This window comes from Chiloscyllium punctatum, chromosome 9 (assembly GCF_047496795.1).
Source record: "Chiloscyllium punctatum isolate Juve2018m chromosome 9, sChiPun1.3, whole genome shotgun sequence".
In the NCBI taxonomy this organism is placed as follows: Eukaryota; Metazoa; Chordata; class Chondrichthyes; order Orectolobiformes; family Hemiscylliidae; genus Chiloscyllium; species Chiloscyllium punctatum.
In genome coordinates, this window is record NC_092747.1 from 71,047,713 (window position 1) to 71,336,070 (window position 288,358).

Consider the following 288,358-nt stretch of genomic DNA (forward strand, 5'->3'; position numbering starts at 1 on the left):
CTGTTGGACTATAACCTGGTGTTGTGTGATTTGTAACTTTACACACCCCAGTCCAACACCGGCATCTCCAAATCATTATTCTGATAAAATCTTAAATTATCTTGGAGCAGTGAATTGAAAGAAGGTCTGGGATTTACATATTAATCAATGGAAGTCTGCACCTCCATTCTAATTGATTAAAGACTTAATTGCCATCTAGGTTTGTTCAATACATTCATAGAAGTTGTATGACCCTTTGATCTTTTTCTGAAAAATTCTGCGTCCGATGTATTCTCTCCAGCTGTCTGAGCAAGGAAATGGGACTCCGAAGGTTTGCGGTTTCAAATGACCCTGTTGAACTGTAACTCGGTGTTGTGTGATTTTTGACTTTGTCCACCCCTGTCCAACAGCGGCACCTCCACATCATATAGGCGCAGTTACAGCTGAGACGGGCTGGCCTTGAGGTCAGAATACCTGACATAAATTCACCCAAACGAACCTTCAGTGAGGAGCTTGATTCTAAGTCACGCGTTCATATTGGTCAAAGGAACAAAAACATTCTGAAGGCTTCACTTAACGAGTTTCGATATCGACCTTGAAACTCATTCGGGATCACTGAACATCGTGCAAACAAACAGGAGAAACATTCCTGCACTAGGGCTCAAAAACGCAGTGGTCTTTGGTAGCTTGTCTTGTTGACACAGACACCGACACCTACTGGAATCCTACCAAATATCCGAAATGATAAATCTTCAACCTCAAGGATGAACAAGAGCCTCGTCTTGAAAAGAAAATGATAGCACCGCCAGCTCTACCTGTGCGAATGAGTGGATCAAATTACAAGGTGTAGAGGAGATTGAATTGCAGCAGACAGAATTCAGTAACACATTCCAAACTGGTGGATGTGTATAGAACAAAATTACGGATCAAATAAACAATAGTTAGCGCTGTTTATTATCAGAACTGCAAACTGTGTTCAGACTGAGCTCCAAAGTTGCATTGGCTGGACTCAGTCCAGTCACGAAGTAGATCAAATTCTTAACGTCTGCAAAATATCGCGTGCTCCATTTGCCTTAACTGCAGAGAACTAACTTTCCCTACACTCTCGCAGACTTTTACAGCTGGGGCAGTGAATTGTTTCCAGCTCATAGTTGTTGGTCGAAGTTCAGTTCCGGCATTTCCATCTAAGATACGGGAGACCTGGCCACAACCTCAAAAATGAGGTCGGGTGTGAATTGGTGCAAGTGGGCGCGAATGTTATTGATATTCACCGCAATATTTTTGTTTGGGTTTCTAATTGGTGAGTATTGAGTCCCCGAACTGTGCCTTCACGGGAAATGGGGAGTGAGTTGAAGAGGTGAAAAATAGAGTTGAATTTACTTCTATTAGAACTGGACTGAGTCCACTGATACGAAACATGTCTTACCAGTACGGCAAATAAATTTTTCCATAGAGCTGCATGTTATTAATCAAAACGAGGTACCGCTTAGCAGTTCATTTCCAAAGACCGGCTGAACAAAAGCTTCGGCAGAATGATTTTGAAATCTATAATTTGTTCTTAAAGGGTGGGTTGGAAGGCCCTGTGTGGACAACTTTCCGATGAAACCTCAAACTATTGGGAGCAAGCTGCTGAATGAAATGCAAGCTGAAAACATGAGAGTATATCTGCGGTAAGAGACTTTATATGCTTTAGCTGGCCTACGTCAGCTTCCAATTGTGTTGGTGTGAACACCTAGATTCTGCTTTCAATAAAGTAGTGACTCGACAGTGAATGAGTCCCATATTGCCAGCGGTTTCTTATGTTTAGCTCGGGAAATACGTTTTAGATTATCTGCTCAGTGTCACATTGTCTGCAAATTAGCTGCAATTATACTTGTGTCACAAAACCATACCATTGATTTGAACAAAACAAAGTTGCCCTTCAGCAGTAAGATACTTTTGGATAACCCCAGAATTTGTGGAAATCAGAATGTTACAAAACATAAAGTATTAACTTGCAGTATGTATTCTGTGGAATTTTATACAGGTATAGGAAAGCATCATTAAGTGTTGTACTAAATCAAAATCAAAAGAACTGCAGATGCTGTAAATCAGAAACAAAAACAGAAGTTCACAGTGTGAAGATATATACAAAATATTTGTTGAAAGTCTCTGCCAGTTTCTTGCTCCCAATGATAATTTCTCCTATCTTTGTCTCAAAAAAGCTAACAATTGTTTTAGCAGCTCTTCTTTTTTTATAATTGTAAATGCTCTTACAATCTGTCTCTTCCTATTCCTCATTATTTACATTCTGCTTCTCCCCACCCCATCAGCTTTTTGTGGTCCTTGGTGGTGGAATCAAACAGACTCTAAAATACTCCTAATCCTCAGACTTACTAATAATCTTAGTAATTTTATTATCCTATTTGTTTAAAATAATACTATCCTGAACCTGAAGTAAAACAGAAATGCTGGAAAAACTCAGTAGGTCTGCAGTTTGTATGGAGAAAGGAATAGAGTTAATGTTGCAAGTCCAATCCATCTCCTCTTCAGATTCTTTTATCTATTTATCCTGTCGTCATTAGTGAGCTCTCTCATTGTACCTGCTCCTTGTACCGATCTAAGTGGCTTTATTTAAATTTGTGATTCTTGTTTTGGACTGGAGTATTTCACTTTCAAACTTAACTGTGGATTTAAATTGGATTCCTGTTTCCCAGGAATTTTTTTTAGCCAGCTCCACTGAACTGAGGAGATTCTAAATCTAGAATTTTTTTCTAATCTTTGAGTTTATATATATATAAACACACATAGAGCGAGAGAGAATTTTTTGAAGTAAAGCCAGGAATCTTTTATTGTGAGATTGTTAATTAAATTTGCCCTATTACATAAAACAATGCCAGATTTGAAGTGCCTTTATATTTGATTCGACAACAGACAGCTCATAAAACTAACATGAGCATTCTACCATCTCACCTTCCAGATCATCAATAAGTTGATTTGTTTAGTCTTTACGATAATTACAGTCCCCAACAATTACTGCATTGCATTAGTTATAAACTCTGATAATTTCTTGTTTAGTGCTCTGTCCAATGGTGTAATTAGGGAGCGCAAAAACTATTCCCACCAGTATTTTCTGATCTTTGCTATTTCTAATCATCACCTATAACTAATGCTACTCTTAATCTTTTGAGCCAAGATATTTTCTTACACATATCCTTATGTTATCCCTTTTATCAGGACTGCCCCCTCACTTGTTGCATTTTGTCTTATAACAGTGTTGTATACTCTGGAATACTTATTTCTTGTCTTGGTTATCTCTTAACCATGTTCCTGAAACCTCTAACAAAAGGTCTAAACCATCATTTGTGTCACTAGTTGTTTCATTTTATTGTTCTCACATTCAAATGAAGACTCTTTCTTTTTCGTTTAAGAGCTACTATCTTCTCAGATTTCATTTACTCAATTATGGAATGTGGGCTGCTCTGGCTGGGCCAGCATTTATTGCCCTAATTGCCTCAGAGGGTCAGGAGTCACATGTAGACCAGACCAGGTAAGGATGACCGCTTCCTTCCATTAAGGACATTAGTGAATTAGATGGGTTTCCCTGACAATCGACAATGAATTTATTCCACCATCTATGCTAGTAGGATATGAACCCAGGTCCCCAGATTAGCTGAGTTTCTAGCAATAATATTACTAAGGCATCACCTTCCCACAGTATACAGTATTACTGTTGAACTCTCCACCTCTCCTGTCCCCCTCTGCTTAGGTTTAACCATATTGTTATGTTGTTCCATCATCTTAACTTTTTAGTTTGGATTTCTAAGTTCTACTCCCCCCCCCCCCCCCCCCCCCCCCCCCACCCATTCTGTCCCTGTGTTACTTTTTGTCTTAATGTCCTGGTGAACTGTCTATATTAATGAAGAATAATTTAAGTGAAATGCATCATAATAGAACAGCTATCTAAAACAAGCATTAAATTGTATAATCTGCTTGAATTACGTGGCAGATGTAGTAATACAGAGATGATTACCACTGAGATCTTTACTCTTTAATCTGGAGATAGTTTCTAATCACATATTCAGAGATATTATGACTTATCTGTGGAGCAGATGGGATGACCCTGCGATGGGACAATGATCATGGGGATGCATTGGCCTATTTGTATTATCGTTAGACTATTAACCGAGAGACACAGGTAATGCGCTGGGTACCTGGGCTTGAGTCCTGCCATCCTGATGGTGGAATTTGAATTCAACCAAGGTCTGGAGTTAAGAGTTTAGTGAAGCTCTTGTTGATTGTCAGGAAAAAAGATCCCATCTGGATCACTAATACCCTTTAGGGAGGAAAACTGCTGTCTTAGCTGGTCTGGTCTACATGTAACTTCTAAAGCACAGCAATGTGGTTGACTTTAACTGTCCCTGGACAATTAGGGATGGACAATAAGTACAGGCATAAGCAATAAATACAGGCCGAGCCAATAACATCCATGTTCTGTAAATTATTTAAAATTTATAGAATTTACAACAACCCCATTAGCCAGAAAGGGTCAAAAGCTGATCATATTTTGGAATTTTCTTTTAATAGTGCTAATGGAAATGAAATTTACCCAAAGGATGCAAATTCCAATTTTAACACATGATATCTGAAAATTTGTGTAGGGATGTTGACAATCCCTTCTAAATAACGTCACAAAATTCCGATCTACAAATTGAACTATTCACAGTGGAAGACACTTGCGTTTCCTATCTGCACATCTCAAGGTGAATTCTGATTAGCAATCCATGCTACTGGCATTCTGAAAAAGTAATCTGCAATCACTTGACAGCAGAGTCATAGACATGTACAACACAGAAACAGACCCATCGGTCCAACTTGACCAGATATCCTAGATGAATCTTGTCCTATTGGCCAACAGTTGGTCCATATCCCTCTAAACCTTTCCTATTTATATCCCATGCGGACGACTTTTAAATGCTGTGATTGCACCAGCCTCCACCACTTCCTCTGGCAGCTCATACCATATGTGCTAGTCAAGCAAGAGGCTGAAAGCCAGGAAGCATCAAGATGTGGACAAGTCAATGTTTTGGGTGTAACCCTTCTTCAGGACTGGGACCACGCTCTGCGTGAAAGAGTTGCCCCTTTGGTACCCTTTAAATCTTTCCCCTCGCACACTAAAAGTTTGACCTCTACTTTTTGACTCCAGGGAAAAGACCTTTTCTATTTACCCTGTCCATGCCCCTCATGATCTTATGAATCTCTATAAGGTTACTCCCCACCCTCCAATGTGCCAGAGAAAATAGCCCCAGCTTATATGGCCTCTCCCTAGAGCTCAAACCCTCCAATCTTGGCAACATACTTGTAAATCTTTTCTGAACCCTTTCAACTTTCACAACATCCTTCATATAGCAGAGAAACCAGAATTGCAGACAGTACCACAAAAGTGGCCTAACCATTGTTCTGTACAGCCACAACATAACCTCTCAACTTCCATACTCAATGCACTGACCAATAAAGGCAAGCATACCAAACACCTTCACTATCCTATCTACCTGTGACTCCAAATTCAAGGAACTATGAACCTGTACTCCAAAGTCTCTTTGTTCAGGAGCATCTTGCCATTAAGTGTATGTCCTGCCCTGATTTGCCTTTCCAAAATGCAGCACCTCACATTCATCTAAATTAAACTCCACCTGCCGCTGTGGCTTATCTGATCAAGATCCAATTATATGATTAGATTCCCTACAGTGTGGAAACAGGCCCTTCGACCCAACAAGTCCACACCGACCCTCTGAAAAGCAACCCACTCAGACTCCCCCTGACTAATGCACTTAATTCTATGGGCAATTTAGCATGGCCAATTCACCCGAAGGAAACCCTCGCAGAAACAGGGAGAAAGTGCAAACTCCACATAGACAGTTGCCCCAGATGGGAAATAAACCCTGGTCCCTGGTGCTGTGAGGCAGCAGTACTAACCACTGAGCCACCGTGCCGCCCCACGGCAACCTTTGTTGTCCACTACATCTCCAATTTTGGTGTCATCTGCAAACTTATTAACCATTGCCTCCTATGTTCATATCCAAATCATTATATAAATGATGAAAAGCAGTGGAACTGACACCAATCCTTGTGGCACATTACTGTTCAGAGGCCTGCAGTCTGAAAAGCAACCTTCCATCATCACCCTTTGTCTTTTACCTTCGAGCCAGTTCTGCATCCAAGTGGCAGTTCTCCCTGTATTCTATGTAATCTAACCTTGCTAACCTGTCTACCATGAGAAAACCTATCGAATGTCTTACTGAAGTCCACATAGATCACATCCACTGCTCTGCCCTCATCAATCATCTACATTACTTCTTCAAAAAATTCAATCAAGTTAGTGTGACGTGATTTCCCACACACAAAGCCATGTTGACTATCCCTAGTTAGTCCTTGCTTTTCCAAATTAATGTAAATCTTATCCCTCTGGATTCTCTCCAACAAGTTGCCCACCACCAATGTCAGGCTCAACGGTGTATAATTCCCTGGCTTTTTCTCCTTAAATAGTGGCACCACATTAATCAATCTCCAGTCATCCAGCACCTCACCTGTGGCTCTCAATGATATAAATACCTGAGCAAGGGGCCCAACAATCACTTTCCTAGCTACCCACAGAGTACTAAGGTACAGCTGATCAGGATCCAGGGATTTATCCACCTTTATGGCTTTAAACCATCCAGCACCAACTCCTCTATAATATGGGCATTTTTCAAGATGTCACTACGTATTTCCCCAAGTTCAATATCTACCATGTCCTTCTCCACAATAAATACTGATGCAGAATACTTGTTTAGTATCTCCTCCATCTCCCAGATTTCCACACAAAGGTGGCCTTGCTGATCTTTAAGGGACCTCTCTCCCTAGTTATCCTTTTAGCCTTAATGTATTTATAAAATCCCTTTAAATTCTCCTTAACTCTATTTGCCAAAGCTATCTTATGTACCCTATTTGCCCTCCTGATTTCTCTCTTAAGAATACTTTATACCCTTCTAAGGATTCATTCGATTTCTGCAATCTATATCTGACGTATGCATCCTTTTTCTTGACCAAACCCTCAATATCTCTAGTCATCCAGCATTCCCAACACCTACCAACCTTGCTCTTCACCCTAACAGGAACATACTGTCTCTGGGCTCTCATTATCTAATTTATGAAAGCTTTCCATTTTCTAGCCGTCCCTCTCCTGTAAACATCCGCCCAAACCAACTTTTGAAATTTCTTCCTTAATACTGTCAAAATTGGCCTTCTATTAATATAGAAAACTTTTATATCTGATCTATCCTTTTCCATCACTGTTTTAAAAGTTATAGAATTATGATCACTGGTCCCAAAGTGCTGTCCCACTGACACCTCAGTCACTTGCCCTGCCTTATTTCCCAAGACTAGGTCATGTTTTGCACCTTCTCTAGTGGGTATATCCACTACTGAATCAGAAGATTTTCTTGTACACACTTAAAAAATACTTCTCCATTAAAGCCTTTAACACTATAGCAGTCCCAGTCTGTGTTTGAAAAGTTAAAATCCCTTACAATAACCACCCTATTAGTCTTATAAATAATTAAGAACTCCTTCCAATTTTCGCGCTGACTGTTGGAGCGTCTATAGTGCAATTGCAAAAACGTGATCATCCCTTCCTTATTTTTTCAGTTCCATCTATATAACATCCCTTTATGTATTCCCAGGAATATCCTGTCTAAGTACGGCTGTAATGTTAGTCGTAATCAAAACAGCCCGAGCAGCTTTAGTAAATCTCCCCACCAGTATATTAGTCCCCTTCAAATTCAGGTGCATTCCATCCTTCATATACAGGTCACTCCTACCCAGAAGAGATTCCAATTATCCAAAAATGTGAATCTGTCTCCTCTGCACCAGCTTCATCCTTATTCCTATCCTCAGTAGCTCATGGCACTGAGAGTAATCCAGATTTTACTACCCTCAAAAACCTTCTTAACTTCCTGCCTAAATTCCTATATTCTCTCCTCAGAATCTCATTCTTTTCTCTTCCTATGTTGTTAACTCCAATGTATACAACAACCTCCTGCTAATCCCTCTTCATTTTGAGACTATTCTGCACGTTCGCTGAGATATCCTTGATCCTAGCACCAGCGAGGCAACACCCCATTCTGACTTCTTGCTGTCGGGTGCAGAAACATTTGTTTGTGTCTAATGAAGGTGTAGAGGTACTATACCATTTAAGAGAGTTGAAAAGCTAGCAAGGGTTGCCTGACCCAGCACACAATGTTCTGAACAAGGTTACACTTGGTTGAAACTAATAGTACAGCTATATTGTTATGGAACACAAAAATTCAAATTCGGCCAATCAGTTTAAACTATGCACCAAGATACCAGAATCCAATCAAATTTGAATTTAGTATTTTGATAATATTAAAACCAATGAAACAGTCTGATGTTTTGTGGTATAAAACCAGACATTTTGAACAGTTAGGGGGAGAACTGTCAAGCCACCAGCAAGTACAGACTGCCAGCAGAACAGCTCTCTCAAAAGTACCTGGCAATAAGAAGTTTATGCAGCAGAACATTGAAAAGATGACAGAAAAATCTGCAGAGGAAGATACAAAGAGAAGATTTGACAGCTGACTGGTTTTGAAAGTTGAGGTTTTTTTGTAAATCTAAATTTTTTTTTATCAGGCTAGTATTGTAGAGTGATGGTAAAAGATAGGTTTAAGAGAAAGGATTTGTAAATACTTGTTGGTTTTAATATTCTCTGTTGGACTTAAAGAGTAAAGTTGTTAATTTTTATATTAAATAGTGACCTCTGGGGTAAGTCTTTGCCTCTTGAATTTTAACAGATTACAGCATGAGGTGAATCCTTTCTGTGGCTGGCTTAAATTAGCGGAGGGATTTACCCCATGTCGTAATATGTGCCTCTTGCAAATGTGTTTTACATTTAATGTCAGACACTGTGTTACCCAACCCATTCATCTATCTACCTTTTCAAACTATATCCTTATGGAATTTTATAGTATCCCTACAGTGTGGAAACAGGTCATTTGGCCTAAGAAGTCCACAGCATCTCTCCAAAGAACATTCCAACCAGACTCACACCCCCACCCTGTCCCTGTAACCCTGCATTTCCCATGACTAATCCATCTACCCTACACATTGCTGAGTACAATGGGCAATTTAGCATGGCCCAACCACCTAACCTGTACATCTTTGGACTGAGCAAGAAAACCCACACAGACATGGGGAGAACGTGCAATCTCCATACAGACTCTCATCTCAGGTTGGAATTGAATTCGGGCCCCTGGCTCTATGAGGTAGCAGTGATAACCACTGAGCCACCGTGCTGCCAGTTATCTCTTCCCTCTCTTCCTTCCAGGTTTTTGACTATATGGTCACCTCATGTTTCCTGAAAATCCATTTGGAATCTGCATAATTCTGATGAAATGTCATGAGTTGAAGCAATGACCCATTGGTCAGAAGTGATGCTGGGTAATTGGCATTCTCTGTGAAGATTATTGTGAATCTGCGTTTTTACAGCTTTACAGCTGTGTCTTTTTTGTCCTGGCTGCAACAACAATGCTTCAGTACGGTCACCCATGCAGAAAAATAGCAAAAATGAACAGTGAAGTTGATAATTCCTTTATATGACTTTCAGGTTCAGGTACAGTTATTAAATGATTCAGTGAGGCAGGAACAAAAGTAGCCAGGCTGCAGGATGAGGATGTTTTAATGTCATAGATGAAGGGAAATAGTCAATTGGTGAGGAGAGTTTGGTCAGGAGAGGTAACTGGTATCTAGCCCAAGACTTCAGTCATAATTCATTCTTTGAGATATTCTTGTAGTGTCCTAGGCAGTGTAAATTAACCCCTTAGAAAATTAAACTTTAACGTAATTAGCATGAATGGGCATGGATCAGGACCTCTGATTGTTCACTAAGTTCAATAGTAGGGACATCCCAACATTCACTACTGTGACTTTGGAAGAATCAGCCATTAACTCTGTTTTTATATTGACAGATGCTACCAGCCCTGCTGTGTATTTAGCAGTTACTCGTATTATTATAGAAGGTTTTCAGTTTGGTTTCCATACCTGCCATGGTGTTGAAATGGCTGATCAAAGTCACACTGATTTCTGACCATAACCATAATACATTAGTGCATCTGTGTTTGCTCTGAAGGTTTCATCAGAGAAGCCTACAATATTCTCGTTCTATCCTTATTGTCTCTTTCATTGGAATTGCTTTGTTTTGTTTTATTCACACGCGTCCAGTTGTAGTCAAAGCAGAAATGGCTTCTATCTAGTCCAGTTATTTCCTGAGTCTCTCATGAATTTGTCCTTATTGACTTTCTCATTCACATCTATTTGATTTCTCATGGTAATGTCTTCTGAAGATATGGGCAAATACTTCAGTAATGACCCTGATGCCACCCAGTTTTAAATCTCCACAGCCTATCTTGGCACGTCCACTTCTTCTGATGTCTAACTTCTTGTCTGTCAGTTAGTTATAGGAGATCTGTCATTTCCTTTACTTAAACATTGAGAAGACTGAAGTCATTGGGAAAAGTTTTCCCATTCCTGGTGTGGTGTTTGAAATGTAGAAAAATATGGGAAGAACGAAAAAAGTCACATTCTTAACGTCAAGGAAAATGTTCCCAATTTCTTCCCTCAAGCCATCAGTGGCGACTTCAGAATCTCCCCACTGACAGCCACTACATTATTTCCATACGTTTACATCTCCATAAAGACCCAACTCACCTTACTCAACAACAACAACAAAAACAGGAGTTGCTGGAAAAGCTCAGCAGGTCTGGCAGCATGTGTGAAGAGAAATCAGAGTTAAAGTTTGAGATCTGGTGATCCTTTCTCAGAACTCACCTTATTTTTATGCTACTTCCAGTTCCCTTTCTTTCAGTGAAAAACTGGACGGTGCAAAATTCTGCCATGTAAACCAAAGCGGGTACCTGGTAGCAGTAGCTCACCAAATCCTTCTCTAGGCTATCATGCAACTGTCTGTTCAGAACAAAGTCCTTGCATACTCCTTGGCTACCATTTTCTTCGATTCTTCATCCACACAAGTCAGCATTGGCAAACCACCATCACATCATCATGCCTGCTCTCACCACTTCAGCAATTCAACTCTTTTCTTTGAAGCTCAGTCACCTCTCGTATTTAGATTCTTCTGCCAGATTCATTTGCACTCTGGGGTGACACACACATCTTTTCTGTCTGTACTGGATGCATCTCATGGCTTTTAGCCATCTTTCTTTGAGAATGTTTGGAAGCAGCCAGCCACTATGTGCTTCACATTGTTTTCTTAGTGCGCATTCACTGACTTTAGCACTGACTTATGAGCTGCTGCTGTTTGTGTGGCTTGCATTAATTTTTTGGCGCACTTGTTCTTTAGTCCTCTGTCTTAGGTAGCTAGCTTCTGTGGCTTGCATTGCTTTTGATCACAGACGGTTAGACTGGCAACTTGTAATAGTGGGAGCACTGAACCTAAAAGCCATGCAGGGGCTGTACATGTCACCGTACAGCACTGTGCTACATCGTCATCAAAGTGGTAGCATGAGCCAGTCCTTTTGTGTATCAAGCTCATTACATATGCTTTTAGCAAATGGCTGTGTCTAAAGGTCAAAAGGGAGCAATCTTTCAGATATTTGTGTGTAAAAGTGAGTTTGAGTAGAAATTAGTACAATTATATGCTGATGGTTCATACCTTTAGCTAAGTACAGAACATTGGTCCATGCTTTCTGATAACCTGGATCTAGAAGACAGGTAAATTAGGGAATTTTGCATACTTTTAAAAATGTTTAACTTTGGTGACTGTGGGAATGGTGGATCTTGATTTTCAGTGTCCTACTCTAATGAGTTGTGAAAATATATGATGTACAAACTTGTGGAGTTGGGGATCAATGCATTAGTGTGGCTAGAAGATTGTTAATGGATAAAATGCAAACAGTATTGATAGATGGGATTTTAATTAAGTTGTTAGATCGTGATTAGTAGAGTGTTGCAAGGGTCAGTGCTGAGGCCTCAGTATTTGAGATCTGTTTATGCCTTGACAAAGAAACTGAGAGTAATCTACCTCATTTTACTAATGATATGAAGCTAGGTGGAATATAAGGAAAGCATGTACAATAAGCAGTTAGGAAGACAAATAATGTCTTGATCTTTCTTGCAAGTGTTTTAAAACACAGTGCAAGAATAAAATTGTAAATGAATGAAACCTGACAGATCACACAGCATCAACCTGTGTCAACCTAGGCACTGGCCAACAGCAAAACTAGCATTGTTGACCCTGCAATGTCCTCCATATAACCATCTGGAGGCTTGTACCAAATCTTGAAAAGCTGTGCCACAGGCTCATCAAGCCACACCCTGATGTCATCTGATACCTGAATATGATTATGTCTCTGCATTGATGTGACAGGACCTACCCACCAGAGAAGGCAGTCGGGAAGAAGTTGCTTGGGAGTCATCAGCGTTGAGTCCAGATCCCATGAATTCTTACAGCATCAGGTCAGACATTGGCAAAGAAAATCATCTTCCTAAACTGTACTCATGCCAGCTGATGAACCAGTACTCTTTCATGTTGAATATCACTTGGAAGAATCATTGGTAATAAGGGTACATTGAATGGAATACTTTGATGTCTAAGCTAGCCTTGTCCAAAAGGACATACCTGCTGTGTGTCTGTAAGAAGTGGTGATGGAACCAATGAGAGGGAGAAATCTACCTCACCTTGTCCTTACCAATCAACCTATCACAGAAGAATGTCTCCAAAAATGCAATCCATCATGTTGTGTAGCACTGCTATTGAGTTAAATGAATGGATGTCGCACATACCTGGTGACTCAGGACTGGGTATCCATAAATTGCAGTGGACCATCATCAGCAGCAGCAGAGTTGTAATCAACCACGATCTGTAACCTTATGGCCTAGCATATACCATCAAGCTAAGAAATCAACTCTGGCTCAATAAACAGTTGAGAGGGGATACCAGAAATAACACCTATTCCTATTCTTTACTTTTCTAAGTTCATACCTAAATATGAGCTGTTAAACTAGTGAAGCTACAACACAGGACTACTTACATGCCAAACAGCTGGAGCATAGGCAATAAATTGGTCTAAGTGATCCCACAACTAACAGAACAGCTCAAAACGCTGAAATCCTGCCATAATCAGTTGTGAATAGTGGTGGACAACTAAACCACTCACTGGAGGAGGAAGACATTGCTCCAGAAATATCCCTATTCTTAGTGATAAGGGAGCCCTGCATGTTAAGGCAAAAGACAAGCTGAAACATTTGCCACCCTTCTTCAGCCAGAGTGGCAGTTTTGATCCATTTCAGCCTTCTGCTGAGGTTTGCAGTTGTCAATTTTCAACTAATTAAATTCACTCCATGTGATATCAAAAAATGGCTAAAGACACTGAACCTTGCAAATGTTAAGGGCCCCAACAACAATCTGACAAGAACGCTGAAGGCTTGTGTTTCAGAAGTTTGTGTGTCCCTAGCCAAGCTGTTCCAGTGCAGCTATAAAATTGGCATCGACCGAACAATGTCAAAAATTGCCCTGGTTTGTCCTATTCACAAAAAGCAGAACAAATTCAACCTCGCCAATTACTTTCCTACCTATTTACTCTCACTTATTGGTGAATGGATGAAAGAGGTCACTTGCAGTGCTATAAAGATTAGATTAGATTACTTACAGTGTGGAAACAGGCCTTTCGGCCCTTAAAGTGGCACTTAAAAATGAGTAACCTACTTAATGACTCTTTCATTTAATTTCTGCCAGGACCACTCAACTTCTGACCTCATTATAAATTTGGTCCAAATATGGACAAAAAATCTGAACTCTAGAGGTGAGAGTGACTGACTACCCTTGATATCAATGCTGCATTTGACCAAGTGTGGCACCAAGGAGCTCTAGCAAATGTAGAGGTGAATGGGAATCGAGAGGAAATCTCTCAAGCCGATTAGAAGCAGACCTAACACAAAGAAAGATAGTATGGTTGTTGAGGGTCAATCATCTCAGGTCCAAGTCATCACTCCATAACTTCTGAAGGTTCTGTCCTAGGCTCAACCATGTTCAGCTGCTTCATCAATTACCCTGCATCTATCATAAGTTGAAGATATTGGCTGAGTATTGCACAATGTACAGCACCATTCACGACTTCTAAAGTACTGAAGTAGCCCATGTCCATATACAGCAAGACCGAGACATCATCCAGATTTGATTTGATAAGTAACAAGTTATATTTGAACCACACAATGTCAGTCAGTGGCCGCCTCTAACAGGAGAGAATCTAATAATGGCTCCTTTTGTAATACTTCACCTGGAGCATTGCATTTAATTATTTTTCCTATACAAATGAAAGGTATGATTGCCATAGGACAACAAAGGGTCACCAGATTTTGAGCGACTTTACCTACAATGCAAGGCTGAGTAAACTGGGGATATTTTCTCTGGATTTGAAGAATAAAAGATGGATCTCATTGAAACAGACAAGATGCTAAAGGAGCTTAACAAGGTGGACACTGAGATGATGTTGCTTCTATCTGGGGAGTCTAGAGCACTGGAACAATCTTGAGATAAGGAACAAATCAGTGAGGATTGAGATTAGATAAGGAGAAAAATCTTCACTCAATGGACTCTGAATGTTTGGAATTTAGAGATGTGATACATTGTTCAATACATTTAGGGCTAAGATGGACATATTTATGGTCTCTCAGGAATCAAGTAATATGGAGAAAGGGTAGGCAAGTTGATTTGTGACAGAAGATTAGTCATGTTGGGTAATATGATTGCTGTAAAGACTGTTGTGGGTCAAAAGAGATTGAGTTAGGTGCTATGAAGTGTTATGTTAGGTGTTAGGGCTTGAGCAGGAAGGACTGTTGATCAGATGGTTTCAATCTTAGTGATTAAAAACATGCCTGCGAGTTTCTTACACTTAGTGTGGGAAATGAGGGTTGAGAAGTTTGAGGAGAAGGGTTAATTTTTTTTGGTAGAGACTTGAGGCTAGGACATACCCTTTTATTCTTTGTGTGATCCAGTCAAGTATGTCAGTGAATGTCAAAACCATTTATTGCCAAGTGCAATGAAATCTGGATACCTTGTAAGACAGTGGAATGAAGGCCAATGCAAGGTAATAAACAGTCAGAGTCCTAGTTTTCATGGGGCCTAAGGCAGCAAAGGTGGAGGTGAAGATAAGGTTGCTTAGGTTGATAATTCCTGAATGTCATGGTGAATCGAAGCCAAATGCGAGATAATTGGGAATTTTATAGTAAAACTGTAAGCGACATTAGGAAGAGTTATTTTTACTGGTGGATGCAGAAGCAAGTTAATTTGAGAAGGAGAAGGGAATACAGGTGAAGAAAGATACAAGGAAGTGTAATGTATGTTTGAATATGATGAAAGTAACAAGGTCACATGAAATGACTTGTCCATAGAATGGACATGAGTTTATACTAGCATAACCGAGTTATGAGGGGTGAACAGATCCCTTGTCGTATTCTTCCACTGGTCACAACAAAGATTGAATTTAATTAGGAGGCGACATTACATACAGTCTGCTATGTACATTTGGCAGTGTTATGATTCAGTAGAATAGCCGACTGGAAATTGAGCCACTTTATTCCCAGAGTCGTCACAAAAAGTAAAGGTTTTATAAAATATATACAGATCCCCAATTTGCTTGTCTTCTCGATCCAGGTTGATATAAAACATGGATGAGGTTTCTGTACTGAACAAGATTTACTATTCATTACAAGTAATTAGCCTCTTACTACAGGTAAACTGTTATAAACTGTCTTCATATAACACTATTTATTATAATGTCAATCCCCTTATAAACTCTCCCTTAAACATGCACATGGACAGTCAGACTAGCCACGATGGCAAAAATAGTTTATGGCAAAGGAGAAGACTACAAAGACAGTTTTATAGTTCTTGACCCCAGGTTCCGTTGTTGAGAAGATCCGAAGATTCTACTGTTGGCCAGTATGCTACTTCAGTCATCTATCTATGGAAACTTCTACTGGGTTGGTGAGAAACACAAGGTGGCTGGTTCATTTATAATAGAAGTCTCTGAGTTATCAGTTAAAATCACAGCTTCCAACAGTTGTTGAAGTCAAGGTAAACTAGTTTTCTTTAGGTTTACGGTGAGTTTTTACTGCAGAGAACAGAGATACCATTTTCAAGTTGGGAAAGAACTGAACGCTTTTCTCTCTTTCTTTCTTTTTCTCTCTCTTTCTAACACTTTCCCAGCTCCAAACTGTTCAGTTACCCAAGAACCAACAGGTTTTGCAGGCAAAAAAGCTCTCTGTCATAGAAAGCTGTTCACTTGCCCATAGACCAATCAACGTCTTGCCAGCAAAAGCTGCATTTGTGCACTCCATTAGCAAATCATCTACAACTCAAACTTCAATTATTGCTCGGTCAAACAGTTGGTTGCATAATGCTTGTAATGGCTTACTTTCTTTTCAAAACAGCCAGCCATCCTTTTAAGCTGTGTTTTTTTAAAACAGCCCTTTCTCAGTTCAGCACACAATTATTAAAACACAAAAATAAAAAGACTTCATATACACTTTTTCTTTATCTGTTCTGAAAAATTTTAATTACTCACAAGGCCATAAGAATAGAGGCCAGGGTCATGAGATTTTCCTGAGAGCTACGTTTGATTTTTGTGGGGTGGGTACTTATAGAGTCATAGAGATTTACAGCAGGGAAACAGATCCTTCGGTCCAACCCATCTATGCCGACCAGATATCCTAACCCAATCTAGTCCCACCTGCCAGCACCCGGCCCATATCCCTCCAAACCCTTCCTATTCATATACCCATCCAAATGACTTCCTCGTTCTCACTAACTCACTTAACAGATGATGAAGTATGTATTACTAATTCCTGCTATAGTTGTGTTGACCAACAGGGTACTTACACTTGCAACAAAGCAGAATTAGAATTCATCAATATCCTCAATTATCAACCTCCATTAAAGTTAAATCCACCAAACACAAGCAAAGTGTTAACTTTGTAGATGTCATAGTAATTAAATTTCCTGAAGATAACAGGCATAAGTTAGCAACAAATACTTTTTTTCTAAAATAAGAAATGCACACTTCACCACACACACAGATTTCATCCTGCATACCATGTGGTCAGAGCCAATAGTTATAATCGTATATACATGAAGCTGGAACATTTTAACAAGGTTAAAGTTTAAAGATTCTAGACTTAACTTTAACAATTAAAACTGTAACAGCTTTGATTACAGTATTATCCACTACCATTTTTACCTCATGAAGAAGATCCTGAACAAATGCTGTTTGAATCAAAAGACTCCACTGTTGATTTCAAGGAATTCGTTTTTTCACTAAGTTTCTCCAGCTCCCAGTTAACCGAGTATTTGTTTGTTGTCATATTGAAAACTCTTTTTCCTGCTTTGCACAATCAACTACTGCAGCTGTCTTCTACATCTACCCTTACCAAATGTTTTTTTTTGCCCTCAGCCACCCTGGACACTTCCTTCACCTCCATCTCCCACCCCACAATCTCCCCCCAGCAGACAGCATCCTACCTAGACATGACACCTTCTACCCTAGGTAGAAGGTACCTAGCCTACAGCACCACTGTGGATGTGGTGTACGTGGATTTTAGCAAGGCGTTTGATAAAGTTCCCCATGGTAGGTTCATTCAGAAAGTAAGGAGGTGTGGGATACAGGGAAATCTGGCTGTCTGGATACAGAATTGGCTGACTCATAGAAGACGGAGGGTGGTAGTAGATGGAAAATATTCACCCTGGAACTTGATGACCTGTGGTGCTCCGCAGGGATCGGCTCTGGGACCTCTGCTGTTTGTGATTTTTATAAATGACTTGGATGAGGAACTGGAAAGATGGGTTAGTAAGTTTGCTGATGATGCTAAGGTTGGTAGAGTTGTGGATAGTGTAGAAGACTGTTATAGATTACAACAAGACATTGACAGGATGTAAAACTGGGCCGATAAATGGCAGATAGAGTTCAACTTGGAAAAATGTGAAGTGATTCATTTTGGAAGGTCAAATTTGAATGCAGATTACAGGGTTAAAGACGTGATTCTTGGCGGTGTGGAGGAACAGATGGATCTTGGGGTCCATGTCCTTAGATCCCTCAAAGTTTCCACCCAAGTTGATAGGGTTGTTAAGAAGGAGTATGGTGTGTTGACTTGCATTAGCAGGGGGATTGAATTTAAGAGCTGTGAGGTTGTGCTGCAGCTCTATAGAGCTCTGGTTAGACTACACTTGGAATATTATGTTCAGTTCTTGTCACCTCATTACAAGAAGGACATGGAAGCTTTAGAGAGGGTGCAGAGGAGATTTACCAGGATGCTGCCAGGACTAGAGGGTATGTCTTATGAAGTAAGGTGGAGGGAGCTAGGGCTTTTCTCATTAAAGTGAAGAAGGATGAGATGTGGCTTACTAGAGGTGTAAGAGATGATGGGAGGCATAGATAGAGTGGATATCCAGAGATTTTTTTCCCAGGGCGGAAAAGACTGTCACAAGGAGGCGGGATTTTATAGTAATTGGAGGAATGTTTAGGGGAGATGTCAGAGGTAGGTTCTTTACACAGAGTGTAGTGGGTCCATGGAATGCACTGCCAGTGGTGGTAGGAGTATCAGATACATTAGGCATATCTAAGCGACTCTTGGATAGGTACATAGAAGATAGTACAATAAAGGGTATGTAGGTTAGTTTGGTCTTCGAGTACGATAAAAGGTTGACACGACATCAAGAGTCTGTACTGTTCTATGTTCTAAATTAAGACTTGGCCCATAACAATCTGTGTGACCCAATTTCTGAAGCCAAGTATTTTCCTAGCTGCTTGTCCAAACATAGGCTGTTACTTGCTAGTGAACCAGTCAGCTGAACATGAAGATTAAAATTGGTCTGTGATTGGAGAACATGAGAGATGCAAAATTTGAGATTGATGGAGCAGTGCCTGTCCCATTGTATGTTTCAAGAATTAATTAAGGTAGATAGATGAGCTGAAATTGGATGACAATCTGGGAAGTAGTAATCACAAAACAGCAAATCTTAACATTCAAGCTGAATGTCGAAACGTAATTGGAAAAGTTAGAATATCAAATTGGATAGGGCAGATATTCGAAGATAAAGAGTGATGCAAGTGAGGTTGAAAGGGAAACTGGCATGGCATTGGCTAATAGTAGTATTATTTTGCAAGATTAAGTGATACAGAAAATAATATATTCCATCAGAAAAGGAAGCTAGTAGTTTTAGAATTGCATTGATAAGTTTAGGTTAAAGCACTCAAGAGTCTATGAACAGGCAGCACTTAATTATATAGCACATTCAACATAGTGAAAAAAAGAAAATAGATAAGATTTGACAAAAAAAATCACATCGGAAGATATTAAGACTGGGAAGCTCAGGGAAAGAGGCCCAGCTACTTAGATGGTATTATTAAAATGTGAAATTCTGCAATTTTATCATGAAACATAGAATATTAAGGCCAAGGGGTACTGATGGGTCTATATAAAGCCTCAATTAAACTATTACATTGGGAACCACTCTAAGGAGAATATTGTGACATCAGAGAGCGTGCAATACAGATTCACAAGTATATTCTAGTTCTGAGAAAAGGCCACTGGACTTGAAAGATTAACTCTGCTTTCTCTCCATATATTGCCATACCTGTTGAGTTTTTGTAGCATTTTCTATTTTTGTTTCAGATCTTCAGTGGTCTGCAGTTCTGAAACAAAATGTGTACATTGTCTAGTATCAGGAAGACTTGGAAAGCTCAGAGCTGATTTTTGTAGAACAGAAGAGATAGCTGCATAATTGCACAATAAGAGTTTAGATAGATAAAGAATAGAACAGAATACTTTCCAGTAGTTACTTTCCAGTAATACTTTCTAGTATTACAAAGTACTTTCCAGTAGTTGAAGGGCTTAAAATGAGAACTAAGTGCATAAATACCAGATTAAATATCAGGCATTTTGAACAAAGAATAAGAGGTCACATTAATCAGTAAATACAAGGAAAAGTCATATAGATGTAATTTGAACTAATAAATTTATGGCCCTCGTAAAAATTTAAAACACAGATAAGCTGACTGACCATCTGCTAATGTATATGATAAAATATTGCAAAGTGCATTATTGGAGTAGCTAATTTGAAGGAAAGAAATTAAAATTAGACATGATCTAGACATAAAAATAATCACTAATTTTTGAGAAATGATGCTGCAGTAATTATGTTAGCAGAGACATGAGAGTGCCTGTTTTCTGCTGAGATCTATTTCAATTATAATGCCTCAAAATAAATTAAAATTCAAGTACTTTGTGATCGCAGTTGCAGGAAGGTTAAAGCATATATAGTGCAAACAGAAATTAAATCATGGAATTATGCCTTCTGTCTTTCACTTGAGGCACCATAGTGTTGTTCAGGTTTGACTTGAATGGTGCCGTTTTCTTCGGCAGTTCCTCAAGATCGAGGATGACTTTCTTCTGCTTCGGAAGCTGGGTCCTGAAATGTCTGGTTGGATACTGGGTTTGCAAACCCTGCCACAGGTGGGGCAACAGGTGTTGGCTGAAGTGCATGGGTCAAATGCTTGGTTTCTTGAATGTTTCTTCTGCAATCTGCGGTGGCCTCTGTATTGGTTTGTCTGAAATACTCAAAATGGTTACCATCTTTGTGAATGTCTCCCCTCAGTTTGGGCAGTTCTGAATTAGAAATGAGTCCATTGAGATATTGCATTATTTTTCAGGGAGGCTGATGAGAATGAACTTGCAGCATTTCCTCTTTCCTCCTGGTAACTGTATACCATGACAGAGTAGAGAGCCTGTTGAGAAGTCTTGTGTCAGGCATTTGAATAATGTGGTCAGCCCAGTAAAGCTAATTAACTAACTAGATTTTGTGGATGTGGGCTTGAGAGAGAACACTGATATTAGAGCACATATCCTGCCAGTATATTGACAGGATTTTGTGGATGCATTGTTGGTGATCTTTGATGAGAAGCTTGTGGTTTAAAGCACCTTTTGAACATTAACCATGTTTCCACCCATACGGAAGTGTTGGTAGATCAGCAGCTTGGAGTTGGATTTGAAGTCTTTTATATTCAAACACTCTGGTCCTCACATGGCCACATGCACTGTCATTTTGGAGGTGGTGTGAATTTTGTTGTTGGTATCTGCCCTTGCTGAGAGGAAGCTTCCAAGGTAAGGCAATCGATCCACATTGTCCAGTGGCTCACCTTGAATCACTAGGTGAACCCAGTGTTATATGGTGGGAGAAGGCTGCTAGAGGACCTTTTGTGTTCAGGATGTTTATAGTGAGGCCCATTCTGTCATATCCTTCCATGAATGCGTTGACAAGACTTTGATGCTTGGCTTCCAAGTGTGCACATGTGTGGGCAGACATGATGTCTGCATACAGTAGATTGATTATGGAGATTATGTGGTCTTGGTTCTGGCAGGGAGATAATGCAGGCTGAACAATATCTCACAGATCCTGTAAAGAAGCTCCATACTGGCAGGAAACATCATGGATATGGGGTCGAGAGTTGTAGCAAGGAAGATGGAGTGAGCCTTGGTGATGTAATCCCAGTTTGCACATATTGTGTTTGTGGTGAACCCATTGATGAGGATAATGACTTGGATGCCAATATATGGGTGATGGTAACAAGTTTCTTCAGGTAGCCATATCTGAGGAACATACTCAATAGGTCCTCATGGTTGAGAGTCAGAGGTCTTTGTGATGTTAAAGAAAGAGATTTCTCGAGGTTGATGCTGCTCCCTGCACTCTTGTTGAATGTGCATTGTTGTGAAGATTGTGTCTCCTGTACCTCTTGATAGGTAAAATCTGCATAGTGACTCTCATTGGAGCTCTTTGGCAATTGTGGCAAACAATGGGCACAATTACAGCATTGTTTATCCCTGCTGTACTCTCCTGCTTCCTGATGAGGGAGTTGAGTTGGTGTGTACAAATCATGTGTGCTTCCTGCCATATTTTAGTATTTGTATGCTCCAGTGGCTTATTGATTCTGAACTGTTGGGCAATGTTTTCAATCTCATGTTGGGCTGGAGTTGTGCTGGGATGATGAAAAGTAAAATGCTGTGGAATGTGTTCTTAGAACACTTGCATTGAGGACTAATTATAAATGAGAGTGGTGTAATGTGAGAATTCATCCAGGAAAGCCTACTGAACTTGGCCTGTGGTACAGACCACAACATTCTTTCTCACATGGGCTGACTGGTGATCTCCCCTTCTCTTCCCACCTGCTTTTGGTCTGTATTGGGAGAATTTGTAGCTCTATGCTCAACCTACTTGACTCTGTAAGGAATGAAGCTTCCTTGACTATCAAGTCCTGGGGTGGGACTCAAACCAGAGCCAGGGGGAGGTGGCTGGGTATGGAGCACAAAGAAATAGGTATCCTCTTTTTCTTTGGGTGGGTGAGTGACCCAGTGGGCACAGAGAACTCCAAAGGAGGTAACAACACTCATTTCCTTGCTGTCTTTTTACCTGAGGTGTTGTGGGTTAGCTACCTTACTATTACCCCACTCCTAGCTGCACATATTATATTGTCAGAGGTTGAATAACATTCTAGGTGGCTATTAATCAGTCCTTTGACAGGCCAGTACAAAAATGGTGGGATAGCCATTCATTTTATCATTTGTGTTACTCCTGCCTTCAGATAGGCTGGTGGGGATTCTAAATTTCACTGTGTATTCTTCATTTGCTAGGTTTGAAAACAGTTATTGATCACTTGACTAGTGATGGACTCCTAGAGAAGACCAAGTAAAGTAACTATATAACATGTATGTGGTATAGAGCTCATATGCTCTGAACATTGAGAATGCAGTGATTAAAGTTAGAAAATGTAATGCTACTATTTAAGAAAAGAAGAACAGAGAAAACAAGGAATTAAAAATTTGTTAGCCTGAAACTAATAGTAGGGAAAATGCTGTGATTCTGTTATGAGGCATCTGAGAACTGGAGACAGACTGTTGGACCAAGTCAATATGGATTTAGGGAAGGAAAAATCAAGGTTGACAGATGTGTGGGAGTGTTTTGAGGATGTACTTAGCAGAGTAGATAAAGTGATAGTAATGTAAGTGGTACATCTGTATTTTCCGAAAGCTTTTAATAAAATTCCACAACAGGTTAGTAAACAAAAGTAGAGCATGTGAGATAGGGGTTGATAGATTGACCTGGATTGAAAATTGGCTGATGGACAGAAAATAGGTGAGGAATCAACTCTTGGGCCCTGGCTATTCACAATTCATATCGATGACTTAGATGTGGGGATCAAAGGTAATATTTACAAGTTTGCAAATGACACAAAACCAGGTGGGTATGTGAATTGTGAGAAGGATGTAAAGACACTTAAAGCTGATTTGGACAGAGTGAGTGAGTGGGCTGTAATGTGTAATAATAATTATCCACTTTGGGAGAAAGAAATACTGTGGAAAATTTCTTAAGTGATGTAAAGAGATTGGTATGTATTGACATCCAAAGAAACCTAGGTGTTCTTAGTCACTGAAAACTAACACACTGGTAGACTAAGCAATTTATCCTTTATTGCAAGAAGTTTTGCAATTGTACAGAGTCTTGGTGAAATTAGAGGGTTGTAGACAGTTTTAGTCTCATTATCAAATGAAGGATATACACACCATAGAGGGAAGACAACCAGTTTGATTTAACCCAGGTTACAAGAAATGAAAAGTAAAAAGATTTTTAAGTTAAGAATCACAGCAAGAGATTATAACTGTGATGGGTTGTTTGCCGGTGGGGACTTGTTGGGCCGAAGGGCCAGATATAAGTGCTCTCAAATGTGACTGCCTGTCTAATTTGGCATATTCTCACCAAACAAATATAAACTGATTCTTTCTTCTGTTGTTTTAATTGTTCTATAATGAACTGAAAAGTGATACTCTAACAATACTGCAATCAATTTTGAATTGTGTCTTTAGAACAATTATGTCAGGAGGTTTTATTACACTACACAGAGAGTGACACTGCTAGGATTGAGTTAATTTGCTCCTTTGTTTAATGTATTGTCAGGTCATGAATGGCTCAAAGTGTATTGTTTATACATTGACAATCAACTAGATTGATGTGTTCAGTTCAGATGTTATAGAGCCAGACTTCAATTAAATCATGAATTAGTTTGTTTTTTTTGCATATTCTAAATTATTTCCTATGTTAAAATTTTCATTTTTTCACTCTACAGGTTCATCAGCTTTCAAGTATTCATGAGCATTAATATGATTTCCTTCAATTTTATTTCATTCAGGAATTGGACACGATTTCCTCACTTAGCCGGAACTGAAAAAAATCTCCAGTTAGCCCAACAGATACAAACACAGTGGAAGAACTGGGGACTGGATTCAGTTGAATTAGTTCACTACGATGTCCTGTTGTCTTATCCAAACAAAAACAATCCTAATTACATCTCTATTATTGATGAGAATGGAAATTCGGTAAAGTGAAAGGTCTTGCATTTAATTTAGATCCTTGCATATTTTTGTTAATTTTGTTTTATTTATTTAAACAGCTCCAATTTTATTTCAGAAACCAGGAACATTGCGGCCATTAGGTTGTACAAAATTTGTGTATTGCTGATAAAAGACATACTTTTCGCTTTGCACTCAACAGCACCTTTCACAAGAATACATATTCAATGGAAAATCTAACAAAGCCTAGCTGTTAACTATCAGCTTTAATGGTTGAATTCTCTATGGCAATGACTCTTATCGATCAGATTCCACTTGCCACTAAACTGCAGTCTTTCCTCATTACTATTATTATTGATTTTCCCTTGACCTTGTATTCTTGAGAACTGTCTTAATGAGAACAAATTGGAAAACTATGATTAACAGATGTGTTTTTCAGCAGTGCAGAGATTTTAATTCATTTTTGGTATAATTTCTTCATGCTATATGTTTAACTAGTTTATTATACTTCCAATGTAAACTCTAGTTTGTTTTTTCCCTTGCCATTAATATTACAGTAAAGTTCATACACTCACATTTTCCCTCATTATATTCCATCTGCCAAGATTTTACTCACTCGTGTAATCTGTCTACGTCACTCTATAAACTATGTTCACCACAGTGACACTTACTTTAAATGTTTAATGAAACTCTTACTGTCTGTCTTTATATCATTTGCTAAAATTGTATGGGGATCCATTCCAGGTAACTGGTCATACACTGAAATCTGCAATCTCTAAACCCAGACTTGCAACTCATCTGGCAGGTCTGAACCTATCTGCTGGCCATCTGTTATATGGTCTTCATGCCTTGTCACTAGGCTCTGGACTCTCAATGCCTCTCTTAGGCCTTCTTTGATTTGAATGTGTCCCTTGAATCTTTCCATAACACTCTGATGGGTCTTCTTATAACCATCATTATAAATGGTAAGGTTCTCTAAAATATGTTTTCAGTCATGTTAAACAGACCGAATTAACTCCTATTGATGCCTGTTTGAGTCCGGCAACCACAAACTGCTGTCTGAATCCAGCAGTTACCAGGTACAGCAGCTGGTGTGTGCGGAGAGGAGAACAGTCAATTCTTATAACTTCACAAGTTACTTTATTAATGTATTAAACCATGCAAGTTATGTCTTATATGTTCTCTTACAAATGAGAGCTTATAAATTTTCCCACAAACTGAATTAAAAATCTATTTATGTATCTACTCGAGTCCCTGACATATCCTGAACAGTCTCAGAACACAAAAGGTAATACCCAATCTGGATAACCATTTTAGTGCTGCTGAGGAGGACTGATTGTTGACCACACGCTGCTCTTTCTCTCTCCTCATCCCTGATGTAGGGTCTGATTTGCGAGGGTTGGTCTCTGGAGTTATTGCTGCCTGTAAGCCTCAGAGATCATCTTTTAATCTCTTGCCTTATCTTTCTCAAGTTGTAGTGCCTTTTTCCTGTTGGCGGAGGCATATCTGCATATCGCATGTCTTTACCTTATTGGCTTCAGACCAAGGAGCTAGGTAGTATTACGTCATTGCCTCTTGTCCAAATAAGGCTTCTGTATTACCTCACCTTACTTACTTTTTCTGAAGAATATGGTTGATACCAAGCAGGACCTGGACTCTGATCATTCTCAGTTCACATGCTGTTTTTTCCTGTGTGTTGGGAGATATTTTTTATACTGAGGCCTAGTATAAATCCCAGCAATTAGTACCTCTGTGTCTCTGCAGCCTCCTGGCTACCATTTCATTTTCAGGAGCATTTTCAGAGAGACTTGTCCCCATGTCTCTCTCTGGCCTTCCTTGATTTGGATATACCCCCGATTTTTTCCATATCACTGTGATTAGTCTTTTAATAACCATCGTTATAAATGGTAAGATTCTCGAAAATATGTTTTCAGTCATGTTAAGCAGACTAAATTAACTCTACTCCTAAATACGTGAAAGTTTCTCTATCATAAAATCATAACACTTGCACGCCCAAATAAAACATTTCAAAAAGTGAGGCTTTTTTTATCTTAAGGAAAGCAGACTGATAAAATAAATGTTATAAATCCAGAAAAGACATTGTAACTAACACTGTTCATGATATTGAAAATAATTTCATAATGGCCATGTGATTAAAATGTTTTGTAAAGAAAACCACTTCATTTTGAAATTCATAATCAATTGGGTATCATAATGTTACAAAATGGCTCCTAGATATCACATGAATATCCTTCTGAATTTCAACTGGTAATGGACTAGACTACTTATCTCCAGCAGGAATAACAAGATGCTTTTTGAAATAGAATGAATATTTCCAAAGGTACCCCAAAACCCCTTGGGATCTTCAAAGCTCATGACAACCTAACATTTGGAACCATCAGTGCTAAGAGCTGTGGCAGCCAGAAGTAAATTACCTTGACTAAAAGCCTAAAGGATAGGGTCTCTGCCTCAGACCTGGCATCACAGCATTAATATGGAAGATTGGTTCATCAGTTTTTGGTTAGCACCAATGTTAAGTTTTAGGTCATCCTGTAAACAACCATGTTGAGAAAAAATGGAGGGCGGCACCTTTAATGTGGTGCCTTTATTTAAGAAAGATTGTAAGGAAAAACTAGGGAACTATGGTCTGGTGAGCCGGATATCTGTGGTGGGTAAATTGTTGGAGGAAATCCTAAGATACAGGACATAAATGTATTTGGAAAGGCAAGGACTGATTAGGAATAGACAACATGGCTTTGTGCATGGGAAATTGTGTCTCACTAATTTTATTGAGTTTTTTTAAAAGTCATCCATGAAGATTGATGAAGAAAGAGTGGTGGATGTTGTCTATATGGACTTCAGCAAGGCATTTGACAAGGTTCTGCATGGTAGTCTGGTTAGTAAGGTTAGATCACATGGAATCCAGGAAGGATTAGCCATTTGGACACAAAATTGGAACAAATGTGAGGGACGCAAAGGGTGGTGGTGGAGGTTTGCTTTTTGGACTGCAGGCCTTTGACCAGCAGTGTGGGCATAACAAATAATACAAGATGTAAATCAGTGAGTGAAAGAGAAATAGATTATTTTTATTTTGCAATGAGCTGCTGTGATCTAGACCAGAGCCATTTTTTTTAAAATGAAAAAATTCCTTCTGAGATTTTTCTTGAGGGTTACTTGTTGGTTTGCCAAGGCTACTTTCTCATTCTTTTTAGCTTATTTGCTAGGCACTGCAGTCATGCAGTAACAGTGCCTCTAAATTTGTGTTGACTTAAAGAATATTTGCATTCAGAAGCAGAAATAGAATAATTCATCAGCATCCTCAATAGGTATTGGGTTTCCATTAAATTTAAAGTCAAAATGCATCAGCATTTTTCAAAATAACTGACAAATAATTCTACGCAAACAACCATCACTCTTCCATCCATTTTTATCACACATGCACAAAGCTGCAACACATTGATTTAGCAGTTACAACCCTGTTTACTACATCTGATTTCAATCTCAAATTTAAAATTGAAGTGTATTCATTATAAAAGGAGCCACTGCATTTTTTCCAAGTATTGTAGCTTCATAATATATACCACCTTAATATAGACATTCATTTGAAAGGAATTCATTACCTCAGTTACCTCCATCCCAGTTAGCTGAACATTCCTTTGTGGAAACGTTTGAAACTTCTATCACTCTTTTGCAGTCTCAATCTCGCTGTCCCCTTGTAATTTCCCTCTTTCCTAACAGTTCTCTTGTCGACTCATTCTCCTGGTTTTGCCTAGCAGATACTCCAATCTCTACCTGACCGACAGAACTCCTGGATGTGGCAAAAGATCTTTGTGGTCTCAGCAAAAGTCCACTAAAGCAAAGATCCATCTTACCCCCTGCCAGCCTCCGCTGCAGGCAGCAATAATTATCTCCCTCCCATCCTCAAGCTCTCGGTCAATACTCAACTGGCAGACAATCTACTGACAACTCCCTTACTGCCAGCATTTGCTTCACTAGGGAGTCTGTCTGCAGCAAGCATGGAACCAGCCTGTAATTGGAGGAGCAGTTGATCACCATTTTCTTCCATTCTTGTGGGAGCAAGTTTTCTCTGGTTGCTGTCCCCCATGAGTGCAATTTCCTGGATATTCTGTGGACTTTTGAACATGTATGTTGAACCTTGATCTGGAAAACATTATCTGAAAGAATGTTGAAATAGCTAATATCAGGTGTCATGGTGATTCAGTAGTTAGCACTGCTGCCTTACAGTGTCTTAGACATGGCTCGATTACAGCCTTATCTGTATGAAGTTTGCATATTCTCCCTATGTCTGCGTGGATTTCCTCAGGGTGTTCCAATTTCCTCCAAAAGTCCAAAGATGTGCAGGTTGGATGGCCAAGGTAAATGTGGGATTTTGGTAGGGTTGGGAGCTAGGTCTGAATGGGATGCTCTTCAGAGAGTCAGTTTGGATTCAACGGGCTGAATTGCCTGTTTCCGCACTGTAGGGATTCTATGCTAATGATCAATTCCAAAATATCACATAAGTCAGCCTTAAAATAAATACTTTATTATTTGTAACTTCAACTAAAGTTATTTACTCTCCAAAACCTATAGTATTTTGACTCCACAGTGTACATAGACTTTAAAAAATGATATCCCTGCCCAGATGTCAGCCTGTTTGGTGGGGAACACTCAGTAAGAGGCTGCATCCATAGATAAGGCACTTTTAGCTGTTAATGCTGAGTGAGGAAGCCTGATCTCCGACTTCAACGAATCATGATTTGAAACCTTTAGATTGCAGAGGTGGGGGAGTAAGTAGCTTAGTAGCCTGTGGGAAAGCACTTCTTATCCTCATCTCTGAGTAGTGCAGGAAGGTACTCCCCTCACTCCAAAACTTGCTTTGCCTCTTTTGTGTTTCTGAGTTTAACAAAACCTGTAAACTCTGGGCTTCAATCTGCAAGGATTTTGAATATAATGCTGCAACCTCCTTTTACCACATTTAGGTGAGTAGCCCATCCTGCTGGGAGCAGGTTGGCTGCCTATACTATGTCCTGCTGTATTCAATCTAGATATTGATGGTGGAAGTAGGTTGAGGTCAGACTTGAGATGTTATCATATTTAGAATCTCCACCTCGTGAAATTTGGAGGTTTTTAAACCATTACACAAGACTCATGTTGCTTTAGCTGTGAGATAGGCAGGAGTCAGATAAAAAAAACTGAAAAGATGTAACAAAACCACAATTTTAATTTCATACAATATCAAAGTAACAGAAGCTCTCTAATAATTAAATACACAAAAATAACAAAATGTTTACTTTATCTTCAGATCTTCAACACATCTTTCTTTGAACCGCTACCTCCTGGATATGAAAATGTAGAAGATCATATCACGCCCTTTAATGCCTATTCGCCAGCTGGCGTACCAATGGTAAGTTCATCTCTCTGTGGAAGTTCTAGGAAAATAATTCATTTGCATTGCACCACGTCCAGCTATGATATATAATACCGCTGAAGAATGCTGTCATGAACTGCTCCCAGAAAAATTGCAATAAGTCTTATGTGAATGAATCTCTTCTCCTGTATCTAATGAGTTAAACATTGCTCAGTTTGCAAATCTTAGAAACATTTCATAATTCCATTGCTAGTATACTTTCCAAAGATTTGCTACTTGACTCAGCCAGAATTATGTATAAGAAACAAATTATTTCCTCATCTCTCAAATGTAAAGATGTCATAGCTGATTGAATATAGTGAGAATCCTCTGGGGAAAAATATTTGAAATTTAGTTTAATGAGTCAATTTCTCATACTTAAAATTTAGGCAAGTCTAATATTGCTTGCATGTTTTTTAAAATGTTATTGGGTCTTTCAACCTAAAGGAGAAAGTGAGGACTGCAGATGCTGGAGATCAGAGCTGAAAATGTGTTGCTGGAAAAGCGCAGCAGTTCAGGCAGCATCCAAGGAACAGGAGAATCGACATTTCGGGCATAAGCCCTTCTTCAGGAATGAGGAAAGTGTGTCCAGCAGGCTAAGATAAAAGGTAGGGAGGAGGGACTTAGGGGAGGGGCGTTGGAAATGCGAATGGTGGAAGGAGGTCAAGGTAAGAGTGATAGGCCGGAGTGGGGTGGGGGCGGAGAGGTCAGGAAGAAGATTGCAGGTTAGGAAGGCGGTGCTGAGTTTCAGGGATTTGACTGAGACAAGGTGGGGGGGAGGGGAAATTAGGAAACTGGAGAAATCTGAGTTCATCCCTTGTGGTTGGAGGGTTCCTAGGCTGAAGATGAGGTACTCTTCCTCCAACCGTTGTGTTGCTATGGTCTGGTGATGGAGGAGTCCAAGGACCTGCATGTCCTTGGTGGAGTGGGAGGGGGAGTTGAAGTGTTGAGCTACGGGGTGGTTGGATTGGTTGGTCCGGGTGTCCCAGAGGTGTTCTGTGAAATGTTCCGCAAGTCGGCGGCCTGTCTCCCCAATATAGAGGAGGCCACAGCGGGTGCAGTGGATGCAATAGATGATGTGTGTGGAGGTGCAGGTGAATTTGTGGTGGATATGGAAGTATCCCTTGGGGCCTTGGAGGGAAGTAAGGGGGGTTGGTGTGGGCGCAAGTTTTGCATTTCTTGCGGTTGCAGGGGAAGGTGCCGGGAGTGGAGGTTGGGTTGGTGGGGGGTGTGGACCTGACAAGGGAGTCACGGAGGGAGTGGTCTTTTCGGATTGCTGATAGGGGAGGGAAGGGAAATATATCCCTGGTGGTGGGGTCCGTTTGGAGGTGGCAGAAATGACGGCGGATGACACGCTGTACATGGAGGTTGGTGGGGTGGTAGGTGAGGGCCAGTAGGGTTCTGTCCTGGTGGCAGTTGGAGGGGCGGGGCTCAAGGGCGGAGGAGCGGGAAGTGGAAGAGATGCGGTGGAGGGCATTGTCGACCACGTCTGGGGGGAAATTGCGGTCCTTGAAGAAGGAGGCCATCTGGGTTGTACGGTATTGGAACTGGTCCTCCTGGGAGCAGATACAGCGGAGATGAAGGAATTGGGAATATGGGATGGCGTTTTTACAGGGGCAGGATGGGAGGAGGTGTAGTCTAGATAGCTGTGGGAGTCGGTTGGTTTATAGTAAATGTCCGTGTTGATTCGGTCGCCCGAGATAGAAATGAAAAGGTCTCGGAAGGGGAGGGAGGAGTCTGAGATGGTCCAGGTGAACTTGAGGTCGGGGTGGAAGGTGTTGGAAAAGTGGATGAACTGTTCAACCTTCTCGTGGGAGCACGAGGCAGCGCCGATACAGTTATCGATGTAGAGGAGGAAAAGGTGGGGAGTGGTGCCAGTGTAGCTGTGGAAGATGGACTGTTCCACATATCCAACGAAGAGGCAGGCATAGCTGGGGCCCATGTGGGTGCCCATGGCGACTCCTTTCGTTTGGAGGAAGTGAGAGGATTGGAAAGAGAAGTTGTTCAGGGTGAGGACCAGTTCAGTCAGTCGAAGGAGGGTGTCAGTGGAAGGGTACTGGTTGGTACGGTGGGAAAGGAAGAAGCGGAGGGCTTTGAGCCCTTCGTGGTGGGGGATGGAGGTGTACAGGGACTGGATGTCCATGGTGAAGATAAGGCGTTGGGGACCAGGGAAGCGAAAATCATGGAGGAGGTGGAAGGTGTGGGTGGTGTCCCGAACGTAGGTGGGGAGTTCTTGGACTAAGGGGGACAGGACCGTGTCGAGGTATGCAGAGATGAGTTCGGTGGGGCAGGAGCAGGCTGAGACAATGGGTCAGCCGGGGCAGTCAGGTTTGTGGATTTTGGGCAGGAGGTAGAAATGGGCGGTGCGGGGTTGTGGGATTATGAGGTTGGAGGCGGTGGATGGGAGATCCCCTGAGGTGATGAGGTTATGGATGGTCTGGGAGATGATGGTTTGGTGGTGGGAGGTGGGGTCATGGTCAAGGGGGCAGTAGGAGGAGGTGTCTGCGAGCTGGTGTTTAGCCTCAACGGTGTAAAGGTCGGTGCGCCAAACTACTACCACGCCTCCCTTGTCAGTTTTGTGTCAGGCGGTGGGGTAGTTAGCTCAGGTCAAGGAAGGTGTTTTCACTTTAGGGATGTTGGAGATAGTCAGATCAGAGGATAGGTGAGTCATATTGGGGAGGCAGCACAATCTGGTTATATCAGGGGCAGCTGTTTGGTTGGTTGGGGTGCTATTGACTAGGGTCAGAAAATAAATGGTTTGGTTAGGGATGAAAACAGCTTTAGTCAGGGACTAGTCGGGATGGTTTGGGATATAATGAATTGTCACAAACAGGGGTGATGAGGGAGTACTTGTTGAATCAAGGGGTTATTAGAATTAGTTTGATAGTGTGGCTGAGATCTTTGAGTCTATGTGTGGAATGTAGTGAGTTGAGTTCTGAAGTTACACCGATGATTAAACTCTGTTGTATTTTTATGGTAATGTATACTATGGTTATCCATTTCTGGGTATGGAGCATGCATCTAGCTCAAATTTCCAGCTCCGAAATCAGGGTAAGACATTCATGTAGTGTTTGGAACAGGAAACATCAGCCCATCAGAGTTTTCAACTTCCCGGGTAATTACGGTGCATGCCTGTGTGTCAGGGGTTCTGCAGGGTCCTGACACAACTGGTGTCCTAGTGGGCAGCATGGTGGCACAGTGGTTAGCACTGCTACCTCACAGCGCCAGAGACCCGGTTCAATTCTCGCCTCAGCGACTGACTGTGTGGAGTTTGCATGTTCTCCCCGTGTCTGCGTGGGTTTCCTCCGGGTGCTCTGGTTTCCTCCCACGGTCCAAAGATGTGCAGGTTAGGTGAATTGGCCATGCTAAAATTGCCCGTAGTGTTAGGTAAGGGGTAAATGTTGGGGTATGGGTGGGTTGCGCTTCGGCGGGGCAGTGTGGACTTGTTGGGCCGAAGGGCCTGTTTCCACACTGTAAGTAATCTAATCTAAACTCATTTGCTTCAGTTCACATTCACCATTCTGAATCACAGAGGACCCAGGCCATAATTTTTGTCAGTGATCAACCTCATCTGCAACTTATGGCTGTGAGGACCTGAAATTAATTTGAAAAATCTTGTCAAATGGACTTTGAAAAATGCTGTGGTAAGGTGCACTACAATTTCTAAACAGCATAAGCCATTTTCCATGTGAAAGGTTAAGGTCAAAATGATAGGAATGAAAAATGAGCATATCCTGGGAATCAAAAATTAATTTAGTTTAATTAAATTGGTATGAGGAGCTGAATATTATTTAAATGGAGAAAGACTTCAGAAAGCTATAGAAGGGTCTCGTGCATATTTCAGAAAAATTAGCGTGCATATTTTTCTTTTGTTCATTCATGGGATGTGGGCATTGCATTTATTGCCCAGAAGGCAGTTAAGAGTCAACCAAGTTGCTATGTCTGGGGTTCCATATAGGCCAGACCGGATAAGGATGGCAGATTTCCTTCAATGAAAGACTTGAGTGAACTATGAGTTTTCTGACAATTATCAGTAGTTTCATGGTCATCATTCGACTCTTAATTCCAGTTGTTTAAAAAGATTGAATTCAAATGCCATCATCTGCCATAGTAGAATTTGAATCTGGGTTCTCGAGACATTACCTGAGCCTTTGGATTAATATACCAATGATAATATTCCGAGGTCACTGACTCCTTCAGCGGGTAATACTGAAGGCAAAGTGAATCTTAACGTTTATTTCAAAGGGAATGGTGTATAAAAATTAGAATATTTTGCTACAGCTATTCAGTGCACTAGTCAGATTGTAGCTGAAATGTCTGACTTGTGAGTGAATTAATGTGTCTCAGTTTGGGATTTTAAAGGGATATAGCTTATGTTGCACAGTAGTCTTGAGAAATCCATTTTTGTTGCCAAATGTTAAAGAATACGTTTGTTTACAATAAGTAGAGCTGTTTTCTTGATTACCAACACGAGAGCGTATTCTCCTGCCTGCAACAATATTCCAAGTGCCAGTGACCTGGAAAATTTCTTCCTTGCCTGGCTGTGGAGTGTCACAGTGAAGTGCAGATTGTGGTCCCACATTTCCTAAGCCTAAAATGCAACTGAGGTGTTGGTGTCTAAGCTATTGCTGAGACAATGCTCCCTCTGAGGCCTTGGTACACCCAGTTTCAGAAGTTAAAGAGGTTGCTTCTGCTTCTCAGAACAGTTCTAAGGAAGGGTCACTGATCCTGAAACGTTAACTTTATTTCTCTTCACATTTGCTGCCAGACCTGCTGACCTTTTCCAGCAACTTCTGTTTTTGTTTCTGATTTACAGCAGTTCATTCAGTTTTTATTTTGCTTCTATGGGAGCCTATTGTTTCACTGTGATAATGGTGAGCAGGTATGGTGACACCTGCAAGACAAAAGTGAGAGAAGGCTTCATAGCCCATAGTTAGAAGTGGTATATGAAGAATGATACTGTCACAAAGCTAGTCCCTTGTTTTTTCTAAAAGCTATTCCTTGGTTCAAGGAGACTCTGGCCTTGATTTTTTTCGGTGGGACAATAAACCAGGCTGGGCTCTAATCAGTCTGGTTTGGTACAGAGATGAAAAGGATTTTGAGAGGCCTTTTGTTCATATGTAAAAGGATGAAACTTCAGGCCAAAATGGTCATGTTTTAGAAGTGACCTTTATAATGAATGGGGAGTGGTCAGCTCTTTAGCTGGGCTGAGCAGTTTTAGTTCGGTCTTGAATTGGGAAGTTCAACAAGGAGCTGTGTGAAAACTCTCTCTTTTCTGCCCTTCAACTTCAACCTGTAAGCATGTATTCCATTTAGACTGTTTTTAAAGGGAGGCTGCTTATTGGGACTGTCGTGTATATTGGAACAGCATAATTAAGTCTAGTTGGATAGGCTGAGTTCTATAGGGGTTTTTTATTTTTTCTTTGTGTTTCATTGTGTAAATTTGTGAATCAGTTTTTGTCTGTTTTAAAATCTAGTAGTCAACCTAGCTAATTTATTCCGGGTAATTTCCACTGTACACTTACTGAAACAAATTGCAAAGTTATGGTCTGAGGCTGCCTGCTTAAGAAAGTTTTGAGTGGTCTGGCCTAGTCCATAACAACACTGACAGCAGGATTATTATGAGAAGCAAAGTGGATACAGAATAAACCTACTGATTTGGCGGGGCATGGACCCTTTGGCATCTCTGCAGGAATAGTCCTGGTTGTCTTCTGTAAGGGCCATGATTTTCTCTTCATGGAAGTGATGAGTGTAATATTAGGCATTGTGCACTCATACAGGCTCTTTGTGTGTTGTTATGAAATAAAGGGAGGAATGAATGAGATAAATGTTGGTGGCACAGCTGCCTTCTAGATGGTAGAGGTTATAGATTCTTAAAAGTCATAGAGTCATAGAGATGCACAGCATGGAAACAGACCCTTCCGTCCAACCCGTCCATGCCGACCAGATATCCCAACCCAATCTAGTCTCACCTGCCAGCACCGGTCCATACCCCCCAAACCCTTCCTATTCATATACCCATCCAAATGGCTCTTAAATGGAGCAATTGTACCAGCCTGTACCACTTCCTCTGGCAGCTCATTCCATGCATGTACCACCTTCTGTGTGAAAAAGTTGCCCCTTGGGTCTCTTTTACATCTTTCCTCTCTCACCCTAAACCTATGACCTCTAGTTCTGAACTCCCAGACCCCAGGGAAAAGACTTTGTCTATTTATCCTATCCATGCCCCTCATAATTCTGTAAACCTCTATAAGGGCACCCCTCAGCCTCCGACTCTCCAGGGAAAACAGCCCCAGCCTGTTCAGCTCTCTTTATAGCTCAAAACCTCCAACCCTGGCAACATCCTTGTCAATCTTAACCCTTTCAAGTGTCACAACACCTTTCTGATAGGAAGGAGACCAGAATTGCACACAATATTCCAACAGTGGCCTAACCAATGACCTGTACAGCCGCAACATGACCTCCCAACTCCTGTACTCAATACTCTGACCAATAAAAGAAAGCATACCAAATTCATTCTTCACTATCCTATCTACCTGTGACTCCACTTTCAAGGAGCTATGAGCCTGCACTCCAAGGTCTCTTTGTTCAGTAACACTCCCTAGGACCTTACCATTAAGTGTATAAGTCCTGCTAAGATTTGCTTTCCCAAAATGCAGCACCTTGCATTTAGCTAATTAAACTCCATCTGCCACTTCTCAGCCCATTGGCCCATCTGGTCAAGATTCTGTTGTAATCTGAGGTAACCTTCACTGTCCACTACACCTCCAATTTTGGTGTCATCTGTAAACTTACTAACTGTACCTCTTACGCTCACATCCAAATCATTTATGTGAATGACAAAAAGTAGAGGACCCAGCACCGATCCTTGTGGTACTCCACTGGTCACAGACCTCCAGTCTGAAAAACAACCCTCCACCACCACCCTCTGTCTTCTACCTTTGAGCCGGTTCTGTATCCAAATGGCTACTTCTCCCTGTATTATGTGAGATCTAACCTTGCTAACCAGTCTCCCATGGGGAACCTTGTCAAACACCTTACTGAAGTCCAAATAGGTCACATCTAGCCCTGCCCTCATGAATCCTCTTCGTTACTTCAAAAAACTCAATCATGATTTCCCACGCACAAAGCCATGATGACTATCCCTTATCAGTCCTTGCCTTTCCAAATACATGTACATCCTGTCCCTCAGGATTCTCCCCAACATCTTGCCCACCACCGACATCAGGCTCACTGGTCTATAGTTCCCTGGCTTGTCCTTACCACCCTTCTTAAACAGTGGCACCATGTTAGCCAACCTCCAGTCTTCCGGCACCTCATCTGTGACTATCGATGATGCAAATATCTCAGCAAGAGGCCCAGCAATCACTTCTCTCGCTTCCCATAAAGTTCTCAGGTACATATGATCCGGTCCAGAGGATTTATTCACCTTTATGCATTTCAAGACATCCAGCACTTCCTCCTCTGTAATGTGGACATTTTGCAAGGTGTCACTGTCTATTTCCCTACAGTCTATATCTTCCCTATCCTTTTCCACAGGAAATACTGATGCAAAATACTCATTTAGTATCTCCCCCATTTTCTGTGGCTCGACACAAAAGCCACCTTGCTGATTTTTGAGGGGCCCTATTCTCTTCCTAGTTACACTTTTGTCATTAATATATTTGTAAAAACCCTTTGGATTCTCTTTAATTCTATTTGCCAAAGCTATCTCATGTTCCCTTTTTGCCCTCCTGATTTCCCTTTCCTTTATACTCTTCGAAGGATTCACTCGATCTATCCTGTCTATACTTTACATATGCTTCCTTCTTTTTCTGAACCAAACCCTCAATTTCTTTAGTCATCCAGCATTCCCTATACCTATCAGCCTTTCCTTTCACCCTGACAGGAATATACTTTCTCTGGATTCTTGTTATCTCATTTCTGATGGCTTCTCATTTTCCAGCCGTCCCTTTATCTGCGAACATCTGCCCCCAATCAGCTTTCGAAGGTTCTTGTCTAATACTGTCAAAATTAGCCTTTCTCCAATTTAGAACTTCAACTTTTAGATCTGGTCTATCCTTTTCCATCATTATTTTAAATCTAATAGAATTATGGTCGCTGGCCCCAAAGTGCTCCCCCACTGACACCTCAGTCACCTGCTCTGCCTTACTTTCCAAAAATAGGTCAAGTTTTGCACCTTCTCTAGTAGGTACATCCACACAGTGAATCAGAATTTTTTTTCGTACACACGTAACAAATTCCTCTCCATCTAAACCCTTAACATTATGGCAGTCCCAGCTTTTGTTTGGAAATTTAAAATCCCCTACAATAACCACCCTATTCTTACAGATAGCTGAGATCTCCTTACAAGTTTGTTTCTGAATTTCCCTCTGACTATTGGGGGGTCTGTAATACAATCCCAAGAAGGTGATCATCCCTTTCTTATTTCTCAGTTCCAACCAAATAACTTCCCTGTATGTATTTCCAGGAATGTCCTCCTTCATCACAGCTGTAATGCTATCCCTTATCAAAAATGCCACTCCCCTCCTCTCTTGCCTCCCTTTCTATCCTTCCTGTAGCAGTTGTATCCTGGAACATTAATCTGCCAGTCTTGCCCATTCCTGAGCCATGTTTCTGTAATTGCTGTGATATCCTAGTCCCATGTTCCTAACCATGCCCTGAATTCATTTGCCTTCCCTGTTAGGCCCCATGCATTGCAATAAATGAAGTTTAATTTATTAGTCCTACCTTGAACCTGCCTGCCCTGACTGTTTGACTCACTTCTGTTCTCAACTGTACCAGTCTCCGATTGATTTCTTTCCTCACTATCTCCCTGGGTCCCACACCACCCCCACCTCCCCCCAACCTTACTAGTTTAAATCCTCCTAACAGCTCGAGCAAATTTCCTTGCCAGTATATTAGTCCCCTTGCAATTTAGGTGCAATCCGTCCTTCCTGTACACATCACTTCTACCCCAAAAGTGATTCCAGTGATCCAAAAATGTGAATCCTTCTCCCATATACCGGCTCCTCAGCCATGCATTCATCTGCTCTATCCTCCTATTCCTGCCCTCACTAGCTCGTAGCACCAGGAGTAATCCAGATATTACTACTCTCGAGGACCTCCTTTTTAAATCCCTGCCTAACTCTCTGTAATCTCCTTTCTGAATCTCAACCTCTTCCCTTCCTATGTCGTTGGTTCTGATGTGGACAATGACCTCTTGCTGGCCCATCTCACCTGTGAGAACATTCTGCACCCTCTCTGAGACCTCCTTGATCCTGGCATCAGGGAAGCAACACACTATTCTGACTTTTCGCTGCTGGCCACAGAAACGTCTGTCTGTACCTCGGACTAGAGAATCCCCTAACACAATTGATCTTTTGGAACCTGATGTACCCCTCGTTGCATTAGAGCCAGTCTCAATACCAGAAACTTGGCTGTTCATGCGATGTTCCCCTGAGAATCCATCACCCCTTACATTTGCCAAAACAGCATACTTGTTTGAAATGGGAATAGCCACAAAGGTCTCCTGCTTGGGAGCCACAGTGAATTTTTGTGTCTTTTAGATGGTACACACTGCTGTTATTGTGTGCCATTGGTGGATGGAATGAATGTTTTGTCAGTGTGGTGCCGAACAAGCAGGCTGCTTTGTCCTGGCTGGTAGCAAACTTCTTGAGTGTTGATTTGGAGATGCCAGTGTTGGACTGGGGTGTACAAAGTTAAAAATCACAGAACACCAGGTTATAGTCCAACAGGTTTCATTGGAAGCACACTAGCTTTCGGACGCTCCTTCATCAGGTGTTAGCGGAGGGCTCGATTGTAACACAGAATTTATAGCAAAATTTACAGTGTGATGTAACTGAAATTATACATTGAAAAATTGATTGTCTGTTTAGCCTTTCATCTGTTAGAATACAGTGATAGTTTCACTTCTTTCATGTGTAAATCACAAAACCATTTTTTAAAAGTTGCATTCGCGGGTTAGCTGGTGTTAGCCCCCTGTGTTCTCTGTCTATGACCTGATGTTTAGATTGATTCTAATCTAAAAAGTGAGATAACAGAGTTTAACATAAATTCATGCAGTTTTTGAGTTCAGAGTTCTACATGAATGCATGCAGTTTTTTAGCAAAGTGCAATGTAACTCTGCAAGTACAAATTCACCGCACAAAATGTGTGCATGTGGGTGTGGGTGTGTGTGTGTGTGTGTGTGTGTGTGTGGAGTGAGTGCAGAGTGTCTTAAGTCTGTGAGGGGGTGCATGTGTGAGTGTGGGAGTGTGTGTGGGTGTCTGTGTGTACCTGTGTCCGTGTGTATGTGAGAGTGTATGTGTGTAGGAATATCTTGTGTGTGTGTGTGTGTGTGTGTGTGTGTGTAGTGTAATGGTGATCACCTGTAATGTGACGTGAACCCAAGGTCCTGGTTGAGGCCCTCCCTATGGGTACCGAACTTAGCTATCAGCCTCTGCTCAGCCACTTTCCTCTGCTGCCTGTCCCGAAGTCCACCGTGGAGGATGGTCACCCGAAGGTCTGAGGCTGAATGGCCTGGACCACTGAAGTGTTCCCCAACTGGGAGGGAACCTTCCTGTCTGTTGATTGTTGTGCGGTGCCCATTCATCCGTTGTCGTAGCCTTTGCTTGGCTTCCCAATGTACCATGCCTCCGGGCATCCTTGCCTGCAACGTATAAGATAGTCAACATTGGCTGAGTCACTTGTGTACCTGCCATGTACAAGGTGGGAGGTGTTCCCTGGACATAGATACCACTATTACGCGTGGGAATGGGACGAATGGGACCCGCACAACAATCAACAGACAGGAGGGTTCCCTCCCAGTTGGGGAACACTTCAGTGGTCCAGGCCATTCAGCCTCAGACCTTCGGGTGACCATCCTCCAAAGTGGACTCCGGGACAGGCAGCAGAGGAAAGTGGCTGAGCAGAGGCTGATTGCTAAGTTCGTACCCATAGGGAGGGCCTGAACTGGGACCTTGGGTTCATGTCATATTACAGGTGATCACCATTGCACTACACACACACACGCGCGCACACACACACACACCTACACACACACAGACACACATTCCTACACACATACAGACACACACACACACACACACACACTCCTACACACACACCCTTATAGACACACACTCCCACACTCTCACATGCACCCCCTCACAGACTTAAGACACTCTGCACTCACTACACACACACATACACACACACACACACTTTCTCACACTCTCAACTCCTACCCCAGACACACACACAGACGGACAAAGACCCACATGCGCACACACATTTTGTGGGATGAATTTGCACTTGCAGAGTTACGTTGCACTTTGCTCAAAAGCTGCATACATTCATGTAAACATCTGAGCTCAAAAACTGCATGAATTTATGTAAAACTCTTATCTCACTTTTTAGATTAGAATCAATCTAAACATCAGGTCATAGACAGAGAACACAGGGGGCTAACACCTTCAACATATTGTCTAGCTATCACCATTGTTAACAGCTAACCTGAGAATGCAACTTTTAAAAAAAAAGTTTTGTGATTTACACATGAAAGAAATAAAACTATCACTGTATTCTAACAGATGAAAGGCTTAACAGACAATCAATGTTTCAGTGTATAATTTCAGTTACATCACACTGCAAATTTTTGCTATAAATTCTGTGTTACGATCGAGCCCTCCACAATCACCTGATGAAGGAGCATCGCTCCAAAAGCTAATGTGCTTCCAATTAAACCTGTTGGACTATAACCTGGTGTTGTGTGATTTTTAACTTTATTCTTGAGTGTTGTTAGAGCTGTACTTGTCCAGACAAATGAGGAATGTGCTTTGGAAATCGTTAACAGTCTTTGGGGAGTCAAAGTCAGTTTCTCGCTGTAGTATTGATATCCTCTGACTTGCTCTTGTGTGTCTATATGTCTAGCCCACTTCAGTTTCTGGTAAGTTGAAACATCCAGGAGGCTGGTGGTATTGAAAGTGAGGACAGATTTCTCTGGAAATCTTCCCTCTCTCTTCCAATGCACTTCCCTATAGCCAGAAGCAGCCAAAGAAGTAGAAATAAAAATATGAATGGATACATGCAAAAGAAAATCACTTGACCTTGATTAACCCTGAGACAAAGTTCATTCCTTCCTCAGGTTAAGTATGTCTTTTTATTTGTAAATGCACTTTGGTTTGGAACATATCGTGAATGAATTATAGCAGACCTTTCTAGTTCTGATTGTTTCAGAAAATAGGAGAGTTCATGTTCTAATGATTATTACAATGATTGTCACAAACAACAAAGGATTAATTGTGCTGTGCATATTTAGAGAGACTTCCTGAAAAATACATTTCTAGATATTGACAGTTAAGTGTTACCAGTTCCAGTAGGAGACAATTTCTGACATGCCTTGTATTATTCAATGTTTAAAACATGTAAATATTTTCAAGAACTTTGGAAAAGTGTTAATACTGTGTTTATATTATATGAAGGTTTGAGACAATTTAATTTTCCATTACAAGAACACCAATTTAAAGATGTGCAGGTTAGGTGAATTGGCCATGCTAAATTGTCCATAGTGATCAGGGATGTGTAGGTTACGTGCCTTAGTCAGAGGTAAATGTAGAATAATAAGGTAGGAGAATGGGTCTGGATGGGTTACTCTTCAGAGGGTTGGTGTGGACTTGTTGGAACAATGGCCTGTTTCCACACTGTAGGGATTCTGTGATTCTATGATTCCATGAATTCCAAAGAAACAAAACTCTGTGTATTGTTAGATATTTCTTCCTGGTGGCTGAAACATCTGTGGACAATAATAAAACATTTGCTCTGCACAGGTGAGCTGAAAAGTTAACCCATCCCAGGTAGATTATGTTGCCCCATGGCATTATTTTACATCAATGCCAGTACGCTGTTACAGTGGAAAATGAGATCAAGATTATTTTTGGGTAGATCAAATGCCTTTGATACTGCCACTGGGAGTGAAGGAAACAATTCAGACAAAGGGTTTTGGCCTGAAACATTGACTTTTCCTGCTCCTTGGCTGCTGTCTGACCTGCTGTGCTCTTCCAGCTTCACATCTGTTGACCACAGTGCTTTGTTTATTGTCCAGCACCTCATTAGAATTTTGTCCTTTGAGACTACCTAAAGCTATCAATTGGTTGCTGTATTTGTAGACTCATGATACATGATCTGCCCATGCCACAACATAGAGATGGACCTTACTCACCTGAACATCAGGTAGGGTTGTGCTACCAGGCTGCTGGCTATTCCTGAGATTATAAAGCAGCTTAGCAGTATCTACAAAATCACACAATGCAGCCAGTTTTGTATTCTTAAAGACTTTGTTGCTTTTTAAGGAAGCTGCAATTGATTACAAAAGGCTACCATAATGGAATACAGGATGCTGCTGAATATTTAGCTGCAGTTGTAAACAAGGAATTTGAGGAGGTTCCATGTGTGATGATGCTACTCCTTTAGCAAGGCTATGTTGTCCTTCTTTTTCAGGAGGTCTTAAAAGTATAGGTTCCGAAAAGTCTAGACTTGCATGAGCTTTAGGACTAGTTTGATTATAGCTAACAGATGCTACCTCAGGTAAAAGGCTTTCAGGTTTAAAAAACAATCTCTTGTACAATGCAAGGGGAGTTGCCAGTTCTTTCAGCTCAGCTTTTCTCTGATTTGCTTTTATTTTAGCAGCCCAACTATTCACTGAAAGCAGTCAGGCAGTTTCAAAGCTGTTGAACCCAAAGAAGCAGGTCCATGCTCAACTTTCTCTCTTTCTCTCTCTCTCTCTCTCTCTCTCTCTCTCTCTCTCTCTCTCTCTCTCTCTCTCTCTCTCTCTCTGGCACCTCTCCTGTAAGACCCCATGTTTGATTTTACTTTTTGTCCCAAGGATGTTTATCAGGATTGTTGCAAGTATTGGGAACAGCATCATTTAAGTTGGCATGATCTATTGGGTTTTTGGATAGGTTAAGTAATTCAGTATTCTGTTCTCGTTTGTTTGTGTTTCATTTGGTAATCTTGAAAATAAATTCTGGTTTGTTTGAAACTAAGTGGTTTGGTCAACTTTCCTGGAATATCCACTTTACATCTGCTTAAAAAAGCTAGCAAAGTTAGGGCCCGGACTACTTCCTTGAGATGTTTTGAGGGGGTCTAACCTGGTCGTTAAGATGTGGCACTGAAAATCTTAGTGATGGAGATGACAAGAGGAGAGATGTCACTGATCCATATGTCAAAGAGGTCCTGAAAGGACCACTTCAATAGGGAAAGTAGACCACCATCTCCTTCAGGATTATCTGCAGCTGCTCAGTGACATCCTTGACCTGGCATGAGGAAGACAAAGCAGCATCTTGGAGTCACATTCTTGAACCTGCATCCCCTCTGAATCTCCTGCTCCTTACCTTAAATATATATCCCTAATCATTGATCCCCATACCAATAGAAACATTTATTCCTGTTTACCCTGTCTTTGCTCATAATTTTATACATCTCCATCATGTTCCCTGACAGTCTCCTGTAGCTTCAAGGACACAGCACCAAAATGTCCAGTCTCGAAGATACTTTTGATTTGATTTATTGTACATCGATAGAGTGAAAAGTTTTATTTTGCATGTAGTACAGGCAGATTATATGATACAAAGCGCATTGGGGTCATAGAACAGAGAGAAGAATATAATATTATGGTTACAGAGAGTTTAAAATTTTAGAGGTCCATGATTTGGGTCTGACATTCTGTCGGGCATTTAGAAAGTTTCTTACTTGCACTTAATCTATGTTGTTGGGCTGGAAATGTGTTGAAGGTGAAGGGGTGGAGTGGAACAATACATGACCATGTGTTACGATATGGCGGTGAACACTTCTGTTAATTAAACCAAACACCCAGAAAAGCTCACCTCGCCTCATAATCTGTGACAGAGAGCTCCCAAATTTTTCTGTTTAAAGAAAATAATATCAATTTATTCTTTAACTTTAAAAGTGAACATTAAACAACAACTATTCACAACTCTAAGCCCCCCATTTCTCTTAATGGCTTATTACCAGCCTCAAACTCTATAACAATAAATAGTTTCAATAAAATTACTTATTAAAATTACATCAACTTAATTTCAAAACCATGTAGCGGCTGTCACCTTGTGTGTCTGTCGTCTTCTAGCTCAAGATCTCCCTGGGTCGCCTTCTTTCTTTTTACTGTGAACATATTTCATATGAAAAGGTACCTTTTGATAGTGTTTCCCAAATTCTTGGATCTGTTTGATGGCAGTTGCTCTGTCTGATTTTCAAAATGACTGTCATTTTTATATCCCCAACATCGGATTGTCTCATTGGTTCAACATTGGCAAAGCAATAAATTCAAAATCCAATGGAATTTAGTATCTTGGGGCATAATTTAAACTGGTTAAATTTGAATTCTTGTCAAAACAGCAACCAACACAGGTGACTATTTCACAGCAAAATGTTACATATTTTCAATTTTGTAGTACACTCTAAGACTGGTATCTAGTTATATGACTGTTCAGAACAGCACTCACTCTGTCTTAAAGATATAGTACATGCCTTCAACTGCGTAACATACGTTAAGCTTCAAGGTATCAATTGAAAAGAGAAGGATTACTACTAGCCACACTTAGAAGCCTTTTTGGAGGAAATTTGTTTCTGGAGTTGCCTTTGTAGAACACCAATCTTCATATCGCAGCCTCCAATAAAGGTACATTTGTAGGCCAACCTGAATTTGAACTGTCGACTCTCCTCCTCCGTTGCTGCCTGACTGGCTGTGCTTTTCCAGCACTGCACTTTTTGATTCTGATCTCCAGCATCTGCAGTTCTCACTTTCTCCTCTGAAAGTCACAACAGGCAGATTTTTTTCTTCAAAGTCAATTTCAAGTTCTACCAACTGCCACAACAGGATTCAAACAGAGGTTCCTATGGAGCTAGATCTCTGGATTAATAGTCTGGTGATAATACCATTTTCCTGCAACATCAGACAGCTCTAGGACACCTAATATTTGACAGTCATTTGTTTTACAAGCTAAAAATGCAGATAACTGTTGAAAATGAACCCAGTGTCTCTAGATCAATGGCACTTTAGGAAATAAACTGTTTTTGCTGGGGTTTTCTTTCAGGAAAAAACCTGACCATAATATACTTTGGCTTTAATGAAAATTTTTCACTGTCAAAATGTAATGTGTCAAAAAATATATATATATTTCAGAGTCTTGGCAGGTATTTGTTCAATTTGTGAGGCAGCAGTGCTAACCACTGTGCCACCGTGCCGCCCACAATGTGACATGCACCTTCTGCAAGGATTCTTTTTGAAACCCTTATTGTACAATTCTTTGTCCATCTCTAGGTGGAAATTGGTCTTATTAAAATAACATATTCTTTGCTTAGGCAGTGTGAAAGTTTCCTTCACCTCATTTTCTTTTCCTTGTGGCTGTCTGTTTTAATGAGCATGATATGTTGTTAGTTACAGTGTCCTGCTTGCTTAACTTCAAAAAGCAGAACATCTTTGGCCTCCAGTTCTCATGAAGGTGGCTTTAGTTGCCACAAACTATGATGAATATAAAGTTAGTGATACATTTTGAGTAAACGGCATCTCTAATCCAATTTGTTGCTATTCTTCATTTAATGCAGTGTAATGTATTGCTGTGGCCAAGTTGTTTTTGGTTATTTTAAATTTAGTTCATTACTAGGACGGCACAGTGGCACAGTGGTTAGCACTGCTGCCTCACAGCGCCAGAGACCCAGGTTCACTTCCCGCCTCTGGCGACTCTGTGTGGAGTTTGCACATTCTCCCCGTGTCTGCGTAGGTTTCCTCCGGGTGCTCCGGTTTCCTCCCAGAATCCAAAAAATGTGCAGGTTAGGTGAATTGGCCATGCTAAATTGCCCGTAATGTTAGGTGAAGAGGTAAATGTAGGGGAATGGGTCTGGGTGGGTTGCGCTTCGGTGGGTCGGTGTGGACTTGTTGGGCCGAAGGGCCTGTTTCCACACTGTAAGTAATCTAATCTAATCTAAAAACTTGTCATTTTCAAATTTAGAAACTACTTCAAATTCAAAGCCAAATTCAAACTTAATTCTTCATTATGTTATCTGTGAATATCTGTTATTAAAAGAAGTATTTGCATGATTCATTTGGATGTGCCATCACATTTCTGTGCAGGGTGATTTAGTTTACGTTAACTATGCTCGAACTGAGGACTTCTTTCAGTTGGAAAGAGAATTGGGTATCAACTGCACTGGAAAAATTGTGATTGCGAGATATGGGAAAGTCTTCCGAGGAAACAAGGTACAAATATGTTGTTTATGTTGATTTGAAATATTCTGTATCTGCAGCAATACTATGATCAGCAAATAAATAATTTTATTTTGCTTTGGGAGAGAAAAGCTGCCTTAATCAAATTTTCCAGTTTCAAAAAGAAACTTGAAAGGTTATAGAGCACCTTCAGAGAGCTTTGTGTAATATATGGAGGAAGTATGTTAAGTGTTGAATGTAAACTGGCTACAGTTTTAATTATAGTTCAGAACTATTTCAGAAAAGGACTAATAATATACATATTCAGAAGAGCTTTTAAAGAAAGAGTCTTTTATAAGTCTCCATTTCAGATTTTTTCAGCAATCTCAGTATTTTACAAAACCCACACAGTAATGGAATACAACAGATAAAAGCAAAAACTGTGGATGCTGGAAATCTGGAATAAAAAACAGAAATGCTGTAGAAACTCAATAGGTCCATTGCATCTGTGGAAAGAGAAACATCAGCTATAAATCAAAGTGTGAAAAGGAAAATGGGTCAGCTCTGCTGAGAATTAAGTTAACCAGACACCAGGAAGATTAGGTCATGACCTGCAGATGTGTAACTCAATATTTAGTCCTAGAGTCTGTAAGGTTTTCCCTGTCTTCACTGTCCAAAGCCCCAAACATACTTTTTTCAATCTAGTATACTATATTCAATGTTCACAGTGCAGTCTCCTTTGCAGTGGTGAGGCCAAATGCAGACTGAGTAATTGCTTTGCAGAACACCTCTGCTTTGTTCGTAGGAATGACCCCAACCTTCCAGCCGCTGACCATTTCAATAAATCGCCTTGGTCCCTGGGCCTATCTACAGTGTGGGCGGCACGGTGGCACAGTGGTTAGCACTGCTGCCTCACAGCGCCAGAGACCCGGGTTCAATTCCCGCTTCAGGCGACTGACTGTGTGAGAGTTTGCACATTCTCCCCGTGTCTGCATGGGTTTCCTCCGGGTGCTCCGGTTTCCTCCAAAGATGTGCAGGTCAGGTGAATTGGCCATGCTAAATTGCCTGTAGTGTTAGGTAAGGGGTAGATGTAGGGGTATGGGTGGGTTGCGCTTCGGTGGGGCGGTGTGGACTTGTTGGGCCGAAGGGCCTGTTTCCACATTGTAAGTAATCTAATCTAATCTAAAAACTCAACTCAAGCTGGAGGAATAATATCTCATTTCTTTCTTCTAGGGCACTCTCCAGTCTCTTGAAAGAAGAGTTGGAAGATGAATTATATTGGAGCCAAAATGTTAACTTTGTTTCTCCCTCCAAAGATGCTCCAAGAACTGCTGAGTTTCTTGAGCACTTCGCTTCCACTTTATATTTTTAGCCAAGCTTTTCTAGTAAAACTACAACACTGGGCATCTAGCAAACAATGTTGAAAATTACCTAGGTGTGTTCTGTTCACAAAAAGCAAGAGAACTCCAACATAACCAATTACCAGAGACACATGCAGCACTTTCTTTTAGATTAATTCCTTGTTTTTATTTAAATGTTGTGAACTGTTCCTGTGTTTGGACAAATAAACCAAAGTTTTTTTTTTAAGCATAACTTGGATTTTCAGCTTTATACATCATTCTTCCTATTCACTAGGTTAAGAATGCAATGAAAGCAGGTGCTAAAGGAGTCATCTTTTTCTCAGACCCTGCTGATTACTGTGCACCAGGGGTGAAACCTTATCCAGATGGCTGGAATCTTCCTGGAAGTGGTGTCCAGCGTGGAAATGTATTAAACCTGAATGGAGCTGGAGATCCTCTTACTCCAGGCTTTCCAGCTAATGGTAGGTTCTAGAGCAAGCAACTGTATTCTTGAGTAAGACAAAATGAACTGCTACATGTAATTATTTTAAGCAGTGTAATTTGCTTGATATCTGGAGGAATGACTTGAACAAATGAAAAGTTAATTATATATAGTGGAAGATGAAAATATGGGCACAGTCATTCTGTAATTGTTGCCAGTATTTTTATGGAAGAATTTAAACAAACTGTTTAAATTCAATCAACTCATCTTCAACCTAATCTTTACCTTTAATATGTTGATAATACTTTTATCAAATAGCTACAGAATATGAGAGAACTTCATAGTTTCCTGTAACACTGTCCAATCAAGATGTAAATTAATTTTACCATGGAAATAGGGCAACAATTTTCCATGCCATTTCCTGATGCTTTCATAACTAATTTTCACAGTAGCCCACCAATACATTTTGCCAATTTCCCTCCACTGTCCAGTTTCCAAAATCCTTATTCAGGAACTTCACTCTCACAAAGACAAACAACATTTAAAACAAGAACTTCACCATATTAAGTCAACATTTCAATTCAATTAATTGTTTCAGATAATTTATGCCTGTTTACATTGAGGAAGATAGAAGAAATCTTCCAGAATTGGAGATCCAAGTGACTGGAAAGAATTGAAATGAAAGAAATTTGTATTAGTAGGAAGGTTCCACTGGAGAAATTAAAAGACTGAAAGTTGGTAGGTCCCTGGGACCCAACAGTGTGAAGGAACTGTTTACTAAAGTAGTCAATGCATTGATGATCATCTTTCAAAATTGTATTGATTCTGAAATTATTTCTTCAGATTGGTTCCAGTTGAATCATGCTGAGACCAGAGTCATAGTCTCCTACAGCATGGAGACAAGCGCTTTGGCCCAAACTGGTCCATGCTGACCAAAATCCATGCTAACACCATTTCCTTGCACTTGGTCCCTATCCTTCTGAATCTTTGCTATCCATATATTTTTCCAAATAACTTTTAAAGGTCGTTAATGTATCCACCTCAACCACTTCTGCTGGCAGCTCGTTCCATAAACATACCATTGTCTGTGTAAAAGGGTTGCCCCTCAGATTTCCTTTTATTCTTTCACTGCTAACCTTAAACTGATGCCCTCTAGTCCTCAATTCCCCAACCCTGAGAAAAAGACAGAGTGCATTCATCCTATCCATGCCTCTCATGATCTTACACACTAGTATAAGATTCCCCTCTCAGTCTCCTACGCTCTAAAGAAAAAAGTCCCAGCTTGTCCAACCTCTCCCTATAACTCAGACCTTTGACTCGTGGCAACATTCTTGTAAATTTCTTCTGCATTGTTTCCAATTTAATGATACTCTTTTCATAGCAAGATGACCAAAACTGATCACAGTACTCCAAGTGCGGCCTCACCAATGTCCTGTACAACTGCAACAGACTTTCCCAATTTCTATAGTCTTGGTAACCCACCACATACCTAGAGCTGTAAACTGAATGTGGGGGTGGGGGTTCGGGGGTGGGTTTGTGGTTGTTCAGTTGCATGGAAAATTATAGAAAAGGTTAGAGAGAGAGAGGGTTAGGCAGAGGTTACTAAAGTTTCCATGACAAGCAATAGGACAGAGAAGATAGAAACAGCCAAGAATCTAACTTCAGGCACAAACAGATAAAAGGACAACTATCACAAGGGGTGATGGTCAGTGCAGGATAGTGTGTTGCACTATATGACAGAAGGTAAACAAGTTTGTAGTGCAGATTGAAAATGGCAGGTACGATGTGGTTGGTATCACAGAAACGTGGATGGAAAGGGATACAAGGATAGACATCCCACTGAAAGGACAGGCAGATTGGGTGAGGGAATGGAACTGCCTTCTTAATAAGGAATGAAATCAAATCTAGCAGTAACCAGGATGTGAGGAAGAAAATAAATCAGGAGTTAGAAAAGGCATGTAAGAAAGACATTATTACAATAATCATGGGGGACTTTAATATGCAGGTTGGTAGCAAATCACATGAAAAGGAATGGCTCTTTGGAACAGTTTGTGGTAGAGCTTTGTCGGGAACAGATGATTTTGATTTGGTGATAAGTAATGAGGCAGACTTGATTAGTGAGCTTAAGATGAAAGAAACCCTAAGGGGCTGTGACCGTAATATGATAGAATTCATTCTGCAGTTTGAGAGGGAGAAACTGGAATCAGATGGAAAGGTATTACAATCGATTAAAGGGAATTACAAAGACATGACAGGAGGGGCTGGCCAGAGTTCCTTTGAAGGGAGGCCTAGCAGGGAAAACAGTAGAGTAGCAATGCAGATGTATCTGGAGATAATTTAGAAAGCACAGCAGAAATTCATCTCAAAGAAGAAGAAACATACTAAGGGGAGGATGAGGTAACAGTAGCTGACAAGGGAAGCCAGGGACAGCATAAGAGCAAAAGAAAAAGTATACAGAGTGATGAAGGTTCGTGGGAAGCCAGAAGTATAAGAAACCTTCCAAAAATCTGCAGAGGACAACAAAAGAAACAACGAGGTAGAAGATAAACTATGAGACATGGCAAGATATTTTTTAAGATATCTAAAATGTAAGAGAGAGGCAAGAGTGGATTTTGGACCACTAGAAACTGAGGCTGGAGAAGGAATAATGGTGAACCAAGAAATTAACTAGGAACTGAATAGGTACATTGCATCAATTTTCCCAGTAGAAGACATAGCAAAGGTTAGTGATAGGCCACAACTGTTCACAATATGTATATATGATTTGATGTGGGGGACCAAGTTTAATATTTACAAATTTTTAGATGATATTAAGTGAAACAGGATTGTGATGTGAGGTACTAGGAGGATTTGAACAGGCTTGGTGAATGGACAGAAACATGGCAATAGTTTGGAAAAACATGAGGTAATCCACTTTGGTAGGAGGAACAAATGTGCCAAGTATTTAATAAATGGTGAGAGGTTAGAAAGTGTAAGTGTACAAAGGGACTTTTGGTGACCTATCACAAAGTCACTAAAGGCTAATATGTAGGAGCAGCAAGCTATAGCAATGTTAATGGAATGTCAGCCTTTGTTGGAAAAGGATTAGTGATTTTTGTTTCCATTGTATTGGTCTTGACTAAACCACATATGCAGTATTGTGTGCAATTTTGGTCTCAAAAGTCAAGAAAGATATTAAGAGAAAACAGAGCTTGCAATAATGTTATATGACAGTGGGACTGTCCTATGAAAGGAGAAAAGGTCTGTATTCTCTGGAGCTTTGAAGAATGATAATGATCTACTTGAAACTGACAAAATATGTAAAAGGATAGGCACAGTAAATGCAGGTAAGGTGTTTCTCCTGGGTAAGGGTTCTAGAATGAGGGGGCACATTTTAAAAATAAGATTTATTGGTTCTTTTAAGAAACTTATTTATCTATCAGTGTGTGTTTAGCTTCTATCATCTGGGAACTAGATTAATAATATAAACACCTTGTTGAACTAACTATAGACTCCTTGTTCCTATCAGGAAGTGAAAAATAGGTCCCCAATGTTCAAACATGTTCAAAGTTCTGACTTCATTAAGTAAATACTTTGTAGTTTGGACTATACATATTCCAGTGTTGATACTTGTTTCTACTCAGGTGTTTCTGTTTATCAGATGCATTTTATCATTTTGTGCAACAACATATTAATGTAAACTATGAAACAGTTTAATTATGAGGGTATAGCTGTTGTTGGAGGTGTGGGGGGAGTCTACAAAATGCTTTCATTATTTCTAATCTCTGCCCATACTGACTCTGCTTTATGTTCTTCTAAGCCTTGATTCTTTCTCACTAATGACCTTTTGTCTTCATTAAAAATCAAGGCTATCCTTCCCTTTTCAAAATGTCCTATATCCTTAAATGTTTACCTCCCAACCTTCATCACATCGTAACCGTAATGTCTAAGAAATAAAGATTAGATTTACACTATGTATTTCTATTTCTGTCACAGTTTTATCAATGATTTGCTGATAATCTGTGCATTCAGATAAAGTTCTTAATTTTATTTCTTTCCTACTATTCCCTGCGTGAACCTTATGACCTGCTTTATTATTACCATAAAAATCACTATTACTACTTGTCATGGTCTTCTTACCTCATCAACATCATTATGCTGTTTTATTTGTCTTGACTTTTACTGCATGGATTTCCAAATCTCTCTTTACCTGACACCTACATATCTAATTTAAAACTGTGCTGGTGCCATATTGCACAAGTTTTTGTGTCTTCCGTGTGAGGAAAATACTTCACTTTCTCAAACATTGGGTGTTGGTCACTACTGCCATTACTGTTATGGACCTATTTATCTATCACAGATAAATTTGAGAGGTCATGGTCAATAATAAAATCAGAGATGGACCAAAAAGACCTGGGTTCAAGTTCCTCCTGCTCCAGAGGCATGCAATAATATTTTTGAACAAGGTTGATTAGAAAAAAAAACGGTTAAATTAAAAACAAAAACACAGAATTCCGGAGAAACCCAGAAGACTTGGCATTGTCTGTGAAGAGACAGTCCAAAATGGCTCCTCTTCAGAACTGAAAGGTGCTGGAATAGTTCAGATTTCCAGTATCTGCAGTAGATCAAGTAGGTTGCTCCATGTATTCATTCTCTCACTACCAGCTTGGACCAGTCTGGCGTTTGTGCCCTTGGGATATGGCCAACCTAGTCAGCAGTGCACTTGAGCTTTTCTTGTTGATGGATATTGCAGTTTGCCAGCTAAGATGTGTCCTGGATCCTTATTACTATCAGTGCTTCTACTAAGTAGTGTTCAAAGTGGAGGTTTACAGATTTGTTAATTGAAGGAGGGTGCGAATTGGTAATCCGTGATAGTTCCATTGCCCAGCTTTGATCTGATGTTATGAAACTTCATTGCATGTAAAGCTAATGTTGAGGACTCCCAAGACCCAACTCTGTTCAGCTGGTGAAAATGAAGCATACTCAGGAAAAATGTTGAGGACATCGAATCATTCGTAACTGTCAATGAGTATGACAATGTTTGGCTGTAGCTTAAATGGTTTGTGGGACAGCTTTCCAGTTTTCTAGATGGTTCCTAGATACTTGGTTTTTCAGGACTGATTAGTCAAGGTGTACCTTGTTTCTAATTCAATGCCTGATGGTCTGCCTGATTTTTAGGTTTTATACTATTTTTGAGAAAAGACAGTAGATTAAATATTTCTGAAGACTGTTAAGAACCAGGGGTAGATCTACAGTTGTACATATACAGCTCTTTGAAAGGGCATGCCAACTTGATTTAAAGGAAGTCCAAACAAAAAAGTTCCATAGCTTTATAAACAGAGGCATGGAGTGTAAAAACAAAAAGTTATGCAAATCCTTCTGTAGATTACTTGATAGCCCTTGGTTTGAATATTATGTTCAATTTGAGGTTTCATATTTTTGGAAGGCTGTCAAAGTCTTGGAGAGATTGGAGAGAAAATGTGGTTGAATGTTAACGGGGATAAGGGGTTACAGTTAATTGATTAGATTTGAGAAACTAGAGATGCTGCCTTTGGACCAATGAAAATTAAGGTGAGATTTAATAAAGATGTTCAAAATCATGTTGTTTTGTCATAGTTAGAAAGAAATTGTTTGGGAACCAGAGTACACTGGTGTAACTTGTCAAGAAGTCTGAAGAGAGTTTTTTTGTTGTGTGGCATTCTGTAACAGTTGGAATGCTTTGCCTGAAATGGTGGTGGAGTTGGATTGAATAGTAACTTTCAAAGGAAATCGGGACATGTATGATATACATGGTGGTAAATCTAGTTATTGTATGGGAACATTGAATTTGTGTTGCATATAATACATAGCAAAATAGTGCAAAGATTATTCTGAATATGCTAATGAACATTGGTAAAACATTTCTTAATCATTTTATTGGCTCATTCTGAAGTGTATCCTAAGGCAAAAAAATTGATGATGATGAAAATCTGTGGTTTTAGATTAAGATATATCCAGACAAAGCATTTTTTAAAAAAGTCTCCCTTGAAAATTTTCAACAGCCTTGCATTCTTGTAGATGCCTATTCAGCATGGTAATTGTATGATCATTAAGAAGATTTTTAACTTAATAATATGTAGGTAATGAAGTGTCTTGATCAGCATTAGAAGATACAGTCCAGTGACAGAGTACAACATTAACATTGGTTATATTATTTCACATGAATGCTTCATACCAGTTCCTAAGAATATTTACTGCATACAACTTACTCAAAATTAGCATGGTATTGACCAGATTTTACCAGAGAAAATGTTTTTGTAATATACCTCATTTTCCATTCTTGTTTTTAGAATATGCATTTAGATTGGATGAAGGTATTGGCCTTCCAAAAATTCCAGTTCATCCAATCGGCTATAACGATGCAGAGGTATTACTACGGTAAGTTGTCTGTAAATGCATAGGAATTTGGTTTAAACCAAGTTCAATTTCATTTCAACTCATGGACTTTGGATTATTATGCTGTCCTGCTCAACACCAGCCCCATAAGGTAATCATGGCATCACCACACTTGTATGCCATTTGGAACTTGCTTGCGTCTTCCTCTGAAACTTAAGATACAAATATGACCCTTCTTCACAGAAACTGTCAAATCCACTCAAATTTTGATTTTTGTTTTGGATCTCTATCATTTGTAGTTCTTTATTTTAAATTTATAAATGTGTTTATCTCCAGAAAAAAGAACACTTGCACAGTTTCTTTGTATTGTACTTCACTATTTCCCATAAACTTGTGATGCTGTTGATCAGATACTGCATCAAAATCCATGGATTCAACAGGATTGCCAACTTGAGGAATACTTTAAAGACATAAAAATATTTGTTTGTTCTGTAGTTTTTCTTAACTTGCTATATTCAATATTAAAAATTCATAAGACTTTGGTTCTGCAGATGCAAAGATATATTGAAAATTGCAAGAGTCTGTCACTCAGCCAAAGCTATGGACAATCCACAGTTATTAGCAGCAGAACCCATGGCTGCATTTTGCCCATTATAGCCAATCTGTTTTGTTGGCATTAAATTAAAGATGGTGGTTAACACCCTCCTCATTGCCCAGATGCTGCTAGACCACTTGGAGTTAATAGCAAAGCAGTGGCATTGTTAGTGGTAGCCAATGCCCAGAGGTTGGGGAGGGGTTATGGGTTTCTTAGGGCAGGTGGTGTTGATGTTGCATTGTCATCTGGTGGTGGTGGGGGTGTGCTTACATAAGCTAAAGACTGCCTGTTCAGGACTTGCACCCGATGGGGCCTGCTGGAAAGCAGCCTCCTTGTACGAGATTGTCAATTGGTCTCTGGGTGGGAAGGTCATCTGCCACCTTTCCTGGCCACTAGCATAACTGGATAGTGACAAGAAGGTGTCCATCACTCATACCCCTCCTTTCTCACAGCACTTTGTCAGTTTTACTGCCTCCAAGCCCATGAAATCCTGGCTTTAACAATATTTTAAATGTAAATTTGAAGAGTATTGTATTCAAACCAGCACTGGCTTATTGAATGCAAACTGTGAATTGAATTTTTTACACAGTGATTATTATGACGATTGAAACATTTTAAGACATCTTGAAATCATGAAAAATGTCATATATATGACAAAGTCAAAAATCACACGACACCGGGTTATAGTCCAACAAGTTTATTTGAAACTGTAGGCTTTCAGCGCCCCAGTTCCTTTCTGAGAAAGGAGCGGGGGCTTTGAAAGCTTGCCATTTTGAATAAACCTGTTGGACTATAACCTAGTGTTGTGTGATTTTTAATTTTGTCCTTCAGCCCAACACCAGCACCTCCACATCATATATATGACAGAGAGGGTTTCCAAAGCCTGAAATTGCTGATGTTAGAGTGGAATGCTGCAGATAAGATCTTTATGACAAAGGTCAACTTGAACATACAAAAGAGAATTTAAGGCCTAATATAGAAGTATAGAGAAATAACAGAACCAAAGACAAGTACAAGAATAGACTCATAGTTAACAAAAATAGAGATGCAAACTTCGTCTACAAGCACATTAAAAGTAGAAGAATTGTCAGAAAAACAAAGGGTGACTGGAAACCAAAATCTATCTGTAGAAGCAGTAAGCATACCACTAATGTATTTTATCATTGTTTTGCATCACTGTTTAACAAGGAAATTAACTTTACAAAAGCTGCAGTAAACAATGATGTTGTTAGAATTCTGGATGATATAGCAGTTGATAAAGGGAATCACTAGAAATACAAACAGAACCATACTGGTGAAACCACCAGGCTGGATTGGTTGGATTCGAGTGAGGGAAGTAAATTTAGAACCTTCAGAGGAGGTGGCCACCATGTTGCAATCCCCCTTAGATACAGAGGATGGGGCCAGTTGGTTCAGTTGGTTAGATAGCAAGGGTGTGCTACAGAATAATGCCAATGGCCCCTTCCAAACCCACAGGCATCTATAACAGCAAGGGCAAAAGATAAATGGGAATACTACCACATGCAAATGCCCCTCCAAGTCACACACAATCCTAACATGGAAATATACTAGCATTCCTTCAGTACTGCTGGGTCAAAATTTTAGCACTCCCTATCAACATTCTGGATATATCTATACCAAATCAAGAAGGCAATTCACCATCATCATCTCAAAGGTTCTGGGATGGGCAATAAATGCTGACACAACCAGCAATGTTCATAACATCTGACTGAATAAAAATGGCTAAATCATTGTACCTGCTGTGGTAGCTGATGGAGGTCTGCCTACTTGTCTTGCTCCATACTTGATGTGGAATGATGCCTTCAACATATAAGCCACTTGTCTTAAACCACTGTCTAACAGAGAGAGATGCTTGTAGTTTTTTTGTGGACTATGGCTAATACAGAAATGGTGCCACAGGACTGGGGTGTTGCAAATATTACACTTTGTTTAAAAAAGAGGAGAGAAAGAAAAACCTGTAGTTGAAGTCTGATCAGTTTAACAAATGGAGTGGCCTCAAAGGGCTGAACAGAAAGGGAAAATGAGGTAATGCAGTTGTTTTTGTGTATTTGTACTTTCAGAAAATTATTAATAAAAAATCAGATTTAAGATTTGTTGGAAAAATTGAAGCCCAGGGATTAAAGTGGGCAGGAGCAGCATTGACACTAAACTAAAAGGTGCAAATTGAAATCAAGAGCATGAGCGGAGAAACCTGGAGGTGTTTATGCAGAAATCTTTGATAGTGGCAAAACAGGCAAACAAAACAGTTAAAATGATATGGATCCTGAGTTTGATCATGAAAGAGCATACAGTTTTAAAAAAAACCCAGGAAGTTTTGTTAAACCTACATAAAACAGTAGCTTAACCCCAGCTGACATACTGTATGGATAAAGTGCACCACACTTTTTCAAAGAGTACAAAAGCTTCTGGAAAGGATGCAGAAGTATTTTACTGGAATGGCTTCGGGCAACAGGGATTATAATTAAATGAAAGAGAAGGATTGAGATATATTAAGTGACAATGTTAAAGGATCAACAATAAAAAGACTCCAGTTTAACAAGAATAGTAAAAGAACAAGATAATAAATATTTTTTGCATAATTGTGTGTGTTGGATACATATCCATCGTAGCCTTCTAAAGGGAACCGAATAAACACTTAAATGGGAACAACTGTCAGGGATATGGAAAAATAGATGGACAATGGACCGAAATGAATTATCTTTTGAAGAGCCAGCACAGACTCAATGGACTAAATTGCCTCCTCTGTGTCACACTAATCTGTGATTCCACATGGTGTCGCTGGATTTGCTTCAATCAATAGATTATTCAAATATAAGACTAAGAGGAGGAGGAATTTCTTCTCTCAAAGGGTTCTGACTCTTTGGAACTCCTTGCCACAGAGAGCTAAGGATGCAGAGTCATTGCATTTGAAGGCGAAGATGATTTTTGATCAATAGGGGAAAGCAACAGTTGCAGGGAAAGGGCAGAAAAGTGGACATGAGGAATGTTGGATCAGCCATGATCCTATTCAGTTGCAGAGCAGGCTTGAGATGCTGAATGGCCTCCTACTGATCCTATTTCTTGTGTTCTTAGGGTCTTGTAGTTGCAAAAGGAATTTCACTCTTATTTTCTTTTAATGTAATTGCTCATGGTCTTCAACAGTAACATGGGAGGAATTTCAGCCCCAGATGAATGGAAAGGACAAATGAATATTTCATATAACATTGGACCTGGTTTCAAGAACAGTTATTCCTCAAGGTAAGTGCTTCTGAAACAAAAGAGCAGACTGCAGTGTTTCTGAATATTTTGCATTATTTGATGACATTATATCTTGCCCTTTATAATTTAGTCCATTGTGATATTTACATTTGTGCCCACAGCATTGAGGACACCAAATCTCAGATTGGTATACATCCTAAAAATACTGATATTCTCAATATGAAGATATTTAAAACACACCCCAAAGCCAATTTGTGATCTTGAATCGTAAATGTAAATATGTAGTACAATTGGTATCTATATTCTACTAGAAATGGTTACTGCTGTCAGGCTTCTGAAGGTAGTGAACTAGTAGATAAAAGATCTAGACAAAGATAAAGTTGCCTTAGTCTCAGAGGACCATTCTTTCATAGAGAGAGGTGACTGGTGATAAATTTAATCTGAGGATCACCATGCCTCAGGTGAGTGACAAGGTTCAGAAGGACAGTGACTTCAACTGGTGTGACATTTGAATCCATTTGGCTGGTGTCATTATGTACTGCAAACCACTTCCAGCCAACTGAACTAACTTACTCCTGATACCACTGAGAATGTAATATTGATGTAAATTGCAACAATGGGTAATTACCTAATGTGATGTGTCAGCACCAAATAAAAATACTGGTTATTGCTATGATTTATATCTGCAACTAAGTAGTAATTGAAGGACTGAAAATATAAATTTATTCTTTTCCCTTGCCCCTTTCTTAATTCACCACCTACCCATTCTTGATACAGTTCTTTCTGCTTTGTCGTCACCCTTTCTGCCTTCCTCCTCGCTCACCCACTCTTTGTCCTTACTCACCCTTCTTTCGAACTTTATGCTCTTCTCTCAAATATTTGTAGTTCTTTGAAAGAAACTTCATTAGGTTGATGCAGAATATGAATCTATCAGTTTAATTAGCAGTATTAATAAAGTATGGATTTTATCAAAACCCCATTAACGTCTGAGATTATTGCTAATCAAACCTCAAGATTTAAATAACCTACTAATAGTTTGCCTTCAGATAGTTCAGCATTTAGTAATTCTATGTGATTCCATCAATCTGGAGCTACTTAACCTTGGGGTGGTATAACTAATTCCAGCTCTGTATCACCATACCAAAGATAATCAATTAATTTATCTAAAATCACCTTAGGATTGCCTTTCTGTGATTTCATACTGAACCCAATGAAGTCACAGTCAGAGCATCTGCAACATTTCTGGCCAACTTCAAAGGGTTAATCCTGAATGCATCCAAAGGTTTAATCAAAGTTTCCAGCTCTCCTTCATCTGCATGCTGCAATTTGGAGACATTATTCTCACTCAGTAACTCTGTAGTCAACCCTTTATTTAACATCATATATATTCCACAAATTTCTCCAGTAAAACATTGAGTGGACCTGAAACATTGTGATAGATGTTCTATGTAGGCAGCAATTCCTGACAATCTAGAATGTTGCACAATAAAAAAGAGCAAATCTAACTTAACCTAGCCAGTTATCATCCCACTAGTCTTCTCTCAATCAGGAATGTGATGGATGGGATCGCCAGCAATTCTATCAAGCAGCACATGCTAAGCAATAATTTGCTCATTGATGCTCAGTTTTCCACAGCCAGTCAGCTCCTGCCCTCAATACAGCCTTGGTTCAATCAGAGACCAAACAGCTGACCTCCAGAGGCCAGGTGAGATTGACTGCCCTTGACATCAAGGCTGCATTTGACCAAGAGTGGTACCAAGCAACCCAACAAAACTGGAGTCAGTGGAACAACGGGAATCAACTCTCTACTGGTTGAAGTCATACTGGTACAATAAAATTGGTTATAGTTATTGGTCCATTTCTTCAGCTTTAAGTCATTTCTGCAGGAGTTACTCAGAGTAGTATCCTCGACCAGTCATCTCTAAATGCTTTATCAATGACCTTCCCTTCATCATGAGATCTGAAGTGTAGAAATTTGCCAGTGATTGCATGTGCAGTACCATTCATTGTGATACTGAAGCAGTCCATGTCCAAATGCAGCAACACCTGGACAACATCCAGGTTTGGGCTCACGAATGGCAAATCGCATTCATACCATATAAATGACAGGCAGTGACCACCTCTAGCAAGAGAGAATCTAGCCTCACCCCTCACCATTCAATGGCATTATCATTGCTGAATGTTCTGAGCATTACTTTTGACCAGAAACTGAACTGGACTATCTGTATAAATACAGAGGCTGTGAGAGTCGGTCAGAGACTAAGAATCCTGCAGAGAGAAACTCGCCAAAAGTCACCATTGACAAGGATAAGTCAAACTCCAACAATGCTCAAGAAACTTGACATAGCTGTGTGGATTGACATCACACCTACAAATATTCAATCCCTTCACACTAATTCTTAGTAGCAGTGGTGTATGTAATCTACAAGATGCATGGCAGAAATTCACCAAGGCTCATTAGACAGCACCTCCCAAACTCTCAACCAGTGCCCATGAGAACAATGAGAGCAGTGAGTAGTTAAGAACATCATTACCTTCACATTCCTCTCTAAGGCATTCACTTTACTGATTTTGCCATTCTTCAGTGTCACGGAGTAAAAATGCTGCAAATCCTTTAAGGAGCACTAGAGGTGTATCTACACCAAATTTACTGTATGGTTCAAAAACGTCTTTTCAAGGGCACCTGAGGCAATAGGTGCTGGCCCAAGTCTTCTGCTTTTTTTAGTTAATACATATGCCCCTTTCTTGGATCAAATGCCCTTCCTAATTCCCCTCATGAGTTATAGTCACCTTTTCATTTTAATTTTTTTCCAAACAGAAATGAACAATTATTGAGTTTCTCCAAGCAGTCCTTAAGTGTTTGCAATTCCTATCTATCATCAATCCCTTACGTTAATGTTCCCCAATGTAAATAATTGTGGCCCCAGTATAGATCCTAATGGTAATCGCCTTGTTACAAGTTGTCATTCTGAAAATGTCCTCCTATCCTAATTCTCTGTCTCCTATTGTTAGCCATTCCTCTATCCATGTTAATATGCTACTGTCAACACAACAGGCTATTTCTTATTAAGTAGCCTTATGTGCAATATGTCATTGAATGCCTTTTGAGAATCTAAATGTATTATAAATATTTGTTCAGTTTTATCTACCTTGCTTCATACCACTTAAATGAAATCAAATAAGTTTGTCAGACATGATTTGATCTTCATGAAGCCATGCTGACTCCTCATTGTTATATTGTATATTTCTAAATGCACTGCTATTACATCCTTTATAATAGACTCAACATTTTCCCAATGACACATATTCAGCTAAGTGGTATATAGTTATTGGTTTTTGTCTCCCTCCTCATTTTGAATAGGGTCATACATTGGCAGTTTTCCAGAATTTAAGGATGCTTTGTATATTACTATCAGTGCTCCTATTTTCTCTATATCTACTTTTATTTTCATATAGAGTCATAGAGATGTACAGCATGGAAACAGACCCTTTGGTCAAACCCGTCCATGCTGACCAGATATCCTAACCCAATCTAGTCCCACCTGCCAGCGCCCGGCCCATATCCCTCCAAACCCTTCATATTCATATACCCATCCAAATGCCTCTTAAATGTTGCAATTGTACCAGCCTCCACCACATCCTCTGGCAGCTCATTCCATACACGTATCACCCTCTGCGTGAAAAAGTTGCCCTTAGGTATCTTTTAGATCTTTCCCCTCTCACCCTAAACCTATGCCCTCTAGTTCTGGACTCCCCGACCCCAGGGAAAAGACTTTGTCTATTTATCTTATCTATTCCCCTCATAATTTTGTAAACCTCTATAACGTCACCCCTCAGTCTCCAACGTTCCAGGGAAAACAGGCCCAGCCTGTTCAGCCTCTCCCTATGGCTCAGATCCTACAACCCTGGCAACATCCTTATAAATCTTTTCTGAACCCTTTCAAGTTTCACAACATCATTCCGATAGGAAGGAGACCAGAATTGCATGCAATATTCCAACAGTGGCCTAACCAATGTCCTGTACAGCCGCAACATGAACTTCCAACTCCTGTACTCAATACTCTGACTAATAAAGGAAAGCATACCAAACGCCTTCTTCACTATCCTGTCTACCTGCGACTCCACTTTCAAGAAGCTATGAGCCTGCACTCCAAGGTCTCTTTGTTTAGCAACACTCCCTAGAACCTTACCATTAAGTGTTAATGTCCTGCTAAGATTTGCTTTCCCAAAATGCAGCACCTCGCATTTATCTGAATTAAACTCCATCTGCCACTTCTCAGCCCATTGGCCCATCTGGTCCAGATCCTGTTGTAATCTGAGGTAACCCTCTTCGCTGTCCACTACACCTCCAATTTTGGTGTCATCTGCAAACTTACTAACTGTACCTCTTTTGCTCACATCCAAATCATTTATGTAAATGACAAAAAGCTGAGGACCCAGCACTGATACTGGTCACAGGCCTCCAGCCTGAAAAACAACCCTCCACCACCACCCTCTGTCTTCTACCTTTAAGCCAGTTCTGTATCCAAATGGCTAGTTCTCCCTGTAATTCCATGAGATCTAATCTTGCTAATCAGTCTCCCATGGGGAACTTGTCGAATGCCTTACTGAAGTCCATATGGATCACATCTACTTCTCTGACCTCATCAATCTTCTTTGTTACTTCTTCAAAAAACTCAATCAAGTTTGAGAGACATAATTTCCCACGCACAAAGCTATGTTAACTATCCCTAATCAGTCCTTACCTTTCCAAATACATGTACATCCTGTTCCTCAGGATTCCCTCCAACAACTTGCCTACCACGGAGGTCAGGCTCACTGGTCTATTGTTCCCTGGCTTGTCTTTACCGCCCTTCTTAAACAGTGGCACCACGTTTGCCAACATCCAGTCTTCCAGCACCTTATCTGTGACTACCGATGATACAAATATCTCAGCAAGAGGCCCAGCAACTGCTTCTCTAGTTTACCACAGTGTTCTCAGGTACACTTGATCAGGTCCTGGGGATTTATCCACTTTTAACTGTTTCAAGACATCCAGCACTTCCTCTTGTGTAATCTGGACATTTTGCAAGTTGTCACCATCTATTTCCCTACAGTCTACATCTTCCATATCCTTTTCCACAGTAAATACTGATGCAAAATATCCTAGGATGCGTCCCTTCAGGTTTAGGGGACTTATTCACTTTTCGGCTTATTAACTGCTTTTGTACATTACTGAACAAGTGCTGCTTGATAGCATTGTTGATGACCACTTCCATCACTTTTCTGATGATCAAGGTAGGGCAGTAATTGGGTGGGCTGAATTTGTCTTGCATTTTGTGTATAAAACATAGTTGGTGTTGTAGCTGGACCAATTGAAGGCAAGGTATCATTTTCCATGCACAAAGTGGAATTGCCAAGACACTACCCGCACAGTATGAGGCTTTCAAAAGCACTTGGATGATTTCTAGCATTTTCTAGGCACGAATCAGGAAAGTGGACAAAACTTATCAACAGAAAAAGAGGAAGATTTACCATCATGCAGGCAGAGATCACTGGCCTTGAGCATCAATTGATGTTTTTGCTTTCCAACATCACCACAGTTAATGGATCAGGGTTGTTCAGGATTATAAAAATTGTTTACTGATGTCAGGTGAAATATCAGGTTATTGAGATTGTTGACAATTATGTACAACTCCACTTTTGAGGCTGTAAAGACTATATCTTTTTATTTAACTTTATTTTTGATTGTGGACTGAACTGAGAAAAGGGCTGTTTTACAAAAAGAAACTGAGGAAGAAATTGTGCTTTTATGTAGGAGGTCGTCATTGTTGCTTTGCAAAAGGAGATAGCAAAGCTCTGGGTGTGGACACAAATTGAGATTTGACTAGCAAACAAAAGCTGATTGGTTTGGATTGTTGTGACCAATTGTGGATGCTCGATGTCATTAGCCTGATGACTATCTGAATACTCCTGGTCAAGCTGAGCAGTTTATGGGTGTGAATGATGCAGGTAGTGGATCAGTTGGTTTCAATTTTCTGCAATTCTCTGATTCAGGAAAAGTTTTGTTGAACTAGAAAGTAGAAAATTTAATTTCTATGTTCAAAATGGAGGGAGGCAGAAAACAGGGAACTATAGACCAGTTAACTTGATATATGTCTTCGGTAAGTCAGAAGTCACACGGCACCAGGTTATAGTTCAACAGGTTTGGAGCGCTGCTCCTTCATCAGATGAAGTGACTTCACTTGATGAAGGAGCAATGCTCAAAAGGCTTGTGATTTCAAATAAACCTGGTGTTGTGTGACGTCTGACTTTGTCCATCTCAAACCGACACCGGCAAATCCACCTCATGTCTTGCGAAGGTGTAAGAATCATTATGAAAGAGATTAGAACTGCATACGTAGAAACACTCAAGTTATTAGGAAAAGTAAGCATAGTTTTGTCATTTAGAAATCATGTTTAATCAGCTCATTGGAGTTATTGAAGAAGTAACATACTCTCTGAATAAAGAGGAACCTGTTGGCAAGGTATACATGTTCTTGGATTTCTAAAGGGCATTTGGTAAGGTGCCATGATAAAGGCTGTTGTGAAAATAAAAGCTGGTGTGGGGGTATAGATTATGGATAGAAGGTTGTCTGGCTGTCAAAAAACAAAGAACATGCATAAATTGATCTGATTGCAAGGATGTGATCAGTAGAATCTCACAGGGCTTTATTCTGGGACCTCAACATTTTATCATTTATGTCAGTAACTTAGCTGAAGAGATGAAGGAAATGAATATTTGCTGGCTATTGTGAAGCAGACATCAGGAAGTTGTAAATGCATGTAGAATGGGCAGAAATCTGGCAGATGGAGTTTATGTGGGAGAATACGAAATTGTTTACTTTGGCAGGAAGGATATAAAAACAGACTTTTCCTTAAATGGAAACCGACTGCAGAATTCCAAGGCAAAGAGGATCTAAGTATTTTGTCACGTGTCTCAAAAGTTAGAATGCAAGTACAATTCACAACCAAGAAAACCAATGGAATGCTATCCTTTGTTATGAGAAGAATTGCACACAGTAAGTCAGTATGTTATACTTAAGTTATGTAGTGCATTTTTTGTGAGATTATATCTCCATTTTAAGTGAATATGTTTAATGAAGGATATAAAGGCATTGGAGATGGTTTATTAGATTGGTGCTTGCAATAATACCTAAATATCTCTTATGAGGATAGGTTGGATAGGCTGGGCTTGTTTCCAGTGGAATAGAGAAGGTTGTGGGAAGTTTGATAGAAGACTAGAAATATCCTGAAAGGTCTTGATGAGAAAAATGTGGAAAGGCTGTTTCCTTTTTTGGGGGAGTCCAGAACTAAGGAACACTGTTTTGAAATTGGATGTTGGTCTTCCAGGACAAAGATTAGGAGATTTTTATTCCTCTCAAAGGGTTGTTGTGACTTTGAATCTCTCAGCCTCAGAAGGCAGTGGAGGCGGAGTCTAGAGTCATGGAGTTATACAACACGGAAACAGATCCTTCAGTCCAACTCATCTGCACTGACCAGATTTCTAAACTGATCTAGTCTCATTTGCTAACATTTGGCCCATATCCCTGTAAACCCTTCCTAATCATGTATTCATTCAGGTGCCTTTTAAATGTGTAATTGTACCCACCTCCACAACTTCCTCTGGCAGCTCATTCCATACATGCACTATCCTCTGAGTGAAATAGTGTTGCCCCTCAGGTCCCTTTTAAACGTTTTCCCTCTCACTTTAAACCCTATGCCCTCTAGTTTTGGACACCCTCACTTGGGGGAGGAATCTTGTCTATTCACTCTATCTACGTCCCTCATGATTTTATAAATTTGCACAAGGTTATCCCTTAGCTTCCAATGATCCAGGGGAAAAAAAATCCCAGCTTATTCAGCCCCTCCCTGCAGTTTAAACTTTCCAATCTGGCGACATCCTTATAAATCCTTCCTGACCCCTTTCAAATTAAATAACATAGCAGGGACACCAAGACTGAATGCAGTAATGTACAGTCACCAATGTCCTGTACAGCCCTAACATGACATCCCAACTCCTATACTCAATGGAATGTTTCGAAAATAGAGATCCTAGGCAGGGGAATCGAAGTGGAATTCAAACATAAACAGTTTAGCCATCGTCGAAATTCATTCCCTGTCCATCACAAAGACCATCCACCTCCAGCACCCTTCCAAACTTTAAGTTCATCTGTAGCTAAATCTTCATCCATGCTTTTTGTCACATCCAGACTCAACTATTCAAAGCTGCTTAGACTGAACTTTCATATCTCAACCTCCAACAGTTCAAATTATCTGAAACATTCTTACCGTAATTTATTCAAATCCTTTTTAAACCCTCACTCCTGTTCTTGTTAACCTGTGTTTCCCCACAGGCTGAACTTTCCAGTGGCAAAAGTATAAAATGGGATTAAGTGAATATTAACTTTAGTACTTGAATGACTTCTTTCACTGGAACACTAAAAGATTTATTTTAAATTTTAGCAAAGTCAGAATGAATGTTTACACGAGAAATGAGGTTAGACGAATTTACAACGTGATTGGCAAAATTCGAGGAGCACTGGAACCAGGTGAGAGTATTTCTGGATTTAAAATTATTTTTATTTATTTCAATTTTATATTTCAAAAGATTGCATATTTTTGTATTGCTGAGATTTATTCGTCTTGCAAAACATTGCGTACAATATCAGCAATGATTTATTAAATAATTTGTAGCAAATTATACAGTAGAGGAGTTCTGAGATTGTATCAAATGTAGAGAACTTTATTTACCATTTGAACCGGAAGTGCATGCTATTGAACACAAAAGCTGAAAAGTATTGTTTCCACTTTTTAACGTTAACATATGGATACCTTATGGTTTCATAACAGATCACTAGCCTTCTATTCAATAAAAAAAAGTGGGATTGCCTACTGGTATTGGTGAAGATTCTGTTGTACATAAAGAGAAAAGAATGGTTTCTGTGTTTCTTTACTGTTACAGATCGGTATGTCATTCTTGGAGGGCATCGAGATGCCTGGGGATTTGGTGGTATTGATCCAATGTCTGGAGCAGTTGTTGTACATGAGGCCGTGAGAAGTTTTACAAAGCTTATGGAGGAAGGTAAAAGTCTGAGTGTACTACAAACAATGGCACCATTTTGCTATGTAGATGAATTTAACTCTTTCTTAATTTCAGAGACTGAGAAATACAATTGATTGAATCTCACACAATGCAATATCTGTATTTAGTATTTTGAACTGAAAAGTTTAAATTAAATTGCAATTAATCAATTGCTCAATCTTAGATGACCACCATCTTCTGGATTTGAATTGGTTAGTTATCTGCATGATCAACTATTGACTGTACTGTGTAGCCTCAAGTTGTCTTCCATTAATTTGGCTATATAAGATTTTTTTTCTATTTGACTCTGATTATTTGTCTGGCTTTTACCATTTTTCTTTGATTTACTTTCTATTTCAATTTAAGTTGTCACATTTAATACAGCAGTGTCTCCCAATTAACAGCAAGTATCGCAATCATGCATTTTCTGTCTAACAAACAGTACTCTGAACTCAAAGCCAACCTGATTACATTCTCATTACTACTGAAACTGGCCTTTTGTCTACTGAATTTTTTCTACTCTTGAAACTTACCAACCTTTCCTGAAGTACAGTTCCACATGCACAAGCAGACTTCTGTTACAATATCCAATTGACAATTTAAACGAGCCTAACCTCTGCAAGTAACATGAAAACAATCATGGTTGAGACTATTCCTGGTTATTCTAAGGGGTGCACTACTAATTTTACAACTAGGGTCGCTGTTTAATAATGAGCCATATTCACCAACTCAGTTGTTCATGTTACTCAGATTAACATGATTAAATACTCAGATTTCCACAGAAGTAAATTATTTAATCCAAGTATGCAAAATCCACAATTTTCTTGTCCGATAGAATCAGGTTACTAGAAAATATCGATCATGTTCCTATACTTTATATTGTAAGACCATAAGAAATAGGCTGTTCACCCCCTCAAGCTTGCTCCACCATTCAATCGGATCATGGCTGATCCAAAGACAAACTACTGTTCATTAGAAATAAGTTCTAGTCATCAGTAAACAAAATTATGAATCATCAACATATAACTTTAACCCTCCTTTAAAATCCCTGCATACAAACAGATGTACAAATAAAATATGTATGAGTAGAGGAAAATTTTACTGGGAACCACAGTTCAGCAGCACCAGTCCATAGGCTTTGATGAGGGGTTTCCTTATCTTCTCAAAATCTTCAGGTCTCTGGTCTCCTTCCTTCCAGATTTCTTTCTGTTCTTTGCTGAAGACACAAGGGGTATAGACATTAATCGTTCAGTGTCACAGTTACTGATGAAAGGCAACAGCTTTTAATAAATGTGGGAGGAATCACTGACTGCTCCAGGCACGAATTACTTTGCTATAGAGAAACAGACAGACCCTGCTTCTTTCAAGTCTGAAGATTTTTTGCCTCTACATAATTCTCACACACCAGCTGTCCAGCTGCCTAGAAAACAGAACTGTTGTTAGATTGATGACTTCTGGCATCCACAACAAGTTGCAATTCCACCAACCAATAATCTGTTCTTGACTGAACCTCACTCTGCACACATAGACAGGCATGCACAAACACAGACAAGCAGACAGACACATACACACACTCCAGTGCTATGGCATTTTATCTCCACTCTCCTACCACTTGCAACGTAATTGGATAATAAACACAACCCCCAATGAATTCAATGACCTGATTTTAAAAGTACAGCAATTCTTTCCTCAGTCCTTGGCTGAAGACAGACCTTTTCCCATATTGGTCGACAATCAAGCATAAAGAAAACTAAAAAGAAGCGGTTTTTACATAGAGATGATGCGATCAGCACTCCAGCCACCGTCTTAAACAGTCACTGGTGCCAAAGTGTATTCTGTCTACAAGATTTCCACATCTCACCACACCTCCTTCAAATCCATCTCAAATGTATTCAAATCCTACCACCTGGAGGAGAAGGACAACAGATGAATGGGAACATCACCCCTTCGAGTTCCCCTCCAAGCCACACGTCATCGTGATTGAGAATTATATCATTTGTTCACTATCAATAGGTCTAAATCCTAGAACTTCCTCTCCAACAGCACTGAAAGTTTCCCTCTACCTTCTGGACTAGAATAGTTTAAGTGGATTGTCACCACCATCTCAAAGGTAATTGGAGGTAGATAACAAATGCTGGCCTTGAAAGTGAAATTCCCAAAGCACAATCGACTGTACAAATTTGATTGTGCAACCTGTCTGTGTGTTTCCTTCTTAACCTGAATTTCTCCAGCATTCTGTGTTTGCTTCAGATTTCCAGCATCCACAGTATTTTCCTTTATTATTGTATAAATGTTCACCTTTGTTGTGAACAAAGCAATGCTTAGATGTTTACCTTATGTAGCATGTTATTACTGTCTATCTTTAGGGCTTAATACTAAAACCAGTTTGTTATTACAACTGCTGGTAAGTGAGAGTTGATGAGCAAAAAATATGCCTTTTAAAGGCGAACATTTTGCATTGCTATTATTTGATTCTATGTAGGCTGGAAGCCCAGAAGAACCATAATATTTGCCAGCTGGGACGCAGAAGAATTTGGATTATTGGGCTCCACAGAGTGGGCAGAGGTAAGTTGTTAGAAATTCTACAACAAAGAATAGGTCCATTATGTCTAAATTTCAATCTCTAAACAATGAGAAGCAATATGCACAATTCTCTTAAAACTCCAACTTCTACTGTAATTTCACCCTTTTAAATTATTTCGTTTGTAACTTTTCATCTCAGCAATGTTATATCTGTGTTGGATTTTAAACTACTTTGAAACAAAATAGTTATCTGCCTGAGATTGCCATTCCTTAGAAAATTTGGCCCAAGGTTCCTTTCTCTTTTGTATATGTAATAAACTTTTATGTTCTTTTTATTAAAAGTACATTGGCTGCCTCTTGTGAATATTTTCAGTGACTGATCACCACAGTTAACAAATCACAAAAATAAAATTTATAATCTTCCAAGCCAGGTCTCTCTCTGGGATGTTGCGTATTTCATATTACTATCAGCTGGGATCATCACATTATCCCCTAGTAAGGTATCACTGTCCACTCCAGTTAGCTCAGCTTTCATCCCTTTATTTAAGTTTAAAATACTAGTTGTAGCTCCACTCTTCTCCCCTTAAAACTAAATGTAGAATTCAAATTTGCTGTTCTTCTAACAAATACAAAAATTTACAGTGAAATAGGGAAATAGGTTAAAAATAGTTTGTAAAGAAACTTGGATTAAATGTTAAAATAAATTGCTATGTTCTGATAATTTCCAGAAAGAAGGTAAATTTAGTCAAAATCGAGGTAGACTGCCTACTTAGCTATAGCTAGAAAGCTTCTATCTCCCATTTTATCTTCAGGAAATTATTCATATCAGGAATTGTTTCTTGAATTCTTCTGAATTTATTACCATTTAAGTAGGAAACTCACATGCAGCATTTACTACCTCTTGCATCTAAAAATACTTTACAATCAATCGAGTACCTTTGAAGTGTAGTAGCTCGTAATATGAAGCACTAACTTTGAACTTACCAATGAATGAGGTAACACATACATACGTATAGGGACATCGGATAAAGGAATGCATAAATTATTGCTGGTTTCAATAATGTTTTGATATTTTTACATTAAGGACAATGCAAAACTACTACAGGAACGGGGAGTGGCATACATCAATGCAGATTCAGCCATCGAAGGTAAATAAGACAACTGTATCAGATTTCTTTGTCAATTTTTCACCTATGAAATCAATTTGTAAAGTGTGCGTCTCTGCATACACAGTTATTTTGTGTATCCATCAGTGAATCGTATACCACACTTGTTAATGGTTTATCAATAATAATATCTGAAATTCTAACCATGAACCACCAGGATACATGAGCACCAACTAGCCACCAAAAGACATGACCAACTATCACTAGTATCCATTCACACAGACAAAAAGGGAAACCAGTTTGACTGGGTCGATACATTCATCCTGGGATAGGCTAAACAAAGACATGCACGGGAATTCCTAGACTCCATTTACAAACATATTGATTTGGACCCAATATACCAACCTCTCAGAAAAAGAACCCGAAGTGATATCACTCACCACAACAGACCAAGGCACATGAATAGCAAGTGGGACAGAACACCAGCACTTCATCGGAGGCTCACTGATGATGTTACCTAGCATGGTGACGGAACGTTTGAGAACAAATCTACCAGCTCAGTGAGCAAACTTCCAACCTCATGAATCAAAAGTTTGGTCATTGTGCTAGAACCCTCGTGCCTTGGAAATCCCTGCAAGAAAGCAGAATGTACCATTCAAAAGATGGACTACCATCTCAAAACCATATCTGAGCAATTAACTGCTTCATGTTATTTTTATTGCAATGTTGTCCCATTAAAATGGAAAAAACAAAACACGATGCTTGTGCATGTCAGCCCTGAACTATCACTACTTGTAGCTGCTGTTGCAGGAGATCTGTCATGGTATGTCAACCACTTAGTCTTGAACTCAATGACTGTATTTTTGATTGCATCAAACATTATGTAAATCATCTGACCTACAATTTAGCTTTGAACCATAACTGATTTGTAATAGTTTCCATTCAATGCTAAGAAATTTGCAGTAATTGTTATCAGGAACAAAATCAAAATTGCAACCTTAGTATTTTTAGAGCCTTTGATAGGTGTGTAATGCCAGCCTTATTTATAGAATTTGACCTCTTGTGAAATGTGCACTGGCTGGAATTCATTTCGCTCAGAAAGTTATGAAGAATCGACTTTTATTATCTTGTCAGAACCTACTGCAGAGAGAAATTAAGAAGCATATGTGATCTGATTCTATTTTGTGAAACCTAACAGCAGAAATGATATTGTTCTGTTTCCAGGTGATTAAAAGGTGGTGACTTGAGCGTGATTGAGTCAAAAGCTATAGACAGAAATTGGTTACAATAGTGTATTAATCAAAAAGGAGATTATGTCTCTTTACACTGACTGCTCAGGGGGGCCTTTAAAGAAATGAAATGTTATGTTAATTTATTCTATACTTTACAGTTCTCCACCCTGATGTCTAGACTTGCATCATCCTGTTCCATTGTGAAAACTGGTACAAGGTCGTTCCTGAGGACTGTGTCACATCTTCTGTATCTGCACACATTAACTTTATGGTTCCTAATAGGGTCTACTCTTTCCTGAGCTATTCCTTTGCTCTTTATATATTTAAAGAACACCTTTGTGTTGTCCTTTATTTTACCCACCAATGTTTTCTCATGCACTCTCTCAGCTTTTCTAAATTCCTTTTGAAGTTCCACCCTGTACTTTTTATACTCTTCTAGAGACTATGTCATATTAAAAGCCCAGAATTTGCCATAAACTGCTCTTTTTATTTAGTCCTAATCTTCATGACCCTTGACATCCAGGGTTCTCCAATCTTTGTCGCACTTATTGTATTTACAGGAATGTATTTTTCTTGCTATTTCCTCCTTGACTGTCTCCCATTGTACTGACACAGTTATCTGTAAGTGGCTGCTCCTAGTCCACTCGAACCAAGGCACGCCTGACTGGAGTAAAATTAGCTGTTCCCCACTTTAGAACTTGTGACTCATCTTTATCTTTTTCCATAGCTATTCATAATCTGAGTTTTGGTCACTGTCTCCAAAAAATTCCTTGACTGTTTTCTTTCATCTGCCTTTTTAGGCTAAGTATTGGCCAGAAAAAAAACCCTTGTTGCTATTTAAGAGTTTTGCTCCCTCCATAACTTGCACACTAAAAACATCCCTGTTAATATTTGGTATTTAAAGTCCATTGTTGATTCTATCAATTTCTTCTTATATTTCTCTAAAATGTGATTACATATTTAATCCTCTATCTCTCCTATTGTTTGGGAGTCCACAGTACATACCCAAAAACAAGGTTGCCTCTTCCCTGGTTTTTGCTTCTATGTGTAGGGTCACATTTGATGATCCGTGATCAATATTGCAAACCTCTTCCTCTTTCTCTATTTTAGATTAATACTCGATGACCAGGAAAACTGAGTTGCCAATCCTCACAATCTTTCAGTCAAGGCTTGATATTGCTATGATAGCATAATCCCATATACCATTCTGTGTCCTTTGTGCCTGTTCTGAAGGATCATTGGACTTGAAATGTTAAATCTTTTTTTCCACAGATGTTGCCAGACCTATTGAGTTTCTCTAGCCATTTCTATATTTGTTTCCCCTCAGCACATTTGTCTTATCCCTCAGGTTCCTTGTGTTCAAATACATTTCATTTAACCTCATTAAACTCACTTCTTGCTTCCTCTATTTTCTGGACTCTCTCACTCGTGTTGTAACTTCTGGCAGCCTTGCATTTTGTGGGATTCTAGTTTGCACCTTGTAGTCAGTAGTGGTAAACCTTGCCTAGTTTTGTTCAGACATATGACTGTGGTATGCTGCACTTGCTGCAGATGGTGATAATGAGCTGAGAAGGTGAAGAATTCACAAAGGTGCAATCTAGAGACCCAGAAAATAGCCCTATCCTACTGCTCTAAAAACACTGCCTCCAGGCTAACTTAATCCCTGTGCTTTCTATTTTTAAAGTTTGATCATGAAACAGATCTCTATAAACTAGAAAGAATTTTGAAGGATAAGATATATCTGCTCTTGGAGAGATATTGATTTATCCATGAAAGTCAGTATAAATTTGTTAAGGACTTGATTGTAGTTTTTTTGATTACCCTTTTAGAGGCGGTAACCAGGAGTGTTGATGAGGATTCTACATATAATGTAGTCTGCATGGACTACAAGACTGTTGATAACGTCCATCAAGGCAGACTGGCAAGAAAGTAACAATTCATGGGATACAAGTTAAAATGGCACATGGGATTCAAAACTGAAAGAGACAGAAGGCAGAGGGTGATGATAGAGACAGACAGGTTTTGGTGAGTAGAAGTTTGGTTCCAATGAGATTCTGCTGGGTTCTGTGTTCAGGCCCTTGTTGTTTGTGATGTACATTAATGATTTGGACTTAAGTATAGGAGGTATGATCAAAAGAAGCTTGCAGATGTCAGAAAACTTGGCACAATAGGGAGAACTTAGCCATAAACCTCAGGAGAATATCAGTGGACTAGTCAGCTGGGCAGAGCAATGGCAAATGAAAGAGTGTAAGTTAATGCGACTAGCAGTGCTAACAAGGAAAAGGATCACATTGAATGGTAGCATCCTTGAAAGTACTGAAGATCAAAGGGACCTTGGTGTACATATCCACAGGTCCTGAAGGCAGCAGGATGAGTAGATAAGATCGTTAAGAAGGCAATAGGTTACTTTCCTTTATTGGCTGAGGCTTAGAATGCAAGAGCAGAGATTTTAAACTGGAACTGCAGAAAAACTATTTGGGACCACAGCTGGAGTACAGCATGCAGTTGTGATCACATCAACATAGGAAGGATGTGTTTTCTCGAGGTTGCAGAGGAGATTTGCAAGGAGCTGTCTTGACTGGGCAGGCTAGGGTTCTTTTCCTTGGAGCAGTGAAAGTTGAGAGGGGACCTAAAGTGATATAGAGAAGCAGAGAAAATAGGAGCAGGACCATTTAACCCTTCAAGCCTGCTGCACTATATGCTATGAACATAACTGATCATACAATTCACTACTTTGTTTCCACTTCTGCCCCATACCCTTTGTTCCATTTAGCCCTAAGAACTGTATTTATCTCCTCCCAGAAAAAAAATCGTTGGACCTCAACTGCTTTTTGTTCCTCGGCTTGTCACTTTCTGGGTGAAGACATTGTTCCTCATCTCAATCCTAAATGGTCTACTCTGTAACCTTAGACTGTGGACTTCCTAATCAGGAGCAACGTCCTGCATTTACAATCATCATATTAGAATTTTATTGATTGCTATGAGATGCCCCCTCATTTTTCTAAATTCTCATAAATATAGTCCTAAACAAACCACTCTCTTCATATGCTAATTTCCCTTAAATGCTATAAGATTAGTAGGGACAAGATAGTAGTGCAAAGTTGTGTGTGAAATCTGAGGACATGGGGAAGTGCTTTAAGAATACTTTACACCAGTATTCATATTGGAAAAGAGCAATGTTAGTGAGAACAGATGCAGGCTACATGATTAGAAGGGATTGAGGTTAACAAAGAGAAAGTTTTAGCAATTTTGGAAAATCTGAAAATAGATAAGATCCTGAGGCCGACAGGATTTATCTTTGATTCTCTGGAAAGCCAGGGAGGAGATTGCAAAGCCTTTGGCTTCAAACTTTATCATTGTCAACTGGAGTAGTGCCAGAAGACTGGAGAACAGCAAATGTTCCTTTGTTTAAGGAGGGGAGTGGGAATAACCCTGGTAATTATAGGCCAGTGAGCTATACTTTGGTTGTAGGTAAGGTGTTGGAAAGGGTTATAAGGGCTAGGATTTCTAATCATCTGGAAAGGAATAATTTGATTCAGGATAGTTAACCATGGTTTTGTGAAGTGTAGGTCGTGTCTCACTAACCTTATTGAGTTCTTTGAGAAGGTGAATATACAGGCGGATGAGGATAAAGCAGTTGATGTGGTGTATATGGATTTTAGTGAAGTGTTTGATAAGGTTCCTCATGGTAGGCTATTGCACAAAATATGGAGGCATGGGATTGAGGGTGATTTAACGGTTTGGATCAGAAATTGGCTAGTTTTAAGAAGCCAGAGGATGGTGCTTGATTGGAAATACTCATCCTGGAGCTCAGTTACTAGTGGTGTGCCACAAGGATCTGTTTTGGGGCCACTGCTGTTTGTCATTTTCATAAATGACCTGGAGACGGGCGTAGAAGGATGGGTTAGTAAATTTTCAGATGACACTAAGGTAGGCAGAGTCATGGATAGTGCTGAATGATGTTGTGGGTTACAGCGGGACATAAATAAGGTGCAGAGCTGGGCTGAGAAGTGGCAAATGGAGTTTAATGCAGAAAAGTATGAGGTAGTTCACTTAGGAAGTAGTAACAGGAATGTAGAGTACTGGACTAATGATAAAATTCTTGGCAGTGTAGATGAACAGAAGATCTGTGTCCACGTGCATAAATCCCTGAAAGTTGCCAGTTTTATAGGGTGTTAAGAAGGCATGTTGTGTGTTGGCTTTTATTGTTAAGGGGAATTAAGTTTCAGAGCCACTCGGCCATGCTTCAGCTGTACAAGACACTGATAAGGCCGCACCTGGAGTATTGCATGCAGTTCTGGTCACCGCATTATAGGGAGGATGTGGAAGCTTTGAAAAGGGTTCAGAGGAGATTTACTAGGATGTTGCCTGGTATGGAAGGAAAGTCTTATGAGAAAAAGCTGAGGGAATGAAGGCTGTTTTCATTGGAGATAAGAAGGTTGAGAGGTGACTTAATTGAGATGTAGAAGATAATCAGAGGGTTAGGTAGGTGAACAATGAAGCCTTTTTTTCTCAGATGGTGAAGGCTAAACAGAGGGGACTTGGCTTTAAATTGAGGGGCAATAGATTTAGGACAGATAGTTTCTTTATTCAGAATATTCGGGACGTGGAACGGCCTGCCTGCAACAATAGTAGACTTGCTGACATGAAGGGCACTTAAATGGGCATTGGACATACGTATGGATAATAACAGAATGGTGTAGGTTAGATGGGCAACAGATTAATTTTGCAGGTTGGCGCAACATCGAGGGCCAAAGGGCCTGTACTGCACTGTAATGTTCTGTAAATTGTGTGGATAGCAAGGCTCTTTTTCCCCACTAGTAGGGGGATCAATAACCAAAAAGCAAGACAGGACATAAGAGAAGAGTTGAGTACACCACTTAGAGGATGGTGGGAATCTCAAACTCACTGCCTGAAAGGATGATTGAGTTAGAAACTCTCAAGATTTAAGCAGTGTTTAGATAGTCAGTTGTGTTGTCATAGCTTATCGGGTTATGGGCCAAGAGTCAGAAGATTGAAGTAATGTCATCAAATTTTTACTAAGTGGCGTGGACACTATGGGCCAAATGGCTTCCCCCAATGTTGTAAACATGACGAATCTAATAAAGTTTGTTTTCCTTAGTGTTGGGAAAACAAAGACATAGATCGACCAGATTTTTAACAGAACCTTGTTTTTGACAAAGCAGTTGTCATGAAGTTTTGAAGCAGACATCATTGAGCAGATGTCTGCCTTGACCTATTAACCCTACATTGATGCAATACAGTGAAGTGAAATAAATGAGAATGACTTGTTCCATACCATGGATAGGTTCATTGTCTTAGACAAGTTCTACCTAAATTCCAAGAATGACATTTCCATAAAAGAACATGGTTCTATGTTTCTATGATTCTATGGTTCCACTGAATAGTGGAGCAGACTCAAGCAACCAGTGAACTCTCCTCCCTCCATTCCTGAAACTATACCAATCCAAAGATTCTGCTTCGAATATCTGTGTTGAAACTTCACAAGATACATTTATTTTGTGCCAGAGATATTGGATGGAATCTTTTAGGGGCTGGAACAACGTGGAAGATGGTAAGATTTGTGGCAGAATTTCTTGAGCAGTCTGGTTCTTGATGTTAGGTGCAACTCACTACATCTCATGCATTTGCCAGTGAGGTGTGTTTTCACTGGGCAGCAAGGAGTTACTAATTAAGGAGGATGACAGCTTGTTGAATGCCTTATAAATAAATCCATATCTGAAGTTGGCCTTTGTCAATCTTGATAATATCTTAATTATGGAGCTCTCTTTACAGAACTAATTGAAGAAAAATTTGTGAAGAGTATTGACTGATCACCAGCATTCAATTTCATGATGCTTGTTGATCAAGCCTGTGTGATGTCATTCAGCGAAGGTCTATAGTGTTCTTTGAAGTGTTTCTTTTAAAAAAAACTACAATAAAATAACTTAAATGCTCATATAATGACACCAATATCTGACATTGTAACAATTAAAACAAAAGTTTTGCTGCACTTGCAAAGATAAGCATTCCATTGGAACAATTGTGGGCTGCTATTTGTGATTAACTGCACCTTTTTGTTCGTGTCCTTTTAATCTTGATCTTTCCATCTTTTACACAGGTAACTACACACTCAGAGTCGACTGTAGCCCTTTGCTGTACCAGTTAGTTTATACATTAACCAAAAAGGTAAGGTGTTTATCTGTTTCATATACACTACACGGTGGAATTTATTTATTGAAGTGTGACAACAATATGAAAAATAAAATGATTTTGTTTCTCTTCAGCCAGGTAAGGATACAGATATTGTAGAGTATTTCAGATTGAATATAGGGCAGGTTGCTGGGTTAGACATGGTGCAACTGCCTTATCTTTACCAGGTATGGCATGTCTATTTTAGTGGCATGGTGACACTGTGGTTAGCACTGCTGCCTCACAGCACAAGGGCCTGGGTACCATTCTAGCCTTGGGCAACTCTGTGTTGAGTTTGCACATTCTCCCCGTGTCTGTGTGGGTTACCTCTGGGTGCTCTAGTTTCCTCCTACAGGCCAAAGATGTCCAGGTTAGGTGGATTAGCCAGGCTAAATTGCCCATTGTGTTCAGGTGCTAGGTGCATTCATCGGGGGAATAGAGTCGGGTAATGGGTCTGGGTGGAACATTCAGAGGGTCAGTATGGACTTGTTGGGCCTAATAGTCTGTTTACACACTGTTGGGATTCTATAACAACTTCTATTTTGTACCTTGAGAAAAAGCCTTGTGAAATAAAATTTTGTATGGAGTTCCACAATGTGACTGATTAAATATGGAGTTGAAACATGATATAAAACTATCACTGATTTACTAATATATAGATATGTAGGTGGTGCATCTATGTGTAGAATAGTAATATGTGAGACTGTAATTGGACTTTGTGTACAACGAATATCTCATCTCTAGAAAACACAAAGCAGAAATCAACCAGTTTTTGAAAAGAGGGACATTTCGGGTATGAAATGCAAGATGTAATAAGTAATATGTCTAGACCTTGGCTAGTAGATGGAAATCAGTTAGGGTAAGCAGATTTTGCTTCCCAGAGAGTAGAGTGGAAGTGCTATATCTGAGTGTCAGTACTAATGCACTTTTGTTCTCAATACGTGTCGACAAATGGAACTTTGGCATTAGGAAATAAACTTACAAGTTTTCTGACAAGAGAAACAGGAGTTTAACAAATTACACAGAATTAGAAAGAAAAAAAAGAAATAGAAAAAGAAAAACACCAACTGGCCACCAAAACACATGACCCACTATCACTAGTTTCTATATGTACAAAGAAGGACACCACTTTGACTGGGACAACACACACATCCTAGGACAGGCAAAACAAAGACACTCACGAGAATTCTTAGAGGCATGGCATTCTAACCAGAACTCTATCAATAAACACATCGACTTCGATCCTATCTACCTCCTTTTGAAAAAAGAACTGGAAATGAGATCACCCAGCTTAAGAAAACAATAAATAGAGAGGTGCGACATACTACCAGCACTTCACCAGAGACTCTCACTGATGATGTTACCAAGTATGGTGATGAAGCGTCTGAAAACAACCTCAAAGCTCAGTGAGCTAACTTATAGACTTAGACAATAGGGTAGCAATTTATATTTAAGGTCACATTTTGAGGAAATAGAGAAATGGGATTGTGCACTCAAGGAAAGATACAAGTGAAGGTTGATGAATGTAGATTTTGTTAATTTCCTATAAGTCCTAGTGCTGGTAAATAAAGCTTACAGCATTGAATGCCATAAAGCACTTTCAATTATTTTAAATCATTTTGGACCAGATGAGCATATACCTACAAACTGCATAAGCACAGATGGTTAAGGACATGAGGCTCAGTGATTGCATTCTTAACTCTATACTAGAAGATCTGTAAGTTCCTACCCATCAGAGGTATATCACAATGTATCCAACCAGGTTGATTAAAAACATTTTTTTTACTCTGTACATGTGAAAATGCATGTCATTAGCAGTAGGCAAGTGTTTAAGTTTTCAAAATAGCAGGAAGAGAGGTGGGTACAATCTTTGAAAACTGCCTTTTGTCCATTGGGAGTATCTCCAAAAATGCAGTATCACTGTTTTTCTTCTCCACTTGTACTTCAGAACTTAACAGAGAGCATAGAATGTTACAGCGCAGTACAGGCACTTCAGCCTTGATGATGCGTTGACCTGTGAAACCCATCTAATCGGAAGCCCATCTAACCTACCCTATTCCATTATCATCCATATTATCCAATGGCCATTTAAATGCCCTTAAAGTTGACGAGTCTACTGCTGTTGTAGGCAGTGCATTCTACGCCCTTACTACTCTGAGCAAAGAACCTACCTCTGACATCTGTCCTATATCTATCTCCCCCCAAATTAAAACTATGTCCTCTCTGGCGAGCTATCACCATTCGAGGTGAAAGGGTGGACAGTGAGAGCCTATGATCATCTTGTATGTCTCTATTAAGTCACCTCTCAAACTTCTCTCTAACAAAAACAACCTCAGGTCCCTCAGCCTTTCCACATAAGAACTTCCTTCCATACCAGTCAACATTCTGGTAAATCTCCTCTGCACCCTTTCCAATATTTCCACATCTTTCCTGCAATGCGGCAACCAGAACTGTACGCAATACTCCAAATATAGCCACACAAGAGTTTTGTACAGTTGCAACATGATCTCATCGTTCCGAAATTCAATCACTCTACCAATAAAACCTAAAACATCATACACCTTTTTAACAACTCTATCAAGCTGGGTGGCAACTTTCAGGGATCTATGTACATGAAAATCAAGATCTCTCTGCTCATCCACACTACCGAGAATCTTACCATTAGCACAGTACTCTGTATTCCTCTTACTCCTTCCAAAGTGAATCACCTCACACTTTTTTTCATTAAACTCTATTTGCCATCTCTCAGCCTAACTCTGCAGCTTATCTATGTCCCTCTGTAACCTGCAACATCCTTTGGCACTGTCCACAACTCCACCGACCTTAGTGTCATCTGCAAATTTACTAACCCATCCTTCTACCCCCTCATTTAGATCATTTATAAAAATGACAAACAGCAAAACAGATACTTGTGGTATACCACTAATAACTGAACTCCAGGATGAACATTTCCCATCAACCACCCCCCTCTGTCTTCTTTCAGCTAGCCAATTTCTGATCCAAACCACTAAATTACCTTCAATTCCATGCCTCTGTATTTTCTGCAATAGCCTACTGTGGGGAATGCTTTATAGTAATCTAGAAAGGAATAATTGAATTTGGGATATCAAACCCTTTACTGAAATCTATATACACACCACATCAATCGCTTTACCCTAATCTACTTGTTTGGTCACCTTCTCAAAGAACTCAGTAAGGTTTGAGATGCACGATCTACCCTTCACAAAGCCATGTTGACTATCCCTAATCGAATTATTCCTTTCTAGATTATTATAAATTTTCTCTTGTGTAATCCATTCCAACCCTTTACCCACAACTGAAGTAAGGCTCACTGGTCTATAATTACCAGGGTTGTCTCTACTCCCCTTCTTGAACAAGGGGACAACATTTGCTATCTTTCAGTCTTCTGGTACTATTCTTGTAAACCATGACAACATAAAAATCAAAGCCAGAGGATCTGTAACTCCTCCCTAGCTTCCCAGAGAATCCTAGGATAAATCCTATCTGGCCCAGGGGACTAAGCTATTTTCACACTTTCCAAAATTGCTAACACCTCCTCCTTATGAACCTCAATCCCATTTAGTCTAATAGCCTGTATCTCAGTATTCTCCTTGACAACTTTATCTTTCCTTCCAAGAAGCAAGCCCCTCACCACCTAATTTTCACCCATGATTTCAAATTCCATTATGGCCGCTAGGGAAATAAATTAACTAAATAATTCTGGAATTAAAAGCAACTATCAGGCAAGCATCAACAAAACTACTAGATCATCATCATCAACCCATTTAGTTCACTGTTGCCCGTTAGGACATCTACCATCCTTGCCTGATCTGGTCCATTTGACAATTATGGCATCAAGGGATCATGGCAAGGGATTCTCCTGCTGATTAATACTTAGCTTCTCTCTTGGCTGATGAACCACTACTTCTCCATGTTGAATACCAAAGGGGAGAAGCACCGTTGATAGCAAGAGTGGAGAAATTCAAAGACCCTCATAATGAGTCGCTCAATGGTAAATCTTCGAGTTATGAATGATATAGCCTTCAGACTAGGCCGTGGCATTTGTTGCAGAGCCAACAGGGAAAAACCAACTTGACCTAAATCTCATTAACCTATTGTTGCAGATGTAAGGTGCTGAATTCCATCGTGAAGGGAGACTGACTGTTGTGGACATCATGGTAACATTCACTGAGTGTTGTTGCATTCAGGATCCTGAGTAAAGTTGAAGTAATTAGGAACCACAGGGAAAATATCTGGTGCCCTCTTATCAACCTAAAGGCAAAACATTAGATTGTTGGAGGCCAACCATCTTGGCTAGAGGGCTGTGTTAATAGGCTGTGGGGATTGCTCAGTTGTGCCTAGTTTTAGACAACTTGGTTGCTTTATCATTAACTTTCTGTCCATCATAAATTCAGAATGATAATTTCAGAGTGTTCTGAACCACTTATAGCTTTTTAGATAATGAAGTGGATAATATCCAAAATCTAAAACAAATCAGAAGTGTACGGAAATAATATCCGATTGTCTGGATGGTTCCAACAACTCCAGAAGCTAGACATCATCCACTTGAAAGCAGCATGCATGATCAGCACCCCATCCACCACTTTAAACATTCATCCCTTCACTACTAGCTGTGGCTACAGTGTCTACTATCTGTAAACTGAACTGCAGTAACTTACCCAGGCTTCTATGATTGCAAATTCTAAAGTCTTAACTTTTGCCACCCAGGTGAACATGTCCAGCTGGTGAATGGGAACACTGGTGTCAGCTGCATATGTCACCTTAATTGAAAGCATCGTTAAGTTAAATATAGGTCCTGAGACATCATCTCTACTAACATTGTGAATGTGATAATACCACACATTGCAGCATTTAAGGTAATTGCTCACTACATCCATCTTGAGTAATTTGGGATGAGCAGTAAAATGCAGGCCTTGGCACTTATGTCCACATTGCTGTTTTAAAAAAACTGATAACCACCACCAGTAAAAATACATGTGTATTCTGAGATAAATCCATGAAGGCTAGTATCCCGTCACCAAGTCACCCTTTATTTACACATGCACTGTAAGTGACACAGACCCAGCTAGCTCAGAACTGGCTACTAGAGTGAACAGAACCACAACACTCATGTTTATACCAGTCAGCCACGACTCCCTGATTGAACCAGCCCAATCAGGGAACTTATATTCCATGATATCAACCTGACTAACCTCATTCCAATCATCACATCCCTCTGCCTCTAAGTCCTAGCATGTGGACCCATTCTTTTTCCTGTGGCTTCTTCTGGTCTCATTCTTCCAAATCTGTTTTGGTGTACCAGACTGCAGCCTACCTCTTACGCCTGGAGCATCTTGGCTGAAATTCATCTTCAGGCAGTAACGGATTTGAGGTGGTGACATCTGCCATGCCCATTTTGTCCTCAGTGGTTTCTTCAATGCTCAGCGAAAGGGGAGAACGCTCTGGACCTTGTCAGATGTTCTGAGGGGCCGGATATGTTTTACTCCTGCCATATTTGCAAGGTTGCAGTTTTCATGTGGTCCATGTGCTTGTTCAGGACTGCCTCTTCTGCTGAAGGTTATACATCACAGGACTGACCTCACATCAGCCAAGCATCTTGTGCATTCCTATGGTTTTGACACCAAACCTCATCCCCTGAAGTAAACTGCCTCTCTCATTTAAAGGAGTTTTGTATTTTGCATTTGTGCTTCTGAATCCCATTTCACCCTCCCTCCTAGGTCTGGGAAGATTAGGTTTAACTTGATGTGGAGTCTTCTCCCCATTCACAACTCTGCTGGAGCTATCCTTGTAGTTGCTTGAGGTGTGGGCCTGTAATCAAACAAGACCTGGGACAGTTTGGTATTGAGTGAAGCTGTAGGCTGTTTCTTTAAGCCTGCTTTCAACATTTGAACTGCTGTTTCCACCAGACCATTGGACGATGGATGGTATGGAGCTGTCTTTGCATGCTGAATGCCATTTGTGATGATGCTGCTCCTTTAACAAGGTGATGGTCTTCTTGGTTCCCCCCCCCCCTGCCCCCTGAGAGTTGTAAAAGACATAGACTCTGAAAAGTCTGGGATTGTATGGGTTTTAGGGCCAGTTTGATTATAACTAACAGATACTGTCTGAGGCAAAAGGCTTTTTTAAAAAAATACTTGTACAAGGAAAGGGGAATGGCCAATTTTCCCAGCTCAGCTTTTCTTTGGTTTAATTTGGTCTCGCTATTCCCTGAAAACAGTCAGGCAATTGTAAAAGCTGCTGAACCCAAAGAAGCAGGTCAATGCTGATCCACTTCTCTCCCTCTCTCTGACCGCTCCTGTAAGAGGCTGTGATTTTTACCTTTTGTGCCAAGGGGTTTTTATGCGGATTGTTGCAAGTATTTGAAACAGCATCATTAAGTTGGGATAATCTGTTGGGTTTTTGGATAGGTTAAGTTATTCTGTATTTTGTTCTCTTTTGTTTGTGTTTCATTTGGCAATTTTAAACAAAACAGAATTTACTTACAGGATTATATGGGTTGGCCAACTGCATCATTCTTGGAATATCTGTGTTATACCTGCTTAAAACAATGAGCAACATTAGGGTCTGGGCTACTTCTTGCAATGTTTAGAGGGGGTCTGGCCTTGTCCGTAACACATTCGACTTTAGGAAATATGCAACTTCCCTCTTGGTAAATAATGGTCAGTTGTCTGCGGCCTAAGCTTCCAATACACGAGTCCATGTATTGCAAAAGATGCTTGCAACTTTCAATCATCCTTCTGATGACAAATGAATTTTAAGCAAGTCCAACCACTTTGAATTGGCATCCACGATGATTAAAACAGAGCTCAGGAAAATGCAATATAGTCAATGTAACTAAGTCCAGGGTTTACCTGACCACTCCCACAAATAAGGCGGAGCTGCTGGCACTAGTTTTTCTCCTTGTTGGCACAGTGGGCACCTCCCCACCAACATGGCTATGTCAGCATCCAGTCCTCGCCACCGGACATAATGTCTTGCCAACATGTTCATTTTGGAAACTCCTGGAAGACCTTGGGTGGAGTTCAGCCCGTATCTGGTGGCTATGACCTTTATTTGGGCCAATCACTCTTGCTCCCCATAATATGTTGTCCTTGACGGTGATCTGGTCTCACTGAGTCCAAAAAGATTTCAGTTATGGTTTTTTTAGATTAGATTAGATTAGATATGGTTGTGATGGCCCTTTTTTTTCCACCATCACCAGCAGCTGTTTTAGTTTTGCCTGGATGGGATTTTGTGGTGTCCATATAGTCTGACAGATGTCCAGAGAATTTAAAACCAAAACACACTGTTCTAATGGTAGAACTACTGGGGGTGAATTGTAATCGAATGCACTCAGTTCAGAAGCCCACTGCTGAATTCAACCTGAAGCTATGGGTAGCATGACCCTATCCTCTTTAAGTAGCTCAAGCAGGGGTTTGTGGTTTGTTGCTATTATAAGTTTACATCCATAAAGTAATTGGTGGAACTTTCTTACACCAAAGATGACCACCAAACCTACCTTCTCTATTTGGGTGTATCTTTGTTCGGTATCAACCAAAGTCTGGGAAGCAAATGCTATTGGTCCTCTCTCTCTGCTGGGCCATTGGTGAGTCAACGCTGCCATGATACCATGTGGGAAGGCACTGCATGTCAGCACCACATCTCATTTGGGATTGTAGTGTGTCAACACATTAGACAACAAAAACTGATTCTTCACTTCCCTAAAGACTATATTTTGGCTACAAGACCACTTCCAAAGCTGAGCCTTTTTCAATAGCCGATGTAATGGTGCCAGGATGGAGGCCAGATGACGTGTGAACTTTCTGTAATAATTCACCAACCTAAAGAATGAAACCTAAGCTCAAGTATAGATAGCAAGATGGTGGCAGAGTAGGATGCTCCACCTGGAGCTTCTCTGCTCTGCCTGTTATTTTTTAGTCCCCCTCTTTTTAGCAGTCCTGGAGCAGCGCGAGGGGAAAAGGGAGTCCTGAAGCAATGCAAGTTATCTTGGTGTAGCTGAGTGCTGGTGCAGAGCAAACTGGAAGCCTGGAGCTGAGTGGGACTGTTGTTGGACTGGGGCCTGGCACAGGCAGTCAGATCATGTGTTTGCTGAGCTGCTGCAATGTAGTGTAAATCTGAAATTCTTTACTGGACTGTAACTGTTATAACTATCTTAGTTCTAACTTATTTTTAGACAGTGTAAGTAATGCTACTACTTTCCCTTTTATTCCTCTTTCATATCCAAGATTTGTACGTAGATGTTTGTATCTAAGATGGTACCATTAGAGGCAGCCATTGTAAAAACCTTTCACTATACTTCTGAACTGGAGTACACATGATAATAAAGGATATTCTATGTAGAGGTAAGAGCCAGGACACCTTTAATCACCCTCACTATTTTCCAATGGGTGTAACCTGGTCTTATCAACTTTGTTGCCCAAGTAGATCATCTGGGGTGCCTGCAACACATTTTTCCCTCCTAAGGCATACTCCTGCTTTGGAGAAATGTTTAAGCACTATGTCCTAAGTTCTCTAAATGCTCTTTATTGGTCTTCCCCATTATTAGCACATCATTCCAGATAAGTGGTGACCTGGGATAGACCTTTTAAAAAGTTTACCATCATTCACTGGAAAATGAGACAAAAGGCAGTCTCGTAAATTGGTACAAGCCCTTGAGTATTAATCATAGCATACTTCTGAAAATGCACATCGTGAAGGACATCCTCCCCCTGCAATTTTGCGTAGAAGTCCTTTATGCAAAGGAATGGGTATTTATCCTGCTACAAAAAACAATTTACCATTTGTTTGAAAGTCCCACAAAGGCGAATAGACCCGTCGGGCTTCACAGCCAGTACGACTGGTGCTGCCCATTCTGCACATTACTAGTTGGTTTCCAACCTTCTGATTTCTGCCTCTATTTTTGCTCACAATAGAAATGGTTCTAGATGGCATTTTCAGAATGGTGGAATTGCTTCTTGGTCAATATGCAAGGTGGCCTTGGCCTCTGATAGTCCTAGACCTTCTTGAGGAGCATCCAGCTATTTAATTAGGACTTCACTCAGGAAGCCATTTTCTAATCAAAAATGTTGAGCCAAACTGAATCTTTCTCAACCAATTTCACCCCATCAAGGTTGAGCCCAAACCTTTTACTCCAATCAGTTGTAACTGAACCACCTGCTTCTCATAAGAGACTGAAACCAAAGTTGTACCCTTAATCTGTAAATGTTCCTAGTATAGGTTCTCAGTTTGACAGATCTTATACAAACTTAAGGGTTGGTGTCCAGAGCAAAGTTTGGTTAAGACGGCTTCTGCAATCCCCAATAGGTATCAGTATTGACTGCTATTAGAACTGGGAGACCATTTAACTAGATGCTCATTTTGATTGGTTCTGATTTGGATATTAACTGTTCTAAGCCAGCTGTAAGTGGTCTTTCTGGGGTGTGCACTCTCCTAGACACTGGCCTATGAGTTTTGTTTCTTAGTTCAGGCCTAATGAGACTCCTTTGCTGCCTCGAGCCTGCATACTTGCATGACTACAATGGCCTGCAGGTCCAGATCCTGAGAAAGTTTTAACTGTTTGACTGAGGCTCGGCTTTGTTTTGCTGGAATCCCTCTGTTAGGATATGTCCTGAATGAAGCTATACAATTAACTTCATTCGAATGATATCCCAGAAGCTCAATTGGTCTGAGAAGGATTACCACTTTCATCAGAATACCCTATAACTCACATGCTCCCCTTTCTGCATTTTCTAAAGACAAAGCCAGTTGTGCACTAGTTTGAAGTCCAGTAGGGCACTTTTGCATGATCACATCGTTAATGCCACATACGAAATGGTCTCTCAGCTTAGGCTTAAATCAAAATCACATGCCTCTGCCAGTTGTCTTCATCTCAAAATTCCTGATCTGGATTCCTTGGTTCTTGAACTTGTGGAAAACCAATAGTGCCTCAGTACTAGAGGAAGTTTAGGGCCTTAGCTTTCCTCAGTTATGGCAGCAACTTTTGAAAGATTTTAGTATCTGGTATCTCAGGGAATATTAGGCCTTTAATAACTGAAAAAAGCTGAGAATCTACAAACTGTCTGGAGAATTATTCATTGCTTTTTGTCTGCCCCAATGCACTTGCTCTGAAAAATAACATTGAACATAGAGTATTGTAGCATAGTACAGGCCCTTTGACCCTTGATGTTGCACCAACCTGTGGAACCAATCTGAAGTCGAACTGTCCTACACTATTTCATATTTATCCACATGGTTCCCTCATGATCATTTAAATGCCCTTAAAGTTGGAGAGTCTACTATTGCAGGCAGTTCCATGCCCCAACTACTCTGAGTAAAGAAACTACCTCTGACATCTGTCCTATATCTGTCAACCCTCAATTTAAAGCTATGGCCCCTCATGCTCACCATCACCATCCAAGGAAAAAGGCTTTCACTGTCCACTCTGTCTAAACCTCTGATCATCTTACATGCCCGAATTAAGTCACATCTTAACTTTCTCTCTAATGAAAATGGCCTCAAGTTCCTCAACCTTTCCTCATAAGACCTTACCACTATACCAGGCAACATCCTAGCAAATCTGCTCAACCATTTCCAAAGCTTCCACATCCTATAATGCGGTGACCAGAACTGTACACAGTACTCCAAGTGTGGCTGCACCAGAGTTACATAAGGCTGCAGCTTGACTTGTGGCTCCAAAACTCAATCCCTCTACCAATAAAAGCTAACACATTATATGCCTTCTTAACAACCCTATCAACCTGGGTGGCAACTTCCAGGGATCAATGTACATGGACACAGGTCTCTCTGCTTATCCGCACTACCAAGAATCTTGCCATTCGCCCAGTACTATGTGTTCCTGTTGCTCCTTCCAAAGTCAATCACCTCACACTTTCCTGCATTAAACTCCATTTGCCACTTCTCAGCCCAGTTCTGCAGATTATCAATGTCCCTCTGTAACCTGCAACATCCTTCAGCACTGTCCACAATTCCACTGACCTTCGTGTAATTTGCAAATTTACTAACCATCCTTCTACGGTCTCATCTAGGCCATTTATGAAAATGACCAACAGCAATGGAGCCAAAACAGATACCTTGCAGTGCACCACTAGAAACTGAACTCCAGGATGAATATTTCCCATCAACCACCATCCTCTGTCTTCTTTCTGCTAGCCAATTTCTGATCCAAACTGTTAAATCACCCTTAATCCCATGCCTCCGTATTTTGTGCAATAGCCTAACGTGGGGAACCTTATCAAACACCTTATTGCAATCCATATGCATCACATCAACCGCTTTACCCTCATCAACCTGTTTGGTCACCATCTCAAGGAACTCAAATAAGTTTTGAGAGACATGACCTACCCTTCACAAAACTGTATTGACTATCCCTAATAACTTATTCCTCTCTCGATGATTATAAATCCTATCTCTTAGAACCTTTTCCAACACTTTACTCACAACTGAAGTAAGGCTCATTCGTGTATAACTACCAGGGCTGTCCCTATTCCCCTTGAACAAGGGGACAACATTTGCTAACCTCCAGTCTTCTGGCACTATTCCTGTAGACAATGATTATATAAAGATCAAAGCCAAAGGCTCTGCAATCTCCTCCCTAGCTTCCCAGAGAATCCTAGGATAAGATCGGTCCAGGGGATGTATCTGTTTTCACGCTTCTCAGAATTGCTAACACCTCCTCCTTGTGAACCTCATTCCCGTCTAGTCTAGTAGTCTATCTCCATACTCTCCTTGACAACCTTGTCTTTTTCCAGTGTGAATACTGGGGGAAAAAAAAATTCATTTATCCCTTCCCTTATCTCCTATGACTCCACTCACAGCTTCCCACTACAATCCTTGATTGGCCCTAATCTTTCTCTAGTCATTCTTTTATTCCTGATAGACCTGTAGAAAACTTTATGGTTTCCCTTGATCCTCGCTGCCAACTACTTCTCATGTCCTCTCCTGGTTCTTCTTAGCTCTCTCTTTAGGTCTTTCCTGGCTAACTTGTAACTCTCAAACATCCTAACTGAGCCTTCATGTGTCATCCCAACATAAGCTTCCTTCTTCCTCTTGAAGAGAGATTCAACTTCCTCAGTAAACCACAGCTCCCTTGCTCGACCACTTCTTTCCTACCTGACAGGTATGTACTTATCAAGGACATGAAATAGCTGTTCCCTGATTATGCTCCACATTTCAATTGTGCCCATCCCTTCCCTATCCTATGCATCCTAAATCTTGCCTAATCGCATCATAATTACCTTTCCCCAGCAATAATTCTTGTCCTGTGGTATATACCTCCACCTTTCCGCCACTAAAGTAAACATAACCGAATTGTGGTCACTATCTCCAAAGTGCTCACCTACCTCCAAATCTAACACCTGGCCAGGTTCATTATCTAGTTCCAAATCCATTGTGGCCTAACCCCTTGTTGGCTGTCTACAAACTGTGCCAGGAAACCCTCCTGCACATATTGGACAAAAACTGACCCATCTAAAGTACTTTAACTGTAGTGTTTGCAGTCAATATTTGGAAAGCTGAAGTCCCCCATGACAACTACCCTGTTACACTCAATCCTATCCAGAATCATCTTTGCTATCCTTTCCTCTACATCTCTGGAACAATTCGAAGGCCAATAGAAAACTTTCAACAGGGTGACCTCTCCTTTCCTTTTTCTAACCTCAGCCCAGACTACCTCAGTAGAACGAGTCGTCAAATATCCTTTCTGCCATTTTAATACTGTCTTTGACTAACAATGCCACACTTCCCCCTCTTTTACCATCTTCTCTGTTCTTACTGAAACATGTAAATCCCAGAACCTGCAATAACCACTTCTGTCCCAGCTCGATCCATGTCTTTGAAATGGCTGCAATATCAAAGTCCCAGGTACCAGCCCATGCTGCTAGTTCACCCACCTTTATCCGGAACTCCTGGCATTGAAGTAGACACACTTCAAGCCAACAGCTTGCTTGCTGGTGAAATCTTGCAACCTTGAAACCTCATTTCTGATCAACCTCCTGGACACGAACTATAATTTAGGTTCCCATCCCTCCCTGCTGTCTTAGTTTAAATCCTCCCAAAGAGTGTTAGCAAATCCCTCGCCCCCAGCCTCCAGGCCCCCGGCCCCGGCCCCGGCCCCGGCCCCGGCCCCGGATATTGTTTCCCGTCTGCTTCCATACTAGGCACTTTTTGACTGCAGGATCAAACAGGTCAAGCTTCCCAAATAACAGTATCATACCAGAAATGCTTACCCTAACTCAAAGATAACTGATGAAAGTGAATCACCTCAGTCATCACGATTGAAATAACTCCACAAAGGCCAGTATCCCATCAGCAAGCCACCTTTTTTTTTCCCACACATACACAGTAAGTGACAATTACCCAGCTAGTTCAGAGCAGGCCCCAATGCAAACAGAACCCCAGACACACCTGTTTATATCTGTCAGCTGGAACTCCCTGATTGGGGCTGTTAACCTGGTCTAATCAGGGAACTCATATTCTATGAGATCCACCTGGCTGACTTCATTCCCATCACTCTGTATCCAGTGTGTATTTACAAGCAAACCCCATTATGTGCAATACAAATTATCAAAGATGAAGGGGGTGGGTGGAGGAGGATGGGATAATGAGACCAGGAAAGGACTAAATCAAAATGGAATTGTCAGGGGAAATAAAGTACTATATCCCCCCGCAGTGCCCACCTCTCACTAAAGGCATTAAGAACACTAATGTTCGCATTCCATGAAACAGTTGGTGCTTGAGTCTGACTCAGAGGTACAAAAACTACTCCTGTGCTTCCAGAGCCCATAGGTCCAATAAAATCAATAGCACATGTTATAACAGTGGTTCAGTGAAGTATCCCCTTATCTCACACTGGCCAGTAAAGAAGGCTGCCTGTGTCACTTACTAGCCATGTTCTTGAAGTGCTCATGCTTTGATCAATTTTATGTGCAACAAAGTCTAATTTCTGGCCAGGATTCAGCAATGTAGATATGCTCACACCTAAATAAAATCCATACCCTTTAAATATCAGTATTGATGCCTGGTTTTAGATTATGAAAAACTTTATTTTGTGTGCTTAAAATGTTTATTTTTGTGTAGAATAATTTATTTCATCAAATAAGCTGTTTTGTACAGATAATCCACAGTAAAATTATTGTGATTATCTGATTATCCGAGATAGTGCAATTTGTAAGAGTGGAAAATTTGCCAAATATTTGAATTTAAAATAGATGATCCAGATTGAAAGACCATTATTCAAGTTGTAGCAACTGTTTAATCGAAACACCAAGAATGCGTTTTCATTTTTATTTGAAACAACATTTGTACGAAAACCATAAGACATAGGAGTGGAAGTAAGGCCATTCGGCCCATTGTGTCCACTCCGCCATTCAATCATGGCTGATGCGCATTTCAGCTCCACTTACCAGCGTTCTCCCCGTAGCCCTTAATTCCTCTAGACAACAAGAATCTATCAATCTCGGCCTTGAAGACATTTAGCGTCCCGGCTTCCACTGCACTCCGTGGCAATGAATTCCACAGGCCCACCACTCTCTGGCTGAAGAAATGTCTCTGCATTTCTGTTCTGAAATGACCCCCTCTAATTCTAAGGCTGTGTCCACGGGTCCTAGTCTCCTCGTCTAATGGAAACAATTTCCTAGCATCTACCTTTTCCAAGCCATGTATTATTTTGTACGTCTCTATTAAGTCTCCCCTTAATCTTCTAAACTCCAACGAATACAATCCCAGTATCCTCAGCCGTTCCTCATATGCTAGACCTGTCATTCCAGGGATCATCCGTGTGAATTTTACAATCATGAAATCTGCTATACTTGATTCACCATTTAACTTTGATACTTCATATAGACAATTCATAGTTTATAGCTGAGGAAGTGCAGTCTAGAATGCATCTTTCCTTTCATTATTTGAGGTCAAGAAAATGTTACGTTAATTTAGTAAGGTATTACAACATGAATTTCTCTTTGATCTTAAGGCTGGTTACTGTACATGTAAACATACAGACAAAGAGCAGGCTATACAGCTCCTCAATCCAACTGCCATTCAATAAGATCATGAGAGATATGACTGTCACCCCAAATCTGCATTCATACCTATCCATCCTTTGCCTTAAAATATTCAAGGACTCTCTTCCACCGCCTTTTCAAAAAATGAGCTACGAAGACTCATGATGCTCTCAGATAAAAATATTTGCTTAATCTCTGTTTTAAATCGGTGACCCAAAAGCCGCATTCCAATGCATGGGGAATAGGCTTTTAAAAATATGTTCCACTTATGTTGAGCCTGAGGCATATTTTGTTAAAGCCAAAGAATTAACCAAAATCTATCTTCTTTTTTTTCTCTTTTCTATCAGTGAGTGCTATTTCACATATGTACTAACCACCACCAGTAAATCATTCATGTTTTTCAATTGATTAGTTTTCCAAGCCTGTTAAGGGCTCCAAAATCTTTCTATTTAAGTTGACTCCTCTCACTAATGATTTAGCAAAGTACCTTGCTGATCTCCAAAGCCAGTGATATAAGATTTTATCATTCTTTCTTAGAATATAGGTATTACTGTTTGGGCCAGAATTTATTTCACAACTCTAATTGCCTTTGAGAAAGTGTTTGTTAGCTGCTGTCTTAAACTACTACAGACTGTGTGGTGTGGGTTTGCCCAAAGTGCTATTAGGAAGGGGGTTCCAGGATTTTGACTCAGTGACAGTGAGGGAATGATGATATAATTCTGGGTCTGGATGATGTGTGGCTTGGAAAAGAAATTAACGTTTATTTTAACAAGGATGTTACCAGCATTATCATTTAGGTTACAGCTAAGATAGGCTCACAGTAAACTGCAAAAAATATAATATGGTTTTGTTTAAACTTCCTTTCAGATTCCCAGTCCTGATGATGGTTATGAGGGAAAATCCCTTTATCAGAGCTGGTATGAGAAAGATCCTTGGACAGAGTACAAGGAAGCTCCGAGGTCAGCCAAAAATAAATTATTGTTTTCCTTACCAACCGCTTCAGCCTTTATTAAGATTAGAAGGGAAAAATTGTGAATGCTGAGAAAATTGTTTGTGCAAATTCAGTCAGGTGTGTGTTGTGCTAATAGCACACACTTTTCCCAGTATAGTTCTTTTCTTATTATTCACAGTTCAGTACAATTTTGGCATTTTGCAGAATGCTCACCTAATGCTGGGACTGGGAAACCAAGATGTCAGTGAAATTGAAATCATACATGTAGAATCGTAAAGCACTGAGGACCACTGTGTCAATTGGTCAATTATAGTTCGTGGAGCAACTGGAGGTAATTCGTGTAAATGTGGAAATTCACCTGAAGCATTGCAAATGCAGAGAAAATACGGTTATATATAAAGTTTGCTTCCCTTAGAATCGAGCACATTTAAATATGTTTATTTAGACCTTGATCCAGACATAATGCATTAAAGGCACAATGCAGATTTTGGGCTGGAGGAGAGAGATCAAATAAGAGAATGAGACAATTTCATGGCAAAGTGAACATTATTCTGTGTACAATCAGCATGAGGCTTCTTTATTTCATTCAATTCAAAGTTATCCACCATCAATCAAAATTTCATTATTCTGACAATAATCTCAAGGTAAAGATTTAAGTGACGTTAACAGTCACTGTCAATGCTATTTCTATAACAGAGGTATACAGGCACCTGTGCAACAGACAGAAAGGTTCTGTAACTGATTCCCTGCTGCTGTGGTTGTTGCAGAGGAGGTTGCTTTGAAAGAATTCTATGATCACCACGCCTTAGACTACTGCAGTTAAATCTGTGGGTTATGCATCTCCTACAGATTCTCACCTGCTGGTTGTTCCTTCATAGATTCTATAGAGTCATAGATTCAAAGAAATGGGCAGCGTGGAAACAGACCTTGGATCCAACTCATCCATGCCGACCAGATATTCTAAATTAATCTAGTACCATTTGCCAGGACGTGACCCATATCCCCCTGAACCCTTTCTATTCATATACCCATCCAGATGCCTTTTAAATATTGTAATTGTACCAGCTTCCACCACTTCCTTTGGCAGCTTATTCCATAAATACACCACTCTGTGTGGAAAAAGTTGTCCCTTAGGACCTTTTTAAATCTTTCCTTTCTCACCTTAAACCTATGCACGCTAGTTTTGGACTCTGCTGTCATGGGGAAAAGACCATGTTGATTTATCCTATCCATGTCTCTCATGATTTTATACACTTCTATAAGGTCTCAGCCTCTGATGGTCCAGGGAAAACCGACCCAGCCTTTTCAGCTTCTCCCTCCAGCTCAACCCCTCCAACCCTGGCAATATCTTTGTAAATATTTTTTGTACCTTTCTCATGCTCTTGTTTTTCAAGGGTATTGGGTGTCTACACTTGCATTCTTGAATGCTGTGCATTTTTACTAGACTACTGCTGCTCTGAATGCTTGGCATGATTAGTTTGTACTCTCTTCAATACACTAATCACTTTATTTACATTAAGATATACAACAAATTGCACACAGTTTTTTTTTGTATTTCTCTTTTAAAGACTCCATTACAAATTTCTGTCTCTCTGCTCTTCTGTGTTCTAGTGATGTCAGAGTTGCACCATCATTAATATTACTTATCATATTTTACTACAAAAATGGTTTGACAGGTAGATATGCAATAATCACAGAATCATAAAGTACAGCAGAGGCCCTTTGGCCCATCGAGTCTGCACTGACAATAACAATTCTATCTACATGAGTCCCACCTCTCATCACTGGATCCATAGCCTTGAATATTATATTTCAAGTGCTTATCCAAGTGCTTTTGAAACGTTGAGAGTTTTTGCCTCAACTACCTTCCAAGTAGTAATTCCAGATACTCACCATCCTCTGAGAAAAAGATTGTTTCCTCAAATCTCCACTGATCCTTTTGCCTCTCACCTTAAAAATTATGCCCCTTTGTTATTAACCCTTCAACTTCCTTTTTGCCCTGTCCATTGTCCCTTATAGTCTTATATACTTCAATCAGGATCCCTTTCAGCCTTCTGTGTTCCAAACAAAACAATCCCAAGTTAATCCAGCCTCTCTTCATAGCTAAACTGTGCCATGCCTGGCAATATTCTGGTGAATCTCCTCTGCAGCCCCTCTGATATAATTATATCCTTCCTTTAGTGCAGTGATAAGAAGCACACACTATATTCCAGCTGCGGTCTAACCAAAGTCCTGTACAGCTCCAACATAACTTGCCTGCTGTTATAATCTGTGCCACAACTAATAAAGGCAACTGCTCTGTATGCCACCTTAACTAACCTATTAACCTGTCCTGCTGCCTTTAGTGATCAGTAGAGAAGTATCCATGATCCCTCTGTTCATCTGAGTTTTCTAGTATTCATTCAGTATTCCCTTGTCTTGTTAATTTTTCCAAACCTCTCTCTTATCAGGGTTAAATTCCATATGGCACTGATCTGGCCATCCGATCAATCCATCCAGGACATAAGACCTTCTTGTTCACTGTTTAAACACCTGAACAATCTTCATATCATCCACAAACTTTCATATCATCCCCCCCATATTTTCATCAATGTCATTTATATATATTAGGAACAATAATGGACACAGTACTGATCCATGTGGTACGCCACTGAACACTGACTTCCAGTGACATTTTGATTAGATTATTTACAGTGTGGAAACAGGCCCTTCAGCCCAACAATCCACACCGACCCGCCGAAGCGCAACCCACCCAGACCCATTTCCCTACATTTACCCCTTACCTAACACTACGGGTAATTCAGCATGGCCAATTCACCTAACCTGCACATTTTTAGACTGTGGGATGAAACCAGAGCACCTGGAGGAAACCCACACAGACACTGGGAGAATGTGCAAACTCCATACACAGAGTCGCCTGAGGCAGGAATTGAACCCGGGTGTCTGGCGCTGTGAGGCAGCAGCGCTAACCATTGTGCCACCGTGCCACCCACTTCTAGATAATGAGTCAGAATACTGAACGGAAATGGAGGGTTTGGTGATGTCGTGCATTGAGAACAACCTCTGTCTCAACATTGGCAAAACTAAAGAACTAATCATGGACTTCAGAAAGAAAGGAGGAGAACATGCCCCAACTCCATGAACAGAGCCGAGGTTGAGAGGGTAGAGAGCGTCAAGTTCCTAGGAATGATGATAATTGGCAACTTGTCCTGAACTTCCCACATAGACGTGACGGTCAAGAAGGTGCAAGAATGCCTCTTTCTGCTCAGGTGGCTCAGGGAGTTTAGCATGTCCATAAGGACCGTCAACAAGTTTTACAGATGCACCATTGAAAGCATTGAAAGCAGGTGCATGATGGCCTGGTATGACAACTGGTCCAACACCAAATGAAACTTCAGAAGGTAGTGGGCGGCACGGTGGCTCAGTGATTAGCACTTACTGCCTCTCAGCACCAGGAACCTGGGTTCAATTCCAGCCTTGGGTGACTCTCTGTCTGGAGTTTGCACATTCTCCCCCTGTCCGTGTGGGTTTCCTCCGGGTGCTCCGGTTTCCTCCCACAGTCCAAAGATGTGCAGGTCAGGGTGAATTGGCCATGCTAAATTGCTCATAGTGGTAGGTGCATTAGTCAGGGGTAAATAGGGGGAATGGGTCTGGGTGGGTTACTCTTCGGAGGGTCATTGTGCACTTGTTGGGCTGAATGGCTGTTCGCACACTGTAGGGAATCTAATCCAATCTAGTGTGCACAGCCCAGATGATCATGGAAGCAACCTTCCATCCATGGACTCCATTCACATGGCTTGTTGCCATGGAAAGGCTACCAAAGTCACCAAAGACACATTGTACTCCAGTAATGCTCTCCTACAACCTCTTCTGTCAGGCAGAAGATACAGATGCTTAAACACGTGCACCAACAGTCTCAGGAACAGCTTCTTCCCTCCTGCTATTAGACTGATGAACGGACTGTCTAACTTCAAATAATGCTGATCTTGCCTAGTGCATGTTCTGTGCAACATAATCGGTATGCCTCTATCTAAGTTTGTTTTTCTCATCCTATGATCTACATGTCCTTTGTAGGAATTGGGAATATGGGATGGCGTTTTTACAGGGGGCAGGGTGGGAGGAGGTGCCACAGCTACCTAGACTACACTTCCTCCTAACCTGTCCCCTGTAAAAACACCATCCCATATTCCTAATTCCTTCGTCTCTGCCGCATCTGCTCCCAGGAGGACCAGTTCCCAAACCGTACCACCCAGATGCCCTCCTTCTTCAAGGACCGCAATTTCCCCCCAGATGTAGTCGACGATGCCCTCCACCGCATCTCTTCCACTTCCTGCTCCTCTGCCCTTGAGCCCCGCCCCTCCAACCACCACCAGGACAGAACCCCACTGGCCCTCACCTACCACCCCACCAACCTCCATGTCCAACGTATCATCTGCCGTCATTTCCGCCACCTCCAAACAGACCCCACCTCCAGGGACATATTTCCCTCCCCTCCCCTATCAGCGTTCCAAAAAGACCACTCCCTCTGTGACTCCCTCGTCAGGTCCATACACCCCCCCCCCCCCCCCCCAACCCAACCTCCACTCCCGGCACCTTCCCCTGCAACCGCAAGAAATGCAAAACTTGCACCCACACCTCCCCCCTTACTTCCCTCCAAGCCCCCAAGGGACACTTCCATATCCACCACAAATTCACCTGCACCTCCACACACATCATCTATTGCATCCGCTGCACCCGATGTGGCCTCCTCTATATTGGGGAGACAGGCCGCCTACTTGCGGAATGTTTCAGAGAACACCTCTGGGACACCCGGACCAACCAACCCAACCACCAAGTAGCCCAATACTTCAACTCCCCCTCACACTCCACCAAGGACATGCAGGTCCTTGGACTCCTCCATCGCCAGACCATAGCAACACGATGGTTGGAGGAAGAGTGCCTCATCTTCCGCCTGGGAACTCTCCAACCACAAGGGATGAACTCAGATTTCTCTAGTTTCCTCATTTCCCCTCCCCCCACCTTGTCTCAGTCAAATCCCTCGAACTCAGTACCGCCTTCCTAACCTGCAATCTTCTTCCTGACCTCTCCGCCCCCATCCCACTCCAGCCTATCACCCTCACCTTGACCTCCCTCCACCTATCGCATTCCCAGCGCCCCTCCCCCAAGTCCCTCCTGCTCCAGATGCAGATTCCCCTTAACTCTTCCCTTGTTTATATACTTTGCCTTGATATCTTGGGATTCTTCATTATTTTGCTCACTAGTCCCCTCTTTGTGTTTTGTGTGCCCACTCTTTGATCTCCTAATTGCTTTCTTATACTTCACCAGGGCCTGTGTTGATTTGTTCCCTTTGTACCTGTATTCTTTTCCATAGTTCAGTAGTCAGTTGACTGAGTGCATATTTGGGTTAGTGGTGCTGGAAGAGCACAGCAGTTCAGAAATGAACTGCTGTGCTCTTCCAGCACCACTAATCCAGAATCTAGTTTCCAGCATCTGCAGTCATTGTTTTTACCTGGGTGCATATTTGAATGCAGTCAAACTATTTATTATTAGAAGAAATCAATGGGAGACATTTGGTTCTTTCTATTAGAAACTGCAGATTGTTCTGCAGATCATCCAACTATATAAAATTTAAGATCAAGATGGTCTTGCTGCTGCTGACAAGTGATACCTGTGTAAATTGAGTTCTGTCAAGAATGGTATAAATAGCTCCTCATTATGTGACATAGCCCATAATAATGCTGACTACATGCCTTCTTTTTGCTGGGTTTTGTATCTCTGAACCAAATTTACATGACTCATGCATCAGGACCCCTAAATTCCTTGATATTAAATTATCACCGCTAAAGCTTCCCCATTTTGACTACCTTCCCAACTCCTGAATGTCTTTTTCCTATTTTACCTCTTTTCTTTCTTGATGTACTTAGGGAGAAGATAGATTTCATTCCATTTTTATTGATTAAAAAGGTCATCCAACTTTATGGGTGATAGTGATGAATTATGCTAAAAGTGATGTTCAAATTACTTAAAGGGAAAGTATTTCTAGGAGATGGTTAATGTACATTTAAAGTCTGATTTTTATTTGGAATTAGCATCACCAGCTAATTGATCTAGAGAACCTCAAATCTCCTATGAACTGTCCGATATCAAACTCTGCCAAAAATAGCTTAGGTGACAAGATACCACTTTGAATATATGCTCTAATGGAGAGGTTCTGGGCTAATATTAAACAATATCAAGGGAGCACACCTCCAGTAGTGACATTTTTTAAATGATTTGAGGTAAAGTGGAATATGAGGTCTTTATAACCTTAGATAATGTGTTATGATAAAGTGCTATCACGAGACATCTCTTAAAGGCATATTGACATACGGACTGAGACATATGACAACATCCTTTTCCCCTTTTCTCAACACATACGAATATGTAAATACACCTTCTCCATGGGACTGCATATCACAATTCCTAACCACTATAGTTTTGTGTTTCTAGATTCCTTTTAGCTATCCAAGAATCATAACTGGAACAAATTAAACCAAAATTCCTTTCCATTCTAAATCTCAAAGTATTATTATGTCAATAAACAGGCTAGAACCAGATTTCCATGATTGATTTATGAAAACAAAACAAATCGAGGTTATAATGGCGAATTCCTTCTTTGGATAAAACTGTTCGAAGTGCTGCAGTTCATTGACACTTTATAATTGACCATGTGTTTTTGTTCAGCTGTTTCATTTTTGTTTTCATTTAAAGACAAAACATTTACTTCACTCCTTGCTTTGGTAGCTTGAACTAAGTGTGACTTCTCTTTTTAAGGTGTGTCAGTAAGGCAAGGCATGGCAATATAAACATTTCATTCAGAAGTGAATCAACACATTTTTTTAGAAAATAACAGGAAGAAAAAGTTGTGGATCATATATGTGTAAAGCATATCAAAAAATTGTATGTTAACACAACTGTGTTCTATGGTTATGTCTCTCTTTCATATATATCAGTTTAACAGAAGAGAATATCGCAATTGATTGCTGTGTCTGAAATGAACAGCCTGACATCAGATTAGTTTTAAAATTCATGCCAATCTGGAAAATGTTTGAGATTTATTGTTTTATCTAGGATTTATCAAAATGCCTAATGCCTTGATGTTATCCTGGATAAACCGGCTTAAATGAAAACATGCAAACATAGAAATTAGGACCAGGAGTAGGTCATTCAGCAAGTTGAGCTTGCTGTGTCATTCAGTGAGATCAAACCTGATCTGATTCTTCTACATTCCTATTGACCCCAAGAACATCAGCCACAAGTGAGGTGCAAGGACTGGTGGGTGACTAATGTTGTGCCTTTATTTAAGAAAGGCAGCATGGTGGCTCAGTGGTTAGCACTGCATCACCAGGGGACCGGGTTTGATTCCAGCCTCGGGCAACTATCTGTGTGGAATTTGCACATTCTCCCCGTGTCTGCGTCAGTTTCCTCCAGGTGCTCCAGTTTCCTTCCACAGTCCAAAGATGTGCAGTTTAGGTGAATTGGCCATTAATAAATTGCCCGTGGTGTTCAGGGGTGTGTAGGTTAGGTGCATGAGTCAGGGGAAATGTTAAAATAATAGGGTAAGGAATGGGTCTACATGGGTTACACTGTGGAGGGTTGGTGTGGACTTGTTGAGCCAAATGGTCTGTTGGGATTCTATGATTCTACAAAAGTGTGTAAGGAAAAGCCTGGGAACTATAGACTGGTGAGTCTGACATTAATGATGGGTAAATTGTTGGAGGGAATTCTGAAAGATAGGATTTACATGTATTTGGAGAGGCAAGGACTAATTAGAGATAGTCACCATGGCTTTGTGCATGGGAAATCATATCTGACAAACTTGAGTTGTTTGAAAATGTGATCAAAAAGGTTGATGAGGGTAGAGCAGTAGCATGGACTTTAGTAAAGCTTTTGGCGACAGTCCACTTGCTTGACTAATTAGTAAAGTTAGATCACATGGGATTAAGGGAGATCTTGCCAATTGGACACTAAATTGCTTGATAGTAGAGATAGAGAGTGGTGGTGGAAGGTTGTTTTTCACACTGGAGGCCAATGACTAGCAGTGTTCCACAGGGATTGGTGCTGGGTTCATTTTTCTTTTTCATTTATATGAATGATTTGGATGAAAATTTAGGAGGCATGGTTGGTAAGTTTGTGGATGACACCATCCACAAGATATAGTCGAAAGTGAAGAAGGTTATCTAAGGTTATAAAGGGATCTTGATCATTGGGCCAATTGGCTTAGGAATGCCAGGTGAAGTTTAATTTGGATAAATATGAGGTATTGCATTTTGATATTAGAAACAAGGGCGGGACTTATACAGTTAATGATAGGGTCTAGGGTGGTGTTGTCAAACAGAGACACCTAGGGATTCAGGTACATAGTTCTTTGAAAGTTGTGTCACAGGTGTCCAGAGTGGTGAAGAAGGCATTTGGCACGCTTACCCTGCATTGCTCAGACCATAGAGTGTAGGAGTTAAGACATCATCTTGAGGTTGAGCAGGACATTGGTGAGGCCTCTTCAGGAGCACGGTGTACAGCTCTGGTCGCCCTGCTGTGGGAAGGATATTATTAAACTGGAAAGGATTCAGAAAAGATTTACCAGGATGTTGCCAGGACTGGAAGATTTCAGCTATAAGAAGAGGTTGGATAGGATGGAATCTTCACAGCAGCATAGGAGGTTGAGGGGTGACCTTTATAGAGGTTCATAAAATCTGAAAAGACATAGGTAAAGTGAATAGATTAGATTACTTAGTGTGGAAACAGACCCTTCGGCCCAACAAGTCCACACCGACTCTCCGAAGAGCAACCCACCCAGACCCATTCCCCTACATTTACCCCTTCACCTAGCTCTATGGGCAATTTAGCATGGTGAATAGCAGAGGTATTTTCCATCGGGTAGGAGAGTTTAAAACTAGGAGGCACATTTTTAAGGTGAGGAGAAAGATTTAAAAGTGACTTTAGGGATTTTTTTTCACATAGAGTGGGGTTCGTATGTGGAATGAACTGTCAGAGGATATGGTAGATGATATACAGTTGCAACATTGGATAGGTAAATGGAAAGAATGGTTTGGAGGGATATGGGCCAAATGCAAACAAGTGGGACTAGTTTAGTGTGGGGAAACTTGATCAGCATGGACAAGTTGGACCAAAGGGTCTGTTTCTGTGCTGCATGACTATATGAATCTATAAATCTGTAACCTGTCATTTCCTTGCTCATCAAGAAGCTATCTACCTGACTCTATTTCCACTGACTGTTGAGGAAGTGAGTTCCACGTACACTCAACCCACTAGTTCCCCTTTATCCACAGCATGATAGTTCTTTAAACAACTTGATTAAACCTGACCTCCATTTAACAAAGCTGTGTCGATTATCTTGAAATTCTTTAACTGCCTGGATTTAATGTCTTTAATAATAACATGTTTAGTTGGCAAGTTAAGAAGCTATTCCTCAAAGATTATGATCTCTGAATTATTACATAAAAATAAAAATTGGAATAGGGCAAACAAGATTAGAAAAATAAATGTGTGCCTCAAAGACTGGTATGGGAGAGGCAGATGACAGTTCATGGGGCACTGGAGGAAATGTGATCTGGACCATTGTGATGTCCTACACAAACCATGCAGAGGCCAATGTTTTAATAAGGTCTATGATTAGGAAGTAGAGAAAATTGTAAATAAAGTAGTAGGGCAAGGAATCAAATGTACGAAAACATTAAATTAAAGCACAGAGATAAAACAATAGATAAATGTATTAATAATAGAAATTATAAAAAGGGCATGGCAAGGAGGCATAAATAACATAAATCTAAGAAATAGTCAGCAAATAAAATTAGAGATTATGAAATTTTGGTAGATTTCCCTGAAAGGTTTGTCTCTGCATGGTCTAGTGGGTTTTCTCACTGTTCCCAAACTTGTCTCACTCCCTGCGCATCACACCACTATGGTACCCTGCTCAATGTATTCTCTCATTCATCATAGGAATAAGTATTTAGCATTGCCAGGACATCTCAGGATACCTGGCACAATAGCTATATTTAAAACTCAACTATGCATCGGGTCAAGTGCTGGCAATTCTGAGTTGCTCTTTCTAGTTCATCTCATTTGCTACAGAAATGTGAGACAAAGGGAAATTTTGCAGACAGGGAGCTGGAGGTTCAAGTGAATGGGGTGGTGTAGATGAGGGCTGACTTCTTACCCAGGACTTGCAAAGGAGACCATGACTCCAGACCCTGCCAGCCTCTTATGAGGTCACTACCTAGGTCAGTGCAATATCGAGGGTCCTGAAGAATATGCAGCAATACCACAAGAAGGTTAATGATCATCTCAGCTCTGCAAGGGTAAGTGTTACCACCATCATCTCCCTTCAGCCTCATACTCACTTTATCTCTGTTACTGCAAATAGTTCACACCAACAAGTATGATCAATCACTTTCACTATTATATTGCAATATCTTCCCTCACTTGTTGTCATCCAGCCAATCCCCATCTCCAGCTAACCCTGTGTGGCCCCTAGACTGCCTACTCACTTGTCTAGGATACCTTGGCATCTTTCTACCACCTGCACCAGCACTAACAGTTGTTCCAACCACTTTCATCTCAATCAGTGCTTCGCTTTCTCTCATTCCAGGAGAAATAGCCCACAAAAGGGTAGAGAGAGCCAGGATGGATGGTGGGTGCCCAAAGTTTGCTTCCTCACCCTCTATGAGGAGTGGATCCTAGCCCTGCCATGTAAGGAACCACGACCATTCATATGGTGATGCTTAAACCCATCTGTTCTGGCAATCAAGTAAAGGTCATTGCAACTTGCTGTGCTGCTCTGCCATTACCACCTGTGTGAATGTGCTCTTAACAGGTCAGAACATCGACACCTTATTCACAATGCATTATTTCTTTTGTCTCGTGCAGGTAATAGTGGCATCTGTACATTCTTGAGTGTCCCACAACCAACATTTCTTCTAAGCTGTGCGACTGCACACATGGAGATCAGTATGCCATCCTCCCTCTGGCTTGCAAACATCTGTCTGCCTCCATGAGCAGGTTTGGAAACTTATGGATAGCCAGGTCCAGCATGTGCAGAATCTGAAAGCTATTTCCATAGACACCCAACTATCCGCTCCACCCTCCCCTCTGACCCATCACCTTCATCCCCACCTCCATCCACCCATTGTCCTCTTTGCTACCTCCCCCCACCCTCCTCTCTGACCTATCACCTCCATCCCCACCTCCATCCACCCATTGTACTCTTTGCTACCTCCCCCAACTCTCCTCTCTGACCTATCACCTCCATCCCCACCCCCATTCACCCATTGTACTCTTTGCTACCTTCTCCCACCCTCCTCTCTGACCTATCACTTCCATCCCCACTCCCATTCACCCATTGTACTCTTTACTACCTCCCCCCACCCTCCTCTCTGACCTATCACCTCCATCCCCACCCCCATTCACCCATTGTACTCTTTGCTACCTTCTCCCCAGCCCCCATTTGTCTCTCCACCCTGGAGGTTCCCTGCCTCCATTCCTGATGAAGTGCTTTTGCCCAAAATGTTGATTTTCCTGCTTCTCCGATGCTGCCTGACCTGCTGTGCTTTTCCAGCACTACTCTAATCTAGATTCTGGGGTTTCCATCATCTGCAGTCCTCACTTTTGCCTAGTTACACTGTATCGCTGTAGCCATCAGTGCCAAGGCAAGGTGACCGAGAGAATGAGAGAACTGGAGCTCACTCCAGGTGCCCTTTCCTCACAATACGTTGTGTGGTGCCAGTAAGCATCCAGCCAGAGGAGAAACCACATGCAGCTCCCCCCTCAGGCGTCCCCTCCTAGGACACTCCAGAGTTGACCAGGCCCTCAACCTCCACCCTGCTTACCATCATCAACCTTATGGGAGTTCAAGCCAAGGGCAGTAATCCTGCATCTGGGAAGGACACACTCAATATGTCTAAGCCATCTAACCACAAACCTCTCCAGAGTTGTCCATCCAAAACTCCAATGCCAACAGGCTCACTGTTGTGCAACTCTGTCCAGTTCAGCTCTGAATCCTTTGACTATACCTAGATGTATTGGAAAGGAAACACAAAGGTGATTCTTCTATGTTTAATTTTTCTTTATCACCTGAGTGACTGAATACCTTTCCAACAACAACTACAACATTGCAAGTACAGATCCTAGTCATGCTGAGTACGACATGAAGTTTTATGGTCTAAGGTGTGCAGGCTATGTGAATTTAACAAGTGGTTGCAACTTTGGCAACTACAGTAAATCATTTCAGGCCACAAACCATTGGTTATGAGTCATAAGCATTTGATATGGTCAGGAGTATTTGGGAGCCAGGGTTTGGACACCACACATGAGGCCAAGGGCTAAGGTTCATGTAAAGCAGTTAGTGCTTGCATTGCCTGTATAATGCTATTGCTCTTTGAAGGGCCTTGAAATCAAAGCCCAGTCCTTCACAGAATGAGATACAGTATTTACCCAGCTGATGCCAAGTGTTGTGGCAGCCATTTTTATCCCCTGTGCACATTTGCTATTTGTGTCGGGATGGAAGGAAACAGCAGTCACACTGTACACTTCACACAGTATGCTTCGGGCACGTTCCCATACTCTTGGTTGAAATAACACCACAGATGCAGGTATCCCATCACAAAGTCACCATTTATGTACATACGTTTAGTCTTTGACTGCCTCTTCAGAGTCAGCTATGAGATTGCCAGAATCTCTGACATTCTGCTTTTTATCTGTTGGCCAGGGCTGTCTGGACGAGATTAACTGTTCCAATCAGGGAACTGATATTCTATGAAGTCCATCTGGCTGATCTCATTGTAATCACAACTTCCCTCCTCCTTGGAGTCTGAGGACATAAGCCAGCCATTTTTCTTGGAGAGCCTCCTGGGACATTTTAGCACGGGACAGGTTCATCTGACTTGGCATCTGATATGGGCTACATGTAATGCATGTAAGCTCACCACTTGCGCTGGGTCCGTAAAATTTCACTTTTTTTTCAGTAGCAAAGGTGTCGAAGGAGCTCCTTCCATCATGTCCATCTCTGATTCTAAGGATTCATCAACGCCTGATGGAGAAAGGTTAATCCATGGGTTCCAGCAGCCTTTCTGACTGTTCTGAGGGGCAGGGCATGTTTTGCTGAAACAACGTTTGCGAATTTGTGGCTTTCATTTGGTTCACATGCTAATTCAGGAACACCACAACAATCAGGTCTGGGAATATCCAACTTAAACCAGTGCAGAGTCTTCTACCCATTAGCAGCTCTGCTGGTACTATCCCTGTAATTGCTTGAGAAGTAGTTCTATAATCAAATATGAACAGTGACCGCTTGGTATCTCTTTTGAGGCTGTAGACTGTTTCTTCAAGCCAGCCTTCAAAGTTTGGACAGTTCTTTCTGCCAGGCCATTTGATGATTATGGTATGGAGCTGCCCTGTTGAATCGCATTGGACTTCGGGAAATATCCTAATAACCAACTGGCAATCAATGGCCCATTATCTGTGACTAACACTCTGGGACCCCGTGTGTTGAAAAAGATGCATGCAGTTTTTCTATCATTGTCCCTTTTTTTGATGAATGTATGCACTCTATGCACATCCAACCCACTTTGAGTGGGTGTCTACAGGACTAAGATCATAAGATCCCATGAAAGAACCTGTGTATTTGATGTGTAACTGGGTCCAAGGTTTACCTGGCCATTCTGATGGATGTGGGGGAGCTGCTGGTAGTAATTTTTGTCCTTGTTGTCACTACCCCATCAACTATATCTGCATTCAGGCATGATCACCGGACATAACTTCTCACCAACATCTTTATTTTGGTAACCCCTGCATGGTCTTTGTGGAATTCAACCAATATTTGGCAGTGACTTTGCTCAGGATAATCACTCTTAGTCCCCTAAACAACATACTGTCCTGTACTGTGAGCTGATCTCTCCACGTCCAAAATGGTTTCAATTTTAGTTGTGACAGCCATTTGCTTTCCTCCAATCACCATCCAAAGTCAACTGTGACTGGAAGCACGTCCAGAAAATTTAATATCATTACAACCCTTCCATTGAGGGTACCACCAGTGGTGTCTCCGCGAATGGGAGGTGGCTCAATGCTTTCTCATTTAGTACTTGGCCTACTGGATGTTGTTTTTGTAATTATAGGCATTTAATATAAGAGTCTATCACTGAATGTGGCCAAGAGCTATGGGCAGCACTGCCTTGGCCTCTTTACACAAGCCAAGCCCATGATTATCACAAATCTTTTGACCATAAAGCTATTGGTGGAACTTCCTGACTCCAACTGTGACCACCAATCTATCTAAGTATATTTACTCTCTACATTAGTCAAAGTCCTGGATGCATATGCTATTGCGAATTCCTCTCCATTAGGCCTCTTATGAGCTAATATCACCTCAATGCCCTCAAGGGAGGCATCGCAGATCTTTCTTGGGATCATAGTGTGCCACCACCTTAGAGGACGATAACTGTTTCTTTATTTTATTAGGGCTTGTCTGTGCAACCGTTTTCAAGAGAGTTGTTGCAAAAGTGCCAGAATCGAGGCCAGGCTATGCATGAACTTTCCATAATAATTTAAGGGCTCATGAAATGACTTAAGCTCCTGGACAGACATGGGGGCTGCGACACCTTTGATCGCCCTCACTTTCTCTTCCAATGAGTGTAACACAGTCTTTTCGACTCTGTAGTCCAAGTAAGTCCCTTGGAGGGATGAGAACATACATTTTTCTCTTCTTAAGCATACGTGAGCTTTACAAAAACTTCTTAGGACTATGTCCAAGTTCTCTAACTGTTCCTTATTTGATTTCACTGTCATCTGGATAAATGATGACCTGAGGTAGACCTTGTCTGCTGAAAAATTGAATCAACTGATGTTACCCCAAGTGGCAGTCTCATACGTTAGCACAAGCCCTTATGGGTACTAATTGTAGCATAACTCTGGGAATCCTTATTGAAATACAATTGAAAGTAAGTGTAGCTCATGTTGAATTTTGTGAAGAACGGCCCCCCACCAACTTTGCGTATAATTCTTTTATGTGAGGGATTGGGTATTTATTCAGCTGCAAAAAGTGATTAGATTAGATTACTTACAGTGTGGAAACAGGCCCTTCGGCCCAACAAGTCCACACCGCCCCGCCGAAGCGCAACCCACCCATACCCCTACATCTACCCCTTACCGAACACTACGGGCAATTTAGCATGGCCAATTCACCTAACCTGCACATCTTTGGACTGTGGGAGGAAACCGGAGCACCCGGAGGAAACCCATGCAGACACGGGGAGAATGTGCAAACTCCACACAGTCAGTCGCCTGAGGCAGGAATTGAACCCAGGTCTCTGGCACTGTGAGGCAGCAGTGCTAACCACTGTGCCACCATGCTGCCCCTAAGTGGTTTACCTTTTGTTTAAAATCCACACAAAGGTGACCTAACCCATTGAGTTTCATAACCAGTATGACCAATGATAGCCATTCCGCAAACAGACCTGATTTGATGATTACTTCACTTTCCAGCTCTCTGATCTTTGCCTCTATTTTGCCTGTAAAGCAAATGGCACTAAATGGTGGGCCTTGCAGATCCATAATTTACTTCTTGGTCCACAATGTTGGTTTGGCTCCTTTGATAATCCCTAGACCTTTGTGGAAGACTTTCAAGCCATAGACTCATAGAGATGTACAGCACAAAAACAGACCCTTCGGTCCAACTTGTCCATGCTGACCAGATATCCCAACCCCCCAAGTGAGTCCCACTTGCCAGCACCCAGCCCATATCCCTCCAAACTTTTCCTATTCATGTACCCATCCAGATGACTTTTGAATGTTGCAATTGTACCAGCCTCCACCACTTTCTCTGCCAGCTCATTCCATACACCCACCGCCCTCTACTTCAAACAGTTGCCCCTTGGGTCTCTTTTATATCGTTCCTCTCTCGCCCTAAACCAATGCACTCTAGTTCTGGACTCCCCCACCCCAGGGAAAAGACTTTGTCTATTTATCCTATCCATGCCTCTCATGATCTTATAAATCTGTATAAGGTCACCCCTCAACCTCCGAGGCTCCAGGGAAAACAGCCCCAGCCTATTCAGCCTCTCCCAAGAGCTCAAATCTTCCAGCTCTGGCAACATCCTTGTAAATCTTTTCTGATCCCTTTCAAGTTTCACAACATACTTCCGATAGGAGGGAGACCAGAATTGCATGCGTTATTCCAAAAGTGGCCTAACCAACATCCTGTACAGCCGCAACATGACCTCTCAACTCCTATACTTGATGCTCTGACCAATAAAGGAAAGCATACCAAACACCTCCTTCACAATCCTATCTACCTTTGACTCTACTTTCAAGGAGCTATGAACCTGCACTCCCAGGTCTCTTTGTTCAGCAACACTCCCTAGGACCTTACCATTAAGTGTAGAAGTCCTGCTAAGATTTGCTTTTCCAAAATGCAGCACCTCACATTTATCTAAATTAAACTCCATCTGCCACTCCTCAGCCCATTGGCCCATCTGGTCAAGATTCCATTGTAATCTGAGGTAACCTTCTTCATTGTCCACTACACCTCCAATTTTGGTGTCATCTGCAAACTTACTAACTATACCTCCTATGTTCATATCTAAATCATTTATATAAATGACGAAAAGTAGAGAACCCAGCACCGATCGTTGTGGCACTCCACTGGTCACAGGCCTCCAGTCTGAAAAACAACCCTCCACCACCACCCTCTGTCCTCTACCTTTGAGCCAGCTCTGTATCCAAATGGCTAGTTCTCCCTGTATTCCATGAGATCTAACCATGCTAATCAGTCTCCCATGGGGAACCTTGTCAAATGCCATACTGAAGTCCATATAGATCACATCAACTGCTCTGCCCTCATCAATCCTCTTTGTTACTTCAAAAAACTCAATCAAGTTTGTGAGACATGATTTACCATGCGCAAAGCCATGTTGACTACCCCTAATCCATCCTTACCTTTCCAAATACGTATAAGTCCTGTCCTTCAGGATTCTGTCCCAACAACTTGCCCACGACCAACATCAGGCTCACCGAGGTAAAAACAATGACTGCAGATGCTGGAAACCAGATTCTGGATTAGAGGTGCTGGAAGAGCACAGCAGTTCAGGCAGCATCCAAGGAGCTTCGAAATCGTCGTTTCAGGCAAAAGCTTTATTCCTGATGAAGGGCTTTTGCCCGAAATGTCGATTTTGAAGCTCCTTGGATGCTGCCTGAACTGCTGTGCTCTTCCAGCACTACTAATCCAGAATCAGGCTCACCGGTCTATTGTTCCCTCGCTTGACCACCTTACTTGAACAGTGGCACCACGTCAGCCAACCTCCAGTCTTCCAGCACCTCACCTGTGACTATCGATGGTACAAATATCTCAATAAGGGACCGGTACAGATATCTCAATAAGGGACCCAGCAATCATTTCCCTAGCTTCTCACCAAGTTTAGGGTACACCTGATCAGGTCCTGGGGATTTACCCACCTTTTTTTGTTTCAAGACGAGTACTTCCAGCTCTGTAATATGGACATCTTTCAAGATGTCACCTTCTATTTCCCTACATTCTATATCTTCCATGTCCTTCTCCACAGTAAACACTGATGCAACATTCTCATTTAGTGTCTCCCCATCACCTGCGGCTCCACACAGAGGTTGCCTTGCTGATCTTTGAGGGGCCCTATTCTCTCCCCAGTTACCCTTTTATCCTTAATGTATTTGTAACAACCCTTTGAATTCTCCTTAATCCTATTTGCCAAAGCTATCTCTTGTCCCCTTTTTGCCCTCCTGACTTCTCTCTTCAGTATACTCATCCTGCCTTTATACTCTTCTAAGGATTCACTCGATCTATCCTGTCTGCACCTGACGTACACATCCTTCTTTTTCTTTACCAAAGCCTCAATTGCTCTGGTCATCCAGCATTCCTTACACCTACCAGCCTTTCATTTCACCCTAACAGGAATATACTGTTGCTGGACTCTCATTATCTCATATCTGAAGGCTTCCCATTTTCCAGCTGCCCCTTTACCTGGGAACATCTGCCCCCAATCAGCTTTTGAAAGGTATTTAATTAGGATTTCATTTGGGCAGCCACTTTATAATCAAAGGATGCTGAGCCAATCCATGTGAAAGTCTCGCAATCAATTTTGTCCTAAGAAGCTTGGGCCTGAACCTCTTACACCAATCGGTGTTTCTCATAACAGGCTGGGGCTGAAGTTGTACTCTTAATCTGTACGGATTTGCCAGTATGGATTCTCAGTCTCGCCAAGGTCTTGTGCAAACTTAAGGGCTGGAGTCCAGAGTGAATTTTGTTAAAAACCAGTTGTGTGATCACTGATACAGCCGTGCTGAGATCGACCTCCATTAGAACCAAATGTGCTTTTAACCAGATGTTTATTTTGATTAGTTCTGATTTGGATGTTCCTGTGCAATTTAACTGTTCTAAACCAGATGTAAGTGGACTTTTTCAGATATGAACTCTCCCAAATATCATCCTGGATACTGGCATATCTGTGATCTTACTTAATTTAGATCTAATAAGAGTTTTTAGCTGACTTGAGTCCGCATATTGGCAGCAACTATAATGGCTTGCTGGTCAAGATCCAGAAGAAAGTTTTAACCATTTGGCTGAGGTGTAGCTTTGGTTTGGTGTTTTGCTGTGGGCCTGCCTAGAGCCTCTCTGCTCTGGATATGTCCTGAGTGATGCACTCAAGTGGTGTTCCCAAGTTTAGTGGGACAGACAAGGGTATCTACTTGCATCGGAATACCGTGAAACTCATATGCTCCACTTACAGCATTTTCCAATGATAATGCCAGTTGTAGCACATGTTTGAAGTCCGGGTGTGCATCAGCTAGTAGTTATTTTTGCATAATTACATCATGAATCACATATACCAAATAGTCTTTGAGCATCTCATTAAGGGTTAAGCCAAAGACATGGTCTTCTGCCAGTCATAGAGTCATAGAGATGTACAGCACGGAAACAGACCTTTCTGTCTAACTCGTCCACGCTGACCAGATATCCCAACTCAATATAATCCCACCTGCCAGCACCTAGCCCATATCCTTCCAAACCCTTCCTATTCATATACCCATCTAGATGCCTTTTAAGTGAAACATCCTGATACAGATTCTTCTGGTTCTTGAATTGCTGAGTAAAAATGATACTGTCTCAGAATTAGAGGAGACTTGGGATTGTAATATTCCTTAACTATGTCTGTCAGTTCTTGAAAGGTTTTAATATCTGGTCCTCAGGGAAAGTTAGGCTTCACAGGCTGTCAGGAGAAGTACTTATTGCTTTTCTTCTACTTATTGCCATAATGTTGTTTGCCTGGAAAGAAAAAAAGCATTCTTTGTATATACTGGGCCCAGTTCTTGACGGCAGGTTTGAATGAGTCAAGCTTCTCAAAAACAGGCATGATGTTAGAAATGCTTACCCCAACTCAAAGACAACCACTGCACTTAAGTTTCTTCAAGAATGTACTTTACTCTCGTCACCACTGAATAACTCCACAAAGCCAGGCAACCTGTCACCAGGTGAAACTCTCACAATCAGTTTTGTCCCGTGAAGCTTGGGCACCCTTTGCTTACACATGAACAGTCGATGAATTTCCTACTGCGTCTTTAGTCAGCTATCAGTGTGCCAGAATCTCTGGCGGGGCTCCCTGATTGAAACAGATTAAGAGTCCCAATTAGGGAACTCATATTCTTTTGTTACAACCGGCACATTGATGATTCCCTTAACAGTAGCCCTCTTCATGAACCCCAAGGGCTTTGAACTACCCTCGTATTCTCAACCCACTGATCTTTTTAATTGCTCACTTCCCTAGTTTGCCTCTAAGCCCAAGCATAGCAGGTCAACCCATTGCCTTCTCGAGCTGTACTGTCACTGCCTCTTTAAGCGTTAAGTTGCAGTCCCCTTCACATTTGTCCCATTTTGTTGTCCCAGCCTCCAAACCCTGCAATTGAGTTCTCTAACTGCTTTCCTGTAGCCATGGCTCCTGATAATCTCTTTGACTTTTAGTGGATAGACCTTCAGGAATGACCATGGCAGATCCCCTTGTGATTTGGATGCACAGCCCCGACTGATAAATATCCAGTTGCCTGACTGATCTCTTGGCAGCTCCCTGACCAACCTGCTAATTCGTGGACTGTTCATACTAGACCCACAGGGCTGACCATGTGTCTCCCCAGATTGAAGATATATGGATCCTCCGAGCCTGACCATCCTGAGCAGCGAACTAATACATCAAGCCCCGGAATGTCATTGGAGGTTGCCCTTCCATTAGTGTGCCCAGATCCCGTGATTAAACGGTGCCTCCTTGCTTTGATTGAAGATCATTTCCCTTGTACTTTCAGATATGGCCACTGATGACTGTAGACAACTAAGACAAGCTAAACAGTAAGGCAAGAAAAAGGTATTGTGAGCATTTGAACTTTGGTTGAGGGGGCACAAAGTGCAGACGAGACAGAGCATGGGATGCTTTGAATGTCCAAGCAAGGATGGAATGAGTGAGCTGTAAGAGAGCAAGTAAGGATTCCTGAGATGCAACATATTCCAGTCCACTAGTGGATGCCTCTCCTTGCATGCAAAGTGATTTTTCATCAGAATTGCGATTAAAGGTGCCAATGCACTCCAAACTCTAGCATAGAATTTCAGCACTTCTTGCAAGTGGGTCAAAGATATCTCATAAGGGTATGTTGAGGCTTCTACATACCCAAGGTCAATATTCCTGAATGGGAGTATGTGTGTGCGCAAAGCTCAAGTTCGTGCCTTGAGATGTCGGTGTCAAAAAGTGTGGTGCTGGAAAAACACAGCAGGTCAGGCAGCGTCCGAGGAGCAGGAAAATTGACGTTTTGGGCTTAAGCCCTTCCTGGTGAAGCCATTTCCTTATTTCTGAAACCTCGATTTTCCTGTGCATTTCCAGCACCGGACTTTTTGACTATGACTCTCCAGCATCTGCAGTCCTCATTTTTTCTGAGATGTTGGTGATTGTTCAAGATGGACAGTCAGAGTGGCAAGTGTTGACCAGAAGTTACTAGGCAACCGCTCTGACTTTCATGTCAGGAATTATCACCATCTACTTTCTATCTAGCAGCTGGGAGAAAGGAAAATTGCATATAAATTAGGAGAAGATAAGCCAATAATGAGATGTTAATATATATTAAAACAGGGAACTAAGTCTCTTGCTGCTCATTAGTGAGAATCCTGTCTTGCAGTTCAATACCTGTTTGGAAATTGAGACTTTGTTCTCATTGCGATTCTCCCAAACTTTTCACAATGCCCCACATTATTCACAGCCTGGAAAGTGATTGATGATGATTGGCAAGACATATCATTATAAACAAACCAGATGAATTGAGAGCATAAATAAATAAGTACTGTAGCCATTACTGAGATGTGGCCGCCAAATGATTAGGAGTGGGACTTGAATATTGAAGGACAGAGGACATTTAGGATCTAGGAAACTAGATAAACATGGAGTAGTGGTCTTGTTAATTAATGATGGTAATTGCACAATAGAAAGGGATTTTCCAAGGTCAAGGTAGAAGTGGTTGGGGTCAAGATAATAAATGATAATGCAAGAAGTCATTCGTGGGAGTGGTGTAGGGGCCCCCTAATAGTAATCCCACATACTGATCGCAGACCACACTTCTCTCCCTCAAACTCACTGTAAAATTTAATCATGTTAAGATCATTGCTACCTCGGAGTACCTTCACTGAAGCACGTAATTAATTAATCCTGTTTAATTGCACAATTGCCTGCTCCCTGCTTCCAAATATGCTGTGCAGAGATACTATCCTGTGAATCATCATTTGAATGCTTCATCTAGGCTACCTTTGCCAATCTGATTTTTCTACGCCGTGGGTAGATTTAAAATCCCCAATGATTATCATCACAACAACAACTTCCTGAACTTGGATCATCTCACTCTATCTTGTTAATACCACCAATCATTAACAAAGCCAAAAAGGAAATTCTGCAATAGTAATGATATATACAGAAATGTGGTATATGAATTTGGAGCCAATATGATACCAGGTATGTAGAGCATGTCCCAGAGATTGACAGATTGTATCAAACAGCATGTCCCTTCAGCTGTTGACAAGAAACACCCAAACAGTGTACCGGCCAGTACAGGTGCACAATCCTTTATCTGAAATGCTCGGGACCAGCTGGTTTTCAGAATTCGGAATCTTTCAAATTTCAGAATAAGAGACAGTTTGATGGTGAAATTTTAAGAAATATTACTGGAGGAGCAGACTCACTGAGTAAACAGGCCTTGAGACAGAATTGAGGCCTGGTTGGGCTGGGCCACACCCCCCCATCACATCTAAGTGACACGCATCGAGTGTGAACGACTTGGATTAACTGTTTATATGCCAAACAACCTTGTTAATGAGAAAACAAACTTCACAAAAAAGCCTTCAAACTTTGGAGCCTTTCAAATTTCAGGATTTCAGGTAAAGGGTTGTCTACCTGTACTTGCAAAACTTGCGAAACAGTGTTGAACAGATGTGATTTTGCAATTGAGCATTTGCTGAATATTTCTGAATATGTGAGGAATTATAGAGTCATAGAGATGTACAGCATGGAAAAAATACATTCCCTGACCGGGAATTATTCTGAGAACCAATTTAGAACTGCTGTTTGGGCTTGCACTGTAGGGCACTTGAATATACAGGAAGCTACTTATGCTAATATACGGGGTCCTCAACTTTACAAATTGAAAGAACATGTGTACATCCTGCACCTGTCTCAATTTAATAGATAACAGTCATTTACTGATTCATTTTTCTGAGAAATATCCTGACCAATCAGAGTCAACCTGTCTGTTTTAAAATTTAGCTTAGCCTGGCTGTGAACTTTGAATCAACATTAACGGATATTTTTGCCATGGTATGACCTCTGCCAATCAGAGTGCAATTGCCAACTAATCAGCACTATCATGGAATATAAATATTCGTTTTCCCCTTAAGTTTTTATTCTTGGGAAATGTCCTCATGAATGTAAGAAAATGCTTTGACAAAACGTGACTTTTTTTCTGTAATATTCAAGTTCTATACAAATGACTTTGTATGCATATTTTTGTTATGGTATCTATTTAATTATTTTGCCAAAATGGTTCAGTATGCAAAAATGACATTTTGATTCCACCTTCAAATAGTTTATTCTTTTATTTGTAGCAGCTGACTATTTTTATAAACTTTGTATTTAACATTTCATATGTACTTTCAACACCATTGTTACATTTAATACTATTTTACAATGTAATTTATATTTCTGATGCTATAATGAACTTCGCATCATTGAATTTGATGTTAGTTATTTTGCAATTTTATGTCTCTAAGTCAGTTCAGTTATTTAGATTCCAAGGTATTATTAAAAGGAATATCTGATCGGACATCTTGGTTTACTGTTTTTGGATAAGCAAAAAATACATCAAGCTCTTAATAGTTGAAATCTGCTTTTCTCTAAAATACTATTGTCACTTTCATAACATTTGCTGTTAAATACAGAAAGGCTGTTAATCAGAAGTTAACTTGTATAATTAATGAACTTATCAGTAGAATTGTTCTGTACATATTAACAGTTTAAAAATTGGCACTGGCCTGCATTTTCTGCTGACCATTCAGTTGTTGCTTCCAGCATAGATGGGAGTTGTGCACGGGGAACCTGTAGAATAAAAATCAAAGCAGCCTGAAGGAAATATCCAGATTCTACTGGGTAATCCATCCCTGCTTGGAACCACCAGAAAATTCATATTTAAATTGGAGATTTCTGAGGTTCCTGATGAAATTTAGTGAAAAAAACCCTTTCAGAACAAGTTAGACTAACAAATACATGCTCCTGAGTAAGTATTCTTATTTACCTCACTCAGCTACACTTCCCTACATCAAATCCCAAACCCTGATGTGACACACATTTGAACTCCACCTCCTCTCTCGTCTTTCACCCTAGGGAGCCAATTTGATACTGTCCACTAGACCAGACCCAACCTCCCTAACTGTACCAAAAAGTATTTTCCAAAAAGAAACTTTCAACAGTTATTTTTATATTGAATAATTTAATTTGGTATGACAAAACATCTAGGCGGAGCATAGTATTTTCACAGAGACCTCCATTTTGATTGCCTTTTGCAATTGAGTGAAGTTAGCAATTTACCTTCCCCTGTTCCTATTCAAATGCAAATGTCAAGACCTGACAGAATTCCCTAGCTCACTGGACCAGAACCAACTTGTCTTCTCTTCCTTTCGCAGATCTGAACCAATTCTCTGCCAGCTCTGCTCAATTAGACTTGATCACCTTGCTGCTGGACCTAGAATCAGCAGTCAGATACATACAGCCCCCTTCTGTAGTTTAAAAAAAACCATAGGAGGGTCCGGAATGGCAACCAAACTGAGATTTCCAGTTCTCGGAAAATCCAACCTAAAGTTCTTTGCCTCATTCAAATATTTTGCTGACTGACTTAAAATGAACAAGTCAAACAAGCTATTGACATGTTGAAATTACTAGATGCACAACACGTATTTTAAGATTTCTTTGAATTACAGATTTTACAATTATTCTCATCTATTAATATATTTAGGATAAGAAAACTGGGATCTGGCAGTGATTTTGAAGCTTATTTTCAGCGACTTGGCATTACCTCTGGCCGTGCACGATATACAAAGAACAGGGTGAGTGCATCCAAAAGGTACATGAAAGTAGATTGTTGGAGCTTTGCTGCATGTTTCCTGATCTTTTCTTTTCATTATGCTTTTATCATATTTTAATTGCTGCTCAAAGTTAACTACTTTTTGCATGATTTCACAAACTGCACCAAATAGTTTTTTTTTTAAATTTCAAATCTACTGAAATTTCAACTTTTTTATGATGAACTATTTATTTGATAAGACATCTATATCAAACATAGTATTGATAATTTTCACAGAGACTAGTATTTTGAATTCCTTTGCATTGAGGTATAGTTGGGAAGTTAGCTTTTCTTGTTTCTATTCAAATGTAAATATCAAATACAGGCACCCATTGCCAATGGAATTTTACCAATTAATAAAGTCAACAGTTTGTTAAGGTAAAAACAAGGTAAAAACAATAACTGCAGATGCTGGAAAGCAAATACTGGATTAGTGGTGCTGGAAGAGCACAGCAGTTCAGGCAGCATCCACCGAGCAGTGAAATCGTTGGATGCTGCCTGAACTGCTGTGCTCTTCCAGCACCACTAGTCCAGTTTGTTAAGGTGTTAAAATCAAAACAGAGATTTGCATCAACCAATTTTCTATTGGTATGAACATAGTTAATTGCCTTTCTATGGTATTTTATAGTATTCTTATCAAGTCTCTCCATTACGTCAACTCTCCCATTTACTTGAATAACTTGCTGTACCATAGGACCATGTTCAGTTGCTCATCTACTCTGCAGTGTTTGTTGTCATCCACTTAGGTAGCAAGATCTTTCTACCTGTTGGACAAATGAGATTCCTGCATTATTGCGTGCATGATCCTAATACCTCCCTCATCCACAGCCACATCCTCCTGTCTTTGGCTGTGACCAAATCTAAACTAATACCTAACCTAAGAAATGTGAATGAGTCTTGATCAAAGTATCTCTGATGCATTGTAATGTCTGCTTAGATCCCAACTCAGCAACTGTGAGCCCACATTCCTTGTATTGCAGATACTTAATGCAGGTGTGGTTCATCAGAATTGCATTGATTTCCATCAACATTGACATGCTGAAACCCCATTATCAATATCCCGGGGGGATTCTATTGACCAAGAAACTGAACTGAAATGGCTATATGTGTACTGTAGCTGTAAGAGCAGGTCAAAGGCTGGAAATTTTGTGGTAGTAACTCACCAGTGCCAGTCCACTGTCTACAAGATTCAAGACAGGATTATGATAGATCCACCTGTTTGGATCCCCGTAGCTCCAAAAATACTCATGAAGTTCAACACCTTTCAGGACAAAGCAACTTCTTTGTTTACAACTCTATTTATCACCTTTAACATTCACTACTTTCTGTGACCATAAGGAAGATGCGCATAGCCACTCATCATGATTCCTGCAACTGCACCTTCAAGCTTCAATTGATCTCATTTTACTCTTAGTCTCTGCCTCTGTCACTGTGCTCATGATGTTGAAATAGATTAAAAATAACCACTGCATTGTGAGACTGTGAGAGCTAAACAAACTCAACAAAATTTCAACAAAACTTAGTCTAACAAAACAATTGGCCTTTATTAATAAGGAAACTGCATGCAGATTGGCTTAACTTGGAAAAGAGAGAGAGTTGAGTACAGCACTGAGTCTGTTTCACAAGTTCACGCTTACAGACAGAAGAGCATGAATCCTTATACTTAAAACTTAGCAATAGCTATCAATAACTATCATGAGAGTTTAGTCATCTATTTGATCAGTACATTGAATTATGATTTGTGTTATTACTTCCGAGGTTTATCATATTGACTTCCCAAAACCTGCTTTGACCTTTGTTATAGTCTTGTCTTGTGTTGTATTACAACCTTGGCTTGGCCAGTTTTCCCATTATGCAACTATCTGTTTCCACAATTCCAAATTGGGCCTGAGCTACATTCACTGGGCTCTTGTGGCTGCAGTTCTCTGAACGCTTATGGGCCTCTGTTACTCCCAGAATGTTGTTGAGGTTCTGCTGCTCTTACTATGCTGTCAGGCCTCTGCTCCTCTTGCTGTACTGTTGGGCCTCTGCTGTATCCTAACCAGCTTTCTCTGTGCCTCAAATCTCCAATCCTCTTGATGTCTTACTAATGGAGGGCAGGAATGGGCAATGATTTGGAACTAAACATAGCCATTCTTAGTGATCATATGGAGACATGATGAAAAGCTCACATCAAAGTCAAATATGACTCCATTGTCAGAAACAGGCTTGTTCAACCTTAACAGTGATTTTGATTTTTATTTTTAAATCTGCTCCAGTATGGTGACAGAGGCAGAAACTTGACTTGGAGAAAGTCTAAATGAAATTCAAGGGAAGATGGGCAGAGATCCTTCAAGTTGACAACATCATCAATGATTTTGGAAAGGAAGTGAAATTAGAGATGGGACAGTCCATGCACCAACAGAATGTTAGTTTGGGTTTTCTTCAACAGGATAATAACAGCATATTTAAAGGGGAGCTTTACCTGAGGATGGGGTTTGGGTCCTGGTGGGATGCTCTTCGGAGGAGTGGTGCAGACTCAATGGGCTTAAATGGCCTCTATCTGCACTTTGTTTCCATTTTAAAGTTTTTTTCCTTCCTTTCTGCTCCTCTTTAATAGCCATTTGGATTTCCTCAGGTCTCAGAAGCATATTATATTCATCTATTTGTTGCTACTTTGTCTTATACTATGTTCATTTCTATCATTTAATTAATGATGCTCTTTCACTTAATCATAGGCAAATTATTTTCATTTTTTTTCTCTGACTCAAGGTCTCCAGTTTCCTGAAGCATCTTCCAGCTCTGACAAATGCTCATTACCTAAAATATCAATATTATTCTCTACATTCCAAAGATACTGTCTGGTCTGCTGAGCGTTTTCAGTATTTACAGTAATTATTTCAAAACTTTTTATTGTCTGGACCTTACGAATATGAATTGATGAAGATGGATTTGCTTTCAATATGTAGTTGATTCTCACTTCATAATGTTCCCTAATTGTATCTGGTATTCCTTGTGTGTTCCAGAGAACTGCCAAATTCAGCAATTACCCAGTATATCACAGTGCTTATGAAACATTTGAGATAGTGGAGAGGTTTTATGACCCAACCTTTAAGAAAATTCTTACGGTGGCCCAGATCCGAGGAGGACTGGTTTATGAGATAGCCGACTCTATCATCATACCATTTGATTGCAGAGATTATGCTGATGCATTGACCAACTATGCAAATGTCATTTATGAACAAGCCAAGCAGCATGAAACTCAACTTAACAAATATCAAGTTTCTTTTGGTAAGTAAGTCTGTTGTGATTATTAAGTGAATATTCGACTTCAGAAATTTCATGCATTGGTAGGACAGTTTGCTGTTCTACAAAAGTACACATTGACCTATTGATTTCACATTTTCAACCTCAATTAGAGTCAGAGTCCTAAAGTAATATAGCATGGAAACGGGCCCTTCAGCCCAAATTGGTCCATGTTGACCATGGTGTCCATTCAGCTAGTTCCAGTTGCCCGCATTTGATCCATATCCTTCTTCATCCTTCCCATCTATGCAAATGTTTTTTAAATGTTGCTTTTATACCTGTCTCAACCACTTTCTGTGGCAGCCCATTCCATATATGCACCAGTCTCTGCATGAAGAAGTTGCCCCTCAGGTCCTCCTTAAATCTTGCCCCCCTCAAACTTAAATCTATGCTCTCTAGTTTTCAATTCACCATCCATAGGAAAAAAGATTACGTGCATTCATCCCATCTATGCCCCTCATGACTTTATACACCTCAATAAGGTCACTCCTCATTCTCCTACGTTCCAAGGAATAAAGTTCTATCCTGGCCAACATCTCTCTAGAACTGAGGCCTACTAGTCCAGGCAACATCCTTGTAAAGCTTCTTTGCACCCTTTCCAGTTTAACTATATAATTCCTATAAGAAGGTGAACCAAAACTGTACACATTTCTCCAAGTGTGGCCTCACCAATGACGTATACAACTGTAACATAATGTCTTAATTCCTATACTCATTGCCTGATCTGATGAAGACCAGCATGCTAAATGTCTTCTTCACCTCCCTGTCTGTGACACTGCTTTCAATTAATTTCAATGTTAACTGTAACATACACTTTTGACACATCACATCCAACATCTAATGTAACTGTAGAATAACCCTTCAATAGCAGCAGTAAGATGTTTTGCTTTATGGGCAGAATCTTGTTGTCATGTATTGAATTTTGCCTGTTGCCTGGAGAAATATTTCAGGGAGGTTTTGCTGAGCTACACACTGGTCAGGTAGTGGTGAGGCCGCTAATGGGCCTTCCCCTTGATTCAAGACCGCATACGTGGATGGCCTGCTCAGAGAGCTGCCAGGTAATCAGAGGCTGACATTTCTTGCAGTCAGCAACATCAGAGAAGAGGTCCTGGCTGCTGCCAGAAGTCGTCCCAGGACAAGGTGAAGTAAGGGAGGTTGTCGTCGCAGTGAAAGAAAATGAAAGGAAAGGCTCTTAGCCATCATCCTCTGTTCAATGTTCAATCCCTCAATCAGGCATTGATTGTCTTGGTGAAAATTTCCCGATGAAGGGCTCTTGCCCAAAACATCGATTCTCCTGCTCCTTGGATGCTGCCTGACCTGCTGTGCTTTTCCAGCATCCCACTCTTGACCCTGCGTTTGACAAGCTACCTGTAAGAAAGCAGCTAGTGGGAATATCACATTCATTCTAGGTTTCCCTTGAAACATGTTGCATTGTGAGAGTTATTGCACATTTTTAATCCTTCACTGAACACTTTTCAATATTCACCTGGGGTAAAATTTGTTTCTTACTTGAATCTGACTCGAATTGCTGTGTCTAGTTTCAGGCTATTGGCAATCTTAAAGTCACATTGCTGCATTGAATAGGGTCATGGCATTAGGCTCACTTGACACTAGTTCATCTCAGCAATATATCCAGAGGACCTTACCTGGTCCTTAATTGACCATTTAAGGACCTTAGTTGATATTGGAGCAGGAAAGTCAGGCCATGAGCCCTTCTACCAAGAATTTAATTCTGATTCATGTAGGAAGAGAGCAGAGTTTGGATACCCAATCATCCCATCTCATTAAGTGCCTTTCCTGTCTCCAGGCTTACCTCTGGGAGTGAAAGAGCTATCCTGTGTGGTAATTGATTGAGTCTAGGAGCTATGAGAGCTGATAAACTGGTCATTCTCATTAAGAATCTACTTGCTGTAAGGAGAGCTCTTCATCCAACAATATAGGTTTTAGCTTATATGCAGTTAAGAACAGAGAATGTTAGAAAAAGTGAGTAGGTTAGGCAGTATCTGAGAGAAATAATGTGTAAGATCATTGATCTTTTGTGACGAAGTTATAGATGTAAAGTAAAATTCCAAATAATGGTGACAATATTTGTCAATAATGGTGAGACTACTAGTGCTCACCTTGGTCAAAGTGTATGTTTAACAGCAAATTCTGGCAAAATATATGCAGTTAAAATTAGAACAGTGATTAGCACTGCTGCCTCACAGGAGGTCCTAAAGGGATCTGGGTAATCCAAGATGGAGGAAGGGAAAAAAATTGTGGTTGTAAGAGCTGCTTCTTTTTTGAGGTATTTTAGGTGTAGGAGGAGATTTTCTCAAATTCCAGGATCAGTAATTGCTGTTTGACAAGCTGTTGCATTGTTTTCAAACTTTGGGGAAAAAAGATCAAAACAACAGAACTTTTAAAAGAAGGAAGAGACCACATGGTCAGTGAGAGAGAATGAGAAAGAAACCTACATTGCTGACTGATGCAGCAGTGAATCTGCGCAGCTGCTGCCTTTGCTGTTTGAGTTCAAGTATTTCTGGGCATTGGAATGCATCTAAGAAAAATTAACAGGCAATGAAATTCACAGCTGACCTTGGAGGAACCTGCTGTCTTTTTTTTAAAATAGTGAGTAGAGTGGGTTCTTTTTGGTTGTTTTGTACATAACTCTTGCTAATACCAACCACCACCTTCTCCTATTTCTCTTTTCTATTTCCTTCCCAAAGGAAGGTATAAATTACCTCTTGCTTCTTCACATTGAGTTGGAAAGATCTGATAGGCTGGTTAGTTGATATTCAATGGTTTCTACTCTGTTGATTTCCACAAAGATGTAGTACTGTACTGCCACAAGTGCTCATTTAGCATCTTAGCCCCAGATGATATGATGTATGTTTTATGATATGCAATGATAGACTACTCATCAGTGAATATCCAATTCTAAAAGTTAGTGACTTATTTTTAAAGTCTGCTGGCCCACTGCTTGAACTTTATTGAAAAATGTATACTTTATTGAGGAAAGTATATATTATCCTCAAGAAACAAGCCTTGTCTTTATTTTTATATTGCCTATCACTCTGCGAAGAAAATACATTAATAAACTGAGATTTTAATAATATAGAAATGAGTAAATATCTGATCAGTAAGTGTATTATAATTTACATTTTAATTTTCAAAACTGAATTAAGTTGAGGTGCTAAGCAATCCTAAAGCTTTTCAAACATCATTGCACCAGTACTTGTTCCATTTGAGAGCTTTCATAATGAAGAAAATATTGATATTTGTCTGTTGCAACCAAAATGGGTAACCTTACACATGCACTTAACTTATACCTACACTAACCAGTGTATCAAAGTTTTTATAATTGCTTAGCCTGTCTGTGCTCTCAGCCTTACCATTTATAGCTATTAGCTGTATAACTTTGTTACTTTCTGAGTTCGGTGTTCTAGTTTTCTAAGTCACTGATCTATGTGGTGAAAAGCAGGGACCTCATTATGGATTTTCAGGAATGCTATTTTGGAGTATGTAGTAGTTTGTTGTCTATTTGAATAAATTCACAGACATTCACAAAACTGAACAGAAAGCTATAGGTATTGCTAGTTTCTATGAAATTTGAGATCAATTAATTAATACTGTGCAAACTCCTCTGTATTTTGAGTAATTCACATTTGTTTGCATTTAATATTTTGTGGTATTTATCACTGATACTTTGAGCTTTCAGTTGCTCACTAGACATTATCTGTGCTTTACAATGCAACTGGATGCTTTTAACATTAATATTTATTTTTGTGGATTTTGTTACACAGATTTATATTTTGAAGTAGGACAGGATGGGTGACAATTGCTGGAAAGGATTTAGTTGTGAAGGGTCATTTGTTAAAGAATGTGCTGTTTTACTGAGATATTGAGCAAGATCCACCATTTTTGAGTAATACTAAACTGTTCCAGGAGAAAGTGAGGACTGCAGATGCTGGAGATCAGAGCTGAAAATGTGTTGCTGGAAAAGCACAGCAGGTCAGGCAGCATCCAACGAGCAGGAGAATCGACGTTTCGGGCATGAGCCCTTCATCAGGAATGAGGAAAGTGTGCCAAGCAGGCTAAGATAAAAGGTAGGGAGGAGGGACTTGGGGAGGGGAGTTGGAAATGCGATAGGTGGAAGGAGGTTAAGGTGAGGGTGATAGGCCGGAGTGGGGGTGGGGGCGGAGAGGTCAGGAAGAAGGTTTCAGGTTAGGAAGGTGGTGCTGGGTTGGAGGGTTGGGACTGACACAAGATGGGGGGAGGGGAAATGAGGAAACTGGAGAAATCTGAGTTCATCCCTTGGAACAACAAGGGATAAACTCAGATTTCTCCAGTTTCCTCATTTCCCCTCCCCCCATCTTGTCTCAGTCCCAACCCTCGAACTCAGCACCACCTTCCTAACCTGCAATCTTCTTCCTGACATCTCCGCCCCCACCCCTACTCTGGCCTATCACCCTCACCTTAACCTCCTTCCACTTATCGCATTTCCAACGCCCCTCCCCCAAGTCCCTCCCTACCTTTTATCTTAGCCTGCTTGGCACACTTTCCTCATTCCTGAAGAAGGGCTTATGCCCGAAACATCGATTCTCCTGCTCGTTGGGTGCTGCCAGACCTGCGCTTTTCCAGCAACACATTTTCAGCTCTAATACTAAACTGTGCTAGTTCTTCCATCCCACTGACAGACTTTCCAAAAAGTGATACATATATTAGAAATGATATATTTTATTGAGATTTTTTTCTTGGGTAAAATTTAAAAATATAAAACATAAGTACTAAGCTAGCCTGGAGCAATGTTTTTTAGAGCAGTAAGATTGTGCTACTTTGTGTAGATTGTTAAGGTGCAAGATGGCCTTTAGTAGAGTGTTGTGCTTTCCTGTCAGATCTGGGAGATTAGGGAGAATTTCCATGTTACTAAGGATTATATCTGCAGTAAGTGTGTTTGATTGCGAATCCCATCAGATTCGATGGATCGATTGGAGTTGTAGAGGCAACAAGGAATTTACAGGGTCTAGGAGGTGTGATGGATGGCAGTTGTAGGAAGGGAGAATAACTGCAGATACAGTCAGGTAGATGGGTTACCATCAGGAAAGGTAGGGGAGAGAGGCAGGTAGTTCAGGAGTCTCCTGTGGCTATCCCCATCTCAAATAAGTGTGATATTTTGGAAAATGTAGGGGATGATGGACTCCCAAGGATGCAGCACAAACAGCCAAGTGTCTGGTACTGAGACTGGCTTTAATGTAACAAGGGGTACGTCAGGTTCCAAGCAAACGATTGTGATAGGGAAGTCTGGTCAGAGGCACAGACATTTCTGCGGCCAATAGCGAGAAATCAGAATGGTGTGTTTCCTCCCTAGTGCCAGGATCAAAGATATCCCGGTGAGAGTGCAGAATATTCTCAAAGGGGAGTGGGACCAGCAGGTCGTTGTTGTACAAATTGGACCTAATGACATAGGAAGGAAAAGGGATGAGATTCTGAAGGCAGAATGTGTGAAGTTAGGCCAGAATATAAAAAGGAGGACCTCCAGGGTAGTAATATCTGGATTACTCCCAGTGCTACAAGCTAGTGAGGATAGGAATAGGACAATAGAGTGGATGAATGCGTGGTTGAGGAGCTGATGTAAGGGAGAAGGGTTCACATATTTGAATCATTGGAATCTATTCTGTGGTAGAAATGGCCTGTACAAGAAGGACCGATTGCACCAGAATTGGAAGGGGACTAATATACTGGCAGGGAGATTAGCTAGAGCTGCTTGGGAGGATTTAAACTAGTAAGGTGGGGGGGGGGGTGGGACCCAGGGAGATAGTGAGGAAAGAGATCAGTCTGAGACTGATACAGTTGGGAAAAGGAGCAGGTCAAACAGTCAGAGCAGGCAGGAGCAAAGCAGAGAACCAGGTAAATTAAATTGCATTTATTCCAATGCAAGAGGCCTAACAGGGAAGGCAGATGAACTCAGGGCATGGTTAGGAACATGGGACTGGGATTTCAGAGATGTGGCTCAGGAATGGACAGGGCTGGCAGCTTAAAAGGGGGAGTGGTGTTTTTGATAAGGGATAACATTACAGCTGTTCTTGGGGAGGATATTCCTGGGATAATGTCCAGGGAAGTTACTTGGGTGGAACTGTGAAATAAGAAAGAAATAAGCAACCTTATTGGGATTGTACTATAGACCCCCGAATAGTCAATGGGAAATTGAGAAACAAATTTGAAAGAAGATCTCAATTATCTGTAAGAATAATAGGGTGGTAATGGTAGGGGATTTTAACTTTCCAAACATGGACTGAGACTGCTGTAGTATTAAGAGTTTAGATGGAGAGGAATTTGTTTCATGTGTACAAGAACATTTTCTGATTCAGTATGTGGATGTACCCACTAGGGATGGTGCAAAGCATGACCTACTCTTGAGAAATAAGGCAGGGCAGGTGACTGAGGTGTCAGTGAGGGAGCACTTTGGGGCCAGCAACCATATTCTATTTGCTTTAAAATAGTGATGGAACAGGATAGACTGGATCTAAAAGTTAAACTTCTAACTTGAAGGAAGGTCAATTTAGATGGTATTAGGCAAGAACTTTCAAAAGTTGATTGGGTGCAAATGTTCGCAGGTAAAGGGAGAGCTGGAAAATGGGAAGCCTTCAAAATGTGATGAGAGTCCAGAGACAGGATGTTCTTGTTAGGGTGAAAGGCAAGGCTAGTAGGTGTAGAGCTTATCTCAGGAAGGATGTTCAGAGGGGTCCCAGGAATGAAAAGCTTAACATATGACAAAAGTTTCAGGACTCTGGGTTTATACTCGATGGAGTTCAGAAGGATGTGGGGGGATCTAATTGAAACATACAGAACACTGAAAGGCATGGACAAAGTAGATGTTGGGAAGGTGTTTCCATTGGTAGGAGAGCTTAGGACCCGAAAGCATAGCTTTACAGTAAAGGGAAAACCTTTTAGAATGGAGATAAGGAGAAACGTCTTCAGGCAGACACTGGCGAATCTATGGAATTTATTGCCACAGAAGGCTGCGGAAGCCAGGACAATGGGTATATTTAAGACTGAAGCAGATAGGTTCTTGAGGATCAAGAGAATCAAAGATTACAGTGAGAAAGCGGGAGGATTGGGTTGAGAAACTTATCAGCGATGATTGAATGGCAGAGCAGATTCTATGAACTGAATGGCCTAATTTATACTCCTGTGTCTTATGGTCTTTATGGAATACTGGATGATGAGAGAAATTGAGGTCTTGGTCAAGGAGAAGAAAGAAGCATATGTAAGATACAGGCAGCAGAGATCTAGTGAATCCTTAGAAGAGTACAAAGGCAGTATGAGTATACTTAAGAGGAAATCAGGAGGGCAAAAAGGAGACAAGCGATAGCTTTGGCAAATAGAGTTAAGGAGAATCCAAAGGGATTTTACAAATACATTAAGGACAAAAGAGTAATTAGGGAGAGAATAAGGCCTCTCAACGATCAGCAAGGCAGCCTATGTGTGGAACCGCCGAAGGTAGGGGAGTTACTAAATGTGTATTTTGCATCAGTGTTTATTGTGGAGAAGGATGTGGAAGATACAGAATGTGGAGAATTAGATAGTGACATCTTGAAAAATGTCCATATTACGTATGAGGAGGTGCTGGATGTCTTAAAACAAGTAAAGGTGAATAAATCCCCAGAACCTGATCAGATGTGACCTACAACTCCGTGGGAAGCGAGGGAAGTGATTCCTGTGGCTCTTTCTGAAATATTTGGAACATTGATAGTCACAAGTGAGGTGCTGGAAGACTGGAGGTTAGCTAACATGGTGCCACTATTTAAGAAAGATGGTAAGGTAAAGCCATAGAATTATAGAACGGTGAGGCTGACACCGATGGAGGGAATCTTGAAGTACAGGATTTACATATATTTGGAAAGGCAAGAACTGATTAGAGACAGTCAACGTGGCTTTGTGCATGGGAAATAATGTCTTTCTAACTTGATTTGAATTTTTTGAAGAACTAATGAAGTGGATTGACGAGGGCAGCGTGGTGGATGTGATCTATATGGACTTCAGTAAGGCGTTCAACAAGGTTCCTCAAGGTAGACTGATTAGCAAGGTTAGATCATGTGGAATACAGGGAGAACTAACCATTTGGATACAGAACTGGCTCAAAGGTAGAAGACAGAGGATGGTGGTGGAGGGTTGATTTTCAGACTCGAGGCCTGTGATCAGTGGAGTGCCACAAGGATCGGTGCTGGGTCCACTGCTTTTCATCATTTATATAAATGATTTGGATGTGAACATAGCAGGTAATGGTTAGTAAGTTTGCAGATGACCCCAAAATTGGAGGTGTAGTGGATAGCGAAAAAGGTTACCTCAGAGTACGATGGGATCTTGATCAGATGGGCCAATGGGACTAGGAGTGGCAGATGGAGCTTAATTTAGACAAATGTGACGTGCTGCATTTTGGAATGACAAATCAGGACAGGACTTATTTACTTAATGGTAAGGTCCTAGGAAGTGTTGCTGAACAAAGATACCTTGGAATGCAGGTTCATTGCTCCTTGAAAATAGACTCTCAGGTAGATTGGACAGTGAAGAAAGCATTTGGTATGCTTTCCTTTATTGGTTAGAGCATTGACTATAGGAATTGGGAGGTCAGGTTGCGGCTGTACAGGATATTGGCTAGGCCACCTTTGGAATATTGTGTGCAATTGTGGTCTCCCTCCTATAGTAAGGATGTTGTGAAACTTGAAAGGGTTCAGAAAAGATTTACAAGGATGTTGCCAGGGTTGGAGGGTTTCAGCTACAGGGAGAGGCTGAAAAGACCGGGGCAGTTTTCCCTGGAGCATCGGAGGCTGAGGGGGTGACCTTATAGAGGTCTATAAAATCATGAGGGGCATGGATAGGTTAAATAGGCAAGGTCTTTTCCCTGGGATGGGGGAGTCCAAAACTAGAGAGCGTAGGTTTAGGGTGAGAGGGGAAAGATTTAAAAGGCAACCTTTTCATTCAATGGGTGATGCGTGTATGGAATGAGCTGACAGAGGAAGTGGTGGAGGATGGTACAATTACCACATTTAAAAGGCATTTGGATGGGTATATGAATAGGAAGGGTTTTGCAGGATATGGGTCAAGTACTGGAGTTTGCACGCTTCCCCATGTCTGCGTAAGTTTTCACCAACTACTGTGGTTTCCTCCCGCAATCTGAAGATGTGCAGATTACATGGATTGGCCATGCTAAATTGTCTGTAGGGATGCATAGGTGAGCTGAATTGGCCGTGATAAATGTGGGCTTACAGAGATAGGGTGGGATCGATTGGGTCTGGAGAGGCTGTAAGGTCAGTGCAAACGCAATAGGCCAAGTAGCCTCTATCTGCATTGTGGGGATTCTGAGTAAATCAGAACTTTACTCAACTCGTGTAGAAAACTTGCTTAGTAGTATCTCGTAGAAAGATGGGGTTTTGAAAGCATGGAAGCCTTGATGTTGCTATACTTAATGTGATTATGTACCCATAATCCTTGGAAGAAAAGTTTGGCCATTCCAGTGCATATATTTTTTAATGGTGTGATGAGCCCTAATTGCTGCCAAACAATCTCTCTGGTATAGAACGTTAACTTTTACAGTTTCTTTCTTTCTCTCTCTCTTAATCCCATCATTTTTTTTTCATCTCTTTATCTGGTGTTGATAATTCTAACTTGCATGTCCAGTTCAAATTTTGCTGCCACACAATTAGTCTTGGTAGAACCAGACGCTAGGTGTGCTAACCAAAATAGTGCACTTATTTCTTTTGTGAATTGCACTAGCCATAATATAATTGAGGAATTAACATGTACAGCTAATGTCTGCTAAATGTATATAGAACAGGCAGTTCAATCAGCAAGTTTGTGATGCCATTTTTAAACTCTTCAATTCAACCAATGCTTTCTCTTAAGCTCACAGATATACATTCAGCAGCAAGACAGACATCTCCCTCTGGTGCTGTTGAATGGGATTATCAATTAGTTACAAATTAGTTGCTGCTTGTTGTCGATTGATTGTTGTTACAGTTCTACAACTACACAAACAAAATCTGAAATGAAAACAAGTTGGAAATGCACGGCATGTTGATCAGAATGTGTGGAGAGGGAAGTTAACTTGAGAGATACATAGAGATTCAGGATTAGTTACAGAGACTGCATTAGTTGGGTTAAGGGCTGTGTAGGTAAATGAAAAGCAAAAAGAAATCTGTGATTGTTTGAAGTCAGGTGAGATTAACTGATAAAAGATATGACTGAGCAAGCCAAAAATTATTGGTAATGGAACAAGTAAAGAAACAAAGAGGTGACCTAAAGGATGTAAACGGAAACAGCAAGACCACTACTAACTATTGCTTTTGTAAGTAATTGAGGCAGGGGTTTTGGTTTGTAATGGTTACAAAGGGAAAGAATAAGTTTTTTATGCAGGAGAATTACATAGACATTAAGAGACTGACAGCACCCAATCTGAAGCTCTTTACATTGGTTGCCTATTAAAAGCTAACACTAAAAAACTTAACATCAGCAGAATGTTATTAGCCTTTACAGGCAATCGAAAGTTTTGCTAAAATCTGCTCTTCTGTTTCAGACTCTCTCTTTTCAGCTGTACATAATTTTACTCGCATTGCCACTGATTTTCACAAACGGCTGGAAAAGATCGATGTCACAGAGTGAGTTCTAAAACTTATGGGAGTATAATAAAGTTGAAACTTACGCATGACACCCCCCTCCCCCTTACTGCAGTTACATCTTCTCCATATCTTTACTTATGACCTTGTCTTATAGGAAAATGGACCATGGCTTTGTCCTTTATTGTACATGAACCAACAAAATTTGAGACAAATTGGATTAGAAATTGTTCACCTTTCCCTCATGTAGATTCCTTACATGGAAGGCAACAGCTGGAAAGTGTACTATTCAATCCTGGACAGCTAAATGGTTTGTCATGATTTTAACCACAAATGTAGTGCATGAATTCAGCATTGAAATAGAACATAGAACAATACAGCGCAGAACAGGCCCTTCAGCCCGCGATGTTGCGCTGAACTCCCATCATTATCCATGTGCTTGTCCAAGGATTGTTTAAATCTCCCTAATGTGACTAAGTTAATTACATTGGCAGGCAGAGCATTCCACGCCCTTTTCACACTCTGAATAAAGAACCTGCCTCTGGCATCTGTCTTAAAACTATCACCCCTCAATTTGTAGCTATGCCCCCTCATACAAGCTGACGTCATCATCCTAGGAAAAAGACTTTCACTATCTACCCTAGCTAATCCTCTGATCATCTTGTATGTCTCTATCAAATCCCCTCTTAGCCGCCTTCTTAATGATTATGAAAAGGGAATAAAATAAATCTGAGCTAATGTATCTAATCTGGCACTATGATGTCTGGCTTGGAAATAATGAAAACACCCTTAACAATGATAGACTTTGATTTATGTCTATGATAATCTATGATACACCTTTCCAAGTGTTTTCTGGGGTCCAGATATTTAAGTGAGAAATGTAAGTACCTCATATCACCACCATAGTCCTTGATTGATGCCTCCAGACTGTTTACCTCATAATATTACTATTGTACTGTGACTGAACATCATCCATATTAGTTAGCCATTGGCAGGAATTGTCTACATCACATCATTTTTGGAAGGATGAAAAGACAGCTGATATTTCCTTTGGATTGTGTACCCAATCACCACTTCACCTGTGTCTCCAACTTAAAAAATGTTTTGTATTTTGGGTGTATTTCATATAAATAGTGGCTGACACAGCTGAAAAGTTTTGGTGGACTAGCAATGTCAATATTAAAAATTAATTCTACAATTCATTATTGAAAGTATTATGCTACTGCTTTTTAATAACAGTACAACTTCTTTGTTAACAAACATTTGTCTCATATTGGGGACATTGTTCCATGCAATTTTGTCTCTATAGAATATTCACCTACAGGCTCAGTCTGCCTAATGTTAGTTCTCCTACGCACACATGAATTAGACATCTAATCTCTAACAATGATGATCATTTGCTTATAGGGAAAGATGATACAGCATGTATAAAGTAATGTCTCCATCTTGAAAATCCAAGAAGTATTTTTGCCTTTAAGCCATGTTTCAGCAAGAGCCTCATTTTATATGTCTCTAAATATTTTTAATCACACAAATCGTGCTCATTAATGGTAGTACCTGGATTTCAAGTCATTCCTTACAAAAAAAACTAATTGGTTTGATCAAACACTTGCTGTTTGTTAGGAAATAGAATTTCCAAATGCAACTTTCCTATTGAAGCAAATATAACTATGTTATTTATATGTACGTCTAGATCTATAACTGCATTCACTTGGTCAATGTCTTTTATAGCCCACTCGCTGTACGAATAATAAATGACCAGTTGATGCTCCTGGAAAGATCCTTTATCCACCATATGGGATTACCTGGGAGACCCTTCTACAGGTAAGAGCTGGTATGGTCAGAATCCAGCAATGATATCCAACATTGCCTAGGTTTCAGTTATCAGATGATGTTCTGTTTCATTGACTTGCTGAGCAGCATTTAGCTTAGTTAGTCCATTATATTTCCTATTTCCTTTTTAACTTGGTAACAGACTGTACTAATCGTGCTGTCTTATCCATTATTGATTCATCTGAGGGATCTTTAAAATAAAACTACAAACTGCCTTAAAAGGGCTAATTGAATCACACAGATTAGAAATTTCTTCTATAATTTGTTTTACAGTGATACTGGACAAATTGCTGAAAAATTGAGGACATGGTAATCTACAATAACCATCTAGTCTAGAGCAGATTTGCAGTCATAGGTGAAATTTTCCCTTCCCTGAGGTGCAAGGGAAATGGGTAAGCTGACTTAGGCCAGAGTCCAAAGTCAGATATCTGACATGAAGAAAACATCACTTGATTTAGTTCTCATGACTTACATGGCAAGGTCAGATTCTCACCATTTAAGTGGTGACTAGCTTATTTCCATGTTCCAATATTAACCTGACCTGCCACTACTGACATTGTATTTCCAGGTTTCCTCTCCACAATAAAGAAATTTGATGATACAAAAAAGGAATCAACCAGTGAAAGTGAACGGTTACCTGGTGACTTGTCCTTTCAGTGGTTGTTGCAACTTATAGAGTGGCTATGCTGGACAACAAGCTTCTCTTTACATGGTGCCACTTGTTCTGCGCAGGGTTGCCATCGTCAGTGGGAATGCTCTTACTGAATCCTACATCAACTCAATTCTGCACTGGCACAGCACCAGCCCCAACATCATCAGTGCTGCTCTTGGCCCAACTCAGGCATCACTCTATTGCTTGAACCATATAGTGGTTCAGAGACCCAGGAAAACTAGTCCAGTGTCATTACCACTATGTCACCATCACCACTGCTGGACCTGTGTCTCCAAGGTGGCTGCCCTTGTCTTCCACCTGGGCAACCTACAGGCTGGAGGTCGCAACATTAAGTTCTCCAATTTCAAATAATATTCCCACCCATCCTCTGACTCCCTTCCCAGCCCCGCCTCCTCCCTTCCATCCTTCCGACCAGCCCTCTTCGAGCTACCAACCGGATTCATTCCTCCTATCAACTTGCCAGGTTGTACCTAGCACTGTATTCACCTATCACTACCTCACCACTGTGCCCCTCTCCCCACCCATAATCCTTCCCCCACTTCTCTTTGTCTGCAGGTCCCCCAACCCCATTTCCATTCCTGAAGAAGAGTTATACCTGAAAAGTCGACTTCCCTGATGCTGTTTAGCTTGCTGTGCCCTTCCAGCCTCCTGCTTGCCTTTTTGTAAAGATAGCCAGATCTCACATGCTGGAGCCACCACAGTAGTGAAAATGTTGAATGATTAGTCCATCTTTCATTCCAACCCACCGAGGCTCTCTAGCACACCTACTTGATATTCCTGTGTCTGTCTGTGTAGGTTGACAATGTCATTTATGGCTGAGAACAGAGACCATCTTCTGCCTGTGGCTGAGCAGGTGTCTGGTGTTTGGCAATCTTCTTGCCATAATTTGACAAATATAACTCAATTATTGTGATTGGTATAACTTGGATTCAGTAATTCCAATTGCCAGCAATTGTAGTGATGTTTAAAAAATGTCTTTTGTTCAGACAAGATTGAACCAAGTGAAGCAAAACAGGAGTTTTTCGATCTTAAATTTTAGAGATTAATGAAGAAAATGTATGCTTAGCAAATTGAGGACAAGTACTTTTCTTTGAAGTGTCAGTCATTGCATTCTCCCTCTCAGGTTTTTGTGGAGATTACTTAGGAAATAGGAGCAGGAGTATGCCATTTGGCTCCTCAAGCCTGCCCTACCATTCAACAAGGTCACGCCTTATCTGCCTCAGGCCTTAGCTTCTCTTTCGTGCCGGTTCATCACAGCCATTATTGTGATATTTCAGAAATCTACCTTCTACTTCAATTCTTTCAGTGATCTATCCTCCACAATTCCCTGATAATTCTAGGCATTAGCTACCCTCTTAGAGGGTCTCAGTTTTAAAAGAGTGTCCCTTATTCTGGAACTGTGTCCCCCAGCTCAAGATTCTCCAACCCCCCCCCCCCCCCCAATCTATGGAAACATACTAACATACTCTCCGTACTTAGCCTGTAAGCCCTCACAGAATCTTACACATCTCAAAAAGATCATTTCTACACTTCTAATGAATAAAGGCTAATTTTTTTTTAGTCATTTGTGATGAGCCAACCCTTTTCTCCCAGGAATCAATCTAATAAATCTCTTTAGAAACACCTCCAGTGCCAGTACATCCTTTCTTACTCAGTTGTGTCTTGACTGACACTCTATACAGTTGTAACAACACTTCCCAATTTTTTAACTCTATCCTTAATAATAAAGGCCAAAATTCCATTTGCCTTAAATACTTCTTACACGAATACACTAACATTATATTTCTTGCACAAGAACACTGTGGTCCTTCCGTGCTGCACTTTTTGGCGTATCTCTCTCCATTTAAAAAACTGCTTTTTGATTCTTCCTGCCAAAGTGCATGACCATACATTTTCCTACATTAAACTCTATCTGTCAGGTTTTTGCCCACTCACTCAACTTATCTATATCCCTTTGTGGATTGCTTATGTCCTTGTCACAACTGGATTTGCCTTCCCCCACAAATGTAGTGGGAGGGAAGTGAAAATTAAATGCTTCTGAGGGCACATATGAAGTGACTGACATTTTATAAAAATAGAAATGTACATTTGTAAATACATTGCTACTTCAACTGTGTTATGCTATGGCATTCTCAATGTGATGCGCGTATAGTCTATAGCACTCTGCACTTAGAGTCATACAGATGTACAGCACGGAAACAGACCCTTCGGTCCAACCCGTCCATGATGACCAGGTATCCCAACCCAATCTAGTCCCACCTGCCAGCACCTGGCCCATATCCCTCCAAACCCTTCCTATTCATATACCCATCCAAATGCCTCTTAAATGTTACAATTGTTCCAGCCTCCACCACATCCTCTGGCAGCTCATTCCATACACGTACCACCCTCTGCATGAAAAAGTTGCCCCTTAGGTCTCTTTTATATCTTTCCCCTCTCACCCTAAACCTATGCCCTCTAGTTCTGGACTCCCCGACTCCAGAGAAAATTCTTTGCCTATTTATCCTATCCATGCCTTGGAGGAAGCCAGCTATGTTGACAAAGCCTACTATCCACACTACAGCACTGACTTAGTCAAGGGGAAATGAGATCAAGCAGTGTGTTCAGACATGAATTGTATCAATAACAGCTTTGAAAAATTTGTGGGTCAAGGTTGAGCGATCGTATGCAGATTTCCAGTTAATCCTTGGAAGCAGCCAATTGCTTCAAAGTTTAATATCCCCCTTGGAAACTAGGATAGGTAGCCCCCACCCCCTTCAGTTCACAGGTCCCATTCCAGCAGTTGGCATATTTCTGTGACAGTGTCCTGAGCCATCTTCAGAGTTTGGTGACACTGTGCTCATCTCAACAAATGGTATCAAGGACAATAGACAATGACCCTCCTGTACCTCCCGTGAATCATGAGAAAATCTTCAGCTCTGAGATCTTCATGTCGAGGCTGTTCACCATTGCTGCATGTTGCTGCTGGTCCGTCTATTCTTCCTGAATTTTTCTGTACCTTCATTACACCAAAGTATCAATGATAATAACCCTTGCTGTGGCTATATTCATTGGTCACAGACCAATAGACCTGTGTGAGAATACTAAACAGATCAGATCCTTAGTAATAACAAGGCTCAATGCAAGCTGAAGAACAGCATTCCAAATTCCGCATGGGAACCCGGCAGCCTTCGGGACTCAACATGGTCTTCAATAATTTTAAAATTGCAGTATCTTCATATATGTCCTTTACCCACTGCCACATCCCAAGTCTTGTTATCTCATGGTCTCCTTTCAGCACAGCCAACCCAGTTCCACCTACCCACGGTCCCAATGATCAACTTTTCTCTTTCCCTGACATACCATTATCTATCCCTTTGTCTACCTAACTGTCTGTCTTCTCCTCTAGGCTCTGTCTCCACCCATCCTCTCAATACTTTATTCCCCCATCTCCTCACCCAACCCCTTAACCACCACCAACCCTGTCTTGGGCATGTATACAACCTTTTCCTCACTATTACTAATTCTAAAGTTTGGGTCACTGCACCCAAGTCATTGACTCTGCTTTCTCTCCACTGATGTTGCTAGATCTGCTGAGTTTCTCCAGCACTCCCTGTTTTTGTTTCAGGTCCTTGGTAAAGTGAGCAGTCACATTTGCATCACGTAAAAATGACAGTTTAGCATATGCTTTAATATGTTGGAACATGGAGTTCCATGAAATGCCTGAATGTGGACCTTTGACAGAGGATACTTTATTCCAATGAATGGAGCACAAGCCAAATATAGTGGAAGATTATAAGTAATGTACGCTTTCTGATACTTTATCCTAATCTCTCACATTAACCAAGAAAGGCACCATTTCACATAAAAACATGTTGGTGAATACCTTACACTTCAAAGTGAGAGGAAATCAGCTCTGTGCCCTTGAGCACATTGAGATGTTGGATTTTCTTTGTGTATAGGTGTCCCACAGCTGCCATTGTTAATGGCGCCTGTGAGTATTTCTGCTTCTCAGAGGTGATTATGATCACTCTGTAATAACCAATAACTTGGTCAAAATTGCTTGTGAATGTAATTTATATCCCACATGGTTTGATGCTGCATGCAGGGTATTATGATTACAGATGACTTCAACCTATACTGTGAAAGTGTCTGATCAATGCAATTGCCACATGAAAAAGCTTTACATAGTTCCAAAGTAGAACCTGTATGCTCAATCCAAACAAAAATAGTCTGTCCACTCGACATATGATTGCAGCTATTTTCTATTTCCAACTGTGCGTTTATGAATCGTATGAGTATGGAAAGCAATGGAGATTACACTTGACACAGCAAGCCCCAAGCTCAGCCTGGTAATAAAGGCTCACCAAACCCACATTCAAACCTTCATGTCCCTTTCTTCCTTGCAATCTCTGTTCAGCCTATCAACAGTGAACTTCCACACATGCCCACTCTTTCAAATATTTCTTCATCTCTCAACATTACCCTCCCCAGACTCATTCCTACAGATTAGCCATGTCCACAGTCATGCTGGATTAAATAAAAAAACAAAAAAACTGTGGATGCTGGAAATCAGAAACAAAAACAGAAATTGCTGGCAGAACTCAGCAGGTTTGACAGCGTCTGTGGAGAGAAATCACAGTTAACTTTTTGGGTCCAGTGACATTGACTGTGAGTTCTCTCCACAGAAGCAGCCAGACCTCCTGAGTTTTTCCAGCAATTTCTGTTTTTTTGTGGCTAGGCTGGACCACCCTCATTCCTGCAGTGATGAATGTCCTCCAATGTACTATACTGTCCCACATTATGTATTGAGTTTCCCTGCTTTACAATTGACTGACTTGGACAGACAGTTCCAACTGATGGGTGATGGCGCCCAAGTCCAATCTCTGTGCAGCTCCCTGACTAGTTTAATAAGATTCTCTGATTAATTGCACTAAACCTGCAGGACTGACTGGGGCCCCCTATCTGTACTGTAATGAGGCAAACTTCTAATCCTGAATACCTCAAACTACTGACTGACCGTTTTCAAGCCTTACTTACTGTATTGGATCACCTGACTGAAAGCTTTCTCCATTGTGTTGACTGAGGACTATACCTCTTGGTTTTTGAGATATTAGATTAGATTAGATTCCCTATAGTGTGGAACAGGCCCTATGGCCCAACACGTCTCTGTAAGAATAATAGCATGGTTATGGTAGGGGATTTTAACTGTCCAGACATCGACTGGGACTGCCACAGTGTTAAAGGTTTTAGATGGAGAGGAATTTGTTAAGTGTGTACAAGACAATTTTCTGATTCGGTGTGTGGATGTACCTACTAGAGAAGATGCAAAACTTGGCCTACTCTTGGGAAATAAGACAGGGCAGGTGACTGAGGTGTCAGTGGGAGGGCACTTTGGGGTCAGCAACCATATTCTATTCGTTTTAAAATAGTGATGGAAAAGGATAGACCAGATCTAACAATTGAAGTTCTAAATTGGAGAAAGGCCAATTTTGATGGTATTAGGCAAGAACTTTCGAAAGCTGATTGGAGGCAGATATTCGCAGGTAAAGAGACTTTTGGAAAATGGGAAGCCTTCAGAAATGAGATAACAAGAATCCAGAGAAAGTATATTCCTGTCAGGGTGAAAGGGAAGGCTGGTAGGTATAGGGAATGCTGGATGACTAAGGAAATTGAGGGTTTAGGTAAGAAAAAGAAGGAAGCATCTGTCAGGTATAGACAGGATAGATCGAGTGAATCCTTAGAAAAGTATAAAGAAAGTAGGAGTATACTTAAGAGAGAAATCAGGAGGGTAAAACGGGGACATGAGACAGCTTTGGTAAATAGAATTAAGGAGAATCAAAAGGGTTTTTTCAAATATATTAAGGACAAAAGGGTAACTAGGGAGAGAATAGGGCCCCTCAAAGATCAGCAAGGCGGACTTTGTGTGGAGCCACAGAAAATGGGGGAGATACTAAATGAATATTTAGTATCAGTATGTAGTGTGGAAAAGGATATAGAAAATATAGACTGTAGGGAAATAAATGGTAGCATCTTAAAAAATGTCCATATTACAGAGGAGGAGGTGCTGCATGTCTTGAAACGGTTAAAAGTGGATCAATCCCCAGGACCTGATCAGGTGTACCCAAGAACTCTGTGGGAAACTAGAGAAGTGATTGCTGGGCCTCTTGCTTAGATATGTGTATCATCGATAGTCACAGGTGAGGTGCCGGAAGACTAGCAAACGTGGTGCCACTGTTTAAGAAGGGCGGTAAAGACAAGTCAGGGAACTATAGACCGGTGAGCCTGACCTCCAGTGGTGGGCAAGTTGTTGGAGGGAATCCTGAGCGATAGGATGTACATGTATTTGGAAAGGCAAGGACTGAGGGATAGTCAACATGGCTTTGTGCGTGGGAAATCATGTCTCACACACTTGAAAGAGTTTTTGAAGGAGTAACAAAGAAGATTGATGAGGACAGAGCAGTAGATGTGATCTATATGGACTTCAGTAAGGCGTTCGACAAGGTTCCCCATGGGAGACTGATTAGCAAGGTTAGATCTCATGGAATACAGGGAGAACTAGCCATTTGGATACAGAACTGGCTCAAAGGTAGAAGACAGAGGGTGGTGGTGGAGGGTTGTTTTTCAGACTGGAGGCCTGTGACCAGTGGAGTGCCACAAGGATCGGTGCTGGGCCCTCTACTTTTTGTCATTTACATAAATGATTTGGATGTGAGCATAAGAGGTACAGTTAGTAAATTTGCAGATGACACCAAAATTGGAGGTGTAGTGGACAGCGAATAGGGTTACCTCAGATTACAACATTATCTGGACCAGATGGGCCAATGGGCTGAGAAGTGGCAGATGGAATTTAATTCTGAGAAATGCGAGGTGCAGCATTTTGGGAAAACAAATCTTAGTCGGACTTATACACTTAATGGTAAGGTCCTAGGGAGTGTTGCTGAACAAAGAGATCTTGGAGAGCAGGTTCATAGCTCCTTGAAAGTGGAGTCGCAGGTAGATAGGATAGTGAAGAAGGCGTTTGGTATGCTTTCCTTTATTGGTCAGAATATTGAGTACAGGAGTTGGGAGGTGATGTTGGACATTGGTTAGGCCACTGTTGGACTATTGCATGCAGTTCTGGTCTCTATCAGAAAGATGTTGTGAAACTTGAAAGGGTTCCGAAGTTTGTGAGAAGATTTGTAGCTCGGGTGCTCGTTGTTGTGGTTCTGTTCGCCGAACTGGGAATTTGTGTTGCAGACGTTTAGTCCCCTGTCTAGGTGACATCCTCAGTGCTTGGGAGCCTCCTGTGAAGCGCTTCTGTGATGTTTCCTCCGGCATTATACCACTATAAATGCCGGAGGAAACATCACAGAAGCGCTTCACAGGAGGCTCCCAAGCACTGAGGATGCCACCTAGACAGGGGACAAAACGTCTGCAACACAAATTCCCAGCTCGGCGAACAGAACCACAACAAGGGTTCAGAAAAATTTACAAGGATGTTGCCAGGGTTGGAGGATCTGAGCTACAGGGAGAAGCTGAACAGGCTGGGATAATTTTCCCTGGAGTGTTGGAGGCTGAGGGGTGACCTTATAGAGGTTTACAAAATTATGAGTGGCATGGATAGGATAAATAGACAAAGTCTTTTCCTTGGGGTCGGGGAGTCCAGAACTAGAGGGCATAGGTTTAGGGTGAGTTGGGAAAGATATAAAAGAGATCTAAGGGGCAGTGTTTCACGCAGAGAGTGGTATGTGTATGGAATGAGCTGTCAGACGATGTGGTGGAGGCTGGTACAATTGCAACATTTAAAAGGCATTTGGATGGGTATATGAATAGGAAGGGTTTGGCAGGATATGGGCCAGGTGCTGGCAACTGGGACTAGATTGGGTTGGGATATCTGGTCTGCATGGACGGGTTGGACCGAAGAGTCTGTTTCCATGCTGTACATCTCTAAGACTCTGTGTTCACACCGACACTCCGAAGAGTAACCCACCCAGATCCATCTCCTTCTGACTAATACACCTAACACTACGGGCAATTTAGCATGGCCAGTTCACCTGACCTGCACATCTTTGGACTGTGGGACGAAACCGGAGCACCCTGAGGAAACCCACGCAGACACTGGGAGAATATGCAAACTCCACACAGATAGACGCCCAAGGCTGGAATTGAACCTTGTGACCCTGGTGCTGTGAGGCTGCAGTGCTAACCACTGCGCCACTATATGGTCAGTTGATTGAAGTACATGTATGTTTGCCGTGTACTATACTGGCAATTGCTGCATTTGTGACATTGTCTGCAACACATATAGTACAACATTGTATCCACCCACTTGACTGATGACTGCTGACTGCTGACAATCGTGACATCTGCCCAACTTGTATTTGTAAAGCACCTTAAATTATTTTAAAATAGCTGAAGGCAGTTCACAGGAGAGCTATCAAGCACTATTGAAATCAGACTACATGAGAAAGTAAATATTAGGACAGGTGACCATAAACCTGTCAAAGTTTTAGTTTTAAATGGGCATTCCAAAATAGATAAGAGAGGTGGAGAGGCTTAAGAAGAGCATTGCAGAGCTTGGAAAATGGCAACTCGTAGCATGGATACCAATGGGGTTGCTAGAATCAACTGATGGCTCAAGCTTATTCTGACTGCAGTGACCAGTAAGCTTGGTAAAACAGTTCACATTAAATTTTAAATCTCCCAATGTGTTCTTTAAGAGAGCCCCATTAAATTCAATTTTCTCCACAAAATTATAGTTGTGATATGTAGCAACTCAGAATGAATGCTGTTCCATCTGTTACTGCAAGTGAGGAAATAGCTAGTTGGGTTCCATTCTTTTTGAGACACACTCGGTAGAAACAATTCCCTCGAGCCCAGAATGACAGAAATCACCCCTATGGAAAAAAAACTCCTTAACTCCTCCTCGTGCTCAGATCAGTACACAAAACAAGATCTGCAAAGTTGCCTTAATATTCCCCCCCATACATCTGCATTTCTTGCCCACATTGAGTTATTGAGACGGTTCCCCACGCTCGGCTATTGCAGAAAATACGGGGGAATGGGATTGAGGGTGATTTAGTGGTTTGGATCAAAAATTGGCTAGCTGAAAGAGGGTAGTGGTTGATGGGAAATATTCATCCTGAGTTCAGTTACTAGTGGGTTACTGCAAGGATGTTTGTCATTTCTATAAATTACCTGGATGAGGGCATAGAAGGATGGATTAGTAAATTTGCAGATGACACTAAGGTCGGTCGAGTTGTAGATAGTGCAGAAGGATGTTGTAGGTTAGAGAGAGACATAGATAAGCTGCAGAGCTGGGCTGAGAGGTGGCAAACAGTGTTTAATGTGGAAAAGTGTGAGGTGATTCACTTTGGAAGGAGTAGCAGGAATGCAGAGTACTGGATTAATGGTAAGATTCTTGGTAGTGTAGATGAGCAGAGAGATGTCTGTCCAGGTACGTAGATCCTTGCAAGTTGCCACCCACATTGATAGGGTTGTTAAGAAGGCATACAGTGTGTTAGCTTTTATTGGTAGAGGGATTGAGTTTTGGAACCATGAATTCTGGTGCGGCCACATTTGGAGTGTTGCATACATTTCTGATCACCACAGTATAGAAAGGATGTGGAAGCTTTGGAAAGGGTGCAGAGGAGATTTACTAAGGTGTTGCCTGGTATGGAAGGAAGGTCCTACAAGGAAAGGCTGAGGGACTTGAGGCTGTTTTCATCAGAGAGAAGAAGGTTGAGAGGTGACTTAATTGAGACATATTAGATAATCAGAGGTTTTGATAGGTTGGACAGTGAGAGCCCTTTTGCTCGGATGGAGATGGCTAGTATGAGGGGACATAGCTTTCAGTTGAAGGGTGATAGATATAGGACAGATGTCAAAGGTAGTTTCATTACTCAGAGAGTAGTAGGGGTGTTGAACTCACTGCCTGCAACAGTCATAGACTTGCCAACTTTAAGGGCAACTAAATGGCCATTGGATAGGTATATGGACGAGAATGGAATAGTATAGGTTAGATGGGCTTCAGATTGGTTCCACAGTTTGGTGCAACATTGAGGGCCGAAGGGCCTATACTGCACTGTTATGTTCTACGTACATCACGGAAACAGATCCTTCCATAAAATTAGTCCATGCCGGCCAGATATCCTAATCTAATCTAGTCCCATTTTCCAGCACTTGACCCATCGCCCTTTAAACCTTTACTATTCATGAATGCATTCAGATGCCTTTAAAATGTTGTTATTGTACCAGCCTCCTCCATTTCCTCTGGCAGTACATTTCAAGCACACACCACCCTCTGCATGAAAAAGTTGCCACTTAAGTCCTTTTTGTGAAGAATAGGATACAAATGATGCTATGCCGAAGTTACACTTAAGTGCCATGATACAGTTTCAGTGGACTAACTGATCTTTCTTTCATTCATTTGTATGAAGTGGGTGTCTCTGGCTGGGCCAGCATTTATTGCCTGCTCCTCGTTACCATCAGGAAATGGTGGTGACCTCCCTCCTTGAATTGCTGCAGTCCTTGTGGTTTTAGAAGACCCACAATGCCATTAGGGAGGAAATGACAGGATTTTGACCCAATGACATTGGAGGAACAGCAATGTATTTCCAAGTATGGAAAATGGCTTAGAGGGCAACTCTAAGATGGTAGTGTTCCCATGTATCTGTTGTCCTTGTCCTTCTAAATGGTTTTGTTCATGTTCATTGGTTTGGAAGAAGATGTCTAAGGATCTTTATGATGCATCTTGTAGATAGTACACAAAGCTGCAAGCTGAGCATCAGTGGAGTGACTGAGTGTTTGTGAATGGTGCACCAATCAAAAGGTCTGCTTGTTATGTTTGATGTCAAGTTTTTTGAGTATTGTTGGAGCTGCCGCATTCAGGCAAATGGAGAGTATTCCATCACATTCCAGACTTGAGTCTTTTAGATGGTGGACAGGCTTTGGAGAGACAAGAGTTGCATTACTTGCTGCATATTCATTGTCTCTTACCTGCTTTTGTAGGAACTGTATTTTTAAGGAAAATCCAGTTGTGTTTCTGTTCAATGATAACCCCAAGGATGCTGATAGTGATGGATTCCGTGATGGCTACAGCATTAAATGTCAAGGAGCAATAGTTAGATTGTCTGTTATTGGAGATACTCTTTGTTTGGCATTTGTGTGGCACAAATGTGGAGCCCATAAGAGAGCAGGCTATTCTGGACCTAGTGCTTTGCAATGAACCAGACTCTATAAAAGATCTTAAAGTAAGGGAACCCTTAGGAAGTAGCGACCATAATATGGTAGAGTTCAGTCTGGAGTTTGAAAGGGAGAAGGCAAAATCGGATGTAATGGTGTTACAGTTGAATAAAGGTAATTATGAGGGCATGAGAGAGGAACTGACTAAAATAGACTGGAAGCAGAGGCTAGCCGGGAAGACAGTAGAGCAAAAATGGCAGGAGTTTGTAGGTATAATTGAGGACACTGTACAGAGGTTCATTCCCAAGAAAAGAAAGATTAACCGGGGAGGGATTAGACAACCTTGGCTGACAAAGGAAGTCAGGAAATGTATTAAAGAAAAAGAGAGATCCTATAAAGTGGCTAAAAACAGTGGGAAATCAGAAGATTGGGAAGGATACAAAAGCAAACAGAGGATAACAAAGAGTGTAATAAGAAATGAGAGGATCAAATATGAAGGTAGGCTAGCCAGTAATATTAGAAATAATAGTAAAAGTTTCTTTCAGTACATAAGAAACAAACGACAGGCAAAAGTAGACATTGGGCCACTTCAAACTGATGCAGGAAGTCTAGTGATGGGAGATAAGTAAATAGCAGGAGAACTTAATAAGTACTTTGCGTCAGTTTTCACAGTGGAAGACATGAGTAAAATCCCAAAAATTAAAGGGTGTCACGGGGCTGAGTTGAGTATGGTTGCCATTACGAAAGAGATAGTTCGAGAAAAGTTAAAAAGTCTTAAAATTGATAAACCTCCTGGCCCCGATGGGATACACCCTAGAGTTCTGAGAGAGGTGGCTGAGGAAATAGCAGAGGCATTGGTTGAGATCTTTCAAGAGTCACTGGAGTCAGGAAAGGTCCCGGATGATTGGAAGATGGCTGTTGTAACCCCCTTGTTCAAGAAAGGATCAAGGCAAAAGATGGAAAATTATAGGCCAATCAGCTTAACCTCGGTTGTTGGTAAAATTCTAGAATCCATCATTAAGGATGAGGTTTCTAAATTCTTGGAAGAGCAGAGTCTGATTAGAACAAGTCAACATGGATTTAGTAAAGGGAGGTCATGCCTAACAAACCTGTTGGAGTTTTTTGAAGAAGTAACAAGTAGGTTAGACCAGGGAAACCCAGTGGATGTGGTCTATCTAGACTTTCAAAAGGCCTTTGATAAGGTGCCACACGGGAGGCTGCTGAGCAAGGTGAGGGCCCATGGTGTTCGAGGTGAGCTGCTGGGATGGATTGAGGATTGGCTGTCTAACAGAAGGCAGAGAGTTGGGATAAAAGGTTCTTTTTCAGAATGGCAGCCGGTGATGAGCGGTGTCCCGCAGGGTTCGGTGCTGGGGCCACAGCTGTTCGCATTATATATTAATGATTTGGATGAGGGAACCGGGGGCATTCTAGCGAAGTTTGCCGATGATACGAAGTTAGGTGGACAGGCAGATAGTACTGAGGAAGTGAGGAGGCTACAGAAGGATCTAGACAGGTTGGGAGAGTGGTCCAGGAAATGGCTGATGGAATTTAACGTGAGCAAGTGCGAGGTCTTGCACTTTGGCAAAAAGAATAAAAGCATGGACTATTCTCTAAATGGTGAGAAAATTAATAAAGCCAAAGCACAAAGGGATCTGGGAGTGCTAGTCGAGGATTCTCTAAAGGTAAACATGCAGGTTGAGTCTGTGATTAAGAAAGCGAATGCAATGTTGTCTCTTATCTCAAGAGGGTTGGAATATAAAAGCAGAGATGTACTACTAAGACTTTATAAAGCTCTGGTTAGGCCCCATTTGGAGTACTGTGTCCAGTTTTAGTCCCCACACCTCAGGAAGGACATACTGGCACTGGAACGTGTCCAGCGGAGATTCACACGGATGATCCCTGGAATGACAGGTCTAGCATATGAGGAACGGCTGAGGATACTGGGATTGTATTCGTTGGAGTTTAGAAGATTAAGGGGAGACTTAATAGAGACGTACAAAATAATACATGGCTTGGAAAAGGTGGATGCTAGGAAATTGTTTCCGTTAGACGAGAAGACTAGGACCCGTGGACACAGCCTTAGAATTAGAGGGGGTCATTTCAGAACAGAAATGCGGAGACATTTCTTCAGCCAGAGAGTGGTGGGCCTGTGGAATTCATTGCCACGGAGTGCAGTGGAAGCCGGGACGCTAAATGTCTTCAAGGCCGAGATTGATAGATTCTTGTTGTCTAGAGGAATTAAGGGCTACGGGGAGAACGCTGCTAAGTGGAGCTGAAATGCGCATCAGCCATGATTGAATGGCGGAGTGGACTCGATGGGCCGAATGGCCTTACTTCCACTCCTATGTCTTATGGTCTTAAATATTACCTGCCATTTGTCAGCCCAAGCCTGGATATTGGATCTGAATGTGACTTCTTTAGTATCCAAGGAGTTGCAAATGGTGCTGAACATCGCAAATTCAATGGTGAACATCCCTACTTTTGTCCTTACAAAGTAGCTGAAAGTAGTTGGGTCTAGGATACTACCTTGAGGAACTCCTGTGGAGATGTCTTGGAGCTCAGATGACTGATTTCTAGCAACCATAGCTATCTTCCTATTTGCCAGGTATGAGTCCAACCAGTGGAGAGTTTGTCCCTAAAACCCATTGATTGCAGTTTTGCTGGGCCTCCTTGATGCCCTCTTGATGTCAAGGACAAGCACTCTCAGTTCATCTCTGGAATTCAGCCCTTTTATCCATGTTTGAAACAAGGCTATCCTGAAGTTGGAAACTGAGTGCCCCTTGGGGATCCCAAACTGGGCATTAGTGAACAGTTTCTTGCAGAATAGGTGCTGCTTGACAGCACTGTTGGTGATACCTTTCATTACTGATGATCAAGAGTAGACTGATGGTGCAGTAACTGGCTGGTTTGGATTTGTCCTTTTTGTTGTGTCAAGGACATGGCTCGACAATTTTCCAGGCTGTCAGATAGATGCCAGTGTGGTAGCTGTACTGGAACAGCTTGACTTGAGGTGCAGCAAATTCTGAAGCCAATTCTTTGGTTCTATTGCCTTTAAATTGCTTAGATTATTCTTTACGTGGTCTTTTTCAGTTGTTCATGAAAATACCAAATACCCAGAAAGATGAATTAAGCAAGTTAATTGAAAGAGTGGTTATTTTTGTTTGTTTTTATGACAAATTATGCACTTTGAATTTACAGCAATGTGAAACCTAGCTTGATAAATCACAAGCTTTATTTTTGTAATTTGGTTACCATGACAATCAGTGACTGAGCAAATTCACAATAGTCTATCAGTGTACATTTAACAAAGCTTGCTTCATAAAAGTAAAAACAAGATGTATAGAAATGGAAAGGGACAACGAGTCTGCACCAATACTCTGGAGAGAATCCCATCTGGACTCAGCCTTCTACCCTATCCCAGTTACTCCACATTTACCATGACTAATCCGCCTAACTTGCACATCCCTGGACCGTATCGACAATTTAGCATAGCCAATACATCTAAACTGCACATCTTTGGATTGTGGGAGGAAATTGGAGCACCTGATGTAAACCCACATAAGCTGGGGAAGAACATACAAACTTCACACAGTCACCCAAGGCTCGAACTGATCCTGGGTCCCTGGTTCTGTGAGGCAGCTAACCACTGTGTTCCCCTGACAATTGTTAGTGACAATTTATATCAGCAAAAACAAAGGTTCAAATGTTTGCCAGCAATATCCTTTTACAGACACTGCACCCCACTGAAAGATCAAACCTGTCTACACACTTGAATTTTCTACTGAATTGACTGTGTTGCAAGCATTTCCTTTTGGTGAATTTCTGTATATTCTCCCCCCAAGACACACACACACACACACACACACCGTCTAACTCATTGACTTTTCTCATCTCCACAGAACTTTAAACCAAAAATCCATTTACCTCTAATTTCTACCCAAAGTTCCCAGCATATTCCTAAATAACAAACACTTTAATTAAAAAACAGTACTGTGAATGCACTCTTTTGATAATCTATTAAGAACAAGCATTGGGTGGGTGAGATCTAATATCCAGAACTTGACTTGACATGCATTGGAATGAACTTGCCAAATTCCTTTTCATAACATCAAAATGCTGTAGAAAATTTACACATTTCATACTGGTTTCTTTCCTCATGCAACAGTATATTTTGAAACTTTCCACTCTAGGAATGAATGTGATAACAATTGTTTTACTTTAAGAAAGTATAATTTGTTAAGTCTTCACAGCTGATGAATGTCTATCTTGACAGATTAATTTCAGTAAGCACATCACTTTATAAACCAGGCAACACTAATGCAAGCTGAATGCTTGTACTTAATGTAATTGATAAATGTGGCATTTGACATTTTTAATTTCCTTTTTCTCCCATAGGCACATCATTTATGCTCCCAGTGCTCATAATAAGTATGCAGGAGAATCTTTTCCAGGAATCTATGATGCTTTGTTCGACATAGCAAGTGCTGCAGATGAACACAAAGCCTGGCAAGAAGTGAAAGAGCAGATTGCTATTGCATCCTTTACAGTACAAGCTTCTGCTGGAACGTTAGAGGAAGTATAACTTTATTTCGTTTTACAGTTTTGAGAAGTTAAATTGGGAGTTTATGCTGTGACAATAAGGTATTTTGTCATGAACAATAACTTAGAAAACAATTCTGTTTATGCTCAACATTAAATGCAATATGTGTACTATTCATCAATTGTATACTAAAACTTTGGGTCAGTTAACTCATTTGGCTGGATAGGTGGTTTGTAATGGAACAGTGTGGTGTCAACAGCATGCATTCAACTCCCACCCCAGCTGAGGTTGCTATGAAAGATTTTTCCTTTGTAAACTTTCCTGTTGCCTGAGGCCTGTTGATCTTTAGCTTAAATCACCACCAATTGTCTCACTTTAATGAGATAGCAATCCTAAGGTCCAATAGGATTATGGCAACTCTACCCTTATATTCTAAAACCTAGCTGAAAATGTGTTGCTGGAAAAGCGCAGCAACAGGCAGCATCCAAGGAACAGGAGAATCGACATTTCGAGCATAAGCCCTTCTTCATTTCCTGAAGAAGGGCTTAAGCCCGAAACGTCGATTCTCCTGCTCCTTGGATGCTGCCTGACCTGCTGCGCTTTTCCAGCAACACATTTTCAATTCTGATCTCCAGCATCTGCAGTCCTCACTTTCTCCTATTCTAAAACCTACCCAACTATACTAGTCATGCTGTTGTATTTTTCAATGGTCAATTTTCAATTGACAGTGCAGTATTCCAGGTAATATGTGATGTTATAGAGAAGATATAGCTACACGAGAACAAATAAAAATTATGTTCAGTTCATATGCGAAATAGAGAAACAATGAATATTTTTACGAACTTATAATTAATAGTTACATGGTTACAAGAAGAAATGAAAATATGCAAGTAATAATAAGTAATAAGTGTAGAGTAGCATCAACTTTGAGAATTGGTTGCTGTCAATTTAATGCATATGAACATAAGATTCTGATTAAGTGCAGGAGTGTTTTATTAGCACAAGTTAATAAAGAATACGTTCAGCAACTGTTATACTATTATACACTAAAAACATTCTTCAATATTTCATCTACATTTTAAAATTATAGTGACCTTCAAAAACATGTAAAATAGAAGATATTTGACAACTTTTTTAATTGATTGGATTTGAAAACAAAATAAACCACACTTTGTGCACTGAATGAATCTTAATTAAATGCTAAACTTTCAGCAGCACTTTGTCAAATCACTGCCACAGTGTCAAAACATAAATTCAGAATTGATGTCATTTCCTCAGGTTGTAAGTGGGAAACAGTGCTCCACTTGACTCTGATCTAGGATTACTCCTATTTACTGAGTACATCAACAACTTTGGGTTAAATGAATGGCATTGTTCATTTCCCAGAGGACTCTTTAGGAAATATGCTTGGCCAACATTTTAAGTTTGAAGAAAAGGATAGTACAGTGGCAGAGTGGTTAGCATTGCTGTCTCAGCTCTAGAGACCTGGGTTCAATTCCAGCCTTGGGAGACTGTCAGTGTGGAGTTTGCATGTACTCTCTGTGTCTGTGTGGGTTTCTGCTGGTGCTCCACTTTCCTGTGCAGGTTAAGTGGATTGGCCATGCTAAATTGTCCAAGGATATGTAGGCTAGATGGATTAGCCATGACAAGGTGGGGTTATGGCTGTTGGGAGGGGGATGTTCCTGGTGCGGACTTAATGGTCCGAATGGCCTCTTTCTGACCTCTAGGGACTCTATGAAAAGAGCTGAGCCACATAGATTCATTGAAGTATTTAACTTGCATTCTAGGAATGGGTTTATCTCTTGTTAACGTCTTTACAAGAAATGGAAGTGAACAGGTTAGGTTTGGATTTGAAGTTTTTAAAATTTTTATCTTACTTGCAACTGAATCTAACTGTCAGCATTGTTGAATTTTAAAAAAGAACTGTCACTTGATATTGAGATTATTGCCCATGTGGAGAATAGTTACAAAATGTTATTAAGCTGAACTAATTCAATATTATATCTTAAATGTGATCTTGTGTATTTTTTGTATGATCTTCTCTGCACATAATTAACATATGTTAGTCACAGTTCAGACAAGGCAATTAACTCAAACTTTGTATTTACATGAAATTTAAAAATTCAAAAGTAATTAAACATTTGAATATACTACTATTGGGAAATGTATTTTTTCTATCAAATTCTGTGTTTCTAAGAAATCTAAAGCTTGAATCATAACTGGCAGCTGGAAACAAAACCATAGCTCCCCAAGCATATTTGTCCTTACAGTTGTGGACATGCTGCAACCTAACTGTCCACTGTGATTTAAAATGAGCTTCAGAATGTCTCATTTATCCTTTGCAGGTAACTTAACAAAATACAAAGCCACAAGCAAGTTCATAGCGCCTTGAAAGTGGAGTTGCAGGTAGACAGGGTGGTGAGGGAGGCCTTTGGTATGCTTGCCTTTATTGGTGAGTGCATTGAATGTAGGAGTTGGTAGGTCATGTTGCCACTGTAAAGGAAATTGGTAAAACCACTACTGGAATAATGCATTCATAGGAAGAATGTTGTGAAACTTGAAAGGGTTCAGAAAAGACTTACAAGGATGTTGCCAGTGTTGGAGGGTTTGAGCTGTGGGGATAGGCTGAAGAGACTTGGGGCTATTTTCCCTAGAGCGTTGGAGGCTGAGGGGTGATGTTATAGAAGTTTATAAAATCATGAGGGGTATGGATAGGCTGAATAGCCAAGTTCTTTTCCCCAGGATAGCGGAGTCCAAAAGCAGAGGGCATAGGTTTAGGGTGAGAGGAGAAAGATTTAAAAGGGACCTAAGGGGCAACCTTTCACATAAAAGGTGGTGCGTATATGGAATGAGCTGCCAGAGGAAGTGGTGAAGGCTGGTACAATTACAACATTGAAAAGGCACCTGGATGGGTATATGAATAGGAAGGGTTTAGAGGGATATGGGCCAAATGCTGGCAAATGAGACTAGATTTATTTAGAGCATCTAGCGAGCATCGACGAGTTGGACTGAAGGGTCTGTTTCCATGCTGTACTTCTCTATAATGTATGACTCATACAGTGTCTGAGTCTAAACTAGCGGCTGTGGAAGCAAATGAATTTGTATTACCCATGTATTTGAAAAACACAGATTTTAATTTTTTTTGGAATAGACTATAACTAGACTCTTGTACCAGTCTATTAAAGTCAGTTCTCGAAGTGTTATATTAACATAGACAAAATAAAAGATGAAAGCAACTTTATTGGTGTGTGATGGAAGTCATGCAAAATATATCATATTTTTGAATTTATTTTGTTTAAAAGGGGAGGTACATACTTGTTTAAAGTCAGAAAGTCATTCTGGAGGAGTGACTTAAATGTACCAGTTACAAGAAGATATAATACTGCAATCAGAGCTTGGGAGATGTACTGGAGTGGTAATAGAATAAGATATAAGATTTTTAAACCTGTGGGTTTGTGACAGGTAGTTTAACACATTAAGTCATTGGCTTTAATTTGGCTTTAGGGCAGAGAACTCAGAATTTCAGTTGCAAAGAATTGCATGGAGTTCAGAAGTAAGTCTTAGTTTCTCTCCTGGCAGGTTTTTATTTCTGTTCAGAAGAGATTGGTCATTATAGCAACAGTTTGTTTCTAGTTTGTCCTGGTTTGAAAACTTCACAATTTCAGAAAGAAATCTTCAGGTTGTTGGAATTGAAAGGTTTAGACATGAGACTTGTGAAAGGTATAGACTTGGTGAGTAATCATAAAATTGCCTGTACATTTCAAGATAGTGATATGGAAGGAGTTGGTCAAGTAGAAATTTGAACATTGAGATAGGAGGATTATTTCTCTGAACTTGATCCTTTTATAATTAATATGTTGAGGAATGAGTTGAAACTTTGCCTTAATGTTTGTGTTAAAATGTTCTAACTAGCTCGATTTATTTGTTTCCTTTCTTTTGTACAATAAATTTATGTTCTGTTGAGAAAAAACTTCAGTATCCTCATGTGGAAATGTTTTGGTGACTAACTTTCATACTTAACAACTCAACACGCAAAAGAGAATAATTTATCAACCCAGGTTTCAATCTGGAATCTGACCTGTCTCATTGTACTATCAGAATGAAGGTCAACAATAAAATGCAGTTGAATTATGCTGTATTTGTATTTTTTAAAAAATATATTCACAGACAATCATTGAAGAAGGATAACTAAGAAACAAGAGCATGTCTATGAAGCACAGCACTGTGGACAATCTCAAAACCTTCCAAATTTCTTCAGTGGAAATGTGTGCCTAATTTTCCCTCTCCAGTGGGCTCTTGCAGTTTCTAACCTACTATTGAAATACAGCTAACTGTATTGAAAGTTTTAAGATATGACTTTTTAAAGCCTGTGATTTGTGTGACTTTGAATATGATTCAGCAATGCACCAGTGTTTGGCTTTTTTTAGTACAGTGAGAAAAATTGTCAATAGCGCCATCAAGTGTAGTGTATCTGAAATCATTGACAAAGCTTCACTGATAAAGCAATTATTACAAATCACTAGATGTAATCCTCTTCACATTTGTTGGTGAGAAAAATGGAATTTGCTTTGTTTTAAGATTTTTGGGCATTTGTAAAATATAGTTTAAAAATAGGTTCACTGTATAAATCTGTTTAGTTGTGAGAATTTGATACCTAATTCCGCAGAAAAGATATTGTTACTTGATACATATATAAAAACGCTCTTTGGATTTTTGCAATTTATCAATTGGAAAGACTCGAGATGCAATAAGTGCAGACTCTGACTCTCAGCCAGATGTTCCACTTTCAAATCCTATTCCAACATCCAATGCTTTAAAATTAGGAGCTTCCCTTTTAATACAGAAGACCTTCTTTTTCTTACTCAAAGGATTATGTGAATTTGAAACTCCCTACCTCAAATCAGTCAAGTAGGATCTTGAAATATTTTTAAGGCAGAAGTAGATACATTCTTGTTAGGCAAGGGAGTCAAATGATATTGGCGATAATGGAAATGTGGAATTTGGAATACAAACAATTCAACACGGATCTTATTGATTGGCACAGCAGCCTTGATGGGTTGAATGATCTATTTCAGTTCCTGTTTTGTATGTTTGTCAGGCAAAGTTTAGTGTATTATTTAAAACTGTTTGTGTTGGCTGATATAATAATTAACATATTCTAAAACCCTTAATTGTGAACCATGTCTACACTACACCTGAATTTCACAGTACTTTTATACAACCCAAAGTAAAACCATTATTCATATCATGAAAGCAGTTCTATCACCTAAGGTTGTAGAACAGCTTTCATGATATGAATAAAATATTCACCGAAGGAAATTAAGATTGTTTCAGGAAGTTTTTAAAAATTCTTTTAGATTCAATATTTGAAAGAGCTGGTGGGCAGCACGGTGGCACAGTGGTTAGCACTGTTGCCTCACAGCACCAGAGACCCGGGTTCAATTCCCGCCTCAGGTGACTGACTGTGTGGAGTTTGCACATTCTCCCCGTGTCTGCGTGGGTTTCCTCCGGGTGCTCCCGTTTCCTCCCACACTCCAAAAATGTGCAGGTTAGGTGAATTACACATAGTGTTAGGTGAAGGCTTAAATGTAGGGGAATGGGTCTGGGTGGGTTGCGCTTCAGTGGGTCGGTGTGGACTTGTTGGGCCGAAGGGCCTGCTTCCACACTGTAAGTAATCTAATCTAATCTAATCTAATCAAATGTGTACATGTTTTGAACAGCAGGAATATAAAGACTCTATCACACTATTAGCTCTTGTGGACATGTTGTAAATATCAAAACAGTTCCATGATAAAATAATCAGAATGAATGAGTTGATTTGAATACTAATCTTATGAAAACTATTTCTCCTCCTATTCCTATACCAATGTTGAAACCAAGCTAATAATTGAGTGTCAGTTTCAGCTAACAGTCACATGAGGGATATTATCAGATGCCTTTTGGAAGGTACATAGGGCAGAACTATGTAGTGTGGATAATGCAGACTGTGATTGGAAAATAGCATATAAACGGAAATGTCTGATTCATGATGTTGAAGAATAAAATCTGACTGTCCCTGAGTGTTAAAATGGTGAATTCTGAATCTCCTTCATGAATAACAACTACCTTATTTCCACGAATTTGCATCTCATTATTATCTAAACTAATTTCACTATCATGCAGCTCCAATTCTCTTTTCCCAAGAAACTACACAGCACCAATCCCGGCTATAAGTTAGAACAGTTATCTGGAGATAGCAACTCACTGCTTGATTTTCCAAGTTTTCAGCCAATTTTGTCTTCACCATAAAGTTTCAGCATGCTTCATAGGCAATGTTCTCTTCCACCCTTAATCTATGCCTGTAGGCATCAGAAATCCCAGTCTCAACACATCATCTGCTTTCAGGACAACTGACAGGTCACTTCAGGAGAAAGTGAGGACTGCAGCTGCTGGAGAGTCAAGGGCTTATACCCAAAGTATCGACTCTCCTGCTCCTCAGATGCTGCCTGACCTGCTGTGCTTTTCCAGCACATGTTTTGACACTGACAGGCCACTTCAGCCCTTCAGGACTTCACTTTGGAGCTCAGGGGCACGTGACTTCCTACCTGATAGTGAAAGACAACATCTCGGTCCTGACAACTTCACAGACTGAACTGTCAATATGCAAGGACAAGGTTTGTGATGTTCAAAGTTGACTTTTTGGAAGGTGGGGGTGTTTTGGTGGAATAATGCCAGAAATGTACTCTGTTAATGCAACGTTAACACTTTGTTTCTGCAACATAGATTTACATAGAGTTACATATTTCAAAGGTTCTTATCAGGGCTTCTTGTGTACTCTCCATGGCAGACTGCATTAGAGCATAATGTGATGCTTCATTGTGATTGATGTAAGAGCTCAGGAGTAACATTCTTGAAATTCTGTTCTTTTTCTCACATTTGCCACAGGTTATTGGCTCATGCATCTGATGTGAATATCACAGGTAGTGGATTCTTCCTGATTTTAGAGCACATGTAAAAGTAACATTAAAGGAGAGAGCAATTCCAGCATAATCAACAAGAACAGTAACATCCAGCAGTTGCTATAGAATATTCAGAGGGAAAAAAAAGCAGGTGAATATCCACGAAGAGGAGAATAATTAGTTTTGCTGTCATTTACTTCAGCTCTTGGAAACACAGTGTAGGTGCAGACTAAGGATGCCCTGGCCCATCACCACTGAACTGTGTCATCTGCTAGAACAGAACTTGACTCTGAAGTCAAGATTACAGATGTGTTCAATTTTTATGCTAGCCCTGTTGTAAGAATTAACAAGGGACTTATGTGGTAGGGAAACTACTGGTGAAAATTTTGAAGAGGTAAGATTCATCCAGAGGTAACATGGCTAGGCAGAGGGAAATCGTGTCTAACAGATTTGATTGAATTTTTTGAGGAGCTGACAAGATGTGTAAATGAGGTTAATGCAGTTGATGTAATTTATACGGATTTCAGAAAAGCCTTTGAACAAGTTACCACATGTGAGACTGGGAAAGAAGGTAAAAGCATATGGCATTGGGGTAACTTGGCAAATTGGATCCAAAATTGGCTTATTGGCAGGAGACAGAATGTGGTGGTGGGAAGCTGCTTGTTTGACAGGAGGTCCACTTAAAAGTGGACAAATCCACAAACCTGGATGAGATCCCAGGTTGTTATGGCTTGAAAGGAAAGATATTACAGAGGACTGAACCAAATTTTAAATTCCTGTCTGATTGCAGGGGTAAAGAAATTGGGGAGGGTTTGGGGGCTTGGTTAGTATCCACAGAACTAGAAGATAGCTTGTGTGGTTCCATTTTCAAGAAGAGTGGTTGAGATACACCAAGGAATTACAGGCCACTGAGTGTCACATCGATGGAAGAGAAACTAATTGAGAAAATTCTGAAGGAAAGAATTAGTGTTGTCTTGGAGAAGTGAAGCAAGGTTTGATAAGGGATGGCGTTCATTGGGATTGCTGGAATATATAAACAGACTGGTCAGAGTGGACGAATCAATGGCAGATAGAATTTAATTCGGATAAATGCAAGATGCATGAAGTTATAAGTAACAAAGGGGAGTGCTCCATGAACAGAAGCACACTAGGATGCTCAAAGAAACTGAGATTTTTAGGTGGTAGGACATGTTAATTGGGTAGTTACGTATGCATACAGGGCACTTACTTCTAACAGTTGTGGCACTGATAATAAGAGCAGGGAGCAATACAGAATTTTGGTTAGACCCACAATGGAGTGCTGTGTGCAGCTCTGATCATGGCATTATATGAAGATGTGATTGGAGGGGGTTCAGAGGAAACTAACCAGGTGGTTGCCTGGGATGGAGCATTTTAGCTATGAAGAAATCTGAATAAGTTAGGATTTAGAGATGCCGGTGTTGGACTGGGGTGTACAAAGTTAAAAATCACACAACACCAGGTTATAGTCCAACAGGTTTAATTGGAAGCACACTAGCTTTCGGAGCGACGCTCCTTCATCAGGTGATAGTGGAGGGCTCGATCGTAACACAGAATTTATAGCAAAAATTTACAGTGTGATGTAACTGAAATTATACATTGAAAAATTGATTGTCTGTTAAGCCTTTCATCTGTTAGAATACAGTGATAGTTTCACTTCTTTCATATGTAAATCACAAACCTTTTTTTTAAAAGTTGCATTCTTGGGTTAGCTGTTAACAATGGTGATAGCTAGACAATATATTGAAGGTGTTGGCCCCCCGTGTTCTCTGTCTAAACTTGATGTTTAGATTGATTCTAATCTAAAAAGTGAGATAACAGAGTTTTACATGAATGCATGCAGTTTTTGAACAAAGTACAATGTAACTCTGCAAGTACAAATTCACCCCACAAAATATCTGTGTGCGTGTGGGTCTTTGTCTGTCTGTGTGTCTCTGTCTGGGGTAGGGGTTGTGAGTGTGAGAAAGTGTGTGGGTGTGTGTGTGTGTAGTGAGTGCAGAGTGTCTTAAATCTGTGAGGGGGTGCATGTGTGAGTGTGGGAGTGTGTGTGTGTCTATAAGGGTGTGTGTGTGTGTGTGTGTGTGTGTAGTGCAATGGTGATCACCTGTAATGTGACATGAACCCAAGGTCCTGGTTGAGGCCCTCCCTATGGGTACCGAACTTAGCTATCAGCCTCTGCTCGGCCACTTTTCTCTGCTGCCTGTCCCGAAGTCCACCTTGAAGGATGGTCACCCGAAGGTCCGAGGCTGAATGTCCTGGACCACTGAAGTGTTCCCCAACTGGGAGGGAACCCTCCTGTCTGTTGATTGTTGTGTGGTGCCCATTCATCCGTTGTCATAGCCTTTGCTCGGTTTCCCCAATGTACCATGCCTCCGGGCATCCTTGCCTGCAACGTATAAGATAGACAATGTTGGGTGAGTCACATGAATACCTGCCATGTACAAGGTGGGAGGTGTTCCCACGCGTAATAATGGTATCTGTGTCCACAATCTGACACGTCTTCCCTCCCAGACTGGGGTGGGGGGTGTGAATGTGTGTGTGTGTGTGTGGTGAGTGCAGAGTGTCTTAAGTCTGTGAGGGGATGCGTGTGGGAGTGTGTGTGTCTATAAGGGTGTGTGTGGGTGTCTGTGTGTGCGTCAGTGTGTCCCTGTGTCCGTGTGTATGTGAGAGTTCCCTCCTATGAGAACCTCCCATTGCTTGTCTCCTAGACTTGAATAACAGTGTGTTTGTTTGAAGATGATAAATATATAGAATCAGCCTCTCCTCCAGAGCTATGTAAAACATCACTAATTCCATTATATCAGTCAGACGTGTCTGTGTGTGGTAGATTTGTGCATGACAAGCTTTAAATTTAAATTTTGAGTCCAGGATGACTCCATTCTCAATAGTAGTCAAATAGAAAATGCTGGAGAAACTCAGGAGTCTAGGTGGAGACAGAAGAAACATAATTAATGCTTCATGCACGATACAACTCTTCGTCAAAGCACTTTCCACAAATGTTGCCAAATCTGCTGAGTTTCTCCAGCCTTCTCTATTTGCTGCTGATTATCCGGACAAATTAACATGCCAACTTGATTCTATTGTTTTGGTTATCTCTTCCCATACTGCAATTGAGAAAGGCTATTCCTGGTTTCCAGTGTTTGAGCTAGCATATAGCTGAGTTTTAAATAAGGTGCTAAAAGCAGTGAGTCCTTCCACTTGTGATGTCTGAGAGATAGGCATGTTTTTGTTTTGATGTTAGAACACCCGTCCTCCAAATTTCATGCATAGAATCTGTGTCAATGTTGATGGTATTTCTCAAAGGCCTTTGAAGTGACCTCTATATATAATCCACATTTCACTGTAAGACACATTTATGGATTTTGAGAATTAGAATATGGACATGTTTGGATATTACTGTGTTGCCAAGGATTCATAATGTGATTACTTGAAAATGTGAACTCAAAGCGTTGAAGGATTCTTTAGAAAGCAATATCCATCAACTTATTTAGACAGAGATAAGAATGGAGTTTCAATTGCTTAAATCGTAAAATAAAAAGAGGTGGATGACCCTGAAACTGTCTAGCAACCATGTCTGAAATAAATATTTTTTCAGTATCTCTTAGAATATGTGAGCTATTGCTGGAGAAGTTTAGAAGGATACAGCAGTGTCGCTCTTTCACAAACAAGAGTCAGAGCTTGGAGCTGAGAGCAGTACTCTGTATATCTCTCCAATTGGAATAGTTGGAACAAAAAGATAATGTTTCAAATAACAGGATGCCTACCTATTTTTTGGCTGAAATCTATTTTGAACATTTTCCGTTAGTGTGTGATCACCAATCAGATCCTTTGACACAAGGAACTGAGAGATGTTGACCCATTTTTGTTGTCTGAATTTACTCCTTGACTTGTAGGAATGCTGTGTTTTTAGCTTTTTGCATAACTTTTCCCTGCCATAAGGTTTGGAGGGATTGTGGGCCAGGTGCTGGCAAGTTAGATTGGGTTGGTATATCTGGTCGGCGTGGATGAGTTGGACCGAAGGGTCTGTTTCCGTGCTGTACATCTCTATGACTCTATATCTGCAAAGTTGTATATATTTTTGTTCTGGATGAATGTGTGTGTGAAATTAGATAATCGGTGTGTTACTTGAAGAAGACTTGTTTGAAGAATACATTTACCTACAATAACCATGTTTGTTTTTAGTTTATTGAAAAGCCTAGTAAAAGTCTCTTTTGGTCTAGTTAGCAGTAATAAACAAACATGTTAATCATTTTTCATGATTGAGTAAGACATTTACACTTTTACTGCAGGTTATGATATATTGGGTCTTAATTTCCAGCACTTTCATCCCATTGGAGTCATAATGATACTCAGTTGTTTTATTAATTTTGTCTGCAAGACTGTCCTGTTCAGAGGGTTTTTTTGTTTTCCATTCTGTATGTTGTCATACAGAGGTGAAGCAGCAGCTTGTGCCATTTCAGCTGCTGGCTTTTCTTAAAACTGATTGTTTGGAAAGTTGGTTTTCTATTCAGCTGTTTCCTCTTTTCCAGCTGATCTCAGGTTTGTTTCTTGATCATTATATCTGCCATGATTTCCTCGACAGCAAATCTTGAGCAGCAGCCATTTCCTTTTGCCATGATAGGTTTTAGGTTCAAACAAGCCAAGTGAGGAGAAGGTAAATCCAGGATGGTAATAAAGGCTTACTCTTTAGAGTAAGGCAATTAATTTGACTTCATATCAAATACGATAATGCATGGGAATCTGATACCAGGCTCTGAATCACAAGGAGGTTAGGTACGTGATTGTCTACCTTCTTTGAGTATTCATGTCCATGTGCTGCCTGTATTTCTTTCAGAGCGTTTTATATTGGTGTGCCTTACAGAATGTTTCTTCTAGACTGTTCTATTTCCATGTACACTGTGATAATTATATTTAATTATGTGCAGTCCATGACATTTCTTGATGTAGGGCTTTTGCCCAAGACGTCAATTCTCTTGCTCCTCACACTCTCTATTCTGATCCCCAGCATCTGCAGTCCTCACTTTCATCTCCATGATATCATGTCAAGTTTGCTTCAGGCTCCTCTTGCCTTAATACAACAGGCTTCAATGTGTTTGTGGATTTTGACCTGTTCGTTTGGATTTGGAAGTGTTTGGTCCAAGACATGATACTGAAGCCAATTTATACCTGTGGCTTGGACTGGTAAATAGAGGGAATAGTCATGAGCATGGATGCAGTTGGATGTTATAGTCTGGGAGTTCAAAGCTAAGGCTAAGGTCTTGAGACATAACAAACATCACAGCACAAGTGGCTTCAATTAGGGAGGGGTAAAATTCGTAAGGGGCAAATAGCAACTTGACTGTGAAGGGCTCCAGGGAGCTTGGGGACCTTAAATTAGAGTTTTATGGGCTCTATAAAATGGTGTGAGGATGGATAGTAATAATGGTAATTCTAACATAGAAACACAAAAGGTAGGAGCAGGAGGAGGCCATTCCACCCTTTGACCCTCCTCAGCCGTTCATCACAATCATGGCTGATCATCTAACTCAATAGCTTAACCCTGCTTTCTTCCCATAACCTTTTATCCCATTTGTCACTAGTGCTATATCTAGCCACCTCTTGAATACGTTCAGTGTTTTGGTGTCAATTATTTTCTGTGGTAATGAATTCCATGGCTCAACGCTCATTGGGTGAAGAAATGTCTCTTCATTTCTATCCGAAATGGTCTACCTGAATCCTCAGACTATGACCCCCTGATTCTGGGCACACCCACCATCAGGAACATCCTCCTTGCAAATCTCCTGTCTAGTCCTGTTAGAATCTTATAAGTTTCTATGAGATCCCCCTCATGCATCTGAACTCCAGCTAAAACAATCCTAACCTAGTCAATCTCTCCTCATACATCAGCCCCACCATCCCAGAAATCATCCTGGTAAACCTTCGCTACACTCCCTCAAGAGCAAGACCTTCCTTCCTCAGAAAAAGAGATCAAAACTGCACACAATATTCTAGGTGTGACCTCACCCAAGGCCCTGTATAGCTGCAAAAAACACATCCCTGCTCCTGTACTCAAAACCTCTCGCAATAAAGGCCAACATATCATTTGCATTTTTTACAGCCTGCTCTACCTGCATGCTTATCTTCAGCGACTGATGCACAAGGACACCCAGATCCTGCTGCATACTTCCCTATCCTAATTCACAGCCATTCAGATAGTAATCTGCAGCCTTGTTTTTGCTTCCAAAATGAATAACTTTAGATCTATCCAAATTATACTGCAACTGCCATTGATTTGCCCACTCACCCAACCTGTCCAGATCATGCTAAAGGATCTCTGCATCCTTATCACAGTTCACCCTCCCACCCAACTTGGTATCATCTGTAAACTTTGAGATGTTACGTTTTGTTCCTTCATCCAAATCATGAGTATATATTGTGAATATCTGGGGTCCCAGCACCGATCCCTGTGGCAACCCACTATTTACTGCCTGCCAAATTGAAAAGGACCTATTAATTCCTACTTTGTTTCTCTCTTTGCCAACCAGTTTTTTTTAATCCATCTCAATACACTTGCCCCAAATCCATGTGCTTTAATCTAGCACTATAACCAGTATTACAGAATGAGTGTTGGATGGGGCTTACAGAGATGAGTTGGTATTTGAACAGCTCAGTTAGCAAGTTGAATCACACCATACCTCTTTCAAAGTAACTGTACAATATTCTCTATCAAAGTAAAATAGCTATGCCCAATGTGGAAGGAAATTTTCTGAGATTCAAGTTACATCTTGGATGTTTTGGCCATCTGATATGGCTTCTATATTAGAGCCGTAGAACTGTACAGCATTGAAACAAACCCTTCAGTCCAAACATCGTAATTAGATATCCTTATCAGATGTCCTAAATTAATCTAGAACTTTTTGCAAGCATTTGGCCTTTATCCCTCTAAACTCTTATTATTCAATAATCCATCCAGATGCCTTTAAATGTTGTAATTGTACTAGCCTCCACCACATTTGGCAGCTCGTTCCAGTACCCTCTGGGAGAAAAAGTTGACCATTATGTCTCTTTTAAATCTTTCCCCTCTCACCTTAAACCTATGGCCTGTAGTTTTGGACTCCCCCCACCCTGGGGAAAAGACCGTGGCTATCTACCCTATCCATGGCCTTCATCATTTTATAAACCTCTAAGATCATCCATTCACCTCCGACCTTCCAGGGAAAATAGCCCCAGCCTTTTCAACCTCTCCCTTTTGCTTAAACACTCCAACCCTGGCAACATCCTTGTAACTCTGAACCCTTTCAAATTTCACAACATCCTTCCTATTGTAGGAGACCAGAATTGAACATAGCATTCCAAAAGTGGCCAAACTAATGTCCTACACAGCTACAATATGATCTCCCAACTCCTATACTCAATGAACCAATAAAGACAAGTATACCAAATGCCTTCTTCACTATCCTGTCCATCTCTACTTGCAAGGAACGATGAATCTGCACTCCAATGTCTCTTTGTTCAGCAGCACTTCCCAGGACCTTACCATTAAGTGTTCAAGTCCTGCCCCTGATTTACCTTTCCAAAGTGCAGCACCTCACATTTATCTAAATTAAACTCCTCTGCCACTCCTTGGGCAATTCACCCATCTGATCAAGATTCCATTTCATTAATCATGAATTGATTACACAATATCAGGAAATCACCCGGTCCTGGAGATTTGTCTATCTTATGGCCCAAGCTTTTCTCTATTACTAGTTTAGAAATCCTTTATATTTCTCCCCTCTTAAACACCTCAAGCCTAGTTGAGTAATAGACTGTCATCTGCATATATAACTAGCTCAGTTTGTTTTTGTTCATTGAAGAGATGTGGGCATCACCGGGCAAGCCAGCATTCATTGAACAGCCCTAACTGACATTCAGAACGTAATGAACTGCTGCAGTCATTGGTGTAGAAGCACACCCACAGTCAGTTTAGAAATGTAGTTCCATGATTTTGAACTAGCAACAGTAATATTGTTTTCAGTTAGGATGATGTGTGGTTTGGAGGGGAAGTTACAAACGTTAGTGTTCATGCATCTGCTGTTCTTCTTCTTCATCTGGGTTTGGGAGGTGTTTTTGATGGAGTCTTGCTAAGTTATTACAATGCAGCTTGTAGTTGCTACATGCTGCTGTATGCTCAGTGATGAATGTAGTGAATGTTCAAAGTAATAGATGGTGGCAATCAAGTGGACTGCATTGCCCTGTTTGTTGTCAAGCTTCTTGAGTGGTGTTGGAACAACACTAATTCTGGGAAGTGGACAGTAATCCATCACACTTCTGACTTGTACATTGTGGATGGTGGACAGGCACTGAGAAGGTAGGAGGTGTCACCTGCAGAAATCCTAGCCTCTGACCCACACTTGTAGCCACAGTATGTGTATGGTTGGTTACACCATTGAGTATCAAGGAGAGATAATTAGAATGCCTCTTGTTGGAGATGGTCTTTACTGGCACTTGTGTGGGAATAAGTGTTACTTCCACCTTATCAAGTTAAGTCTAAATGTTGCTACAGAGGAATATGAAAATTCTTGTGCATGAGTCATTGAAATCTAGTATGTGTGTACAGCAAGTAATAACCAGGGTGGATGAAATTTTGGCACTTATTGCTAAAGTAATGGAGTATAAAAGTAAGGAGGTGTTGTTGCAATTATGCAAGGCATTGGCGAGACTCAGAGTTTTGGAGCCCTACTTGGATGCAATTCAGGGAAGGTTCACTAAAATTATTTCAATGATGAAAGACCTGTCTTTTGAAAGATTGAACAGTATACGCCTATAATTGCTAAATTTTAGAGGAATGAGAGGAGATATGATTTGAGGTATATAAGATGCTAAAGAAGATTCATAAAATAGATAAAGTGCATGTTTCTCCTTGTGAGGTAGCCTAGAATGAGGTTTTAGGCTAAGGGATGGTAGAATTAAGAGTAGTAATAATTACTTTTCTCAAAAGGTTGTAAATTCACTACTCCAGAGCACAGTTGGTGCTGGGGCACTGGAAAATTTTAAAGAGGTAGGAAGATCTTTAATTAGCAATTGGTGGAAGGGTTATAGGGAACGAACAAGAAAGTTTTGAAAGTTGATGATCATCTTGATTGGCAGAATAGGCTTAAGAGGTTGAATTACATCCTCCTGATCTTAGTTCTATGAAACATTCTTGTCCCCAGTCTTGCTGCAGACACAGATTGGAAGAGGCAGTAGTGCTGAACATTATACTATCATCAGTGAAAATCCCCAATTTTGTCCTTATATAGGGAAGGTAATTGAAGTCGCAGAAGATAGTTGGGTCCAGGATACTACCCTGAGGAACTCCTGCAGTAATGTTCTCAGGCTAAGTTGATTGACCTCAATCATATTGCTTCTTCTGGGTATAACTCCAACCCAGAGATTTCTCTAATTTCCACGGTCTCATTTTCCAAGGGTTCCTTGATGTCATACTGCCTTGCTGTCAAGAGCAGTCATGCACATCTCTGAAGCTTATAAAAACATAAGGAATAGGAGCAGGAGTTAGGCATTCAGCTCCTGGGATTCAGCATCACCATTCAACAAGATCATTGCTGATCTGCCCCAGGATTCATGCCAGGTCAACATAGGAACTAACCTAGCTCCTCCGTTTCTGTCCCTGTTTGGACAAAGACCAAAATAGGCCTGGAGATGACTGTCCCTGGCAGAATCCAAAACTGAACTGGATAAAATTCTTTTACCACAACTGTTTGATAGAACTATTGACAACCTCTTCCATCACTGATAGGGTGGCAATTGGCTAGATTGGATTTGACTTGTAAGATGCAGTGGATTCGGAGTCTATAGGTGTATTGATCACAAAAGGTGACAATGCAATTACAGCAAGCAATCTGTAAAACAGAATGTTATCATTTGTTGCATAAGGGAATTGATTACAAACTTATGGAAGTTATGTTTCAATAATCTAAAGCAGTGGTATAACTATGTCAGAACTACTGCCTGCTGTATTGGTCTCTCTTTGAAGGGGTTATGTAAGTTTCTCAGCCAATACCTCAAATAGGCAGGTAGTCTTGAAATTATAAAGCTTATATTTAAATCAAAATAAAACTATACAGTTGCTCATCATTTCAATAAACCATCTGTCCTGGGCCTGCTGTAATATTCCAATGCAGCACAGTGCAAGCATGAGGAACACCATACTTATCCACTTATGGATTTTGCAGTCTGTCTCAATATTGAATTCAATAATTTCAGAACTAATTGTCTATTATCCATTTTCCTTACATTCTCACACACAATCCCCCACAGCCTCCTTATTTTTTTTTGTTTCACTTTACCCCTATTTTACATCTTTCTATTTCCACCATTAACAATCCCTTTGACTTTTGCATGTGGAGAAAGTGAGGACTGAAGATCAGTTGAACATTGTGGTGCTGGAAAAGCACAGCCAGTCAGGTAGCATCTGATGAGAGTCGATGTTTTTGGTATGAGCCTGGGAGGCTGAGGAGAAGGTAGCTGGAAATGTGATAGGTAGATGAAGGGGGTAAAAGTGATAGGTCAGAGAGGAGGGTAGAGCAGATAGGTGGGAAGGAAGATGAACAAGTAGGACCGCTCAAGAGGGCGGAGCTGATTTGGAAGGGGAGGGGAAAGTAGGGAAACTGGTCAAATCCAAATTGACTCATGTGATTAGAGGGTCCCAAGGCAGAAGATGAGATGTTCTTCCTCCTGGGTGTGGGTGGTTGGGATTTGGCAGTGGAGGAGGCACAGGACCTGTATGTCCTTGGCAGAGTGGGCACGTCCACAGAGTGGTGGGGTTGGTTAGTGTGGGTGTCTCCGATGTTCTCTGAAATGATCCGCAAGTTGGCATCCTGTCTCCCCAACTTTGTCAAATGTGAAAGGATCATTTGGGGCCTTGTTCAAGTGTGAAGTGTGGGTGCAAGATTTGCACTTCTTGCAATGGTAGGGGAAGGGATAGGGACTCTACCTCCTTTTAAAAAAATTCTAAAGATTCTGACGAAGAGTCATACCAGACTCAATATGTTAACTATTTTTCCCTCCACAGATGCTGGCAGATATACTGAGCATCACCAGCATTTTCTATGTTGTGTATAAAATTATACAGATTGTTGCATTGCATTACTTATGTGTTTTGAAAGTCAGCCACATAAGATGGGATTTTTTATCAAGGTCATAGGAACAAAATTCTAATAGCTGTGATCTTTATTTAAGTTCAATCAAATTGTAAGGATGCTGCATTGCTTTCTGATTTTAATACATGTACTGGATATTACAGATCATACAATACATGAACAAATCTATACAGCTAAAGACAAGGTGTAGTTCATAAATATCTCAGCTTTGCAAAACATTTATTCTATGAAAATTGTATGCAAAATGGGAATACAGACTGTAGAATTACACAATTAATTCAATTTCAACAGTAAATGTTGCTATCTACTTCCACCCACCACCCACTTTTTCCTAAATTGGTCCCAGCTTCTTTCAATCATCTTCATCATTTGAATCTGGTGCAGGCTCTTTTTTCTCAGGCTGTGGTGGAGGTAGTTCAAGCCGAGTCCATAATATTGGTTCAGCTTTCTTCATAGTAATCTCAATTTTGGCAGGTGTCATACTCATTTGACTTTTACTAACATCGATGACCTTTAGGAAGGAGAGATTAAAAAAGAAATTACTTTCTTTTCTAATTTAAAAAAAATCACAGGTTTTTAAACAAGCATAACAAACCGTATACTAGATTAGTGGTGCTGGAAGAGCACAGCAGTTCAAGCAGCATCCAATGAGCAGTGAAATCTATGTTTCGGGCAAAAGGTCGATTTCGCTGCTCGTTGGATGCTGCCTGAACTGCTGTGCTCTTCCAGCACCACTAATCCAGTATTTGGTTTTCAGCATCTGCAGTCATTGTTTTTACCATAACAAACAGTATGTTGAGTCTGCAACAAAATGTGTGAATTATTAATTTCAATATTACTCAGCACTAAATAAACCAAAATCAGAGTTTGTTGGAAAGGGAAAAAGGAAGCAAATCTGACTGGTGGCAAAAACAGAATTTAATTCTGTTGAAGTGAAAGCAAATTGCAATTCTCATCTTGCGCTTAATGTTTGAAAACGCACAAAGCAGTTCACAGAAAAATGGCAGTCTAAAATTCTCACTGAGCCAGTGTAAAATATATTGGAAGAGTGCCTAAAAGTGTGATCAGATGTATGTTTTAAGGAAGGTAGAAGCTTTAGGTAGAAATTCTAGAGCTTACAGAAGGGTATTTCCATGAACGAATATAAATCTTTTATTCTCTCTCAGGATGTGGATATCAACAGCTGACCATCATTTTATTGTCCTTTCCTATTTGCCCTTGAGAAGGTGAGAGTGAGCTGCCTTTTTGAACGACTGCAGTCTACATGCTGTAGGTTGATACAATGTATTTCCAAGTCAGGATGGTGACTGGGGTGCAGGGGAACCTGTTGCTGGTGACATTTCCACGTATTTGCTGCTCCTGTCAGAATTTAGAGTTAGAGTCAAAGTTATACAGCATGGAAACAGACCCTTTGGTCCAACTTGTCCATGTCTACCAAATATCCTAAACTGATCTAGCCCCATTTGCCAGCATCTGGCCTATATCCCTCTAAACCCTTCCTGTTCATGTTGCCATCTAGATGCCCTTTAAATGATAAAATTTTATCTGCCTCTACCACTTCCAATGATGCTCATTCTATACATGCATGACCCTCTGCAAGAAAAGGTTGCCCTTCAGGTCCATTTTAAATTTTTGCCCCTTCTCACCTTAAACCTATGTCCTTTATTCTAGACTCCCCTATCCTGGGGAAATGTCCTAACTTTTCACTCAATCCATGCTCCTCATGACTTCATAAACTTCTAATAAGGTCACCCCTTAGCCTTTGGCAATCCAGGGAAAAAGCCCCAGCCTATTCAGCCTTGCTTTATAGCTCAAATTCTTCAATCCCATCAACATCCTTATAAATCTTTTCTGAACCCTTTCAAGTTTAACAGCATCTTTCCTATACTAGGGAGAACTTCCAGATAAAAAAGTGATCATGGGTTTCAAATCTGTCTTAAGATTTCTGATGAATTTCTACAGTGCTTCTGAAAGATAGTACGTACTGCTGTTATTGAGCATTGGTGAAGAAGAGAGTGAATGCTTGTTGATGTGGTGCCAATTCAAGCAGGCATCTTTGTCCTGAATGGTGTCCAGCTTCTTCAATGTTGTTGGAGCTGCATCCTATCCGGCAAGTAGGAAGTATTCCATCATGCTCTTGCCTTGTGTCTTGTAGATGATGGACAGGCTCTGGGGAGTCAGGATGTGAATTACTTGTTGCAACATTCCTAGCCTCTGACCTGCTCTTGTAGCCATTGTGTTTATTGTAATAAGTTTATTTGAGTTTCTGGTTAACGGTAACTCAAAGATGTTGATAGTGGGGAAGTCAGTGAATGTTGAGGGATGGTGATAAAATTGTCTATTGGACAAGACTGATATCAGAGTGCAGACTGGTTAGGCCGCTTTTGGAATATTGCGTGCAGTCCTGGTCTTCATAGCAGAAGGATGTTGTGAAACTTGAAAGGATTTAGAAAAGATTTACAAGGATGTTGGACGATTTGAGTTAGAGAGGGGTTGAATAGGCTAGGGCTGTTTTTCCCTGGAGCGTTGGAGGCTGAGGGGTTATCTTAGAAGTTTATAAAATCATGAGAGGCATGGATAAGGTAAAGAGACAAGATCTTTTCCCCGGGTTGGGAGAGTCCAGAACTAGAGGGCATAGGTTCAGGGTGAGAGGGGTAAGATATAAAAGGGACTTGAGGTGTAACTTTTTCAGAGAGTGTGATGCATGTATGAAATGAGCAGCCAGAGGAAGTTGTGGAAGCTGATACAATTACAGCATTTAAAAGGCACTGGATGGGTAAATGAATAGGAAGGGTTTAGAGGGATACGGACCAGATTTGGCAAATGGGACTAGATTAGGTTAGGATATCTGGGCGGCATGGACGAGTTGGACCAAAGGATCTGTTTCCATGCTGTATCTCTCTATGATTGGTCAATTTTGACAGTATGAGGCAAGAACTTTCAAGAGCTGTTTGGGGGCAGTAGTTCACAGGTAAAAGAATGGTTGGTTGGAAAATGGAAGCCTTCAGAAATGAGAGTCCAGAGAAAGTATATTCCTGTTAGGGTGAATGGAAAGGCTGGTAGGTATAGAGAATGCTAGATGACTAAAGAAATTGAGGGTTTGGTTAAGAAAAAGGATGCATATGTCAGGTATAGACCGGATAGATCGAGTGAAGAGTACTTAGAGTCCTTAGAATATAAAAGGTAGTAGGAGTATACTTGAGAGAAATCAGAAAGGCAAAAAAGGGACATGAGATAGCGTCAGCAAACAGAGTTAAGGAGAATCCAAAGGGTTTTTACAAATACATTAAAGGACAAAAGGGTAAATAGGGAGAGAATAGGGCTCCTCAAAGTTCAGTAAGGTGGCCTTTGTGCGGAGCCGCAGGAGATGGGGAAAGATAACAAACGTGTTTTTTGCATCAGTCTTTACTGTGGAAAAGGACATTAAAGATATAAAATGTAGGGAAATAGATGGTGACATCTTAAAAATGTCCATATTACAGAGGAAGAAGTGCTGGATGTCTTGAAACATGTAAAAGTGGATAAATCCTCAGGACCTGATCAGGTGTACCCTAGAACTCTGTGGAAAGCTAGGAAAGTGATTGCTAGGCCTCTTACTGAGATATTTGTATCACTGATGGTCACAGATGAGGTGCCAGAAGACTGGAGGTTGGCTAACATGGTGCCACTGTTTAAGAAAGATTGTAAGGACAAGCCAGGCAACTATAAACAGTGAGCCAGACATCAGTGGTAGGCTAGTCGATGGAAGGAATCCAGAGGGAGAGGATGGACATGTATTTGGAAAGGCAAGGACTGATTAGGGATAGTCAACATGGCTTTGTGTATGGAAAATAATGTCTCTCAAACTTGATTGAGTTTTCTAAAATAACAGAGGTTTGATGAGGGCAGAGCCGTGAATGTGATCTATTTGGACTTCAATAAAGACATCTGACAAGGTTCCCCATGGAAGACTGGTTAGCAAGGTTAGATCTTGTGGAATACAGGGAGAACTAGCCATTTGGATACAGAACTTGCTCAAAGATAGAAGACAGAGGGTGGTGGTGGAGGACTGTGACAAGTGGAGTGCCACAAGAATTGGTGCTAGGTTCACTGCTTTTCATCATTTATATAAAAGGTATAGTTAGTAAGTTTGCAGATGACACCAAAATTGGAGGTGTACAGGACAGCAAAGAAGGTTACCTCAGATTACAACAGGATCTTGATCAGATGGGCCAATGGGCTGGGAAGTGGCAAATGGAGTTTAATTCAGATAAATGGAAGGTGCTGCATTTTGGGAAAGCAAATCTTAGAAGGACTTATACACTGAATGGTAAGGTCCTCGGGAGTGTTGCTGAACAAACAGACCTTGGAGTGCAGGTTCATAGCTCCTTGAAAGTGGAGTCGCAGGTAGTTAGGATAGTGAGGGAGGCGCTTGGTATGCTTTCCTTTATTGGTCAGAGTAGAGTACAGGAGTTGGGAGGTCATGTACAGGACATTGGTTAGGTCACTGTTGGAATATTGCATGCAATTCTGGTCTCCTTCCTACTGGAAAGATGTTGTGAAACTTAAAGGCTCAGAAAGGATTTACAAGGATGTTGCCAGGGTTGGAGGAATTGAACTATGGAGAGAGGCTGAACAGGCTGGGGCTGTTTTCCCTGGAGGCTGAGGGGTGACCTTACAGTGGTTTATAAAATCAGGAGGGGCATGGATAGGGTAAATAGGCAAAGTCTTTTCCGAGGGGTGGGGGAAATACTGAACTAGAGGGCATAGGTTTAGGGTGAGAGGGGAAAGACATAAGAGTCCTAATGGGCAACTTTTTCTTGCAGAGGGTGGTAAGTGTGTGGAATGAGCTGCCAGAGGAAGTGGTGGAGGGTGGTACAATTGCAATATTTTAAAAGGCATCTGGATGGGTATAGGAATAGGAAGGGTTTGGAGGGATATGGGCTGGGTGTTGGTAGGTGGGACTAGATTGGGTTGGGATATCTGGTTGGCATGGGCAGGTTGGATCAAAGAGTCTGTTTCCATGCTGTACATCTCTATGACTCTATAAACTGTTACCTAAACTGGGCATCAGTGAGCAGATGCTGCTTGATAGTATTGTTGATGACACCTTCCAGCAATTTACTAATGATCAAAAGTAGATTGATGGGGTGGTAGCTGCCAGTGTTGTAATCGTACTGGAACAATTGCACTGGCTAGGGGAGTGGGAAGATCTGGAGCACTGGTCTTAGGTACTATTGCTAGAATGTTGTTGGGGCCAGTAGACTTTGCAATATCCAGTACATCCAACCATTTCTTCATGACATGTGGAGTGAATCAAATTTCTTGGAGACTGGTATCTGGAATGTTAGGAAGCAGTGGAGGAGGTTAAGATGTATCATCCCCTGGAATGCATCAGCCTTATCTTTAGCTAAGTGTTGGGCTCTTCCATTATTGAAGATGGAGATACTCGTGGAGCCTCCTTCACCAGTGAGTTGTTTATTTGTCCACTACCATTGATAGACTAGATGGGGCAGGACTGCAGAGCTTTGATCTGGTTGTAGGATTTGTTTCGCTCTATCACTTGCTGTTTGGCATGAAAGTAGTCCTGTTTGGTATCTCATTTGCAGGTATGCCTGATGCTACACCTGGCATGCCTTCCTGTATTCTCCACTGAATCAAGGTTGATCCCCTGTCTTAAAGACAATGACTGACTGAGTTGGGGGATATACTGGGCCATGTTGCAGATTGTAACTGAAAGAGAAAATGCTGGACAATCTCAGCAGGTCTAGCAGCATTGGTAAGGAGAGAAAAGAGCTGACGTTTCAAGTCTAACTGACCCTTTGTCAAAGGAGAAAGTGAGGACTGCAGATGTTGGAGATCAGAGCTGAAAAATGTGTTGCTGGAAAAGCGCAGTAGGTCAGGCAGCATTCAAGGAGCAGGAGAATCGACGTTTCGGGCATTCCTGAGGAAGGGCTTATGCCCGAACCATCGATTCTCCTGCTCCTTGGATGCTGCCTGACCTGCTGCGCTTTTCCAGCAACACATTTTTCACCTTTGTCAAAGGGTCAGTTATAAACGTGAGCTCTTTTCTCTCCTTACAGATGCTGCCAGACCTGCTGAGATTTTCCAGCATTTTCTCTTTTGGTTTCAGATTCCAGCATCTGCAGTAATTTGCTTTTATATATGTTGGAGTACAATTCTGCTGCTGATGGCACACCGCCTCATGGATGCTCTATCTATCTTGAATTGCTAGATCTGTTTGAAATCTGTCCTATTTAGTACAGCAATAGTGCCATACAACATGATGGACAATGTGTAAATATTATAATCATTTTAAATTAGAGGTGTTGATTGGGAGTGTGTGTGACTTTGTAGATAAGAGTTAAGTCAACTCTGAAGCTGCCCATATTCTTAACAGCTCAAAGCTGAGCATCAGTGGGGAACTGTTGGTCAGCAGTAGCAAGAAATTTATTTATCTATCATCAATGACTACTATAGCAAAAAATGCCAAGGCATCATTAAATGCAGTGAAGCTACAACATGATACTACTTGTATGTTAAAGAGCATAAGTAACATGCAATATTGAGAAAGCCAAGCAATTCCACAACCAACAATCAAAGCTTTGCAAGTCCTACCAGTTTTGAATGGTCCTGAACAAATAATGGGAGGAAGAAACTCCCAACTATCCTCAGCTGTGTTGCTGGCACAAAAACAAAGACTGAAGTCCTTGCCCCGACCTTCAGCCAGAAATACCAAGTGGATTAATCCCAGCCTCATGTCTCCAGTATCATAGATATCAATCTTCAGCCAATTCAATTCGCTCCAACTGATCTCAAAAAATGGTTGAAGAGATCAGATATTGCAAAAACTAAGGCCTGGCAACATTCCAGGAAAAATACAGAATATGAAAGAAGAGGTAAACTTTAGAAGTGAGGCAAGAATAACTGTTCTTAACATCAAGGCAGCATTTGGTCGGGAGTGGCATTAATGAGCCCTAGCAACTGACTAATGGCAAACAGAGGGAAAATTCTTCTCCAACTGAAATCATATCATGCACAAAAGAATATGGTTGTGATTGTTGCAGTCCACTATCTTAGTTCCAGGCCATCACTTCAGGAACTCCTCAGGTTAATATCCTAGGTGAGATTATGCAGGCCAGCTCCTGCATTACATTGCAGCAGGGCTAAAAATTGTAATTCAAATCAAGAGCTTCAGGACAAATGGAAATACCACCCAAGCAGAAATGTGGGAAACAGAGACCATCCATTTAACATAGATTTTTACTAGAATAAAATTTACGTTCTCTAAGTACTTAAACTAAACTGAAGAACTGTAAGTAGTGGGGAGGTGATAGGATAATTGTAGCAGTCAGTGGGCTGGTGATTCCTGAAGAAGGGCTTACGCCCGAAACGTCAATTCTCCTGCTCTTTGGATGCTGCCTGACCTGCTGCGCTTTTCCAGCAACACATTTTTCAGCGCTGGTAATCCAGAACCCAGGGTAATGTTCTGGGAACAGAAGTTTGAATCCTAACTTGGCAGATTGTGAACTGTGAATCCAATAAAAATGGTGAAACAACAAGCTTATTTAAATAGTGCCCACATTACCATTATTAATTGCCATTAAGTCCACATTAGTTCATTAATATACTTTTAGAGTAAGAAATCTGCTATCTTTTTCTAATCTAGCCACATATCGCCTCACGTTAAAACTAACGTGGTTGACTTGTAATTACTCTCTGGTAATAAATGCTAGTTGAGCCAGCAATGCCCCTATCCCATGAACAAATCTAAAAGGTAAAAAACAAAGAAGGTATTAACATGGAATTAGGAAAACTATAAATTTTCCATTCATAAATGAGACAAGTTCTATTCTTGTTTAAACAGAGAATCACTACCGAGTGCACTGCCATCCCAATTCTAAGGAAACTTTTCCTTTATAAAAAGGAAATGATAGCAGGATATTAACTAACTGACAGAAAATAGGCATTTGTGATAGTCAAAATTAGTGCATTCACTAAATAGTAGCTGAAAATCATATCATAGAATCTATACTTACACCCCACAAGTTCACTGTGTGTTCAAATTCCTTTTTCCTTTCAAATAAAATGTGGATATGCAGCTGTAATTTTTTTTTAGAAAAAGTAGAATTAATTTGCAGTATTAAAATACTTTGGAATACACACAAAAAAGGTCGGTCAGTGATAATGCATGATGCTTTCTGCTTGTGTGATTACAACTCTGGCAGTGAAACTTCAGTGTTTACCCGAATGACTTGAGTTTATATTAACAAGATGCACCATCTACTAGTCAAAGCACATATGTTAGCAACTGGTACAACATACCTTCAAAACAATTTTAATTAAGAAGAAATTATATTTAATGGAAAATAACTCGTGTGCTGAATGTGGGGCTTAGAATACCAAAGAACTGTACTCATTGAAGGACTGGCTATGGAAGTATCAACTGGTAACACATGATAAAAGGAACCTGAACCAATACAGGAAGTGATGAAAGAGAAATTTAACTTCAATTTCAATTCCAAATCACTGTTGGATCAGGCATTTTGCTTCATGAGAGGAACATTTACATAGACTTTCAAAACAAAAATGTCTACCCTACATGTAGATAATCCAAAATAGGTTACTGATGACCAAAATAATTATACCAAATTTCATCAAATATACACTAAGATCAAGCATAGATCAAATGTTTGTACATAAAACTGTCAATTCCTACATTTCCAGGTTCATTTTCCTTACAAAGTTATAACCCAATAGATAAACAGTGATGTCTCAGCTACCAGGGCTCATTTTCACAGACCCAAAATCTGAATCTGCTTATCTTTATTCATTAAAATTAAGGTAAAGTTGCCATAGTCCCAGTAACCAAAGGGTTGCTCTTTCATTAAAGAGAGATAACTGGTAGTGAATTTAACCTGAGGTCACCATGCCCCAGGCACAGACTGAGGTTAAGGAGGCAGAGCCTTCATGGTAACTTCAGCTGATGTGAGAACACTCCTCAAACCAGCCAACTGAATTAACCAACCCCACCAGTATTTTAAATGAGTACTTTCGTTCTTAGCGTCAATATTGAAAATTAATCTTAGTGCATGTCATTGATTTAACAAACTGAGAATCAGTATCTTATTGAAAAATTTCTTGCTATATTCAATTCAAATCAGTGATCACAAAACATTTTTTCTGCCCCATTTAAAATTTTTCATTGACAGAAACATACACCTGCTACCTGCTTGCAAATAAGTGATTCAATTGACAAACAGCCAGTAACGACAGGAAACAGATTAGGTTAATAGTTCAAAGAAATCAGACAACATTTGCGTACTTGCAATACTATGGGGAAAGTAGAAGGAAACAGGACTAACTGAACAGCTCTGCTAAAGAAGGTCTGTGCTCTGCCATGCTGATATAAAACCAAAAGTTCAATATTTTAATGATTACTAGCAAACTTGCTCTATCTAATAGTGAAGGCAAAGTTGCCATAGTTCTACCTTACCACAGTGCTACTCTCTCATTATAAAGAGCTGACTGGTGAAGGGCACCATGTATCAGGTGACAGGCAAAGTTGAGAAGGTGAGACTACATATTGCAGGAATTAAACCTACGGCATCACTGCATCGCAAACCAGCCATCCAGCCAACGAAGGTAACAAATCACTTCACTTCACCCAGTTTAATGGTTAACAGCTCTATCAGCCAAAAAAAAAAATCTGAACTCTAGTCTAAATACTTCATTTTTGAAAAATAATCTAATTTGGGCATCTTGGTGGTTTGCCAATATAGTTCAATATCTGACTCTTAATTGTAGAAAACTTACCAGAAAGAGGGGCTACATAATTCAAGCACTTATGCTGTTTACATTTGCAAACTGGTCCTTTCTCAGCTTATTTATCACTATAAATATTGGAACATTGTTTTCCCACAGAATGCAGCTTTGATTTCTCCATTCTCTACATCCCTAGTTTCAGCTATGCTGCTGCACAGAAACAAAGCCCAGAAATGGAAGGGAATGGAAAGGAAAACTGATGTGCTTTACCCCTTTTACAGTTCTATTTATGCATTTGGCTGTCCCTGGATGCACTAAGTTAATCACTTCATGTTTCTGCTGCAAAACCTCACAGCATGGATCAGAGGGAGAATGCAAGTGGTCCATGGGCTGATAAATACCCGTGAAAAAATCTTATAATGATTTCCACTGTGAAAAAACTTCAATCCACTGACTCCATCAACACTTCTCATTGCTGCAGAAAGGCAGCCAACATCAAAGACGCCTCCCGTTCATTTAGGACCTCTTCTGTCAGGCCTAAGATAAAATAAGCTTAAACACATGTACCAACAGGTTCAAGAACAGTTTCTTCCCTGCTGTTATTAGACTTCTGAATGGACCTCAAATTTTAAATCTAATGTTGATCTTGCTTTTTGTACACCTTCTTTGCAGCTCTAACTTTGTATTCCTCGCTCTGTTCAAACACCCTATGATCTTTGTTTTGCATGCAATGCAGGTACATCATAACATACAAACTTTTCACTGTACTTCAGTACACGTGACAATAAAAGAATCAAATCAACTTCTATTAAATTAAAAACATACCACATCAAAATAATATGTACAAATATGATTACAACTAAATGTCAAGCAATACATTAAAGAAATGAAATTAGGGAATTTGGACATTCTTTATTAATTCTAAGTATAATTAAATGATAGATTCAATTTAATTACTGCAAAAATACAGTTGCTTTGAGAAGTAAATTATACCTTAAGCACAAATTTCAGATACAGGTCATATCAAGTACTAAAATTAACTGCATAAACACCAGAATTTTCAGTCATTAAAACTTTTGAGTTCAACAACCTGGATCAATATAACAGTATCCAAGATTTTTTGGTGAAATACAATAGTGCAAAGATTGCAATTTTAAATAGTTAAGTGAACCCCAAATTAATTGTTGATTTTTTAAATAAATCAAACTTTTGTACAAGCTACAGAGTTATACTTACCACTGAGCTGTTTGCTTCAACGTAACTCAGCTCTGGGTCGGAGTTTTTGGCATAAATGGTAATTATGACTTGTCCCCCAGTTTGGTGCCAATCATGTCTGCATGGTACAATGTTAGTGACCTGCAAGAATAGAAGCCATCTAATGAATCTGCTAACTCCGTATTAGCGTCCTGAGGTGGGGCTTTTGAGTCAAACAACAATTATGGGATTAAAATGATTGTTGGATACCAAGCTTAAGTACACAAGAAACAAAGCAACTTTATTGCAGAAGTATGAGTTACTCATTTTTTTTCCACTAAATAATATCACAAGCATATCTCCTGATGTCCTGCTGAATAATTGGTGCATTGTACCCATTTTGATCCTGGAAATCAGTTCAAGATAGACACCGTGCTGATGTTATTTCGACAACTGAAAATACATTCCACCAAGGTGAGGCACCTCTGGCTGTCCATCTGATCATTTATGTAAAAGATGTTTAATCTCTTTCAGTACCAAGGGTGAATGAAGGTTGTCTGGGCCATTCAATTGTGATAATAGCCTCATCCATTTCTTAATTAGATGACATGATGGTGGTTGCCTTAAATTTCAGTATTCCTTAATCTGAGGCAGCACAGTGATACTGCAACAGAAATATAACAGTTCATAAACTGTTTAAAACTCTGTATTGTTAGAGAAATCTCCTGTTTACCAATGAAGACTGTCTTCTCATCAGTCTAAAATAAAGGCTACTTGATGTTGACCACAAGACCCTGTTGAGTGTTGATTTAAAATAACCAACAGTTCAAAAAAAATCAGAAGAACCCTTGTATTTTGTGTTGAGTTGTTATCTATCTGCTTTTTTTTTAAATGCCAGTTTTCTAAGCTGTTTCATGCCTACTAGTCAAGCACCCACCAGCTCTGTGAAGTAACGTCATCAATAGGGACTCAGATTTGTTCAATGTCACATGCACTATTAAAAGAACAATACAGGACATGACAGGGCAGTTCAATGGCATCTAAAACTAGGAACCAAGTTATTGGATGGATATCCAGTATATCTACCCAGTAGTCTAGTTTCCTGGAGCTGAGTGCCTTCGCATCAGTCCTCAATTGCTAATATGAATGTTTCCAGTATTCTTTTCTGGGGTGTGGGGTCATTGGCAAGACCATCATTTGTTGCCCATCCCTAACTGCACTTTAGATGCTGGTGAGTAGTCTTCTTGACCTATGGCCGGGGGGGGGGGAAGAGAGTGAGGCAGGTGTATACACCCACAGTACTGTTAAGAGTGCTGAATAGAGTTCTTGGTTTTGACTAAGCCACGAGAAAGAATGGTGAGCCCTGTAACTTGAAGAAAAATTTTGAACGTGACCATGTCCCCATGAATTTGGTCCTCTTGTACTTATAGGTCATAGTGTTACAGATCTGCAACAACCACAGCCATCTTATTTTGTGCTAGATAAGCATCTAACCAATGGAAAGATTTTTCTGATCCTCAGTGACTTTAATTTTGCTCAGGATCTTTGAGTTCATACTCAGTCAAACACTGACTTGATGTAAAGCACAGTCACTCTTATTTCCTCTCAGGATATCAGTTCTTTTGTTTCGATGAAGGCTGTAACAAGGTCAGAAGCTGGGTATCCTGACAAAGCACAAGCCGAATGTCAGTTAGTAGTAATTGTCAAGCAAGTGTTGTCTGACAGCACTGCTGATGGGTGAATGTAAACTGATGGGATTGTAATTGGTTGGGTTGGATTTGGTTTTGCTTTTTGTGGATAGGGTATCCCAGACAATTTTTACATTGTTGGGTTGATACCAGTGAGGAAAATATACTAGAACAACTTGGCTAGGGTGTGACTATTCCTCAAGTGCAAGTCTTCAGTACTATTGCTGGTACATTATCAGGACCCATAGCCTTTGCAGCATCCAGTGCCTTCAGCCATTTCATGACATTACATGGAGTGGAGAGAATGGAGACTGGTACCTGTAATGTTAGGGCTGTGATAGAACCATAGAAATTATACTGCACAGAAAGGAGCCTTGCAGCCCATCTTGTCCGTGCCGACCCAAAAACACCTAGATGCCCTTTGTTAACCTATCTTCCTCCACATGGCCCATAGCCCTGCAGCTTACATCACTTTTAAAGGGGCAAATTCAGGTACTTTTGTTTTAAAGAGAGTTATGGGTGTCTGCCTCCAGCTGTACTCAGGCAGAAAATTCCAGACATCCATCATCCTCTGCATTTTCCTTTTTACTAATTAGACATTGAGTAAAGGAGTTGGGAGGTCATGCATGTAGACAGGATATTGGTTAGGCCACCTTTGGAATATTGCATGCAATTCTGGTCTTTCTGGTATAGGAAGGATGTTGTGAAACTTGAAAGGGTTCAGAAAAAAATTACATGGATGTTGCCAGAGTTAGAGGGCTTGAGCTATAGGGAGAGGCTGAATAGGTTGGGGTTGTTTTCCCTGGAGCGTTAGATGCTGAGGGGGTGACCTAATACAGGTTTATAAAATCATGAAGGTCATGGATAGAGTAAACAGACATTGAGAATCCCTGGACTGGGGTGGTCCAGAACTAGAGGATATAAAGGTGAGAGGGGAAAAATTTAAAAGGGACTTAAGGGGCAACTTTCTCTTGCAAAAGGTGGTGTGTGTATGGAATGAGCTGCCAGGGAAAGTGGTAGAGGCTGGTACAATTAGAACATTTAAAAGACACTTGGATGAGTACATGAGGAGGAAGGGTTTAGAGGGATATGGGCCAAGTGCTGACAAATGGGACTAGATAAATTTAGGATATCTGGTCGGCACGGACAAATTGGACTGTTGTGTTCATCTCTGACTTGTGTCCCATTTAATTCATCCATCACTTAGTTTGAATCTATGACCACTGGTTTTTGACATCTCCGGAAAATAGGTTCCTCCTATCTCGTCTATCCCTCATGATTTTATATGTCAATCATGTTTCCCCCTCAGTCTTCCCTACTTCAAGAAAACAATCCCAACCTCTCCTCATCGCTACAATTCTCCAGCTCTGATAGCATTCTAGTAAATCTTCTCTGCACTCTTTCTCCAGAGCATTTTTATATACTTCCTGTAATGTGGTCACCAGAACTACACACAATACCCCAGTTGTGGCCTCACCAGTGACTTATACACAGTTTCATCATTCTATTTCTATTTTTATATTCTTTACCACTGCCAGTGAACGAGAGCATTCCATGTGCCTTCTTTACAACTTTATTTACCTGTACTTCTACCATTAGGGACCTGAGCAACATGTATATCAAGATCTCTTACTTCATCTACCCCTCTAAGTATATTCCTATTTATTGTGTATTCACTTTTACTGTTTGATCGACCTAAATGCATTTCCTCACACTTACCAGAGCTGAATCCAGCTGCCATTTTCCTGCTCACTCTAGTATATCAGTTTGGAGTTTACACCTATCCTCTCTCTTTCCATTACATTATTAATTTTTGCGTCATCTTCAAAATTTCCAAATTGTTAATGTATAAAACAAACAGTGGCAGTCCCAACACCAAACCCCACAGGACATCACTTGAAATAGCTTTCCATTTACAAAGGCAGACATTGATCATTACCCTTCGTTTCATGTTACTAAGCCAACTTTGGATTTAATTCCAACACACCACCTTGTATTTCATGAGCCTTTACTTTCTTGGGTATCTGTCAGGAGGGACCTTGTCAAATGCCTTACTGAAATCCATGTAGACAACAGTCATTGTATCAGCCTCATCAATACTGCTTGTCACTTCAAAAGAATTTAAATTTGTAAGGCATGAACATCCCTTAACAAAGCCATACTGACTACATTTGACTAGCCAATACCTTTCTAAGTGAGTCCTAGAGATCTCTCAGGATTGATTCTAACAGTTTGCCCACCACTGAAATAAGATAAGCTAGACTTTAGCTGTTTGGCATTTCATTGAGTCAGAGTCAAACACAGAAACAGACCCTTTGATCATCTTGACTGTGCTGACCATATATCTCAATCTGACCTAGTCATTTTTGCCAGCACCTGGCCCATATCCCTCAAAACTCTTCCTAAAACATACACTCAATCAGATGCCTTTTAAATTTTGTAGTTGTACCTGCCTCCATTTTCTCAGGCAGATCATGCTATACATGCACCACTCTGAGTGAAAGTTACCCCTCAGGTCCTCTTTAAAATCTTTCCCCTCTCACCTTCAATCTATGCCCTCTAGTTTTGGACACCCCACCCTAGGAAAAAGACCTTGGCTATTCACCCTATCCAAGCCAATCATGATTTTATAAACCTCTAAGTCTCAGCCTCCGCCTCTAACGTTCCAGTAAACGATGGAACCGCACTGTACCATTGACACAGACCACCTACGTGGCATTTCTGGTTGCAGATTCTTCAGTGAGTAGCAGCATTATATGTGGCAGAACCCAGACCTCATCCACCGATATTAGAAATCACTTTGGCTATATTATGCTGCTTTGCAGGGGAGTACTCCTGTGTGTATCTTCTCCAGTTTGATATTTTAGAAAAGCCTGCTGCTGCTCCTTGTTAAACAGAATTTTTCTGATTCTGATTGTGCAGTGCACGTGCCTCGAATTGCTAGATTGGTTTAAAATTTATCCCATTCAGCAGAATAGTAGTACTATTTCCTCAGTGTGGATGTTGGTGTTCATCTCCCCAAGGACTGTATAGTGGTCATGCTTACCAATATGGTTATGGACATGTGAATCTCTTACAGTAATCTGGATAAGGATGGAGTCAAATACATTTTTTTTTGTCTTGTTAGTTCCCTCAGCAGTTGCTGCATGCCCAAATAGCTGTGACCATTAGAACTTTCAGCCTGGTCAGTTGGGGCAACACTGAGTCACTATTTGCAATGAACTTTGATGTTCCTCAGCCAGAGTACATTCTGTGCCCTCGCCATCCTCATGAGTCTCTCACTGTAATAGTGAGAAGATCTTTATATATTTTACTTTTATAGATAAAGCGATTTATAGTGTTGGATAAAGAAATGTTTTCAAGCGACACCAAGAGGAAATAAATTGTTAGACTTACAGCAGTTGCTTTGGTCCACATATGCATGCCTTGTGTACAGCCCCCTTGGGCCATGAAAGAACTGAAATCAGAAGTTTTTCTCTTACAGCAGCTCCAGTATTTCATCCTGGAGAAAAAATTAAACAAACATTTACTGAGGAACCTCTATTAACTGAATATCAATTATACGAATATCGGATTATCCGAAGGCGATCTCGAGGACCCAACTGAAACATTACATCAAAGAGGTGTTTCCAACAGTGATCGCGCCTTTTTCTTTACAATGATTAAAAACGAACTCCGCTTACTGAAATACTGCCAAAAACATCGATGGGCACCCAGGCACTGTCTCCAAATGACTGACTGCCTACCCTCCCTCCCACACTTTCCCTGGAGTTCTACACAGGGGTGTATTCTTAAATCCCCCTTCCCCAAATAATCTTTCCAACACTGGGCAAAGGTGGAACTTAAAAGGTTGTGCGCGCGTGTACCATCTGGAGAAGCCACCCCCTCCCCACCCCCCAAAAGACAAGTGCAGTCTTACTGCTGGTGTCCAGTCGAGCTGGCAGGGGTGGTGGGGTGTTTGTGGACTGGGTTGGGGGGTTGAACAGGGGCAGGGCCGGACGGAAGCTCGCGTGCAGTGTGCTACCGCCTAATGTCCTGACCGGGGGGCAGACTGAGCAAAGGCTCGCTGAGGCACTCCCACTGCACGGAGTGTGTGTGTTTGTGGTGTGTGTGTGTGTCAGTCAATGCTGTAGGTCCCTTACACACAAGTGTGTCGCTGCTCAGAAACAAACCCCGAGACACACAGAGGGAGCACAGCATGCAGAGGGAGGAGAAAGGAAACTTCAGAAAACTCTGATCCTCAGAGGAGGAGCATTGAATCAATTAACCGAATAATCAATTATCCGAATGAAATACAGCCTGCCTTGATTTCAGATAATCAAGGTTCCTCTATAAAATGATTAATTGCATACCAGGAGCACAATTTCATCAGTCAAGAAAGAATGCAAAACATCAGTACAGTTATATATAATTTGAGCTGAAAATGTGTTGCTGGAAAAGCGCAGTAGGTCAGGCCGCATCCAAGGAACAGGAGAATCGACATAAGCCCTTCTTCAGGAATGAGGGCAGTGTGTCCAGCAGGCTAAGATAAAAGGTAGGGAGGAGGGCCTTGGGGGAGGGACGTTCGGAATGCGATAGGTGGAGGGAGGTCAAGGTGAGGGTGATAGGCCGGAGTGGGGTGGGGGCGGAGTGGTCAGGAAGAAGATTACAGGTTAGGAAGGCGGTGCTGAGTTAGAGGGATTTGACTGAGACAAGGTGGGGGAAGGGGAAATGAGGAAAATGGAGAAATCGGAGTTCATCCCTTGTGGTTGGAGGGTTCCCAGGTGGAAGATGAGGCGCTCTTCCTCCAACCGTCGTGTTGCCATGGTCTAGTGATGGAGTCGTCCAAGGACCTGTATGTCCTTGGTGGAGTGGGAGGGGGAGTTGAAGTGTTGGGCTACGGGATGGTTGTGTTGGTTGGTCCGGGTGTCCCAGAGGTGTTCCCGGAAACGTTCCGCCATAAATTCACCTGCACCTCCACACACATCATCTATTGCATCCACTGCACCCAATGTGGCCTGCTCTGTATTGGGGAGACAGGCCGCCTAATTGCGGAATGTTTCAGAGAACACCTCTGGGACATCCATCACCAGACCATGGCAACATGACGGTTGGAGGAAGAGCGCCTCATCTTCCGCCTGGGAACCCTCCAACCACAAGGGATGAACTCAGATTTCTCCAGTTTCCTCATTTCCCCTCCCCCACCTACCCCCACCTTGTCTTAGTCAAATCCCTCAAACTCAGCACTGCCTTCCTAACCTGTAATCTTCTTCCTGACCTCTCCGGCCTATCTCCCTCACCTTGACCTCCCTCCACCTATTGCATTCCCAATGCCCCTCCCCCAAGTCCCTCCTCCCTACCTTTTTATCTTAGCCTGCTGGACACACTTTCCTCATTCCTGAAGAAGGGCTCATGCCCGAAACATTGATTCTCCTGCTCTTTGGATGCTGCCTGAGCTGCTGCGCTTTTCCAGCAACACATTTTCAGCTCTGATCTCCAGCATCTGCAGTCCTCACTTTCTCCTATATATAATGTGAACCTGCCAGTTGCATAGGGCTGCTCACTCACTCAAATGAGACAGCTGTGGAGATTTTAAGCTACAGGTCACCATACAAGTGACTGGTGAAGTTGAGAAGGCAGGACCTTCAAAGTGACTTGTGCCAGTACAGGAATTGAACCCAACTTATTGCTGTCACTCTGCATCTCAAATCAGCTATCCATCCAAATGAGCTAACTAATCCTCGCAGTTACAGAATGCCAGTAAGCAGTGTTTTCTAGTGAATTTTCACAAGATCCTTAACATCCATATATATTTTACCCATTCAAATCTTGAGCACCACTTACTCCACCAGCCCACGAAGCTATTTGTATCATTGAAATGATTTGCATGTTTACTGGCTATTTTAGTATGTAATATAATGATATTTATTTAAAAGTATTCATTTGAGCTGGAAGTGTGCATTGCTGGTAAAGCCAGCATTTATTATCCATCAACCCTACAAATGAGTTCCTGTACATTACAGTGGAATATATTATGACTGATGTAAAAAGAAATTCACTGAAATAGACAAGATGATATACAAATATCTATATTCAAATATCTAGCTATACAAATAGATATTCAATAAAGAAAATGGAAAAAATATAACAAAAACACTTGTTTTCCGATCTGAGGGAGATGCAGGAAAGCATTTCTGGACACACTGTACCTCCCGATTGCTGTGCCATAGGTTGCATAGCATCCACAAGATCTTATATCTCGGTATATATGACAAGGTAAAACTATTCCCAAAAATGTAAATTCTAATGAGGTTTCTGCGCTGTAACAATATAAGGTTTATGCTACTCCAAGAAATTCTTTTATCTTCCTTATCAGTCAAGGAGAAAAATTATAGTCCCTACATATTATTGTCTTGGAACGCAGCAAAGATAAACTATACATACCCTTCATGGAAAATGGGCACTCCTGAGTGATAAACACATACCTCTTCATTGCTGTCTGCATCTACAAACGTCTTCAATAGGTGTATAAGGGCAAAATTTAAAGATAAATCAGAAAAGATTGTAAATTGGGTTAGTAAGATAATTCAATATATTTGAAATCTTATTCTTCTGCACCAGTTTTGACTATTAGAATACTAGGTTTTCCAATAACAAAGACTAAACAGCAAATTAACAATGTAACGATTTGCACTTAAGTGTCATAATTCAAAACTACATTTGTTACCCTGTTCCAGGACATTTCAAAAGCAATATATCTTAAACAAAATGTAAAACAGACACTGCTTTTTGGCTGGAACAATGTTGTTACAAATTCATCTATTCTTCTTCTAAATTATGATAGTAAAAGAAATCTTCAACAAAAATATCTTGTGTAAAAACAAGTGGATTGAAAATGGCTGCAGACAGCTCCATGTTAAATATATTCTCTCCATAAAACTGAGAAATATTGTACTTATTAAGTAAAATTTAAGATAATGAAGGATAGCTTTCTCCTCCTTCCCATTATCAATAAATATGACTAATAAGTAAAAGCTTTTAACTACAATCATTTTGAGAAAGATGCTTTCCTCCATTAGTGTGCAACTAGCTCAACTATAATTTACTAGACACAGAGCATCATTTCTTCACATGGCTTAAAGAATGGAGCAATTTTATTATTCAGTTATTTATTGTGCATTTATCAGTGATAAACAAGTTAATATAGTAGAAAATCTTGCTTGATTCAAATAGAACAAAAGGCATACTGCTTGAATAAATAATCTACATATGGCTTCTAAATGTATGCCTGTCCTAAAGGTCAAACACCCTATTACTGTCTTTCAGAAAATCCCCAATGTCAAAACAAACAAATCTTTTGTATTACTATAAAACTACAGGAAATATTTTGATTTTTACAGCCGATCTTGCAGAAATAAAAAGTGATTCTCTATCAGAATGTAATCATTCCTCGTCCATAATAGGAAAGCTTATATCAGTGTACAATTTCTATCCGGTTTTATAAATTTCTGTAATGGAGAGAACGCAATTAAACTTGCTATGCCGCTTGTGTCCTCCCATCAAAACCAATACTGTAGCAAGTTAGTGTTGACTCTCCAGAAGATATTTTCTGACCAATTCCCAAATTATTTATGACTGCATGATTTTGAAGACTGAACTTTATTTGCACACCATACCCTTTTTCTTTCTTTCCACCAACTGCATTGCTCATTTTCTGATGTCTAATTTGCAGTACCAAAGAAGGCTAAGCATCTAATATGAAATCAAATCTGTTTTAGATATTCGTTAGGAAACAACAAATTCCTTTAGAGGATACAACTTATCATAGTTAGACAAACACATACATAGAAATTTAGCTGCTGTCTAGCTTATTTAATAGGGACCTAGCCTCCTTTTATTATTTTCAAACACACCTTTCTTGACTGCCCCTTTTTATCAAAAGAAGTGACATATTAAAAGAAAGTAAGTTATAACAATAGGGCTTAGCTCTTTTTCAATTGCTTACCTTGTTACAACCTGCATTTTTACATCTGGTCCCAACCTTTACTTCATTACTATCCTCTTCTATAAAAGACAGAATTTTGCTTTTAGTAAACAACTATACAATATCAGGGAGTGTGTGGGGAAAGTTACAAATTTTTAAATTCACCTTGGCACTTCCAGACTGAGATTTTCAAAAACACAACCACTCATACCTTTCATCTAAACATTAGACAATGAATTAGAACAAAGAAAATTTTCAGCCCAGGAGCAGGCCCTTCAGCCCTCCAAGCCTGAGCCGATGCAAATCTACTGTCTAAACCTATTGCGCAATTCCTAAGCATCTTTATTCCTCTGCTCTCCAAATACTCATGCATTTGTCCAGATGCACCTTAAATGAATCTACCGTGCCTGCCTCTACTATCTCTGCTGGCAACACATTCCAGGCACCTACCACCTTCTGTGTAAAGTACTTGCCATGTGTATCCCCCTTAAACTTTTCACCCCTCACCTTGAACGTGTGACCTCTCATTATTGAATCCCTCATCCTGGGGAAAAAAAACATTTTTATCCACCCTATTTATACCCTTTATGATTTTGCAGACCACAATCAGGTCCCCCCTCAATCTCTTCTGCTCTAATGGAAACAATCCTAACCTCATCAACCTCTCTTCATAGCTAGTACCTTCCATACCAGGCAACATCCTCTTAAACCTTCTCTGCACCCTCTCCAAAGTATCCACGTCCTTTTGGTAATGTAGTGACCAGAACTGTACACAGAATTCTAAATGCGTCTGAACCAAAGTCTTATACAATTTTAACATAACCTGCCAGCTCTTATACTCAATACCCCATTCGATGAAGGCAAGCATACCATATGCCATCTTGACCACTCTATCTACCTGTGCAGCCAGCTTCAGGGTACAATGGACCTGAACACACTTTTCCCAACTCTTCCATTTACAATATAGTTCGCTCTAGAATTAGACCTCCCATTTGCCTGGATTGAACTCCATCTGCCATTTCTCTGCCCAACTCTCCAGTCTATCTATATTCTCCTGTATTCTTTGACAGTCCCCTATGCTTCCTGCTACTCCACCAATCTTCGTGCCATCTGCAAACTTACTGATCAGACCAACAATACCCTCTTCCAGATCATTTATGTATATGACAAACATTAGTGGCCCCAGTACTGATCTCTGTAGAACACCACTGGTCACCTTTCTCCATTTCAAGAAAATCCCTTCAATTACTACTCCTTCTCAACCAGTTCTTTATTCATCTAGCTAGAACACATTGCACACCATGTGAATTCACTTTCTCCATTAGCTTAGCATGGGGAACCTTATCAAGCACCTTACTGAAGTCAGTGTATATGACATCTACAGCCCTTCCTTCATCTATCAGCTTGGTCATTTCCTCAAAGAACTCTATTAGGTTGGTAAGGCACATTCTCCCCCACACAAAACCATGTTGCCAATCACTGATAAGCCCATTTCTTTTCAAATATAAATAGATTTTATCCCTCAGCACCTTCTCCAGCAATTCCCCACCAGTGACGTCAGACTCACTGGTCTGTAGTTACCTGGAATATCCCCACTACCCTTCTTGTACAGGCGGATAACATGAGCAACTCTCCAGTCCTCCAGCACTTCACCTGTGTTTAAGGATACTACAAAGATATCTGTCAGGCCCCAGCTATTTCCTCTCCCTCCTCCCTCAGCATTCTAGATCCCATCCAGTCCTGGGGATTTGTCCACCTGAATATCCTTTAGCCTACATCTTCCCTCCTTATGTCAACGTGATCCAGAGTAAACAAACTTCTAACTCTAATCTCAACATTCATCATGTCCCTCTCCTCAGTGAACACTGATGCAAAGTAATCTTTGAGAATTTCACCATTTTCTCATCTTTGACACACAGCTTTCTTTCTTATCTTTTAATGAACAACCCTTTCTCTAGATACCCTCTTGCTTCTTATAATATGAATAAAAGGCTGATTAAATTAGATTAGATTCCCTACAGTGTGGAAACAGGCCCTTCGGCCCAACAAGTCCACACCGACCCTCTGAAGAGTAACCCACCCAGACCCATTTCCCTCTGACTAATGCACCTAACACTATGGGCAATTTAGCATGGCCAATTCACCTGACCTGCACATCTTTGGACTTAATTCTGCTCACTAAAAGAATTATAAATTAAAAATAAGAACTAGTTTATATGAGAATATTACCAGCAAGTTGTGTCTTTATGGAACAAATAAACTCTAATTAAATTCCTTTTCTAAGATCTTTATCAGCATTAATCACAATTAAAAATCTTTTAACTATCTACAGTACAATTAAAAACAAAAGCATTAAGAATATCTTTAAACTAAGTACTGCAGCTTGAATGTCCAAAACTATTCACCTTCCTTTCTGGGTCCATTGTCAGCAGTTAACTTGAGTTTTTCTAGTGCTTGCTTCAATGACGAAGAAACCTTTTGTTCCAATCTTACTAAAGGGGCATCTGGGCTATTAGGAGAAAATAATATTCAAATCATTTTTTGGATTGTCACACATGTCCATTTATTTTTTTCTTTTTAAAAATAGATTTGGTTCATCTGCCTCCATATCTACTTTTTTTTTCAAAGCAAAACCCACAGCAAGCTTACCCAAGCATACGTGCAACACTAAAGGACAAAAGACAGTGACCTGTCAAGATGTAACAGGTTCAACCTACAGTTTCAAACGCAAGTCAAAAAAAATTATAAAAATCTCCATTACTTATATTTTACAGCCAGATCCTGATATAGATTGTGAGACCAAGATCAACAGAGATAGTTATCACAAGGATACATGGAAAGCATATGGATGATTTCTTCTATTTTGGAAGCTGAGTAAATATCAATAATCCATTATAGATACAGATTAAAACAATTAGGAGTGAGCAACATCTAGCCATGTAGAAGGCAACTTTAGGGTGCATTAAGTCATTAAATTAGTTTAACTCCTAAAGTCCATTGACTCTGTATTTTATGTCAATTTGGAGAAATAACAATAAAAACTCCATGCCATATGCAATACATATTCACTCAATGTTTTACAAGAAATTTTGGCACAGAAGTTTCAGTTCATAAGAAGCAAAGACTTGTCCACAGAACGGATATTCATACAAAACATGTCTAATGTATTTTGAAAAAGAGCACAAACTTTAACGAATAAAACAAAACCGATCTCCATAACAGATTTCAAAACCTCCCAATGATTTGACCTTCAATCATGACTTTGAGTAAAGGCACATTTCTCAAACTACAACAAACGTCTCACTTCTTTCTGTTTTATATACTAAGTTTACCTTGGCATTATAATTGCTTCAACTGGTCTTCGGCTCTGCATAACATATTCATTACTCTTTGGTTTCAGCTCTGGTTCTGATGGGATCTTCACTTCAGGTTTGACAGGGTCAGGAGGCTTTTCATTGGAATGCCTTCCTTTAGTACAACCCTAAAAGAAAAATCAATATAGAAATCTGGCTTTCAAGCATAAAATTTGGTTTCCTTCAAAATGTTAGCTCAGATTTTAGGTGACAAAGGGTTGGGGCTGCCCGATGAGAGACAGCTAGTTTTATGGACTTCCCATATTATAACATTAATTGTATCTCAGTCTATAGGAAATCTTGAGCATCAAGGAAAACGGGAGTTGTCTGATCAGCCATTCACACTAAAGAATACTCTGACGTGCAAGTTCATTTTTAAAAATCATTTACAGAAATCAAAATAAAGATTAGTTTATGCCAATGGAATTACACATTTCTTTGTTCCCTTTACACCGATGTATAACAGACATAGCTGTATGAAGTTTCAACATTATGAATCAGGCATTCCTATGAGGGCAGTAAGGCTTATGCATAGCAACTGACTATTTCTGAAGTCCACAACCTTCATGCAAAGTTGAGAATTCAAGTCTAGCTGCTGTCAGATTCCACTTCACCTATATGCTGTTTGTTTTGAGTGGGGAGCATTCAAAGAACCTAGCAGTTGTGACAGTACCCTGGATAGTGTGCATGACTTCAGGAATTGTTGTCTGCAGTTACAAATATGTTCATCATCGAGGAAATGAAGTTTCTTGTTGAGGAACCTGACTGAATGATGCAATGGAGCTCTGAATGCCACACGGTGCAGTCAACAGCGACTTGAAGAGAAACTAGAAGTTGCTAAGAGAAACCAGAAATTGCTGCAAATCTTAGCTTGGCTGCCTGGGTCCATGGTGACTGCACTAGCAACTGTTTTCCTTTAAATGGCATCTGGAACCTCACAAAATGTATTTGTGGACTTCCAAATAGAAGATGCCAAACCAAGTCCCCAGTTCACCTCTGTAAAGGTACCAGTAGCAAGGAAACTCAATTCTATTATGGTATTCAAACCCACAGTCATTGTGCTTCTTCCCAAGCTGAGTTGCAGATCTGTCTGCATGTGGTGGCAGATACAATGACAGCTTCTCTAGCTATAAAGATCCTTCTACACATTCCTGCATAGAGTTGGAGGCTACAGGAACACCTATGTATGCCCTGTACACTGGATAACATAGGTGGAGGCCCTGGTTCCCCTCTGCTTGCTCACCCACAGTTGCATTCCCCTAAGCTTCATGTCTCTAATTCTGCTGTCCTTGTTCTTTGCTTCTTCCCTTGTTTTCTTCCTTCATCTTTTGAAAGTTATCAATGACAGCTGTTGAATTTGGTGCTCCTTACAGCCAGTATGGAATTACTATTCCTCTCTGAAGAAAATGCAAGAATTGAGATGCACACTTTCCATTAGGCAATCTTGTCAGAGTTGAAGTAACTCTAGGTCTTTATCAGGCTGGTCCTGTCTTCAGTGAAAGCTTACCCTGTTGCCATTTGTGCATGGAGAGGTGCAACCTCCACAACTGGTTCTGCTCTTTCCTGTTGCGACTATGTGTAAGATATTGTGATTTATCTGAACATTCTTTGCGGGCATTTGTCAAATAACACAATGTAAATTTATTGGCCATTTATTACTCTTTGCAATGCAGTTCTTACTCATTGTAAAGTTCAACCTGCTTAAGTTTCATCCCCAAGTTGTTAATACACACATGCACAGGCCAGCGAATGGTTCTCTACAGATGAATGTGCATTAACTTCCCATACCCTTCCAATCCCAAACCTTTATCATCACCACTGGTGAATCGCAGATCCCTACCTGAGAAAGATTAATGAACGAATGGAAATAGTATAGAAATAGTTATTATAAATTTAATGTGATTCAATGTGGCTGCAAGAATAAAAAAGTCAAATTATCTAAATGGAGAGAAACTTCAAAATACTTTGGTGTAGTGGAGTTGTGGTTGTCCTTGTCATAGGTCACAGGAAGGAAGTTTTCAAGTTCAGCACTTAATAAACATGTAATTTTTCACGAAAAGAACAGAGTATAAAAGTAGGGAGTACTGAAGCAATTGCTCAAGGCATCGATGACACTGCATCTGGAGTACTGTGGACAGTTTTGGCCATCAGCACTTGAGGAATTATGTAACTGTACAGGAGGTAGATCATTAGAATAATTCCAGAGATGAAAGGTTTGAGCAGTTTAGGCCTAAATTTGCCAGAGATTAGAAGGATGAGATCAAATTAAGGTACAGACAATGCTAAAGAGAATTGACAGAGTAGACACGGAGCGAACATTTCTCCTTGTGGGTCAATCTCGACAGGTCATAGTTTTAAAACTAAGAAGAATGATTTTTCACTCCAATCTATGGAATTCACTACTCCAGAGTGCAGTGGATGCCAGGATACAATAAATTTGAGATGGAATAGACAGATTATTAATTAGTAATGGGCTAAAGGGCTTTGGGGAACAGGCAGGAAAATGCAGTTGAGGCCAAGGTGAGACCAGCCATTATCATATTGAATGGTGGAGCAGGCTCTAGTTTGAATAGTCTCCGCTTGCTCCTGGTCCTTATATTTGCAATTTTTATAATATGGAGGTGCTAGTGTAGGACTGGATGTCAAAATCAGAAGTCACACGACACCAAGTTTCTTTGCAATCACAAGCTTCACTTGATGAAGCTTTCAGAGCGCTGCTGCTTATGATTTCAAAATGAATCTGTTGGACTATAACCTGATGTCGTGTGACTTCTGACTATGCAATTTTTAGACCTTAATCATCATTTATTTGTCGCGATTATACAAGTTCACTTCAACAGCCTGAAGGAAGGGACGGCTCATGCAGTAGCCATTGGGACTTTTAGATCCGATAGCTTCTTTTGGATGTGTGCTAGCTGCACTAAAAGGTGCAAACAGATTTGGGTCCCCTCTCTTCTGCATTCTTAAAAACCTTCATTTAGAAAACAATGTGGCAGAAGATAGTGGTCATGAAAGAATTAAAATCAAAGTTAATCTCTCAAAGCATACTTCTCCCCCCCCCCCCAACAGCCCCTCCCAAACTAACTTTTGATAGCCTTTTCATCTCTCTATCTTTCTTTAATCTCCTACTTTGTTCAATGACCCGTTCACCAGCTCCCTAAATATTCCTGCTTTTCTCTCAACTCCTCCCATTGAGATTCCCATACTTAGCCTCATCCTCACAATTCCTCTCATTCAGTCACAATGCTGTTCTTCCTCCTAGCACACCAATTTACCCCATTGTGCTCCCTCCTCTTAACATCCAGCTCCTAAGATTCTTTGCTTTCATGGCCCTATATGAATGTTACTTCTCCTCCTGCAGTAGGATTCGTTCCCTTGGATCCCTCCAGTACCTCCCACAATCATAAACCTTATGTTCATTCCCTACCTTTTCACTCAACCCAATTTTTCAGTTAATCCTCCCTTTATATTGGGCCCTGCTTGCCTGGCACAGTTAGGTTTACTGGAATCAGCCGGTGTGGGGCTGCTCACTTGGACAGGTATTGAAATGCTCAGTCTTTAGTTAGAATTCTAAGTATTTGAGGAGAAGATGGCAGATTTTTCATGAACTAGTCACAAAGGATAGGCTTCAGCTCTAACATCACAAGTGGGTGCATAAGAAATGGCTTTCTGTCCTGGGGGTGCCAGGTTAGTGAAGATGTTTGTACTCAGAGCTTGAAGGAAGAAGTTGATGCTGCTGGGAACATGCCTGGTATATATAATTGGGTTTGTGAACAGACATGGCTGCTATTTCTGGCTAACCAAATTTGTACTTTTGAGCAAAACTGTAGTGGGCTGAGATGTTAATGCAAATTTATTATGTGCCAATGAATGCAAAAGAAGTTCCCAGCAATTATGGTTGGGGAAGCCAACCTGCCTGAAGAGGCTTGAGAAATTAATAGCAGATGTTTAATGCACAGTCAGGATACAAATTTTCCCAATCTGGTGCAAGGATTCTATGCAGTATCTGTGATTAGAAGAAAAGCTGTCTTGCCCATGCTGTCTACTCCTCTAATGACAATTCTGCAAATAGCTCCCCTTGTACAGAGAAATGATTAGTCCAAAAAATTGAGAGCAAATTTGGAGCTTGGTGAGAGGTAGTTAGGTGAATGGGGAGGAAGATATTTGTTTCCTTTTGTTTAGCTTTTCTACCATTCCTAACTGTAGGAACAGGTTCTTGCTCAACTCCGAGGAAAGGAGCTAATTTTGTGGTGAGTGTCTGGTCAATTCTGTTCTTAAGGTTAACACAGTATAAAATCAGGGAAGCGAATAAATTAATAAAAAAAGCAACATAAATAGCCTAAAGGCCCCCAAACAATAACCACCAAGATCAAAGTATATACAACATCACACTGGGTGCCTGTGACAAAGAGTCAGCAATAATTATGGCTTCTTCAATCTTCGTATAAAGTAGAAAAATCAGGAGGGTGGCAGTAGCATGTTTAGGAGTTTATAGAAACTTTTAAGAGTTTCATAGAGCAGAAACTCTGTCCCTGGAAACAACTAGACAGCAGGTTACATTAGACTCGGTATTGTGTAATATGACAGGATTAATTTAAGACCTCAGAATAAAAGGTACCTGTACGCAGCAGTTGTCACAATGATAGCAATAAAGTACTGGAGAAATAATAGCTAAAAATCCACCATTTTGCAAGTCTCCATTTTGTAATAACTTTATTTTTAAAGTGGCTAAGCTTGGTGACCATGGGAATGGAATAAGGAATGTACGAATTTTGGCAAAGGCTAGCATTTGTCTCTTTCTCATGACAGGTGGCTAACAGGCTGACAGGTGTAACATAGGTGTTAATCTATAACTGATACAAATAATGCTACATAAATCGCTTTTGTTTAACTTATGTAAAACTATACTGAAAGCATTAATTATCTGGCGCATGTGCAGTGATGCAAATAAAAGCACATCAGCAGCCTGTTTAACAATACTAAATTTATTAATTATCTGATAACAACCTAATTAATAAAGAAATATTATATGGTAAGAAATAGAGAAAACAAGATAATAATGCATTCTAAATGATATAAATAATGCTGTCCCTTTACTAAGATTTAGCAATCTTTTATTAGCATGCATGATTGATACTCTGGATTACTGCCTACTGATCACTCGCTGGCTTAATTGCAAAAAAGTGTGTTTTGTTTGTAACTTGCACATGGTCCGTGAATTCCTGAGTTAACAACAGAATAACCAGATTCCGAAAGGAGAAGACTCAATTGAAGACTAATATTTTACACTTGAGAGCAAATATGTGTGCATAAAAAGCTGGGCTAGTGGAATTGGACAAGCATATGGACATACATGGAACAGTGTAGGTCAGATGGGCTTCAGATTGGTATGACAGGTCGGCGCAACATCAAGGGCCAAAGGGCCTGTAGCGCGATGTAATGTTCTATGTTCTATAAGTGAACTGGCATACATGGTGAGGTGCCAACATAGTGTTAATTTCACTAGACCCATATGATGGTCTTGTGCCTTTAAGAAGGATTTGTTGTGTGTTGGTTCTCATGCAGAAAGGTGTTGCCAGTGTGCCAGAATATCTGCTTCAAAAGCAGTGGATATACAGCTTGGAGCTCCAAGTGTTTTTTTTTCTTAAATTAGACAAAGGAAGCCTGAGTGGGTGGAATCAGGCTCACCCAGATTCAGGGTTTTAATATTGCTTCCAGTTGAAGTCTGGGTTTTTGACTGTTGAAGCTGCTAGATATAGCTCTGACTACTGCAGCTGGAAGTCTGAGTTCTTTCTCTGCTAATAGATTCATTATTTCAGTATTCCTTTCTTCTGGACTGGAGACTGCATGTGAGGAAATCTGTTTGCTGAAAGGCTGCTTATGGAACTTTGCCACATTGGATTAATTGATGAGTGGTAAACTATACTGAAATAATTAACAATAGTAGAGTTAAAGTTATACAAATTCTTATTTTTGTTTATATTTTAATTGTGGTGTTAGAATAAAGTGTGTTTTGTTTAATATCTTCCAACACCCATTGTCCTTTTTTTAAAGTTACTAAGCCAACTTGATGTAATTTGACATATTATCCTGTGACCTGTTGACTTTTACGTTTTTTTTTTACTATTCTGCCATATGGGACCTTGTCAAATGCCTTTCTCCAAATAGATACATCCACTGCACTAGCCTCACTGATACTCGTTGCCTTCCTCAAAGAATTCAAATTTGTAAGGCATGATCTTCCCTTAATAGAACATGCTGAATATCTCTCTGATCCATGCCTTTTTAAGTGACAGTTTATCCAATCTTTCAGGATTTATTCTAACGGTTTGCCCATCATCGAAGAAAGACTATTTGACCTATAACTGTTTGGCATTTCAGAGTCAGAGTCACGCAGCATGGAAACAGACCTTTCCTGAAACAAAACTAATTACACCAAAGTCACCTTTGATGAACAATATTACCTTAACCACCTTTACTTAGCCTCCTATCCTTCTTGAAAGTCTGATACCTTTCCTTTTTATTTTAAAAATTCACTTGTGGGGCTTGGGAATCGCTGGCTGTCTAGCATTTATTGCCCATTCCCAGCTGCCCTGGATAGGGCAGGTCTGGTTGGAAGCTCTTCAGAGAGTTGGGGCAGACTTGATGGGCCTATCTGCACTGTAGAGGTTGTTTAATTACTGATAGACTTTGGGGAGTTAGGATGGAAGTTACTCACTGCAGGATTCCAAGCCTCTGACTTGCTCTTGTCATCACTATATATGACAAGTTCGCTTGAGTTGTCTGTCAATGGTAACCCCCATGATAGTAATAGTGGGGGTTTCTCATGAGGAAGATTTAAGAATTAAGCATTTAAAAAGTTATAGCTGTGCACTTAGAAAAAGCTGAAAATAATTGGGAAGCGTCACATGGTTTTTGAGAAAGGAAAAATCACATTTAACCAAATTTACTGCTGAACTGTATTGCAGGGTGGACATTTACTGTGGAGAAAGGGAGGTCTATTGAACATAAAGCATCCAGTAGGTTTGAATTTTTTTTAGTGTTCCCAATGCAAGCTCTCAAGAATCAGGAGGAAAATAAATAAAAGCTATTAAATAAAATGCAATCAGGAGTTTATACCATACCAATTTACTTAGTTGTGCTAAGCTATAAACTGGGACCAGATTTCCTGTCAAAAATAGTATTTGCAACTTTTAGTTCCACTTGTTAGAAAATGAACACATCATCACAATATTTTGCCACACAAACATTTGTCAGTATCATACTTCAAACCTGTCACAGGTTCAAGAAGTAATTGACTTTAAATCAAGCTGCAAACCAGTATCTCAACTACACTTAAATGTAATCTTACCGGAATATTCAAGAAATCTGAAAAATCTGTTGTGCGCCTCTTGCAGCAAGACCATCCCTAAAAAACAAATAAAAGCTTGTAAATTACATAATGAAGTATTTCTGACATTGTTATTATGTTAGATGTACCTTTTAAAATATTTCAGTAATTATCACTACTTTTTATATAACAATGGTAGATGTTTATCAAATATTGAGTAGCTGTTTTATTGAAGCACCCCTTCCCATCCACCTGCCATCTTTGCCATATCGAGTCACACTGATCCTGTTCTTTTAAATTTAATTGCAGTTACAAGGCAGAATAATTTCTAAAATAAGAATTGCTGATCAATTATCAATAATACTAAATATTTCAAAAATGAGATCCACATTCATTTTTATTTCATTCTTGCCACTATGCGTACCTCCAAAGATCTTTCAAAAGGAGGACAGACATTGCAGCAGTATGAACCATGTGAAAGTCGTCATATACCTGACCCCACATGAATTAGCGCTGAAAATGTGTTGCTGGAAAAGCGCAACAGGTCAGGCAGCATCCAAGGAGCAGGAGAATTGACATTTCGGGCACAAGTCCTTCTTCAGGATTCCAGAAGGGCTCATGCCCGAAACGTCAATTCTCCTGCTCCTTGGATGCTGCCTTACCTGCTGCGCTTTTCCAGCAACGCATTTTCAGCTCTGATCTCCAGCATCTGCAATCCTCACTTTCTCCCACATGAATTACCCAAGAAGTTTAAACTTCTGAAGAGCAATTTACACAGTATCTGGGACCCTCTGAAAATGTCAGCAATTCTGTTGTAGACTTTACAGTTCTGTCTGCTTATTTAACCAGTATTTAATCACTAGAATTCATTAAGGAATACAAAATACTGCACGTTAAAAAAATAAAATCAATGGCAAAAACTAAGAACAAACCATTAAACCTCTGTAGAAATTTCAAAATATTACTTACAATTAGTCAGCGATAACAACATTAAATGTTTAAGAGCAAAAAAAAACTATTTAGTATCTAAAAAATGCCACAGAATTTTAATTAATATGCAGTTTAAATTTATTTTGTTATCTACAGTTGCACGTAAGTGGTGTTCCCAGCTCCTCTGCTGCCATAGTTTTGTCTCCCTTGCCCTGGTCTACCCTCATTTTAAAATGAAGGCGGCATCAAAAAAACTGTCAACATTAGAAGACTAACTGTAAACAACCTGGGGCACGTAGTGGGTAGTTTATGCTACAATTTGCATCAATTGGAACAAATCCAATACCAATCAGAAGTTCTGGGCCCACATTCAAAGCTCTAACATAATTAGAACATAGAACAGTATAGTACAGTACAGGCCCTTTAGTCCACGATGTTGTGCTGAGCATTTATCTTCATCTAAGATCAACCTAACCTACACAACCCTCAATTTATTGCCGTCTATGTGCTTGTCCAGCAGTCGCTTAAATGTCCCTGACTCTACTACCACTGCTGGCAGTGCATTCCATGCACCCAACACGCTCTGCGTAGAGAACCTACCTCTGACATCTCCACCAATACTTTCCTCCAATCATCTTAAAATTATGACCCGTTGTGATAGCAATTTTCGCCCTGGAGAAAAGTCTGTTGCTATCTACTCTATCTATGCTTCGCATTACCTTGTACACCTCTATTCCTTCTTCTCTCTAACGTGAAAAGCTCTAGCTCACTCAACCCCTCTTCATAAGACATGCCCTCCAATCCAGGCAGCATCTTGTCTGCACCCTCTCTAAAGCATCTACATCCTTCCTATTATGAAGCATCCAGAACTGGACTTAACAATCTGGGTGTGGTCTAACCAGGGATTTATAGACCTGCAGCAAAATCTCATGGCTCTTAAACTCAATCCCCCGTTAACGAAAGCCAACAGACCATATAACTTACTTATGATCAGTTATGTACTTGTGAAAGTACCCATTACAGCCTCATTAATGTGGTCTCATTGCAACCAGTTAAAATCATAAACAAACCCTTGCAATAATTCAATCCATCACAGTATGAATTGCAAGTCCAGGTAGTCCTCCTATAACATGATGGTTGCGTTCTTGTGTCATCCCAGATTATAGATAAAGCGCTTAAAGTGTTGGCGATGTAATCGTGTTACAGCCAACACACGTGTTAAACGTTTGCACTTTTGAAACAGTGTCCCCAGTTCGTCAATGAATTTGTTAGTGAATTTGTGTTAACAAAATGTGCACTATCACATTTCTTTGCTTCTTTCATTACAGTGTAAGATGACACAAGTGAGGGAGCATTTGAAATCAGGTGGAGAATTCCCTCCTTTAGGGAAACTTACACCTCCTCCCTGGATGAGCACAGAGCTACAAAGCTGCTACGACTATGTGAGGCTATGGTAGAGGTCAAGACAGGTAACATAGCTAGGTGAGAAGATGTCCTCTGTGCAAGGTCATGAGAATTTTTTTTATACTACTTCATTCATTACCTGTTCTACCTATTGCCATTTACAATAGAGTCATAGAAATGTACAGCATGGAAACAGACCCTTCGGTCCAACCCGTCCATGTCGACCAGATATCCCAACCCAATCTAGTCTCACCTGGTAGCACCCGGAACATATCCCTCCAAACCCTTCCCATTCATATACCCATCCAAATGCCTTTTAAATGTTGCAATTGTACCAGCCTCCACCATTTCCTCTGGCAGCTCATTCCATACACGTACCACCCTCTGTGAAAAAGTTGCCCCTTAGGTCTCTATAATATCTTTCTGCGCTCACCCTAAACCTATGCCCTCTAGTTCTGGACTCCCACGACCCCAGGGAAAAGACTTTGTCTATTTATCCTATCTATGCCCCTCATAATTTTGTAAACCTCTATAAGGTCACCCCTCAGCCTCTGACGCTCCAGGGAAAATAGCCCCAGCCTGTTCAGCCTCTCCCTATAGCTCAAATCCTCCAACCCTGGCAACAACCTTGTCAATCTTTTCTGAACCCTTTCAAGTTTCACATCATCATTTCGATAGGAAGGAAACCAGAATTGTAATGGGATTCTTAAAATTAATATATTACACAGAATTCATCCACACAACAGTCTGAAAAGCAATTTGCTGAAGAGTACACTCTTTTTAAAAAATGAATTTGCATCAACTCTGTAATGCACAGGCCAAAATCCTGAGACAAGCTATTGATACTGCACAGTTTGCTGAACGTTATCGCTCCACTCCCTGTAACACAGTCTTGCATTTCCTACAACAAAACTGCAATCCAAAGTGGTTCAGTTCCATTAGTCCACAGTGGCATAGTGGACAATGGATCAAAGGGCACAGATGAAAGAATGGGAGCATGTAAGAGGTGGAGGGGGAAGAGTAGCCTGTATTTTTCAATCATTTTTCCCTTTGTGGGCAAGGAGAAAAAAGACAAAAGCCACTTTCCTCTTCTTGTATGTTGTATGGCATCCTCCATCAAGCTTTACCAAAACAGAATCAGTCACCTAGCTTCCTTATTGCAAACATCAGTGTGCAAACATAGCCCTGAAGTAAACCAACACCTAATTATTCGGTGAATTCCACTTCGATACAGCAATTCTGGGGACAAGGGAGATTCCAGACAGGTAAAAGAATTTAGTCACTTTTCAGAGAATCTGGCTTGAATATGGCTGTGGACTGATGAGTCAAGGCTCCAAGCCAACCATTGCAAATACTAACAGACACCAGTTACAAGAATATCAGAATAGCCCAAGATCCCTCAGCAGTAACGTGGAGCTACTTTAAGAGTGCTGTTAAATAAAACAGAGCAGGACATTTTGGAACTCTCAACTAACACAGCATGTGATAGCTGCATTATCGTGATATTAAGGAGTTAATTTGCTCGTTGACCTGCAGGAAATTGGATGTCCCGAGGCTAGGGTGAGATGCCTCTAACTTACAGGCAGATTGTAAGGAATTTACATTCCTATCCCTTCCCATTCACAGCCATTTACATTTGCATCATCATCCTATTCAAAATCAACAAGAATATTGCAGTTGGCATTTTGACTACTCCTGTAGTTAAAAGCAATCACGTGGAACAGATTTGACCATTAAGAGATTACTTACATTGTTTCTGTAGATGATTAGGTCACTGCATTGTGTCATGAATGGCATGTGACTGTGAGGGAGTGGCTGGGGGTTGTCTTGTGGGCATCACAAGAATTAGATAAAGGAAGAACTGTTTCCTTTGTTCAGTGTGATCTCTCAACATGTTTCATAAGCATGACTTTTTAGCTTCATAAAATGTGGTTGTTCAACGAAGTTGGCATATTTGCAGTTGCATCCAGTGTATAAGAATCTCAAAAAAAATGAACTTAACATTATGACATGCCGATCCCCGATCAGGAGATAAACCGGATCAAATCAAGACCATAGTTTTTGAGTTCCAAATCCAAAAAACAGATAGCATTTCAAATAATAAGTGCCATTCTTTAATCAAAAAAGTAGGATAACTGAGTCCTTGCAGAATTTCACTGTTGTGAGCAAGTGGGGCTGGAAATCCAAAACAAACTGGAAACAGTAATGGTGTGGACAAAAGGCTTACTGGTTTCTGCATAGTGACATTCCAGAAAACAAGTACGCTGCTGCCTGGACACAAAAACAAAACCAACTGACCTTTGAGAGGCACATAACAACATTTGCTCCAATAAGAGATGCACCATAGTCCTGAGACATCTTAGAAATCCCTAGTCTATCTACCACATGCTGGGCGGCACAGTGGTTAGCACTGCTGCCTCACAGCGCCAGAGACCCGGGTTCAATTCCTGACTCAGGCGACTGACTGTGCAAACTCCACACATTCTCCCAGTGTCTGTGTGGGTTTCCTCCGGGTGCTCCGGTTTCCTCCCACAGTCCAAAGATGTGCAGGTCAGGTGAATTGGCAATGCTAAATTGCCTGTAGTGTTAGGTAAAGGGGTAAATGTAGGGGAATGGGTGGGTTGCGCGTCGGTGTGGACTTGTTGGGCTGAAGGGCCTGTTTCCACACTGTAAGTAATCTAATCTAATTTCCTATGGTTATAGCCTGATGGAATGCTATCACTACTATTGTTGTCATAATTCTACTTTTACAGAGTTTGGCATTAGACTAAGCGGTGCTTTACCAACTATAAATTTTTTGGGAAAGCCAAAAAATTAGAAATAATGCTCCAACTGCCTTATTGCAAGCAGCAATTTCAATGTGCGTGTTGCCCGATTTGGACAGCTTTATAATTTTCCAGAAACTAACATGAAATTTTATCACTTCAGTTGAATCTCTAAAGATAATGCAAAAATATCATTAAGTAGACAGCTGCCACCAACCTTTGGACATGAAACAGTTCAGATAAAACAGATTTCCTACCTTCAATGCATCATGAAACACAGGAACGCCAGGATGGTATGTACAAGCATTTTCTAAAAAAAAAGAAAGAGGAATGTGAACTACTTACATCTTTAATGAAGTTATTTTAAGGAACAGCATTATTGCTAAACTGGTGAAACTCCCAAGGCATTAATCATGATACAGCATCTTTAGTCTTTTATTACATCTCAAGGTGCTTCACAGAAGCAGTACAAAAGTTGATATAAAGATACTGTAAAGAGTACCTTCAAAGAGGAGAAAAGTGCAAGATTCAGGGAAAGAATGCGACAGAAGGTATCACTGTTGATGGTGCAGCAATTAGAAAAGAATATGCAAGAAGTCAAAAAAAAACAGATTTTAGAGGATCTAAGTTGGGACAGAGAGGGATTTGAAGATGTATAGTGTATAATTAAGGAACTCCCAGACAGGGAACCATGGAGTGCAGTATTTCATAATCATGGAGCGCTTTAATCTTTAATGCATTATGCTGTTACAAAGCCGTTTCATGTCAGGGTCAGAAAAAATAAATGCTATTGAGAAAAACAGATCAAATGTCATTTATATTGTTACTTAGGTAGAGTCATAGAGATGTTCAGCATGGAAACAGATCCATCGGTCCAACCCGTCCATGCCGACCAGATATCCCAACCCAATCTAGTCCCATCTGCCAGCACCCAGCCCATATCCCTCCAAACTCTTAGAAAATAGTTCATCTCAGCCTTTAAAATATTTAGTGGCAAAGCCTCTGCAGGAGATTCCACAGAATCACCACCCTTAGAAGAAATTCATCCTTATCTCTGTCTTAAATGGACAACTCCTAACCCTGATGTTTTGCTCTCTAGTCCTAGGCTCTCCCATAAGACCTGAAGAAGGGCTTATGCCCGAAACATCAATTCTCCTTCTCCTTTGATGCTGCCTGACCTGCTGCGCTTTTCCAGCAACACATTTTTAAGCTCTGATCCCCAGCACCTGCAGTCCTCCATTTCTCCTAGACTCTCCCATATAAAGAACAAGAACAAAGAACATAACAGCACAGGAACAGGCCCTTAGGCCCTGCAAGCCTGCCACAATCCAGATTCTCTATTTACACCTGTCACCTATTTTCTAAGGATCTGTGTCCCTTTGCTCCCTCCCCCATTAATGTATCTGTCTAGATACATCTGAAATGATGCTATTGTTCCTGCCCCTACCACTGCTGCTGGCAACACATTCCAGGCACCCGCCACCCTCTGCATGAAGAACTTTCCTTCAACTTTTGTCCCTTTTAACTATTCCTCTCTCACTCTGACCTCGTGACCCCTAGTAATTGAGTCCTCCACTCCGGAAAAAGTTCCTTGCTTTCTATCCTGTCTACACCTCTCATGATTTTGCAGACCTCAATCTGGTTCTCCCTCAATCTCCTTCTTTCCAATGAAAATAATCCTAATTTACTCAACTTCTTCTCATAGCTAGCACCCCCCCATTCCAGGCAACATCTTGGTGAACCTCCTCTGCACCCTCTCCAAAGCATCCATATTCTTTTGATAATGTAGCGACCAAAAGTGTATGCAGTATCCCAAAGTCTTATACAACTGTAACATGACCTGCCAAATTTTGTACTCAATACCCCATCCAATGAGGAAAGCATGCTGTATGCCTTTTTGACCACTTTACTATCCTGTGCTGTCTCCCTCAGGGAATAAGGGACCTGAACACCCACATTGCTCTGTAGATCAATTTTCCCCATGACTTTTCCATTTACTGTACAGTTCGCTCTTGAATTGGATCTTTCAAAATGCATCACCTTGAATTTGACCGGATTGAACTGCATCTCTCATTTCTTTGCCCAACACTCTAGTCTATATTCTGCTGTATTCTCTGCCCGTCCTCTTCACTATCTGCTAGTCCACCAATCTTCATGTCATCTGCAAATTTGCTAATGAGGCGACCTACACCTTCCTTCAAATCATTATGTATATCACAAACAACAGTGATCCCAGCATGGAACCCTGTCCCGTGTTCAAGGATGCTGCAAAGATATGTGAAAGCCCCAGCTATTTCCTCTCTCGCTTCCCTCATCAATCTGGGATAGATCTCAACCAGACCTGGGGACATGTCCACCTTGATGCCTTTTTAGAATACCCAACACTTCCTCTCTGCTTATGCCTCCTAGAGTACTCAAATATCTATCCTTAACCTCAACATCCGTCATGTCCCTCTCTTTGGCATATACCAAAGTAAAGTACTCATTAAGAATCTCACCCATTTTCTCTGACTCCACGCATATCTTTCCTCCTTTACCTCTGAGTGGGCCAATCCTTTCTCTCATTACCCTCTTGCTCCTTATATATGAAGGAAAGGCTTTGAGGTTTTCCTTAACCCTGCTCGCTAAGGATATTTCATGGTCTTTTTTAGCCCTCTCAGATTGGTCCTACATTACTGATATTCTTCTCAAGCTTTGTCTGTCTTCAGTCACCTAGACTTATGGATGTATCTTTTTTCCTCTTAACGAGTCTCTCAATTTCACCGGTCATGCATGGTTCACTAATTTTGCCATTTCTATCCCTCATTTTCACAGGAACATATCTCTTCTGAACTCTAATCAGCCATTCTTTAAAAGTCTCCCACATATCGAATGTGGATTTCCCTTCAAACAGCTGGTCCCCATCTACATTCCCCAGTTCCTGCCAAATTTTGGTATGATTGGCCTTCCCTCAATTTAGCACTCTTCCTTTCGGACCACTGTCCTCTCTGTCCATGAATATTCTAAAACATATGGAATTGTGATCACTATTCCCAAAGTAATCCCCTACTAAAACTTCAATCACCTGGCCGGGCTAATTTCCCAACATCAGGTCTAGTATGGCCCCTTCCCGAGTTGGGCTACTTATGGCTCTAGAAAACCCTCCCGGATGTTCCTTATAAATTCTACTCCATCCAGACCTCTAACAGTAAGTGAATCCATGTGATTATTGAGAAAGCTAAAATCTCCTCTATCATCACCACCCTGTTGCTCCTACACCTGTCTATGATCTCTCTACATATTTGTACCCCTATCTCACGTTAGCTGTTGGGAGGCCAGTCATACAATCCCAACATCATTACCACATCCTTCCTATTAGGGCAAACTAACTCTGAGCAACTACCCTGTCAAGCTCCCCCAAGCATTTGTATGTTTCAATAAGATTGCCCCTTTTACTTAACCTCTTAAGAGTCATAGAAATGTACAGCACGGAAACAGACCCTTCAGTCCAACTCATCCATACCAACCAGACATCCATTTGCCACCACTTGGCCCATATCCCTCTAATCCCTTCCTATTCATATACCCATCCAGATGCCTTTTAAATGCTGTAACTGTACCAGCCTCCACCACTTCCTCTAGCAGTGCATTCCATACACGCATTTAAGGAATTAAGGGATACGAGGAGAGTGTGGATAAGTGGCGTAGAAATGCCCATCAGCCATGATTGAACGGCTGAGTGGACTCGATTGGGCCAAATGGCCTTTCTTCCACTCCTATGTCTTATGGTCTTAAGAGTTGTCCCTTAGGTCTCTTAAAATCTTTCCCCTCTCACACTAAACCTATGCCCTTTGTTCTGGATGCCCCCAACCCAGAAAAAAAAGACCTTGTCTATTTACCCTGTCCATGTCTCTCATGATTTTATAAAGTGCTATAAAGGTCACCCCTCAGCCTCCGATGCATCAGGAAGAACAGTGCCAGCCTATTCAGTCTCTCCCTATAGCTCAAACTCCCCAATCCTGGCACAGTGGCTAAGCGGTCAGCACTGCTACCTCACAGTACCAGGGACTCAGGTCCAATTGCAGCCTCAGGCGATTGTGGAGTTTGTACATTCTCCCAGTGTCTGTGTGGGTTTCCTCTTGGTTTTACAGTTTCCTCCCATACAGTCCAAAGATGCATAGGTTAGGTGAATTGGCCATGCTAAATTGCCCACACTGTTCAGGGATGTGTAGGTTAGGTACATTAGTCAGGGGAAATGTAAAGTCATAGGGTAGGAGAATGGGTCTGGGTGGGATACTCCTTGGAGGGTCAGTGTTGACTTGTTGGGCCAAATGGCCTGTTTCCACACAGTTAGGGATGCTATGATTTTAAGGTTCTAGGAAGTTTTTTCTGAACCAATTTAAGTTTCACAACATCCTTCCTGTATGAGGGAGACCAAAATTCCAAACATGGTATAATCAAAGTACTGTACAGCCACAACATGACCTCCCACCACAAATCACAATAAAAGTCTTCCACATCCACAATCAACCTAGTGACCCCTTTTAGGACTGCTTCCAACGTCAATATATCTTTCCTTAGATAAAGGGACCAAACAATTCACACTAATCTGGATGCAGTCTTACTGTTACCTTGTATTGGTTCAGCTAACTTCCTTGTTTTTAGACTCCATTCCCTCTAAAAACTACCATGCTCCATTTCAAAGAATCCCCAGTGTGGAAGCAGGCCATTCGGCCCATTGAGTCTAAGGCAATCCTCTGAAGAGTATCCCATCAGACTCACCTGCCCACCTTATTCCTGTAACCCCACATTTACTATGGCTAATCCACCTAGTTTGCACATCCATGGACACTATAGGCAATTTAACATGGCCATGCCATCTACCCTGCATATCTTTGAACTGTGGGAGGAAACCTGACCACCGGTAGAAACCCACGCAGACAGAGGGAAAGAGTGTACAAATTCCACCCAGACAGTTGCCCAAGGCTGCAATCGAACCTGGGTCCCTGGTGCTGTGATGCAGCAGTGCTAACCTCTGAGGCATAGTGCCTCAAATGAAACAAAAAAAAGTTTGAGAAAATCAACAGGTACAGCAGTATTTGTGAAGAGAGAAAGAGTCCACGTTTTGATTCCAATACACCTCTTCCACTTGCCTTCCTCATTATCCTCCTTGGATACAAGGTTATTGGATTTATGTATGAGAATCTTCAAATCCCTCTGTGCTGCATCTTTCTACAGTCTTTCCCCAATTAAGTAAGATCTAACTCCTCTATTCTTCCTGCCGAAGTATGAAAATGCAACTTCTCACATTATATTACATCTGCCAAGTTTCTGACTGCTCACTTAATGTGTCTAAATGCCCCTACAGACTCTGTCTCAGCCTCACCATTTGCCTTCCCACATAATTGTGTCATCCACAAACCTGGTGATGGATACATTCGTTCTTTCATCCAAATCTGTATTAAATATTATAAATAACGTCCCCACACACACTTCCTGTGGCATTCCAATAGTCACAGATTGTCATCCTGAAAATGGCCCACTTATTCCAACTCTGTTTTCTATTAGTTAGCCAATCCCTATCCATGCTGAGATATTACCCCCAACACTTTTCACTCATCTTATTGTAGACCCTTTACAAATGCAAATACAGATTGCATCTAGTAGTTCCCTTTTATCTATCCTGTTTATTAACATTCTTTGAAGGGGTAACAATCTTGTCAGGGTTGACATTCCCTTTATGAACCAGTGCTCTGCTTGAATAGATTACGTGATTTTGAACGTTATGCTGTTACATCCTTTATAAAGATGCTTTATAGTTCCAATGATAGATGATATTCTCAAGACATCAGTCAAAGCTTTATAGGAGGTTGTACAGATTGTATTCTGATATCTGAACTTTCTAAAGAACTACTGTGGAAAATAAAAGGAAATACTAACTCCTGGCACCAAGTGAAATGAGCCAGGAGCAGTTGTATTTGCATACTCATCCTTCATCAACTCCAGCATAATTTTAGAATGATATTTAACATTACTTAAGTTTCATGGCAGAGGAATTATACACAAGAACAAAAATAGTTTGTATCATTTAATCCACAATTTAATTCTCCTTTGATGAAAGACACTGGTGTTTATCAGATGTTAAACAATAACACCAGTGAGCCAAATCCTCCAGTCTTGGGATAGTTAGAGATCAGGTATATAACTGTGCATAACTGCCTTATGTGGAGTTGCCTGGAAAGTTTTAACTTCTAATGGCAAATTCGGACTCTCAGACTTTGAATGATTGTGGTCCTTAACTGTGTAGTGTTGCAGGAAATACTTTAACCTAGTCTAAAACCTGGGTGACCCCACAATCATTGACTCTTACTCCACTATCCACCGAACAATCCCTTCAATCAATACCTCTGATATGCATCCTTACCTTGATTATTCCCCTGATCAGATCCATAAAATCTCATCACTTCTTTCACCCTGATCTGACTACTCTTCTCATCTATTCACATATCCATAACATTCAAAGACTGGACTGGATTTAAAAACTTAGAACAGGGCAAACTGGGGTGAACCAGACAAATCACATGCTGCTGCTACTGTGGGATGTGAGGGCTGTTCTGGGGAAGAGTGGAGATGAGAACATGAGTGTGACAGCATGCGCTGCCAGCCATTTGTTGCAGGTGAGTCTGAGGGACTACCTTTCCCGAACCCTGCACAATGACAGGCAGTTGCCGCCACCAATTACCTGACCTCCTCGCCATGTCTGGACCACATGGGAACTTCTGTAAGATGTGTGCATGTTGTAAGAGGCGCCTGGATGATAGCTGGATGGATGGCAGGTGGGCAGCAAGAAGGCCCTCCTGAAGGCTCCCCATTGACCAGTGCCTCAATTCCTACCAAATGTAAATGTTAGTTTACAAGAAACCAGCTGAAAAAGTGGGTGTGCTATGGAAATGTATGCCTCGATACTGAAATGGTTGGGAACCGCTGCTATTCTGAATATTAGTAATAGTCCAGGAATAGCTGTCAATCAGGAAGTGGAATGGAGGGAAGGAAGTTTTGACTCCCAGGTAACCTGAGGACGTCCTGATGGTCTTTGAATCATACAACAGGGATGCAGACCTTTCGGTCCAATCAGTCTATGACGAACATAATCCCAAACTAAACCAGTCTCCTCTAAAAGTCTTAAAAGGGGCTGGTGAGATAGTTATCCATGTGCACCGATTCCATCAGTATCGTGGCCCTCAGCATCAAACCTGGATTAAACATGCAACTCAAAGACAAGAACTTGTGGCTGCGACCGCCTTACCATCGTTGTTTTCTTCAGTGTTGAAACGCTGTCCACAGCCCTTATTATAACACAAAAGAGACATTTCTCCAGAGAAGATACGACCTTCCACCAGTCCGAACGCCCCTATGAAGGCGCAGTTCGGGAACGAGGAGCTGTCGCCAGCGACCGTAAACGGGCTCCTCGTCTGTCTCGTTCGCGGCAGTTTCCGGAAACACTCGGCCGTTTCCGCCCTCGTTCTCGAACATTCGAGTGAGTGGAGCGTGCGCAGAACCATGGCACTTTTTGAACAGAATGCGGGAAAGAATGGTTGACAAAGCTAAAAATCACACCGCTTATAGTCCAACAGGTTTATTTGTAAGGATAAGTTTTCGGAACCGCGCTCCTTCATCAGGTAGCTGTTATATATAAAAGATAAACGAGAAGCAACAGTGGACCCTAGACTGCTAGAAAATCAGGCTGGAGAAGTAGTAATGGGGAACAAAGAAACGGCAGGTAGCTGATGAAGGAGCAGCGCTTCGAAAGCTAGAACTTCCATAGAAACCTGTTGGACTATAACCTGGTGTTGTGTGATTTTTAACTTTACCCACCCCAGTCCTTCACTGACATCTTCACATTACAATGTCAGGCTGATGAATAGCACGCTTCCCAGAATTAATTTCTTAAGTAGTGTTTGGGTTTCAGGTAGCTGGCTGAAGTTGATTGGAAGGGAAGCCGAGCAGGGAAAACAGTAGTGAATCCAACGTCAGGAGGTATTGGTGATAATAAGGGAGGCACAGCAGAAATGTATCACAAAAAAGAAGAAACATTTACACAAGGCAACCATTGTTGACCATATAAAAGATAACAGCTTAATGGGAAACCAGAGAATTGGGAAACTTAAAGTACAGCAAAGGACAACTAAAATAAGCAATGGGGAAACAGATGAAAATATGTGTATAAGATAATGTTATAAAAGAAGATTGCAAGGGTGTTTTAGATACATAAAAGACAAGCGAGAAGCAACAGTGGGCACGACTGCTGGAAAATCAGGCTGGAGAAGTAGTAATGGGGAACAAAGAAATGGCAGAGGAACTGAACAGATACTTTGCATTAGTTTTCAGTGGTAGACTGGACCAACAGCATACTCTGACTTCAAGAGATTCTGGGTCAGAGGTGACTGTACTGGCAATAACTAAGGACAAGGTGCTGGGGAGGCTGAAAGGTGTGAAGGTGGATAAACCACCCAAACCACCCCATATTTCTGAAGGAAATAGCTGAGGAGACTGAAGGTACTGGTGGTGATTTTCAGGAACCACTGGCATCACAGAGGGTCCCAGAGGACTGAAAAATAGCTCATGAACAGCTCTGATAAAGTATGAAGTGATGCAGAAGACAGAACTATAGGCCAGTTAGCCTGACCTCTGGTTGGTAAAATTTTAGAGTTCATTATTAAGGATGAGATTGTTGAGTACTTGACAATGCATGGTAAAATAGGGCTGAGTTGGCACAGCTTTGTCAAGAGAAGTTCACATTTGACAAATCTTAGAATTCGTTAAGGTAAAGAGTAAGTTACACAAATGAGCATGAGTTGATCTGATTTAGTTAAATGCCTTTGACAAATGGTGCCACACGGGAGGCTGCTAAATAAGAGCCCATGCTGTTAGGGCAGATTATTGGCAGGGATAAAGATTTGGCTGATTGGCAGAAAGCAGAGTGTAGGAATAAAGGGGTCTTTTTCTAGATGCTGGCTGATGACAAGTTCTGGCGGGCGTATATTGGGACCCCAATTGTTCGTGTTATACTCTAACGATCTGGATGAAGGAATTGACGGCACTGTAGATGACAACTATAGTTGGACGGACAGGTAGTGTTGAGGAAGCAGGGAGACTGAAGAAGGACTTGGACAGGTTACGAGAATGGCCGAAGAAGTGTCAGATGGAATACCACGTTTGAAACTGAGGTTATGCACTTTGGTAGGAAGAATAGAAGCATAGACTATTTTCTAAATGGAGAAAGGCTTGAGAAATCTGAAGCACAAAGGTACTTGAGAATCCTAGTCCAGGATTCTCTTAAGGTTAACATGCAGGTTCGGTTCACAGTTAGGAAAGCAAATATAATGTTGGCATTCATTTTAATAGGGCTAGAATACAAGAGCAGAGATGTACTACTTAGGCTGGAATATTGTGTGCTATTTTTGGCCTGGTCTCTAAAGACGAATGTGCTGGCATTGGAGGGGATCCAAAAGAAGTTTACAAGAACGATCCTGAGGATGAAGGTCTTTTACTATGAGGAGTGGTTAAACGCTCTGGCTCTGTACTCAGAGTTTAGAAGGATGAGGGAGGATCAGACTGAGACTTCGATCTATTGACCAAAGGTAGGCAGAAGGGATTAACTTAATCTGGCATCGTGTTCAACACAACACTGTGGGAGGAAGGCCCACTCTTGAGCTGTATTGTTTTATGTTCTAATACTGACAGTCTTGACAGAGTAGATGTAGAGAAGATGTTTCCACTAGTCAGAAGGATTAGGATGTGAGTGTCCAGCCTTACAGTGAAGGGACAACCACTTAGAACTAAGATTAGGAGAAATTTCTTTAACCAAAAAGGTGGTGAATCTGTGGAACTGATTGCCACAGAAGGGTGTGGGGACTAAGTTACTGAGTGTATTTAAGACAGAGACAGCTAAGTCCCCGATTAGTAAAGGGATCAAAGGTTTTTCATTTATTGTAGTTACAGTATGTAGGTACAGTGAAAAGCTTAGTTTTGCAAGCAGGTCAGGCAGATCATAGCAAACTAAGATACACAGATCAGAGGGTGCTTAGACAGAGTGAGATATACAAGGTCACAATTGCACAGGAGGTGTGCAAAGCAAGATTGACATTACTTGAAGTTAGAGAGTTCCATTCAGCAGTCTAATAACGGTAGGGAGGAGGCTGTTATAGAGTCATAGAGATGTACAGCATGGAAACAGGCCCTTTAGTCCAACCCGTCCACGCCGACCAGACATCCAAACCCAATCTAGTCCCACCTGCCAGCACCCGGTCCATATCCCTCCAAACCATTCCTATTCATATACCCATTCAAATGCCTCTTAAATGTTGCAATTGTACCAGCCTCCACCACATCCTCTGGCAGCTCATTCCATACACGTACCACCCTCTGCGTGAAAAAGTTGCCCCTTCGGTCTCTTTTATATCTTTCCCCTCTCACCCTAAACCTATGCCCTCTAGTTATGGACTCCCCAACCCAAGGAAAATACTTTGTCTCTTTATCCTATCCATGCCCCTCATAATTTTGTAAACCTCCTATCAGATCAGCCTTCGACGCTCCAGTGAAAACAGCCCCAGCCTGTTCCTCTCCCTGTAGCTCAAATCCTCCAACCCTGGCAACATCCTTGTAAATCTTTTCTGAACCCTTTCAAGTTTCACAACATCTTTCCGATAGGAAGGAGACCAGAATTGCACATAATATTTCAACAGTGGCCTAACCAATGTCCTTTACAGCCGCAACATGACGTCCCAGCTCCTGTACTCAATACTCTGACCAACAAAGGAAAGCATACCAAACGCCTTCTTCACTATCCTATCTACCTGCGATTCCACTTTCAAGGAGCTATGAACTGCACTCCAAGGTCTTTTTGTTCAGCAACACTCCCTGGGACCTTAGCATTAAGTGTATAATTCCTGCTAAGATTTGCTTTCCCAAAATGCAGCACCTCGCATTTATCTGAATTAAACTCCATCTGCCACTTCTCAGCCCATTGTTCTTGAACCCATTGGTGCGTGTGTTCAAATTTCTGTATCTTCTGCCTGATGGAAGATTTTGAGAGAGAGCATTACTGGGGTAGGAGGGGTCTGATAATGTTACGAGGAGTAGGCAGGGAAATGGGGTTGAGAAACATAGCAATGACTAATTGGCAGAGCTTACTCAATAAAGTGCATGGCCTAATTTAAATAAAGGCCATTCAGTCTCTATAAGTATATCCCAATTGTAAAACTTAACTCGAAAAACTGCCTGGAATGTTTGTTCTTATTTAAATAGGACTGATGTGTGACAGAGAATAGCTAATATCAAACCAGGCTGTGATGAAAGGTATTTCTTTATATACAAATATATTTTCCCAAAATCGCTGGTTTGAGTGGCTCATGGAAGAGAGGTCCATGGCTGCAGGGGTGACCAGAGTTGGGGATGTGCTGGGTGGCGGGGGCTTGGGCTGGATGCTACCACAAGAAATGGCGTGCATGTCATCAGTGGTCATCCAACTTGCAATGACTGCTGTCCAAAACCTTAAATTGGCAGTGCTTGAACCTGATATTGTGACCAGTTGGAGGATGCTTAGGTATGTGATTGAATCCTCTCTGCGCATATGGCTATCCAGATGAAATAGTTCGCATTGGCCCCAGAATTCTGCACTTCGTCCAGGCGTCTGTGCCCCACCACTTGAGCTGACTCTGAAATATTTGTAATATTTAGAGAAGCAAAATGGCAGGCCATGTTCAGATTGTTGCTGCACACCATCCACCACTTCTCCATCCACTGCCTAGACATGTCTTGGCATGCCTATTTACCACTGGGCAGTGGGGATTCCCCAGTAGAGGGCTGTTGCTGCAGGAGTTCTCTTTCTCTCCCTTGGGGATCTGGGGTGGAGAGTGCTGCATGCAGCAGTCGCTTGCAACTGCAGATTGAGCTGCTTCACGGACTCTCAGCCCAATTGTTTTGAAGTACTGTGGAGTCTGTGGACCATGTGTATATTGTTTGCTGGCATTTGCACTCCTGTTTAGTTACCTGAAGGGCCTTCTACTCTGTTTTTGGTTGCATTTCGGCCTCACACTCCTGATCTTTGGGCACTGGTGCAGACAGATTGTGTGATCTTGTAGGTCTGCTCATGGGCCTGGCCATGTTGGCTGTAAACAAGTGCAGTCAGCAGGTTGTGACAGGAATCATTTCAGCCTGCTATCTGCCCCTTTTCTGTGGTTATGTTCAAGCCTGGGTGTCCTTGGAGAGGGAGCACGCCGTGTTCTCCATTGCTCTCTTTAGGGACAAGTGGGCACCGCAGGTGATGTACACTGTAGTGCTTTATTTCACCCAACTCTTTTGATTTAATCCCGAGTCCCTCTTTCACTATGTTTTTTTTCACGTCAGCATTGTCCCTACTGGGCCTTGTTTGTTACTGGTTCCCTAGCCACATGGGTATTTTTCCCACGAGTGGAAATATTGAAAAAAATTATTTTTACACAATGGTCTTTTCATTAAGTCCCAGCACTTACACACACAAAAAAGGAATAATAAAAAACATTAGTGTGGGTTTCAAACTGGAATACAAATATAGATATTGGTTACTTTAGCGAAGTTGTTACACAAATATCAGAATTCTTCCCAAACTATGACTTAAGGTGACAGAAATCCCGTTTTAAATGGGACAACTGTTCATTTACATCTTGGCCTGTGTTATCACTAAAGATATTTGCTTGTTATTTAGTTTACGGCAGTAAGCTCTGTCTACGTTTCACTTGGGCAGCATGGTGGCTCAGTGGTCCGCACTACTGCCTCACAGCACCAGGAACCCGGGTTTGATTCCTGCCTCAGATAACTCTGGAGTTTGCACATTCTCCCCGTGTCTGCGTGGGTTTCCTCCGGGTACTCTAGTTTCTTCCCACAATCCAAAAATGTGCAGATTAGGTGAATTGGCCATGCTAAATTGCCAACAGTATTAGGTGCATTAGTCAGAGGTAAATGAGGGAATGGATTTTGGGTGGGTTACTCTTAGGAGGGTCGGTGTAGACTTGTTGGGCCGAAAGGCCTGTTTCCACACTGTAGGGAGTCTAATAATCAAGGATTGATTTTTATCGTAGAAAAGCCAGAGACTGAAAACTTTAAGAGTAGTGAAGAAGGAAACCGAACTGCGGTGAGTTTTTAAAAAAGGTCAGATTTTCCAGGGAGCGACATTCATACGCTGAAGAGGGGAGCTTCATATTTTTGTAAAGCGATGCGATTCAACTTTCGCTCAGCAGTCGGTGCGGAATTGGGTGTTTGCGGATCACCTATCTTGGACAGTTGTCTTTTAGGTCCTGACTTAACGAGGTCTTCATACGGTTATATCGGGTCGAGTCGGGGGACGGGGAGAATCAGATCCTGAGGTAGCGTTCTTTAAATTGTTTTGGTTGGGAAAATAACTTAGCTAAGGGTTATGTTTCAGGATGCAAGATGGCAAGTAAGGACTTAGGGTAGTTTCGGGATGGACTGAGGAGACATTTCCCCCCAAAAAGACTCAATTTTCAACTTCTCCGTACAATCTGAAAGCGGGTTTGACATGTTTTAAGTTCACGCCAGCGGCACAGCCTTTCTCCAAGTCTCGGCCGTTCCATTTCCGGTATTCTCCGGATTCGCTCGGCTGTTTCCGCCTTCCTTCTCGAACATTCGCATCAGGGACTGCGCGTGCGCAACGCACTTTTGTTGAACACAATGGGAGAGCCTGTTCTCAGAGCTTTGCTAAATCACAGTAAATGATGGGATATTGTAGGAGTTCCTGGTGAATGATAGATTTCACAAAATTAGTTTGTTTTTTCTCCAGCACCCATGTTGTGTGTGTGCAGGTATGAGACACCGTGAAAAAAAATAGTTTGTTAATATGCAGTGTTGAGTTATAATTAAGATTCAGAGCTTTGAGGGAACAAAATTCCATTACAGGCAGTTCTCTATAAGATAGAATAATCTAGAAAAAGTGTCTGGAAAGTAACTGATGATTGATAGAAATAATTTGTTATTGGCTTTCACAAACTGTTTTACAGATGCGATGAAAGATGTCAGTATATAAACCATTCAGAGTTTGGATTTCAAGATAGCAGCATATATATGAGAATATGAATAATCTACTGGAGAAACACAGCAAATGTGACAGCATTTATGGAGAAAAACAGAGTTTACATATCGGGACCATTGTCACTGTCAGTGTGACGCTGCATCTCTAGGTCCAGTCCCTTCCCACTTAAAACCAGAGTTCTTCAGATGATTTGTGTCCGTTTCAGAATTTTCAACTTGCCAGTATTAGCTACCTTGTCTGCACCATGAATTTGCAAACCCTTTACACGTACATTCCCTGTCAAAGTTCAAAATCACACAACACCAGGTTATAGTCCAACAGGTTTAATTGGAAGCACACTAACTTTCGGAGTGCCACTCCTTCATCAGGTGGTCCAGACTCATGTGTGGAACGGCAGGAAATGCGGAAATACTAAATGGGTATTTTGCATCAGTGTTTACTGTGGTGAAGGACATGGAAGATGTAGAATGTGGGGAAATAGATGGTGACATCTTGAAAAATGTCCATTTTTCAGGCGCAGTGGCTCAGTGGTTAGCATGCTGCCTCACAGCACCAGGGACCTGGGTTTGATTCCCACAACGGCGACTGTCTGTGTGGACTTTGCACATTCTCCCTGTGTCTGTATGGGTTTCCTCCTGGTGCTCCGGTTTCCCCCCACAGTCTAAAGTTGTGCAGGTCAGGTGAATTGACCATGCTAAATTGCCCATAGTGTTTGGTGCATTAGCCAGAGGGAAATGGGTCTGGGTGGATTACTCTTCAGATGGTCGGTGTGGACTTATTGGGCCAAAGGGCCTGTTTCCACACTGAAGGGAATCTTAATTACAGAGGAAGAGGTGCTGGATGTCTTAAAATGCTCATAAAGTTGGATAAATTCCAGGAACTGATCAGGTGTGCCCTAGAAATCTGTGGGACGCTAGGGAAATGATTGTTGGGTGCCTTACTGAGAAATTTGGATCATTGGTGAGGTGCCAGAAAATTGAAGGTTGACTAATGTAGTGCCACTATTTAAGAAAGATGGTAAGGAAAAGCCTGGGAACTATAGACTGTTGAGCCTGACTTCGGTAGTGGCAAGTTGTTGGAGGGAATCTTGAGGGAGGGGATTTATACGTATTTGGATAGGCATGGATTAGGGATAGGCAAAAGTGAAGACTGCAGATGCTGGAAACCAGAGTTTAGATCAAAATAGTGCTGTAAAAGCACAGCAGGTCAGGCAGCATCGAGGAGCAGGAAAATCGACGTTTCGGGCAAAAGCCCTTCATCAGGAATAGAGGCAGGAAGCCTCCAGGGTGGGGAGATAAGTGGGGGTGGGCTGGGGCGAAGGTAGCAAAGAATACAATAGGTGAATGGAGGTGATAGGTCAGAGGGTAGGATGGGGGAAGGTAGCAAAGAGTACAATGGGTGAATGGGGGTGGGGATGGAGGTGATAGGTCAGAGGGGATAGGTGGGAAGGGAGATTGGGCAGGTAGGACAGGTCATGAGGACAGTGCTGAGCTGGAAAGTTGGAACTGGAGTAAGGTGGGGGGGAGGGGAAATGAGAAAACTGGTGAAGTCCACATTAATGCCCTGGGGTTGAAGTGTTCTGAGACAGAAGATTAGACGTTCTTCCTCCAGGCGTCGGGTGGTGAGGGAGCGATTGTGGAGGAGGCCCAGGACCTGCATGTCCTCAGTAGAGTGGGAGGGGGAGTTTAAATGTTGGGCCACGGGACGGTGGGGTTGATTGTTGTGGGTGTCCCAGAGGTATTCCCTGAAGTGCTCTGCATCTAGTCTCCACAATGTAGAGGAGGCTGAATCGGGAGCAGTGGATACAATAAATGACATTGGTGGATGTGCAGGTGAAACTTTGATGGATGTGGAAGGCTCATTTGGGGCCTTGGATGGTGGTGAGAGAGGAGGTATGGGGGCAGGTTTTGCAATTCCTGCGGTGGCGGGGGGATGCCAGGACGGGAGGGTGGTTTGTTGGAGGTAGACTTGACCAGGTAGTCACAGAGGGAATGATCTTTCTGGAAGGCGGAAAGGGGTAGGGAGGCAAATATACCCCTGGTGGTGGGGACTGTTTGGATGTGGTGGAAATGTCAGCGGATGATGCAGTTTATGTGAAGGTTGGTGGGGTGGAAATTGAGGACCGGGGGTTCTGCCCTTGTTACGGTTGGAGGGGTGGGGTTTGAGGGTGAGGAGATGCGGGATGTGAATAAGAGCGTTGGAGGGCATCTTCAACCACGTGAGAAGGGAAATTGCGATCTCTAAAGAAGGAGGCCATCTGGTATGTTCTGTGGTGGAACTGGTCCTCATGGGAGCAGATTCGGCGGAGACAGAGGAATTGGGAATACGGGATAGCATTTTTGCAGGAGGTAGAGTGGGAAGAGGGGTAGTCCAGGTAGCTGTGGGAGTTGGTGGGTTTATAAAATATGTCAGTGCCAAGTCGGTTGTCATTAATGGAGATCGAGAGGTCCAGGAAGGGGAGGGAGGTGTCATAGATGGTCCAGGTGAATTTAAGGTTGGGGTGGAATGTGTTGGTGAAGTTGATGAACTGCTCAACCTTCTCGCGGGAGCATGAGGTGGCGCCGATGCAGTCATCAATGTAGGGGAGGAAGAGGTGGGGAGTGGTGCCGGTGTAACTATGGAAGATTGACTATTCTACGAAGCCGACAAAGAGACAGGCATAGCTGGGGCCCATTCGGGTGCCCATGGCTACCCCTTTGGTCTGGAGGAAGTGGGAGGATTCGAAGGAGAAATTGTTAAGGGTGAGGACCAGTTCAGCCAAACGAATGGGAGTGTCAGGGAAGTATACTGTTGGGGACATCGGGAGAGGAAGAAACGGAGGGCTTGGAGGCCCTGGTCATGGCGGATGGAGGTGTAGAGGGATTGAATGTCCATGGTGAAGATGAGGCATTGGGAGCTGGGGAAATGGAAGTCTTGGAGGAGGTGGAGGGCGTGGGTGGTGTCTCGAACGTATGTGGGGAGTTCCTGGACTAGGGGGGATTGGACAGTATCGAGGATTAGGGATAGTCAATGTGGCTTTGTGCATGGGAAATCATGTCTCACTGACTTGATTGAGTTTTTTGAAGAAGTAACGAAGAGGTTTGATGAGAGCAGAGCAGTGGATGTGGTTTATGTGGGCTTCAAATAGGTGTTCGACAAGGTTCCTCATGGTAAACTGATTAGCAAGGTTAAATCACAGGGAATGCAGGGAGAACTAACCATTTGGATACAATACTGGCTCGAAGGTAGAAGACAAGGTTGAAGTAGAGGGTTGCTTTTCAGACTGGAGGCCTGTGACCAATGGTGTGCCACAAGGATCGGTGCTGGGTCCACTGCTTTTTGTCATTTATATAAATGATTTAGATGTGAACATAGAAGGTATAGTTAGTAAGTTTTCAGATGACACCAAAGTTGAAGGTATAGTGACAGCAAAGAAGGTTACCTCAGAGTACAACAGGATCTTGATCAGATGGACTAATAGGCTGAGGAATGGATCATTATTTTTGTGTGGGTTTGCCTAAAGGATCCTAGGCAGTGTTGCCAAGCAAAGAGATGTTGGGGTACAAGTTCATAATTCCTGACGGTAGAGTGGAAGGGTAGAGAAGAAGGTGTTTGGTTCAATTACCTTTATTAGTGTGTTGAATATGGGAGTTGGGATGTCGTGTTGTCGCTGTACAGGACTTTGGTTAGGCCACTTTTAGAATACGGTGTTCTATTCTGGTCTCCCTACTTTAGGAAAGGTATTGTTAAACTTGAAAGGGTGCAGAAAGGATTTACAAAGATGTTGCTGGGGTTAGAGTGTTTGAGTTATAAGGAGAGGCTGTTTTCCCTGGAGCATCAAAGGCTGAGGGGTGACCTTACAGAGGTTTATAAAATCATGACGGACATTGATAAAGTGAATAGCCAAGCTCTTTTTCCATGGGTAAAGGACATAGGTTTATGGTGAGAGGGGAAAGGTTTTAAAAGAACCTGAGAGGTATATTTTTTATGCACAGGGTGGAGTTTGTATGGAATGAGCTGTCAGAGGAAGTGGTGGAGGCTGGTATAAATACAACATTTAAAAGACATTTGGATCGATATGTGATGAGGAATGGTTCAGAGGGATATGGGCCAAATGCTGATGGACACGTTGAACTGAAAGATCTGTTTCCATGCTATACAACTCTAACTGTCTCTCTCACCAGATATGCCCACCTGAAATAAATTCTGCTTCTCTCCGAAAGGATTTCCATTGTAATCTTTCTTGGTCAGCATCAGTACTTTCATTGTTTCTCCTAATATTTGCCAAAACTTGCTTCCAAAGCCACATCTCATTCCTCATTGACTGCCTCCTGCTCAGACTCACTGTATGTGGATTCCAAGTGAAGCTTCATCCTTCATGTTTTGAATGCGCCCAGGACTACTGGCTTTTCTGAGTCAATGCTCCTCAGACAGCTGTTCTTGCTACATCCTTATGTGCACTCGACCTCGCCATCAGAACCACCTCATCCTATCTCAGACCTGCCCTTTTCTCCTCATTCCACTTTATTCTCTGGCTTGTTTGGCATTCTAGCAAGAAATCTCCTTTTTAGGCATTAAAGAACACAAGATGCAACAATTCAGAGGCGCACCCTTTGGAACCTTCTTCACCTCCCCTTCCCTCTGTCTCCATTCCTTCTTAGTATTTACTATCCCTTCTGACCTTTTGCTTTCGAATGTTGCATATTCTATGCTCCGTAAATGTCCTAGTTTTATCCTTCTGCATTCCCACCTAAAGGAAATTCTAGCATGGCATAATGTTGAATTCCCCTCTAGCCTTGGCATCCATGACAGTTTCTTTGAACAAGCGTCTTTTCTCCATCCCACAGACCTCCAACTTACCTCCAACATTCTCCCTCCACCTGGATTCCTCCTTGTGTTCTTTTACCTGCTTTTGACTTATTTATTGAGATCTATCGATTTGATATTGGTTCCCTTAATTTCTCTGTCCCTGTCACGCATTCGTAACCATCTCCCTCTCAAATCACTGCAGTCTGTGCTCTCTGATCCAATCCAATTTGTAATAAGCCTGCCGACAAGGGTGGTGCTACTCAATGGTCTACTGGCACAGGCAACATTCAGCTTTCTGGGACCTCCTATCTTCCTTGACCATGAACCCACCATTGATCATCAAGCCATTGTGTACCTATCAGTCTCTAATCTTATCGTAATTGGGGATCTCTTCCCCAAAAACTTCCAAGCTCATAGTCCTCCAATCGTGTACAGTCTGCTTCTACTTTGTTCCTGAAATTCCCAAATAGGACTGCCTAGGCAGCCTCATTGTTTCTGCCTCACAGAGCGTATTTCTTCCCACCTTGACTCAATTTTTTTCTTTCCTTGTCCAAGTGTTTCTGACTTACATCACAATTCTATTGACAAATGACAACATAGAACATAGAACAATACAGCACAGAACAGGCCCTTCGGCCCACGATGTTGTGCCAAACCTCTAACCTAGATTAAGCACCCATCCATGTACCTATCCAAATGCCGCTTAAAGGTCGCCAATGATTCTGACTCTACCACTCCCACGGGCAGTGCATTCCATGCCCCCACCACTCTCTGGGTAAAGAACCCACCCCTGACATCTCCCCTATACCTTCCACCCTTCACCTTAAATTTATGTCCCCTTGTAACACTCTGTTGTACCCGGGGGAAAAGTTTCTGACTGTCTATCTATTCCTCTGATCATCTTATAAACCTCTATCAAGTCACCCCTCATCCTTCGCCGTTCCAACGAGAAAAGGCCGAGAACTCTCAACCTATCCTCTCCATTCCAGGCAACATCCTGGTAAATCTTCTCTGCACCCTCTCCAAAGCTTCCACATCTTTCCTAAAGTGAGGCGACCAGAACTGCACACAGTACTCCAACTGTGGCCTAACCAAAGTCCTGTACAGCTGCAACATCACTTCACGACTCTTGAATTCAATCCCTCTGCTAATGAACGATAATACTCCATAGGCCTTCTTACAAACTCTATCCACCTGAGTGGCAACCTTCAAAGATCTATGTACATAGACCCCAAGATCCCTCTGTTCCTCCACCTGACTAAGAACCCTACCATTAACCCTGTATTCCGCGTTCTTATTTGTTCTTCCAAAATGGACAACCTCACACTTGGCAGGGTTGAACTCCATCTGCCACTCCTCAGCCCAGCTCTGCATCATATCTAAGTCCCTCTGCAGCCGACAACAGCCCTCCTCACTGTCCACAACTCCACCTATCTTCATATCATCTGCGAATTTACTGACCCACCCTTCGACTCCCTCATCTAAGTCATTAATAAAAATTACAAACAGCAGAGGACCCAGAACTGATCCCTGCGGAACTCCACTTGTAACTGGGCTCCAGGCTGAATATTTACCATCTACCACCACTCTCTGCCTTCGACCGGTTAGCCAGTTTTCTATCCAATTGGCCAAATTTCCCTCTATCCCATGCCTCCTGACTTTCCGCATAAGCCTACCATGGGGAACCTTATCAAATGCCTTACTAAAATCCATGTACACTACATCCACTGCTCTACCCTCATCCACATGCTTGGTCACCTCCTCGAAGAATTCAATAAGACTTGTAAGGCAAGACCTACCCTTCACAAATCCGTGCTGGCTGTCCCTAATCAAGCAGTGTCTTTCCAGATACTCGTAAATCCTATCCCTCAGTACCCTTTCCATTACTTTGCCTACCACAGAAGTAAGACTAACTGGCCTGTAATTCCCGGGGTTATCCCTATTCCCTTTTTTGAACAGGGGCACAACATTCGCTACTCTCCAGTCCCCTGGTACCACCCCAGTTGCCAGTGAAGACGAGAAGATCATTGCCAACGGTACTGCAATTTCCTCTCTTGCTTCCCACATAATCCTAGGATATATCCGGTCAGGCCCGGGGGACTTGTCTATCCTCAAGTTGTTCAAAATGTCCAACACATCTTCCTTCCGAACAGGTATCTCTTCTAGCTTAACAGTCCGTTTCACACTCTCCTCTTCAACAATACGGTCCCTCTCGTTCGTAAATACTGAAGAGAAGTACTTGTTCAAGACCTCTCCTATCTCTTCCGACTCAATACACAGTCTCCCACTACTGCCCTTGATCCGACCTACCCTCATTCTCGTCATTCTCAGGTTTCTCACATACGCATAAAATGCCTTAGGGTTATCCTTGATCCTATCCGCCAAGGATTTTTCATGCCCTCTCTCAGCTCTCCTAATCCCTTTCTTCAGGTCCCTTCTGGCTATCCTGTATCCCTCCACTGCTCTGTCTGAACTCTGTTTCCTCAACCTTATGTAAGCCTCCTTCTTCCTCTTTACTAGACATTCAACCTCCCTCGTCAACCAAGGCTCCCTCACACGACCATTTCTTTCCTGCCTGATAGGTACATACATATCAAGGACACGTCGTATCTGCTCCTTGAAAAACTTCCACATTTCCACCACATCCTTCCCTGACAGCCTATGCTCCCAACGTATGCTCCTCAAATGCTGTCTTACAGCATCGTAATTTCCCTTCCCCCAATTGTAAAATCTACCTTGTTGTGCGCACCTATCTCTCTCCATAACCAAGGTGAAAGTCACAGAACATCAGTTTCAGAATTTCCAGTTCATGAAGACCCAACCACCTCTTCTTCATGGATATGCAATTCTACATGTCCCTTCCCCATCAGGATGATCCTGGGACTCTGTTTCTTCCTGGACCAAAGGCCTGAACCATTCTCATCCACCACCATCCTGCTCTATCTGGCAGAGCTCATCCTTACTTTGAAAACTTCTTTAATTGCTCTCACTTCCTTCAGATCAAAAGTGTAGCTGTGGTTCTTTCTGTGGGGTACATGGAACCTTCTTTGTTCCAATCCAACATGGTGCCTCCCACTACTCTTTCTCTTGTGCATTGATGACATCATCAGTGCTGCTTCCCTGTCTCATCTGGATTTGCAAGTATTTGTCTATTTTTGCTTCCAGTTTCTAATCTGGTCTCAGCTTCACCTGGTCTAACAGTGACTCCTCCCTGGCTTTCCTCAACACCTCTGTTTCCATTTCTGAGGATAGGCTGGCCTCCAATATGCCCTACAAACACACTGACTCCCACAATTATCTGGATTGTACATCCTCACACCCTATTTCCTTTAAAGACTCAATTCCATTCTCTCAGTTTATCCATTTCTGTTGCATCTGTTCTGATGATGCTGTCTTCTGAAGGGCACTTCTGAAATGAGCATCTTTCCCAACTGAGGATTCCCCATCATCATGGTTGATGTGGCCATCAGCCTGCTGCTTCTGCTCCTCTGCTCTCATCCCTTCTCTTCCTTCCCATACTGATAATGTCCCCTTAGTTTCCACCTGCCAGCCCACCAGCATCCACGTTCAATGGATCGTAATACACCATTTCCACCACTTTTAGTGGGGTGCCACCAAAGACACATATTGTCCTCTCTTCTGTTGTCAGCATTCTACAAGGACAATTCCCTCTGGGACACCCTGGTCCAGTCCTCCATTCCCAACACCTCCCCAGACCCCCATGACACCTTTCCATGCAATTGTAGAAGGTGTAACACAAAATCATTTAACTCCTAACTATCCACACTCCGCAGCAGCAATAGGACATGGACTTAAGAAGTCAGATTGGGTGTGGTGGAGTGTTGGTGTGAAGGGCTGAGTTGGAGGGGTGTTGTGGTTTGGTTGGGGGGGGTGTGTGGAGGAATTGTGGCTATGTCCAATGAACCGTTGTCCCCTGCATTCTGAGAGTATTGGGTCCTGCAATGGAAGTGTCTGAGGATACTGAGAGAAGTGGGATGCTAAGGTTCTGGGGCAGGGGGTCCCAGGAACTGTGTTAGGTTCTAGGGTCAGGGGTCCTGGGCTCCAGGGAAGGTGTCAGATTCTGAGGAACATCTCTGAAGAGGTTGATTAGAAAATAAGGTAAGTGTGCTGTTAGGATGCCAGATAGGTGGGGCCATAATGCAGATGGTAAGATGTCAAATGTATCAGGGTTCGGGTTCCAGGATGCTTGGTAAGTAGGATGCCAGCTGAGTAGGGTTCCAATCCAGGTAGGGTAGCAGATGGCACCATAGTCAGCAGCTGTCTCAGCGCCAGCAAACCGGATTTGATTCCAGCCTTGGGTAATTGTCTGTGTGGAATTTGCACGTTCTCCCCATGCCTGTGTGGTTTTTGCCGAGTGCTTTGGTTTCCTCCCACTGTCCGAAGAGGTGCAGGTTAGTTGGATTGGCCATGCTAAATTGCCCTGTACTGTTCAGGGATGTGCAGGCTAGGTGGACTAGCTGATGCAAATGTTTTGCAGGGATAGGGTTGGGGGAGGGGTGTGGTGTAGGTAGGTCTGGACTGGAAGCTTTTTGGAGGGTGGATGCAGACTCAATGTGCTGAATGGTTTCTTTCTATACCGTGGGGATTCTGTGATTTTAACTGGATTCGAGGTAAGCAGCCCACATGGTAGGATGCAAGATTGTAAGGGGTTAGTTACGTCTGTAGGATGGGCTAGGGTTTGCTGGTAAAATTGGATCCAGTGAGGAAGTGAAAATTGGAGCTGTGGGATTCAGGTCTACAGCAGGGAATTGGTGGTCAGCTTGATTCTGGTTTCATGGGGGAGCGTTGGTGAAGTCCAGTGGCAGTGGGGATCAGGTTGTATTGGGTTGGGTTAGACCCTACAGCTGGTTGGGGACTATGTCCAATGGCAAGTGGGATGGAGGAATGTGGGTATCAGGTCTGTTAGTGGGATGGGTTGTCTGCTGCGGCAAACAGAATTTGTGGAATCAGTCATTGCAATGACAGGGAAAGGGGTTTTGGTCACATTGTGCCAGGAAGTTCAACACCAGGCTTGGACTATATCTGAGGATGGGGTTTGGTGAGGATCAATTCTGAGAGCAGTGTTGGGGATAATGTAGTCATTAGGTCCTTAGACAGTGGCAGGGAATGGGTTTTGATGGTCAGGTCAGGTCTGACAGTACTGGTAGAGAGGAAACTGCTCAGGTATAGTGGAATGGACAGGTCTGACTGGTGGAGGGGTGTGTGTGTGTGTGTGTGTGTGTGGTGACAGTTCCTGTTGTGGGGTGTTTGGGCAGGGGAGGTGGTCTTATAGGAGTGACAGGACCCTGAGTACGTGTCTGTTTCTGGGGCTGGTGTCGGGTTTCAATAAGATTTTGTGCCTCTTGGGACAAGGTCTGGAATGTACAAGAGGTATGGAGTCAGAGTTTCACATTCCTTGAGTAACTATTTTCCTTAATTTATTTGGCATCATCGAAAGTCTCTGATTTTATAGAAACTTTCAGAGCGTTTGAGTAATTGCCTCGAGGGAAATTCAATTTCTTGGGCAATTTGTTCAGAGTCTGCTATGATGCGGATTCTGTCGGGTACCAGTGTGCATCTCTGACTTACTTTGGTGTAATGAGTGTTGACTGGTGGAGAATCTGCCCCTTGGTTTCACTCCTAGAAAAGCATACAAGACGGCAGGAAACATTCAGCCACCTAGGTGTAAATGTTCAGTGTATGAAAATTCCAGATCATGTATGTTTAGTTCGATATCAGTGAATTATTAAAGGACTGAGAAAGTCAATGTTTTCAGTTTCCTGAGTATTCACTTAAGAAGACTTTACAGGTTACAGAATAGAACTAAAGTGATGCCTTTGTAGAAGGATGATTTATCTTGATTAGAAACACTAATGTGATGGTGATATGAAAAAGATAAGACTTTAGCTGTGTACTTTAGCATCTTTAGTAGTGTTTTATATTTAGAGTTGTTTTATTGTTTACTTTTGTGTAACACACTTTTATTATGAAAGAAAATCGACAACATTGCGTCCTTATGTTTCAGTGAAAGAATGGGAGGAGCATGCAGCAAGTTAAACTCACTGTAGAGTGAACTTGGGGGTGAACAGCATAGCGAAGCTTCCTGAAAAAAGCCTGAGCCAGCAAGTCTTGGATCAATCTTGGTTGGAGCAGGAGGGACATCAACAAAATTCAAAAAGGCTGACGGAAATGACATGAGCACAATGCAGTGAGTTGACTGGTTATCGTAGGTAAGTTGTTTTTGTGCAAGGTAAAACTGCATTAAGGAATGGCAAGACTGTTAGCATTTTAAAAGAAAACTCAAGTGAACAGTCATCAGCATTACCATAAATCACAATGAGAGGAGTTTGCAATGAGTTGCCATCACTGTGAAGATTGAGCATGAAGTCAAATTAACGCGAACCCAAGTGATAGGAGTGTGCAACTATTATGGAGAAGTTTGACTCAGATAATGCAGAATGGTTGGGGAGTGCGGCAGACAGAGTCACTTTGGCATTCACTTGAAGGAGTGTACATGGAGTCAAGACCACTGTCAAACCAACTGCGAAGTATGCATCGAATCAGTGTCAATGTGAAGAAAAATGACAGGACCTTAATGAGAATAAGCAGCACCGAAGACAACTGAGAAGAGTGTGCACCAGCTGAAGTCACAGTGGGATCGACTAGAAAATGTGCACAGCTGTCAGAATTGTTATGAAGCCACCTGGTAGGAGTATGCAGAGATCAGAATTACCAAAGCAGGATGAGAGGATTGTGTAGAAAGTCAGCATCACTGAGAAGACAACTGGGATAAATGGAGCATTCTGTAGTGATTTTAGAGATTTTGACACAGACAAAACAGACTGTGTGTGTGTGTGTGTGTGTGTGCGTGCACGTGCGTGCATCAGCTAGAGTCACTGTGAAACCAACTGCAAGGTGTGTGCGCGAAGTCATTATCACAATGAAGCCAAATGAGAAGAATGTGCAGTGAATCAATATTGCTATGAAACCAATTGGAAGATGTGTGCTGAAAGTCAGCAGCATTGAATCCAACTGGGGTAAGTGGATAGCATTCAGAAATACACTGAAACAGCAAAAGAGGTGCCCTGTGTCAGAATCACTGAAGAGATTAGGTGGTTTGTGCAGCAGGCAAATGTCTCTGAGTCAGACTGTTCAGAGTCAAATCAGATGAGTTGATTCAGAATTGCTGTGTGATGAACCCTGGGAGGAATATGCAAGAATCCGTGTTGGATTCAATATCAAATCAACTAGTAGTCATCATTGTGAAGCCACATGAGTGGACTATACAGTGAATCACCATCACTGAAGACAACTGAGCGGTGTGTCCACCAAATTGGAGTCATGGTGAGCCAGATTGAGAGGGCAGTTGCCAGAATCACTCCAAAGCCAATTTAGTGAAGGGATCAGCATTCAATATTACTGATGACAACTGAGAACAATGTGCAATGAGTCACCGTCACTGAGAATGCAGTTGGGAAGAATCTCCACAAAAGTCAACATCATTGTGAAGCCACTGGTACGTGTCTGCATCAGTCAGAAATAAAGTGAGTCAAATTGCTGTGGAATTTGCAGGGAATCAAACTGTAAGGATTCATAAAATCCCTAACAGTGTGGAAACAGGCCACTTGGCCCAACAAGCCTACACCAACCCTCCATTGATATCCCACCCAGACCCATTCTCCTACCCTATTACTTTACATTCCTCTAATACACAAAACCTACACATCCCTGAACACTATGTGCAATTTAACATGGCCAATTCACCTAACCTACGCATCTTTAGACTGTGGGAGGAAACTGGACCTCCTGGAGGAAACCCATGCAGTCACGGGGAGAATATGCAAACTACACAGAGACAGTTGTCTGAGGCTGGAATTGAACCTGGGTCCCTGGCATTTTGAGGCAGACACTAACCACTGAGCCATCATGCAACAAATCTGCTTAACTTTGAAAGAGACTGGAAGACCTGTTCTGAATCAGACTCAGGATATAGATGGAAAATATACTACTTTATTGGCTAATGTGATAATCCCTACAAGGCCCATGGGGAATTACTAATTCATCTCCTTGAGGAGTTTGTTGAGTGTGAGTACCCTTACTAAAAGACAATGGCCTGTCCAGCTGGAATTCGTCATCTGGACCCTTTATAATGCAGACCCGTTCATATCTGCCAATTGTCTGCCCCTCTTCCGTGTTATGTTCATGCCCAGGTGTCCTTGGAGATGGAGCATTCGATGTCCATTAATGCTCTTGATGCATTAGAGAAAGGTGGTAATTGGCTACATAGATGATTTACTTGCCATGATTAACAATTAAAAAGAAAAAAAAATGGTGATTTGTCAGTAGGAAAGCCATTCAATTGTATGTAAAAACACCTTCAGATATAAAAAGTGCAGACCTATTTCTATCTGCTGACTGTCGGAGCTTGTTCCATGGTTAAATATGTACTTAGTGTCCTTGGAGAGGGAGCACACAGAGTCATAGGGATGTACACCATGGAAACATGGTTCAACTTGTCCATGCCAACCAGATATCCTAGATAAATCTAATCCCATTTGCCCAGCATTTGGCCTATATCCCTCTAAACCCTTCTTCTTCATATACCCATCCAGAAACCTTTTAAAGTTTGTAATTGTGTTCAACAGTGCTCTCGATACATTTAAAGAAAAGTGGGTACCATGAGGGTTCCAGAGCTTCATTCCCCCCTCCATCTCCATTTTGATTTACTCCCATCCTGTTCTGCCTAGCCCTCCTTTGCTCTTGATAGTTTGCCTGTAATGAGCTTTGCATGTCGAAACCCAATTGGCTGCATGGGTGTTTTACTGTTTCTGATTAATAGCTAAACAAAACAAAGTCACAATAATTTGATAGTGGCAAAACCATTCAGTTGTTTGTGATAATACTTCAGATTTTTTTTTAAAAAGCAGACCCAGTGGCTACATACTAGATTTACTGGTGGTGGTGAGTTGTTGGAGAAAATGTCAGAGGGATTTGGTAGTGGGAAAGCCGTTCGATTGTGATAACTGTTCCAGATATGAAAAGACATCTGCTGATTATGTGCCCCTGTTCCGTGGTTATATTCATGCTTGGGTATCATTGAAGAATGAGAATGTGATGTACACCAATGTTCTTGATGCATTCAGAGAAAGAGATGTGCATCGCTGGGGATACTGTGCTTTATTTCCTATGTGTCAGTATGAATTACAGGAAGCAGGCTGGGAGGAAATAGATAGCAGTCAGCATCACTATGAAACCAAATGGGACCTATGTGTACCAAGTCAGCGTTTCTGTGAATCTAACAGAGAGGACTCTGCAGTGAGTTAGCCTCACTGCAAACGCCAACTGGAGAAATGTGCAATAAATCAATATTACTGTGAAAACAACTGGGAGGAGTGTGAGGCAGTAGGAATCACTGCAACAGTCTGGGAGGTGTGTGCAGTAGTGTGCATCATTCAAGCAGAATGGAAGGCATGTACAGCAGTCAACATCAGTCTGAACCAACAGGTGAGCGTATGCAGTGAGACAGCAGCACTGAGTGGACGAGTATTGGGCAATCAGAATTACCAGTGCAAGGTGGGAAGAAAATGCAGTGAATCAGTATCTGTGAAATTAACTAGAAGGAGTGTGTACCAAGTCAATGTCACTTTGAAGCAAACTAGGAATAATGTACAACAGATTCAAAATGAAGAAAGGATTGTGCAATGGACAGAACACTGAGGCAGTATGGGAGGAGTGTGCAGTGAATCAGCATCACAGAGAACCTAACTGGTAGGAGTGTGTAGCAAGTCAGTGTCACTTGAAAGTCAACCAGGAAAAGTGTACCAGGTCAGGCTCAGGAAACTTCTTTCTAGTCAGGAGGCTACTTTGACTTGAAGAGAGTCACCGGTGTGGCAGAGAAGCAAATAGATGCTTGGTATTAATGATGGTAGTGAGTTCTTTATTCATTCATGGGATGAGGGTATCACTGGCTAGGTAGCATTTATTGCCCATCCCAAATTATGCAGTGGACAGTTGACAGTCAACCATGTGGGTCTGGAGTCACAATGGCCAGGACCAGGTGAGGATAGCAGTTTCCTTCCCTAAAAGACATTAGTGAACTAGGTGGGTTTTTCCAACTATCATTGTCATCATTAGCTTCCTAATTCCAGATTTTTAAAAATTGAATTCAAATTTTGCATCCTTATCTGCCAGAACATTGTCTGGATCTCTGGATTAATAGTTCAGTGATAATACCACTAGGCCATCACCTCCCCTATTCCTGATACTTGAGTAAAGCCTAAGAGGTGACATCCTGGTCTAGCTGTTTGGTAACTCCTTGTAGTTGTAACTACCTGAGATATCAAAGCCTAAAATGTCCCAGGAGGTCGCACGGGTTTGACAAAGACAAAATTGAAGGAATGTGCTGTTGGTTTGGTGTATCCGTTGCCAAGTCCTCAGCAGAATTCTCTAATTTCAACTGGAGCAGAAACACTAATTGTAGTTATTTTCATAATTAATGTTTTTTTTCTTACCTTTTGATGACTGGGTCACAGGAAGGGAAATATGTTGCTGCAAATATTGCCTCACTTCCGTTAGGGAAATTGAGAATTATACCAATCTTGGAGCTCTGAAACATGATTAAATTAAGTGCAAGATTAAGTCAATATCTATTATGTCGAAGTCTCCCATAATATTGTGAGAATGTGTTAAAAAGAGTCAACAACAGTACTACGAACCAGTACTTGATTAACAGTAACTTGCTCACTGATGTCCAGTTTGAATTACTCCAGGGCCATTCTGCTCCCAAATGATATTGCAGTCTTGGCTCAGGCATGGACAAAAGAAGTGAATTCCAGAATCAAAATAAAACAAACAATTGTAGATCTGAACCAAACAATAGCTGAAAAAACACAGTAGATCCTGCAACATTTGTGGAGAGAAAGCAAGTTAACATTTTGAGCTAGTGGGCCCAGTTCTGAAGGAGGATCACTGGACTCAAAAGTGACCTTTCCTCTATCAAAAGGCCAGAGTAGAGATGTTTGATGATGGTTGCACAATATTCAACACTGTTCACAACTCCTCAAATACTGAGTAGCCTATGTCAAAAAGCAGTAGGTCCTGGACAATATCTGGATTTGCCCTGACAAGTGGCAAATAACGTTCATGCCACTCATGTGCCAAGCAATGACAGTCTCCAACTGGAGAGAATCTAACCATTGCCCCATGACGTTCAATAGCATTACCATTCTTGGAGTTTCAATTGACGCCGCTCCCTCACCACCAAACGCCTGGAGGAAAAATACCTCATCTTCCGCCTCGGAACACTTCAACCCCAGGGCATCAATGTGGACTTCAACAGCTTCCTCATTTCCCCTTCCCCCACCTCATCCTAGTTTCAAATTTCCAGCTCAGTTACTGTCTCCTTGACTTGTCCGACCTGCCTATCTTCTTTTCCACCTATCCACTCCACCCTCTCCTCCTTGACCTATCACCTTCATCTCCTCCCCCACTCACCCATTGTACTCTATGCTACTCTCTCCCCACCCTCACCCTCTTCTAGCTTATCTCTCCATGCTTCAGGCTCACTGCCTTTATTCCTGATGAAGGGCTTTTGCCCGAAACGTCGATTTCGCTGCTCGTTGGATGCTGCCTGAACTGCTGTGCTCTTCCAGCACCACTAATCCTGTATTTGGTTTTCAGCATCTGCAGTCATTGTTTTTACTCAGAAGCTGAAGTAGTCAGGCCAATTAATTATTGTGGCTGCAAACCAGACCAAAGCATATCAAAGTCTAGGAAGCCTTCCTGACTCCCAAATTTGTCCAACATCTACAAGACACAAATGAGAAAAGGTGCCTAAGATTTCAACAGAAGATATGTTCAGTCAAAGCACAAAGGTTCTGGTACATAGTAATAACTAGTTACTTCACATCTGAAGTACATGACAATCTTACATGAGACATTAGGCTCAACTTCATCTGTAATTCCGTGTTATTGCTGCTTAAATGTTCTGGTACATACAAGAAGAGTGGCCAGTGCATGGAATGGTTAGCTCCTCCTAATCCTTTATATGCCGATGGGCAAGGCTTGTGATGATGAGACTTAGGCCTTTCAGGTAGTAATTGCCTTCTATAAGAAAGGCAATTCAGATATCCATTCCCATCCTGCTGCAGTAGATGAATAATTGAACTCCATCTTTACAATCATTAATAAATGATTAATGTTTAGAATACCTTAAACCACTACATAATAACAAAGAATGATTTACTGATATACAATCCATTTGACCATATAAAGTTGAATAAAATGATACATCTTCAAAAAATGAAGTTCTGGAGATCTTGTAGGAAACACTTTAATATGGGATAAAGATCAGCCATTGTATGTAATTTAACAGCTTTGTATCATAGCTAGGTTGTCTTGCAAGCCCACACATTCTAAAATATGAAAGGAACAAAGACAGTAGCATGTTTGGAGAAGATTTGTAGCTTAGGTTGAGGTTTGAGATGTAGGTTTGCTCACTGAGCTGGAAGATTCATTTCCAGATGTTTCGTCACCCTACTAGGTAACATCTTCAGTGGGCATCCGGGGGCAAGAACAGCAGATAATTCCTACTTTCTATTTATATATTTGGGTTTCTTTGGGTTGGTGTTCTCATTTCCTGTGGTGATGTACCACCCCCTGAGAAAAATAACAGGAAATGACATCACCAATCCAAAGTAACCCAAACATACAAATAGAAAGCAGGAATTATCAGCAGTGCTTCATCTGGAGGCCCACTGAAGATGTTACCTAGCAGAGTGATGAAACGTCTGGAAATGAACCTTACAGCTCAGCGAGCAAACCTATATCCAGAACTCTGACAATAATTCTGTGTGGGAAGGTGTGATTCTACCAGTTTCCTGCCAGTTTCACATGGGACGGTGAAGGTACCCTAATGGAAACAGGAAAAACATCTATTTTTCACCAATTACAGTTCCCCAGGGATTTTTTTTGAATTTAAGAAGACTAATGTTGTGAAGATGTGGGTGAACTATGCCTCTTTAAGAGAGTTAAAAGCTAGCAGTGACAGCATCAAGTGTGCTCAATAAGACAGAATATAACGTGCTCCAGCTACTAGAGTAGCTGGTTGCCTGGAAACAACAAAAAAAGATATGAATTAGGCCAATCAGTTCAAATTATACCCCAAAAAATACCAGATTCCAATCGAATTTGAATTGAATATATTGATAATCTTAAAAGCTAATGACACAATCTGATACTCTGGGATATAAGACCGGGGAAAAATTGCACAATTAGGAGGAGAACTGCTCAGCCTCAGCATGCAAACAGGCTGCCTGAAAAATAGCTCTCTTAAACAGTACCTTTTTCAATCAGTAACCTTTGAAGTAGAAATCCCTAAGAAGATAGAAAGAAGACAGGAAGATCCAAATAGAAGACCTGAAAGCTGCCTGGTTTTGAGATAAGATGTTTTGTTTCGTAATTCTTAATTGGGAGTTTTATTGGACTAGTATTAAAGAGGGGACAGAAAAAGATAGGTTAGAGTAAGGACTTGTGAATAGTTGTTAGCTAATTGTTCTCCGTTATACTTTATAAGAAATAAAGTTAATTTTTACTTGAAGTAGTTCTTGGCCACTTGAATTTTTACAGATTACTGCATGGGATAAATCGTTTCTGTGTTGCTGGTTTTCATTTAAGCAGGAGGGTTTACCAGGGCTCATGTCTGTGATTTGTACTGGTTTAATCAGATTTGAATAGATTTGGGTGTATGAAAAGTTCCAGCAGATTTAAACACTTGCAGGTTAATGTCCTGTATCTTTAAATCAAACATAGGTGAGACAGTTTGTTTAATTTTGGTGATTTGTGGTTGATTAAATTAAAAGTGAGAGAAATGGCTCTTAAAATTGCTAAAGAGGTTCTGGGATTTGAAGATGATTCTCAAATTTTCCAAGAAAGTTTAAAAGGAAAGAAAAAGGCCATATATTTAGAATTAGCAAATAAATTAGATTTGGGTTTCATAAGGACAAAAGTAAAGCTAAAATTCTAACGGAGTTATGGAAACACTTAGGTGTATCTGAGAAACAGGCAAGTGCAGTAGAGGTAGAAAAACGTAAATTACAGTTGAGGAAAATTGAGTTAGAAGATAAACAAAGGAAGAGAGGAAGAGAGAGAGAAGAAAATGAGAGAGAGAGAAAGAAGAGTGAGGGGGAAAAAAGAGGGAAAAGGTTCTTAGCTAAGAGAGAAGAAAGGGAGGAGAAAGGGAAGAAAGGGTTCGATTCCAGCCTTGGGTGACTGTGTGGAGTTTGCACATTCTCACCATGTCTGCGTGGGTTTCCTCCGGGTGCTCTGGTTTCCTCCCACAGTCCAAAGATGTGCAGGGAAGGTGAATTGGCCATGCGAAACTGCCCATAGTGTTAGGTGCATTAGTCAGAGGGAAATGGGTCTGGGTGGGTTACTCTTCGGACGGTCGGTGTGGACTGGTTGGGCTGAAGGGCCTGTTTCCACAGTGTAGGGAATCTAATCTAATCTAATATGCAGTCTAGCAATATGCTTTAGGGGCGGAATGATGGCACAGTGGTTAGCACTGCTGCTTCTCAGCGCCAGAGACCTGGGTTCAATTCCTGCCTCCGGCAACTGTCTGTGTGGAGTTTGCACATTCTCCCCATGTCTGCGTGGGTTTCCTCCTGGTGCTCCGGTTTCCTCCCACAGTCCAAAGATGTGCAGGTTAGATGAATTGGCCATGCTAAATTGCCAGTAGTGTTAGGTGAAGGGGTAAATGAATGGGTCTGAGTGGGTTGCTCTTTGGAGGGTCGGTGTGGACTTGTTGGGCTGAAGGGCCTGTTTCCATACTGTAAGTAATCTAATCTAAAGGAGAGACAAAAAGAGAGAGATTTCGAACTTGAGAATTTGTGACTTAATCAGCAAAGTCAAGTTAACAGGATGGAGATTAAAAGAGGAGGTAGTGATATATATATTTTATATATATATATGTGAAAACTCTGCCACGTTTTGATGAGAAAGATGTTGAAGCCTTCTTTCTTTCATTTGAAACATTGGCTAGGCAGCTGGACTGGTCTGACGATTTATGGGTAATGCTAGTTCAAACTAAACTGGTAGGCAGAGCTGGTCAGGTATTTACCGCACTGTTAGATGAGGGGTCGAGAGATTATGAAGAAGTTAAACAGGCTATTTTAAGTGCTTACAAATTGATACAAGAAGCATATAGACATCGGTTCAGAAACACAAAGAAGGAACCAGGTCAGACTTATGTTGCATTCGAAAGAATTAAACATAGTCATTTTGATTGATGGGTGCGAGCTTTGAAAACAGATAAGACATTTAAGGCTCTTAGAGAGATTATTCTGCTGGAGAAGTTTAAAAACTCACTCCAGAGATGGTATGAATTCATGTGGAGTACCAGACAGTTCAGGAAGTGAGAAGGGCAGCAGAATTAGCAGGTGAATACATGTTGGTGCATAAGACGAGCTTCCGGCCAGAATTTCATTCTGTGAGGGAGAGAAGTTTGGAGAAGGGAGGTCCTACTTTTTGAAGCTAAGAGTAGAGAGCACTGGTAAGTATTTACCAGAGGATAAAAAAGAAGCCTAAGAGGGTGGAAAGGACGTAAAAGGCTTCAGGTGTTTCCACTGTGGTAAAGTGGGACACATAAAGTCACAGTGCTGGTCGTTAAAGGAAGCCTCTGTAGGAAAGGATGTGGTAAAAGAAGGTAAGCCAGTGGCATTAGTGCAGGTAGTAAAGGCCATCCCAAGTAGAGCTGAGAAGCTGCAGGAGAGTGCACAACTTAGGAAAGGGCTGGGTATGGAGTTAGTACCTGATCTCTACAAAGAATTTGCCTCTAGGTAAAGTTTACTCAGAAACAACAGGGGGAGAAGGACAGGGAGAAATACAGGATCAAGCCAGTCGCTGATAATAAGAGATGAGCAAATATACACTCTTTCTGATCTGTTCTCTGAGACTGTGGTAATTTGTGGGATAGATGGACAGAAGTTTAGCATTCCCCTATGTAAGATCAGATTGGAATGCCAACTTAAGACTGGGGAAGTTATTGTGGGAGTGATAGTCTGAGTGTCAGTTCCAGGAATTCAGTTTGGTCTTGGGAATGATTTAGCAGGATCCAACTTGGGAGTGACACCCCTTGTTGTGGAGAAGCCAAAGGAAGACCACAAAACTGAGGAGTTAAAACAGAAGTATCTTGGTATTTCCCCAGACTGTGTGGTAACCAGATCCCCATATCAGAAGTCACAGCATGAAATGAAAAATAAAGAGAAAGATGAAGGAGGTTATGGATAGCTCAGGTATACAGCACTTAAAACCCAGTGCGTATCATCCACAATCCCAATGAGCTTTTGAAAGGTGGCATCAGACCTTGAAGACCATGTTGAGAGCATACTGTCAGAATTACCCAAATGATAGGGATGAAGGTATCCCATTTGTATTGTTTGCCATTTGAAATGCCCCAAACGAATCTATGATTTGGAGACACTGGTGTTGGACTGGGATGTACAAAGTTAAAAATCATGCAACACCAGGTTATAGTCCAACAGGTTTATTTAGAAGCATTAGCTTTCGGAGCGGTGCTCCTTCATCAGGTGGTTGTGGAGAATAAGATCGTAAGACACTGAAGTTATAACAAAAGTTTACAGAGTGATGTAACTGAAATTATATATTGGAAAAAGGCCTGGATTGTTTGTTAAGTCTCTCATCTTTTAGAATGACCATGTTGGTTTCAGTTCTTTCATATGTAAATCGCAAAACGTTTTTTAAAAGTTACATTCTCAAGTGAACTTTAACAATTGGTGTCATGTCGGCTCAGATAGTGTATTGAAGTGTTAGCTTCCCTGGGTGAGGCTGTCTGTGCCACAATGGTCAGGCTGATTCTAATCTAAAAATCAGATTTACAGAATCTTAATGGATTCATTCAGTTTTTGAGCAAAGTAAAATGTAATTCACCCCCAAACTTGTGTGTGTGTGTGTGTGTGTGTGTGTGGGGGGGGGGTTTGTGGGGGTGTGGCGGGGCAGTTGCGGGAGGATTATGAGTGTCTGTGAGAGAGTGTGTGTATATGCGTAAGTGTAAAGGGGTTTAAGTCTGTCCATCTGTGTGTATAGTGCAATGGCATTACCTGTAGTGTGACATGAACCCAAGGTCCCGGTTGAGGCCATCCCCGTGGGTACCAAACTTGGCTATTGGTCTCTGCTTGGCCACGTTTTGTTGTTGCTATCCCCAAATCTGCCTTGGACAGCGGTCACCCCAAGGCCGAATATCCCAGACCACTGAAGTGTTCTCCGACTGGAAGGGAATACTCCTGTTTGTTGATTGTTGTGTGGTGTCCATTCATCCATTGCCATAGCCACTGCTTGGTCTCACCAATGTACCATGCCTTAGGATATCCTTGCCTGCTGTGTATAAGATGGATAACGTTGGCTGAGTCGGATGAGTATCTGCCACGTACATGGTGGATGGTGTCCCCACGCGTAATGGTGGTATCTGTGTCACATTCTGACATGTCTTGCAGCATCTACCATGACAAGGTTGTATGGTATTTCCTGAAAGTGGGGCAGTTTGCTATTACAATGATCTGTTTGAGGTTTGGTGGTTGTTTAAAGACGAGAGGTGGAGAAGTGGGGAAGGTCTTAGCGAGGTACTCATCCTCATTGATAATGTCTTGCAGGCTGCGAAGAACATGGTATAGTTTTTCAGCTCCTGGGAAATACTGGACAATGAAAGGTTGTTGGTTGCAGCTCCTGAGGAGGTCATTACAGTTCCTCGCAGTGGCACGTTGGAACTGGCGGTTAATGAGTTGAGCATCGTACCCCGTTCTTATGAGGGTATTCCTGAGTACTTCCAAGTGCCCATCACATTCCTCCTTATCTGAACAGATCCTGTGTATGCGTAGGGCTTGTCCATAGGGGATGGCTATTTTAATATGTTTCGGGTGGAAGCTGGAGAAGTGTACCATCATGAGGTTATCCATGGGTTTGTGGTAGAGTGAGGTGCTGAGGTGCCCATCCTTGATGGAGATGCATGTGTCCAAGAATGAGACAGATAGTAGAGAGTAATCCATGGTGAGTTTGATGGTGGGATGAACCTTGTTGATATCACTATGTAGTTTTTTTCAGTGATTCCTCTCAGTGGGTCCAGAGGAAGAAAATGTCATCAATGTACGTGGTGTATAGTGTTGATTGGAGGTCCTGCATAGAGAAGAAGTCTTGTTGGAACCTGTGAATGAAAATGCTGCCATACTGGGGTGCAAATTTGGTCCCCATGGCTGTTCCATGTGTCAGGATGTGTCAGGTTGTCAAAGGTGAAGACATGATCGAGGATAAAGTGGATGAGTTGTAGGATGGTGCTCAGAGATTGGCAGTTGTTGGTGTTGAATACTGAGGCTGTTGCTGCAATGCCATCATTGTAGGGGATGCTGATATAGAGTGCTGAAACGTCCATTGTGGCGAGGAATGTTGCAAGTTCGACTGATCCGTGGGTGTTGAGTTTCTATAAGAAAACTGTAATGTCATGACAGAAGCTGGGGGTCCCCTCTACAATGGGTTTCAAGATGCCTTTGACATAGCCAGAGAGCCAGATGGGACGTCCTGGTGTATTGGCTTTGTGTATCTTTGGAAGGCAGTAGAAGTCACCTATGTGAGAAGTACGGGGGGAGGAGTGCGCATAGGGAACTTTGAAGAACTGGATCCAAAGCCCTGATCAATGTGTTTAGTTCACGGGTGTACTCTTTTGGTCAGATTGGCCGGTAGTTGTCTGTAGTGTTTCTGGTTGTTCAGTTGTCAGTACACTTCCTTGCAGTAGTCTGTCCCATTCTGAATGACAATGGCTCCTCCTTTATTCACTGGTTTGAAGACAATGTTGTGATTGATTTTGAGAGCATGGATGGTGTTGCGTTGTGATTGGGTGATGTTCTGCTCTACCTTGTGGGTATGGCTGATAAATCTGGCATTTATATACTTCCTTACGGTTTGAGCGTATATGTTAAGCCCAGGGCAGCAGCTCTTCGGTGGGGTCCAAATTGACTCCTTTTATGATTGTTCCTCCACGGATCCCTGTGATGACTGATCCAGTTGGTTGGTGGGCTCATAGGGATCACGACTGGCATCTTGAAAGAATTCCTGGAGTTTCATTTATCTGATGAATTCCTCTGTGTTTGCTGCAAGAATCATGGGGTCCATTTTGGTGGTGGGACAGAAATTGAGACCCCTGCTAAGAACTTCAATCTCTTCCAGTTGAAGGGTGTGGTCGGATAAGTTGATGATCGACATCCCCCCCGGTGATGACATTATCCACGTATGCTGTAGGCAAGGATGCCCTAAGGCATGGTACATTGGTGAGACCAAGCAGAGGCTATGGCAATGGATGAATGGACACTGCGCAACAATCAACAGACAGGAATGCTCCCTCCCAGTTGGAGAACACTTCAGCGGTCTGGGACATTCGACCTCGGACCTTCAGGTGACCGTCCTCCAAGGCGGATTTTGGGACATGCAACAACAAAACGTGGCCAAGCAGAGACTGATAGCCAAGTTCGATATCCATGGGGATGGCCTCAACTGGGACCTTGGGTTCATGTCACACTACAGGTGACCCCATTGCACTATACACACGCACAGACAGATGGACACATACACACACGCACACACACACACAGACGGACACACACAGACACTCCTACACCACACGCTCCTTAAGACACACACACGTACGCAGACCCTCTCTCATATACATGCACTCTCTCACAGACTTATACCTCTTTACACTCACACTCACACGCATGCACATATAAGTTTGTGAGGTGAATTTGTACTTGCAGAATTACATTTTACTTTGCTTGACAACTGCATGAATCCATGTAGGATTCAGTAAATCCATTTTTTAGATTAGAATCAGTCTGACCATTGTGGCACAGACAGCATCACACAGGGAAGCTACAGCTTCAATACATTACCTGGGCCGATATGACACCAATTTAAGTTACATGAGAATTATGAAAGAACTGAAACCAACATGGTCATTATAAAAGATGAGAGACTTAACAAACAATCCAGGTCTTTTTCTATATATAACTTCAGTTACATCACACTATAAACTTTTGCTATAAATTCTGTGGAAGGTTGACTCAACAGAACGCAAAGATGAAGGCCATCAAGGAATTTCCAGCACCAACCTTGAAGAAAGAGGTGCTTCGATTCTTAGGACTCAACGGATTCTATCGGAAGTTTATTCCAAACTTCAGCAGTGTAGTGGCACCCATTAACCAATTCGCTGAAGAAGAACACATAGTTTTTGTGGACAGAACCATGCCAAAAGGCATTCGACCATTTGAAATTAATGTTAACCACCAAATCAGTTTTAGCTACACCAAACTTTTCAAAACCTTTTAAAGCTGCCATTGATGCTAGTGACATTGGAGTTGGAGCTGTTCTCCTACAGGAAGATGAGGATGGGATTGAACTGCCATTTGGTTTCTTCTTGAAGAAAATCAACGTCCACCAGAAGAAATACTCCACAATCAAAAAGGAACAATTGAGTTTGGTACTAGCTTTACAACATTTTAATGTCTATGTCACGAAGAATGTGTCAGAGACGGTTGTGTACACTGACCACAATCCGCTTACATTCTTACAATGCTTTAAAGATAAGAATATGAGAGTATTTCATTGGAGACTTATGTTACAGACTTTTAATTTAAAAATCATACATGTTGCCAGTTGGAAGAATGTAATCGCAGATGTATTATCACGGATTTAACTGATAGAGTTTAGATGACACTTGTCTTTATTTAATGGTAGATACATGCAGGTATATGGGAAGAAGTTAAGGTGAACTTGTATTTAAGTTATCTGTATGTTAGGGTAAGGTGTTTAAAAAGTAGAGAAAAAAATTAAGCCATCTTTTCATTACAAAAAGATGGTTCATTTTTTTCTTAAGGCAGAGGTTTTTTGAAGATGTGGGTGAACTATACCTTTTAATAGAGTTAAAAGCTAGCAATGACAGCACCAAGTGTTCTCAATAAGACACAATATAACATGTGCTCCTGGAGTATCCTAGAATCGACAAAAAAAACTGATTCGAATTAGGCCAATCAGTTTAAATTATACCCTGACAAATACCAAATTCCAATCAAATTTGAATTGAACTTATTGACAATCTTATTGACAATCTGATGCTCTGGGGTGTAAGACCGCAGAAAAATTGAACAGTTAGGAGGAGAACTGCCAATCCCCAGCATGTAAGTAGACTGCCTGAAAAATAGCTCTCTTAAACAGTACCTTTTTCAATCAGTAACCCGTGAAACAGAAATCCCGTCTCATAACACTAATATAGTATCAGGATTATTGTGCATAAGAGAGATAGGAGAACTTTGTTTTGAGAAGAACGCTAGATATCCATTGGTATGCAAAATAATTCAGAGTTGTTTAGTGTAGCAACTTCATGAGATGTATCATATAAAATATTTCTCATATGATTTACTGTGATAATTTTGCAGTCCCTTTAATTAAAAGTAAGATAGGTCTTCTCCATTTAAGCATCCCATTGTTTAACATTTATAAGTTCAGAAATAGCTGTTGACGATATTAGTTGATGAAGTTGTATAAAATCAAGTATCTGCATTTCCACGTAATCAAGAAACATGAGCTATGTCACATTATAATTTAAATGTTAAATAGAATAGATGTGAATTATGACGAAAGAGTGCAGATTCAGCAACTCTTACTTTCAATGTCAATTCATATGTTTGTGGAAAAGGATGGAAAGTTAAATGGCCAAGAGAGGGCACTGTGCTCTAACACAGAGTTAGTTGAAAGCAACAACTGTGCTGGTGCTGGTTGGTTGCTGGGAGCAGGAAATCAAACTGAAGGTAATGCAGTACATTGAAGAAGGATTTAGATGATTCATAAAATGTCTTATTGAAAGCAGGAATACTCTGAAATATTAGATGAATGATAAACATTTAAAATCAGTTCATAAAAGCAACTAAATCGATCAATTTTAAAATTAACAGTGAAATTGCAATAAAAACACCCAGTGTCTCTGCTTCACTGATAAGAAAGGTATATAGATTTTTTTGAAGTGTCTGTTCATTTCATGCCAGGCCTGTTCAAAACACCATTACATATATATTTATATATATAGTCAAAATATGCATGTGCTGCTTCTAGCTATGCACACAACAGAATTTTAACATAAGGTTAAATATAAGCCTCTAGATATACCTTGTAGATCAAATGTATCCTTGGTGCATTTTGTCTGCTGGTTATTGTGCTTTTAAATTGCTCATGCATTGGGCCTTTAGCCAATTAAGGCTAGAACATATAAGCCTATACTGCACCATTATTTCCATCTGTGGTCAGCTAACAGTACTAGTACACATCTGTGTGGTGCCTTTAACACAGACAAAAATGTTGAGGCACCAAGTAGAGTAATTAAACATTTGGATACTGTGGCAAAGAAGGTCATATGAATCCTTAGTTAAAAAGTGTGTTTTGTGCATATATATAAAGGAGGTGGAGCTGTTTTAGGGAGGGAATTCCACAGTTAAGAACACCAGTTATCATTTAATTATTAGTCTCAGTACAATGGATGGGGACATTTCTTGGTTTACATGGCAGATTTGAAAGATCAATATCTCCTTAGATTGCTGTGTTATAATGGAACTTGCCAGCATAATTTAGTATGGAATTGAATTGAATTGAATTGAATTTATTGTCACATGTACTGAGGCACAATGAAAAGCTTTGTTTTGCGAGCAATACAGGCAGATCATATCGTTAAGTAGTATAAATAGGAACTAATAGGTAAACAGCAGCAAAAACAAAAACACAGGTACAGATGAAAATTAAGAGATTGTGAGTCCATTCAGTATTCAAACAACAGTAGGGTTGAAACTGTTGCAAAACCGGCTGGTGCATGTGTTCAGGCTTCTGTACCTTTTCCTCGATGATACAGGTTGTAGAAAAACATTGCCAGGATGGGATGGATCTTTAAGAATGCTGGTGGCCTTTCCTTGACAGCGGGCCTGGTAGATGGACTCTACAGATGGGAAGTTGGCCTTTGTGATTGTCCGGGCTGAGTTCGCCACTCTCTGTAACTGTCTCCAATCTTGAATGGTACAGTTGCCATACCAGGTAGTGATACATCCAGACAGAATGCTCTGATGGCGCACCTATAAAAGCTGGCAAGCGTATTTGCCATTATGCTAAATTTCCTCAGCTGCCTGAGGAAGAAGAAACATTGTTGGGCCTTTGTAACCAGTGCGAACACATGAAGAGTTCAAGAAAACTTTTTGTGGATGATCACTCCGAGGATCTTGACACTTTCCACTCTTTCCACCTCTGTGCTGTTAATGTATAGGGGGCATGCGTAACATTCTGCCAAAATATAATCTTATTTTGCAACAAATCAGGCATTGCCAACTCTATCAATACAGGCTTCCAAGTAAGCAATTGGATGGGAATTTGCCTTGATTTTTGTGTAGTCTGTGAACCTTAAGGCTTAGGCATTAATATAGCTGAAATACTTCAGCTGCTTTGACTGGGTTCATTTAAGGAGTTTTCTAAAATGTTTTGGTTTTATGCTTTCACTTGGTTCTGCTTCTTTTGCAATTTTTTTTATTCATTCATGACATGTGGGCATCAGTGGCTGGCCAGCATTTATTGCCCATCCCTGGTTGTTCTTGAGAAGGTGGTGGTGAGCTGCCTTCTTGAACCACTGAAGTTCACCTGCTGTGGATTGACCCACAATGCTGTTCAGGAGGGAATTCAAGAATTTTGACCCACCAAGAGTGAAGGAATAATGATATATTTCCAAGTCAGAATGGTAAGTGGTTTGGAGGAGAATTTGCAAGTGGTGGTGTTCCCATGTATTGGTTGCCCTAGTCCTTCTGGATGGAAGTGATTGTGGGTTGGAAGGTGCTAGCTGAGGATCTTTGATTAATTTCTGCAGTGCATCTTGTAAATAGTACATACTGCTGTTACTGAGCATTGGTGGTGGAGGGAGTGGATGCTTGTGGATGTGGTGACAATAAAATGAGCTGCTTTGTGTTGAATGGTGATCAGCTTCTTGAGTGCTGTTGGGGCTCATCTGGTGCAAATGGTACTGTACAACCAAAGCTGTCATGAGAGCTATGTCACTAGTTTCATAAATGCAAATATTTTTAACAGATTCCATGGTGACTTTCATACAGATTGGCCCAGATTCTTAATAATAACAACACCTATGTCAGAGTTTACAGTAATTTTGGATTTGGGGTTTGAGCCTTGAGAGTACAATCTCTGAGCAGTCAATGAATTAATGCAAACTTGCACATTTACATTGTTATTCATTATAAAAACCTTATAAAAGTCATACCTTGTTGACTGAGATAGAACTGAGTTTTTAACAGTATATTGATTTCATAATTACAGCTAAACAGCATCACTGACTGAAAAGCAATGTTCATTTCATACATTGTAAATGGCTCAAATATTATAAATAAAGATTTAATTTTCAGAAAAGTATTTATTATTTTTTAGCTTTTATATTAACATATTCATTTATGTTGCTGTCTAGAAATTTGAATGAAAAGTAAAAGATAATCAGTGTCTTTTAAATTCCTCAAGTGAAGAAAAACTTTGCAGATTTTGGAAAGGTACTATGTGGGGGCTGGGGGAGGGTGGGATCAATAATTAACCGTTCAGTTGTTCTGGAGCTGTGATGTCAGACTTGTATATATCAAGACAACAGCTGACTAGGAGCCTTTGGATAATAATGTCAGATTGTTTGTAATGTGCAAGTTCTATCATCAAGAGAGTAAATGGTGAAAGGCATTAGCTTGCTTTTGATTTCGGAAATTCAAGAACTTTAATTGTAAAGCTTTTGTTTCAGTTTTCAGAAAACCTGGCAAATGATAGACTGGAGACTGAAGGGTTTGGGTTATAAGGAGAGACTGGATAGGCTGGGACATTTTTCACTGGAGCTTAGGAAGTTGAGACATGATCTTATGGCAGGTGTCTTTTCCCTAGGGTAGAGGATTTCAAGACTAGGGAGCATATTTTTAAGGTGAGAAGAGAAAGTCTTAAAAAAGATATGAGGTACAATTTATTTAGTTCATGTGCGGAATGTATTTCCAGAGGTAGTGATGAACATGGGTAGAGTTACAATGTTTAAAAGACATTTAGATAAGTATGTGAATAAGAAATGTTTGGAGGGATTTAGACCAAATGCAGGCAGGTAGGACTAGTTTAGTTTGGAATTATTGTCAGTGTGGACTGATTGGATCAAAGCGTCTGTTTCCATGTTGTATGACTCTATGACTTAGTTCTGATCAGACAGGAAATATGTTACCTTAGCATAAGGATTTTAGTTTGAAAATTCCATATCATTAGTGTTTTGTCAAGAACCCAGAACAGTGTTAATTGAAGCTAAGAAAGTATAAACCCAGTTTTGTGAACAGTCAAAGAAGAAGCCATCGAAGCCTCTAACCAACAATCGAAAGGAATAGTTAGTCCTATAGATACGATAGAAAAGTACCACTCTCCCATCTGGCATTTGAGTATCATAAAATTATGGTTTTGGAATAGATTGCTTTGTATTTGCCATCTGTTGTGAAACCTTTCAAATTATGTTATATGTAAATTACTTGGTTTAATCTATTTTGTGTTTATTTGTGTAATAAACAAAATAGATTTATTGTTGAAACCAAATCTGCAGCATTGCATATTTATGTACCAGTGAAAGACTATCATATAAAATGATTTTAAAAACATGATCTATCAAGTCAGATTCTGTCTGGAATGTCACTTTGTCAGGTAGTAGCATAATAGAACCTATAAATATATTGTACTTTAATGGTATAGGTCCCCTAAGGTTTCCCCTAAGGAAGCCTTAGCACATACAATTTGTGAACAAGCCACATTAGAGGATGTTAAACTAGATGACCAAAAGGTTAATCAAAGAGACAAGGTGCAGATCTTTAAAGGTGGTATGTTTATAGATGTGGTGTCACCATAGCTGGAGAATATGCAGTCAGAAGACAAATGAGTGGCCACCAAGCAGTTAAGAATAAATAGGCAAGTAATGCAGCCATTCCTCTTTGTGTATCTCCACTCTCCATCTAGTTTCAGGATTTAGTATTCAGTTCAGAATTCTGTTGAAACTGATGAATCATTTTAGCAGTGCAGCCAATGCCAAGTCCGCAGCACCATGGCTGGCTGAAACATAAAGAGGAACACAAAAAAGCCTGGAAGATGAATCGTAATATGAGATTTAATAGGAGAAGAGACAAGCGTTTATACAGCTACAGATGTAATTCCAGGAAGGCATGCTACCTCCCTAGCACTAGCATCAAAAATATCTCTGAAAAGCTGTACAACAATTGAAATATGGATGCCAAATAGCCAACAGTTGTGGTCCACCTTGGTAAAAACGACAGAAAAAAGTATGTGGTCCTGCAGTCAAAATTTAGAGAGCAAGGTAGGAAATTAGCAAGCAGGATCTCAAAGTGAATAATTTCCAAGTTAGTACTCGTGCAGCACACAGATGAGTATAGAGCCATAGAGTCATATAGCATAGCAACAGACCTTTTGGTCTGACTCCACGCCAACTAAACATCCCAATCTAACCTAGTCCTTTTTGTCAGCATTTCACCCATATCCCTCTTAAACCCTTGCTATTCATATACCCAGCCAGATGCCTTTTAAATGTTGTAATTGTTCTTGCTTCCACCACTTCTCTGGCAGCTCATTCCATATACACAGGACCCTCTGTGTGGAAAAGTCACCCCTCAGGTCCTTCTGAAATATTTCCCCTATCACCCTAAATCTATGCCCTCTAGTATTGGACATCCCCATCCTGGCAAAAAGGTCTTGGCTATTTACCCTACCCATTCACTTCATCATCCAACAACCTCTATAAGGTCACCTCTCAACTTCATTGCTCCAGGGAGAAATGCTCCAGCCTATTCAGCCTCTCCCTATAACTCAAACCTTCCAATCCCAGCAACATAATTTTCTGCACCTCCTCAAGTTTAACAACATCCTTGCTATAAAAGGGCAACCAGAAGTGAACACAGTATTCTAAAGGTGGCCTCACCAATATCCTGTTCAGCCGCAACATATAAAACAAATAAATGTTTTGTTTTCTGGAAAGATGGTGCAGAAAGTTCAGATTCCTGGATTTTGATGCCTATTCATGGGGAAATGAGATTGTTTTAGATCAACTAATTCACTCAATGGTGAGTGAGTCCAGCACATTTTGTGCAAAAGACTAAAGCATTTATAACAATCTTCTGTTATGGACCAAAGCAAATTCACTTCAGCATAGCATAGATAGCATAGATCCTAACTTTTGTCTTATTTAAAGGCAAATTGGTAAGATGTTTTGTCCTAGATGTAACTCGATTAGTCATACCACCTAACATTAAGCAAATCACATTTTAATCTTACATCTATTTAAAACACAAACAAAAGAGAGAAGGGAGAGTATAATTTTAACTCTATTGGGAAACTTAACAGCAACTGTTCCAATAAAATAACATCCATAAACACATCCTTGGTAAAGGCAAATTCAGTACAACAGATTGTGTCACATGCATTGTTTCTCCAGTCCAGGAGGAAAGGACACCATGAGAAAACTCTGGTGGAGAGAGAGAAAGAGAGAGAGAGAAAACTCAAGCATTTTACTGTAGATGGGAGAGATGTATGGCAAGTTCAAAACCCCAACAATGACTGAAAACTAAACTAAAGCCCTGGCTCTGTGGAAGCCTAACTCTACCCATTCATGCTGATTCTATTGTTCCAACTTTTAAAAAAAGGCCTCAGAAACTGTTTGGTTTATTGGCTTGCAAGAGATTGCTCAGTACCTTTGTCTCAATCTCTCTTCATAAAAAAACACCAGGCCAGAATAAACCTCTTAAAGCAATCGTCAACAAGTTCTATGTGATTGATACATCTAAGCCTCTTCCAGAAGTCCCCAGCATCTCAGATGTCATCAGCCAATTCAATTCATTCTGCATGATATGAAGAAATGTTTTGAAGCATTGGATATTGTAAAGGCTATGCACCCTGACAACATTATGGTAACAATAATGAAAACCTTTGGTGCAGAATTTATCACAGCTTGAGCCATTTAAAAAAAAATCACAGAATGAGGGCCATTGCTGGCTAGGCTGGCATTTATTGCCTAGAGGACAGTTAAGAGTCAAACATATTTTTGTGGGTCTGGAATCGCATGTAGTCCAGACAAGAATGGCAGTTTCCCTCCCTAAACAACATTGGTGAACAGATGGGTTTTTCCTGATGGCTTTGTCATCATTAGACTCTTAATTCCAATTTTTATTGAATTCAAATTTCATCACCTGCCATGGTGAGATTTGAACCCAGTTGAACATTACCTGAGTCTCTGGATTAACAGATAATACCATGAGGCCACTGCCTTCCCTAAAGTTGCTCCAGTACATCTGTAACATTGCCATCTATCCAACAATGTGGAAAATTGTTATGTGTGTCCTGTAAACACAAAGCAAGACAAATCCAATCCAGCCAATTACCACTCTATCAGTTTACTCTCGATCATCAATAAAGTGATGGAATGTATCATTAGTAGTGCTACCTAGCAATAATGTGCCCACTGACACTGTATTTGGGTTTCACCAATCAGTTCCTGATCTCATTACAGTCTTGGTTCAAACATGGAAAAAACAGCTTAATTTCATCAGCACTGCATTTGACCAAATGCAGCAACAAGGAGCCATAGCAAAACTGGAGTCAATAGAAATTAGAGAGAAAACTTAAAATTGGTTGGATACAAAGGAAGATGACCATGGTTGGTGAAGGTTTGGCATCTCATGTCCAATACATCACTGTAGGGGTTCCTTAGTATTATGTCCTAGGACCAACCATCTTTAGCTGCATCATCAATCACGTTGCCTCCATCATCATATTAATATTAGGGATGTTGACGGATGATTACACAATGATTGCCACCATTCACACTGTCCATGTTCAAATACAGTTAGACCTGTATTTGACAGTATCAAATTTTGCCTGGTAAGTAGCAAGAACATTTGTGCCAAGCAATGACAAAGAAAAAGAGAATCCAATCACTGCATTTGATGGTATTCCCATTATTGAGTCCCTAACTCTCAGCATCCTGGCCATTACTATTGACCAGTAACTGAATAGGATGAGTTTGAGAAATACAGTAGCTATACAGCGTGTCAGAAGCTGGAAATCCTGACACAAGTAAGTCATCACTTGACTTCCTAGAACCTGTCCACTTATAAGGCACAAATCAGGTTTTTGGTGAAACACTCACAACTTGGTTGGATAAATGCAACTCTAATAATACTCAAGAAACTTAATACACACCCCGGTAAAAACTGCTTGATTGGTTGGCACTATATCCACAAACATTCACTCTCTGTACTATCAATGCTCAGTCACATCAGTGTATGCTATTTAGAAGACTACTGCAGAAGTTCACTTTGGCTTCTTAGACATAATCTTCCAGACTGACACCAGCTTCCATCTAGAAGGACAAAAGTAGATACATGGGAAGACCACCATCTGCAAATTCTCCTCTAAGCAATCGCCATCTTGCTTTGGAAATATATCCCCAATTCTACAGTGCCATTGGGTTAATATCCTTGAACATTCTCCATAATGTCATTGTGGATCTCTTGCCAACTCGTGGACAGTAGCGGTGTAAGAAGGAATCTCACCAAGATCTTACCGAGGGAAATTAGGAATGGACAACAAATACTTCCCCAGACAGTCATGCCCACATCCCAGAAATGAATTTTAAAAATTGTTGGCCTGAAATAGAGCCAAGACTCATTTCCTTAGAGGTAATTTACTGGTGCTATTGAGAAGGGGTTAAACCAACTTGGCAGATTTTTGGGAACCAGCAGGAAATTATCAGTGAGGAATAACAAGGTGTACAGGATATTGAGAAAGACAGATAGGACCAGACAAAGAACAAATAAGTTCTTGGTGGTTTCAAAGTAAGAAAGAAAGTGATAAGTCAAACTTGGGGTTAATATGCATGAATGTGAATATGACAAGTGTGGTAATTAAGATTGGTGAATTGCATTTGCTTATTGCTATGTAGAAATATGAAGTTATGGCTATAACAATGGCTTGGCCTAAAATGTTGTGTATTATTTGCTACCAAGTACATGGTGTTCAAGGAAGATCAGAAAGGAAGAAGGTGGCATCATTAATCAAGAGAATATTACACTGCTGAAGAGGGAGAATGTCCCAAATAGGTCAATGACAGAATCCTTTTGGCCAGACCTAAGAAGAAAACAATATAAAAATGCATTGATCAGTGTAATCCAAGGAATGCCACTTATGAGGAAAATGTAGAGGAACAAAGTTACAAAGAGCTTACAGAGAAGTACAATTGTTACATATCAGTTATAATGGGGAACTTCAATTATCTAAATATAGACCAGCAATGTTGTAGTTTAAAAGATAGAGATGGACCATAGTTATTAGAGGAGAATTTTCCATAGCTTCATGTATTTAATCCATTAAGGAAGAAGGCACAGATAGACCTGGTACTTGGGAATGAAGTGGGTTGAGTATCAGTGGGTGAATATTTTTGGATAAGCTGTTTATACCTCCAAATATTATGATCCACTTGGTAGTGCTGTAATTTGGGCCCAACTATATTTGTATGTGTACCAAATGTTCAAATATTTTAAAAAATATGCAGTGTGCCCCAATTTATCTGACTTTCAGATGGAAAGTAAGGATCAGGATTCTGTACAAAATCTGAATTATTATTTATAGTAAGTAATTCTGTAAGATGTGTAAGTGTTATGACATGGGGTAAACATTCCTTAATTTAAAGCTGCAACAGAGAGAAGATTTATTCCATTTGCTGATCTGTGAAAATTTGAAAGGCTAAGTAAAAATGAACAACTTTATTTCTTAAAGTATAACAGAGAATAATTAACTAACAACTATTTACAACTCCTTCCTCTAACCTATCTTTTACTTTCCCCTTCCACAATACTATTCCGATAAAACTCCCAATTAAGATTTACAAACAAAACTTTTTATCTGAAAACCAGGCAGCTTTCTATTCTTCATTGTATTCCTGTCTTCTTCTTCTTTGGGATCCTGCCTCACAGGTTACTGATCAATAAAAGTGCCTTTAAGAGAGCTATATTTTGGGCAGTCTGCTTACATGCTGGTGGCTTGGCAGTTCTCCTCTCAATTGTTCAATTTTCCCTGTTCTTATTTCCCCCCAAAAAAACCATTTAAAGATGCTTTTAAGATTGTCAATATACTAGATTCAAACTGGATTGGAGTTTGGTATTTGTTGGGGTATAATTTAAACGGATTGGCCTAATTCAAATCTGTTTTGCTGTTTCCTGGCATCCAGTTACCCTAGCTAGTCCAGCTACCCCAGTAGCTGGAGTACCTTAAATTGTATCTTATTGAAAACATTTGGTGCTCTCATTGCTAACTTTTAACTCCTTTAAAGGTACAATACACCCTCATCTTCATAACAGTAAGTAAAACCCTTATAAATCATTGGCATCTAACACAAGTAACTATAGTGTAAACCTCCTTATAAAACCTCCCTTTCCCTCACACACACACACAGAGGAAGATTAATTGTTAGTAGAGGTAGAAACAACTGGAAAGTCAGTTCAATGGTGTTTATTTCCTGATTCCTACTTTAGCTACCAGTTGCCTTTGTCAAGATGTTTTCACTAATTTATAAGGACAGAGCAACCGATTCATGTTGAAATGTTTCTGATCTATCTATCAATTCAAGCATCATAGCTCACAAACAACTGTAGCAGAAAAGGTCATTTGTTTTCTTCAAGTTTAAATACCTTTTTACTATGGAGAACAGCAGCACACTTTCTGTCTTTTTTCTATTTATGTCTCTGCAACTTGTTTCTAGTTCCAGCCTGTTTAGTTAACTAGGATCCAATCAGCTTCACTTGTAAATGACTCTTTGATTCATGATTGTCTGCACATTGCAGGGAATCCATTGGCACAAAAAGTTCGCAATAGGTATTGAATTCTGTGAAAATTTTAAGAAAAACAAACAGGGATAATTTCACAGTTCTTTCTCCTTGCAGCCTGTAGATTTTAGAGATACACATTTTAAAAAAGGGCTCTTAAACAAGTTTAAAAACACCAGGATGAGATGAAATGTGCTCAAGTATACTGAGGGAAGTGAGAATGGAAATTTCAGAGGCCATGGTAATTTTCTGGTCCTCCCTAGACCCAGAGATGATGTCAGAGAACTGGTGAATTTCAAATGTCATACCTTTGTTCATGAATATATGCCAGTCAATTTAGTCAGTTAATCAGTAGTGAGAAGGTTCTAAAAATAAGGATCTGAATGAATTGAAATCGTAATCGCAGATGTAATTTTAAATGTAAATTAGTTTACGAAGAGTGAAGTGACGAAATTTTTTGAAAAGAAGCACAAGTATTTTAAATGTTAACGTTGGAAAGTGTTCATTGACCAAACTAAATATTGTACGAAGTATTGATTCTAACCTAATCAAGAAATTAGTATTTTGAATGCTCCTAAAGATGACCTAAAGATCACTGCACCATCCAGATATAGGCAAGTAACAACTGAGTTATCACCACCAGGTCCGTCGCTAACACATCCTTAGCTAACTCCGAACCAGGCAACATTCGATTGAATATGCCTATTGTTTGACTGGTCTGTGAGGCTGGTCTTCCGAAACACCCAAAAATGTTAGAAAGGTGGAGTTTGTAAGGTCAAATAAGTATTGTCATTTCTTGCATATAGGTTTTATTCTTTTTTGTAAGTGTTTGTAACAATTAATCGCTTGCTCAGACATTTCTGAGGCAGTCAAGAGTCAACAACGTTGCCTCTCAAGTCTGGAATCAACAAAAACCAGGGGAGTTGAGGATTTCCTTCCCTGAATGTTTTTAATTAATCAGATGAGTATTATATAAGTCTATTTCAAATTTTTAAATTTAAATTAATTAGTAGTTCTTGAACTTGTGCTCTCAGATCAGTAATGTTTTTTTGATGAAGATTCTAACACAATATTTGCATCTTCTTGAGCTGCTACCCCAAGGGTTTTAGAATGGTTGTTAAGTTAGGCAAATATTTTGCAAATGATTCCCTGTACGCAAGAATCGTTTAAGATCCTGGACTGACTTTTGAATAGGGATGGCTTCAGTCGTTTGAAGATCAACCACCATGTCTTCACTGTTAACAATGTATCCTAAAAATGAATGGATTCTTTGAAGAATTCGCACTTATCATGAAGTGCGTGTTCCCTTGTTGAAATGTTTCAATATTTCCCGCTCTTCAATCATATGACTCTGTGAACACCTTGACATGGTTTTTGAAAAATCTCTCGGGCAAATGCAATTCCAAAAGGCAATCTAAAAAAATTCTAAATAGGAGTGTCATGTGTAATCTCGATTGCTTGCTTAATGGCACTTAGAAGAATCTGCTATTTGCATAGAGTTTTATGAAGTCTCTCATTTGGTTAGTTTCGCTAGACTCCCAGCCACAGTGGACATAGAGTGATTTTCTTTCACTACCATCTTGTTGATTTATGTCAGGTCAGTGCAAATTTGAATAGCAAGTTTAAGGTTGGGCTTGTTAATTATGCCCGAACATTGTTTTGTGGGTTTCATGATGAAGGAGATAATGCACATTCTTGTAATGTCTTTGAGTTGGTTCTTTTTTTTATTAAAAGATGTAGTCTCTTCTTGGTTCTGTAAAGGCATAAGATTTTTGTATCTTTATTCAGTATGCTACTGTGTTCACTCCAGGTAATTCTGAATACAGAGTTGATGAGCACGGTACAAATGATTGTTTTCTGCCATATGTGAAATACAAACATTATTATATATTATGCATCAAAGAAGAAGCTAGATATTGACAAATGTAGAATATGTGGGAACAAATTATTCAGAGTCTATTTATTTAAGAAAGATATTACATGTTTAATATGGGGTTTCACATTAGAATTTGGTGATATTATGTGACTGTACATTCATAGGTCGTAACTTCCACTTCTACAGTTACAGGATTATGTACTTGTGTATCTGTAAGATGGGTTCATGTGTTTCTATGCCCTATTTGAAATTATTTTGGAAGGATTTATCTAAAAAAAACTTCCAAACAAATGCATCACAAGCACCCTCCTGGAGTTCAATCACATTTGATCAGCTTGCTATAATAGATTTGCTTGGATGGCACATATGGCTTGTCTGATTTTGATATTGCTCCAGAGACGTGAACGCTTTGGTTGCTAAATGAAAAGGCATTTTAAATTACACAAGAGGTGAACCCTGTAGAGTTCATTGATTTATATCAAGCATCCAAAATGTTTGAGGTCACTCTTTGAATGTGATTGAATGCCTTGCAGATTAGCCTCATGTTGCATATCACACTTGAATAATGCAGCAGTTTAAACTAAAAACAGGGTTGGAAGTCATTTTCTTTTCTGATTCAGTGCATAATTATGCACAAATTTAAAAAAAGAAAAATGCATTTCCTTTTAGCTGATGACAGCTGTATTTCAGATTGATTTTTTTCTTTAAAATGTAAAGATGTAAAATTGGATTCCCTCAATTTTTGGAAATGGGATTAAGATTTATGAAATTCATATCAAGGTGGAAAGTGCACAAATTTGGTACACCCACATCATCAGAATGATTTTAGCATTGGATCTCACATTACTTCTCTTTAATAGAGGCAAAACCCATTAAAATATATGACACTGGACAAGCGATGGCTATAAATTAAAGTTTGTGAAAAACAAAAACAGATCAGCCGTAGGCTTATTAAACGGCAAAGCAAGCTTGAGGGCCAAATGCTCTACTTCTGCTGCTGTTTTGTGTGTCCATAATTCGTGCATGATTTGTAACAAACAGACAGTCATTTAAGGGATAAATACACCATTCAAAATGAGGAACAAATGGCTAATGAGAGGAGTTAAAGTACCGCTGATGCTTTCAAAACCACTTTCTGGAGTTCAGGATAATATCAGATGAAGCGTAAAAGGATTAAAACATTTCTAAAAAAAAAGTAACCCTGAGATAAAGGAGATTTTAGAAATGTATCCAAATTTAGTCAAATTTCTACTTTATACAGGAAATATATAAAGCAGTAATCTTACAATGTTCTGAAGAAATATTGACTGCATTGAAGTTTAAATCTGGCTGATTATTATTTTGAAATTGAACTCCAGCATTCATCCCAGTCAGTATCTTCAAAGGAAATATGAAACCCCAATTATTTATATTTATGCAGGATAAAACATTTTTGAGATTTGGCTCAGCTGAAAATTAGTGATATAGCTATGCTAAATACAAACAATCATGATTTTTCTGTACGGTTAATGATATACTTTTGGAACTTATCTGATATTTTCATTGAGATTTTCTACATTGGCATGATCCTAATACGTTTCCAATGAAACAAGACAATAGCAAAATCAGAATGCTGTGAATTGTGGAAATTTAAAATAAAAACGCTAATTATTGGAGAAACTAATTAGGTCTGGCAGCATCTGTGAAAATAGATACAGAGTTAATGCTTTGAGTCTGATGACTATTCTTTGGACAAGGATGTGTACATTCTCATTAGATAGTAATTCATAGTATTGCACTTGAGTACTATTGAAAAAGCAAACGTTCTCTCAAAGCTTTTTATCTTGCACTCATCAAGCCAATTCATAAGAATATAAGTCCAAGCAAGAAAAATAACTATATTTATACTGCATGAGAGTACAGATTGGTTGGCAAGTGGATTCTGATTGGTGGGAGCACTACCATGAAGAAGACATCAATTAATGATGATTGGCAGTTAACTGCCAGACTTTGTTTCAAATTGTAACCCAGGCAATTTGTCTTCAGTTATGGCATTGCCCTATGAAATGAACTAGTGAATGGCTAGCAACAAACCAGGTGACATTCTATTAATTGCTGATTTCTTCAGGGCAACACCTCTAAAAATCAGAGTCTACATGCCAATTAATCAGCATACTCCTCTCATTCAATGTATTTTTTTCTTGAATTAATTTTCTTGTGAAATCAAGATGAAAAGCTATGACAAAAATGCGTGTTTTTTTAGCTGTACTATAAATATATAAATGTAATCTTAAACCTGTAAAAATAGGAAAATTAGGAGATTACATTGCAAGTATAAAAAATTTAGTATTATTTTAAAATGTACCCTGCTCAAATTCCAGCATCTGTATCAAGCCATTCCTGCTATTTTTAATGCAAGTCATGATGATCCACTCTCTCAAGGATTTCTTTAATGATTAAAATATTTCTACTTAAAGGCTTAAGATTTTTAAAATTATTCAAAATACAACCTTTTTTGTTACTTTATCCAAGTTGTGGCAGGCAATCCAACAAATGACTTTCTTGAATTTTCTTTGGATTTTTAAAAAAATTAATGAGACTTAATAGCTGATGAAAGCATAAAACAGTATTATGCTAAATCTGTGTTGCCTTCCTTTTCCTCTGTACATAATCTTACAGTTTATTAACTCTGCAATTTCTTGCTGTGGAGACGTGGAGGTGCTGGTGTTAGAGTAGGGTGAACAAAGTTAAAAATCACACAACACCAGGTTATAGTCCAACAGATTTATTTGAAAGTACAAGCTTTCGGAGTTAGGTAGCTAGTGGGGCAGGTACATACAGAATTTATAAGTAAAAGATCAAAGTGACATACAACTGGTGCAATGTATTAGAAATCCTAGATTTCTATTAAGTCTTTAATCACTTAGAATGGGGATGCAGGTTTTCATTGTTTGATTTGTAAATCCCAGAATTTGTTTCAAGTCACAGCCCCGGCAAAACTTTAGGTTTTATCGGTGAATAAAAAAAAGGTGACAATGCATTAAAAGTGTGAAGTTGGAGTCTGTCTGTATCTCAACCTGGAGTCAGACTGTTTTTATTTCCAAAGTAAGAATTTTTAAAATGTCATATTGATTGACTGCCAACGGATTCTGTGCTTTTTGAACAAATTAGAATGTATCTGCAAATACAAATCTACAAATGCAAATTCACCCCATAGACATGTGTGTGTGTGTGTGTAAAGGGAGTATATGCTTGTGAGAGCGTGTGCACATAAATGTGTGTATGAGAGAGAGGGTTTATGTGAGTGTGTGAGCATGTTTGTGCGTGAGTGTGCATAATGTGGCGGGGTCACCTGTCATATGACATGAACCCAAGATCCCTGTTGAGGCTGTCCTCATGGGTCCCAAACTTGGCTATCAGCCTGTGCTCGACGACTCTGCATTATTGCATATCCTGAAGTCTGCCTTGCCACCTGAAGATTCAAGGCCGAATGTCCTTGATGACTGAAGTGTTCCCTCACTGAGAGGGAACATCCCTGCCTGGTGATTGTTGTGCAGCGTCCATTCATTCGTTGTTGTAGAGTTTGCATGGTTTCCCCAATACAGAGGAACCTTGATTATCTTAATGAGATAGGCAGACACTATTTCGTTCGGATAATGAATTATTCAGTTAATTTGGGTCTTGGGAGTTTTCTATTAAGTCTGCTCCCTGTTCAGGAGATAAGGCAGCATAGCACATGCGAGCCCTTGCCCTCCCCCAATCCCGTCCAACACATCCCCTGCCTGCACCCCCCCCACCCGTTTGTGCCCCAATCCATCCCCAACACTGCCCCCACCTGCCCCCCCCATCCGTCCCCAAAACTGCCCCCAACACCGCCCCCACCCCCTCTCCAAGCAGCCAGACTGGCCACCAACAAAAAGACTGCTGCTGCTGCTACTGCCTTTTGGGGGTTGAGTCTCCAAATAGCACGCACACACACCCACACATTGTTTTACTACAACTTTTTGACAGGTTCCACTTTTGCCCTGTGCAGCACAATGTTAGAGAGATTATCTGGGGAGGGGGGAGAGGTCTAGGATACACCCCTGTGTAGAACTCCAGGTGTGAGGTCAGTCATTTAGAGACGGTGCTTGCACTCCCATCAGTCCAGGACTGTTCTCGGCAGCACTTTAATCACTGTAAACAAAAGACACAATCAGTGTTGGACACACGTCTTTGGTGTAATGTTTCTGTCAGGACTTCAAGATCTCCTTCAGATAATCCAATTTTCAGATAATTGGTATTCGGATAATCAAGGTTCCTCTGTATAGCATGTCTCAGGGCATCCTTGCCTGCAGCGTATGAGATAGGCGGTGTTGGCCAAGTCACATGAGTACCTGCCTTGCACATGATGGGTGGTGCCCCAAGTGTAATGGTAATATCCATGTTGACACTCTGGTTGTCATCATTGCCATGACAGGATTGTTTAGTGTTGTGGTCAATGTTGGCCTGAAGACTGGGTAGTTTTCTGCAAACAATGGTGTGTTTAAGGTTTGGCAGTTGTTTAAAGGCAAGGAGTGGAGGTGTAAGGAAGATCTTGACTATGTGCTCATCCTCACTGATAATGTGTTACAGGCTGCGAAAAACATGGTGTAGTTTCTCTGCTCCTAGGAAGTACTGGACGATGAAGAGTACCCTATTAGTCACATCCTGTGTCTGTCTCTTGAGGAGGTCATTACGGTTTTTTGTTGTATCACATCCACTGATAAAACCTTCAGTTATCTTGTGGCTGTGACCTGAAAGAAATTCTGGGATTTACATATTAATCTACTGAAACCTACATTCCCATTCTAAGTAATTAAAGACTTAACAACCATCTGGGTTTGTCTAATATGCTGCATCAGTTGTCTGACACTATGATCTTTTACGTATAAATTCTAAGTCCTAATCGTGTTCAGGGGAAGTTTGGTGAAGTGTCACAGTTCTTGTGATTTCTTCAACTGTCCAATGATCCAAATATTTGAACACATAAAGCTGAAAGGGCTGTTGTTATTTGAAAAAAAAACTCATTAGAGCATAGCAGAGATATTTAAACCAGGTTGTTTTTTTATTGACCCTTGGATGATTTGCAAGTGTGAAGGATCTTTTAAATATTGTTATGATTTCCTTAGAGACTTATTTTAAAGAGATGAATTTCCCTGTGAAGGAATAAAATCACTTAAAGGGAAAAAAATGATTTTTACTGTAGCAAACAGACTAAAATATGCACAGATCAAACATTATTTTATCAACAACTAATGCACTAAATAGGAAAAAAAGATACTTTCCATCTAACCAATTAACACAATTAAGAGATGTCTTACAACTAGTTTTGCAATGCATCGCACTTCTGGCTGATATATTGCATTGCAAGAACAAGTCCCAGATTATGCTCAGCTTTTTAGCTGGCTCAGTTATTACTACCATAGTTGATCTCAATTTCCAATGTTCTCTATAAAGCAATCCACTCAGCCTGAGTATTCTAGATTTACCTTTAAACAACAAGGCCCACCATAACAATTTCCTTACTCCTTAAATCTATAAAAATCCCTTAAGTCCAGTCCCCTTCTTTGTGAATTGAAGACCAATGCTGTTTGGCAGATAACACAAAATCATCTCTCTCCCATAACAGTGGCAACTTGGTTGATCTTTTGCCATTCTGTCTCCCAAGTACTGATGCCCACCCCTGTAGTGACTGCCTACCAATGAGAAAAAAGTCCTACTCTGTTTTCTATTCGCTAATTATTAATCAATACCAATATATTACCTCTCATTCCATGTACTTTAATCCTTTGCAAATTATTTTACCATTTCACTACTACTGATATCTGGCTAACAGGCCAATAGTTCCCTTTTTTTCCCTCTTGCTCCCTTTATAATTAATGGGGTGCCATTTGTTACCTTATAATACACAGGAATCATTCCGGAATCTGTAGAAATTTGGAAGGTAATCACCAATGCATCTACATCCACCGCCTCCTTCAACACTCTGAAATGACAACCATTCCTCCAGTACAATATTCTTGCGAACACTAATTTCACTCATGGGGGGCTGCTGGCTAGGCCAGCAATTATTGCCTGTCCCTTGTTGCTCTTGAGAAGGTGGTGATGAGCTGCCTTCCTGAGCCGTTGCAGTCCATGTGCTATAGGTTGATCCACAATGCTGTTAGGGAGGGAATTCCAGGATGTATACCCAGTAACAGTGAAGGAAAAATAATATATTTCCAAATCAGGATATTGAGTGGCTTGGAGGGGGGCTTGCAGATGGTAATGTTCCCATGTATCTGTTGTCCTGTATCTGCTGTCCTGTCCTTCTAGATGGAAGTGATCCTGAGTTTAGAAGGTTTTGTCGAAGGATCTTTGTTCAACTTTACCTGTGCATCATATGGATAGTACACACAGCTGCTACTGAGCATTATTGGTGGAGGGAGTGGATGTGGTGACACTCAAGCATGCCACTTTGCCCTGGGTGGTGTTAAGCTTCTTCAGTGTTATTGGAGCTGCTCCCATGCAGGCAAATGGGGAGTATTCCATCACACTCCTAACTTGGGACCTGTAGGTGGTGGACAGACTTTGGAGAGTCACGAGGTGAGTTACTCGTCACGTTATTCCTCACCTTTGACCTATTCTTGTTTATTTGGTGAGTCCAGTTGCATTTCTGGTCAATAGTGGAGAGGGATTTTGAAAAGATGTGTTCAGTGCTATGTTCAGTAGCACAAATTGATCTTTGTTTGGAGCTTCTTACCAACATAATGTGGGAGTAGCCTCTGGAGATAGACTCCAAGATACTCGAATTCTCCAAATAAAATACAGGGCATTTACACATTCCACATTACAAAGCTTACACGCAACATTGCCATCAGCGCTTGCCACATCTTTTCTCACGATATGCCCCTTTCCAAACATTTGCTAGCTGCATCATTCTGAGTACATGCTGTTTGTTACCTTGAGGAACTGTGATTATTTTCCTGAGGTTATAATAACTAAGTAATGCAATTGCCCCCTCAAAATGCTATCTGTTTCTTGATGCCCTGTCACAAGGTTATCTCTTTATACCATTTGTTTTTGGTAATCCAGGCATTGGTGTTTGCACCATTTGTCTTTTGACTCCCCACCCCCCCCCCCCCCCCCCCCCCCCCTCCCCCCCGCGACTCCCCGCCATTGGCAAAACAGGGCTTGTCTCTACTATCTACAGCCAATTGTCTCAAGGTATTCAGCTGCATTCCTTAGTGTTACTTTGTTAGTTGTACTTACAATTTCAGTATACTTCCATGTGTAATATGTAATGGTAATTACCTAAAAGGTCTTTGATTAATGCTGGGATCAAACTTTCCCTTCTGCACTTTACTAAATAACAAGCTTTGGACTAGTTGGGGCCAGGCACTTATCTCGGTTTTTCAAGGGTACTCCATATTAAGACTGTCTCTCTGCTTAGAGCTGACTGCCTACAGGAATCTAATTAAATTCCCAAATGTTTAATACACTAAAGCTAAAGCTACTGCTTTTAATGTACAAAAGTGTATATAGACTTACAATTACTTTACGTATATTTACCCAACTGGTCTTAATTCATTATAGTGTAGTTCCTCCCCTACTGTCCATAGTAAGTGACATGTTTTAAATTTGCTTGCTAAAGAAATCCCAACTGAAATTTCCTCATCAGAAATGTTTAGATTAGATTAGATACAGTGTGGAAACAGGCCCTTCAGCTCAACAAGTCCACACCGACCCGTCGAAGCACAACCTACCCAGACCCATTCCACTACATTTACCCCTTCACCTAACACTACAGGCAATTTAGCATGGCCAATTCACCTGACCTGCACATTTTTGGACTGTGGGAGGAAACCAGAGTACCCAGACACGGGGAGAATGTGTAAACTCCACACAGACAGTCACCTGAGGCGGGAAATGAACCCAGGTCTCTAGTGCTGTGAGGCAGCAGTGCTAACCACTGTGCCACCGTGCCGCCCATTTGAAATATACATTCTTTCACTATATCCCACTAAGATTTCTGTGAGGAACTTCCTTATCATATCTGGTTGCCGTGTGCATGAAGGGCACGATTCTTACTGTGGAAACTGTTGCATTCAATTAATAATTCTCTTCAGTCACGTTAGCTAAAAGCACAGTCAGCCATTTTGTGCAACCTTCAACCATTGGCAGTTCAAACAGTAACCCAAAAAATGTTGACAGTGGGGTGTTCCATAATGGTAACACCATTGACTGTAAAGGGGTGGTGGTTAGATTGTCTCTTATTGGATGTGGTCATTGCTTGAAATTTGCATAGCACAAATTTTACTTGCCACCAGTCAGCCTAAGCCTGGATATTGTCCAGATATTGTTGCATTTGAACATGGACTGCTTCAGTGCCTGAGGTATCATGAATGGCGCTGAAAATTGTGCAATCATTGGTGAACATTCTCATTTCTGACTTTATGAAGGAGGGAAGATCATTGATGAAGTAGCTGAAGATGATTGCACCAAGGACACCATCCTAATGAACTCTTGCATTTCTTGCACCTTGGTCAATGAAGACGTACACAAAGTGTCATTTACCATTTCTGCAATTTCTGTACGCAGGAGTAATCCATTCAGCCCCTTGAGCCTCCACATTCTCCTGACTCTGCATTCAATGGCCCACAAGTGTTTTAGGCAATGTTTCCTTTTTATGTACCTATGGAAGCTTTTGGCTTTTATTTATTTTTCCATATTGCCTTGATATTCTCTCAGTTTCTTCGTACCACTTTGTATTCTATAAACTTCTCAACCTCAGAAATACTGCTTCTTCAGGCAACTTGAAAGAGCTTTACTTCAATGCAATTCTGAACTTCCTTTGTGAGCAACTGTTTACTGAACTATTTTGAGTTTTTGCACCTTGAAGGGACTTCTGTGACAACTCCAGGAATAACAAGGCATGATTTTCAGCACAATAGCTCAGTAAGGTGTGACAACGGATACACTCAGGATTCTGGTCCCGTTAGACACAAACACAGCCTGTGTAGCCCATTCAAACCTCAAAGCCAATCAGCTCCAATGTAAAACCTGTTCCCTTCAGACCAACTTTGAACTGGATTTTCATGTAGTGGGAGGGAAAGAAGCCATGTTTGTTAGACAGATGACATCACACTGAAAATCAAGTCTGACATTTATCAAAAGATGCTCAGAGTACCACTTAATATGTTTAGTCATAGCTCTATGCAGCTCCTACTGTAACTTTTGCACTTTGAGGTCAGATATCAGTTTATATTCTTTATGTTCCATGCAGCAATGCCTGACTGCTGAGGAACTGCTGGACTATATGCAGGGAATGTGCACACAGAATTTGGAAGGGGCTAGGTACCTATATCCAAACACACAGACATCAGCGGCCCCAGCGTGCAAAGGTTTTGCTCCTGCATGGAATGGCCAGTAATGTTTGGGTTTGAGAGATGTATGACACATTGGATAAGGGTTGCCAGGGATTGGGAGCCCATGGATGTGTGTTCTATGCAGTTAATGGGTCTGTGTGTATTCTTGTCACCCTTAATGCACCTTGCATCACTAAGCTTTGCAATTACATCCCTCACAGATTGAGGCACTTACTCTGCCTGACCCTTATGTTCTTGTGGTCATTTTCTTTCTCATTGTGCAGTTACAACTTCCAGATGGATTGAAGGCCACAGAGTGCCTCTCAAAATATAATTCCCAGTAATTATGTATAATGTGAACATACAAAGTGTGCTTGTACAATGTCTCACCCTGGAAGCTAGAATGATCCTTATCATTGACAAACCCCCATCCTTCTTGACCCTGTTTCTATCCATGTTTTAATGAATTCCCCCCCCCTCCCTTACATATAATAGTCTCTCCCTCACAATTATCATCCCCACTGCCTCCCAGCTTGCATCCCTCAATTCCCATCGAGAGGTTCCCTGTCTTCTTCCTACAGTAGGTACCTGCTTCCTTCCCTTATTCATTTTATCCATTATCTTTCCTGGATAGACCTGATGACTGACTATGGCCTACTCCATGTATATCCAAATGAGACTGACACAGACAAAAAGTGCTATACTCCTATTGATGCCTGTCCATCTTCCTGATCATGTGAACACTAACCCGCAGACTGGTGGCTAAGGAACCACAGGGCTGACTGTGACCCATTCACCAAACTGCAGGGACACAGACCCCTGGACTGAGGGAATGCCAACCAAATGTAGGGTTCAGAGACTGCCCTTAATTGACTGTACCAAGATTTCTTGTCTGAAGTGTGCCTTCATGGACTTCACTAAGGACTACTGTTTGCTTGTAGTGCATAGAGTGTTTTTGCTGTGTAAGCTGCCATCACATGGTGTATGTGTGAGATTGACTTGACAATAAACCATAAAGATAGATGTCCACCTCTTAACTCATGACTATTGACCAGCAAGGCAAGCTTTTTTCCTAGTTTCTACTCACAAAGTCTTGTTTGAGGACCATTTCAAGTTATCATCTCTCCTTATTGCAGTACTTGACTCCTTAATCAATAGTGCTACACCACCACCCTTTTGACACCCTCCTCTGTCTCATCTAAAGATCCAATACCCCAGAATGATGATCTATGTTGCAACAAGCAAGAAAGGAGATCCAGATGAAAGAATATCAGATGTTAGGTTCGGAAAGAAAAAATATGATCTGAAGGGTAATAATTATCTGGGCTTTTGTTCGAGCCATGTATAAAACAGCCTCAGAGTAACAAATCCAGAGAAGTAACATGGCTAAATGACTAAAGTGGGAAAGAAGGGTTTGTTTTTCATGAGAAAGGAAGGAGCTGGTAATTATGGGATGGGCTCCTCTTGATCTGGGATAAAACCTTGGAAAAGAAAATAATGAGATGGCAAAGACTTTGAACTGATAAGCAGGAGGGAGTAATCTACAAGCAATTTAAATATTAGCAATATACGGCGGCAGCACACAGGATAGAATAAAGTAAGGGAAGATTATAGACAGCCAGGGAATAAGTAGAGGTACGGAATGGAGTTCAAAAGATGGTTAGACATAATGTGAAAGGAGTTCTATTAAAACTGAATTAAAATGTCTGTGCAGCAATGCATACATTGTCTGTAGAAAGGAGCAAAGCTGGAGTCAAGCATGGTTTATTAGGCATCAGAAATAATAAGGAGTACTGAGACATGGCTATGGAAATAAACAGGACTAGAAATTAAATATTACAGAGAGTAATATATGTAGGAAAGATATAGAGAGAAGAGGTGGAATAGCTATTTATTGAGAGTAATTTATTGAAAAAGAAATACAGATATCAGCAAGTTCAAAACAGAATCAAAATAGATTGGAATAAAAGCTAATGAAGAATCAATCACGGTAAAATGTGTGATAAAACAAGTAACTGTGGATGCTGGATTTTAATTCCTGGAGAAACTGCAAGTCTGGTAGCATCTGCGAGAAGAAAGCAGAGTTAATGTTTTGAGTCTAGTGATGCTTCATCAGAACTGCTGGAAGCGTGGAAAAGACGGTATTTATGTTGAAGCTGAAGATAGCGGGAGTGGAGGTGGTTGCGGGGGGAGGTTGGCTGGGGAATAGGTGGACCTGGAGCCCAAACAGAGAGAGAGATGAAAGGGTTAGGTAGACAATCATGGATAGCAAACCAGGACAGAAAACAGCTGAATAAGTGATGATGAGGGCTAACAGTAGGAGAGAATGGGAGAAAGCGAAGACTGCAGATGCTGGAGAAAAGAGTGGTGCTGGAAAAGTACATCAATAGGAGAGCTGTACTGAAACCAAACCAAATAATGAAATAATGGGTCTAGGCGTATGTGGGAATGGGTGACTGTGAGTGCAACCCATGTCATACAGGACTTGGTGTGGGGTGGGTCAAAACCATAGAAAGATTGAATCAGAATCTAAAGATATTCAATTCGATGCTGGCAAATGGGACTAAGTTAATTTAGGATATCTGGTTGGCATGGATGAGTTGAACAAAAGGGTCTGTTTCTTTGCTGCATGCCTCTTTGACTCCATGTATGGTGGATCTTCTCCTTTGAACTCCCCTTTCTCATTTGAACGTACCTATTCTGTGTATTCTGAAATGATCTCTTAATGTCAATTACTTCCTCTCTATTAACCTGTCCTTTGAATTAATTCGCTAGATCTGCTTTCAGTCCCCCATTTAAGCATAAAATACTAGTCATTGACTGGTTCCCTCAAACTTGAACACAATTTTCAATCATGTTATGATCACTGTGAGGGCCACCTTCATTGTGAGGTTGTTAATTAATCCTATCTTATTGCACAATACCAAGTCTGACTGTTCTCTAGTCAAATGGGTAAACACTGTTACAGAACCATGAACAGAAAGCTGCAGAAATTTTCCTCCTAAGTATTTCTCCTGAAGAAGAGATCACTGAGAACTAATTACAGGCTTATCAAAATGTCTGATATGGCTTTGATGGTTGAAGAATACTAATAGAGTAGAAACCTTCCTTGGTTCATGAAGATCATGTATGTCTGGGATCTGACGACATTTTCGGTACTTTTAAAAATTGTCTGGTGTCGTGATGTTACTCACTGTTCCTGCTAATTCATGAAGGAGATACAGGTGTTGCCTATCTTTAGATTAGATTACTTACAGTGTGGAAACAGGCCCTTCGGCCCAACAAGTCCACACCGACCCGCCGAAGCGCAACCCACCCATACCCCTACATCTACCCCTTACCTAACACTATGGGCAATTTAGCATGACCAATTCACCTGACCTGCACATCTTTGGACTGTGGGAGGAAACCAGAGCACCCGGAGGAAACCCACGCAGACACGGGGAGAACGTGCAAACTCCACACAGTCAGTCGCTTGAGGTGGGAATTGAACCCAGGTCTCTGGTGCTGTGAGGCAGCAGTGCTAACCACTGTGCCACCGTGCCGCCCTTATTGAACATTAGTCTGTGATCTGTGAACAGCGGATGCCCATCCCCTCAGTACCAACATGGAAGAGCCAGAGGTGTAAAGTTGAAAGCTGTAACCACTTGGTATGCCAGTGGCAGTTTCAATCCCAGTGGGGAGTTGAGTGCAAGATTCCTTCAGTCAGAAGGACACCTCTGTGGCTGCAAGTCCATCCTGACAGTAGGAGTCCTTTGTCATCATTGCCAAGCAACTGTGGGTGAGCCTCCAGTTAAACTTAGTGGAAAATTGATGTATTTGACCTCAGGTTCAATTTGTTGTATCTGGCATTCTATGTTTGAGCTTTATCCATTCTGTTTAAAGTGAGATGGTACTGAAAGAAATCAGCTTGCAGTTAAATGGTAGGAGAAAAATGTGTACTGCAGCTTTGAGGGAACTCTTCCCAACAGAAGCAAATCTTTCTGGCTTTTAGAATATAATTGAAAAAAGTGAGATTAGCAAACAGTGTAAGCAGTTGGGAAAACCACAGGCTTTCTTCCTTAATATCTATACTGCCAATAACTTAAACATATAATGAGTCTCACACACTGTGCAACAGAATGCACCACAGCAGGCAACCAGGTCAGGAAACTGTTCTGAAGTACAGAGCGGATGGAACGGAAGGCAATATCTGACACAGCTTTTCCTACCCTGCTTGCACAATTCCTGCTGTGAATCCACTTTCATAACGAATATTCCATGTTCAGTACAGACCAAGGATAAAGACCACTTCTTATATATGATCTGTAATGTAAAAAAATGTGTAAAGGAGTTGTACAGAGACAAATAAGAAAAATGGTCAGCAAAAAGTGCTTTTATAATAATTTGTGCAATGTGGGCATCAATGATTCATCTAGCATTTATTGCCCATCCCTAATTGTCCTTAAGAAGGTGGTGGCAAGCTGCAGACACACCTATAATACTATCAGGGTGGGAGTTCCAGAATTCTGACTTTGCAACACTGAAGGAACAGTGCATTCCAGCCTCCTACCACTCTCTGCATGAAAAACTTCCCTCACTTAAATTTTCCCCCTCTCACCATCACCCTGTGCCCCCATGTAATTGAAATTTCAACCCTGGGAGAAAGCCTCTGACTATTCACCTATCTATGCTTCTCCTAATTTCATGGACCACTGTCAGATCTCCTCTAGGATCTTTTTAGTGAAAACAATCCTAGTCTTTTTAACCTTTCCTCCTAGCCAATGCCCTTGAGACCAGGAAACATCCTGGTGAACCTTCTCTGCATTCTCTCCAAAGCTTCCACATCCTTCTGGTAGTGTGGCAATCAAAACTGCCCATAATACTCCAAATGCAGCCTAGCAAGAATTTATACAGCTGCAACATGGTTTGTCAACTCCTGTACTCCATGCCCCGGCCAATGAAAGCAATGGACGTGCACTCCCAGATCCATCTGTATGTTAATATTCCTAAGGACTCTGCCATTTACAGTATAATTCACACCTAAATTTCATCCTCCAAAATGCATCACCTCGCATTTGTCTGGATTAAACTCCATCTACCACTTCTGTGTCCAAGTTGCCAGTCTACATATATCCTGTTGTATCCTTTCACAATCGTTGGCACCATCAGCAACTCCACCAATCTTCATGTCATCTGCAAACTTACTAATCAGACCACCCACATTTTCATCAGATCATTTATATATACTACAAACAACAGCAGACCTAAGACTGATCCCTGTGGAACACTACTAGTTACCAGTCTGCATTCTGAAAAACATCCTTCCGCTGCTAACCTCTGTCTTCTATGACTAAGCCAGTTTTGTATCCATCTAGCCAGCCTACCCTGAATCACATGTGATTTTACTTTTTGTATCTGCCATGTGGGACTTAATAAAATGCCTTACTAAGTCCATATAATTTACGTCCATATAATTTACGTCCACTTCCCTTCCCTCTTCAATTATCTTTGTCACCTCTTCAGACAATTCAATCAGGTTGGTGAGACATGACTTTCCCCATGCAAAACCATGCTGTTGGTCACTCTCTAGTCTATTTTCTTCCAAATGTGCATATGTCTTGTCCCTCAGTACATAGGTTTCCTCTGGGTGCTACGGTTACCTCCCACAATCCAAAGATGTGCAGGTTGTTTGGATTGACCATGTTAAATTGCCCATAGTGTCTAGGAATAGGTGGGTTAGGTGGGTTAACCATGGGAAATTCAGGGTTTATGGGAATAGAGTACGGGGGTGGGTCTGGGCGGATTGCTATTTAGAGGGTCTGTGTGGACTCAATGGGCTGAATAGCTTGCTTTCACACTGTAGGGTCCTATGACCCTCATACAGCTGTAATAAATTTGGCAAAATTTCTTTCTCTCTCACAAAACAATATTCATTTTTTTGATTGCGCAGAGCTTTTCTAAATATTCTACTATTACTTAATAATGGATTCTATGTCTCTCAACAGTTGTAGGGTTACCTGGCGGATTGTTTTCTTTTTTCTGTCTCCTTCCCTTCCTCCTTGAACAGAGACATTGTTTAGCAGTTTTCCTATCCCAGAAACCATTGAGATCTGGAATATTTCCTCCATGCCTTCACTACCTCTGCAGCCTCTTTCAAACCCTTGGATGCAGGCCATTAGGTTCTGGAACTTGTTTGTCTTTATTCCTATTTGTTTGTCAAATATTTTGTCCCTTGTCATAGAGACTGTTACAAGATCTTTTCTCCCATTAGCACTTGCTTATATGTTATATTTGAGACATATATAGTGTCTTCCATTATGAAGAACGATGCAAAATATTGGTTTGTACCTGCCATCTCCCTTATACCTGACATTAATTCTCCAATTGCATCTTCCAAAGAAGCTACAATTACTTTAGCGGCTTTCTTTTTATATACCCATATAAAATGTTTGCTTTTTAAAAATATTCTTGCCAATTTATTTTGATTATCAATTTTCTCTCTTTTTATAGCTTTTTAGCTAATTATTGCTGGTTCCTAAACAAATCCCAATATTCTGGTCTACCACTAGTTTTCACTGCTTTGTGCAAAAAAAATCAAAGAACAGTAGAGCACAGGTACAGGCCCACCGTCCACCGTACCTACTCCATCATATGATGTCTTTCTAATTGAAAAGTCTTTGTTTCAATGTGGTTGTACGCCTCTATTTTTTGCCTATTCATGTGTCTGTCGAGATGCCTCTGAAACGACCTCCTCTGTCCATGCATTCCAGGCATTAAACATCCTCTGTGTGAAAATCTTGCTTTTCACATCTCTTTAAACTTTCTCCTTTTCACCTTAAGCCAAAGTTCCCTCGTAATTGACATTTCTATCCCAGAAAAAAGGCTCCAACTATCATTCTATCCATGCCTCTCATAATTTTGGAAATTTCTATCAGATCGTCCCTCAGGCTCCAACATTCAAGTCAAAACAGATCAATCTCTCCTCATAGCTAATACCCTCCAAACTAGGCAACATCCTGGTAAACCATTTCTATACCCTCCCCAAAGCCTCCACATCCTTCTGGTAGTGTGGTGATCAGAACTGTGTATAATACTCCAAATATAGCCTAACTAAAGTTCTATACAGCTGCAACATGACCAATGAAGGCAAGCATACCGGTTACCTTCTTGAGCACCTTATCCATGTGTGTTGCCACTTTCAGAGAATTATGAATCCCGTACACCTAGATCCCTCTGATAATACTACTACAGTTTCTGCCATTTACTGTATACTTCCCTCCTGCATTAGGCCTTCCAAAATGCATCACCTTGCATCTGTCCAGATTGAATTCCATGTGCCATTTCTCCACCCAAGTCTCCAGCCTATATGTTTGTTATATTTAACTGTTGTATCCTCTGACAAACCTCCTCACTAGCCACAGCTCCCCCAATCTTTGTGTTGTAGCAAACTTACTGATCAGACCACCTATATTCTCATCCAAAATCATTTATATATATTACAAACAAAAAGGGTTCCAGCCCTGATTTCTGTGGAACACCACTGATCATAGACCTCCAGTCAGAAAAGCAACTTTCCACCGCTACTCTGACTTCTATGACCAAGCCAGTTCTGTATCCATTTTACCAGCTCACCACGGATCCCATGTGACTTCACCTTCTGTATCAGTCTGCCATGTTATCAAAGGCCTTGCTAAATTTCATGCAGACTACATCAACCATCTTTGTCACTTCCTCAAAACGTTCACTCAAGTTGCTGAGACAGCCATACCCCCTGTCGCTAATAAGTCAATAGTTTTCCAAATGTGAACAAATTCTGTACCTAAGGATCTTCTTCAATAATCTCTCTACCACTGACGTAAGGCTCAGCTGCCTGTAATTTCCCTGATTACCCTATTGCTTTTCTTAAACAAAAGAACAACATTGGCTATTCTCCAATTCTCTGAGATCTCTCCTATGACAAAGAGGTTATTAAGATTTCATATAATACCCCAGAAATTTCCTTCCTTGTTTCCCTCAGCAGTCTACCTTAACACTTTTCAAAATTACCCCAACACCAGCCTCTTTGTCAGGTACATGGAACAGTCCGTCTTCTGCACCATTACACCGGCACCATTCCCTGCCTTTTCCTGCGTTACATTGATGACTCTGTCGGCACCACCTTGCGCTCCCATGAGGAGGTTGAACAGTTCATCAACTCCACAAACACCTTCCACCCTGATCTCAAGTTCAACTGCACTATCTTGGACACATCCCTCCACTTCCTGGACTTCTCCATCTTGAGGATGCGACAAAATGCATTGATGAAGTTAGAGCAGTGGATGTGGTGTACATGGATTTTAGCAAGCCTAAAGGTTCCCTACGATAGGTTCATTCTAAAAGCAAGGAGGCATGGGATACAGGGAAATCTGGCTATCTGGATACAGAATTGGCTGGCCCGTAGATGACAGAGGGTGGTAGTAGGTGAAAGATGTTGAGCTTAGAGCTTGGTGACTTGGTGAAGGGAGTGGTGTTTCACAGGAATAGGTTATGGGACCTCTGTTCTTTGTGATTTTTATAAATGACTTGGATGAAGAAGTGGAAGGGTGGGTTATTAAGTTTACCGATGACAGGAAGGGTCATGGAGTGATGGATAGTATGGAGGGCTGTTGTAGGTTGCAGTGGGACATTGACAGGCTGCAGAACTGCCCAAGAAGTGGGAGATAGAATAGTGTGAAGTGATTCATTTTGGAAGGCTGAATTTGTGTGCAGAATGCAGAGTTAAAAGCAGGGTTCTTAGCAGTGTGGAGAACAGAAGGATCTTGGGGTCCATGTCCATAGATTCCTCAAAGTTGCCACCTAAGTTGATAGAGTTGTTAAGAAGGAGTATATTGTGCTTGCTTTCATTTGCAGTAGGATTGAGTTTAAGAGCCACGAGGTTATGCTGCAGCTTAATAGACCCCTGATTAAACCACACTTGGAATATTGTGTTCACTTCTAGTTGCGTCATTATAGGAAGCATGTGGAAGCTTTCGAGACGGTGCAGAGGAGACTTACCAGGATATTGCGTGGACTGGAGAGCATGTCTTATAAAGAAAGGTTGAGGGAGCTAGGGCTTTTCTCATTGGAGCGAAGAAAGATGAGAGGTGTACAAAGTAATGAGTGGCATAGATACAGTAAATAGCCAGAGATTCTTTTCCCATGGCGGAAATTGCTATTACGAGGGGGCATAAGTTAAGACTTAGGGAAGGTTTAGGGGAGGTGTCAGAGGTAGGTTCATTACACAGAACATGTTGGATGTGTGTTTTGCTCTACTACTGGTGGTAGTAGAGTCAGATACATTAGGGATATTTAAGCAACTCTTGGATAGGAACATGGAAGATCATACAATGAAAGGGTATGTAGATTAGTTTGATCTCAGAGTAGGATAAAAGGTCAGCACAACATCGAGAGCCAAAGGGTCTGTACTGTGCTATACTGTTCGATGTTCTTCCTCTTCCTGAGTATTGGATGAACCAAGTTGTCCTTCCTCAGTGCAAAGTTAAAAGTCACACAACACCAAGTTATAATCTAGCAGGTTTATTTGGAAGCACTAGCTTTCCGAGTGCTGCTTCTTCACAACAACCACCTGGTGAAGAAGCAGTGCTCCAAAAGCTGGTGCTTCCAAATTAACACGTTGGACTATAACCTGGTGTTGTGTGATTTTCACTTCAAACGCCCAGTCCAATACTGGCACCTCCAAATCATGACTTCATCAGGTGTGATATTCTCCCAAGTCAGTAATGCAACCTTCCTGTCTCATTTACATCTCTATCACGCCTGAGACATCTAAATCCTGGAATATTATGCTGCCAGTATTGTCCCTCTCTCAACCAGGTCTCTAGTAGCTACAACATCCTAGTTATATGCATTAATCCAAGCTCTAAGTTCATCTTCCTTAACTGTCATACTCCTTACATTAAACCAAATTCACTTCAGACTGCTAGTCCCACCATGTTCAGTAAACTCTCCCTATCTGTTCTTCTTGTTATTCTTACTGGCCTTAGTCTTTAACTCTTCCTCAGTCATTTCACTTGTTGACCTTAAGCTGTGGTTCCCACCCCTCTGCCACACAAGTTTAAGACTTCCAAAGTAACACTAGCAGACCTCCCTTCCAGGATATTGGCACCACTCTAGTTTAGTATTTGATTGGAGACTGTCTTTGTGATCCACAGTGCTTCATCTTTCTCACTAGTCCTTCAAAGCAAACTGCTGCCAAGGCTGCCACTTAAAATGACAGACTGACAGATCACTGGGCTGGAAGCAACTGCCAAAGAAAATGCTACTGGGACAAGACTGCCACCCCTTAAAACACCATGCCAGACCATCGGAACACCAAATGTTTACCGAGATAAAGCTGGACCGCTGATACCTGAACACAAGGACATACCACTACTGCGGACTATTGGAAGCCACCCATTGCTGGAACAGGAGAAGCTCTTCAGCTGAAGCTGTTAAATGAAGGTAGGATGAATTTTGATATTAGCAATACTAATTAGAAACATTAAAAACAGAGAAAGAAAAATAGTAAAAGTGAAGGGAATAGATGAACCATGGACTCCTGGTCTGAGGGGTCTGCATGCTGTGCTGCTAGTCCGCTACCGGCAAAGAGCTGAAGCTTCAGTAAATGATTCCTAAGTGTGACTTCTCTGAAATTTCTTTTGATGTTGAACAATGTGTATGTATCTGTGTCTGAATTTTCCTTTATGCGGAGGAGTATGTTTATGCGATGTTGCTACATTGGAACAATTAATTAGTAATAAGAACTGCATCTATTATTTGGTTAAGTTTTCCAATAGTTATTCTAAATTCCTCTTTCTTTTGTTTGTATCTTAACTATAGTGTTTAAATAAATTGTGTTTTGTTTAATATTGAATTGTTTGACCAGTTGCATTACATCTGGAACATACACTTCACAACATTTAAATTGAGGAAAAGTTAGGGTTTAGGCTACCTTCTAAAAATATTTTGAGGGGGTTTGGTCTGGTCACCTTTCCTTGTAACCGCAGAAGGTGCAATACCTGTCCCTTCACCTTCTCCCTGCTTACCATCCAAGGGCCTAAGCAGTCTTTCCATGTGAAGCAACATTTCACATGAAGGTCCTCCTATGTTGTGTATTGTTTTCACTGCACCCATGTGGCCTACTCTACATTGGAGAAACGAAGTGCAGACTGGGTGACCGCTTTGCAGAAACATGCGCAAGCATGACCCTGGCATTCCTGTAGCTTGTCTTTTTAACACAACATCTTGCTCTCATGTCTACTGGTCTGTCCTCGGCGTGCTGTAATGCTCCAGTGAATCACAGTGAAAATTGGGGGAGCAACATCTCATCTTCAAACTAGGCACTTTACAAGCTTCTGGGCTCAATATCGAGTTCAACACCTTCGAATTGTGAACCCATTCCTTCCCATTCTTTGAGCTTTGCTTGTTATATTCTCTATCACTGTATCTTCTCTCCCCTTCTTTCACTTTGACTATCTATCTTTTCAGTCTTACAGTTAGACTCATCATTGTTCTGCCATTCTCATATTCTGATCATTTAATCTGAAATATCAATATCCTTTCCCCCCAGCACTATAATCCACCCCAACTATTGCATAAATGCTGCCCCCTCCACTTTTCACTTCAGCTTTGATGAAGAGTCATCTAGACCCAAAATGTTAGCTTGCTTTCTCTCCGTGGATGGTGCTTGACACGCTGTGATCTCCAGCACTTTTTGTTTCTGGTAAAGGGCTCTGTTTTGTGTCTCCTGATGTTCCTCGCCTTCTTGTAGAAGTCTGCTCTTTATAAAGCTCTCTCCAATTATTTGAGAAGTTCCTGATGTCCACTCTCTATTCTGCTCTTTATAAAACGGCAATCCCCATCCTCATGCATTCCCTTCTGAAGCTGCTGTCCCTGCATAATGTTGTCATGCTGTGTTCTGTACAACTGGAGCAGACAACCAGTGTAATGGTGGATGGTGAAAAGTTGGGAGAGAAACAATAGTCTTTTGAGGAGGAACTTGAAGACATTGACAAGGAGGAAATTTCCTCTCTGCATAAAACTTTGTAGCATCAGATGCAACAAGCCAAACAGGACCTAAATGATAGCTAGTTCCAGTAAATACAAGCTGATACAATGATCATTCATTGTCTGTAAATTTATTGCTGTTCAAAATATACGCAATCTGTTTGTTCCCTGTGTCAAATGCAACTCTTATTTGTTTGTTTTTTAACAGATATTTTTATTGAAAAGGAAAATTTTTAAAAGATTTTTTTACAAAATTACAAAAATAATACAAACTAGTGTATTCCACTTTACAATATAAGAACAACATCAGTATAAAATTAAATAAGTAAAAATAACTCAACTAACTACGATTCTACAAACAACCAAAACATAAAATAGGACATCATACATTACTAGCAGTAAACAACAAAGTAATTAAATAACTAGATACATGCTCAAAATAGATTAACATCAAGTGATAATTGAACCCGTATTTATACAGGATTCCTCCTCCCAGGGGCCCCCGAACCAGCCAGAACATTATCACGGCTGAACAAAAGCCCTGGACAGTATGGCTGAAATGTCTGTGTCGATGTAGTTCAAAAAGGGATGCCATGTTCTGTGAAATAATTCCATTTTTTGGTGCACCATATTTGTAAGGAAGTCAAAGGGGATATATTCCATGACTATCCTGTGCCAGTTTGAAAGTGCTGGGGGACATTCAGATATCTAATTCACGAAAATATTTTTCCTCCCACAAAAGGAGAGGATAATAAATAATTCCCCCCTGTATACATCCAGGGAGGGAAAATTTGGAGAGCCCACAAGTAGGGATGTTAGATCCAATCCAATCTCTGTACCCAAAATCTCTGTCAAGGCATTCGCTACTCTATCCCAATACCTACGGATCTTATAGCATGTCCATAGATAATGCTTGAGAGTGCCAACTTCTATTTTACATTTAGGACACATTGGGGATGCCCCTGCTTTGAATTTTATGAGTTGTTCAGGTGCCATGTGAGCCCTGTGAAGTATCTTTAATTGAGTAGCCTGAGTTCTGATACAGATAGAGATCTTTCTGGCATCTTCCCAGATGTGCCCCCATATTTCTAAAGAAATTTCCAACCCTAATTCTTGATTCCAGGTTTTATATATTCGTTCCATGTCCTTCGAGATCTTATTGTATAGTGAATGATAAAGAGTACTGACCGAGGGCGGCTCTATCGGCCATAGCACTTTCCTTTCCCTATCTGATTTGTAAGGATTGACTATCAGTGTGGTCGTCTTTTGTAAAAAGTCTCGTATTTGAAAATACCAAAAAGGTCCTTGTTAGGCACTCCAAACTTCTGACGCAGCTGCTCAAAGGACATCATAACCTCCCCATCGAACAGGTCTCACAAGAGACCCAATCAGCTACGTAAGATACTAAGGAGCTCAATCGGTACCTCCTGAAATCTGGAAAGTCCAGTCCTCCCCTTGCTTATGGGAGCTGCAGCTTCTCTAATTTAATAAGGGGTCGTCTATGATTCCAAATAAAGGAGCCGAACCAGCTGCAAAGCTTACACAACGCCTGTCTCGGCAGCATTAAGGAGAGCATTCTCATAGGGTATAGAAGGCGAGGTAAGATATTCTTCTTAACTAAGCCTACTTTGCCTAGCCAGGATATTAGGAGGTCTCCCCAGCATTGAAGGTCCTGCCTTACTTTCTCTAATAAGTGTACGTAATTGGCTTTATATAGCTGACCAAATACTAGAGTAATAAAAATACCTAAGTACAGAAAGCCTTCTACTGACCACCGAAAGGGAAAGCAAGATCTGTCCGGTAAATTGGATATACTGCCAAGGCCTCCCAGCGGCATTGCCTCCAATTTCATAAAATTGATTTTGTAACCTGAGAACAAACCGAATAGATTGACCACTTGAATTAAACGGGGCACGGATGTCAAAAGATCACTTAGGGAAAGGAGGACTTCATCTGCATAGAGAGTAATTTTGTGCTTGCCCGATCCAACCCTCGGAGCCATTATATTAGGGCCAGTTCGTATAGCTTCTGCTTGTGGTTCAATCACGAGTGTAAATAATAAAGGTGAGAGAGGACATCCCTGGTGACAGCCCCTGCCAATGCTAAAGCTATCCGAACTTAAACCGTTAGTGATCACTGCTGCTTTGGGATCATTATATAATACTGAAACCCATTTAGCAAAGACCTCTTCAACACCGAACCATTCCAGCATATAAAAAAGATATGGCCATTTTTATCTGATAAAATGCCTTCTCTGCATCTAGGGAGACAACTAAACCTGCTTTTGTTCCCTGTGGCAGGCTTGTATCATACTTAAGACTCTTCTAATGTTAGTAGTTGACCTGCGACCCTTTATAAACCCCGCATGGTCCTCTTTTATAATGAATGGTAAACCCTGTCCAGTCTTAATGCTAACATTTTTGAAAAAATTTTAAAATCCACATTTAACAAGGATATGAGTTGATATGAAGAGCAATCTTCTGGAGCCTTTCCCTTCTGAAGAATGAGAGAAATAATTGCTTCTCTCAACGAAGGTGGGAGACAGCCCTGACTGTGTGAGTAATTGTACGTATTTATAAGTGGCCCGGCCAGTTCCCCTGTAAGTTCTTTATAGAACTCAACCTGGAATCCATCTGGCCCAGGCGCTTTGCCACTCTGAAGCTGCCTAATCGCGTTCTGTACTTCCTGGGTTGTCAAGGGGACTTTCAAGGGCGGTATTGATCTATTTACCATCACAAGTCAAGGTACCAGCACTTTCTATAATGGACGTAATGGCTTGGGGGGCCTTTTTCTTTCTGGCAAGGTACGCTAGATACCTGCCAGGCTTGTCACCATATTCAAATAATCTCAGCTTCGCGAATAATATTTCCCTCTTTGATGTTTGAGTAAGTGTGGTGTTCAAGGCTGCCCTCAGGGCTGTGATCCTCTGTAACTTAGTAATGGAGCGCTTATCAACATAGGCAATTTCAGCTGCCTTCAGGCGAGCCTCAAGTAGGCGCTGTTGCTCTCTCTTTTGTCTTTTCCGGGTCGCAGAATATGAGATGACCAAGCCTCGCACGTATGCCTTTGTGGTCTCCCACATCATCGAAGGGTTACTAGCTCTACCTGAGTTGATATCCCAGAAGGTTTTGAATTCCTGCGAAAAAAACTTTATTAATTTGCTATCCTTCAATAAGAAAGGATCAATACGCCAATGTTGGGGCCTATCCCATCATCCCTAGTTTTGACTTCCATATATACTGCAGCATGATCAGAAATAGTTCTATTACCTATTTTACAAGACAGTATCGAATTCAAAAGGGTTGGGGGGGGAAAAATCATATCAATTCTGGTGTGGCACTTGTGTGGATTAGAATAGACAATAAAGTCTCTACCCTGGGGATGAAGACACCTCCACACATCTACTAGTTCTAGCTCCTTGTTCAGATCCACCAATTGTTTAGATCTCCGAGATATACCTGCAGTGCTCCTAGGTATCCTATCCATCTCTGGATCAATAATACAATTAAAATCTCCCCCTATAATTGTATGGCGGATCCTAAAAGCGATTAACTTAGAGAATGCTTCAGTTACAAATTTAAAAGTGTGTGCCGGGGGACAATAAAGATTCAAAATCCTGTATTCCTCTCCGTATATTAGGGCTTTGATCAATGTATACCATCCAGACTCATCTTTCATCTGGCTTAGCATTTGGAAGGGAAGATTCTTCCGAATAAGAATGACTACTCCCCTACTTTTTGAGCTGCAAGATGAAAAGAACACCTGACCAAACCCACCCTGTTGTAGCTTTGAGTATTCCTTATCAAGTAGATGTGTCTCCTGTAAAAGAGCTACATCAACCCTTTCTTTTTAAAGACTTGATAATATCTTTTTCCTTTTGATTGGCGAATGGCTCCCCTTGACATTCCAGGTGCACCACCTAAGTGAATGGCTAGCCATGAGCGTCCAGGCAGGCCGGAGACCCCCCAGAAGGAAGAACCCCATCCGAAAGACATTGAATAATCCAAAAGACATTGAATAATCCAAAAGACAAAATTCACATATAAACAAACTCTTTAAATCATTTAAATTAACACAATAAAGAACTACTCCTAAGTAAAAATAACACAAAATATATTTGAAAGGAGACTTTGCCCCTTGCTCCCAGGGAGCAATACTACCTACTAATAACCCCACCATAACCTCTCCCAGCTAGGGCCCTGCCCTCGGCCCAGGCATTACAAAATGGATAAATAAATTCAAGTGTCTTATAAACAGGAGTTAAAAGTGAGTGACCCACTCCTCCTCCTACACCATCACATGGGTATGTTTAATAAAAACAGTACAAAATAGAGACATATAAAGTTTACAAAATTACAATCCCAGCAAGTATTAGGCAACTAAATAAGAAGATAAAAAAAGAAAACCCCACTCTAGAAAAACCTTCCCCCACAAATCAGATAAGCCACATGAGCTATAAAAAAAAGAGACCAAAAGAAAGAGTAAAGAACAAGGCACCCCCCCCCACCCCCAGGGATAGATGGGTAAAAGAGAGATGGAGAAAGAAAGAATGATAAACAAAGGGGGGGGGGGTGGCAAAATAAAGTTGTTATCCATAACAGTTCAATCCCACAGTCTATTTGAGAGCACCCAAGTATTCTTTTACTTGCTCCAGTGATCCAAAGTTATATACGGATCCTCCATGGCTGAAGTGCAGCGTTGCCAGATATGGCATGGTGTACTGAATACTTAAGTCTCTCAAACGCTTCTTTGCCTCATCAAATGCCCTCCTCTTGCGGACCATGACTGGAGAGAAGTCCTGAAATAGCATTATCTTGGAGCCCTTGTACATCATGGCCTGGGGATCCTTTCCCAGGACTCTGGAGGCCTCTAGGAGCATTTGCTTTTCCTTATAACATTGAAGTCGGACTAGAACCTGGTGGGAGGCGCTGGTCCGACCCAGGCCTGTGCACAGCAACCCAGTGGGCCGGCTCCACCTGCACCCAGCCCAGCTCCGACTCCAACTTCAATAATTGTGGGAGCCATTAGATTAGATTACTGACAGTGTGGAAACAGGCCCTTCGGCCCAACAAATCCACACCGCCCCGCCAAAGCGCAACCCACCCATACCCCTACATCTACCCCTTACCTAACACTACGGGCAATTTAGCATGGCCAATTCACCTGACCTGCACATCTTTGGACTGTGGGAGGAAACCGGAGCACCCGGAGGAAACCCACGCAGACGCGGGGAGAACGTGCAAACTCCACACAGTCAGTCGCCTGAGGCGGGAATTGAACCCGGGTCTCTGGCGCTGTGAGGCAGCAGTGCTAACCACTGTGCCACCGTGCCGCCCATTGCTCCAAGAAATCCATAAGCTGGCTTTCCTCCTCCCGTTCGGGAAGGCCGAGCAACCGAATATTTTTCTGATGATCTCGAGAAACAAGGTCATCGATGTGCTCCTCCAGGGTTCGAACTTGCTGCTCCAGATCCCAGACCTGACCCACAGATGACTCAGCAGCAGTTTCTGAGGAAGCGGCCCATTGCTCTGCCCCTTCGACACGCTGCTCGAGTTTTTCGATCTCTCAGTCATGCTGTAGAAGCATGACTGAGATCGACTCCCACCTGGACCGGGCCTCCTCAATGGATGTATCGATCTTCTCCTGGAGTTTGTTGATCCCGGAGATCAGGCTCGCCTCTGCAGGTAAATCCCCTGAAGCAGCCGTGGACGTCACTGCAGCTGTGGGAGGGGGTGGGGATGGGGATAGGTCCCTGCCTGTTACGAGCTGCAGGAGCTTTTGCCCTTCATCATTTTTAAAAGAGCACCAAACTGTTAAGGTTTGATGCAGAATGACTAAGAGTGCTGGTCAAAAGCTATCCTAAATGGTTTAAAAACTGAGGTGAAAGTGGGCGCCCCACTTTACCCGAGTCTGAGGCAGAGTACTGCAAACTCAGACCTACTGGGTCGCCACCATCTTGGATCTCCCTGTTTGTATTTTTGTTTTTGTTGTTGCTGAATAAAGGTTAATGTTTCCAATACTTTTCAAAATGTAATGGTTCTACATTGAACAATGAGAAAATGTTTATCTACATTGGGCATGGAGAAAACATAGCACTCCCTTAGTCTGGGTTCTAAGATGGAGTGACGTCAAGGACAGGTAACCTGCATAGCTTTTTACCTTCGATTGTGGACTTATGTTTGCAATAAAGTATCAGCTGTGTCACCTATGCGCACTCAGCAGTATTTTGTTTTGGTGAAGAGCAGCTCCTGGATGACAACATTTGATGTGGTACAAGGCTAGGCTTTAAAAATGGCACTGCAACCAGGAGTCCTGGGAGGGCTTGGCAGTGGGAATTGCTTCACCTTTTGACAAGAAGAAAATAGGCTGAATGGGAACTTAGAACAGAGAACATAGAACAATACAGCGCAGAACAGACCGTTTGGCCCTCGATGTTGCGCCAACCTGTGAACTATTCTCAGCTCATCCACCTACACTATCCCTTCATCATCCATGTGCTCATCCAAGGATTGTTTAAATCTCCCTCATGTGGCTGAGTTAACTACATTGGTAGATAGGGCATTCCACACCCTTACCACTCTCTCTGAGTAAAAAACCTGCCTCTGATATTTGTCTTCAATCTATCACTCCTCAATTTGTAGTTATGTCCCTCATGCAAGCTGAATTCATCATCTGAGGAAAAAGACTTTCACTGTCTACCCTACCTAATCCTCTGATCATCTTGTATGTCTCTATCCAATCCCCTCTTAACCTTCTTCTTTACAATGAGAACAGACCCAAGTCTCTCAGCCTTTCCTCATAAGATCTTCCATCCAAACCAGGCAACATCCTCGTAAATCTCCTCTGTACCTTTTCCAATACTTCCACATCCTTCCCGAAATATGGTGACCAGAACTGTACACAATACTCCAAGTGTGGCCGCACTAACATTTTGTATAGTTGCAGCATAATATTGCTGCTCCGGAACTCAATCCCTCTACAAATGAAACCTAACACACGTATGCCTGCTTAGCAGCACTATCACCCTGGGTGGCAACTTTCAGAGTTCTATGTACATGGACTCCAAGATCCCTCTGCATATCCATATTACCAAGAATGTTTCCATTGACCCAGTACTCTGCCTTCCTGTTATTCTTCCCAAAGTGCATCACCTCACATTTAGCTGCATTGAACTCCATTTGCGACCTCTCAGCCCAATCCTGCAGTTTATCTAAGTCCACCTATAATCTATAACATTATTCTAAACTGTCTACTACTCCACTGGCTTTAGTGTCATCTGCAAATTTACTAATCCATCCACCTTTGCCTGCGTCCAAGTCATTTATAAAAATGACAAACAGTTGCAGTCCCAAAACAGATCCTTGTGTTACACCACTAGTAACCAGACTCCAGGCTAAATATTTTCCATCAACTGGCTTTCAGAAAGCCAGTTTCTAATCCAAACTGCTAAATCACCCTCAATCCCATGCCTGTGCATTTTCTCCAACAGCCTACCATGTGGAACCTTATCAAAGGCTTTCCTGAAATCCATGTATACCACATCAACTGCCCTACCTTCATCTGTAGGTTTGGTCACCTGCTCAAAAAACTCAATAATGTTTGTGAGACACGACCTGCCCTTGATGAAACCATGTTGACTATCTGAAATCAAATTGTTGCTTGCTAGATGATTATAAATCTCATCTCTTATAATCCTTTCCAAAACCTTTCCTACAACAGAAGTAAGGCTCACTGGTCTATAATTACCTGGGTCACCTCTACTACCCTTTTTGAACAAGGGCACAATGTTTGCAGTCCTCTGGTACTTAACCTATAGACAATGATGACTCAAATATCAAAGCCAAAGGCTCTGCTACCTCCTCCCTAGCTTCCCAGAGAATCCTTGAATAGATCCTATCTGGCCCAGGGGACTTGTCTACTTTCACTCCTTCTAGAATTGATAACGTTTAGATTAGATTAGATTAGATTACTTACA

General features: G+C 40.9%; 2 protein-coding genes across 2 annotated transcripts; one reads left to right on the forward strand and one right to left on the reverse strand.

Annotated features, from left to right (window-relative positions):
• The first annotated feature begins 560 nt into the window (after window positions 1-560).
• On the forward strand, window positions 561-152,367 carry naalad2 (N-acetylated alpha-linked acidic dipeptidase 2). The gene is made up of 19 exons (XM_072577777.1): window positions 561-1,279; window positions 1,544-1,649; window positions 24,261-24,447; window positions 29,723-29,824; window positions 46,956-47,081; window positions 48,663-48,849; window positions 55,118-55,205; window positions 58,921-59,016; window positions 67,462-67,547; window positions 67,961-68,080; window positions 70,563-70,645; window positions 71,688-71,751; window positions 79,063-79,130; window positions 95,018-95,109; window positions 119,709-119,799; window positions 122,822-123,086; window positions 133,657-133,738; window positions 135,428-135,520; window positions 151,743-152,367. The coding sequence occupies exons 1-19, from the start codon at window positions 1,198-1,200 to the stop codon at window positions 151,927-151,929; spliced, it is 2,205 nt and encodes a 734-aa protein (XP_072433878.1). The 5' UTR covers window positions 561-1,197; the 3' UTR covers window positions 151,930-152,367.
• Window positions 152,368-170,015: 17,648 nt separating this feature from the next.
• Window positions 170,016-213,804, reverse strand: chordc1a (cysteine and histidine-rich domain (CHORD) containing 1a). The gene is made up of 11 exons (XM_072577778.1): window positions 213,620-213,804; window positions 206,592-206,644; window positions 201,257-201,313; window positions 193,885-194,033; window positions 192,958-193,061; window positions 190,574-190,632; window positions 189,013-189,083; window positions 185,986-186,091; window positions 180,944-181,063; window positions 177,982-178,044; window positions 170,016-170,474 (listed from the first exon to the last, which is right to left on the reverse strand). The coding sequence occupies exons 1-11, from the start codon at window positions 213,681-213,683 to the stop codon at window positions 170,316-170,318; spliced, it is 1,005 nt and encodes a 334-aa protein (XP_072433879.1). The 5' UTR covers window positions 213,684-213,804; the 3' UTR covers window positions 170,016-170,315.
• Window positions 213,805-288,358: the final 74,554 nt, after the last annotated feature.

Excerpts from the sequence above, each read along its gene's own strand:
- naalad2 (XM_072577777.1), top strand. The coding sequence starts at position 1,198 with ATGAGGTCGGGTGTGAATTGGTGCAAGTGGGCGCGAATGTTATTGATA. Across the intron at positions 1,280-1,543 it reads TTTGTTTGGGTTTCTAATTG|GGTGGGTTGGAAGGCCCTGT; the intron begins GTGAGTATTGAG and ends TTGTTCTTAAAG. Across the intron at positions 79,131-95,017 it reads TTTATACATTAACCAAAAAG|ATTCCCAGTCCTGATGATGG; the intron begins GTAAGGTGTTTA and ends ACTTCCTTTCAG.
- chordc1a (XM_072577778.1), bottom strand. The coding sequence starts at position 213,683 with ATGTCTCTTTTGTGTTATAATAAGGGCTGTGGACAGCGTTTCAACACT. Across the intron at positions 206,645-213,619 it reads CACTGAAGAAAACAACGATG|AAAATGCTTGTACATACCAT; the intron begins GTAAGGCGGTCG and ends CTTTTTTTTTAG. Across the intron at positions 194,034-201,256 it reads CAGATTTCTTGAATATTCCG|GGTTGTACTAAAGGAAGGCA; the intron begins GTAAGATTACAT and ends TTTTTCTTTTAG.